Source organism: Gopherus flavomarginatus, chromosome 6, assembly GCF_025201925.1.
Source record: "Gopherus flavomarginatus isolate rGopFla2 chromosome 6, rGopFla2.mat.asm, whole genome shotgun sequence".
Lineage (NCBI taxonomy): Eukaryota > Metazoa > Chordata > Testudines > Testudinidae > Gopherus > Gopherus flavomarginatus.
In genome coordinates, this window is record NC_066622.1 from 1,258,614 (window position 1) to 1,531,023 (window position 272,410).

Below are 272,410 nucleotides of genomic sequence, written 5' to 3' on the forward strand. Positions count from 1 at the left end.
TTACCACTGCATGCATCCAATGAAGTGGGTTTTAGCCCATGAAAGCTTATGCTCAAATAAATTTGTTAGTCTCTAAGGTGCCATAAGTACTCCTGTTCTTTTTGCGGATACAGACTAACACAGCTGCTACCCTGAAACTAAAATCAAGATATATCATGTCTACAGCTTCCCCCCTCCACTAGGCCAGTAACCCTGTCCAAGAAGGAAGATTGCGTCCAGGAGCTCTCATTAACCCTTAGCCCCTCTCTTGGGATCATTTGTCAGCCTGGAGAGAGAGATTTTTCTTCACATTGTTCCCTCAATGGGCAAGTTGTGAGCACCCCATTTCATACTGCTGCGAACCCTCCTGTTGTGGTAAAAGATAACTATTATGCTCTTCTTGATACAGGAGAGAAGAAATCACCCCCAACAGTTAAGGGCGTGAAGCCTCGTACCCCTAAGGCTGGGAGGTCTGCTGCCACCACTGATAATAAGAAACGTAGGGTAGTGGTGGTTGGAGACTCTCTGCTGAGGGGGACGGAGACACCCATCTGTCGCCCTGACCGTTCATCCCGGGAGGTATGCTGCCTGCCAGGGGCCCGTATCCAAGATGTTACAGAGGCATTGTCGAGGATTATCCGGCCTTCTGACTACTACCCCATGCTACTCATCCATGTGGGCACAAATGATACTGTGAGGTGTGACACTGAGCAGATCAAGAGTGACTACAGGGCTCTGGGAGTACGGGTTAAGGAGTTTGGAGCGCAGGTGGTATTCTCTTCGATTCTTCCTGTTGAAGGTAGGGGTCCGGGCAGAGACAGATGCATCATGGAGGTGAATGCCTGGCTGCGAAGATGGTGTCGCTAGGAGGGCTTTGGCTTCCTCGACTACGGGATGCTATTTGAGGAAGGACTGCTAGGAACAGATGGCGTTCACCTTTCGAAGAGGGGAAAGGCCTTATTTGCGCACAGACTGGCTAACCTAGTAAGGAGGGCTTTAAACTAGGTTCGACGGGGACAGGTGAGCAAAGCCCACAGGTAAGTGGGGAACAAGACCTGGGAGATGGGTTGGAAACAGGAGGGAGCACGGGCTATAATGGCAGAGAGGAAGGAGGGTCAGGGCAAAGCTGGGAGGCAAAATCAAACCAGTATCTTAGATGCCTTTATACAAATGCAAGAAGTATGGGTAATAAGCAGGAAGAACTGGAAGTGCTAATAAATAAATACAACTATGACATTATTGGCATTACTGAAACTTGGTGGGATAATACACACGACTGGAATGTTGGTGTGGATGGGTATAGTTTGCTCAGGAAGGATAGACAGGGGAAAAAGGGAGGAGGTGTTGCCTTATATATTAAAAATGTACACACTTGGACTGAGGTGGAGATGGACATAGGAGACGGAAGGGTGGAGAGTCTCTGGGTTAGGCTAAAAGGGGTAAAAAACACAGGTGATGTCGTGCTGGGAGTCTACTACAGGCCACCTAATCAGGCGGAAGAGGTGGATGAGGCTTTTTTTCAAACAACTAACAAAATCATCCAAAGCCCAAGATTTGGTGGTGATGGGGGACTTCAACTATCCAGATATATGTTGGGAAAATAACACCGCGGGGCACAGACTATCCAATAAGTTCCTGGACTGCATTGCAGACAACTTTTTATTTCAGAAAGTTGAAAAAGCTACTGGGGGGAAGCTGTTCTAGACTTGATTTTAACAAATAGGGAGGAACTTGTTGAGAATTTGAAAGTAGAAGGAAGCTTGGGTGAAAGTGATCATGAAATCATAGAATTTGCAATTCTAAGGAAGGGTAGAAGGGAGAACAGCAAAATAGAGACAATGGATTTCAGGAAGGTGGATTTTGGTAAGCTCAGAGAGCTGATAGGCAAGGTCCCATGGGAATTAAGACTGAGGGGGAAAAACAACTGAGGAGAGTTGGCAGTTTTTCAAAGGGACGCTATTAAGGGCCCAAAAGCAAGTTATTCCGATGGTTAGGAAAGATAGAAAATGTGGCAAAAGACCACCTTGGCTTACCCTTGAGATCTTGCGTGACCTACAAAATAAAAAGGCGTCATATAAAAAATGGAAACTAGGTCAGATCACGAAGGATGAATATAGGCAAATAACACAGGAATGCAGAGGCAAGATTAGAAAAGCAAAGGCACAAAATGAACTCAAACTAGCTATGGGAATAAAGGGAAACAAGAAGACTTTTTATCAATACATTAGAAGCAAGAGGAAGACTAAGGACAGGGTAGGCCCACTGCTCAATGAGGAGGGGGTAACAGTAACGGGAGACTTGGAAATGGCAGAGATGCTTAATGACTTCTTTGTTTCGGTCTTCACTGAGAAGTCTGAAAGAATGTCTAGTATAGTGAATGCTTACGGGAAGAGGGTAGGTTTAGAAGAGAAAATAAGGAAAGAGCAAGTAAAAAATCACTTAGAAAAGTTAGATGCCTGCAAGTCACCAGGGCCTGATGAAATGCATCCTAGAATACTCAAGGAGTTAATGGAAGAGGTATCTGAGCCTCTAGCTATTATCTTTGGGAAATCATGGGAGACGGGGGAGATTCCAGAAGACTGGAAGGGGGCAAATATAGTGCCCATCTATAAAAAGGGAAATAAAAACAACCCAGGAAACTACAGACCAGTTAGTTTAACTTCTGTGCCAGGGAAGATAATGGAGCAGGTAATCAAAGAAATCATCTGCAAACACTTGGAAGGTGGTAAGGTGATAGGGAATAGCCAGTACGGATTTGTAAAGAATAAATCGTGTCAAACTAATCTGATAGCATTCTTTGATAGGATAACGAGCCTTGTGGATAAGGGAGAAGCGGTGGATGTGATATACCTAGACTTTAGTAAGGCATTTGATACGGTCTCGCATGATATTCTTATAGATAAGCTAGGAAAGTACAATTTAGATGGGGCTACTATAAGGTGGGTACATAACTGGCTGGATAACCGTACTCAGAGAGTAGTTGTTAATGGCTCCCAATCCTGCTGGAAAGGTATAACAAGTGGGGTTCCGCAGGGTTCTGTTTTGGGACCGGTTCTGTTCAATATCTTCATCAACGATTTAGATGTTGGCATAGAAAGTACGCTTATTAAGTTTGCGGACGATACCAAACTGGGAGGGATTGCAACTGCTTTGGAGGACAGGGTCAAAATTCAAAATGATCTGGACAAGTTGGAGAAATGGTCTGAGGTAAACAGGATGAAGTTCAATAAAGATAAATGCAAAGTGCTCCACTTAGGAAGGAACAATCAGTTTCACACATACAGAATGGGAAGAGACTGTCTAGGAAGGAGTATGGCAGAAAGAGATCTATGGGTCATAGTGGACCACAAGCTAAATATGAGTCAACAGTGTGATACTGTTGCAAAAAAAGCAAACGTGATTCTGGGATGCATTAACAGGTGTGTTGTAAACAAGACACGAGAAGTCATTCTTCCGCTTTACTCTGCGCTGGTTAGGCCTCAACTGGAGTATTGTGTCCAGTTCTGGGCACCGCATTTCAAGAAAGATGTGGAGAAATTGGAGAGGGTCCAGAGAAGAGCAACAAGAATGATTAAAGGTCTTGAGAACATGACCTATGAAGGAAGGCTGAAGGAATTGGGTTTGTTTAGTTTGGAAAAGAGAAGACTGAGAGGGGACATGATAGCAGTTTTCAGGTATCTAAAAGTGTGTCATCAGGAGGAGGGAGAAAACCTGTTCACCTTAGCCTCCAATGATAGAACAAGAAGCAATGGGCTTAAACTGCAGCAAGGGAGATTTAGGTTGGACATTAGGAAAAAGTTTCTGACTGTCAGGGTAGTTAAACACTGGAATAGATTGCCTAGGGAAGTTGTGGAATCTCCATCTCTGGAGATATTTAAGAGTAGGTTAGATAAATGTCTATCAGGGATGGTCTAGACAGTATTTGGTCCTGCCATGAGGGCAGGGGACTGGACTCGATGACCTCTCGAGGTCCCTTCCAGTCCTAGAGTCTATGAGTCACAGCTGCATTACCACTGCATTTCTTGAGTTTCTGTAAGTGCTTAGCTCCATGATTTCTTACCAGCAGAAGAACTTAACCCCAGCCCAGACCTTCCTGCCACATGTACATACCAGCATTAGTCCACTTCTTTCTCAGCAGAATACATCCTGTCTCTGCTGCCCTCCCCTAATGCAGGAGCTTCAGCCTTGTGAATGGTCCATGTGTCTGGTTCCCTGCCATGACAGGCTCTGCAGCTGTTGTCAAAAAGTGAAAAGGACAAGACCCCTTGGTCTCTGTCCAACATAGATACACTGCAGTACTGGGAAGCTTTGGGGTGGCCAGGAGCTGACAATGACAAAGACTCCTGTAATGGGAGCCATATAACCTATACATAGCTGGCTGGCTGGCTGGGAAGCAGAGGGACTGAACAGTGAATTGAGGAAAAGTATCTGCCTCACAATAATGTCACAACATAAAGCTTGAGCCATCAGAGGCTCTGTCTACATTAGCACTTTTGTTCGTCAGGGTGTGAAAAAAACAACCCCCCGACCAACCTAAGTTTCACAGACAAAGCGTCGCTGTGGACAGTGTTATGTCAGCAGGAGAGCGTCTCCCGCTGATATAGCTACTGCCGCTCGCTGGGGTGGGTTAATTATGCTGGCGGGAGAGTTCTCTCTTTGTCAGCATACAGTGGCTATGCAGGAGACGTGACAGTGACGCGACTGCCGAGGTACAGCAGTGTTGCTGTAAGGTCTGTAGTGCACATAGGGTGACCCTAGAAACAGATGACAGGAGAAGAAAAAAGCTTTATGCCTGGGGTTGTGCAGAGTGGAGCCAAATACAGGAAATCCAAAGAAATGCTCTTCTCTTACCTCACTTTATGGATTGGCATTGTCCATCGGGCTTTCTGCCCCTCACGGCTATGTCTTCTCTTCCTGGATTGCTTTGCTCTGTTTTCTGTATTGAACTGGCTTCAGAGTAGCAGCTGCGTCAGTCTGTATCCGCAAAAAGAACAGGAGATGCATCCGACGAAGTGGGTATTCACCCACGAAAGCTCATGCTCCAATATGTCTGTTAGTCTATGAGATGTCACAGGATTCTTTGTGGCTTTTACAGATCCAGACTAACACAGCTACCCCTCTGATACAGGAGTATTTGTGACACCTGAGAGACTAACAAATTTATCTGACCATAAGCTTTCGTGGGCTACAGCCCACTTCATCAGATGCATGGAATGGAACAGACAGTAAGAAGATATTTATACATACAGAGAACATGAAAAAGTGGAAGTTGCCATACGAACTGTAAGAGGCTAATCAATTAAGATGAGCTATTATCAGCAGGAGAAAAAAAACTTTTGTAGTGATAATCAGGATGGCTCATTTTAGACCGTTGACAAGAAGGCGTGAGGATACATAACGTGGGGAAATATATTCAATGTGTGTAATGACCCTGCCACTCCCAGTCTCTATTCAAATCCAAGTTAATGGTATCTAGTTTGCATATTAATTCAAGCTCATCAGTTTCTCGTTGGAGTCTGTTTTTGAAGCTTTTCTGTTGCAAAATTGCCACTTCTAAGTCTGTTACTGAGTGGCCAGAGTGCTTGAAGTGTTCTCCAACTGGTTTTTGAATGTTTTGATTCCTGATGTCAGATTTGTGTCCATTTATTCTTTTTCGTAGAGACTGTCCGGTGTGGCCAATGTACATGGCAGAGAGGCATTGTTGGCACATGATGGCATATATCACATTGGTAGATGTGCAGGTGAACGAGCCCCTGATGGTGTGGCTGATGTGATTAGGTTCTATGATGGTGTCACTTGAATAGATATGTGGACAGAGTTGGCAACAGGCTTTGTTGCAAGAATAGGTTCCTGGGTTAGGGTTTTTGTTGTGTGGTGTGTGGTTGCTGGTGAGTATTTGCTTCAGGTTTGGGGGTTGTCTGTTAGCGAGGACTGGCCTGTCTCCCAAGATCTGTGAGAGTGATGGATCATCCTTCAGGATAGGTTGTAGATCTTTGATGATGCACTGGAGAGGTTTTAGTTGGGGGCTGTAGGTGATGGCTAGTTGCGTTCTGTTACTTTCTTTGTTGGGTCTGTCCTGTAGTAGGTGATTTCTGGGTACTCTTCTGGCTCTGTCAATCTGTTTTTTCACTTCAGCAGGTGGGGATTTTTAGAATATTTTAAGAATGCTTGATAGAGCTCTTGTAGGTGTTTGTCTCTGTCTGAGGGGTTGGAGCAAATGCGGTTGTATCTTAGAGCTTGGCTGTAGGCAATGGATTGTGTGGTGTGTCCTGGATGGAAGCTGGAGGCATGTAGGTAAGTATAGCGGTCAGTAGGTTTCCAGTATAGGGTGGTGTTTATGTGACCATTGCTTATTAGCACTGTAGTGTCCAGGAAGTGGATCTCTTGTGTGGACTGGTCCAGGCTGAGGCTGATGGTGGGATGGAAATAGTTGAAATTATGGTGGAATTCCTCAAGGGCATCTTTTCCACGGGTCCAAATTATGAAGATGTCATCAATGTAGCGCAAGTAGAGTAGGGGCGTTAGGGGATGACAGCTGAGGAAGCGTTGTTCTAAGTCAGCCATAAAAATGGTGGCATACTGTGGGGCAATGTGAGTACCCATAGCAGTGCCTCTGACTTGAAGGTACATATCACCCCCAAATGCGAAATAGCTATGGGTGAGGACAAAGTTACAAAGTTCAGCCACCAGATTTGCTGTGATAGTATCGGGGATACTGTTCCTGACGGCCTATAGTCCAACTGTGGGTGGAATGTCGTTGTAGAGGGCTTCTGCATCCATCGTGGCCAGGATGGTGTTTTCAGGAAGATCACCAATGGATTGTAGTTTCCTCAGGAAGTCAGTGGTGTCTCGAAGATAGCTGGGAGTGCTGGTCGCGTAGGGCCTGAGCAGAGAGTCCACATAGCCAGACAATGCTGCTGTCAGGGTGCCAGTGCCTGAGATGATGGGGCGTCCAGGGTTTCCAGGTTTATGGATCTTGAGTAGCAGATAGAATACCCCTGGTTGGAATTCTAGGGGTGTGTCTGTGCAGATCTGTTCCTGTGCTCTCTCAGGGAGTTTCCTGAGCAGATGGTGTAGTTTCTTTTGGTAACTCTCAGTGGGATAAGAGGGTGATGGCCTGTAGAATGTGGAGTTAGAGAGCTGCCTAGCAGCCTCTCATTCATATTCCGACCTATTCATGATGACGACAGCACCTCCTTTGTCAGCCTTTTTGGTTGTGATGTCAGAATTGTTCCTGAGGCTGTTGATGGCGTCGTGTTCTGCACAGCTGAGGTTATGGGGCAAGTGATGCTGCTTTCAGCCCAGATTCCCCTTGTACTTTTGGGACCCACTGTTTTAGTTCTCTGCACTAGCCCTTGGTTTGCTCTGGGGAGCACTGAATGCTTTTCTTCCTAGTGTCTCAGAATCCAAAGAACAAGAGGATATTTAGGATGTGGCACTATGGGGCAGGCTGGAGTGTGAAGGGTCTGAAGTGACATCAGTCAGGAGAAGTTGGGGTTTAACAGGGATGTCAGTGAGTATCCAGTGGGGTGTCACTGAGACGTGGAGAGGATACATTGGGAAGTGGAGACCGGGCAGTGAGAGGGTGCAAGGAGGATTGACGAATGAAGGACTGTCATCAATGGAGTGCCAGGGGATGTGAAGTGGATTATTCATGGGATGCTGGAGAGGGACAGAAGAGGTCATAGTGTAGGGAGTCAAGGATGACATGGGGGGACTCTGTGGATGCCATTGGGGAGGATCTCAGGCTTGCAGAGAGCTTCACTGGGGAGGTGTTGGATTCACTGAAGGAGGAGGTCAGTGAAGGGATGTGAGGGTCACTGAGGGAAAGAGTTCATCACAAAGGTAATGGGGGCTTTATGTGGGGTCCAGAGAGGTGTTAAAGAAGCCATGAGATGGTTGGTGAAGGAGCTGGGGGACGTTAATGGTCTCTCCAAGAGAATGTTGGAGGGGGGCTTGGGAAATGATTGGGGCTGGTGGGGGTGATAAGTATTTGCTAAGGGATTTTAGGGAGTGTTGAGGAGCCAAGTGGAAGGTATCTGGGGGTCCTGGTAGGGAGAGTCCCTGGGGGCTGGTGAGGAGTCTAGGGGGACTCCTGGGAGTGTCAGTGGAAGTCAAGAGGAGCCTGGTAGGGAACTCCCTGGGAATCATGGCAGAGTGGGAGCTGATGAGGGTTCAGTGCAGGGGTGTTGGGTCAATGGAGAATTAGGGGCCCTATTGTGGGGTCACTGGCAGGGTTATGAGGGCCTATTGAGGTGTCAGTGAGGAACCTGGAGAGAGTGCTGGCAGTCTGGGTAGGGTCAGGAGGATTCATGGGAGCCAGGGGGTGGGGTCACTGAGGGGGAGGGGGGAATGTGGTGAGGAGGTCTGGGGGTGTGTAGGTGTGGGGAGTCTGGCAGGGTCAATGAGAGATCAGGGGTAGGGTGACCAGACAGCAAGTATAAAAACTCAGGACAGGGGGTGGGGGTTAATAGGTGCCTATGTAAAAAAAGCTCCCAAATTTGGGACTGTCCCTATAAAATCGGGACATCTGGTCACCCTAGTTAGGGGTGTTCATTGGGGTAGGGAGTCATAGGGTGAGGGGATCAATTGGGGTTAGGAGGTGGAGGTTGGGGGCCAGGGGGGTTAGTGGGAAGGGGTTAGAGGTCTGGGGTGGGGGGCAGGTGGGTCATGGGGTGAGAGGGCCTGGGGGGTCAGTGGGAGGGGACCTGGGGGGTTCATGGGTGGGGGATCTAGGGGGTCAATGAGAGACCTGGGCGGATCTAGGGGAGGGGGTCAGAGGGGTCAGTAGGAGGAGACTGGGGAGGCCTGGGGGTGGGAGTCGGGGGGGGTCTGGGGGTGGGGGGGGTCAGTGGGAGGAGACTGGGGAGGCCTGGGGGTGGGAGTCGGGGGGGGTCTGGGGGTGGGGGGGTCAGAGGGTGGAGACTGGGGGGCCTGTGATGTGGGGGGTCGGGGGGCGAGGCCGGAAACGGAAGCGGACGGCACTTCCGGCGCTCGGCGGCAGCCATGTTGGAGCGGCGGCGGCGCAGCGGCGGGTTCGGGCTCCGCGGCGGCCGGTAGGTGGGTCCGGGCTCGGGCGGGGGCGCTGCCGGGTCCCGCGCTGCAGCCGCCGGGACCGAGGGGAGGAGCCGCGTCCGCCGGGCCCCGCCCCCTGCCCGGGCCCCGCCCCGCCCCCGGCCCCCTGCTGCCCGGGCCCCGCCCCGCCCCCTGCCCGGGCCCCGCCCCCTCTGTCGCCCGCCCCGGCCCCGCCCCGCTGCTGCTCGCCCCACCCCCGGGCCCCGCCCCTCTCTGCTGCCCGCCCCGCCCCCTGCCCGGGCCCCGCCCCCTCTGTCGCCCGCCCCCTGCCCTGCCCCTGGCCCCACCGCCCCGCCCCCTTCCCGGGCCCCGCCTCCTCTGCCACCCGCCCCGCCCCCAGCCCCACTGCTGCCCACCCTGCCCCCTACCCAGGCCCCACCTCCTCTGCCGACCGCCCCACCCCTGCCACGCCCCCCGGGCCCTCTGCCCCGGCCCCGCCCCCTGCTCGGGCCCCGCCCCCTCTGCCGCCCACCCGGCCCCCACTGCCCCGCCCCCTGCCCGGGCCCCGCCCCTCTCTGCCACCCGCCCCCTGCCTTGCCCCTGGCCCCACTGCTCTGTCCCGTCGCCGGCCCCCTCGCCCCACCCCCGTCCCACCGCCCTGCCCCCCGGCTCCTCCCACCCCCCGTCCCACTGCCCTGCCCCCCGGCTCCTCCCACCCCCCGTCCCACCGCCCTGCCCCCCGGCTCCTCCCACCCCCCGTCCCACCGCCCTGCCCCCCGGCTCCTCCCACCCCCCATCCCACTGCCCTGCCCCCCGGCTCCTCCCAACGGCCCGTCCCACCGCCCTGCCCCCCCGGCTCCTCCCACCCCCCGTCCACCGCCCAGCCCCCCGGCTCCTCCCACCCCCCGTCCCACCGCCCTGCCCCCCGGCTCCTCCCACCCCCCGTCCCACCGCCCTGCCCCCCGGCTCCTCCCACCCCCCGTCCCACCGCCCTGCCCCCCGGCTCCTCCCACCCCCCGTCCCACCGCCCTGCCCCCCCCCCGGCTCCTCCCACCCCCTGTCCCACTGCCCTGCCCCCCGGCTCCTCCCGACGGCCCGTCCCACCGCCCTGCCCCCCCGGCTCCTCCCACCCCCTGTCCCACTGCCCTGCCCCCCGGCTCCTCCCGACGGCCCGTCCCACTGCCCTGCCCCCCCGGCTCCTCCCACCCCCTGTCCCACTGCCCTGCCCCCCGGCTCCTCCCACCCGCCTGTCCCACTGCCCAGCCCCCCGGCTCCTCCCACCCGCCTGTCCCACTGCCCAGCCCCCCGGCTCCTCCCACCCGCCTGTCCCACTGCCCAGCCCTGCTCCTATTTGCCCTGCCCTGGGGGCCTCCATCCTCAATCTGTCCCCCAGGGTGATCTGTTATCCTCAGCATCTCTCTTCTGCCTTATATTCCCAAGAGATGCTCAGGCCCCTCCTCCACGGGGGTGAGCCCCCCGTCCCTCAGAGGGCTGCCCTGATCCCCTGGCTTAGTGATGTAGTCAGTACTTGCCCCCATGTTCTTAGTGACCCATTCTCGTGTGGTACGAGGACCAGAGGGCTGGATCTGGGCCTGTAATGAGCCAGGGTGTTGAGTAGGGGTGGGAAAGATGCGGTGGCTGGGGAAGTCATTTGGGGGGAACGGGGAGCTAGGAGTGACAGCCTTTCTCCTGGGCAGATGGGCCAGTTTTAAATCCTCCTTTGTCACACGTTGTCTGCCCCAGACACATGCCAGCAAGGCTGCAGCCGGAGTCACGTAGTGCTGAGTGTGAGTAGGAGAGCAGGGGTGTCACCAGGGGCAGGAGCGGGTCTGGGTTCGGGCAGCACTGGGCGGCTTTTCCTCTGGGGGTTCTAGCCCATGCTGTTGATTCGGTTAATAATGTGAATAATTTCAAGTAGTTATAAAAAGTAGCAATGAGGCCATGAAAGAAATACATAGCGGTGCAGTGCATCTGGGCAACCCGCCCTGTGCTGCCAACACCCTCGGGTCAACAAGATTTGATTGGCACAACAAACCCTCCAGGTATTGCCAAAGTGTCAGAAAGTCAGACCCTTCCAGAATCTGTCTCGGGCAGGTGCGACCTGCCCACTGGGGGGTGCGCGCTACACTGGGGGCTAAGCCCCTCTGCCGTTGTCATTCCGTTCAGTCACGGGTGCTCCATAGTGCCGTCCCCATCCGGCTCCTCTCTCCCCACGTCGGGCAGTTTTTCCACATTGCCCTGTGAACAGACGTCTCTTCTGATGCGGGATAAGCAGTGGAGAGATTTTTCTCACGCTTGGTTGTGTTCTAGACACTGAGGAGAAAGCGAATGTGTCCCACTGGCTGCACAGTCTCTTCTCTCTGGGTTCAGACCCTGCTTTGTAAGGGCCAGTCTCCCTCTCACAGAGCCTGCCTTAGTTGTGAACGTTTCACTGCAGGTCGAGTGCGGCTGCTCCCAGCCGGGATCTGCTGGAGCTCACTTGGCTGCTGGTTTTCATTTGTCCTTCCCAGTGGTTTGGGTGCTGCTGCTGCTGTAGGGACTGATTAACTTCATGAGCACGGTTTGGTTCTGGGTGGGAGTGTTTGCTTCGGTGGCTGGGATGCTGAGCCCAGGAGGTGCTGTTCTGTAGCAGTGGATTCTCAGCCACTAGCAGGGGCAGCTCCAGGCACCAGCACGCCAAGCACGTGCCTGGGGCGACAAGCCACAGGGGGCGCTCTACCGGTCGCCGTGAGGGCGGCAGGCAGGTTGCCTTCGGCGGCATGCCTGCGGAGGGTCCGCTGATCCCGCGGCTTTGGCGGACCTCCTGCAGGCGTGCTGCTGAATCTGCAGGACCAGGGACCTCCCACAGGCAAGCCGCCAAATCCGTGGGACCGGGGACCTCCCGCAGGCATGCTGCTGAATCCGCGGGACCAGGGACCTCCCACAGGCAAGCCGCCAAATCCGTGGGACCGGGGACCTCCCTCAGGCAAGTCGCTGAATCTGCAGGACCGGGGACCTCCCACAGACATGCTGCTGAATCCGCAGGACCGGGGACCTCCCACAGGCAAGCTGCCAAATCCGTGGGACCAGGGACTCCCTCAGGCAAGCCGCTGAATCTGCGGGACCAGGGACCTCCCGCAGGCATGCTGCTGAATCTGCGGGACCGGGGACCTCCCACAGGCAAGCCGCCAAATCCGTGGGACCGGGGACCTCCCTCAGGCAAGCCACAGAATCTGCAGGATCAGGGACCTCCCACAGGCGTGCTGCTGAATCCGTGGGACTGGGAACCTCCCACAAGCAAGCCACTGAATCTGCGGGACCAGGGACCTCCCGCAGGCATGCTGCTGAATCCATGGGACCGGGGACCTCCCACAGGCAAGCCGCCAAATCCGTGGGACCGGGGACCTCCCTCAGGCAAGCCACAGAATCTGCAGGATCAGGGACCTCCCACAGGCGTGCTGCTGAATCCGTGGGACTGGGAACCTCCCACAAGCAAGCCACTGAATCTGCGGGACCAGGGACCTCCCGCAGGCATGCTGCTGAATCCACGGGACCGGGGACCTCCCGCAGGCAAGCTGCTGAATCCACGGGACCGGGGACCTCCCGCAGGCAAGCCGCTGAATCCGTGGGACCGGGGACCTCCCGCAGGCAAGCTGCTGAATCCTTGGGACCGGGGACCTCCCGCAGGCAAGCTGCTGAATCCTTGGGACCGGGGACCTCCCGCAGGCGTGCTGCTGAATCCATGGGACCGGGGACCTCCACAGGCGTGCCGCTGAATCCGCAGGACCGGGTACCTCCCGCAGGCAAGCCGCTGAATCCGCGGGACCGGGTACCTCCCGCAGGCAAGCCGCTGAATCCGCGGGACCGGGGACCTCCCGCAGGCAAGCCGCTGAATCCGCGGGACCGGGGACCTCCCGCAGGCAAGCCGCTGAATCCGCGGGACCGGGGACCTCCCGCAGGCAAGCCGCTGAATCCGCGGGACCGGGGACCTCCCGCAGGCAAGCCGCTGAATCCGCGGGACCGGGGACCTCCCGCAGGCAAGCCGCTGAATCCCCGGGACCGGGGAGCTCCCGCAGGCAAGCCGCTGAATCCGTGGGACCGGGGACCTCCCGCAGGCGTGCTGCTGAAGCCGCGGAACCAGAGGACCTCCCGCAGGCAAGCCGCTGAATCCGTGGGATCGGGGACCTCCCGCAGGCGTGCTGCTGAAGCCGCGGAACCAGAGGACCTCCCGCAGGCTTGCTGCTGAATCCGTGGGATCGGGGACCTCCCGCAGGCGTGCTGCTGAAGCTGCGGAACCAGAGGACCTCCCGCAGGCTTGCTGCTGAATCCGTGGGATCGGGGACCTCCCGCAGGCGTGCTGCTGAATCCACAGGACCGGGGACCTCCCGCAGGCAAGCCGCCGAAGGAAGCCTGCCTGCCGTGCTTGGGGTGGCACAATACGTAGAGCCACCCCTGGCCACTAGACACTTGGTGGGTAGGCTGGATGGTAAACCCCATCTCTTTAATCTAGCTCCTGACTACCCAGAAAGTGGTGCAAATGTCTTGGTTTGAGAAGGTGGAGTCATGCAGACAATTCCTTTCACCCCAAGTCCTGGGAGATGGCTGCTAGTTGGTGTCTGTGCAGGATGTGCTGATTAGGAATGTGCACCTCACCCTAGGAGGGAAAGTATGCATAGCTGAGCTTTTAATGAGCATGGAATGGCAGGAGAAGCCAAGGGCAAGGAATGGCTTTGCCGTAGGGAGGTTTTCAGTTGGTTTCTTTCTGTGCAGATTGTGTCTTTATATATACCTCCTCTACGGCCTTCAGCCACATGGCACAGCCTTTCTAAGAAGCCTCTGCTTGCCGCTTCCATCCGTCACTGAAGTATTGAGGCATTAACTCCTTTCACTGATCACCCCTGCAGAGTGTCAGATTATTGACTCTGCCGTGGAATTGTCGCACGTTTAAAGGCGTTTGAACCTGTCACAAGGGTTTGTCCTGTTAACACTTTCAATTGCCCCTTGGTGTTTGGAGGCATTATGTTGATGGACAAAAGCTATTCTGGTGGCTCTAGGAGTATGGACTTTTGGGTCATTAACTATAGAATCGTAGATTCACCATCTCAGTGGATGCACGTGGTATCACTTGATTTATTGAGGGCATCACCTGGCATGTGGGTGAACAAACTTGGAGTGCAGCAAGAGACAATTTTGTTGATTAGACAAAATACTATTTACATTTTATCAGACAGTCATTTCTTAAACTATCCTTTTTTATGAACATAAATGTATATTAAAATAAGAACACCTCCTGGTCTGTTTCTGTATTAAAATGGCATTTCAAAAATCCACAGTAAGGTGCGCTGGCCATCTTTGTTCTTGGTGCAGGTTCCAATTCCCAGATGACAATTGTATATTCTGCACCCTGTTCAAAACATGTTAGTGATTCTGCATCCCTCCACTGGCTCCTCATTCTCTAGCCTATCAAACACAAGCTACTTGTCTTCACTTGCCTTCCTGGCCTATCTCCTCCCTCTCTTTCTCCTCTCATTCACTATCAGGATGTCGACCTCCATCTCCCATTGGCCGTGAGGTCAGCCTCCATTGTCCACACACGCTTTCTCCAGCATTGCCCCTCATGCTTGGCAGGAGCTCCCTGTAACCCCTCAAAGCTATTTCATTATCCACCTGTGACGTTGCGGTTCTGGCGGGACCCAACTGAGAGTGCCAATTCAGGACCAATTGCTCAAACAGGGCAGTCACAGCCCAAGGCTGGGGTTTTTCCAGCTCTAAGGCAAACCAAACCAGCCAGAAAAAAGGACTTCGGTTTTACCACACTGGCTAACCACAAGTCACACAAGCAATTTCCTTAGACACACCAGTCTCTCAGTATCACCACCAGTGCCACCCGTCCTGGGATGAATGGTTATGAAAACCAACACCCCAGTAAAAGAAAAAGGTTCTCTCAATCCCAAAGGACCAAGCCCCAGACCCAGGTCAATATACACATTAGATCTTACCCACAAATCACGCTGGTGCCAATCCTTTAGAATCTAAAATCTTAAGGTTTATTCATAAAGACAAAAAGATAGAGATGAGAGCTAGAATTGGTTAAATGGAATCAATTACATACAGTAATGGCAAAGTTCTTAGTTCAGGCTTGTAGCAGTGATGGAATAAACTGCAGGTTTAAATCAAGTCTCTGGAGAACATCCCCCGCTGGGATGGGTCATCAGTCCTTTGTGCAGAGCTTCAGTTTGTAGAAAAGTCCCTCCAGAGGTAAGAAGCAGGATTGAAGACAAAATGGAGATGAGGCCTCTGCCTTATATAGGCTTTTCCAAGTGTAAGAACACTCCTTTGTTCCTGCTGTGGAAAGTTACAGCAAAATGGAGTTTGCAGTCACATGGGCCAGTTTCTGCACACCCTGCTGAGTCACAGGGCATAACTGCCTTCTCTCTATGGGACAATTGTGTAGGTGATGATCCTTAACGGGCCATCAAGCAGGCTAAACAGAGCTGACACCAACTTGTCTGGGATCTTTCCCAGTAACACAACACAAGTTTGCAATACAGACAGCATACAGCCAGTATTCATAACTTCAACTACCAAAATGCTACAGACATACAGACAGCATAATCATAACCAGTAATCCGTAACCTGGTCTTAGATACCTTATATGACCCCCTTTACCTAGGATTTGGTGCCACTACAGGACCTTGGTTGCAACCATGTTCTATATGGTCCCAGTTTATATCTATAACGTCACACCACCTTCAAAATTCTCCTCAACCTCTCCTTGGCCACGAGACCGACACAAACATTGACGGACACTACTGCTGATCATGCTGGCCCGTATTGTCTCATTGTTCCCTTGTGCCCCTCGTCTGTCTAAATCCTTCGCTTGGGTCTCATTTTATAGTTGGGTTAGAAGCTTTTGGGGAGGGCCCATCTCTCTAGGGCTGCTAGGTGCTCTGGTAATAAAAACAATGACTCTGGAAGGAGGTGGTGGATGTGAGAATACCTGTGGAATCTATCTGTGAGGTGGTCATTTTTCATCACCTGGGTGCTTCCCTCTTTCATTATCTCAGACCTTGGACTGGCTTTGAAGGGAATGTTTGATAAACACTGAATTCCACTTTCTTACTGGTTCGAGAGGTGTCTCAGCAGCTGCAGGTTTTTACCAGCTCTTCACATTTTACCGCTTTTGTCAGCCTTTAGTTGCCATTTCCAGCTGTAGAATCAGCCTGTTGCGTCCGTGTTGGCTTCAGCCTGCTGGCCTAGTGTCGGCTGACTCGTTCCCACATAGTGTTCTGCCATGCTGGCTCCTTTCTGGGTTTGCGTCCTGTACTCAGCTGCTAGCGCCATTCCCCCAGCGGAGGGAGCTGAGTGCGCTAAATGGGATAGCAGTGCTGGCCCTCAGCCCCAGGTGTGCAGACCTGCAGTGAGCTCCAGTTCCTGCGTCATAGCCAGGGTTCTGTTGTGGTTTCTTGCTTGTATTGTCTTTGGGGAGTGAGCGTCCTTGGATGAACAAGGGTTTGTGTGACTGCAAATTGCAGACGTTTGTATAAACAGGGGAAAGGAAGTGGGAGGAGGGAGGGAGGTCATGCTGCCTTTGTACGCAGCACTGGGGAGAGCACGGCTGGAATAGGATCCAGTTCTGGGCTCTGTACTTCAGAAAAGCCGTTGAAAAACTGGAGCAGAGAATGGTCAGAGGGTTGGAAGAAACATGGCTTATAATGAGAGACTTAAGGAGCTCGGTGTCTGAAGAAGAGCCTGAGATGGCTTGATCCTGGTCGGTAAGCGCCTATGCAGGGAGAGGGTCTCTGCAGCAAGAGCGCTTTGATCTGGCCGACAGAGCAGAATGAGCCAGTGGCTGCAGGCTGAAGTGTGAGTCTGGAATAAGGTGCACGGTTTCCAGTGCGGGGTGTTTAATCACTGGAACAGCTGGCCTAGCAATCATGGTGGATTCTCCGTCACTTGAAATTGTCGCACCAGGCGCTGCTGGTTTTCTAAATGAGATGTGGTCGTTTAACCCCAAATGATTAGTCTGGATGCATGAATCACTGGGTGACGTTCTCTTGCCTGGGTTACGCAGGGGGTCAGACTACCTCAGGGGTGGCAACCTTTGGCACGCGGTTCGTCAGGGTAAGCATCTTGGCAGGCTGGGCCAGTTTGTTTACCTGCCGCGTCCGCAGGTTCAGCTGATCACGGCTCCCACTGGCCGCGGTTCGCCGCTCCAGGCCAATGGGGGCGGCGAGAAGCGGCAGCCAGCAAATCCCTCGGCCCGCGCTGCTTCCCACAGCCCCCATTGGCCTGGAGCAGCGAACTGCGGCCAGTGTGAGCACCATCGGCCGAACCTGCGGACGCAGCAGGTAAACAAACTGGCCTGGCCCGCCAGGGTGCTTACCCTGGCGAGCCACGTGCCAAAGGTTGCCGATCCCTGGACTAGATGGTCACTGGCATTTAAGAGCTCAGAGAGTTCTCCGTAGCCTTCCCTTAGAAGCCTGGAGATTGGTGTTTGGGTTGTGCTAACTGTCTTCTCTTTCCCTTTGAGGTGTCCAGCCCTGGTTTTCAAGGAATTTGGAGCTATTGGAAGTGCCTACTACCCTAATGCCATGAATATTGAGGTGAACAATGCGGAAGAAAAAGCTGTCCATTCTTGGTCAAGAATCTCTTCTGCAGGACAGAAAGCCCTGGAGGAAGCCCTCAGAGTCTTCAACCCCATGTCCAAGGACCTTTCAGACACTGAAACCCAGCTGGTGGCCTTTCTCCAAGGCCTCAAGGAGGAAGGCTACCAGCCCACAGTCTTAAGGAGCAAGGATGTTTATGGGTACAGCTCCTGCACGGCGGCTACTCCCAGCCAGACACCTGACAATTCAGACACAGGCGCTGCTGTCTCTGACTGTACTAACTCTCCAGTTAGAAGCCCTGCTGTGACAGCAGAGGCGCCTGGGACACTTGCGGAGGTGTCAGTCGGCTCTCCTAACATTCGCACCAAGCCTGTCTCTAAAGGGAGGACCACAAACCTGCTGCTGAACTCGTTGAAAGAGACACGGTCAGGCACATCGAAGGCCTCAGCAATGGGCTTCCCAGCTAATACGTACCCTGACGTGTATCCAGCCATGAGACTCTCTGTCGTGCTGGAAGCTTTGGTCCCACTGAAAGCCACAGCATCCTGTTTGGAGTCCAAATACAAAGAGGGGCATCTTGGGATCTCCCCCTCGGACCTGAAGCTTCTCAAGGCATCGGGTGCCTCGAGGCAGAACGCTAAGCTACCTGTGGGGCAGGTAGACCCCAAAGGCTACACACACGTAGTTACGAAAGCACCAGATTCTCCCGCTCTAGCTGTAACGCTTCTGAAGGGAACTCAAGGTGGGGTGCTAAAGGAGAGCAATGGTTGCAAAGCATCTGGAATCCTGAATGGGAGGATTACAGGCAGCGCATCTCAGTGTTGCAGTGGGGGGTCACAGGCCAAGGCCTTTACAAATAACGCCAAGGAAGTTCCAGCAGAGAGAACTGAATGGAAAGACAGCAGTAGTCAGGAGACTGTTGGGCAGAAAAGGAAAAGAGCCGAGGAGATGAAAGAAGCACCACAGAAGAAGAAGAAAAATGCCATGAATAAACCTGAATTAGCTCAGAGCACTTTGAACCTGCTGAGATCCCAGGCCATTAAGGTGGACAGCTCCTCGTCAGATGATGAAGTGAGGAGGAGAGCACAGAAGATCCTTAGGGTTAACCTGTCCCCTGTGATCAGAATTCAGCCAGTGTCCCCCTCTCACAATGTCCCCTGAGTTCCTTCCTTTTGTCACTTTTCTCTTAAATACATAAGTGTGAACCAGCTGCCAGGCTGTGGAGATGTGTAAGAGCCACTTTCATTCTCTGGTGTCCAGCAGCAGTGTCACAGCCGGGACCTGCAGACTTTGGGCAGCTCGTTCCACAGCTGTTTTGGCTGCCTGGCAACGTTCTGCAGAGTTGGACTGCGCGAGTACAAAGCTGTGTTTAGAAACCCAGGACAAGGACTCCCAGCCCCCATGGTGAGCTGAGCGAAGCCGGTTCTAGCGTTCTGGGCTGTGCTTTTCTGAACATGCTGGAGCGTTTGTCTGTGCAGTGGGACGCGCCAGACTTTCTCCTGACGTTCATGCACTGTGGTATTTTGCTCTTTTTCAAGCTGTACATTTATTGGTTTTATTTTGATCAAATTTTATAACTTTATTCTCTATCTATCTGTCTACACACACACACAGTGCCCTGGCACTGTCTGAAGACACGTCTCCTCCGCCCCTCTGGAGCTGGGTTCGCTCTTCAGTCAGTCTTTTGTCGAAAGGTGCCAGGTTTTCTTTCCCATTGTCAGTGTTCTTACCTGCCTGTTCTGGGCTCTCTTGAGAAGCTCAGAAGCAGGCAGAATTATAGCCACACATTTGTCTCTGGAAACACCATGCTGGATGGAGGCTTGCCAGCTCGTAGCTCTATCCTATTCAGGTCACCTCGGCAAAGAAAATGGAAAGTAGGGGAGGGCTGGTCGGGCTGTTCGCTCTGAGTCTGTCTGCCGCCCCTTTCGCTGTTAGCAGAAATGCTAAATGCTTCCTGCGGGTTTGCTTCCAAAGAGCGCCACGGGAAAGGTGCTGTCAGGCCCCGTCCGTTAACTTAAGCAATGAATTTGTGGCTGGTTGTCGACCTAAGATCTGGGGCTGCCAGTCAGTGGATACTTCATATTTCCTGGCCAGAGTGTCATCACTTGAGTGCTGCTGAACGTTCCAGTGACTTGTGAGTTAGGTTGAGAACTCGCCCACTGTGCTTCTGAATGTATCGAGTGTTGCTAATGTTCTGCTGGCTCCAGGGGAATGTGTATGGGTGAGAACCAGAGCACAGCAGCAGCAGGTTCATCAAAGGAGTTTCCAGCAATTTTTTTTAACATTTCAAGAGAATAAGGTATTAGTTTCTGGGGAGTGGTTTGCACGGGGTTAAGCCACTGTATATTTATTTCTCATCCTGGATTTCAGATTTGCCAGCTCTCCTGGGATTTTAGGGTGATGATCTGCTGCAGGGTATAAAATCTTTCTCTGCTTAGAGTCTCCGTGCTTAGTTCTATGTTCGGGGAGCATGAGAAAACAAGGGGTAGGTGCCTCCTTCCCTCCTCACGGGGAGAGTCTGGCAGGTACAGGCTGGGAATATGTTTATCGCATTTGCACTTGCAGTTGCGTTGCTGGGTGTGATCTGAAGGCAGAGCCTTCACTGGGTACAGTTGGTTCTGCCTTCTGCTGTTGGAAGGGAATTGCCAATTGCGTGTGAACTATTGTAAAATTCCGACTGTCAGTGCTGGATGGGGTGTGACCATCGCCCTGCACAGAGACAGCCTTCGTCATCTCGCACTTGACTAACAGGGAGTCTCCAGCCAGAGACCATGAAAACAGAAAGGGGCATTTTCCCCCCTTCTCTGGAGGAGAATCGATCCAAAGTGCTGAGGCTGTTTGTGGGAGAGCCCCGTCTCTCGTTACCGGGCGGCCCTGTTTTGTTAACACACAAGCACACCAGAAGGTCGCACACTTTGGTGCATGCGTTGACGAGCTGTGCGTCCAATGAGGGAGCAGCATATTAAGCTATTGCCTGTAATGCATAGGCAGCAGCAGGGGCGTCAGAGAAGCTCCTCTACCTGCAGCGCCAACTGGACCCCAGGGCCTGATTTCCCTTTCCCTTACACAGGCTTTTCCAGATCCCCCAACCCACAGCCTTCTGCCAGCTGATGCCTAGAGCATCCTCCGGAACGGCGCCGGAGCAGTGTGGATTCAGCCACCGTGGGCCATGGCGTGCAATATCCCACCTGGCGTCGGCTGGCTCCGCTAATCTGCTCTTCCACGTCACACGGCGGCTGGTAGCTCTTGCTTCCTTGGAAAGCCAGCCCCCTCCATACAGTATCCGGCCAATCTGTGGAGCACCATTCAAGAGGGCACAGCTGCCCCCCCCAGCCCCACAGCAGTCGTGCTGTCGGGAGTTGCTAGCTGCTAATGCCATCGCCGGCCAGGTGCTTACCCTGCCATAGGACGTGACCTTCAGTGGCTGCCCCGGGTGGCTATAGGATGGAAATGTTTCCTTTTCACTCTGTTTTCACAGCCCTTGTGTTTGAATTTTGCAGAGTGTTCCCACTGCAGGAGCGGCACGGCACTGGGTGAGTGGGGGCTGTTTGATCACTGGTCTTTCCCATTTCCCTCCCTTCCCTCTGCTCAGCTCCCTCCCTGCCCTCCAGTGCGTCTTCCCTGTCTGGAGAGGGCTCAGAACTCCAGCCTGTTGGGAGCACTCTGTTCCACCTCCTCTCCTCTCCTCAGGCGCTGCAGCGTTATCTCCTGCACTGGCCACAGCAGTGCATTGGCCGGCTTTGCTCAGCAGGCAGCTTCTAGGAACCTGCAGCAGCGAGTCCAGCTCCCATCGAAGCCAGTGAGACATGCATCTGCTTATACCGAGGCCTAGATCTCTTCCTTCAGCGTATGCTGAGCCGCTCCGGAGAGGTGAGCAGCTGGGGCTGCCCCCGGGTGCGTTACCCGCTGCAGCACTGTGCTGCCCGCCTCCCCACATGGCTTAGCTCCCGATCTTTGCCGTGTCCCTGAGGCGGCTCATGCATCTCTCTCCCTGCTACTGCACACGTCAAGCGGGGCTTGTTGCCTTCGCACCCGCTCATGACTTCAGAGTTCCAACAATGTGTGGAAAAGGGGACCCACCCAGGTTCTCCTGCAGGACGTGGCGGCCAGGTTCCTGGGAGAGCTGGAAGCTGTTGGGGCTCTCCCCTGGGTTGGTCGGTCGAATGTGCATGAGGTTGTGTGTGTCAGCAAGGCATGGCAATAGGTTCTTTCTGCCCAGAATCCTGCAGAGCAGGTAGGTGTCTGAGCGAGCGAGGGTCGTCGTGGGCAGAGATGGCAGTGCAGAGGGGTGCTCAGGGGTTTGGTCCAGCGCAAGTGGGGAATGCAGATACCTCACTCCCCAACCCCTTCCCCTTCGTTGTTTCAAGGGGGGCTGCAGACAGCCCTTGGAGCCCTGCTGGAGAGAATCCAGCTCCATGCCACGGGTGCTTGTGATAGCCACGGACCCCATTGTGAGGGTGCTGCACAGGCAGTGCTGGAGTTGAGGGTATGGGCGCTCAGGAGAGGCGGCGTGGCCTTTTAGGGCTGCATTCTGTGCCCTTAGGCCTGGGGATATTCCTTTCCTGCCCATAGGGGCTGGGTTGGCACAGAGGTGTAAGGGTCTGCAGGATCATTCTTTACTGATTGACTGGCATTTTGGGCAGCCACAGGGCCGTATCAGGAGCCGATCCAGTAAGCGCTGAATGTGTTACACTCCAGTGCTCTGCACACAGGTTGTTTTCAGTCTGCTTTTGTGTAGATCACCCAAGTGTCTAGTCTGGCGGTGCCGTTCCCGGGCAGAGTCAGAGCCATGCTCAGCAGTGCTTGTCCTGTGTGGATTAATGCTCCTGTCATTCGAATAAGGGCTGCCGAAGGCTGTGCTTACCCACCTTCCTGGGGAATCATTTCCGCTTTTACTTACCTGCCAGGAGGCGGTTTTTGTTTCACCTGCCTGAGTTGGCTGCACCAGTAACAAGTGACCCGGAGTAGGGGCCATCCGTTCTTGCAGGGAAAGCAGCATGTGTCTGCGCAGGTCAGTGAAAGGGGGGAGGATCTGGTTTTCAGATGTTTGCTTGAAAATCTGCTGTTAATGAGTAGAAGTGAAATTTGAACGCAAACACGTGTTGTGACCAGGCTACATCTTCCTGCCTCTGCTTTCAGTGAGAGGAATTTCTCCTTTGCTCCTCTCTGCAAACCACTGTATAGTGGTGCTGGCAGAGTCCTGCTGCGTGCTCCACCCCAGAGGTGGCTGCAGGAGGGACCCTTTTATGTAATCTCTAGAGCACTTTGCTGCAGAAAACGAAGAGATGATTTTGTACGTATTTAAATGGTATAGCCCCCCTGTAGCACGCCGTGTCCTGCTCCGGTAGGTGTTGGAGGAGAGGCGTGTGTCTGTGCTGAGCACTAGCAGTGTGTGTGTAAATGGCCATTGTCTGAGCGCTTCTCAGAGCAGGCCCTTGGTGAAGGCAACATTTCAGGCTGGATCTGTCATTGCCCTAAATTCCAGGATGTGCTGCTGTCGGTGCACTGCCCAGCTCGGCTCCAGACACCCCTCTCGGTGCTCCGCCTCCCTGGAGAGATCTTGCCTAGGTACAAATCCAGCCTCTTAATGTGCAGTTGTTTGGCTGGGTTTCTGGTTCTTCCCGGCGGGCTCGAGGGGGATGGATGGCAAATGCCCCTTCTGTTGGTCTGGTTTAGCTCAGCAACAGCAGTGGCTTTGTGGCAGAGGTGCTGGGTACCGTGTGTCACAGAGTAGGGAGGAGTCAGGGCCCGGCACCGACTCTCAGCCAGCCAGTAACACAGAAGGTTTATTTAGATGACAGGAGCACAGCTGAAGACAGGCCTTGTAGGTACAGACAGCAGGACCCCCTCAGCTCCATCTTGGGGGGGCCCAGGGAGGCCAGAGCTCTGTCCGGGCTCCCCTTCATTTCCCAGCCAGCTCCAAACTGACAGTCCCAGCAAAGCTCCCCTGCAACCTTCCCAGACCAACACTCCCCTCTCTGCTGCGTCACGGGCAGCCACACAGAATTCAAAGAAAACATTAAGAACATTCCCAGTTCGTTACACAGTGCAGTGCCCTGAGCAAAGTAAATCATGGCCCCAGGGAAATGAGCTTGAGTGCACCCCAGAGAAGGCAGCGAGAAAAGTGGTGTGGGCCAATGTTAGCTGCGTGGTGTTGTGACGAACTGGGAATGTTCTTAATGTTTGCTCTGAATACTGTGTTGGTGCCTCAGTGTCTCCATGGCAGTTCTTAATATCTAGGTGGTGCAATAAGGGGCTGTGATTGCTGCAGAGCAAAGGGCCAGTGCACCTAAATGCCTGACACTCTGTCTCCTAGCAACTGATGTCCTGGGACCCCCCTCTGCAAAAGTGCCAGCTGAAGGTGTTGGAGACAAAGGGATCAGGTGACCTCCTGGTCCGGGAAAGGGGCTGAGCAGAGAGGAGGGGCTGGAGGGGTTGTTAGTCTGGAGCTGGCTGGGGACGAGGAGTGAAGTGCAGACGTGGGGGTCTGGCTCACTGCCCCCCAGAATGGACCCAGCGGAGGGGTCCGGTTCGCTGTATCTACAAGCTCTGTTTTAGACCCTGTTCCTGTCATCGAATAAACCTCTGTGTTCCTGGCTGGCTGAGAGTCATGTCTGACTGCGAAGTGGGGGTGCAGGACCCTGTGGCCCCCCCCAGGACCCCACTGAGGTGGGCTCGCTGTGGGAAGCACACAGGGGGGCAGAGGGTGCTGAATGCTCCAAGGAGAGACCCAGGAGGTGAAGCCGTGTGAGCTTCTTGCCCTGAACAAGTCTGCTCCAAGGGAGAGGAGGCTCCCCAAAGTCCTGCCTGGCTTGGTGGGGAGCAGTTCCAGAGCATCGCCCGGGGACCCCGTGACAGCTGTGAACAGAAGTAAGCATCGCTGTGGGGGGGGGCTGTGCTCTCTCTGCCTGCTGAGCGTTCTCCAGCACTCCGCATCGTCAGGCACGCAGTGCTGAGCGGCGTCTCCCCGGCCAGGCTGAGTGGGAACGGGGGCTTGGGGAGACCCTGTGCGTATTCGTCTGAGCATAGAAGTAAGCAGCATTGTTGGGTGTGAGGGTCTGGTCCAGGAGCTGCCCAGTTGAAATCTAGTCTGTATACACAAAGCAGTGTGAGTCCTGTGCCCAGTGCCGTTTCCCCCCACAGGCTTCTCATTTAGTGCTCTCTGTGGGCAGTGGGTGTGTGAAAACCCCCACGAATGGGGAGACAGCCACTACCTGTACACCCAGTGCCTGCCTGCCTGCCTGCCTTGGGAGAGAGGAGGAGGTTTTCTCTCCCCCACCTGTAGCACTGGGGGGAAACTCCATGCACAGGCCTGAGTTTCTGGCAGAGCTGATGAGTGGGGATATAGTTCATGTCAGGCTGCTTTGGCACCTGCAGTTTGACCAAATTCAGCCTCATTTCCTGGAGAAGTGAGTGTATTCGTTGTGCAGGATTTAAAGTGCTGCTGGTCGGGGGGCAGCTTCCAGCAGGTAGTGACAGTGCCCTGTGGCAGATTATCCCCTGCCCCCACTGTTCCTTCCCCTTGGGTGCAGCGTGTGGTTTGCTAAACTGTGCTGGACGGGGCCGAGGGGCCGGTATTGCTCCCCTGGGCTGTGATGGCTGCTGAGGGGCTGTGCCCCTAGGAGTGGCTCAGCCCATCCTCTGGGTGTAACACCCTGGCCCTGAGCTCAGCTAGTGCAGCTCCCTTGCTGCCGAGAGGGAGGCCCCTCCGGCTGGTGCAGAAGCAAGGAGCTGGGATTAGGAGAACCCAAAGAAGCCGGCTGTGTGTGGCTCCCAGGCCTGTTTGGCTTCTGGACGTGGCAGGTGCTGCTGGGGGATAGAGCTCAGCAAAGGCTGGGAAGCACCAGAGAGCTCTCAAATGCAAAGCCCTTTGCAGGCAGCTTTCCCTTGAGTCCGTCGGGCCTTGTGGGCACCAAGTGGGCGCGGCGCTGTGGAGGGGCGGCTGGGGGCTTTGCAGGGAGCTGATGTGCCTCTGGGCTCTGCAGCGCTCGCACCCAGAGCCCTGCCCAGGCCGTGCCGAACGATCGAGGAGCGTGTCTCCTCCCAGCGTGAGCATCCACAGGAAGTTCCCCTAAGGCGGCAATTAGCCCTCGCCCTGAGGAGTCCGTTAATATCCCCTGGCCTATCCCTCTTGTGGAGTCTTAATGATCCCGTTCAGTTCCTGTCGCTGTGCGCAGGTCTCCGCAGAGGGCGGCTGGGGCCTTCCCCAGAGGCAAAGGCAGGCGCGCAGTGCTGCAGTGACATGCCAACAGCCATGCTCCTCACCACCTCTCCCCACTCCTGGGGGTAAACAGAGCACTTGGAAATACATCTCCTGCCACAGCGCGCCAGGGACGTCTGTTGGCACCTGGAGTTTACCAAGCGGTGCAGTTAGTGTCTGGAGAGACACTGGCATCCTCTCTGCCTGCTGCATTTCCGATGGGCCGGGGGATAGCAGCCAGTCTGTGTGGGAACTGTCCATCCTTGCCAAACAGCCTTGTGAGAGACCTTCCATTGCTGCAGTGTGACTGGCCTGCTTCTGCTTGGACTGGTGCCACTGGCTTTGCCATGGATCTTCTCTTTGGTGTGAATCCAAGCCAGCCCCATACCAGCAGAGTGCTAGTCCCCAGAGCCAGCGAGCTATTTCCTACCAGCCTGTCGCCCCTGCTGTCAGCCTGGGAATGGGATCACCTGCAGGAGGGAACCCCACATGCTGCTTGTGTTGTGAATCTGAAACAACTGGTTCCCTTGTGCTGGGAGTGAAGTGTGTGAGCAGTGTGGTCAGTTGCTGGGCAGATGGTGCCCCGCGTGCTGTGTATATTCAGATGCCGCTGTTCAGTGAAGGGCAGTGGTAGTGTTGTCCCACTCTTACGAGGAAACAGGCCAAAATCAAACTGTCTCTTTCTCTTCAGTGAAGTGAACTTTTTGTTATGAATTGCGAGCAGGCGATCTGGCCTTGCCGTCCTTCAGTAAAATGGTGCTTCAGAACCCAGCCAGCTGCGTCCGGCTCCTCTTTGGCCCTTCCGCGCCCTTGGCCAGGCTGCTGCTGTGGGTGCTAATGACAATCACACAGTGTCAAGTGAACGGGGCAGAGCCTCCGGTGTGACTGGCTGCTGCACGGCGCTGGATTCTCTAAAACTCGGCACTATGAGCCCTGCTCCCTCATCCTGTCTCTCCTTCGCACCCTGCAGCAGCGTCAGCCAGTCCAGCACATGCACCCAAGCAAACGCAGCATCTTGTCCCAGCTCATTAACATTTTTCTCTCTCACAGCGACCATGAAGGCCTGAGGTGCCTGGCTGGGCAGGCCCAGGTGTCCAGGAGATGCTGGCCGGGAATTACTCTGCATGGGAAGTGTTCACAGTGATGTGCTGTAATGTCACTGTCCTCTCAGCAAACCAGGTGTAGCCAGGTGCAGGAGCTGGGAGGGACACTAGGGCTTCCAGGATCCCTCTCCCTGGCAGTTAGGACACTGCTCCCCAGGGCAGGAGCAGGGAGGTGCAGTGCCATGCAGGGCTTGTCTGTGCCTTCCTCCACCTGTTCAGCTTTCTGCACTGGACACCAGCCCTGCCTCTGTCATCCACTGTGCAAACACACTGATCACCTTGTCACGGAGTGTGGGGGAGTCCGGCCCTGCACCCCTCTTCCTGGGACCCACAGTGACTTTTAGCCAACCAGTAAAACAGAAGGTTTATTGGACAACAGGAACACAGGTTACAGCAGGGCTTGCAGGCACAGTCAGGACCCCTCAATCGAGTCCTGGACTTTCAGGGTGCTTGGATCCTAGCTAGGATACCCTGAATTCCGCCCACACAGCCCCAAACTCAAAACTGCTTCCCTCCTGCCACTCCCTTCCTTTGTCCTCCTTCCCGGGCAAAGGTGTTGACCTTTCCGCTCCCTTGCCTAGCTCAGGTTACAGGCTCCCGTATCGTCCATCCCCTAAAGTCCTCCCCTGCTCTCCCATTCTCCACACAGACAGCCCCTACTCCATCACACATCTCTAAAAGGGGGTGGAGGCCCTTGGCTTTCCTGGGAGCAGGTCGGTGCTGGTATGTGGATTGAAAACTTGGCCTGGGCATGCATTGCACTAATTGCCTCTTTGCTTCACTCTATATCCCTGGGGTTGGGGTGACGCCCTGGTCCCTCCAGCTCCCCACACCCAGACCCTGCTCCCTGCACCGTCGCTGCTGACAAGGCGGTGGGCTCTGAACTTGGAGAACCATTCAGGCAAGCACCAAACATGGCTTCACAGATGTTCTGCTCACGTTTCCTGGCAGGTCCCAAGGCTGGGGGAACTGGCTGTGAGAGAGGGAAGCGGGCCCAGTCTTTTCCGTCTCTCTTGGTACAGGAGTTTCTCCTGGTCCCTAGTCATTCCCACCACTCGCCTCTCCTCTCTGCGATTTGAGGGGGGTAACCAGGCCTGGCATCCCGGAGTGGGGCATGCTGCTGAATAGCATCGGGCTCCCCAGCACCGTAACGCATTTCACCCCTTTGTTTGCGTCTCTGACAGCTGCTGCCCAGTGAGCAGAGGTTGCACTGACCTCGAGCCCTGGTCCCAGGTGGTTCAGGTCCCCCAGACACAGTACCTTGCCTTTGTCAGCACTGAATTTCATCTGCCAGGCTCTTCCCTGGCCACCTAGCAGAAGGGGCTGCACTCCTGATGAGAGCGGAGGACTGAATTTTCAAAGCTGGAGGCCCTGGCTGGTGTAGATGGGCCCATTCCTGAGCCTGTGCATTTGGACAGTGTGTGCAAACCAGGAACCAGCTGCATGTGAGCACCGAGGTGACAGGTATGCGGAGGGGGGGAAGATGTTTTCTGGGTACATGTGCAGTCCTGCTTGTGCTTTCGCCTGCCCTTCTTCCTGCCCCTTGGCCTCTACTTGGAGAGAAGCAGCCCTGTTCCTCTGCTCGCTCCCCAGGAGAACTGCAGGGTGGGTGCCAGATTGTCAGACTTCTGTTGGGTCCCTTCCCTCGAGGTAAACCCCAGGGGGAATCCGGCCCTATTCACTGCCCTTTGTGGACCTGGGAGTCCAATGGGAGCTGCTACCATGGAGTCCTCCAAGGACCTCAAAGTGGTGGCAGTCGGGGGTTTCTGGGCCTGCGGCATTTGGGTTTCTGCATGAGAAGCCCCATTATGTCCTGGCGCGTCTCCCTCCCCTTGTCCTGCTGGACTCCTGGGCCCTTCCCCCTCTGCTCTTTTCCTTCTCCAGACTCCGCCCGCCCCTTTGGTCCTGATCTGCTGCAAGGCTTTGTTGCAGGCTGGAGCTGCTCCTCCCAAGCCCTCTCCTTTCTCCTCCTCAGGGTCAGGTTCTGCGGGGGCTGAAGGCTGCTGATAAAACAGCCAGGTGTCTTTGGACCAGAAAGGGAAAGAAGTGCCACCCCTCCCCTCCCCGATTCCCAGAACCCCTCTCCCAGGCCATGCTTTGCTAAGTGGCCCCAGCAGTGCTCTGCAGGGCACGCTGCGCTGGTGTCCGCCATGCCCTGGCCTGCAGTGGTGCCAGCGAACGGAGCGGGGTGGGAAGGAGGCCGATCCCTAGAGGCCTGCGGGCAAGGACTGCAGAGCATTGCGTGAGGTCTGGATGAAATGCAGGAAACCCCTGTGCACATGAACTGCGCCGTGTCCCCCAGCCCCCGAGCAGCTCCCCTGTTCGTTGTACCACTGGCTCTTCCCAGCCCGCGTGTCTTGTGTACAGGGGGTGGGCCGGGCGCCATCTTTCACTGTAGACACGGTTACTCTTCTTCCAGCAGCAGCGCGAGCCAGGGCTTCCTCTTAACAACACACACCAGCAAAAGCTCAAGCCCCTGCCCCGTGTAGGGGGAAAACTACCCACCATCCCTGGGCAGCTCAGGGAGACCCCACCCTCTTGCAAGCACTGAGTCCCGGGAAATCCAGAGAAGTTTTATTAAAAGGGAAAGGAAGCCAGCTCAGTATCAATTTGGCAAACTCCACAACAGTTCAAAAGCCTGTGGCCATAAGTAACACCTGCCCCACACTGAGCGCCTTGGGCTGTGTCCTCTGCCTCAGTTTCCCACCTGGCAGTGCGCCAGGCCAGCAGACGAAGGTCCCTTTAACGTGGCAAGCTGCTGGTCCCCACTCACGGTGGTGCAAAGCCAGCAAAGGCCCAGAATTCAGGGGTGTGTTACCCTTTGTGACGAAGTGGGACTGTTATCTTAATGTTTCCTCTGAATACTGTGTGTGCCTCAGTTTCCCCTGTGCATTTCTTAAGTCTCCAGCATACATAAATGGCTGATACTCTGTCACCTAGCAACAAATGGCCGGGGCCCTTCCGCCCTTGCAAGGGGATGGCTAAAGGTGAACAAAGAGATCAGGTGACCTCCTGGCCCAGGAAAGAGACAAAGGCCAGAAACAGGGCTGGAGGGGGTTTCAGTCTGGAGCTGGCTGGGGACGAGAAGTGAGGGCAGACAGGGTTGTCTGGCTCGCTGGGCCCCAGAATGGACCCAGCTGAGGGGGTGCAGGAGGCTCTAAGCCAGGCCTGGTAAATCTGGTAGACCTGGACAGTGCCAAGCGCTTTATAGTGTTCAGCGATGCCTCAGACGCAGGACCGGGCACGGTGCTGATGCAGGTCAGTGCTAAAGGGGGGAGACACCCCTTTGCGTGCCTGTGACGATGCTGGTTCTGGCAGGACCCAACTGAGAGTGCCAATTCAGGAAAAATTGCTCAAACAGGGCAGTCACAGTTTTTCCACCTCTAAGGCACCAAACCAGCCAGACCGAGAGGACTTTGGTCTCACCCCACTGGCTAACCACAAGTCACACAAGCAATTTCCTTAGACACTCCAGTCTCCCAGTATCACCACCAGTGCCACCCATCCTGGGGACAAATGGTTATGAAAACCAACACCCCAGTAAAAGAAAAAGGTTCTCTCGATCCCAAAGGACCAAGCCCCAGACCCAGGTCAATATACACATCAGATCTTACCCACGAATCACACTGGTGCCAATCCTTTAGTGTCTGAAATCTAAAGGTTTATTCATAAAGGGAAAAAGGTAGAGCTGAGAGCTAGAATTGGTTAAATGGAATCAATTACATACAGTGATGGCAAAGTTCTTAGTTCAGGCTTGTAGCAGTGATGGAGTAAACTGCAGGTTCAAATCAAGTCTCTGGAGAACATCCCCCGCTGGGATGGGTCATCAGTCTCTTGTTCAGAGCTTCAGTTTGTAGCAAAGTCCCTCCAGAGGTAGGAAGCAGGATTGAAGACAAGATGGAGATGAGGCATCAGCCTTATATAGGCTTTTCCAGGTGTAAGAACCTCTTTGTTCTTACCGTGGAAAGTTACAGCAAAATGGAGTCTGGAGTCACATGGGCAAGTCCCTGCCGGCTTTGCTGAGTTAGGAGGCGTATCTGCCTTCTCTCCATAGGTCAGGTGTGTAGCTGATGGTCCTTAATGGGCCATCAAGCAGGCTAAGGCAGCAAAGAATCCTGTGGCACCTTATAGACTAGGTGGACCAAGCAGGCTAGGTGGAGCTGACACCCACTTGTCTGGGATGTCTCCCAGAAGCACAGAGCCAATATTCATAACTTCAACTACAAAACTGATACACACATATAGACACCATAATCATAACCAGCAACCCATAACCTGGTGTCAGTCTGGAGCTGGCTGGGGATGGGAAGTGAGGACAGACGGGGTCTGCCTCGCTGGGCCCCAAAATGGACCCGGCCGAGGGGGTCTGGTTTGCGGTACCTACAAGCTCTGTTTTGGACTGTGTTCCTGTCATCGAATAAACCTCTGTGTTACTGGCTGGCTGAGAGTCACATCTGACTGCAAAGTGGGGGTGCAGGACCCGGTGGCTTCCCCAGGACCCCGCTGGGGCGGGCTTACTGTGGGAAGCGCACGGAGGGGCAGAGGATGCTGAATGCTCCAAGGAGAGACCCAGGAGGTGAAACCGTATGAGCTTCTTGCCCTGCACAAGTCTGCTCCAAGGGAGAGGAGGCTCCCCAAAGTCCTGCCTGGCTTGGTGGGGAGCAGTTCCAGAGCATCGCCCGGGGACCCCGTGACAGCATGTCCTCCCCATCCCCTCAGCTTTGAACTTGGAGAACCATTCAGGCAAGCACCGAACATGGCTTCACAGATGTTCTGTTCACGTTTCCTGGCAGGTCCCAAGGCTGGGGGAACTGGCTGTGAGAGAGGGAAGCGGGCCCAGTCTTTTCCGTCTCTCTTGGTACAGGAGTTTCTCCTGGTCCCCAGTCATTCCCACCGCTCGCCTCTCCTCTCTGCGATTTGAGGGGGGTAACCAGGCCTGGCATCCCGGGGGGGGGGGCATGCTGCTGAATAGCATCGGACTCCCCAGCCCCCGTAACGCATTTCAGCCCTTTGTTCGTGTCTCTGACAGCAGGGGCAGGAGGTGGCACTTGTTGCCGGGTGTATGTGGCAGAAATGAAGCTGAAGGGCTGAGCACAGAGGCCTGCCTGGCTCTGGGGGTGCCCAGCGTCCACTCCGCCTGGGCTGGGGACGGGCTGGCAGCCGAGAACCAACCCTCCTGCCCCCGGCGGTCCCTGCTCCAGGCAGCCAGAAGGGGACAGCGTGAGCCTGGGCTATGGCTGACCCCCCACTCCCCGTGCCCCCCCAGGAACCCCAGCAAGCCCTGGCCATATGGGCTCTGAGGAGCTGGCTGGTGGGGGGCCTGGCCACAGCCCAGGGTCAGCAAGAGGGGCCGGACCCACAGCATGTCCTTACTATCCCCCCCTCCAGGGCAGCCCAGCCCCTCTTCCCTCCCTGCCTGCAACACTCCTCCCCAGAGCCCTGCCCACTGCCAGGCTCTGCTGCCCGGTGATCCGGGCGGGAGGAGACGGTGGTGCCATGGCAACACCTGCACAACAGGCCGCAGCCGCGGGGCCTGCAGGTGACGGCGAGCCAGGGCCCGGGGGTGCCAGGGACCTCGCCATGTGGGGGGCTGGCTCTCCCCGCTCCCCAGCAGTGCTGGGATGAGGCAGGGGGTTGGCAGGGCCTGGGGCTGGCGTGGGGCAGGGTGTGGGGAACCGTGAGTGTGGTGGGGATGGGGTGGGGCCCAGTGAAGGGGGGCACCATGGCGAAGGGTCTCCCCTGCTCCTCGCCCCTCCCCCTCTGTTCTAGCTGAGTCCCAGTGCAGGGGGCCGCAGGGGTCCGGCCCCATGGAGGAAGCAGCCAGCAGCCAAGCCCCCTGTGAGGGGAGCAAGAGCCAGAGGCTGCTGGGGATCGAGGAGGAGCCCCCGGCCGGCCCCCCACCTGACTATCGGCAGCACCTGTACAGGTGAGCGAGGGAGGCAAGCCCCTCCCAGGGGAGCCCTGCAGGCCGCTGGCAGGGTGGGGTGGGGTGGGGTCGCCCCATGGAAACGCCACGTGTCCTGACAGGGCCAGTGCCCCGGCTGCCTGGGCACTCGTGGGCACCAGCTGGGCAGGGACGTGGTGGGCTGGGCCAGATCCTGGGTGGATTCCAGGTGGATTAGATCCTGAGAGGTGGGCCATGGCAAACTGGGTGGATCCTGGGCTCGGGGGTGGCACGCCATCACGGGTGGGGGCAGGCCGGGGGTGGGGGCTGGGCATGCCAGGCACAGCAAGCGGGTCAGGCTGCATGGTGTGTGACCTGCTTCCTTGCCTGCAGCCTTCTGGGTCCTGAAAGAGCCAAATACTTCCTGAGCCCGCCAGCCCTGGCGCGATGCAGGCGCCCCGGGGAGCTGGGCCTGCTGGAGGCAGTGGGAGGTAAGGGCCCAGCCCCAGCCCCCTGGCCCCCGGAACCAGTGCCCACGGCCCTGGCTGCACATTCTGAGCCCTGTGGTCTGGGCTGGCTGCACCCCGGGTCGGGGGGGGGCTCCATTTCTCAGCCCCATTGGCCTGTCTCGGGCCCGACCCATTGGGCCCTGGCTGGCTGGGTACATAGCAGCAGCCCTGCGGCCCCCAGTTGGGACACTTGGCCTGGACACTCGCCCCATCCCTTCCCCCAGGGGCCGGTGCTGAGGAGCTCTGGCGAGTCCTGCACGAGGAGCCACAGCGCCGGCGGCAGGCGGCAGAGGCCAGGACAGGGCAGACGCTCGCCGAGCAGGTGAGGGGCTCCTGGGCTGCCGTGGGTTGTCCCTGCATGTGGAATGGCCGTGGGTGGGAGCTGACTTTGCCCTGATTCCTACCCCACAAAGGTAGTCCCCTCCTCGGGGGGATCTGCGGGAGCCTCCCTGGCAGGGCACCACGGCTGAATGGGCTGGGGACCCCCATGACCCCCCCACTACATGAGGGCCCCATGCCCCTCCCCCCCATGTGTGGGTGCCATGGCTGGGTGTTGCGCTCTGTCTCTCCCCACTCCCCCGTGACGCTGCCCCCTGCAGGTGCCCTGGCTGGGACTCGCCTCTCTCACGTCCAGGATGCAGCGGGTGGCACAGTGGAGGCGGCAGCTGCATGTGATGCACCGGCTGGGGGAGCTGCACCAGGACGAAACCAGCCTGCTGCTGGCCAGGGAGCCGCTCGCTGACCTCAATGACAGCCGGGGGGCGCAGGGGCCGGCCCGCTATCTGCACAGGGCCCTCCAGGGAGGTGTGTGCGGCTGGGGGGTGATGGGCTCTTGGTGGCTGGGAGCACCTGTGTAGGGCTGGCTTGCTGTGCAGAGCTTAGCATTTACTCTCAGGCAACGCATCCCATCTGATGTGCAGCTCCCAGCACGGACACATGTCTGCGGGTGCCTGTGCGTGTGCGGCTGTACACATGTGCATGTCGTGCAGGGACGTGTGTCTGGGGGGTGCTGTGTGGGTGTGCACATCTGAATGTTGTGGAGGGACATGCGTGTGTCTGGGGAATGCCTGCACGTGTGCATGTCATGCAGGTACACGTGTCTGGGGGGTGCTGTGTTGCCGTGCACATGTGTATGTCATGCAGGTACACACGTGTTTGGGGGTGCTGTGTGGGCATTCACATATGCATGTTGTGCAGGGACACGTGCATGCCCACGCACATACAGCACCCCCAGACACATGTGCATGTCGTGCAGGTACATATGTGTGCCTGGGGGGTGCCTGCATGTGTGCATGTCATGCACGTACACAGGTGTATGGGAGGCGCTGTGTGGGCATTCACATATGCATGTTGTGCAGGGACACGTGTCTGGGGGTGCTGTGTGTGTGGGGGCATGCACATGTGCATGTCGTGCAGGTACATGCATGTGTCTGAGGGGTGCCTGCATGTGTGTGGGCGTGCACGTGTGCATGTCGTGCAGGGACACGTGTCTGGGGGGTGTTGTGTGGGCATGCACATGTGCATGTCGTGCAGGTACATGCGTGTGTCTGGGGGGTGCCTGAACATGTGTGCATGTCATGCAGGGACACACGTGTGTCTGGGAGCCCGGGGAGCAGGCGTGTCCCTGCAGAGCCTTGCGTGACGTATCCTTTCTTGTGCTTTAGGTCGCTGAGCAGGTGCCTGCTGGCTGTGGAGCCCAGTCCCGGCATGGTGCCCCACAGCCGATGCCAGAGCCAGCTGTGGGCAAAGCGTGGCCTGGACCCCGGACTCCCGCTCCCATGCCCCCGCTGAGCGGGCAGAGGCTGCTGCATGTTCACCCCAAGCTGGGGCCTGTGCTGGGAGCTGGGCAGGCAGTGCTGGGGGGCCAAGGCATGCCCCTGGCTGGCTGGCTAGTAGCCTGTGGAGTCTGCAGCACAAGGGGAGGGGCTGGGCACAGGCTCTCCAGGCCGCCGGTGCCATCGTGTGTCCAGGGAGATGGGATGTGTGGCCTGTGCCGCATGGCAGTGTGTTGGCTGGGCACTGAGCCTGTAGCAAATGGATCTGCCCCCCAGGGCTGTGCTCAGTCTGGCCAACGCCAGTCAATGCGCCAGTGGCACAGGCAGTGCGGAAGGCGCTCTGCCCCTCATTCCCTCTCAGCTGCGCCCAGAGCTTAGGGCAGAGGGGCTGGCACTGGCAGTGAGACCCAGCAGCTCTGCCAGTCCTGAGCGGAGGTGTGAGAATCAGCCTTCCCCTCACAGGCAAGCTGGAGCTAACCGGCTGGGCCGCTCCCAGGCTGGGCTCTGCGAGTCCCTCTGGCCGGGCCTTTGCCGGGGGCGCCCACGTGGCCAGGGGCGGCGAGTTAGATAGACGTGGTGCCCAGGCTCCAGGAATATTCCAGGTCTCTCCCCCAGCCCCGCCTGATGCCCCCGGGTGATTTAAAAGGGCCCAGAGACCCCTGGCCACCACCATTGGCAGCTCAGCTGGGTAAGGCAGCTTCCTCCCCGGCCTCGCTCCGCGCTACTCCTGGAAGTGGCCGGAATGGCCCTACGGCCCCTGGAGAGCAGGGGGTCTCCGCACGCTGTCTCTGCCCCAAGCGCCGACTCTGCAACTCCCATTGGCTGGGAACTACAGCCAATAGGAGCTATGGGGGTGGTGCCTGCAGCCCCCCTGCCTCTAAGCCACTGCCAATGTGGGGTGCTGGTCACTTTTGGGAGCTGCCCAAGGTAATCGCTGCACCCCTTTCCTGCACCCCAAACCCCTGCCCCAGCCCAGAGCCCTCACCCCAACCTTGCTTCTGCACCCAAACTCCCTCCCAGAGCCCGACCCCACCGCACCCAAACTCCTTCCCACAGCCCGACCCTCCTCCCACACCCAACCCCCCTCCTGCACCCAAACTCCCTCCCAGAGCCCAACCCGCCCCCACGCAAACTCCATCCCAGAGCCTCCAGCACCCCTCACCCTCTCCCGTACCCCAGTCCACTGCTTCAAGCCAGAGCCCGCACTCCATACCCAAACTCCCTCCCAGAGCCTGACCCCCCTCCCACACCCAAACTCACTCCTGGAGCCCGACCCCCTCTCCTGCACCCAAACTCAATCCCAGAGCCCAACCCCCCACACACACCCAAACTCAGTCCCAGAGTCTGACCCCCCCTCCCGCACCCAAACTCCCTCCTGCACCCAAACACCCTCCCAAAGCCTCCAGCACCCCCACCCTCTCCTGCACCCCAGTCCCCTGCCCCAGCCCAGAGCCTGCACCCCAACCCCGCTTCTGCACCCAAACTCCCTCCCAGAGCCTGACCCTCCTCCCGCACCCAACCCCCCTCCTGCACCCAAACTCCCTCCCAGAGCCCAACCCGCCCCCACCCAAACTCCTTCCCACAGCCCAACCCTCCTCCCACACCCAACCCCCCTCCTTCACCCAAACTCCTTCCCAGAGCCCAACCCGCCCCCACCCAAACTCCCTTCTAGATCCCGACCCCACCGCACCCAAACTCCGCCCACAGCCCAACCCCCCCTTGCACCCAAACTCTCTCCCAGGGCCTTAGGTAGGTGGAGGGGGGGCACTTGGACCCATTCTGGGGTCCAACAGTGTGCCCTTGTTGCTGAGAAGGCTAATGGCATTTTGGGCTGCGTTAGTAGGAGCATTGCCAGCAGATCGAGGGATGTGATCATTCCCCTCTATTCGACATTGGTGAGGCCTCATCTGGATACTGTGCGCAGTTTTGGGCCCCACACTACAAGAAGGATGTGGAAAAATTGGAAAGAGTCCAGCGGAGGGGAACGAAAATGCTTAGGGGGCTGGAACACATGACTTCTGAGGAGAGGCTGAGGGAACTGGGATTGTTTAGTCTGCAGAAGAGAAGGGGGATTTGATGCGGGGGGATTTGATAGCTGCTTTCAACTACCTGAAGGGGGGCTCCAGAGAGGATGGATCTAGACTGTTCTCAGTGGTCCCCAATGACAGAACAAGGAGTAATGGTCTCAAGTTGCAGTGGGGGAGGTTTAGGTTGGATATTACGAAAAACTTTTTCACTAGGAGGGTGGTGAAGCTCTGGAATGGGTTCCCTAGGGAGGTGGTGGAATCTCCTTCCTTAGAGGATTTTAAGGTCAGGCTGACAAAGCCCTGGCTGGGATGATTTAGTTGGGGTTGGTCCTGCTCTGAGCAGGGGGTTGGACTAGACACCTCCTGAGGTCCCTTCCAACCCTGATAGTCTATGATTCTTTGGGAGCCACCAACAATTATACAAACCTGCCACCCCTGGCAGTGGGTACTGTACCCCCCCCCGACTCACCGGCTGGGCCCAGCTCCTGTCAGGGGCACCCCCATGGCTGGGGCATCAGCCCCCCCAACTCACCGGCTGGGCCCAGCTCCTGTCAGGGACACCCCCGTGGCTGGGGCACCAGCCCCCTCCCCACGACTCGCCGGCTGGGCCCAGCTCCTGTCAGGGTGTCATGGAGTGTGGGGGAGTCCAGCCCTGCACCCCTCTTCCAGGGACCCACAGCGACTCTCAGCCAGCCAGTAAAACAGAAGGTTTATTGGACAACAGGAATGCAGGTTACAGCAGAGCTTGGAGGCACAGCCAGGACCCCTCAATCGAGTTCTGCTGGGGTTCAGGAAGCTTAGTCCCCTGAATTCCAACCACCCAGCCCAAAACCAAAACTGAACTAACTCCCTCCAGCCGGCCCCTTCCTTTGTCCAGCTTCCCGGGCAAAGGTGCTGACCCCCTCCCCCCTACCTGGCTCAGGTTACAGGCTTAGGTCCTGTCCTTCACCTAAAGACATCCCCGGCTCTCCCATCCCCCACACAGACAGTCCCTACTGCATCACATCGGGACACCCCCGTGGCTGGGGTACCAGCCCCCCCCCCCATGACTCGCTGGCTGGGCCCAGATCCCTGTCAGGGACACCCCATGGCTGGGGCACCAGCCCCCTCCCTGCCCTCCGACTCACCAGCTGGGCCCAGATCCCTGTCAGGGACACCCCCGTGGCTGGGGCACCAGGCCCCCCCGACTCTCTGGCTTGGCCCAGCTCCCTGTCAGGGACACCCCATGGCTGGGGCACCAGCCCCCTCCCTGCCCTCCGACTCACCAGCTGGGCCCAGCTCCCTGTCAGGGACACCCCATGGCTGGGGCACCAGCCCCCCCAACTCGCCGGCTGGGCCCAGGCGATGGCCTCGGCTTGCTGCTGTTCCCCACAGGGAGCTTGCCAGTCTCAGGCCATCTGCCTGTGGCTGGTGGCTTGGCTCTGGGAAGAGATCCCCCGGAGAGCTGTGCCATGCCCAGCGCGCTGGGGAACACCCTGCCCGTGCCCGGCGGGTGCTGATCCTGACACAGAGGGAGGGGCTCGCTGCAGGATCAAAAGCATTAATGGTGCCAGCAAGCGGGCAGGGGCCGGGACTGCCTGCAAGGAGCCAAAGTAGGGTGTGCCGGGCCCAACCCCTGGGCAGCAGTGCCCACCCCCTGCGCTGCGTGACTCCCAGGGGCCATCCCACACCAAGCACCCAGCGGCTCTGGCTCAGAGCCAGGCAGCTAGGCACTGATCGGCGCCAATGGTCGCATGTCAGGGTGGCCAATGGGCAGAGCCAAGTGTCGTACGTAGGGACAGGCCTGGGTGCCCTGCACGGGCAGAGCTGGGCACTCCCTGGCACACGGCATGGCCCCAAGCCCTGGGTCCCCGCCTGCAATCTGTACCAGCCACAGCCTGAGATCCCTGCCCCTGCCCATGGCTGCAGTGCCAGGCCCGGGCAGGGCAGGGCTGGGCGCTCCTGTAGGCACCAGGGCCCCATGCGCTCGCTCACAGCGGGGAGCTGAGGGCTGGCAGCTCAAGGGGCAGGGGCACACTCCCTCCTCTGCCCCGTGTGCAAGGCTGGGAGAGCCGCTGTACCTGGCCTCCCGCTCACCTTGGCTGAGCTGCGGGGCCCGCCCCACCTGGCACCGGTGGCGGGAGGAGGAGCCTGCAGGAGGGAACCTTTGCAGGAACAAACAGCCCAGCCCTGAGCAGACTGAGCTGGGAGTCGGCTGCTGCAGGCCCCTGCCAGGGGCTTCAGGACGGGCGTGTGCCCACCTGGCCAAGCGTGGCCCTTGCCAGGGACCCTGAGCAGCGATAGCCATACAGGTACCAGTGCAGCCCTGGCTCTGCGTGCTGCCTTCGCGCTGTTCCCTGGCCGGGCAGCACCAGCCAGCACCCCGCCTGGCTCACTCTCGCCGCGTGGGCAGAGCTGAGGCACCCTGCGGTGGGCAGGGCGGGGCGGGAAGGGCTGATCATCCCCGGGGCAGGGCTGGCTTGGCTGAGTGGGGTGTGAACCCTGTGCCCTGGCCTGTCTGTGCTGCTCCCCCGGCGGGCAGTCTCCATGGGTTGCCAGTGCCAGCACAGCAGCCCTACTCCCACCCAGAGGTGGCAGCTTTGCAGTGGGGGGGAAGCGGCATTTGGCCTGGAGGCTGGGCAGTGCTGAGAGGGTGGGAGGCCTGGAGGTGCAGAGAGCTCGCTGGAAGGGTGCGGTGCCCTGCACTCTGGCAGAGGACAGCCGGGGCTGCTCTGAGGGCCCCCTGTGAGAACGTGGTGTCCTGCCCTGGCCAGCTCAGGTGTGGGGGGAGCTCGGGGTGCTGCGGTCACAGGTGGGGGTGGAACAGAGCCATTGGGCCTCACAGCCTTTCCGGGGGTGGGCCCGGGACACTGGGGCTGCTGTTCCCTGGGGGTTGAACGTGCCCCTGGGGCGGTGCTGCCGGGCCCAGGGCCCCGGCTGGAGTCTCAGCACATGCCCTGGCGAACAGGCCACACGGTGCCCAGCCTGGGCCAGTGTCCATGGTGCGGGGCTGGGGGCAAAACCCATGCTCCCCAGGCACGGGGGCTGGGCCTCTCGCGGGGCAGGAGAGACCAGCCATGTGGGGGGAGCTCTGGGAGCGACAGGAGGGTCCCTGAGCTGGGCTGACCCCCAGGCTTCGGGCTGCTGGGGCTGGGGGAGGCCGCTCCTGCTCCTGCACGGGGGCAGAGCCGACGCTGGGACAAGGGATGGGTCTGGCTAGCTGGAGCCCTGCAAGCTGCCGGGCCAGGCCCCATCTCTGAGCCCCACGGAGCTCCTGGGGCCAGGGATGAAGCAGCTCCCTGAGGCTGCGAGGCAGGGGACAGAGGGCCCTATAGCAGCAGGGAACCCGAGGTGTGGTGGGATCCCCGTGAGGTGCCCTCTGGGACAGGGGTGTGGCCAGAGCACAGCCCCTCCTGGGAGTCAAACTCAGGCTCCACCCTCCTGCAAAGACCCCCCCTTGCCCCCAGGGGCAGGGTTCATCTGGGTCCTGGCTGGCCCCTGGCACTGAACCGCTCTCCAGAGGTCTGCGGCCAGCTGGCCACCTGCCTCCCAGTCCCAGGGGCTTGCGGCTCACCCAGCCAAGGGGCTGGGGATGTGCAGCTCCTGGAGTGCCAGCTTGGATGCCCTCGGTCATGGAGCCGGCTCCCTCCCTGCCCAGCCCCCAGAGCAGGCCGTGCCGGGACACTGGCTGTTTCCCACCCTGCCCCCTCCCCGTCCTGGTGGCAGCAGCTGTGGGACGCGCAGCTTTCACCGGAGAGCCTGGTGCAAGACACAACATGCACATTCCTGCCTGGCTGGGGCCAGCACCCTGGGAACGGGCCTGCTTCTTTCTCCCTAGCCCCGGCCCTGGGCAGGCCTGGCTTCCCACGCTTTGGGGCTTGAGGCCAGCGGGGGACAAGGAGTGGGCCCTCCCCCCCAGCGCGGCACAGCCGCTTAGCCCAGCGTGGCTGGGGACGCCAGGTGTCTGCGCCCGCCTGCTCAAGCCTGCCGTGTGCCCCAGGAGGTGGCGAGACCGGAGCAGCTCTCTCGGCTCACGCCCCATAGAGCGACCAGCTTGACGGTAACTGTAGCCCCTCGTGAGCCAGGAGCCTGGCCCGGGTCAGCCTGGCCAGGGGTGGCCCAGGGCCCAGAGGCCGGTTGTCCCCGCCCCGGTTGGCCTGTGTGCACTGCCGAGCAGAAAGAATCGGCTGTGACATTCCCGTAGCCTGGAGACCGTTAGCCCCTTTCACAGCCCAGCGCTGATTTGAATAAGAATCGCTCTGTCCCAGCCTCCCTGCGCCTGGGAGAGGAGCCGGGTGAGTTTTACCCATCGCTTCCCTTGTTTGCCAGCTTGTTTTTGTGCTCCGAGTTCTCACGCTGCCCGCCCAGGGCTCGGGGACTCCCAGGAGCAGGAGGGGCGCTCTCGGGGGCCGCCTCCGCCCTGCCTGCGGCCAGCTCCCCCATGCCCCAGCGCGTCGTGGGAAGTGACCGCCAGGGCCGCGGGCTGAGTACCGGAGCGGCTCTGGGGTGAGCAGGAGGGGGCTGCACGCGACACCTGCTGCCCTAAGGTGCCTGGCCCCGGCAGCGACATTGCTGCTCAAGCCGCCTGGATTTCTCCTCCAGCCCCGAGCCCGGTGCCCAGCAGAGGTGAGCTGGCAGGAGGGTGCCCGGGGCAGCGAGGGAGCAGGCTGAGGGGAATGTGCCTGCTCAGCACCCCATAGCCAGTTGGGGCAGTGCCAGGAAGAGAACCCAAGTGTCCGGGATCCCTGTCTCCTGCTCCAACTCTTACTATGAGTTGTGCTGGCCGCTTCACATGTCTGGCCCCAGGTTAGCGTGGCAGCTCCCCACATGCCGCTGGCGGGGTGGCACTGCCCACCAGGGCACTTTGCCCTCACTAGGGCTGGTGCTGGCCCGGGGCACATGCGCCTGTTCTGAGACATGGGACCTCCCAGCCATGGGCAGCTCCCGCCTGCCCCCAATCCCCCAGCTCCCCGGGGAGGCAGCAGGGAGAGGCCTGGCAAGGTGAGAGGCTGTGGGGGGACCACAGGTGCTGTCCTGGGGGTGGCTGAGCAGTGCCTGACCTCCGGGGCAGCCAGCCCCATGGGCGCCCTGGCTCTGCTGACCCTGGCCCCAAGCCCCGGCATCGGGCACTAGCAGTACCAGGGAGCCCTGGCACCTCCCACCTGCAGGGCTGGCAGGAAGGAGGCCTGGGCCACTGCATAGGGAAGAGGGAGCCCTGTCCCACCCCCCTTACCATCACCCCCAGTCTCTTTCCTCTCCGCCCTTTGCACCCTGGGCCCACAGCTCCCCGCAGATCTGACCTCCACCCACACTCCCCTCGCCCAGCCCAGCCCAGCCCGGCGTAACCCTCTCCTCTCACTCTCGCCAGGTCGGACTCCGGTGCCTATGGAGCTGCTGCTCGCTCTTCTGCTGCTAAGTAAGTCGCCGCTCACGTGCAGCCCCGGGCACGTTCTCCCCTCCCCTCTCAGGGCAGGTGGGCAGCGCCATCCACAGACCCCGGGTGTGCACAGCCATGTGCCCTGGAGTGTCCTGAGCGCAGGGGCCCGGTGGGGGCCAGATGGACGTGGGGGGCCCTGAGGATGGGGGGCCTGGTGGGGGCTGGATGGATGCAGGGGGCCCTGAGGGTGGGGTCCCAGTGAGGGCTGGATGAATGCAGGGGGCCCTGAGGATGGGGGGCCCGGTGCTGGTCAGATGGAGGCAGGGAGCCCTGAAGGTGGGGTCCTGGTGGGGGCTGAATGGAGGCGGGGGCCCGGTGGGAACCAGATGGAGGTGGGGGGCCCTGAGGGCAGGGGCCCAGTGGGGGCTGGATGGAGGCAGGGGGCAGGGGCCCAGTGGGGGCTGGATGGAGGCAGGGAGCCCTGAAGACGGGGGCCCAGTGGGGGCTGGATGGAGGCGGGGGGCCCCGAGGACGGGGGCCCAGTGGGGGCTGGATGGAGGCGGGGAGCTCTGAGGGCAGGGGCCCAGTGGGGGCTGGATGGAGGTGGGGCGCCCCAAGGACGGGGGCCCAGTGGGGGCTGGATGGAGGCGGAGGGCCCTGAGCGCAGGGGTCCAGTGGGGGCTGGATGGAGGCGGAGGGCCCTGAGCGCAGGGGTCCAGTGGGGGCTGGATGGAGGCGGGGAGCCCTGAGCGCAGGGGCCCAGTGAGGGCTGGATGGAGGCGGGGGGCCCTGAGGATGGGGCCCAGTGGGGGCTGGATGGAGGCGGGGGGCCCTGAGGACGGGGGCCCAGTGGGGGCTGGATGGAGGCGGGGGGCCCTGAGGACGGGGGCCCAGTGGGGGCTGGATGGAGGCAGGGGGCCCTGAGGACGGCGCCCAGTGGGGGCTGAATGGACGCGGGGGGCCCTGAGGATGGGGGCCCAGTGGGGGCTGAATGGACGTGGGGGGCCCTGAGGACGGGGGCCCAGTGGGGGCTGGATGGAGGTGGGGGGCCCCGAGGACGGGGGCCCAGTGGGGGGTGGATGGAGGCGGGGCGCCCCGAGGACGGGGGCCCAGTGGGGGCTGGATGGAGGCGGGGGACCCTGAGGGCAGGGGCCCAGTGGGGGCCGGATGGGGGGGGCCCTGAGGACAGGGGCCCAGTGGGGGCTGGATGGAGGGGGGGACCTTGAGGACAGGGGCCCAGTGGGGGCTGGATGGAGGCGAGGGGCCCTGAGGACGGGGCTCAGTGGGGGCTGGATGGAGGCGGGGGGCCCTGAGGACGGGGCCCAGTGGGGGCTGGATGGAGGCGAGGGGCCCTGAGGACGGGGCCCAGTGGGGGCTGGATGGAGGCGGGGAGCCCTGAGGGCGGGGGCCCAGTGGGGGCTGGATGGAGGTGGGGAGCCCTGAGGACGGGGCCCAGTGGGGGCTGGATGGAGGCAGGGGGCCCCGAGGGCGGGGGCCCAGTGGGGGCTGGATGGAGGCGGGGAGCCCTGAGGGCGGGGGCCCAGTGGGGGCTGGATGGAGGCGGGGGGCCCTGAGGGCGGGGGCCCAGTGGGGGCTGGATGGAGGCGGGGGGCCCTGAGGATGAGGCCCAGTGGGGGCTGGATGGAGGCGGGGGGCCCTGAGGATGGGGCCCAGTGGGGGCTGGATGGAGGCGGGGGGCCCTGAGGGTGGGGGCCCAGTGGGGGCTGTATGGAGGCGAGGGGCCCCGAGAGCGGGGTCCCAGTGGGGGCTGGATGGAGGCGGGGGGCCCCGAGGACGGGCGCCCGGTGCAGTGAGTCCGGGGGACGCGCTCCCCGGGACAGTCGGAGTCCTTGGCAGCCTCCTGGCGGGCAGAGCTCGGCCCAGCTGTGCCCGCTCCTTGCCCGCGTGGCAAAGGGCCCCTGAAGCTGAGCCGTAAATCCCCAGACCTCTGGCTCCGCTGAGCCCCGGCAGGGAATTAGGGCAGCGCCTGACCGTGCTCACAGCTCCCGGGATGGGGACGGGCACGGCCAGGGCGGTCTCGAGCCCCCTCCCCCCGGGGCCTGGCGCTGCCTGGCGGCCGCTCTGAGACACAACAGGGGGCTACGCAGAGGGGCAGGGGCTGACCCCTGCCCCCTCCCCCACCCCCTGCTTTGCCCCGGTGCTGGGGACTCCCCAGGTCATGCCCCAGTGGGGCCCTGCTCCTAAGGGTGTGGAGTGTGTCCCTGGGCACAGCCTCCCCTGGGCACGGCCTCAAGGGGCTGGGCAGCGTCAGGGAGGGGGGTAGTGTTGGGAAGGACTTGGCCTGGGGGTGAGGGGGGGCAGAGTCATGGCAGGCCAGACAAAGGCCTTTGCTCCCCCCATCACAGGCTGCTGTGCGGGGGCTTTCAGGGTCATGGCGTTTCCCTGCCGGGTCAGCTGGTCTGGGACCCAGTGTTGGTGCGGGGGGGTGCCCAGGGAAGGATGTGTGCGGGGGGAGGGGTGCACGGGGGAGGGGAGTGTGGGGAGAGGGGTATGCGGGGGTTCACAGGGTTAGGTGGGGGGAGGGGTGCATGGAGGGAGGGGTGGGGGTGCCCGGGGAAGTGTGTGTGGGAGGAGGGGTGCAGGGTTACATGAGGGAGGTGTGTGCAGGGGTGCACAGGGGGAGGGGTGTGCAAGGGAGGGGTGCTGGGTTGCACAAGGGTAGGTGTGGTGGGGAGGGGTGCGTGGGGGGAGGGGTGTGGGGGTGCACAGGGGAAGTGTGGGGGGGAGGGGTGCGGGGTTGCACGGGGGAGGGGTGTGCAGGGGGTGCACAGGGGAAGGGGTGTGCAGGGGGAGGGGTGCGAGGAGTTGCACGGAGGGAGGTGTGCTCAGGGGAAGGGGTGTGGGGGGGTGCACAGGGGAAGTGTGGGGAGGGAGAGGGGAGGGGTTGCACAGGGGGAGGGGTGCGCAGGGGGTGCACAGGGGAGGGGTGTGCAGGGGGAGGGGTGCGGGGAGTTGCACGGAGGGAGGTGTGCGAAGGGGGACGGGTGCACAGGGGGACGAAGGGGTGAGCCCGGGGGCCCCGTGCAGGGGCAGGGGCGTATGTGGGGGCTGGGGCTCAGCCTCTGTCAGACCGCCCACGCCCTGTGCCTCTCTCCAGTCCAGGTGCCCGGTGCGGCAAGTCAGGACGAGCCAGGCTGCTCCGCGGGCAGCTGCCACCCGGCCACCGGGAACCTGCTCATCGGGCGGGCCCAGAACCTGAGCGCTACGTCCACGTGTGGGCTGTGGGGGCCCCAGGAGTACTGCATCGTCAGCCACCTGCAGGTACTTGCCCGCCGGCCTCGCGCCAAGGGGTGCCCAGGGCAGTGCCCCACCCTCCGGGTGCTGTGCGGCCTGGCTCCTGGCCCAACACTGGTCTGTGTGCAGCGTGGACAGCTGCCCCCTCCCCATCGCTCTGCGTGGGCACGTGGAGGGCAGAGCCCTCTGCCCTCAGCCCCTCCTGGCTTGAGCCAGGCCCCTCCCATCCAGGGCAACCTGGGGATCTTGGCCCCTGAGCCCTGCGCTCTCACCGGCACCCGCCAGCCGGGCCTCGGGCCTACGGGGAGCCTGGCCAAGGGAGACGGGGGCTCGGTCCCCTGTGCCCAGCCCCAAACACTCAGCCGAGCCGGGCTGGCAGAGCCTGCGGGTGGACCAGGGTCAGCGCGCACGTGTGAATCGGTCTGTGCGGCTCTGCACGTGTGCGTGTGTCCGTCTATCCCCCAGGTCTGCGTGTGCGTGTGAGTCTGTCTATCTGGCTCTGCGTGTGTGCGTGAGTCCATCTGTCCTCTGGGTCTGCGTGTGTGTGTGAGTCCATCTGTCCTCTGGGTCTGCGTGTGTGCATGAGACCATCTATTCTCTGGATCTGTGTGTGTGCGTGTGTCCATCTGTCCTCCAGGTCTCTGTGTGTGTCCGTCTGTCCTCCAGGTCTGTGTGTGCGTGTGAGTCTGTCTGTCTGGCTCTGCATGTGTGTGTGAGTCCGTCTGTCCTCTGGGTCTGCGTGTGCGCGTGAGACCGTCTGTTCTCTGGATCTGTGTGTGTGCATGTGTCCGTCTGTCCTCCAGGTCTATGTGTGCGTGTGAGTCTGTCTGGCTGGCTTTGTGTGTGTGCGTGAGTCCGTCTGTCCTCTGGGTCTGCTTGTGTGCATGAGTCCGTCTGTCCTCTGGGTCTATGTGTGCGTGTGAATCTCTGTCTGGCTTTGCGTGTGTGCGTGAGTCCATCTGTCCTCTGGGTCTGCGTGTGCACGTGAGACCATCTGTCCTCTGGATCTGCGTGTGTGCGTGAGTCCGTCTGTCTGGCTCTGTGTGTATGTGAGTCCATCTGTCCAGCTCTGCGTGTGTACATGAATCCGTCTGTCCCCTGGATTTGTGTGTGTGTGAGTCCATCTGTCCCCTGGATCTGTGTGTGACTCTGTCTGTGCCCTGGATCTGTGTGTGTGTGAGTCCGTCTGTCCCCTGGATCTGTGTGTGTGTGAGTCCGTCTGTCCAGCTCTGTGTGTGTGCGAGTCCGTCTGTCCCCTGGATCTGTGTGTGAGTCTGTCTGTCCCCTGGATCTGTGTGTGTGTGAGTCCGTCTGTCCAGCTCTGTGTGTGTGCGAGTCCGTCTGTCCCCTGGATCTGTGTGTGAGTCTGTCTGTCCCCTGGATCTGTGTGTGTGTGAGTCTGTCTGTCCAGCTCTGTGTGTGTGCGAGCCCGTCTGTCCCCTGGATCTGTGTGTGAGTCTGTCTGTCCAGCTCTGTGTGTGTGCGAGTCCGTCTGTCCCCTGGATCTGTGTGCGTGTGAGTCTGTCTGTCCAGCTCTGCGTGTGTGTGAGTCCGTCTGTCCCCTGGATCTGTGTGTGAGTCTGTCTGTGCAGCTCTGTGTGTGTGCGAGGCCGTCTGTCCCCTGGATCTGTGTGTGTGTGAGTCTGTCCCCTGGATCTGTGTGTGTGTGAGTCTGTCTGTCCCCTGGATCTGTGTGTGTGTGAGTCTGTCTGTGCAGCTCTGTGTGTGTGCGAGCCAGTCTGTCCCCTGGATCTGTGTGTGTGTGAGTCTGTCCCCTGGATCTGTGTGTGTGTGAGTCTGTCTGTCCCCTGGATCTGTGTGTGTGTGAGTCTGTCCCCTGGATCTGTGTGTGTGTGAGTCTGTCTGTCCAGCTCTGTGTGTGTGCGAGTCCGTCTGTCCCCTGGATCTGTGTGTGTGTGAGTCTGTCTGTCCAGCTCTGCGTGTGTGTGAGTCCGTCTGTCCCCTGGATCTGTGTGTGAGTCTGTCTGTGCAGCTCTGTGTGTGTGCGAGGCCGTCTGTCCCCTGGATCTGTGTGTGTGTGAGTCTGTCCCCTGGATCTGTGTGTGTGTGAGTCTGTCTGTGCAGCTCTGTGTGTGTGCGAGCCAGTCTGTCCCCTGGATCTGTGTGTGTGTGAGTCTGTCCCCTGGATCTGTGTGTGTGTGAGTCTGTCTGTCCCCTGGATCTGTGTGTGTGTGAGTCTGTCCCCTGGATCTGTGTGTGTGTGAGTCTGTCTGTGCGAGTCCGTCTGTCCCCTGGATCTGTGTGTGTGCGTGTGAGTGTGACGGAGCAGGGAGCGGGGTGGGTTTGACCTGGGATGTGGCCGGGGAGTTGCAGTGGGGATGGGAAGGAAGCTCCCTGAGCTGTATCCTGAGCCGGGAGCGGGGTGGGGAGAAGTGACACCTCCTGCCCCGGGCACTGGGCAAAGGAGAGGAGGAGCAGAGGGGAGCGGGGAGAGAGCGGCTGGAGGGGTTTTAGAGTAAGTTTGGGGCTGGCTGGGAAGATGCAGGGAACCCCGAGTCTGGGGTCTAAGCTCCCTGAACCCCAGAGGGAACCAGCTGGGGGGTCCTGGTTGTACCTACAAGCCCTGCTTGGGGCTGTGCTCCTGTGGGCTAATAACCCTCCGGTGTTACTGGCTGGCTGAGAGTCCTGGGGCATCGCAGGGAGTGGGGGTGCGGGGCCTGACTCCCCCACACTGCGTGACAGTGAGTCCGTCTGTCCGGCTCTGTCTGTCCCGTGCATCTGTGGGGGGGTGTGAGTCCGTCTGTCCAGCTCTGTGTGTGTGTGTGTGTCTGTCTGTCCATCTGTCCCCTGGATCTGTGGGGGTGTATGAGTCCGTCTGTCCGGCTCTGTGTGTGTCCATCTGTCCCCTGGATCTGTGGGGGGGGGGGTGAGTCCGTCAGTCTGGCTGTCTGTGTGTGTCTCCATCTGTCCCCTGGATCTGTGGGGGAGGGGTGTCCGTCTGTCCGGTGTGTGTGTGTGTGTGTGTGTGTGTGTCCATCTGTCCCCTGGATCTGTGGGTGTGTGTCTGTCCATCTGTCGGGGTGTGTGTGTGTGTGTGTGTGTGTGTGTGTGTGTCTGTCCATCTGTCCCCTGGATCTGTGGGGGTGTATGAGTCCGTCTGTCCGGCTCTGTGTGTGTCCATCTGTCCCCTGGATCTGTGGGGGGGGGGGTGAGTCCGTCAGTCTGGCTGTCTGTGTGTGTGTCCATCTGTCCCCTGGATCTGTGGGGGTGTATGAGTCCGTCTGTCCGGCTCTGTGTGTGTCCATCTGTCCCCTGGATCTGTGGGGGGGGGGGTGAGTCCGTCAGTCTGGCTGTCTGTGTGTGTGTCCATCTGTCCCCTGGATCTGTGGGGGTGTATGAGTCCGTCTGTCCGGCTCTGTGTGTGTCCATCTGTCCCCTGGGTCTGTGGGGGGGGGGTGAGTCCGTCAGTCTGGCTGTCTGTGTGTGTGTCCATCTGTCCCCTGGATCTGTGGGGGGGGGTGAGTCCGTCAGTCTGGCTGTCTGTGTGTGTCTGTCCATCTGTCCCCTGGATCTGTGGGGGGGGGGGTGAGTCCGTCAGTCTGGCTGTCTGTGTGTGTCTCCATCTGTCCCCTGGATCTGTGGGGGAGGGGTGTCCGTCTGTCCGGGTGTGTGTGTGTGTGTGTGTGTGTCCATCTGTCCCCTGGATCTGTGGGTGTGTGTGTGTCCATCTGTCGGGGTGTGTTTGTGTGTGTGTGTGTGTGTGTGTGTGTGTGTGTGTGTGTGTGTGTGTCCATCTGTCCCCTGGATCTGTGGGTGGGTGTGTGTCTGTATGTCCAGCTGTTTGTGTGTGTGTGTGTCTGTCCATCTGTCCCCTGGATCTGTGGGGGAGGTGTCCGTCTGTCCAGGTGTGTGTGTGTGTGTGTGTGTGTCCATCTGTCCCCTGGATCTGTGGAGGTGTGTGAGTCCGTCAGTCCGGCTGTCTGTGTGTGTGTCCATCTGTCCCCTGGATCTGTGGGGGGGGGGAGTGTCCGTCTGTCCGGGGGTGTGTGTGTGTGTGTGTGTGTCCATCTGTCCCCTGGATCTGTGGGTGTGTGTGTGTCCATCTGTCGGGGTGTGTGTGTGTGTGTGTGTGTGTGTGTGTGTGTGTGTGTGTGTGTGTGTGTGTGTGTGTGTCCATCTGTCCCCTGGATCTGTGGGTGGGTGTGTGTCTGTATGTCCAGCTGTTTGTGTGTGTGTGTGTCTGTCCATCTGTCCCCTGGATCTGTGGGGGAGGTGTCCGTCTGTCCAGGTGTGTGTGTGTGTGTGTGTGTGTCCATCTGTCCCCTGGATCTGTGGAGGTGTGTGAGTCCGTCAGTCCGGCTGTCTGTGTGTGTGTCCATCTGTCCCCTGGATCTGTGGGGGGGGGGGAGTGTCCGTCTGTCCGGGGGTGTGTGTGTGTGTGTGTGTGTCTGTCCATCTGTCCCCTGGATCTGTGCGGGGGGGGGGTGTCCGTCTGTCCGGGTGTGTGTGTGTGTGTGTGTCCATCTGTCCCCTGGATCTGTGGGGGTGTGTGAGTCCGTCAGTCCGGCTGTCTGTGTGTGTGTCCATCTGTCCCCTGGATCTGTGGGGGGGAGAGTGTCCGTCTGTCCGTGTGTGTGTGTGTGTCTGTCCATCTGTCCCCTGGATCTGTGGGGGGGTGTGTATCTGTCTGTCCAGCTGTGTGTGTGCGTGTGTGTGTGTGTGTCTGTCCATCTGTCCCCTGGATCTCTGGGGGTGTGCGTGTCTGTCCAGCTGTGTGTGTGTGTGCGTGTGTGTGTCTGTCTGTCTGTCCATCTGTCCCCTGGATCTGTGGGTGTGTGTTTGTCCAGCTGTGTGTGTGTGTGTGTCTGTCCATCTGTCCCCTGGATCTGTGGAGGTATGCGTGTCCATCTGTCCAGCTGTGTGTGTGTGTGTGTCTGTCTGTCTGTCTATCCATCTGTCCCCTGGATCTGTGGGGGTGTGTGTGTCCGTCTATCCAGCTGTGTGTGTGTGTGTGTATGTGTGTGTGTGTCCATCTGTCCCGTGGATCTGTGTGTGTGTGAGTCCGTCAGTGTGTGTGTGTGTCCATCTGTCCCCTGGATCTGTGGGTGGGTGTGTGTCCGTCTGTCCAGCTGTGTGTGTGTATGTGTCTGTCTGTCCCCTGGATCTGTGGGGGTGTGTGAGTCCGTCAGTCCGGCTGTGTGTGTGTGTGTGTCCATCTGTCCCCTGGATCTGTGTGGGGGGGGTGTCCGTCTGTCCGTGTGTGTGTGTGTGTGTGTGTGTGTGTGTGTCTGTCCGTCCATCAGCCCCCTGGATCTGTGGGGGGGGGGTGTCCGTCTGTCCAGCTGTTTGTGTGTGTGTGTCTGTCCATCTGTCCCCTGGATCTGAGGGGGGGGGTGTCCGTCTGTCCAGCTGTGTGTGTGTGTGTGTGTCTGTCCATCTGTCCCCTGGATCTGTGGGGGTATGTGTGTCCGTCTGTCCAGCTCTGTGTGTGTGTGTGTGTGTGTGTGTGTGTGTGTGTGTGTGTCCATCTGTCCCCTGGATCTTGTGGGGGTGTGTGTGTCCGTATGTCCAGCTGTTTGTGTGTGTGTGTCTGTCCATCTGTCCTGTGGATCTGTGTGTGTGTGTGTGTCCGTCTGTCCAGCTGTTTGTGTGTGTGTGTCTGTCCATCTGTCCCCTGGATCTGTGGGTGTGTGTGTGTCCGTCTGTCCAGCTGTGTGTGTCTGTCTGTCTGTCCATCTGTCCCCTGGATCTGTGGGGGGGGGTCTGTCTGTCCAGCTGTTTGCATGTGTGTGTCTGTCCATCTGTCCCCTGGATCTGTGGGTGTGCGAGTCCATCCGTGTGTTGGTCTGGATCGCGTGTGCGGGGGCGAGTCTGTCTGTCTGTCCAAGGGCAGGCGCTGAGCAGAGGCAGCCCCAGTGCCCAGTCTGCCCCTGCTGCGGGGGTGCGCTGTGGGGCAGGGACAGCACTGGGACCCTCTCTGTGCTGCAGGACTCGGAGAAATGCTTCTCCTGCGACTCCCGGTCCCCCTCTCTGCACAACAGCCACCACATCCAGAACGTGCTGTACCTCAGCGGCCGGGACGGGCACCCCACCTGGTGGCAGTCGGAGAATGGTGAGGGGGGGCCCTCAGGGCCCTGGAGAGAGGCTCCCCGGCGGGTGGACGGAGCCCAGACTAGCGGGGAGGGGAAGGGGTCATGGCCCATGCTTGGCCTGCGCTGCCCCGGGCTGCAGGAGTCACGGGGGACCCTCAGGAGAGCCTGGGCCAGGAGACTGCTCCTCGGGACCCGCCAATGCCAGGGCCTCCAGTCTGGGTGAGAGGCCCCTGCAGCCACCACACCTGCCTCTGCTGGGAGTGACCACAGCTTGGGATGTGGGGGCGGCAAAGGGGCTGGTGCAGGCATGTGGTGGAGCATGGGGAGGGATCCCGTTCTGTCTCCCTGGGGGGGCTGGTGCATGGGGGTGACTCGTCCCACCCCGTCCCGTCTCCCTGGAGGCTGGTGCATGGGGGTGACCCTGTCCCACCCCATCCCGTCTCCCTGGTGGCTGGTGCATGGGGGTGACCCCATCCCACCCCGTCCCGTCCTGTTTCCCTGGAGGCTGGTGCATGGGGTGACCCCGCCCCATCTCGTCCTGTCTCCCTGGGGGCTGGTGCATGGATGTGACCCCGTCTCGTCCCGTCTCCCCGGGGGCTGGTGCATGGATGTGACCCCGTCCCGTCTCCCCGGGGGCTGGTGCATGGGGGTGACCCCATCCCACCCCGTCCCATCCTGTTTCCCTGGAGGCTGGTGCATGAGGGTGACCCCGCCCCATCTCATCCCTTCTCCCTGGGGGCTGGTGCATGGATGTGACCCCGTCCCGTCCCGTCTCCCCGGGGGCTGGTGCATGGGGTGACCCTGTTCCATCCTGTCTCCCTGGGGGCTGGTGCATGGGGGTGACCCCGTTCCATCCCGTCCCGTCTCCCCCGGGGCTGGTGCATCGGGGTGACCCGTCCCACCCCGTCCCGTCTCCCGGGAGGCTGGTGCATGAGGGTGACCCCATCCTGTCCTGTCTCCCCAGGGGCTGGTGCATCGGGGTGACCTCGCCCCATCCTGTCCTGTCTCCCCGGGGGCTGGTGAATGGGGGTGACCCCATCCCGTTCTGTCTCCCCAGGGGCTGGTGAATGGGGGTGACCCCATCCCGTTCTGTCTCCCCGGGGGCTGGTGAATGGGGGTGACCCCGCCCCATCCCGTTCTGTCTCCCCGGGGGCTGGTGCATCGGGGTGACCCCATCCCGTTCTGTCTCCCCGGGGGCTGGTGAATGGGGGTGACCCCATCCCGTTCTGTCTCCCCGGGGGCTGGTGAATGGGGGTGACCCCGCCCCATCCCGTTCTGTCTCCCCGGGGGCTGGTGCATCGGGGTGACCCAGCCCCGTCTCCGCAGGCGTGGAGCACGTCAGCATCCGCCTGGACCTGGAGGCTGAGTTCCACTTCACTCACCTCATCATGAAGTTTAAGGTAACTGGGCCCTGGGCTGGGTAGGTGGAAGGGGAGCTCGGGGGGGATCTAGGGGCCTAGTCCCCTGGGCTGGGGGTGGGGACAGCAGGGCCAACCCTGCCGAAGAGCAGCCGTCCCACTGGTACCAGGCCTGGCTCTGCAGGGGATCACCCAGCTCCCCTCCCCTGACACCCCACCCGGGGCCATTCTGGGGGGCACCCAGCTTCCCTCCCCCAACACCCACCCAGGGCCCTGGTGCGGTGCACCGAGCCCCCTCCCCTGACACCTCACCCAGGGCCATGCTGGGGGACACCCAGCTCATCTCCCCCGACACCCTGCCCAGGGCCCTGCTGCAGTGCGCCCAGCCCCACCTGTGTCTCTCCCCCAGACTTTCCGCCCGGCGGCCATGCTGATCGAGCGCTCGGCAGATTTCGGCCGCACCTGGAAGGTTTATCGCTACTTCGCCTACAATTGCTCCCGGCTGTTCCCGGCCGTGGCTGTGCAGGCGTCAGGCCGCGTGGACCAGGTGCTGTGTGAGCAGCGCTACTCCGAGATCGAACCCTCCAGCCATGGCGAGGTGGGAAGCTGGGGTCTCACGCTGCCCCTCTCCTGTCACCCTGGGGAACGGGATGGGGGGATGCCGGGGGCAGGCCGGGGCGGAGGGGCTCTGGGATCTCACACCGCCCCTCTCCTGTCGCCCTGGGGAACAGGATGGGGGGATGCCAGAGGCAGGCCGGGGCAGGGGGTCTGGGGTCTCACATTGCCCCTCACCTGTCACCCTGGGGAACAGGATGGGGGGATGCCGGGGGCAGGCTGGGGCAGAGGGTCTGGGGTCTCACATCGCCCCTCTCCTGTCGCCCTGGGGAACGGGATGGGGGGATGCTGGGGGCAGGCTGGGGCAGGGGCTCTGGGGTCTCACGCCGCCCCTCTCCTGTCGCCCTGGGGAACAGGATGGGGGGATGCCGGGGGCAGGCTGGGGCAGAGGGTCTGGGGTCTCACGCCGCCCCTCACCTGTCGCCCTGGGGAACGGGATGGGGGGATGCCGGGGGCAGGCTGGGGCAGAGGGTCTGGGGTCTCACGCCGCCCCTCTCCTGTCACCCTGGGGAACGGGATGGGGGGATGCCGGGGGCAGGCCGGGGCGGAGGGGCTCTGGGATCTCACACCGCCCCTCTCCTGTCGCCCTGGGGAACAGGATGGGGGGATGCCAGAGGCAGGCCGGGGCAGGGGGTCTGGGGTCTCACATCGCCCCTCACCTGTCACCCTGGGGAACAGGATGGGGGGATGCCGGGGGCAGGCTGGGGCAGAGGGTCTGGGGTCTCACATCGCCCCTCTCCTGTCGCCCTGGGGAACGGGATGGGGGGATGCTGGGGGCAGGCTGGGGCAGGGGCTCTGGGGTCTCATGCCGCCCCTCTCCTGTCGCCCTGGGGAATGGGATGGGGGGATGCCAGGGGCAGGCTGGGGCAGGGGCTCTGGGGTCTCACGCCACCCCTCACCTGTCGCCCTGGGGAACGGGATGGGGGGATGCCAGGGGCAGGCTGGGGCAGGGGCTCTGGGGTCTCACGCCACCCCTCACCTGTCGCCCTGGGGAACGGGATGGGGGGATGCCAGGGGCAGGCTGGGGCAGGGGCTCTGGGGTCTCACGCCACCCCTCACCTGTCGCCCTGGGGAACAGGATGGGGGGATGCGGGGGGCAGGCCGGGGCAGAGGGGCTCTGGGGTCTCACGCCGCCCCTCACCTGTTGCTCTGGGGTGTGGAGGAGGCTGGGGGCAGGCCAAGGCAGGTGGGGCTCTGAGTCTCACACCGCCCCTCTCCTGTCGCCCTGGGGAACGAGATGGGAGGGATGCTGGAGGCAGACCGGGGCAGGGGGTCTGGGGTCTCACACCACTCCTCACCTGTTACCCTGAGGAATGGGATGGGGGGATGCTGGGGGCAGGCCAGGGCAGGGGGTCTGGGGTCTCATACTGCCCCTCACCTGTCGCCCTGGGGAACGGGATGGGGGGGATGCTGGGGGCAGGCCAGGGCAGGGGGTCTGGAGTCTCATACCGCCCCTCACCTGTCGCCCTGGGGAACGGGATGGGGGGGATGCTGGGGGCAGGCCGGGGCGGAGGGGCTCTGGGGTCTCACGCCGCCCCTCACCTGTCACCCTGAGGAATGGGATGGGGGGGATGCTGGGGGCAGGCCGGGGCAGCGGGTCTGGGGTCTCACACCACCTCTCACCTGTCGCTCTGGGGAACGGGATGGGGGGATGCCGGAGGCAGGCCGGGGCAGCAGGTCTGGGGTCTCACACCACCTCTCACCTGTCGCTCTGGGGAACGGGATGGGGGGATGCCGGGGGCAGGCCGGGGCGGAGGGACTCTGGGGTCTCATACCGCCCCTCATCTGTCGCCCTGGGGAACGGGATGGGGGGGATGCCGGGGGCAGGCCGGGGCGGAGGGGCTCTGGGGTCTCACGCCGCCCCTCACCTGTCACCCTGAGGAATGGGATGGGGGGATGCCGGAGGCAGGCCGGGGCAGCGGGTCTGGGGTCTCACACCACCTCTCACCTGTCGCCCTGGGGAACGGGATGGGGGGATGCCGGGGGCAGGCCGGGGCGGAGGAGCTCTGGGGTCTCATACCGCCCCTCATCTGTCGCCCTGGGGAACGGGATGGGGGGGATGCCGGGGGCAGGCCGGGGCAGGGGGTCAGGGGTCTCACGCCACCCCTCACCTGTTACCCTGGGGAACGGGATGGGGGGGATGCCGGGGGCAGGCCGGGGCGGAGGGGCTCTGGGGTCTCACGCCGCCCCTCACCTGTCACCCTGAGGAATGGGATGGGGGGATGCTGGGGGCAGGCCGGGGTAGGGGGTCTGGGGTCTCACACCACCTCTCACCTGTCGCCCTGGGGAACGGGATGGGGGGATGCTGGAGGCAGGCCGGGGCAGCGGGTCTGGGGTCTCACACCACCTCTCACCTGTCGCCCTGGGGAACGGGATGGGGGGGTGCGGGGGGCAGGCCGGGGCGGAGGGGCTCTGGGGTCTCATGCCGCCCCTCACCTGTCGCTCTGGGGTGTGGGGGGGCTGAGGGCAGGCCAAGGCAGGTGGGGCTCTGGGGTCTCACACTGCCCATAACGATGCTGCCCGGGGGTGCCAGCTGAGGTCACTCAGGGTGAACTGCAAACAGAATGGGGCAGACAAACCCCGAATGCTGGTGGATCTTCCAATACTTAGATCTACCAACCAGCACAGAACAGCCTCTGTGTTACCTCCCTGGTTACTCAGAATCCAAGCAACGCAGTTCCCTTAAAGTGCCCAGCCTCAGGCCTCCTTCCAGACAAACACATCAGCTATGATGATAGTTACTGAAAATCTTATCTCATCATATAAAAGAAAAGGTTCTTCCAACCCCAAAGGATCAGCCACACACCCAAGTTCAATTATAACTTAGATCTTACCCACAATACACGCTTAGAGCCAATTCTTATTAAGTCAGCTAAAATTTATTTAAAAAGAAAAGAGAGAGAGTTGGTTGAAAGAGCAGTGTACAGACTGACTTGAGTTCAATTTACTGAGGTTATAGTCCAATGTCCATGTTCAGGGTGACTCCAGTCAGTGACTGGGGATCTCAATCCTTATGGCTCAGGGTTTCCCCCTCTTGAAACCCAAAGCAGATCTGAGATGAAGAAGGATCGTGTCCCAGGGTTTTTATATATTTCCAGCAGCCTCTTGGCCTAAGCAAACAATAGGCTTAACTTTCTCTCTTCTGAACTTCCTGGCAATTAGCACAGGGTAATTTATCCATTAAACCGTTCAGATACAGGTTACCACAACCTTCAAAGAGACACATGGACAATAATATTATTTCCCTCAAGTGTCTTTCTAAACATTAATATTCCTTTTTTGGTCTTTGAATCAAAGCCATAGTAATAGACAAGACTTGTTTGCTTACATCACAAGACCTGAGCAAACATCTACCCTTCTATCTCTAACAATGCAGGCTGCATTTCAAAGCTCTATTAATCATAGAATATCAGGGTTGGAAGGGACCTCAGGAGGCATCTAGTCCAACCCCCTGCTCAAAGCAGGACCAATTCCCAACTAAATCATCCCAGCCAGGGCTTCGTCAAGCCTGACCTTAAAAACCTCTAAGGAAGGAGATTCCACCACCTCCCTAGGTAACCCATTCCAGTGCTTCACCACCCTCTGAGTGAAAAAGTTTTTCCTAATATCCAACCTAAACCTCCTCCACTGCAACTTGAGACCATTACTCCTTGTTCTGTCATATGTCACCACCGAGAACAGTCTAGATCCATCCTCTCTGGAGCCCCCCTTCAGGTAGTTGAAAGCAGCTATCAAATCCCCCCTCATTCTTCTCTTCTGCAGACTAAACAATCCCAGTTCCCTCAGCCTCTCCTCATAAGTCATGTGCTCCAGCCCCCTAATCATTTTTGTTGCCCTCCGCTGGACTCTTTCCAATTTTCCAATCTTCTTGTAGTGGGGGGCCTACAACTGGACACAGTATCAAGATGAGGCCTCACCGATGCCGAATAGAGCGGAATGATCACATCCCTCGATCTGCTGGCAATGCCCTTACTTACACAGCCCCAAATGCCGTTAGCCTTCTCGGCAACAAGGGCACACTGTTGACTCATATCCAGCTTCTCGTCCACTGTAACCCCTAGGTCCTTTTCTGCAGAACTGCTGCCTAGCCATTTGGTCCCTAGTCTGTAACAGTGCATGGGATTCTTCCGTCTGAAGTGCTGGACTCTGCACTTGTCCTTGTTGAACCTCATCAGATTTCTTTTGGCCCAGTCCTCTAATTTGTGTTGGTCCCTCTGTATCCTGTCCCTACCCTCCAGCGTATCTGCCACTCCTTCCAGTTTAGTGTCACCTGCAATCTTGCTGAGGATGCAGTCCACGCCATCCTTCACATCATTAATGAAGATATTGAACAACAACGGCTCCAGGACTGACCCTTGGGGCACTCTGCTTGATACCGGCTGCCAACTAGACATGGAGCCGTTGATCACTACCCGTTGAGCCCGACGATCTAGCCAGCTTTCTATCCACCTTATAGTCCATCCATCCAGCCCATACTTCTTTAACTTGCCGGCAAGAATACTGTGGGAGACTGTATCAAAAGCTTTGCTAAAATCAAGGAATGACACATCCACTGCTTTCCCCTCATCCACAGACCAAGTTATCTCCTCACAGAAGGCAATTAGGTTAGTCAGGCATGACTTGCCCTTGGTGAATCCATGCTGACTGTTCCTGATCACTTTCCTCTCCTCTAAGTGCTTCAAAATTGATTCCTTGAGGACCTGCTCCATGATTTTTCCAGGGACTGAGGTGAGGCTGACTGGCCTGTAGTTCCCCTGATCCTCCTCCTTCCCTTTTTTAAAGATGGGCACTACATTAGCCCTTTTCCAGTCATCCGGGACTTCCCTCCATCAAAGATAATGGTTCATTCATTTTCAGATCTTCCTAACAAGGCTTTAAAATTGGCCCTGGGTCAGGTCAGTCTGGGAGGTAATTATCTCTTTCTGGCCCTGTCACCTTTCAGTGAGAGATTATATTACACTCATCACGTCACACTACCCCTCGCTTGTCACCCTGGGGCATGGTGGGGAGCTGGGGGCAGGCCGGGGCTGGGGGGTCTCTGGGGTCTCATGCTGCCCCTCACCTATCTCCCAGGTGATTTTCAAGGTCCTGGACCCGTCCATCCCAGTGGAGGATCCGTACAGCCCAGCCATCCAGGGTAGGGGCACGAGGCGGGGGGCTCAGCTGGGAGGACGGGCTGGGATCCCTGCCCTAGAGCTTGCAGCTATGGGGCACCGGGTTCAGAGCTGCGGGTGGCGCCGTGGGGCACCAGGTTCAAAGCCGCGAGCGGCCCTGTGGGGCACTGGGTCCTGAGCCGCAGGTGGTGCAGGGAGATGCCCATGGCAGGAGAGGCACAGGCAGGCCTGGGGGGTTGCAGGGGGCCCAGGAGTGTTGGAGACAGGGGCATGCGGGAGTGGTAACTGGGCACCAAACCCGGGGGCTGAGGAGAGTGGGAGGCATCAGGGCAAGGCAATGCAGGGGCTGGGGGAGACTGGGAGCAGCAGGGGCTGGGAGGTTGGGAGGCTGGGGTGGGTAGCGGGGCCAGGAGGGGGGCCAGTGCTAAACTCCCCCTGCCCCTAGATCTGCTGCGTGTCACCAACCTGCGGGTGAACCTGACCAAGCTGCACACGCTGGGCGACAACCTGCTGGACTCGCGGCGCCAGGTGCTGCACAAGTATTACTACGCCCTCTATGAGATGGTGCTGCGTGGGAGCTGCTTCTGCTACGGCCACGCCTCCGAGTGCGCGCCCGCCCCCGGGGTGCCAGTGGGCGTGGAGGGCATGGTAAGGGGGCATGGCTCCACCCCACGGAGAGGGCAGTGGGAGGGGGAGGGGGAAGTAAGGGAGCAGAGCCCCACCCCAAGTCCTACCACAGGGCAGCCAGGCACAGCCAAGCAGGGAGCCCTGAGTGGCTGCTGTGCCCATGATTCCTGGGGCAGCAGGCGGGTGTCAGGGGGTGTGGGGCGGCCCCAGAGGTCCCTGTGCCCCAGTGCAGACAAGACCCACTCAGGCTTGGCATGTGGCCTGCTAAAGGCAGCTGAGGGCCCTGGGCCCCTGGCATGAGGGGGCAGGGGCCAGCCTGGGGCTTGGCAGCGTCTCACGTGCACAGCTGACCTGGGCCCCATCGCTGCCTTTCCCGCAGATTCACGGCCGCTGCATCTGCAGGCACCACACCACGGGCCTGAACTGTGAGCGGTGCGAGGACTTCTACCAGGACCGGCCCTGGCGCCCTGCCGGGGGCACTGACCCGCCCGCCTGTCAAGGTGAGAGAGCAGGCGGCCCCCCTTCTCCACGCCTCTGCCCCCCTTTTCCCCACGGCTCTGTTCCCCCTTCCCCATGGCTGTGTTCCCCCCCACAGCTCTGCCCCGCCACTTCCCCACAGCTCTGCCGCCTCCACTTCCCCACGGCTCTGCCCCCCTTCTCTGCAGCTCTGCCCCCCCACTTCCCTACAGCTCTCCCCGCCCCTTCCCACGGCTCTGCCCCCTGCCTGCTTTCACACCTAATGAAGCAAGTGCACTGGGGGGCAGTGCCCAGGGGGTGAGTGTGCCCAGGGGCAGAGACATGGTGTGATCTGGGGGCAGTGCCCAGGGCAGGGGCACAGGGTGAGCTGGGGGCACTGCCCAGGGCAGGGACACAGGGTGAGCTGGGGGCACTGCCCTGAGGCAGGGACATGGGGTGAGCTGGGAGCAGTGCCCTAGGGGCGAGTGTGCCCGGGCCAGTGTTGAGGGACCCCGTCTGTTGTCGGGTGGTGTGGCCGGGTGGTGTGGCTGGGGGCCGGGCAGCATGGCCAGTGCTGGGCAGTGTGGCAAAGTGGCATGGCCGGGGGCTGGGCAGCGTGGTCAGGGGTTGGGTGGTGGGGCCGGGGGCCAGGCAGCCTGGCTGGGTGGTGTGGCCAGGGGCCGGGCGGCATGGCCAGGGCTGGGCGGTGTGGCCAGGTGGCGTGGCCGAGGGCTGGGCGGTGTCACCGGGCGGTGTGGCTGGGGGCCTGGCAGCGTGGCTGGGGGCTGGGTGGTGTGGCTGGGCGGTGTCACCAGGCGGCACGGCTGGGGGCCGGGCGGCGTGGCCGGGCGGCGTGGCTGGGGGCTGGGTGGTGTGGCTGGGCGGTGTCACCGGGCGGCGTGGCTGGGGGCCGGGTGGTGTGGCCGGGCGGCGTGGCTGGGGGCTGGGTGGCGTGGCTGGGCGGTGTCACCGGGCGGCGTGGCTGGGGGCCGGGTGGCATGGCCGGGCGGCGTGGCAGGGGGCCAGGTGGTGTGGCCGGGCGGCGTGGCTGGAGGCTGGGTGGCGTGGCTGGGTGGTGTCACCGGGCGGTGTGGCTGGGGGCCGGGTGGCATGGCCGGGCGGCGTGGCTGGGGGCTGTCACCGGGTGGTGTGGCCGGGGCTGGGTTACCGCATGGCACTGGTGTCTCGCAGGGTGTAACTGTAACCAGCACTCGCGCCGATGCCACTTCGACATGGCCGTGTACCTGGCCACGGGCAATGCCAGCGGGGGCGTCTGTGACGACTGTCAGCACAACACGATGGGCCGCAGCTGCCAGCTCTGCAAACCCTTCTACTACCACAGCCCGCGGGCCGACATCCGGGCCAGCAGCGCCTGCGTCCGTGAGTGCCCGGCGGACGGGCCTGGGCAGCCTGCAGCGGGTGGGGGGGGCTCACCCCCGGGGGTCTGGGGCTTTGCTCCCCTTCCTCTGAAGCTAGAGCTGGGGCCGGCCGGGTGCCCACAGCGCAGGGGGGCATCCTCTCTCTCAGGGTCTCCAGGGGCTCACCAGGCCCCCACTAGTCGTGTGCTGTCCCCGGGTCTGTTCCCAGCCCACACAGGCCCCCTGACACACGCCTGTACCCTCCTTGGCGCTGGGGAGGGAGGCCGGGGCACTGCACGGCTCCTGGGCTGGAGTCACTGCTGCGCATCGTGAGGCTGGCTGCTCCCTGCCTCTCAGACTGAGCTGCAGCCCCTGCCGCCCCGGGGAGCTTGGCCCAGCCAGGCCACCGAGCGAGCCCCTGCTCGGAGCGTCCCCCTGTGCTGCGCGGCCGGGGCTGGGTTCCAGCCTGGCTCAGCGGGGAGCAGCGAAGGGTCAGACTGGCAAGCCCATCTTGGCCTCCTTCCTCGTCTCTCCCGTGTTTCAGCGCCAGGGGCTCCCCTGTTCTCTGCGCTCGCCTGGCACCACCCCCTCGTTGTCCGTCTGCAGCCTCACGGGGTCCTTGGGGTTCCCCTTGTCTGTTGGGTCCCCCTAGCCCTTGCTGCCCCATGCGTCTCCCCAGCCAGCTGCGTGGCCCACACCTCATGTGGTGCTCAGTGCGGCAGGGCAACACCTGGAGAAACTGAGGCACATACCGCCCATGTTAGTCACGGCCCCAGGATGTGGTCAGGGAGAGCATGAGCCCTTTGGCTACAGTGCTGCACAGGGGGCTCACGCCAAGGCACAGCCCCTTTGCGGGCAGCCCCCACGCTCCACTCCCTGGCCTGGGCGTGTGCCCGGGTGTTTGGCTGTGCTGAGGCACTCGGCTGCTCTCTCCACCCCACCGACTGTAACTCCCCCGTCCCTGCCCCGCTCTGCCCGGCATGGCCGATCCCGGCTGCTCTGGCAGTGCCACCTGCTTCAGGGTCACTGCGGTGTCAGTCGCTGGCGTCTGGGCTGGGCCAGAGCTGGCTCCTGGCGTGTGACTCTCGCTCTCTTCCCCTGTGCTGGCAGCCTGTGACTGTGACCCGGTGGGCTCCCTGGACGGCGGAGTGTGTGACAGCCACACAGACGTGGCACTGGGCATGATTGCCGGGCAATGCCGCTGCAAGGAACACGTCCAGGGCGTGCGCTGCGACAGCTGCAAGGAGGCCTTCTACGGGCTGAGCCGCACTGACCCACAGGGCTGCCAGCGTGAGTGCGGGAGGGGGCACGGCACGGGCACGGCCTTGGCACTGCTTGGAGTGAAGCCAGGCATGACTTGGGGCAGCGTCTCCCCTCAGGGCCATGCTCACCAGGGCAAGAAGCCTGCTCGGCTTCAGTGTTTCCTGGGTCCGACCTTGGAGTGTTCAGCCCCATGGTCACCCCGTTCGCTCCCTGCAGCGAGTCCCCCTGGACGGGACCCCAGGGAGCCTCACACACCCCCAACGGGCCCTCACCGTCCCCTGCAGCCAGCGTGTGACACAGACGTCGGGAACCCAGCATCGAACAGGGAGCAGGCACCTGCAGCAAAGTCCAGCTTGGGGGGACCCAAGGCCTGCTTCCCCCTGGACCCCCGGAGGGCTGGAGCAGTGTACGGCGGGGTTGGGGTGGGGGAGACGACTAAGCCATGAAACCAAACTACAAACCCTGGACATGATGGAAACCCTTCACGCCAGGGGGTGCTGCAACCCCTTAGTTCCAGCCCCCTTGTTCCAGCCTCTATGCAGGGGACAGACCCCTTCTAACTGCCTGGCCTCCCTCACGCCTGTTGCCCCTTTCCCAGGCCAGGAGGTCACCTGGGCTGCACCAACACCACCGGCTGATCCTGGCAGAGGAGGGGGCCCGGCCAGCAGTTGCCAGGCTATGAGTGTTTGCTGTTCTCTGCAGCCTGTCAGGATCCACACCTGCCCTCTAGGGGTTGCTGCAGACATCAGCCCCCTTGTCCCACCACCTAGATACCTGAGTAACACATAGGGGAAACTGAGGCACACACAGAGCATTCAGAGAAAATGGTAAGAACATGCCCACTTCATCACAGCCACCCAGCCTGGCCGTGCTGCAGGGCCCTGGCGGATGTGGCTCCTCAGGACAGCCGCTGGTGGGCAGGGCCCCATGTGCTGTGTGGGACAACCCCTCAGGCATCGGGCAGGATCTGGCTCGGCATCCCCAGAGCTGTGTGTGTGCCAGGCCTCACACGAGGGTGGGGTTGGGATACTTGGGGGGGCCGTGGGCCCGGGCCTCGCTGGGTAAGCTGCTGTGTCTGTGCCCAGCCTGCAGGTGCGACCCTCGGGGCATCATCGCAGGCAGCCCCCCATGCGACCACATCAGTGGCGACTGCTACTGCAAGCGCTTTGTCAGCGGCCGGTACTGCAGCCAGTGCCTGGTGAGTGCCCTGTGCCCTGCCCCTGCCCGGCCCCAGTGGGACCCACCCGATGCCTGACCCAGCTCTCTCCACAGCCCGAGTTCTGGGGCCTGAGCAACGACATGGCCGGCTGCCGGCCCTGTGCCTGCGACTTTGGGGGCGCCTACAGCAACAGGTAGGCATTTGCCACGGGGCGGGTACCACGGCTAGGAGGGGTGGGGGGGTACCATGGCTGGGGGGAGCGGGCACAGCAGGTGGTACCACGGCTGGGAGGGGAGGGGGCAGTGTCACGGACGGAGGGGAGTCAGGGCCCGGCACCCCCGGGTTCCTGCGATGCACCGACTCTCAGCCAGCCAGTAACACAGAAGGTTTATTTAGACGACAGGGACACAGTCCAGGACAGGCCTTGCCGGTACAGACAGCAGGACCCCCTTTAGTTAGGTCCACTGGGGTCCCAGGGACGTCACAGCCCCTTTGGAGGGGGCACCCCTGTCCATTTCCCAGCCAGCCCCAAACTGAACCCCCCCAGCTCCTCCTCTCTGGGCTGCGTCCTTTTCCCGGGCCCCTTGTTCTCCTCCACCTTTAGCAGCCCCTGGCAGGGGGAAGGGCCTGGCCTTTAGTTGCCAGGAGACAGAGGGTCGCCCAGAGCTGAGGCCCCCCCATAGTATCCAGGGGAAACATTAAGAACAGCCCCACTTCCTCACAGGCAGTACCACAGCGGGGGGAAGGAAGTGGTACCATGGCTGGGGGGGGAAGGGGGAAGTACCACAGCGGGGGGAAGGAAGTGGTACCATGGCTGGGGGGGAAGGGGGAAGTACCACAGCGGGAGGAAGGAAGTGGTACCATGGCTGGGGGGGGAGGGGGAAGTACCACAGCGGGGGGAAGGAAGTGGTATCATGGCTGGGGGGGGAGGGGGAAGTACCACAGCTGGGTGGAAAGGGGGCGGTACCGCAGCTGGGGGTGGGAACAGGGCAGTAACACAGTTAGGGGGAGCAGGCACTGTGGGCAGTACCACGGCTGGGGGGGGGAAGGGGGCAGTAGCATGTCTGGGGGGGAAGGGGGCAGTACCACGACTGGGGGAGGAATGGGGTGGTACCACGGCTGGGGAGAGTGGACATAGCAGGCCGTACCACAGCTGGGGGGGAAGGGGACAGTACCATGGCTGGGGGAGGAATGGGGTGGTACCACGGCTGGGGAGAGTGGACTTAGCAGGCGGTACCACGGCTGGGGGGGAAGGGGGCAGTACCACGGCTGGGGGGGAAGGGGGCAGTAGCATGTCTGGGGGGGAAGGGGGCAGTACCACGGCTGGGGGAGGAATGGGGTGGTACCATGGCTGGGGAGAGTGGACATAGCAGGCGGTACCACAGCGGGGGGGAAGGGGGCAGTACCATGGCTGGGGGGGAAGGGGGTGGTACCACGGCTGGGGAGAGTGGACATAGCAGGCGGTACCACGGCTCGGGGGGGAAGGGGGCAGTACCATGCCTGGGGGAGGAATGGGGTGGTGCCACGGCTGGGGAGAGTGGACATAGCAGGCGGTACCACAGCAGGGGGGAAGGGGTCAGTACCACGGCTGGGGGGGAAGGGGGCAGTAGCATGTCTGGGGGGGAAGGGGGCAGTACCACGGCTGGGGGAGAAGGGGGTGGTACCACGGCTGGGGAGAGTGGACATAGCAGGCGGTACCACAGCGTGGGGGAAGGGGGCAGTACCATGGCTGGGGGAGGAATGGGGTGGTGCCACGGCTGGGGAGGGTGGACATAGCAGGCGGTACCACGGCTGGGGGGGAAGGGGGCAGTACCATGGCTGGGGGAGGAATGGGGTGGTGCCACGGCTGGGGAGGGTGGACATAGCAGGCGGTACCACGGCTGGGGGGGAAGGGGGCAGTACCATGGCTGGGGGAGGAATGGGGTGGTGCCACGGTTGGGGAGAGTGGACATAGCAGGCGGTACCACAGCGTGGGGGAAGGGGGCAGTACCACGGCTGGGGGGGAAGGGGGCAGTCGCATGTCTGGGGGGGAAGGGGGCAGTACCACGGCTGGGGGGGAATGGGGTGGTACCACGGCTGGGGAGAGTGGACATAGCAGGTGGTACCACGGCTCGGGGGGGAAGGGGGTGGTACCACGGCTGGGGGGGAAGGGGGCAGTCGCATGTCTGGGGGGGAAGGGGGCAGTACCACGGCTGGGGGGGAATGGGGTGGTACCACGGCTGGGGAGAGTGGACATAGCAGGTGGTACCACGGCTCGGGGGGGAAGGGGGTGGTACCACAGCCAGGGTGGGGAAGGGGGCAGTACCATGGCCGGGGGGGGGAAGGGGCGGTACCACGGCTGGGGAGAGTGGACATAGCAGGCAGTACCACGGCTGGGGGGGAAGGGGGCAGTACCACGGCTGGGGGAGGAATGGGGTGGTACCACGGCTGGGGAGAGTGGACACAGCAGGCGGTACCACGGCTCGGGGGGGAAGGGGGTGGTACCACAGCCAGGGTGGGGAAGGGGGCAGTACCATGGCCGGGGGGGGAATGGGGCGGTACCACGGCTGGGGGGAGTGGGCACAGCGGGCGGTACCACAGCGGGGGTGGGTGCTGGCAGTGCCATGACCAGGGGGAAGGGCATGGGGCAGTGGTGGCACCGTGGCTCAGGGGTACCGGGTGTCAGGCACTCCCAGGCCCTGGGCTATCTCGGCCCCTGGGAGGAACCCCCTTCTCGAGGGTTAAGCTGTAGGCCCCTCCGCCTCCTGGAACCGCACCTCTGAGCCTCCAGCTGCCTGGCTTTGCCCTGGAGCCCCACCCTGGAGGGAGCAAGGCCCCCCGGTCGCTGGCTGGGTGACGGATGGGGTAGTGGGCGGGGACCCGGCGTAGAACTGCCGGATGGCTTGCAACAGTCACCAAGAGACCAATGCCGATTCGGGAGACTCCAGGCCAAACCTGGAGAGTTGGCAACCCTCCCTCATGCCCCTTGCCCCTCCTCTTTCCTTTCTGATCCCCTGCCAGCCGATCACCCGGGCTGCACCAACCCCCCAGGCTGATCCTGGCAGAGGAGGGGGCCTGGCCATCACAGCCACTCCTGGCCTCTAGGGGTCACTGCAAAGCTCACCCCCCTTGTCCCACAGACCTGAGTAACACACCGGGAAACTGAGGCATGCAGTCTTTGGATAAGACAGTAAGAGCATGCCCAGTTCATCCCCCTGGGGTTGGGACACAAGCTGTGGGGTGGAACCAGGGCATTCAGGGCTGGTTGGTAACAGGCTGGCCTCTCACTCCTCCCCCACGGCCTCTGCCCTGGGACAGACACACAGACACCCTCGGCTGGGCCGGCTCCCCCGGACCCACAGACAGGGTAGGGCAGGCCTTCCTTAGTCCCGGACGGACAGGGCTTGTGCCGCCCCCAGGTGCTCCATGGAGGACGGGTTGTGCCCCTGCCGGCCCCATCTCATCGGGCGCCAGTGTGACCAGGTGCAACCCGGCTACTTCTGTGCACCTCTGGACTACTACAGCTACGAGGCGGAGCATGCCACTGGCCACGCGCCCAGCCACTCCACGCTGCCAGTGAGTGCGGGCACCAGACGCTGGGCTGCTGTGGGTCGCAGGGCTGGGGGGGATGGGGTCACAGGGGGGCAGGGTCCTAGGGCTGAGGTGGGGGCAGCACATGGGATCCTGGGGCCAGGGGGGGCTACCCATGGGTCCCAGGGCCGAGGGGGGCAGCGTGCAGGGGCCAGGGCTGAAGGGGGGCCAGGGCGCAGGGTCTTGGGGCCACAGGGCTCATTGCCTCTCCTGAGTGCAGTTCCCTGGCTGTGGGGCACAGTCTCTAGTGCCAGGATGGGGTCTGGGCCAGGGGTTATGCCCCCCACTGACCAACAGGACCCAGCAGCAGCCCGGTGTCAGCATCCCTCTGGCCAGCCAGAGCCTGCCATGGTCATGGGGTCTCCTCGGGCTAACCCCAGCCCCCCTCGGCAGCCTCCTGGCCCCTCATCAGTACCCCCCCGGCGACTCCCCACCCGGGGTGCCCCGGCGCTCTGCCAGGCTGACCCTGGCCCGTTGCAGGGAGAACTGCGCCCTGAGGCCCCCCCGGACTGCCTGGAGTATTCCAGTGGGCTTCCAAACGGGCGGAAGGGGCGTCTGCGACGCCAGCGCAGTGCCATGCGGCTCCTGCAGCACCGAGCCCTGTCCCGGCGCGGTCGGCAGCCCCAGCACAAGGTAAGGGGCGGGGGGGGGGGTTGGGGTAGAGGATTGGGGGTAGGAATCGGGGAGTGGGGGGATGTCACAGATCCACAGGGTTGGGGCTACACCCCAGTTCTCAAACAGTCCCTTGGACCAGCCCCCCAGGTCCCATTCCTCCCCTGGGGTCGCCCATGGGGCCCCACCAGACCTACACCTGCTCCGGTGCTCAGGGGGTGCCAATGTCCAGCCGACCTGCCCCACTGTGCACAGCTCTAGGCTGACGGGGGGTGTGACGATGCTGTTCTGGCAGGACCCAACTGAGAGTGCCAGTTCAGGACCAATTGCTCAAACAGGGCAGTTACAGCCCTAGGCTGGGGTTTTTCCGCCTCTAAGGCAAACCAAACCAACCAGACAAAAGAACTTCGGTTTCACCCCACTGGCTAACCACAAGTCACACAAGCAATTTCCTTAGACACTCCAGTCTCCCAGTATCACCACCAGTGCCACCCATCCTGGGGATGAATGGTTATGAAAACCAGCACCCCAGTAAAAGAAAACGGTTCTCTCGATTCCAAAGAATCAGACCCAGGTCAATATACACATCCCCACATTCCCAGACCCAGGTCAATATACATATCAGATCTTACCCACAAATCACGCTGGTGCCAATCCTTTAGAATCTAAAATCTAAAGGTTTATTCATAAAGGGAAAAAGATAGAGATGAGAGCTAGAATTGGTTAAATGGAATCAATTACACACAGTGATGGCAAAGTTTTTGGTTCAGGCTTGTAGCGGTGATGGAATAAACAGCAGGTTCAGATCAAGTCTCTGGAACATCCCCCGCTGGGATGGGTCATCAGTCCCTTGTTCAGAGCTTCAGCTTGTAGCAAAGTCCCTCCAGAGGTAGGAAGCAGGATTGAAGACAAGATGGAGATGAGGCATCAGCCTTATATAGGCTCTTCCAGGTGTAAGAACCTCTTTGTTCTTACTGTGGAAAATTACAGCAAAATGGAGTCTGGAGTCAAATGGGAGGCGTATCTGCCTTCTCTCCACAGGTCAGTTGTGTAGCTGATGGTCCATAATGGGCCATCAAGCAGGCTAAGCAGAGCTAACACCAACTTGTCTGGAATGTTTCTCAGAAACACAGCACAAATTTGACATACAGACAGTATAGATCCAATACTGGTAACTTCAACAACCAAATGATACAGACACACAGACAGCATAATCCTAACCAGCAACCCAGAACCTGGTCTTAGACACCTTATATGACCCCCTTTACATAAGAATTGGTGCCACTACAGGACCTTGGTTGCAAACCATGTTCTATATGGTCACAGTTTATATCAATAACGTCACAGGGGGTCTGCCCTACACCCAGAGGCTGCCTTGGGATATGGGGCTAATGGCAGCGCCCCTTCAGTCAGCCCCCAGCACCGGCGCTCTGCCCAGCCCATCTGGCATGGCCCCAGATTTGGGACCGGTTCTGGGGGCCCCCTGCAGTGAGCCAGAGCCCCAGGGGTCCCGCTCAGGCCTCGGCTCCATCCCACTGCTCTGGCCCACAAGCTCTGACCAGCGAGTCCCCCTGAGACAGAGCCGGGCAGAGACTCAGAGAACCCTAAGGAGCACCCCCCCTCTGCTAGTGCTGGCAGAGAGACAGGCAGCGTGGGCCCAGCCCGGCTCATCAGTCCCCTGAACCTAGCGCAGGCAGCCCTGGGGGAGCCCAGAGAAAGGACGGTTCCCACAGAGCCCAGCCAAGCTGTAGAGACCCCCCTGGGTTCCCACTCTGCCTCCCATCTGTCTGATCCCCTGCCGGACTCCTGGAGGGCCCCCACAGACAAAACTACACAGGATCTTTTCAGGGGGCAAGACAAAGATGCCTCATTTATTATGATAATTTGATTTATGACCAATAACTAATATCTTAATCCTTATACACACAGATTATACCTAATACCTACACACACACACACCCATTCACACACACACACACACACACACACACACACACACATCCATCAGATGTTCTGCAGCTGCTGCATAGTTACAGTTGTGACGATGCGGTTCTGGTGGGACCTAACTGAGAGTGCCAATTCAGAACCAATTGCTCAAACAGGGCAGTTACAGCCCTAGGCTGGGGTTTTTCCACCTCTAAGGCAAACCAAACCAGCCAGACAAAAGGACTTCGGTTTCACCCCACTGGCTAACCACAAGTCACACAAGCAATTTCCTTAGACACTCCAGTCTCCCAGTATCACCACCAGTGCCACCCGTCCTGGGGATGAATGGTTATGAAAACCAACACCCCAATAAAAGAAAAAGGTTCTCTTGATCCCAAAGGACCAAGCCCCAGACCCAGGTCAATATACACATCAGATCTTACCCACAAATCACACTGTTGCCAATCCTTTAGTGTCTAAAATCTAAACGTTTATTCATGAAGGGAAAAAGATAGAGATGAGAGCTAGAACTAGTTAAATGGAATCAATTCCATACAGTGATGGCAAAGTTCTTAGTTCAGGCTTGTAGCAGTGATGGAGTAAACTGCAGGTTCAGATCAAGTCTCTGGAGAACATCCCCCGCTGGGATGGGTCATCAGTCCCTTGTGTAGAGCTTCAGCTTGTAGCAAAGTCCCTCCAGAGGTAGGAAGCAGGACTGAAGACAAGATGGAGATGAGGCATCAGCCTTATATAGGCTCTTCCACGTGTAAGAACCTCTTTGTTCTTACCGTGGAAAGTTACAGCAAAATGGAATCTGGAGTCACATGGGCCAGTCCCTGCACTTTGCTGAGTTACGAGGCCTATCTGCCTTCTCTCCATAGGTCAGTTGTGTAGCTGATGGTCCTTAATGGGCCATCCAGCAGGCTAAGCAAAGCCAACACCCACTTGTCTGGGAATTTTCCCAGAAACACAGCACAAATTTGACATACAGACAGTATAGATCCAATACTGGTAACTTCAACAACCAAATGATACATGCACACAGACAGCATAACCCTAACCAGCAACCCAGAACCTGGTCTTAGACACCTTATATGACCCCCTTTACATAAGATTTGGTGCCACTACAGGACCTTGGTTGCAAACCATGTTCTGTATGGTCCCAGTTTATATCAATAACGTCACACCAGTCCTGGACATAGCTTGAGTTCGTGGCTTGATTTTGCAGCTTGGGTTGGTAGCTTGTGGCGGTAACTGGCCAGGAACGCCGGGCACAAGGACAAGCTGGGTCTCTGTTGGGCCTGCACCGATATCCTTCCATGTTGGCAGCAGAATGTTACCCTCCAAAGTCTCCCATCTCACCCATCCTTTCTGTAGGCTTTAGTTTGAATCCAGAGTCTATAGGTCTTGCTGTGTCACTGCCTCTGGGTTTGGTGATTGATCACCCGTCAATTGCAGGCGACTTTCAGCCTGGGACCTGGCTTTGATCTTCCTTCCATTGCACCTTTTCTGTTTAGGGTGGACTCTGCTTACTTTGTTAGGGCTCTTCTCTGCATCTTCAGCCGGGGGGGGTTGAACTTTATTTCATCAGGACAGGCTGGGGCTGGAGGTTAATTTTATCATCCATCCATGCCTCAGTCACACATCTCAACTAAACTAATAAGATTACAGCAGGGTCTGCAAAAATGAAAGTTGGAGGAAGCTTTTACAAATGGAGTGAGTGTTTTAAAATGGGGTTTGAATTCCAATATGGCGAACAGTGAACAGACGTTACAATGTAGACAAGTGTAGTGGATGGTGAACAGAAGTTACATTAATAAAGTGAACAATTAAAAACAATTTCATTTATCAGTTCTACACACTTCCCACAGCCAGTACTTAACCCCCCCCCGCCCCCCCGCCCTGTGTTCCCAGCTGGGTGGTCATGGCTGGGTCCTCGGGCGTGGCATCCACACTCCCTGGTTGCTGGGTTCCAAAGTCCCAGTGACTGGGACTGCCATTGTCTTCTCAAAACTGCCCGGGTCCAGGGCCCTAGGCCAGGCAGCAAGGAGCACTACCACCAGAGAGCACCCAGGCCTTTCCCCTCCCCAACACTGCAGCACCTAGGGGAAACTGAGGCAAGGATGGACAGAATTCCCACGGAGGCAGAGCCCTGACCACTGCGCAGGGACCGCTCCCCCCTCAATGGACAGCGCTAGGCCCACGGGGGGTTCTTCCCTGACCACCGTGCCCACCTCTTGGGGAGGGGGGCTAGTGAAGCGAGGGGAGAGCCCCGTGAAGCTGTGCTGTAGCTGCACACGGTAGTGTCTGCTGAAATCCTCCCACCACTGGGCAGCAATGCAGGGTGTACGGGGAAACTGAGGCACACACAGGATTAATACAAAGCACTACAAAGAATTCCCATTTTGTCACACAAGGGAGGATAGCAGGGAGCAGGAGTGGGAGTAGGGATGGGCTGAGGGTAGTGGGGTGCAGGGATTGGGTGAGGTGGGGGCAGGTGGGGACACGGGGCAGTGGTGGACGGGTGGGGACAGGGATGGGCTGAGGGTAGTGGCGAGGTGAGGGCAAAGGGCAGCAGTGGAGGGGCAGTCACTAACCCAGGTTTCTGCCCCCCAGCCCAACGTGGAAGTGGTGTCCCGGGAGCACGCAGGTCACATGATCACATGGACGGGGCCCGGCTTCGCCCGCGTGCGGGATGGGGCCGGCCTGTCCTTCCACATCAGCAACATCCCCTACGCCATGGAGTACGACATCCTGATCCGCTACGAGCCCGAGGTGTGCGGGGCATGGAGGGGCACCAGGCTGCCCCGGGGCGGGATACCAGCAGGGGAGGGGACGGCCGGGCTCCTGCAGGGCACGTGGGGCTGATTGGGGTGGGGGGGGGCTGGGCGCTGGGCTCCTCTGGTGTGTGGGACTGGTGGGAGATAGGGGGATGGGCCTGGGGCTGATGGGGGAAGGGGGGCTGGGCGTGGGGTTGCCACCTTTCAAATTGCTGGTAACCAAACTCCCAGCCCCACCCCCTGCCCCACCTCTGCCCAGGCTCCGCCCCTTTTCTGCTTCTCCCCCCCCAAGGCCCCACCCCTGTCACTTGCTGGATGTCTCCATCTCCCCTCTTCCCCCTCCCGCCCCCTGCAGCTGGGCTCCCTGTGCTGGGGGGGTGGGGGAGGAACTGCTGCTGCCCGCGTAGGGGGCGACCCTGGCTGAGCAGGGGCTGGTGCCCGCGGGTTGACCCAGCACCTCCCTGGGGGTCCAGTCAGTACATCTGACCGAGCACGGCCAGGGCCCCTTTTCAACCAGACTTTCTGGTCAAAAACTGGGCACCTGGCAGGCCTAGCTGCTGGGGGAGGGGCTCCCCTGGTGTGTGGGGCCCAGCCCCGAGGCCACACTCAGCGCCCAGCTCCACTGCCCTGGGCAAGGGGCCCACGCCGGGAGCAGGCTGCCCCGAGGGACGCTCCATTCAGCTCCCAGCCCAGGGCTCCTTCCGCTGCCAGCACCTGCCCCCCACATCAGCCATCAGCCTGCCCAGGAGCAGCAGGGGCCCGCCTCCTGGCAGTGCCCCCACTCCCTCCATAGGGCTGTAGGCTGCCGCCCTCAGGGACCCAGCTGGGGGGCGCCCCCTAACCCCTCTCCCTGCAGTCCACAGAGGACTGGGAGGCCAGCGTCAGCGTCAGTGCCCAGGCGTTGCCCACGAGCCCTCGCTGTGGGAACGTGCTGCCCTCGGAGCAGAGGTACAGGGAGAGCCTGCCGCACACCGAGAGGTGAGAGCCGACGGGGGCTCCGGGCTGGGGACCCTCGCGCGGCACCGGTGCCCTGGCTGCCAGGCTGCTCGGGCCAGTGCCGCAATGCATCACCTCACCCACTGCTGCCCGGGCTAGGAGCCAGCCCCGCCAAGGGGGCACACCGCCGGGACCCCAGCCCAGCCCAGCCCGTGCCAGCTGACCCATGCTGGGCTGAGGTCACTCCCCCTGCCCCCCAGGCCCTGTCCCATGCTGGGCTGGGCTCACCCCCCATCCTCGCGCCCTGTCCCACGCTGGGCTGGGCTCACCCCCGCGACCCCCACCCTCGGGCCCTGTCTCACACTGGGCTGGGTTCACCCCCCCCCGGGCCCTGTCCCACGCTGGGCTGGGCTGACCACCCCGACCCCCACCCTCGGGCCCTGTCTCACGCTGGGCTGGGTTCACCCCCCCCCGGGCCCTGTCCCATGCTGGGGTCACCCCCCTGGGCCCTGTCCCACACTGAGCTGGGCTCACCCCCCCACCCCCACCCTCGGGCCCTGTCTCATGCTGGGCTGGGTTCACCCCCCCGGGCCCTGTCCCACGCTGGGCTGGGCTCATCCCCCCCGGGCCCTGTCCCATGCTGGGCTGGGCTCACACCCCCGGGCCCTGGCCCACACTGGGCTGGGCTCACCCCCCCTCCCCGGGTCCTGTCCCATGCTGGGCTGGGCTCACCCCCCCAACCCCCACCCTCGGGCCCTGTCCCACGCTGGGCTGGGCTCACCCCCCCGACCCCCACCCTCGGGCCCTGTCTCATGCTGGGCTGGGTTCACCCCCCCCCGGGCCCTGTCCCACGCTGCGCTGGGCTCACACCCCCCCGGGCCCTGTCCCACGCTGGGCTGGGCTCACCCCCTCGGGCTCTGTCCCACGCTGGGCTGGGCTCACCCCCCGACCCCCACCCTCGGGCCCTGTCTCACGCTGGGCTGGGTTCACCCCCCCCCGGGCCCTGTCCCACGCTGCGCTGGGCTCACACCCCCCCGGGCCCTGTCCCACGCTGGGCTGGGCTCACACCCCACCCGGGCCCTGGCCCACACTGGGCTGGGCTCACCCCCCCTCCCTGGGTCCTGTCCCATGCTGGGCTGGGCTCACCCCCCCCAACCCCCACCCTCGGGCCCTGTCCCACGCTGGGCTGGGCTCACCCCCCCACACACCCACCCCCAGGCCCTGTCCTACACTGGGCTGGGCTCACCCCCCCCATGGGCCCTGTCCCATGCTGGGGTCACCCCCCTGGGCCCTGTCCCACACTGGGCTGGGCTCACCCCCCCACCCCCACCCCCGGGCCCTGTCCCACACTGGGCTGGCTCACCCCCCCGGGCCCTGTCCCACCCTGGGCTGGGGTCAGACTTCCCACCCGATCCCCAGGCCCTGTCCCACACTGGGCTGGGCTCACCCCCCCACCCACGGGCCCTGTCCCATGCTGGGCTGTGCTTACTCCCCACCCCCAGGCCCTGTCCCACGCTGGGCTGGGCTCACCCCTCCACCCTCGCCCCGGGCCTTGTCCCACTCTGCGCTCACCCCCGCGGGCCCTGTCCCACACTGGGCTGGGCTCACACCCCCACCTCCACCTCCAGTCCTTGTCCCACACCAGGCTGAGCTCAGAGCCCCCCTGTGTCACAGCCCCCACTGTTCGTCCCATCGGCGCACCCACACCGCTCGCCCTCCTGCCCCCAGGTACGCCCTGCTGTCCCGGCCTTTCTGCTTTGAGCCCAGGAACCAGTACGAGGTCACCATGCGGCTCCAGCGGGCGGGCATGGCCCAGCGCCACCCGGCCGCCTTCATCCTCATCGACTCGGTAAGGGCAGGGGCTGGCGGGAGCTGCCCTCAGCAGCCTCCCCCTCCCCCCACGGCTGCACAGGGGGGCGCAAGGTCCTGGCCCCGGCGCTCCCGTGTGGCCTCTCTGGGTGCCTAACAGCGCCCGCTTCGCCCTGGGCCAGGCATGGGCTGGCTGCCTCCTGTGCTGGGCAGGGAGATGCCAGGCCAGGCCTATAGCCACGTCACCTGGCTTCGCAGAGCAGGGAGTGTCCTTCCAGCAGCTGCTCAGTGCCCCATGGCGCTGCCAGCTGGAGCCGTGGGCCAGGCCAGCTCCAGATGTGACAGGGAACCTGCTGGTGCCCTGGCTGAGCCGTGAGTCACTTTCCACCAGCAGCCACGTGTCACGGAGTCCCCGGGCGATGCTGGCTCTGCTCCCTACGAAGGCGGTGAGCGATGCTGGCTCTGCCCCGGGGGCCCTGGGCAATGCTGGCACTGCTCCCTATGAAGCTGATGGGTGTCACGGGGTCCCCGGGCGATGCTCTGGAACTGCTCCCCACAAAGCCAGGCAGGACTTTGGGGAGCCTCCTCTCCCTTGGAGCAGTCTTGTTCAGGGCAAGAAGCTCACACGTCTTCACCTCCTGGGTCTCTCCTTGGAGCATTCAGCATCCTCTGCCCCTCCGTGCGCTTCCCACAGCGAGCCCGCCCCAGCGGGGTCCTGGGGAAGCCACCGGGTCCTGCACCCCCACTTCGCAGTCAGATGTGACTCTCAGCCAGCCAGTAACACAGAGGTTTATTCGATGACAGGAACAGGGTCTAAAACAGAGCTTGTAGGTGCCGCGAACCGGACCCCTCGGCCGGGTCCATTCTGGGGGGCAGTGAGCCAGACCCCCACGTCTGCACTTCACTCCTCGTCCCCAGCCAGCTCCAGACTAACCACCCCTCCAGCCCCTCCTCCTCTGCTCAGCCCCTTTCCCGGGCCAGGAGGTCACCTGATCCCTTTGTCTCCAACACCTTCAGCTGGCACCTTTGCAGAGGGGGGGCCCAGGCCATCAGTTGCTAGGAGACAGAGGGTCAGGCATTTAGGTGCACTGGCCCTTTGCTCTGCTAGATATTAAGAACTGCCATGGGGACACTGAGGCACCAGCACAGTATTCAGAGCAAACATTAAGAACATTCCTAGTTCATCACAATGGGCGATGCTGACTCTGCCTCGGGGGCCCTGGGCGATGGTGGCTCTGCTCCCTACGAAGCTGGTGGGCGATGCTGGCTGTGCCCCGGGGGCCCTGGGCGATGCTGACTCTGCCCCGGGGGCCCCAGGCGATGGTGGCTCTGCTCCCTATGAAGCCGGGCAGGACTCTGGGGGAGCCTCCTCTCTCGGAGCAGACGGTCCCCAGGGCAAGAAGCTCCCACAGCTTCCACCTTCCTGGGTCTGAGCTCAGAGCATCCAGCATCCCCTGCCCCTCCATGCGCTTCCCACAGCGAGTCTCCCGGGTGGGGTCCTGGGGTAGCCAGAGGGCCCTGCCCCCCCGCTCCGCAGGCAGACGGGACTCTCAGCCAGCTGGGGAAACAGCAGGTTTATCAGTCACAGGATCATGGCGAAGGGCAGAGCTCGTTAGCACAGAAATCAGGGACTTTCAGCCAAATCCATCTTGGGGAGAGGGGAGCCCAGACCCAGGGCTCAGCCCCTTCCCCTGCGCCCCAAGCCAGCCCAGACTGACTCCTTCCAGCTGCCTGGCCCCTGCCCAGCCTGTTGCTCCTCCTCTGGCCTTTGTCTCACTTGGCTTCTCGGGCCAAGAATCACCTGGTCACATCCCCCTCCTGTGTCTCAGGTTACGAAGGGGTGGCCATAGCATCCCTGCAGGCAGCTGGAGCAGCCCCCACAAGTCACACACACTTATTCCCACCACCCAGACATTGGTGCAATACACAGGGAAACTGAGGCACACACAGCATTCATGCAAAACAGTAAGACTCACATACAGCATAACAAGGGAAAATCTCCACTTCGTCACACCACCATATTGCCCATGGCGGCTCTTGGCATCTGCTGCCTGAAAGTACCACACCGCTCGCTCACTGGCAGGTGCCCACAGGTACTGCGCCGCTCGCTTGGCAGGACCATGGTGTGCCGAGGTGGGGAGGGCCACAGGGGCTGCTCCAGGACTGCTGGGTGCCACTTCTGCCTCTGGCTCTCATTCCCCTGTGCCCGCACCAAAATGTGCCTGGCCCCAAACACCAGCCCCACTGCACCCCCACCTGGCCCTGCCCAGCCGACACCTTGTCCTACCAGGCCCATGTGCCCACGGCACAACCTGCCCCACTGCACTTGGCCATCCATTCAGCCCCTTCTGCACCTGGCCTGGCCTGGCCATGCCCCCACCATGCCCTGTACCCCAACTCCACAGTCAGACATAACTCTCAGCCAGCCAGCCAGTGCCCCCCACTCCCCCGTGTAGCCTGTCCAGTGCCCCTCGCTTTCCCAGTGCAGCCTGTCCAGTGCCCCCTGCTCCCCCGTGTAGCCTGTCCAGTGCCCCCCTGCTCCCTCGTGCAGCCTGTCCAGTGCCCCCTGCTCCCCCATGCAGCCTGTCCAGTGTCCCCATGTGCCCCCGTGCAGCCTGTCCAGTGCCCCCTGCTCCCCCGTGCAGCCTGTCCAGTGTCCCCCTGCTCCCCCAATGCAGCCTTTCCAGTGCCCCCACTCCCCTGTGCAGCCTGTCCAGTGCCCTCCTGCTCGCGCCGTGCAGCCTGTCTAGTGCCTCCCCGCTCCCCAAGTGCAGCCTTTCCAGTGCCCCCACTCCCCCGTGCAGCCTGTCCAGTGCCCTCCTGCTCCCGCCGTGCAGCCTGTCCAGTGCCCCCCGGTCCCCCCATGAAGCCTGTCCAGTGCCCCCCACTCCCCCAGTGCAGCCTGTCTAGCCCAGCCTGTCCTGCTCTCTGCCCCCCACATTCCTGATATGGCCCAGCCTGCTGCCCCCCACTGCATGCCCTGCCCAGCCCGTGCCCCCCAGGCTGGGCCCCATGTTTGCACTCATGCTTCTCCCTTCCCAGCTCGTTCTTCTGCCGCGAGTGCTGGAGCTGCCGGCTTTCCAAGGCCACAGCCCGGCGGCGGTGCAGCACCGCAAGGAGCTGGAGCGCTACCTGTGCCAGGAGGCATTCCGCATGGCGACCATGCCAGCGCTGGCCGAGATGTGTGCCCGCCTGCTCTGCAGCATCTCGGCCCTGCTGCACGATGGGGCCCTGGGTGAGTGCTGCCTGAGGGGGGCGGGCACTGGGTGAGTGCTGGCTGGGAGGGGGAGAGGGGCACTGGGTGAGTGCTGCCCGGGGGGGGGCGGGCACTGGGTGAGTGCTGGCCAGGGGGGGAGAGGGGCACTGGGTGAGTGCTGACCCGGGGGGGAGAGGGGCACTGGGTGAGTGCTGCCCGGGAGGGGCGGGCACTGGGTGAGTGCTGGCTGGGGGGGAGAGGGGCACTGGGTGAGTGCTGCCCAGGGGGGGCGGGCACTGGGTGAGTGCTGACCCGGGGGGGGAAGAGGGGCACTGGGTGAGTGCTGCCCAGGGGGGGCGGGCACTGGGTGAGTGCTGGCTGTGGGGGGAGAGGGGCACTGGGTGAGTGCTGCCCGGGGGGGACGGGCACTGGGTGAGTGCTGGCCAGGGGGGAGAGGGGCACTGGGAGAGTGTTGGTGGGGGGAGGGGCACTGGGCATAGCCATGGGAAGTAGGGATGCAGGGGATGCTGCAGGACTCCCCGGTTTTGCGCCTGCTGTCCTGGCCATTGTTCCCCTACTGCCCAGGGGCTCTGCTTCTGGCCCCATGGTCCCAGCCACCGGCCCAGCATGCGGGATCCCGGTGGCCAGCCCCACACCAGGGCTCCACATCCACCCCTAGCTGTGGGCCCAGCCTCTCCTGCCTTACCCTTGTCTGCGTCCCCCTCTCCTGGAGCCATCGCCCTGCTCCTGGCCCCAGGTTTAGGGGGCGGTGAGGGGCACAGACAGGGGTAAGGGGTGTAGCTTAGCACCCCCACTCCAAAAACTATTCCCGCACCACTGACACTGGGTGGGCACTGGGCAGGGGGGCGGGCTCCCTGGGCTGGGACTCTGGGGGGCAGCTCTTGCTGGTGGGGCGGAGTGGGGAAAATGGCAGCTAATGCTCCTCCATGAGCTCCTGAGTTCTAGTCCTGTGTGTGCCAAGGGGGAGGCCCCACCTTGTGCCTCAGTTTCCCCATGAGCACCACTAATCCCCCTCCCTCCCCAGCCTGCCAGTGCGACCCCCAAGGCTCTACCAGCAGCGTGTGCCAGCCGGTGGGTGGGCAGTGCATGTGCAAACCCCACGTGATCGGCCGGCGCTGTGACCAGTGTGTGCCAGGCACCTATGGCTTTGGGCCCTCCGGCTGCAGCCGTGAGTACCTGTGTGTGTGTCTGTCTGCCCTGGGAGCACCAGCCATGGGTGACTGTCATGGCGCTGCCCACCCTCAGGACGTCTCCCCATTCACCCCACCGTGTGCTCCCCTGCGCGGATGTTCCTGAGCCAAGGAGAGGCCAAAGGACTGTGCCCTGAGCTGCCTCCCCAAGGCCGGGCCCCATTCTCTGCTGGGCTGGAGCTGCAGCTGCCTTGGGGGGCTGCCAACTTTCCAGCCACACAAAACCAAGCAAACACCTTGCCCCGGCCACCCCTTCTGAGGCCACCCCCGCTCACTATTCCCCCCCATTGCTCCCTCTCCCACACCCTCACTCACTTTCACTGGGCTGGGGCAGGGGGATGGGGCCAGGGATGAGAGGTTTGGGGTGCAGGAGGGGGATCTGGGCTGGGGCAGCGGGGTGGGGCCAGGGATGAGAGATTTGGGGTGCAGGAGGGGGATCTGGCCTGGGGCAGGGGAGTGGGGTGCAGGGCGTCGGGAAGACAATAAGGACTCCAAGGCCGCAGAGGGATGTGGACTCCCTTACCTCTCCGCCCAGCTGTCCCAGCTGGCAGACCTGTCGCAGTGGAGGATAGGAGATGGGGAAAGCCCACTGCCCAGGACAGGGTGTCACGGACTCACAGATCGGGCCCCCTCTTGGCCCCGTGCGGTCCGTGGGGGGTGCCCCTTTCAGTGAGACAGCCCTTCTCGGGGGTCCACTCTCTCTCGGGGTTAGGCCCCTCCACCTCCTGGGGTGGCACCTCTCTGAGCCTTAGCACGTCTGTCTCTGCCGTGGGCCCCCCCAGGGAGTCCCCTCGCTCTGGACCCCCAGGCCTCCACCCCCGAAGGGGACGATGCCCCCTGTTCTCTAGACTGCAGTGACTCTCAACCAACGTAACACAGGAGGGTTTAGTGAGCGTTGAACACAGCACAGGAAACTCTCAGGGCCTCAGGCCTGGCCTCCCCCAGCACAGCACATCCCAGTCCCCCTGCATCCAGGTGGGCTCTGCCTGCTTCCCCCTCCAGCCCAGAGCCCCCCTGCTTCCCAGCTGGGCCTCCGATATCCCCGGCCCCAAACCCCCTCTGTCCATTATCTTCTCTCCAGGGACATACGGTCACCTGGGCCTCCTCTCCCCTCTTCTGTCCTCAGTCCCCCTCTGGCTGGAACCGGCGGGTCAGGTCACCGGGGTCCTCTCCCCGCAGCCCATTGTCCTCCACTGGCCAGAACCGGCTGAGCTGGGTCCTCGGGTCATCAGGTCACCAGTCGCTGGGGTCTCCATCCTCCAGGCCATCGGCCGGGGTCCCAAGTTCCCTCTCTGGTCCTGTGTAACAACAACTTCCTCTCCCCTCCCCTCGTTAAACCAGTAACACCTAGGGAAACTGAGTCCTACCCCCTCGGCATGCAAAGGAAAACCAAGAAAAACACAAGAAAATCCCTCACTTCATCACACAGTGACTGTCGCAGACCCACAGGATCTGGGCTACACCCCCACCTTTGGAGGTCTCTAGGAGGAACCCCTGTGGTGTATCAGAGCCCTTCAGGGTCTTGCTCTTCCTCCAGGGAAACTGAGGCAGACAAAGCATTCATAAAAATATTGTAAACATCCCCACTTTGTGACAGTAACGCGCCAAGCATCGGGCCTGGTCTGTGTCCATCAGTCTGGGTATGTGGTGCTCTGGGCATGCTTGCTGTCCGTCTGTCTGCCCAGCTGGGTAATGCCCCACCCGCCTGTCCCACAGGCTGTGCCTGCTCCCCTGAGGGCTCGGTCTCCAAACTCTGCGACCCCGTGAGTGGGCAGTGCCGATGCCAGCACGGTGCCATGGGGCGCCAGTGCGACCAGTGCTTGCCGGGCCAGTGGGGCTTTCCGGCCTGCCGGCCCTGCCAGTGCAACGGGCACTCTGAGGAGTGCGACGCTCACACTGGGACCTGCCAGCAGTGCCGCGACACCACCACGGGGCGCCACTGTGAGAGGTGGGTGTGGGGGCCACGGGGCGGGGCACAGCTGTTGAGGGATGGGTGGTGAAGACGCAATGGGGGACAGTGTGGTGGGCTGGCTGGCAGTCAGCCAGAGTGTGGGGGAGGGAGGGCTGGCCATGGGGCTAAGGATCAGCGATGGGTGGCCTGGCCATGGATATGGGGGGGCGGTGGGGGGGCGTTGGCCAGAGGGATAGTCGAGGGGCTGGCCAGAGGGATGGGGGGCAGGGATGGGGGGGTGGCCGTGGGAATGGGGGGCAGTGGTGGGGGACTGGCTAGGAGGGCTGGCGGTGGGGATGGGGAGCAGAGGCGGGGGCCTGGCCAGAGATCAGCAGCTGGGGTTAGGGGGCAGCGATGGGGGGTTGCCATGGGAATGGGGGGCAGCGGTGGGGGACTTGCTGGGGGGGCTGGCGGTGGGGACGGGGGGCAAATGCGGGGGCCTGGCCAGAGGTTGGCAGCGATGGAGAGTTAGCCATGGGAATGGGGGGCAGCGGTGGGGGACTGGCTGAGGGGGCTGACATTGCGGACGGGGGGCAGAGGCGGAGGCCTGGCCAGAGGTCAGCAGCTGCGGCTGGGGGGCAGCGATGGGGGGTTGCCCATGGGAATGGGGGGCAGCGGTGGGGGACTGGCTGGGGGGTGCTGGCAGGGGGGGCTGGGGGTCAGCGGGGGGGCTGGCGGTGGGTAGGGGGGGCACAGGCGGGGGGGAAGTGAGGTGGTTTCTCTCTCTCTGCTGTGGGCAGGTGCTTGGAGGGTTACTATGGCGACCCGGTGCTGGGCTCCGGGCAGCAGTGCCGGCCCTGCCCCTGCCCTGGGTACCCTGGGACTCGGCATTACCATGGCAACTCCTGCCACGCCGACAAGGAGACCAATCAGATCGTCTGTGTGTGCGCACCAGGCTATACAGGTGAGCGGGGGGTTAATGGGGTGGCCGCAGGGCCGCAGCAGCGGGTGCCAGTGGCCAGGGGGTGCCCTCCTTTCCTTTCTGTCCCCTGAAATTCTGCTCAGTCTCTGCGGAGCTCCCCCGGGGCATCCCCACGGCCGGGCAGCTGCCGGGCAGAGCAATCAGGAGACGCAGCCCTGCACTGGGAGCTGCTGGGGGAGAAGGGAGCCGGCCTGCCCTGCAACCAGAAGATTGGGGGGCCCCCAACTCTGGGGAAGGGAAAGAGAAGGGCCTGGCTCCCTCCAACTGCTCTCTGGACCCAGCTCAGGGCTCCAGGGGCCCATCCAGCTCCCCTGGGCTGTCACACAGGGCGGGGCCTCCCCCACCTCCCAGGGCTGCGGACACAGAGAGCCTCCCACCACACCCAGCCCCACGGCCTCCCCCATTGGAATTGCAGTATCTGCTGCTGCCAGCTGCTGCCACTAGCCCCAGATGCAGGCTGGGCACTATGCCAGCCCTGCTCATGGCAGGCAGGGCAGGGGGCTCCTGCTGGCCGGCCGGGAGGGCGGGGGTGGGGCAGGGGGCTCCTGCTGGCCGGCCGGGAGGGCGGGGGTGGGGCGGGGGAGTCCTGCTGGCCGGCTGGGAGGGCGGGGGTGGGGCAGGGGGCTCCCGCTGGCAGGCTGGGAGGGCAGGGGTGGGGCGGGGGGCTCCTGCTGGCCTGCAGAGAAGTCGGGGGGCTCCTGCTGGCCGGCCGGGAGGGCGGGGGTGGGGCAGGGTGCTCCTGCTGCCTGGCAGGAAGTTCAGGGTTTACTCTTTTCCTTTAGAAAACCAAATACAGACCCCCCCGCCCCACTCACCCCCCAGCCCCTCCCCATGGTGATGATGGGGGAATGCAGCGGGAAGGTCTGGTGATCTGGGGCAGATCGGTTCCTGAGAGCCCTCTGGGTAGCTGCCCCTACCACGGGCTGTTCCCCATGCAGTGCCCACACCATGACAGGGCTCCGTGCTGGCCATGGGGCCTGAGCAGCCATCCCAGGGATGTGTGCATGGGGGGGCAGGTCCCAGCGCCCCATTGCGCCAGGCCCGAAGGGCTCCAGCCAAGCAGCACACTCCTGGCACAGGGCTTGGAAGCAGGCACCTTTCTGGTTCCCGAGAGCAGGACAGGGTCCCTGAGGCTGCGGCTGGGCACCCACCCAGGGACCAGGGGCTGGGGCGTTTCTCCGGGGATCACCCAGCCAGCCATGAGTGTCTCCTGGTGTCGATTCCAGGCCCGCGCTGTGACCGCTGCTCCCCTGGCTACTTCGGGGCCCCAGAGCAGGAGGGCGGGGGCTGCCGGCCCTGCCAGTGCAACAACAACATCGACACCAGCGACCCCTCGGCCTGCGACCCCCACAGCGGGCAGTGCCTGCGCTGCTTGCACCACACGGCCGGGCCCCACTGCACGGACTGCCAGCCCGGCTACCATGGCAATGCCCTGCAAGGCAGCTGCCGACGTGAGTGGGGCGGGCAGGGGCATGGCCTGGCACTGGGGGATGGGGATGGGGGGGTGGCCTGGCACCGGGGGGTGGGGCTGGGGGCTGGGCGGTGGCCTGGCACTGGGGGATGGGGATGGGGATGAGGGCGGGGCCTGGCACTGGGGGATGGGGATGGGGGACTGGGACACGGCCTGGCAGTGGAGGAGTGGGGCTGGGGAACGTGGGCGCGGACTGGCACTGGGGGAGTGGGGATGGAGGATGGGTGCGGGGCCTGGCACTGGGGGAGCGGGGCTGGGGGAGTGGGGAGGCAGCCTGGCACTGGGGGAGTGGGGCTGGGACTAGGGGAGTGGGCCTGGGGAATGGGGGGTGGGCTGGCACTCGGGGAGTGGGGCTGGGGAACAGGGGGTGGCCTGGCACTGGGGGATGGGGATGGGGGGGTGGCCTGGCACCGGGGGGTGGGGCTGGGGGCTGGGCGGTGGCCTGGCACTGGGGGATGGGGATGGGGATGAGGGCGGGGCCTGGCACTGGGGGATGGGGATGGGGGACTGGGACACGGCCTGGCAGTGGAGGAGTGGGGCTGGGGAACGTGGGCGCGGACTGGCACTGGGGGAGTGGGGATGGAGGATGGGTGCGGGGCCTGGCACTGGGGGAGCGGGGCTGGGGGAGTGGGGAGGCAGCCTGGCACTGGGGGAGTGGGGCTGGGACTAGGGGAGTGGGCCTGGGGAATGGGGGGTGGGCTGGCACTCGGGGAGTGGGGCTGGGGAACAGGGGGTGGCCTGGCACTGGGCGACTGGGGACGGGGGCACGGCCTGGCACTGGGGAAGTGGGGCTTGTGGACTGAGGCACAGCCTGGCACTGGGGGGTGGAGCTGGGGAACGGGGGGTGGCCTGTCACTGTGGGTGTGGGGCTGGGGAACGGGGGCGTGGGCTGGCACTGGGGGCCTGGGGCTGGGGAATGGGGGGTGGCCTGGCAGTGGAGGAGTGGGGCTGGGGAGCGGGGGGGGTGACCTGACAGTGGAGGAGTGGGGCTGGGGAACGGAGGGTGGGCTGGCAGTGGGGGAGTGGGGCTGGGGTAATGGGGGGTGGCCTGGCACTGGGCGACTGGGGATGGGGGCGGGGCCTGGCACTGGGGGGGTGGGGCTGGGGAACAGGGGGTGGCCTGTCACTGGGGGAGTGGGGATGGGGGCACGGCCTGGCACTGGGGAAGTGGGGCTTGTGGACTGAGGCACGGCCTGGCACTGGGGGGTGGAGCTGGGGAACGGGGGGTGGCCTGTCACTGGGGGAGTGGGGCTGGGGAACGGGGGGTGGCCTGGCAGTGGAGGAGTGGGGCTGGGGAACGGGGGGGTGGCCTGGCACTGGGGGAGTGGGGGTGGGGGAGTGGGGACGCAGTCTGGCACTGGGGGAGTGGGGCTGGGGGACTGGGACACAGCCTGGCAGTGGAGTGGGGCTGGGGAACGGGGGGTAGCCTGGCACTGGGGGAGTGGGGCTGGGGGAGTAGGGAGGCAGCCTGGCACTGGGGGAGTGGGGCTGGGGAATGGGGGGGTGGGCTGGCACTCGGGGAGTGGGGTTGAAGTAATGGGGGGGTGGCCTGGCAGTGGAGGAATGAGGCTGGGGTAATGGGGGGTGGCCTGGCACTGGGGCAGTGGGCCTGGGGGAGTGGGGGGTTGGCCTGGCAGTGGGACTGGCGGATGGGGGCACATCCTGGCACTGGGGGAGTGGGGCTGAGGGAGTGGGGGGTGGCCTGGCAGTGGAGGAGTGGGGCTGGGGAACAGAGGGTGGGCTGGCAGTGGGGGAGTGGGGCTGGGGTAATGGGGGGTGGCCTGACAGTGGAGGAGTGGGGCTGGGGGAACGGGGGGAGTGGCCTGACAGTGGAGGAGTGGGGCTGGGGGAATGGGGGGGGTGGCCTGGCAGTGGGGGTGTGGGGCTGAGGGAATGGGGGGGTGACCTGACAGTGGAGGAGTGGGGCTGGGGAACGGAGGGTGGGCTGGCAGTGGAGGAGTGAGGCTGGGGTAATGGGGGGGTGGCCTGGCAGTGGGACTGGGGGATGGGGGCACATCCTGGCACTGGGGGAATGGGCCTGGGGGAGTGGGGGGTTGGCCTGGTAGTGGGACTGGGGGATGGGGGCACATCCTGGCACGGGGGGAGTGGGGCTGAGGGAGTGGGGGGTGGCCTGGCAGTGGAGGAGTGGGGCTGGGGAACGGAGGGTGGGCTGGCAGTGGGGGAGTGGGGCTGAGGTAATGGGGGGTGGCCTGACAGTGGAGGAGTGGGGCTGGGGAACGGAGGGTGGGCTGGCAGTGGAGGAGTGAGGCTGGGGTAATGGGGGGTGGCCTGACAGTGGAGGAGTGGGGCTGGGGGAGCGGGGGGCATGACCTGACAGTGGAGGAGTGGGGCTGGGGGAGCAGGGGAGGTGATCTGACAGTGGAGGAGTGGGGCTGGGGGAGCGGGGGGGGGTGGCCTGACAGTGGAGGAGTGGGGCTGGGGGAACGGGGGGTGGGCTGGCAGTGGAGGAGTGGGGCTGGGGGAGCGGGGGGGGGTGGCCTGACAGTGGAGGAGTGGGGCTGGGGGAACGGGGGGTGGGCTGGCAGTGGAGGAGTGGGGCTGGGGGAGCGTGGGGGGTGACCTGACAGTGGGGGAGTGGGGCTGGGGGAGCGGGGGGTGTGGCCTGGCAGTGGAGGAGTGGGGCTGGGGAACGGAGGGTGGGCTGGCAGTGGGGGAGTGGGGCTGGGGTAATGGGGGGGTGGCCTGACAGTGGAGGAGTGGGGCTGGGGGAGCGGGGGGTGTGGCCTGGCAGTGGAGGAGTGGGGCTGGGGAACGGAGGGTGGGCTGGCAGTGGGGGAGTGGGGCTGGGGTAATGGGGGGGTGGCCTGACAGTGGAGGAGTGGGGCTGGGGGAGCGGGGGGTGTGGCCTGGCAGTGGAGGAGTGGGGCTGGGGAACGGAGGGTGGGCTGGCAGTGGGGGAGTGGGGCTGGGGTAATGGGGGGGTGGCCTGACAGTGGAGGAGTGGGGCTGGGGGAGCGGGGGGCGTGGCCTGGCAGTGGGGGTGGGGGGCTGTGGATTGTGGGGGTGACCTGGCAGTGGGGGTGTGGGGCTGGGCCTGGCACAGTGGGGTGGGGCCGTGGGGAGGGGCAGGGCTGGGTCTTGCATCGCATTACAGGCAACGGGCTGGGGCGCCAGCGCCTGGTGTCCCAGGCCCTGGCACTGCGAAGGCCTGGGGGGAGAGGACCCAGCTTGACCCTGTTCGTGAGTGTGGGAGATGGGGGCACCCGGGGGAAGCAGGGCAGTGCCCTGGGGCTGTGGGTATCTGTGGGGAGACGGAGGGGGCTGAACCCTGCCCCCCCCCGCTCCTCCAATCCTTCTGTTGCTGTTCCCAGGTTGCACCTGTAACCAGCTCGGCACGCTGCCCACCCACTGCGCCTCTGGCACCTGCTCCTGTGACCGGCTCACGGGCCGCTGCCCCTGCCGTGGCCACGTGGTGGGCAGGAACTGCGACCAGTGCGGCCCCGGCTTCTGGAGCTTCGGTGGGGAGCAGGGCTGCAAGCCCTGCAGCTGCCACCCGGCCCACTCCCTGCAGCAGAGCTGCAACATGGTGAGTGCCCCGTGCCAGGGAGCAGGGGCTGGGTGCTGCCTGGCGTCCAACAGGGCCTGGCGCTCGGACCCGGGTAGGCGAGCTGGGAACTGCATGGACAGCTGCGCTGTGGGGCCATCGGGCTGTGCAGAGCCCAGGGAGGCCTGCATCTGGGGGTGCCTGGGCTCCCTCTGCTCCACCGAAGTCTCTGCTTTGCCCCCCAGTTCACAGGGCAGTGCCCATGCCGGCCGGGCTTCGGGGGCCGCACCTGCGCCGACTGCCAGGAGAACCACTGGGGCGAGCCAGAGCAGGAGTGCCGGGGTGAGTGTGAGCAGGGGTTGGGGGGTCTGTGAGCAGAGACCTGGAGTGCAAATCCGGGGCGGAGGGGGCGGGGGGAAAGTCTGGAGTGGAATGTGGAGCAGTGAGCTGGAGGGGAGTGGGCGGAGCAAGCCAGGAGGGGGGTGTCACGGACTCGCAGATCGGGCCCCTTCTTGGCCCCGTGCGGTCCGTGGTGGGGGTGCCCCTTTCAGTGCGACAGCCCTTCTCGGGGGTCCACTCTCTCTCGGGGTCAGGCCCCTCCACCTCCTGGAGCTGCACCTCTCTGAGCCTTAGCACGCCTGTCTCTGCCGTGGGCCCCCCCAGGGAGTCCCCTCGCTCTGGACCCCCAGGCCTCCACCCTTGAAGGGGACGATGCCCCCTGTTCTCTGGACTGCAGTGACTCTCAGCCAGTGCAAAACAGGTGGGTTTAGTGAGCATTGAACACAGCGCAGGAAACTCTCAGGCCTGGCCTCCCCCAGCACAGCACATCCCAGTCCCCCTGCATCCAGGTGGGCTCTGCCTGCTCCCCCTCTCCAGCCCCGAGCCCCCCTGCTTCCCAGCTGGGCCTCCGATGTCCCCAGCCCCAAGCCCCCTCTGTCCATTGGCTTCTCTCCAGGAAAACAGGGTCGTAAACAGGAAGTCCTGGGTCTCCTCTCCTCTCAGTCCCCCTCTGGCTGGAACCGACGGGTCAAGTCACCGGGGTCCTCTCCCCGCAGCCCATTGTCCTCCCACTGGCCAGAACCGGCTGCGACTCCTGAGCTGGGTCTCTGGGTCGTCAGGTCACCAGTCGCTGGGGTCTCCATCCTCCAGGCCATCGGCCGGGGTCCCAAGTTCCCTCTCCGGTCCTGTGTACCAACAAACTCCCTCTCCCCTCACCTTATACCAGTAACACCCGGGGACACTGAGTCCCGTCCCCCCCCCCCCCGTGCATGCAAACCCCTGGAAAACACAGAAAAACCAAGAAAACCCCCCACTTCATCACAGCGGGCACAGGGGATGGGAGGAGAGCTGGGATGGGGACGGGCTAGACCAAGAAGGGGCAGGAGGAGAGCCTGGAGGGGGATGGGGGCGAGTCGGAAGGGGATGGGGTAAGCCCAGGGGGATGAGGGGTGAGCCAGAGGGGGGTGGGAAGTGAACGTTGGGAGGGGGAGTGAGCCCGGAAGGGTGGGGGTAAGTTAGAGGGGGATGGTGCTGAGCCCGGGGGGATGAGGGGTGAGCCCGGTGGTGTGGGGGCAAGTTGGAAGGGGATGAGGGGTGAACTGGAGGTGAGTAGGGGGTGAGCTTGGGGGGGGTGAGCCCAGGGGGTGTGGGTGAGTTGGAAGGGGATGGGGGTGAGCCCAAGGTGATAAGGGGTGAGCCAGAGGGGAGTGGGAGGCAAGCCCAGAGGGGTGGGGGTGAGCCGGAGCGGGGTGGGGGGGCAAACCATGAGGGGTCGGCCCTTGCTGAGCCCCCTGCCCCCCAGAGAGAGGCGTGGGGTTTGGGGCGTTGGCGGAGCTTTGCTGCATTGTAGGAGCTGTGCGGGGGGCACGGCTGGGGAGCTGCCCCCTGCCATGGGAGCGGCTGGGGAGGGCTCAGCAGTCAAAGTGTTACCCCCCGTCTCAGAGCGAGGCCCAGCAGCGGGCGTGCCAGGCTGTGTGCAGACTCTGGCAGGCGTCCCGGCGGGCAGCTGGGCTGTGACGTGCCCCCTTTGCTCCGGCAGCCTGTGACTGCGACCCGGCCGGGGCGGAGAGCCTGCAGTGTGAGCGTCTCAGCGGGCGCTGTGCCTGCCGGCCTGGCTTCACAGGGCAGCACTGCGACCGCTGCCTCCGCAGCTTCCAGGACAATTTCCCCCGCTGCGACCGCTGCCCGCCCTGCTTCGCCCAGTGGGACCTGGCCCTGGCCCGGCTGCACGACCGGCTGCGCCAGCTGCAGGAGGGAGGCCCTGGGCCTGAGCTCAGCAACAGCCGCCTGCAGGCCCTGGAGAGCAAGCTGAGGCGCACGGAGCAGCTGGTTGGGGATGGCAGCAGCCAGGGCACCCCCCTCCTGCGCCACCTGGGCCGCCAGCTGGACGACACCAGGCAAGGGGGCGGCACTGGCGGGGAGGGCCTGGGCGATGGACCCTTCACTCTGAGCACCCGGCAGGATCGGCTCGGTCCTCCCCTCCAGCTGGACTGGGAGCAGATGCCCATGTTGCTGCCCCAGCTGGCATGGCTGGCCCCTTGTGAGCAGGCCCAGCAGAGGCCAAGGAGATGGAGGCCCCATGTGAGTGCAGGGCTGAGCCCCACTGGCAAGGCTGGCCAGCCTTCTGGACGTCCATCTCCTGTGCCCATGCGCCCGCCGATGTGCTGGGGAGAAGGGCCTGGTGGCTGGGCCTGGGCCCTGGGACAGGGTGGGGTGCGGGTCTCTCCCTGTGCCCACTCTGAGCTGTGCCCCTAGGGAGGACATGGACGAGGTCTGGAAGCAGCTGCAGGCTGCGGAGGGGCGCCTGGACGGGCTGGCTGAGGCGGACGCGGAGCAGAGGGGCCGCCTGGCCAATCTGAGCAGGGAGCTGCAGGAGCTGAACCGCACCCTCTCCCACCAGCAGGAGCAGCTGGCAAACTGCAAAGAGGCCAGCTTTTGGGGTAAGGGGGCAGAGTCCCCACGGAGCCCCTCCCTGCCCTGCCCAGCCCCCACATGGGGCAGCCACATCTCCCTGGCCGCACAGGGGCAGAGCTGTCCACGGCCCGGCCTGATGCCCTGCTCCTGTGCCCTGGCAGAGTCCTACCGGAGCATCCAGGCCTACTCTGAGAGCTCGACGCAGGCGGCGCTGCGGGCCAGTGCCTCGGTGCAGGGGCCAGCCAGCCCGGTCGGCCAGGCCCAGCGCACACGGCAGGCCGCGGAGGAGCTGCTGCACGACACCGGCAGCGCCTTCTGCAGGACCCTGGCAGCGCAGAGGAGTTTGCTGCGGGAGGCCCAGAAACGGGTGGCTGCGCTCAGCGTCTCCGGGCTCAACGAGAGGGTGAGCAGGGTGGGGTGGGGCTGGGAGAGCCCGGATGGGGCAGGGCCAGGAGTAGGGTCACCAGATGTCCCGATAGTTAACTTCTCGTCCTGCGTCCCGACCGATGGGTGATCAGGACGCCATTGGTCCCAATACTGAAAGGTTACCAGGCGTCCAGTTGGTGCGGGGCCAGCAGTCTCCCTGCCCAGCTCCGTGCAGCTCCCCAGAAGTGGTGACATGTCCCTGCTGCTCCTGGGCGCAGGGACAGCCAGGAGGTCCACACGCCGCCCCCGAGCGCTGACTTCACAGCGCCCATTGCCCAGGAACCGCGGCCAATGGGAGCTGCAGGGGCGGCGCCTGTGGATGAGGCAGTGTGCAGAGCCTCCTGGCTGTGCCTCCACCCAGGAGCCAGAGGGAGTTATCACCACTTCCAGGGAGCTGCCTGAGGTAAGCTCCGCCCGGCCCTGCACCCTGCACCCCAACCCTGAGCCCCCTCCCGCATCCAAACTCCCTCCTGGAGTCGGCACGCTGAACCCCCTCCTGCGCCCCAACCCCCTCTCCCAGCTCTGAGACAGCCCCTTGCAGCAGGGCCCAGAGCCAGGGCAGTGCACCCCGACCAAGGGAGCCCGGGTGGGGGCGGGTCTCCGGATGGGGGTCAGGCTGAGCCCCTGGGGAGGAGAGGCCGGGTGGGGGCGGGTCTCTGGATGGGGGTCGGGCTGGGCACCTGGGGAGGAGAGGCCGGGTGGGGGCGGGTCTCTGGATGGGGGGGGTCGGGCTGGGCCCCTGGGGAGGAGAGGCCAGGTGAAGGCGGGTCTCTGGATGGGGGGGGTCAGGCTGGGCCCTTGGGGAGGAGAGGCCGGGTGGGGGCGGGTCTCTGGATGGGGGGGGTCGGGCTGGGCCCCTGGGGAGGAGAGGCCAGGTGAAGGCGGGTCTCTGGATGGGGGGGGTCAGGCTGGGCCCTTGGGGAGGAGAGGCCGGGTGGGGGCGGGTCTCTGGATGGGGGGGGTCGGGCTGGGCCCCTGGGGAGGAGAGGCCAGGTGAGGGCGGGTCTCTGGATGGGGGGGGTCGGGCTGGGCCCTTGGGGAGGAGAGGCCAGGTGGGGGCGGGTCTCTGGATGGGGGTCAGGCTGGGCCCTTGGGGAGGAGAGGCCAGGTGGGAGCGAGTCTCTGGATGGGGGGGGTCAGGCTGGGCCCTTGGGGAGGAGAGGCCAGGTGGGGGCGGGTCTCTGGATGGGGGTCAGGCTGGGCCCTTGGGGAGGAGAGGCCAGGTGGGAGCGAGTCTCTGGATGGGGGGGTCAGGCTGGGCCCCTGGGGAGGAGAGGCCGGGTGGGGGCGGGTCTCTGGATGGGGGGGGGTGTCGGACTGGGCCCCTGGGGAGGAGAGGCCGGGTGGGGGCAGGTCTCTGGATGGGTGGGGTCAAGCTGGGCCCCTGGGGTGGAGAGGCCAGGTGGGGGTGGGTCTCTGGATGGCGGGGGTCAGGAGAGGCTGGGTGGGGGCGGGTCTCTGGATGGGGGGGTGTCGGGCTGGGCCCCTGGGGAGGAGAGGCCAGGTGGGGGCGGGTCTCTGGATGGGGGGGTTGGGCTGGGCCCCTGGGGAGGAGAGGCCAGGTGGGGGCGGGTCTCTGGATGGGGGGGTCGGGCTGGGCCCCTGGGGCAGAGAGGCCAGGTGGGGGCGGGTCTCTGGATGGGGGGGTTGGGCTGGGCCCCTGGGGAGGAGAGGCCAGGTGGGGGCGGGTCTCTGGATGGGGGGGTCGGGCTGGGCCCCTGGGGCAGAGAGGCCAGGTGGGGGCGGGTCTCTGGATGGGGGGGTTGGGCTGGGCCCCTGGGGAGGAGAGGCCAGGTGGGGGCGGGTCTCTGGATGGGGGGGTGTCGGGCTGGGCCCCTGCGGAGGAGAGGCCGGGTGGGGGCGGGTCTCTGGATGGAGGGGGTCGGGCTGGGCCCTTGGGGAGGAGAGGCCAGGTGGGGGCGGGTCTCTGGATGGGGGGGTGTCGGGCTGGGCCCCTGGGGAGGAGAGGCCAGGTGGGGGTGGGTCTCTGGATGGGGGGGTCGGGCTGGGCCCTTGGGGCAGAGAGGCCAGGTGGGGGCGGGTCTCTGGATGGGGGGTTGGGCTGGGCCCCTGGGGCGGAGAGGCCAGGTGGGGGCGGGTCTCTGGATGGGGGGGGTCGGGCTGGGCCCCTGGGGAGGAGAGGCCAGGTGGGGGCGGGTCTCTGGATGGGGGTCGGGCTGGGCCCCTGGGGAGGAGAGGCCGGGTGGGGGCGGGTCTCTGGATGGGGGGGGTCGGGCTGGGCCCCTGGGGAGGAGAGGCCAGGTGGGGGCGGGTCTCTGGATGGGGGGGTGTCAGGCTGGGCCCCTGGGGAGGAGAGGTCGGGTGGGGGTGGGTCTCTGGATGGGGGGGGTCGGGCTGGGCCCCTGGGGAGGAGAGGCCGGGTGGGGGCGGGTCTCTGGATGGGGGGGTGTCAGGCTGGGCCCCTGGGGAGGAGAGGCCGGGTGGGGGCGGGTCTCTGGATGGGGGGGTGTCAGGCTGGGCCCCTGGGGAGGAGAGGCCAGGTGGGGGAGGGTCTCTGGATGGGGGGGGTCGGGCTGGGCCCCTGGGGAGGAGAGGCCGGGTGGGGGCAGGTCTCTGGATGCGGGTAGGACTGGGCCCCAGGGCCGGAGAGGCCAGGTGGGGGCGGGTCTCTGGATGGGGGTAGGACTGGGCCCCTGGGGAGGAGAGGCCGGGTGGGGGCGGGTCTCTGGATGGGGGGGGTCGGGCTGGGCCCCTGGGGAGGAGAGGCCGGGTGGGGGCGGGTCTCTGGATGGGGGGGGTCGGGCTGGGCCCCTGGGGAGGAGAGGCCGGGTGGGGGCGGGTCTCTGGATGGGGGGGGGTCGGGCTGGGCCCCTGGGGAGGAGAGGCCGGGTGGGGGCGGGTCTCTGGATGGGGGGGGTCGGGCTGGGCCCCTGGGGAGGAGAGGCCGGGTGGGGGCGGGTCTCTGGATGGGGGGGTCGGGCTGGGCCCCTGGGGAGGAGAGGCCGGGTGGGGGCGGGTCTCTGGATGGGGGGGGTCAGGAGAGGCCGGGTGGGGTCGGGTCTCTGGATGCGGGTAGGACTGGGCCCCAGGGCCGGAGAGGCCAGGTGGGGGCGGGTCTCTGGATGGGGGGGGTCGGGCTGGGCCCCTGGGGAGGAGAGGCCGGGTGGGGGCGGGTCTCTGGATGGGGGGGGTCGGGCTGGGCCCCTGGGGAGGAGAGGCCGGGTGGGGGCGGGCAGAGCAGGAGGGCCCGGGGGCCTGCTGGGAGGAGTGGGTGACCTGGCTGGGCTAACCGGGAGGGGAGACAGAGCAAACCAGGACACACGGGCTCCTTTGGACGGGTTTGGAAGCGAGCCGGGAAAACCCCACAGGGAGCAGGAGCTGAAATCCGCCCGCTGTGGCCACGACCTGACACTTCGAACGGGCAGCTCTAGGCTCCCCGCTCAGGACCCAGGGGACCTTGGCCACGCTGCCCAGCTAGGTCCAGAGTCATGGGGTTCGGCGCAGAGATCTCTCTCCAGCAGCCTGGGCAGCTTTTCCTCTCCTGGGCTGGCAGTGCAGCTCCGCTCTCGCTGGCCTGTTCTTTGCCTCTCCTTGGCTTGGCTGCTCCTGGCGCTGTCCCTTTGGACCCAGTTTGTCACCAAGCAGGTTTCTTCACTCGGGGCCTTCACCTGGGCACTGGGCCCCTTCGACCTGTATTGCCTGACTAGACGCGCAGTCTCTGGGCACGGGCTTGAGGCTCGGAGAGGGGGGGCTGCCTCACTTACCCTTTGCAGGGTCTGGTTTAAGCTAAAACTGCCTTTGGAGCCGGTCCCATTTCCCCGGGTTGATTGCCGTGACGCCCTCTCCCGCACGTCCCTCCATTTCCCTCGCTGAGTGTCTGCTCCCAGACCCAGGTCTGACTTTCCTGCGTCTCCTGACCTCAGACCTTTCACCTTTTCCTTCTTTCCTCCTTCTCGCTTCCCAGTTCTTCTCTTAGCTGATCCCTTCCCCAGCTCCACTCGCTAGCTGAGCCTCTGCATCCTTCCCCTCCAGCTCTTTCCAGCTGCCCCTTCGGGTGGATCCCGAGCCCCCTCCTTGGCCGTCTCGTGCCAGGACAGCGTTCTGGGCTGCTGGGTTGCAGGGGCTAGCGCCCGGGCAGGGTTACAGCCAGGAGCCCCTCCAGGGAGAGAGCTGGGGCAGGGCTTGGGTGTCCCTCCGCCATGGATCCCCAGTGTTGGTGCTAGGTCCCAGCTTTAGAACAGTCCCTGGGAGAAGCCCTCCTGCAGGCCAGCCCCACAATGGGCCCCATCTTCTGCCAGGGTGGGCCACGTGGCCACCCCACCCCCTGACACTGGCCCTCTGGGCTCCAGCCTCTGCTTCACTCTGCGAGCTCTGCCCGGCGAGTCCCCCTGGGACAGAGCCGGGCAGAGCCCTGCCCACTGCGCAGGGACCGATGCCCCTCGCCCAGCGCCTGCAGCGACTCAGCCAGCGCTGTCCCCTGGCGCGACACAGGGAGTCCTTAGGGCATCCCAGAGAAGTGAAGGTTGCAGCATCGGCCGTCCTGCTCAGCCAGCGCCCAGCCCCTTGGTGCAGGCTCTGTCTGTCTGCCCTCCTTTGGCAGAGCCCTGGCTCCTGCCAGCCCCCAGCGCTTTGATCTCAGCTGGGGACTGTTCAGCCCCCCAGGGGAGGCAGGTCCCTCTGGGGCGTTGTTTGCTCGGTGCCAGCGTCCTGGCGAGTGGAGTCACCAGTGTCTTCTCAAATGCCCCACTGACATGGGGAGCAAGGCCCAGGCGGCCATGTTGCTTCCCCTACCCTGAGAGCAACCAGCCCTTCCCCGCCCGCTGGGGAGCCAGGCAGCATTGCAGGGAAACCGAGGCATGGACACAGGGCTGCCCAGAGTGGAGGGCAGGTAAGGCACCTGGTGGCGGTCTGGGTCTTCAGCGGCATTTCAGCGGCAGGGGGCCCTTCAGTGCTGCCAAAAACGTGGAGCAACTGAAGGGCCCCCCGCCACTGAAATGGCCCACAAGCCCTGGCCCGGCGGCGGTCCATGTCTTCGGCAGTGGGGCCCTTCAGTCGCTCTGGGTCTTCGGTGGCATTTTGGCGGCGGGGGCTCTTCAGTGCTGCCGAAGACCCAGAGCGACTGAAGAGGCCCCCCGCTGCCGAAATGCCACTAAAGACCCGGACCGCCGCCGGGTGAGTACAAGCACCGCGGCTCCCCGCTTTGCTCCAGGCCCCCTGAATCCTCTGGGCGGCCCTGCATGGACAGGCCTCATAAAAACATGACCAAATGTTCCCACGTTGTCCCAATTCACCTCCCCGAGAGGGGTGGCAGGATCGATGGGAGAACTCTCCCATCTACCGAGCGCTGCCTCCACCAGGCTCAGCTCGGGTTGCTGCATCGCTCCGGGAGGGCGATTTTTCAGCCCCCTGAGCGATGTGGTAACACTGACTTCATGTCCTAGGGTAGAACAGGCGTCAGTCTACCCTGAGAGCAAACTGAATCCTCCTCCCTGTCCCTGGTAGCCATGTGGAGCACAGGGGGAAACTGAGGCACACCCTGGAGTCATACAAATCATTCGCCCTTTGTCGCAGCCTCCCTGCCAGGTGTGGGGACCTCAGCAAATGCAATGGCAAGCTCAGGTTTCTGCCCCCTCCCCTGGGGCCCTGCAAGGCCGGCTGGCTCTCTGGCTGACCCCCTGCCATGCACTCTCTGCCCTGCAGATCTGTGGAGTGAAGGGAAATCAGGATTGCCAACAAGCCCCCTGTGGAGGGGCCTCTTGCCAGGACGACTCCGGGCAGCGGCGCTGTGGGGGCCCAGGCTGCAGGGGGGCGCTCCCTGTCTCCACACAGGCCCTGCGCACCGCCCAGGATGTCTCACGCCAGTTGGAAAGCGCAGCCGGGCAGCTGGGCACCATCGCCCTTAAGGTAGGGTGTGGGCAGGGGCGGGTCCTGTCTCCGGGGCGGGGACAGTCTCGGGCATCAAGCCTATGATTTAAGCTGCAGGGGTCCCAGTGACTGTGTCCCCACTAGCCTCGCACGTCTGTGGGCACCCACACAGCCTTATGCACACACAAATGTGCCAGTCCCATGCCTGTGCTGCCAGCTGGACACCTCCTTGTTCCCCCCACACTGAGTGTGGCACACAGCTGGCACCAGCCTGGAGCAATCAGCTGTGAGTCCCTTCCAGGTGCAGGAGATCCAGGAGCTGGCCCGAGGCGCCAGGAGACGAGCCCAGGACACACTGGATGGGTCCCAGGCAGCCAGAGGCCACATGGAGGAGTCCACAGCCAGACTGCGAGAATTCATCCAGAAGATCAAGGACTTCCTGGCAGGTATGGAGCCGGAGCTGAGCTGGGGTGGGCTGGGGGTTCCTAGGAATTCTGGCACCCCCCGCAGCCTGGCGCAGTGGGCGTCCCAGGGCCCCGCTACGCCGGGCCGAGCCATGGGCAGACATGGGGTGACCCGGGGCCCAAGTCGGCAGCTGCTGCAGTCCCGTGGGTGCCCAGCCATGCTCCGGCCTGCCCCGCTGGCATGCCTAGGACCTGCTGCCCATGCTGAGGGCCGTCCCTGTCTACAGAGGAGGGAGCCGATCCGGAGAGCATCGAGCTGGTGGCCCGGCAGGTGCTGAACATCTCCCTGCCCAGCAGCCCCAGCAGCATCCGACACCTGCTGCAGAAGATCCAGGACAGTATCCGGCAGCTGGACGGGGTGGACGCTGTCCTGAACAGCACAGCCCACGGCCTGGCTGCCGCCAAGGAGCTGCTCACACGGGCAGAGCAGGCCAGGTGAGTTACCAGGGACGGGAGCAGGCCAGGGGCTCTGGCTGAGGGTGTGGGGGGAGTGTCTGGTCCCAGCCTCTCCCTGCAGGGGGCACTGTGGGGGCAGGGTGCTGGCTCTGGAGAGAGCTTCAGCAGTGGGTGCTGTGGGGGCAGGGCAGGGCAGAGGGTGGCTCTGGGGGAGCTCGTGCTGTGGGGGCAGGGCGGGGCAGGGCGCTGGCGCTGGGGGAGCTCCCAGCAGGGGGCGCTGTGGGGGCGGGGCAAGGCGCTGGCTGTGGGGGGAGCTCCCAGCAGGGGGCGCTGTGGGGGCGGGGCATGGCAGGGGTGAGGGGGAGCTCCCAGCAGGGGGTGCTGTGGGGGCAGGGCAGGGCGCTGGCGCTGGGGGAGCTCCCAGCAGGGGGCGCTGTGGGGATAGGGCAGGGCGCTGGCGCTGGGGGAGCTCCCAGCAGGGGGCGCTGTGGGGATAGGGCAGGGCGCTGGCGCTGGGGGAGCTCCCAGCAGGGGGCGCTGTGGGGATAGGGCAGGGCGCTGGCGCTGGGGGAGCTCCCAGCAGGGGGCGCTGTGGGGATAGGGCAGGGCGCTGGCGCTGGGGGAGCTCCCAGCAGGGGGCGCTGTGGGGATAGGGCAGGGCGCTGGCGCTGGGGGAGCTCCCAGCAGGGGGCGCTGTGGGGATAGGGCAGGGCGCTGGCGCTGGGGGAGCTCCCAGCAGGGGGCGCTGTGGGGATAGGGCAGGGCGCTGGCGCTGGGGGAGCTCCCAGCAGGAGGCGCTGTGGGGGCGGGGCAAGGCGCTGGCTGTGGGGGGAGCTCCCGGCAGGGGGCGCTGTGGGGATAGGGCAGGGCGCTGGCGCTGGGGGAGCTCCCAGCAGGAGGCGCTGTGGGGGCGGGGCAAGGCGCTGGCTGTGGGGGGAGCTCCCGGCAGGGGGCGCTGTGGAGCCGGGGGGGGAGCTGCCTGGGGGGAGGGGTAGGGAGGGGCCCTGAGGGTGATGCTGCCTGTGCCCCCGCAGGGACCGAGCGGTGGGCGTGAGGGGGGTGATCGTGGCCACGCAGGAGGTGCTGGTGGGGGCGAAGGTCCAGGTGTCCGTGGTGGGGCACGTGCTGAGGAGCACCAAGGAGACAGTGCGAGGTGTGGAGAGCAGCGTGAAGGAGGTGAGGGCTCTGCCATCCTGGGGTCCCTTGTGCCCCCCCCCAAGCAGGCTGTGTCCTGCCACGGAGTTCTCCGCACACATTAGGGCACCCACCCGTTCCCAATCCGTGGGGCTCCGGGTGTACACGACTGCTGCCGGGGTGCAGTGAGAGAGCCTCACCCGGTAATCTCCTCCATCGCCTCCAGTGACTAACAACCCCCAGACCCAGTGCCCCCTGCACCCGGGAACCTTCTCTCTGGCCAGCCAGGATCGGGTCCATTTGGGGGCGCCTGTCTCTGCTCGGCGTCACTGGCAGAGAGCTGAGCTCTGGCGGCTCTGGCCGTGGGGCTGGGGCCTGGAGTCGGTTCCCAGGAATGTCCCTTTGGAGCCCAGTTTTGGTAGAGAGGTGAGTTCTGGGGAGCTCTGCCTTAGCCAGTCGTTACCCTAACATTTTACGAGCCAGGCCCATCCCGGCATAACGACGTTCCCAACGGGCCCCACCCTGGTGTAATGACATTCCCCACCAGCCCCACCCCGGCATAATGAGGTTCCCAATGGGCCCCACCCCAGCGTAACGATGTTCTCCACCAGCCCCACCCTGGTGTAACAACGTTCCCAAGTGGCCCTGCCCCAGCGTAACAATTTTCCCAACCGGCCCTGCCCCAGAGTAACAACATTCCCCACTGGCCCCTCCCCAGGATAACAACGTTCCCAACAAGCCCCGTCCCACTGTAACAATGTTCCCAACCACCCCTTCCCTGGCATAACAACGTTCCCAATCAGCCCTGCCCCAGGGTAACAACGTTCCCAATGAGCCCTGCCACGGTGTAACAACGTTCCCAACCAGCCATGCCCCAGGGTAACAATGTTCCCAACTGGCCCTAACCTGGCTTAACAACGTTCCTAACCAGCCCTTCTCTGGCATAACAATGTTCCCAACCAGCCCTGCCCCAGCGTCACAACGTTCCCAACGAGCCCCGCCCCAGCGTAACAACGTTCCCAACCAGCCCTTCCCTGGCATAAAAACATTCCCAACCAGCCCTGCCCCGGTGTAACAACGTTCCCAACGAGCCCCGCCCCAGCGTAACAACGTTCCTAACCAGCCCTTCGCTGGCATAACAACATTCCCAACGAGCCCTGTCCCGATGTAACAACGTTCCCAACCGGCCCCATCCCAGGGTAACAAAGTTCCCAACCAGCCACGCCCTGGCGTAACAACGTTCCCAACCGACCATGCCCCAGGGTAACAACATTCCCAGCTGGCCCCGTTCCAGGGTATTAAAGTTCTCAACCAGCCGTGCCCCGGCGTAACGACGTTCCCCACCGGCCCCACCCCGGCGTAATGACATTCTCAACCAGCTCCACCCCGGCGTAAGGACATTCCCAATCGGCCCCACCCCAGGGTAACAACGTTCCCCACCGGCCCCAGCCCCAGCCCCAGAGCCTTCGTTTACCCCTCACAAAATGAATGATGTAAGCGAGGGACAGTCAAAGCACCAGCCAGCCCAACACGGGGGAGGTGGAGCCGCCGGGACAAAGCGAGGGGGAATGAGGATTTCACCCTCCCACTCTGGGCTGTGATTTCTTGCCAGACAGACGCTGTTCGTTAGCCAGCTCAAGCTCCGTGTCTGCCCCCGGGGACGGTGGGGGGTCTCCATCCGACCCGCCCGATAGGCCCTTGGTTCAATGTCATTTAGATGGACTGTGCGGACGTGAGGTCCTGCTCCTCAGTGAATAGCTGCTGCTCGGCTGCTCTTTTCATCTGCCTGCAGACAAAGGCCTGATCCTTCCCCGGGGCATCCCCACACCCTGAACCCCCTTACTGGGGCTGGGGAACCCCTCCCTCCTCCGCTGGCTGGAGCCCCCCCCAGGTCCTGCCCCAGCTGCTCTTCCCTGGGGCCAGGCCGGGCCGGGGGCTCACGTGAACTCTCAACTGTGAGGTCGGGGCTGGGGGGGCTCCCATGGCAGCCTGTAGCGTCCACGCTGCGGGGGTGGGTGGGACCTGGGGCACCCTCGTCCCGCTGGCTCTGGTCCAAACCCCCTCTGTCCCGCGCAGGCTGAGCGCAGGCTCCGGGGGCTGCAGGAGAAGGAGTCGCAGGTGCTGCGGCCCCTGCAGGCGCTGGCGAAGCAGGTGGCTGCCCTGCAGGACAAATCCAGGGCCAACCGGGGCCTGGCCAAGGAGGCCAAGGAGAAAGCGGAGCGAGCCGTGTCGGCCACGGGGGAGCTGGGCCAGGTGAGAGCCCCCGGCCCTGCCAGCCTCCAGCGTCTTACCCCTGCCCTGGGCTCCTGGATGCCAGCCCCTGCCCTCCCCAAACCCACACAGTGCCTGCCCCTCCCCCCAGCCCTCCCTTCCCCCGCACAGCACCCTCCTCTTCCCCCAGCCCCTGCCCTCCCCCTCCCTCACACAGCACCCGCCCCCTCCCCCTAGTCCCTGACCTGGGCTCCTGGATGCCAGCCCCTGCCCTCCCCAAACCCACACAGCACCTGCCCCCTCCCCCTCCCCTCAGCCCTCTCCCTGCACCTCACAGCACCCGCCTCCTTCCCGCAGCCCATGCCCTCTCCCTCCCCCGCACGGCGCCCTCCCTCTCCTCCCAACCCCTGCCCTCCCCCTCCCTCGCACAGCACCCGCCCCCTCTCCCCAGTCCCTGACCTGGGCTCCTGGATGATAGCCCCTGCCCTCCCCAAACCCACATAGTGCCTGCCCCTCCCCCCAGCCCCTGCCCTCCCTGTCCCCTGCACAGCGCCCTCCCCCTCCCCCCAACCTACGCCCACCGGTCTGCTCAGCTCACTGCAGCACTGGGGGCAGTGGGCCCGCGCACCCAGAGGGCAGGACCCCCACGAGCCTGGTGCTGGGTGTCAGCCTGTGCCCCTCTGCCCCAGGCACTGGCAGTGGTGACACCACGCTACGCGGCGCTGAAGAGCCAGGTGGGCGGGCTGGCCGGGGCCTCGGGTGCGGCGCTGCTCCGGGTGAGGCGGCTCCTGCAGGACGCCCAGCAGCTCCTGGAAAAGGCCAGCGGCAGCCAGAGGAAGCTGGAAGGTACCCAGGGCGGGCGCGCGGCTGGGGGTGGCAGGAGCAGTGCCCAGCCCCACTTGCCAGGGGCCCTGCCGCCCCCCAGTCAGATGGGCACTCGGGAGGGGTACGGGCACGTAGTGTGGGGGGCTGCAGGCTGGGCTGGCTGTGGGCCCGGCTGGGGGGCCATGGCGGGGGGGCTCACCGCGGTCTCCGCCTGTCTGCAGAGCTGGAGCGGCGCTTTGGGGCCAGCGAGGAGCTGCTGGAGGCCAAGGCCAGGCAGCTGCAGGTGCTGGAGAGACGAGTCTCCGGGCTGCTGGAGGAGATCCAGGAGAAGACCAACGCCTACGCCACCTGCTAGTGCCCGGGCACCGCCTGCCGGCCTGACTGCCCATCGGGACCCCTGCAGAGCCCCCTGCCCCCCCTTCCAGGCCCAACTGCCCGTCTGGACCCCCGTGGAGACCCCCACCCCCACCCCCGGACCTGACTGCCCACCTGGACCCCTGCGGAGCCCCCTGCCCCCCGTTCCAGTCCCGATTGCCCGTCTGGACCCCCGCAGTGCCCCTCCCGCTGCCCAGCTGGGCCTCACTGCCCGTCTGGACCCCCACGGAGCCCCCGCCCCCCCTTCCAGGCCCAACTGCCCGTCTGGACCCCCACAGAGCCCCCCTGCCGCCCCAACTGCCCGTCTGGACCCCATGGTGCCCCCCCCCGCCACCCCTGCTGCCCCGACTGCCCGTCTGGACCCCTGTGGTGCCCCCCCCCCGCTTCCCCCCGTGACGATGTGGTTCTGGCGGGACCCAACTGAGAGTGCCAATTCAGGACCAATTGCTCAAACAGGGCAGTTACAGCCCAAGGCTGGGGTTTTTCCGCCTCTAAGGCACCAAACCAGCCAGACAAAAAGGACTTCGGTTTTACCCCACTGGCTAACCACAAGTCACACAAGCAATTTCCTTACACACTCCAGTCTCCCAGTGTCACCACCAGTGCCACCCGTCCTGGGGATGAATGGTTATGAAAACCAACACCCCAGTAAAAGAAAAAGGTTCTCTCGATCCCGAAGGACCAAGCCCCAGACCCAGGTCAATATACACATCAGATCTTACCCACAAATCACACTGTTGCCAATCCTTTAGTGTCTAAAATCTAAAGGTTTATTCATAAAGGGAAAAAGGTAGAGATGAGAGCTAGAACTAGTTAAATGGAATCAATTCCATACAGTAATGGCAAAGTTCTTAGTTCAGGCTGGTAGCAGTGATGGAGTAAACAGCAGATTCAAATCAAGTCTCTGGAGAACATCCCCCGCTGGGATGGGTCATCAGTCCCTTGTTCAGAGCTTCAGTTTGTAGCAAAGTCCCTCCAGAGGTAGGAAGCAGGACTGAAGACAAGATGGAGATGAGGCATCAGCCTTATATAGGCTCTTCCAGGTTTAAGAACCTCTTTGTTCTTACTGTGGAAAATTACAGCAAAATGGAGTCTGGAGTCACATGGGCCAGTTCCTGCACACCCTGCTGAGTTACAAGGCGTATCTGCCTCCTCTCAATGGGTCAGTTGTGTAGCTGATGGTCCTTAATGGGCCATCAAGCAGGCTAAGCAGAGCTAACACCAACTTGTCTGGGGTGTCTCCCAGAAGCACAGCACATTTTTGAAATACAGACAGTATACAGCCAATGTTCATAACTTCAACAACCAAATGATACAGACAGACAGCATAATCCTAACCAGCAACCCAGAACCTGGTCTTAGACACCTTACATGACCCCCTTTACATAAGAATTGGTGCCACTACAGGACCTTGGTTGCAACCATGTTCTATATGGTCCCAGTTTATATCAATAATGTCACACACCCCCAGGCCTGACTGCCCCTCTGGACTCCCATGGAGACCCCTGCCCCCCCTTCCAGGCCTGACTGCCTGTCTGGACACCTGCAGAGCCCCCCCGCCGCCCCAGGGCCTGACTGTCTGTATGGACCCCTGCAGAGTCCCCCTGCTGCCCCTGCCCCCCCACCCCCGCCCCAGCTGCCCCTGGGCCTGACTGTCTGGACCTCTGCGGAGCCTACCACTGCCCCCAGGCCTGACTGCCCGTCTGGACCCCCACGGAGCCCCCTCCAGCTGCCCCTGGGCCTGACTGTCTGGACCCCTGCAGAGTCCCCCTGCTGCCCCTGCCTGGGCCCAACAGCCCATCTGGACCCCCACAGTACCCCCCCCAGTCGCCCCTGGGCCTGACTGCCCATCTGGACCCCTGCAGAGCCCCTCTGCTGCCCCCTCCGAGGCCCAACTGCCCATCTGAACCCCCGCGGAGCCCCCCTGCTGCTCCCCAGGCCTGACTGCCCGTCTGGACTCCCATGGTGCCCCCCCAGCCGCCCCCGGGCCTGACTGACCATCTGGACTCCCATGGTGCCCCCCCCCGCCACCCCCGGGCCTGACTGCCTGTCTGGACCCCCATGCCTTCCCTCCATGCTGCCCTCCCGCTCCCTCTGCGCTGCTGGGCTGGGCCTGTGACCTAGGGCACAGGCCATCCTTGGAAGGGCTCAGTGGGCCCCTGGCAGCAGTGGGGGGGTCCCCTGGGGGAGCTGTGGAGGGTGCCTGCCGTCTCCCTCTCGCAATGCAGACTGGACAAGTGGATGAGGGATTTGGACCCTCCAATCCACAGGGGTCCCCACAAGGACCCAAGGCAGAGAGACACCCCCAGCAGGGCCCCCTGGATGCCCCCAATCCACAGGGGCCCCCCACAGGGACCCAGGGCAGAGAGACGCCCCCAGCAGGGCCCCCCCGCCAAGGACACCCCTGAGCCACAGCCGCCTCCCACAGGGACCCGGGGCAGAGAGATGCCCCCAGCAGGGCCCCCCCCAGGACACCCCCAATCCACAGGTGCCCCCCACAGGGACCCGGGGCAGAGAGACACCCCCAGCAGGGCCCCCTCAAGGACATCCCCGATCCACAGGGGCCCCCCACAGGGACCCAGGGCAGAGAGACACCCCTAGTAGGGCACCCCCAAGGACACCCCCTATCCACAAGGGTCACCCCGGGGACACAGCTCATGGTGTGATGAGGCCCCTGCCCCCCCATCCCAGACATTCATGGGATTATTTCCTGTCCCTCCCACACCCCACAGCAGATGGGGCTGGGGAATGCCCCCCAGGGAGGGCAGAGCCAAGTGCCCATACTGCTGTGGGGGTCAGAGCTGGCGTGCAGGCCCCTCCACTGGCAAGGATGCCCAAGCCCCCGACCCTTTGCCTGTCCTAGGGGGAGTCAGAAGTTCTGCTGGCAGCCTGCTCTGTGTCCTGTCGCTGCCCTCCCTGGCTACGGGCTGTGCCCGCTGCCAGCAAGCCTGGGGCTCTGGGCTCATGGGCAGGCAGTGCTGTGGGGCCAGCACTGTGCTAGGGAGCGAGTGGGAAGCAAGGGGCGGGCCCCACCTGGAAGGGGCCCCTCCTGGCTCCAGGCTCTGCCCGGCCAGCTCCTGTAGCACCCCTGGACTCTGCCAATAAAGGCCTAAGCCCGTGGCCCCGGCTGCTCCGTGTTACGTGCAGGCTTCTGCGCTGGGCACTGCCCCAGCGCCCAAAGGGACCATGGCCCTATGCTGACTCTGCCCCAGGGGCCTCGGGCGATGGTGGCTCTGCTCCCTATGAAGCCCGTGGGCGATGCTGGCTCTGCTCCCTACGAAGCTGGTGGGTGATGCTGACTCTGCCCCGGGGGGCCTGGGCGATGCTGGCTCTGCTCCCTACGAAGCCCGTGGGCGATGCTGACTCTGCCCCAGGGGCCCCGGGCGTTGGTGGCTCTGCTCCTTACAAAGCCGGTGGGCGATGCTGATTCTGCCCCGGGGGCCCTGCATGATGCTGGCTCTGCTCCCTACGAAGCCCGTGGGCGATGCTGGCTCTGCTCCTTACGAAGCCGGTGAGCGATGGTGGCTCTGTTCCCTACGAAGCCGGTGGGCGATGGTGGCTCTGCCCCGGGGACCCTGGGCGATGGTGGCTCTGCTCCCTACGAAGCTGGTGGGTGATGGTGGCTCTGCCCCGGGGGCCCTGGGCGATGCTGGCTCTGCTCCCTACGAAGCCGGGCAGGACTCTGGGGGAGCCTCCTCTCTCGAAGCAGACGGTCCCCAGGGCAAGAAGCTCCCACAGCTTCCACCTTCCTGGATCTGAGCTCAGAGCATCCAGCATCCCCTGCCCCTCCGTGCGCTTCCCGCAGCGAGTCGCCCGGGTGGGGTCATGGGGCAGCCAGAGGGCCCTGCCCCCCCCACCTCCGCAGGCAGATGGGACTCTCAGCCAGCCGGGGAAACAGCAGGTTTATCAGTCACAGGATCATGGCGAAGGGCAGAGCTCGTTAGCACAGAAATCAGGGACTTTCAGCCAAGTCCATCTTGGGATTCCTGGGCCAGGCAGCATGGCTTCCCCCCCTTCCAGCCCCTCACACAGAGTGCCAGCCTCCAGGCACCCCACCTCCGACACCCCATTGTTCCTCCTCCTTCTCTTTGTCTTGCTTCCTGGGCAAAAGGTGTCACCTGGTCGCACCCCCCGCCCCCGTCTCAGGTTACACAGCTGCAAACAGCTGGGCAGCAAAAATCACACACCCAATTCCCACCCCTGAAGTATGGTGCAGCACACAGGGAAACTGAGGCACACCCAGTATTGGTATAGGACAGTAAGACTCACATGCAGCATAACCAGATGAATAAAACTCCACTTCTTCACAGGCCCAGTTCTAACCCTGCCCTGCCTGCAGGTGCTGGCGTGTCCCCTTCACCTGCGGGCCCCATCCCAAACCCACCCAGGTCTGGGGCCATGCACCCAGGAGAGGGTGAGAACGTGGAGGCGCTTGGGACCGTGCTCTGTGAAGAGCCAAGGCCTGGGCAAGTGGGACTGGGATGGGCAGCATGTCCAGGGAAGGGCTGCTCAGTCCCGGGCCGTCTGCGTCCCCGGGAGCAGCAGCCAGCAGTGGGCACAGGGAGCTCAGGGCAGATGCAGTCAGAGAGTGGATCTGCCCCCTGGGCCGGCTCCCCCAGCAAGAGGCTTGTACCCCAAGGGGCTGGCCAAGCGCTAGCTGCCCTTGTGAGCTGGGCATGGGGTTCCCGGGGGCTCTGCCCTGGATTAGCTGGGGATTGGGCTCAATGACTGAACGGTGCCTTTGAGGTGGAACCAGCTCTTGGAACACCCTGCCCTCACCCTCTCCAGGGGCAGCCAGAGCCCCCCACTTTGCCCCAGGCACTCCCCAGACCGCTCCGAGTGTCCAGCCCTGGCCCCTCCAGCGTGGGGGAGTCAGATTCGCCCAAGGGAGGCAGCTGCCGTGGGGCAGCCTGGCTGGTGGCAGGGCCAGAGGCTGGCACGGGCCTGGAGCCATCGCTGCTCGGTGAGCGCCAGCCAGGCAGGACCCAGAGCCCCACCGCGGGGGCAGCCCCGGGCCCTTGCAGGAGCAGGCTCCAAACCCCAGGAACTGGTCCATTCTTGAGGGGGAACCAGGGAAGCTCTGGGCTGAGCCCTTCTGCTTCCAGCCCGAGGGCTTGGCCCTGCTTGTGCCAGCGTGAGCGGGGTGGGCAGGGCCGGGCCTGGCGTGGGGGTCAGACTGCCTTGCCGAAGGACTGAGCTGCCCAAGCTGTGCCCACCAAGGGCAGCCTGCGGAGTCCCCACATCCCTGCAGGCAGCATGAGCTGCATCCCTGTCGGGTGCCACCATGCTCACCCCTTCCAGGAAGGGGTCCCGGGCTGGCCAGGGCCCCGCATCAGTGCTGAGCAGGGGTATTTACTGGGGTCCAGACCCAGCGTCCATTGCCCAAGCGTGGCTGGTGCCGCAGTGCCTGCCTGGGCTGCTGCCAGCCTGAACCAGTAGCTCAGGTCGGCGCCATCCAGCACCATGGAGCATTAACACTGACCCGCAAGGCCACCCCCGCCCCTGCCCCTCGCATGCTGCAGCCGGCCAGGGCAGCCCCAACCCTCCGGCACGGGGTGGGACAGCGTCAAGCCGGAGGGTGCCAGTGTGTAGTTAGCTGAACCGAGCCACCAGTTCACCCACCCCGCTCGTTCGGCACTGAGGCGCCTGCCTCTGGGGTGGGGGCTGGTTATAGAGGGACCCTTTGCCCACTGCGGAGCTGCAGCCTGCTCTGCGGCTGGGCACGGGGGCTGCTTATACAGGGACCCCTCGCTGGCCACTGGGACAGGCTCACTGCGGAGGGTGGGGCCTGAGGAAGAGACACAGCTTCCCAAACCCTCCAGCTGGGCCGTAGCGGGTGGGGTGGGGCGGGATTTGGCCCAGCCGCCCTTGACTGAAATCCGGCCTCGGCTGCCAGCGTCTGTCCTGCAGCCCCCGCCCCGGACTTGCATTCCAGTCCGGGCCAGCCAGCGCGGGGGAAAAGCCGGAGCCGCCTGGAAAGGAGCTGAGCCCCAGGGCCTGCGCCCTCCGGCTCTCCCCGTCTGCACCTGGCAGCTCCCTAGGGCCGTGCCCACCGGCTCCCCCCTTCTGCACCTGGCAGCGCCCCAGGGCCGTGCCCACCGGCTCCCCCCGTCTGTGCCCAGCAGCTCCCCAGGGCCTGCGCCCACCGGCTCCCCCCGTCTGTGCCCACCAGCTCCCCCGGTCTGTGCCCGGCAGCTCCCTCCGGTCTGTGCCCGGCAGCTCCCCCCTTCTGTGCCCGGCAGCTCCCCCCAGTCTGTGCCCGGCAGCTCCCCCCTTCTGTGCCCGACAGCTCCCCCCGGTCTGTGCCCGGCAGCTCCCCCCCCTTCTGTGCCCGGAAGCTCCCCCCAGTCTGTGCCCGGCAGCCCCCCCCCCGTCTATGCCCGGCAGCTCCCCAGGGCTGTGCCCGCCGGCTCCCCCGGTCTGTGCCCAGCAGCTCCCCCCGTCTGTGCCCAGCACCTCCCCCCAGTCTGTGCCCGGCAGCCCCCCACATCTGTGCCCGGCAGCTCCCCCCGGTCTGTGCCCAGCAGCCCCGCAGTCTGTGCCCGGCAGCTCCCCCCGCTCTGTGCCCGGCAGCTCCCCAGGGCCTGAACCCTCCGGCTCCCCCCGTCTGTGCCCGGCAGCTCCCCCCAGTCTGTGACCAGCAGCCCCCCAGTCTGTGCCCGGCAGCTCCCCCCGCTCTGTGCCTGCCGGCCAGGGACGCTGGTGCCATTTGTGCGGGGCTGAGCCGTGGAACCAAACTGCAAACCCTGGATATGATGGAAACCGCGTCACGCCAGGGGGTGCTGCAGCCCCCCAGTTCCAGCACCTGGGCTACGGCTCCCAGAGCTGCGCCCCTGGCTCCCCGCAAACTGTCCCTGCCTGCGGGCACCGCCCGCCCGCTCGCCGCCGCTGGCACAACCCCAGGCACCCCCGGCACAGGGACACGGGGGGCCGCTTCGTTCCCGGGGGGGGGGCGCTTGGCACGTGCCGGGACAAGCCCTTTCTGAGGCCCCGGGGCTGGGAACGGGCCGGGGGGACCGGGGGTCCCGTTTTCCCTTTGGCCCCCCTACGAGGCACCGCCTCCGGGGGCCCCCGGCCGGCTCCTCCCCTGGCCGCGGCCCCGGATCCCAGCGGCGAATCCGCCCCGCACTTTGCCTCCGGCCCCTCGCCAACTTCGCCAACTTCGGGCCCGGGCACAGCGGGGCTGAGCCGAGCCGAGCCGAGCCGGACCGGGCAGGTGAGCGGGACGGGGCTGGGCGCGTCCCCGGGGGAGTGGGGCTCGGGCTCAGGCTCGGGCTCGGCTCGGCTCACCGGCTTCTCCCGCAGGGTGAAGAGGAGCCTGCGGCGAAGGACGAGCGGGACCCGGGGCTGCCCCGATGAGGCTGTGGGGCTGGCTGCTGGCGGGTGAGTCCAGCCCGGCTGGGCCCCCTGGGCGGTGGGGGGCACCAGGAACCAAGGGGCCTTGAGCGATGCCCAGCCAGGCCCCGCCCCGCCCCAGATGCGCTGTGTCCTGGGGGGCAGGAAAGCAGTAGCTTGGCCAGAGGGTGGGGGGGTCCTGGGACAGCTGGGGCCGGGCAGCTCCTCTCATGGCCCCTGCCCCTAGGTCCTGTGGGGCCCCGTCCCTGTGCAGATGGCACGCGCCCTCCCTCCTGTGCACCCGCTTGGGGGGCCTGCGGTGACGCTACCAGGTAGGGGTCGCGCTGGCTCCTTCCCCATTGGCACCCCTGGGGCTCGTGCTTCATCTTGGGCCCGTCCCCCCTGGGGGGTCAGTGCCAGGCAGTGGCCTGGTCCCATCTCCTGCAGGGAGCTGTGGGGCAGGGAGGACCCGCAGGTTTTGGGGTGGGCCCTGGGCCTGTTCCCTGAGCCGGGACTCCTGGGTCCAGTCCCAGCTGTGCCTGGCGCTGTCCACCACTCCCTTGTTACCCTGTGCCCAGTGCCAGCTGCCAGCCACCCCTTGGCCCCCAGTTTGGCCCCAGAGCCCTGCCGGTCTGCCTCTGTGCTGCCCTCTTGCCATGAGCGGGGGGAGGGGTGCATGGTGTGCCCGTGCTGGGGGGTGGGAGGCGGGGGCGCACACACCGGGGCAGCCGGTTCTCGTCTGTCTTCGAAGCTCAGTGGTAGGGGAGGGGGCTGGCCGGAGTTGGCTGGGTGCCTAGATCGCAGCCTGCCCGGGGGGGCGGGGGGACAGGGTGAGCAACCCCTCAGCAGAAGGGCAGTGAGTGTGCTGGGGCACGGAGGGCCAAGCTCCCCTGCATCCTTCCCCATGGGCAGTAGCGTCGCAGGTTGGGGAGGAGGGAGCCTGGAACCCTGGGTTCCTGGCCCGGCCTCCCCCTTTCCTGGTCCCTCTTCCTGGCTGGGCGGCTGGTGCCCTGGGACCCCGGGATGCAGCGTCAGAGCCTTGCTGTAGGCAGCAGACCCCACCCCTCCCCTGGCTGCCTGCCCGGCTGGGCCCAGACCCCTGGCACGCGAGGGCGAGGGCCTGGCTATTTCTAGCTGGCAGCTGTTTCCGCCCCGGCCAGCGGAAGGGGCTCGACCATCACATTCCTGGCCCTGCTTGAGGGGCAGGGGCAGGTGGCCAAGGGGGGCTCAGAGCAGCCTGGAGCCAGACCCTCGGCACAGCCCCCACCCCGGTCTGTGTGACCACCAGCCCCTGGCTCTGGCCCTGCTCTGCGCCAGGGAGCCCGAATTCCTGGGTGATGGCAGAACAAAGGTCCCGGTGCCCATCAGTGCCTGTACACCTGCAGTGCCAGGGCAGCCCCCCTCCACCCCATGCATGCTCCCTTCCCCGGGGCACCAGGGCGCCCCCCGTCCCCAAGCTAGGACACCACCCTCCCCCCCATCCCCAGGCAAAGGCAGCTGACAGGGCACGGACCCCCAGCTCCCTCGCCCAGGGCGGGGTGCAGACCCTGCTCTCCTCTCAGCTCTGACCTCTCTCCACAGTGCTGGGGGGGGGCCTGTGCCAGCACCCCGAGCCCCCGCATGGCTGCTCCATGGGCAGCTGCTACCCGGTCACCGGGGACCTGCTTGTGGGCCGAGCGGAGCGGCTGAAAGCCTCCTCCACGTGCGGGCTGCAGGGACCCCAGCCCTACTGTATCGTCAGTCACCTGCAGGTGGGGCGCGGGTACTGGGGGGTAGGGGGCACTGGGGGGGTGCTGGGGGGTGCCCTGGACAGGGGGCACTGTAGGGCAGGGGGTGCTGGGGCAGGGGGCTTGTGGAGCAGGGGTATGCTGGGGTGGGGGGTGCTGGGGCAGGGGGCTCATGGAGCAGGGGTATGCTGGGGCAGGGGTATGCTGGGGCAGGGGTATGCTGGGGCGGGGGCTCGTGGGGCAGGGGTATGCTGGGGTGGGGGTGCTGGGGCAGGGGTATGCTGGGGCAGGGGTATGCTGGGGTGGGGGGTGCTGGGGCAGGGGGCTCGTGGGGCAGGGGTATGCTGGGGTGGGGCATTCTGGGGTGGGGGGTGCTGCAGGGCCGGGGGCTCGTGGGGCAGGGGGCTCGTGGGGCAGGGGTATGCTGGGGTGGGGGGTGCTGGGGCAGGGGGCTCGTGGGGCAGGGGTATGCTGGGGTGGGGCGTGCTGGGGTGGGGGCTGCTGCAGGGCCGGGGGTGCTGGGGCAGGGGGCTCGTGGGTCGGGGGGGCTGCAGGGCAGTGGGCTCGTGGAGCAGGGGTATGCTGGGGCAGGGGCTCGTGGGGCAGGGGTATGCTGGGGCAGGGGCTCGTGGAGCAGGGGTATGCTGGGGCAGGGGCTCGTGGAGCAGGGGTATGCTGGGGCAGGGGCTCGTGGAGCAGGGGTATGCTGGGGCAGGGGCTCGTGGGGCAGGGGTTTGCTGGGGCAGGGGCTCGTGGGGCAGGGGTATGCTGGGGCAGGGGGCTTGTGGGGCAGGGGGCTTGTGGGGCAGGGGTTTGCTGGGGCAGGGGCTCGTGGGGCAGGGGTATGCTGGGGCAGGGGGCTTGTGGGGCAGGGGGCTTGTGGGGCAGGGGTTTGCTGGGGCAGGGGCTCGTGGGGCAGGGGTATGCTGGGGTGGGGGGTGCTGGGGCAGGGGGCTCGTGCGGCAGGGGTATGCTGGGGTGGGGCGTGCTGGGGTGGGGGGTGCTGCAGGGCCGGGGGTGCTGGGGCAGGGGGCTCGTGGGGCAGGGGCACCCTGGGCAGTGGGCAGGGGGCGCTGGGCAGCAGTGGGGCGGGCGGTGCCAGGCTGCGGGGGGCACACTAAGGCGGCTCTGTTGCAGGAGGAGAAGAAGTGCTTTGTGTGCGACTCGCGCCGGCCCTACGCCCCCCTGGCCAACCCCCTCAGCCACGGCATCGAGAACGCCGTCCCCTCCTTCCTCCCCCACCGCAGGAAGGCCTGGTGGCAGTCAGAGAACGGTGAGCCCCGCCCTGCCCCCAGCCTGCCCCCCAGCCCCCCAGTTTGGCCCCCCTGCCCCGCCCCCCAGCACCCAGCCCTCCTCGCTCAGCCCTGCCCCACCCCTGGCTCAGCCTCCCAGGCCTCTCGGCTCGGCCCTCCTGCCCCGGCCCCCAGCCTGCCGGCTCAGCCTCCTTGCCCTCAGCCCAGCCCCCAGCCCCCCAGATCAGCCCCCCAGCCCGCCCCCCAGCCCCGTGGCTCAGCCCCCAGCCCCCCGGTTCAGCCCCCCTGCCCCCAACCCATCCCCTAGCCCCCAGGCTCAGCCCCCCAGCCCGCCCCCCAGACCCCCGGCTCAGCCCCCCTGTCCCCAGCCCATCCCCGAGACCCACGGCTCAGCCCCCTGCCCCCAGCCCTCCCGGCTCAGCCCCCAGCCCTCCTGGCTCAGCCCCCAGCACCCCCTGGCTCAGCCCACCTGACCCCCAGCCCTGCCCCCAGGCCCTGCCTAGTCCCCCGATGTGGCCCCCAGCTCCCTTGCAGAGAGCCCCATTGCCTAGACTGTGTGGGGCCCAGGAGCCCTGGGCCTCTCCGCCCTCCCGGGCCAAGCCATCCCCATCCAGCCCCCAGGGTAGGTGGCTGCCTCGGGAGGGCAGAGCAGGCCAGGGGGGCTGAGCCGGGGGGTGCTGGGGCTGAGCCGGGGGGCTGGGGGATGGACTGGGGGCAGGAGGGCCGAGTCGGGGGTCTGGGGGGCAGGGCTGGGGATCAGGGGCCTGGCAGAGACGGGCCAGGCTCCAACGCCGTACGGCCCCTGCGTTCCCCTAAACAGGAGAGGGGCCGGCAGCCATGTGGAGCTGGGGGTCCCTGGGGCCCCGTCCTTCCCTTGCTGACTCACCGGCCGGACCCACCCTGGCCTGGCCCTTTGCCGCTGGGCCCTGCCAGACGGAGGCGGCTGAGTCCTTGGCAGCGGCCGGGCTCGGAGGGGGCCTCGTCCTGGCCCCACAGCAGCCCCAGCGCCCAGGATGATGCCCCCGGCCCCACTGCCGGCCCCATGGAGCTCACAGCCCCGTCTCCGCAGGCGTGGAGCACGTCAGCATCCGCCTGGATCTGGAGGCCGAGTTCCACTTCACCCACCTCATCATGACCTTCAAGGTGGGTCCCTGCCTGGGGCGGGCGTGGGGAGTCCTGTGGGGCCAGGCCACCCTCCTGCGGGCATGGGGCCCCTCGCCAAGACCCATCCTCCCCTGGGACATGGGGGACACGCCAGCCTCCCAGAAGCCACCAGCCCTGTCCCTTGGCTGCCCCCCACCTGTCCCCACGCCCACCCCACCCCGCGCCAGGCTGGGGGCTCCCTCCCCTCCCCCGATGCCCCATCCCGCGCCAGGCTGGGGGCTCCCTCCCTTCCCCCGATGCCCCATCCCGCGCCAGGCTGGGGGCTCCCTCCCCTCCCCCGATGCTCCATCCCGCGCCAGGCTGGGGGCTCCATCCCCTCCCCCGATGCTCCATCCCGCGCCAGGCTGGGGGCTCCCTCCCCTCCCCCGACGCCCCATCCCGCGCCAGGCTGGGGGCTCCCTCCCCTCCCCCGATGCCCCGCCCACACCAGGCTGGGGGCTCCCTCCCCTCCCCCGATGCCCCATCCCGCGCCAGGCTGGGGGCTCCCTCCCCTCCCCCGATGCCCCATCCCGCGCCAGGCTGGGGGCTCCCTCCCCTCCCCCGATGCCCCATCCCGCGCCAGGCTGGGGGCTCCCTCCCCTCCCCCGATGCCCCATCCCGCGCCAGGCTGGGGGCTCCCTCCCCTCCCCCGATGCCCCATCCCGTGCCAGGCTGGGGGCTCCCTCCCCTCCCCCGATGCTCCACCCACGGCAGGCTGGGGGCTCCCTCCCCTCCCCCGACGCCCCATCCCACGGCAGGCTGGGGGCTCACTCCACTCCCCCGACACTCTGGGGGCTCCCTCCCCTCCCCCAGTGCCCCATTCACACCATCCGGGGGGATCCCTCCCCTCCCCCGACACCCCACCCGTGCCATGCTTGGGGCTAACACCCCTCCCCCAGCGCCCCACCCGTGCCACCCTGTGGGCTCACTCCCCCCCCGACGCCCCACCCGTAGCCATGCTGGGGGCTCGCTCCCCTCCCCTGATGCCCCGGCTGCGCCATGCTGGGGGCTCACACCCGTCCCCCGACGTCCTGGGGGCTCACTCCCCTCCCCCGATGCCCTGCCTATACCCATGCTGGGGGCTCACACCTCTCCCCCGATGCCCTGGGGGCTCACTCCTCTCCCCCGACGCCCTGCCTGTGCCACCCTTTTGCCCCCCCCCAGCATCTCACCCGGCCATGCTGGGGGACACCCAGCTCCCCTCGCCCACCGCCCCGCCCGGGGCCCTGCTGCGGTGCATCCAGCCCCCCCATGTCTCTCCCCCAGACTTTCCGCCCGGCAGCCATGCTGATCGAGCGCTCGGCGGATTTCGGCAGCACCTGGAAGGTTTATCGCTACTTCGCCTATGACTGCGCATCGGCCTTCCCCAGTGCTGCCCCCGCGCCCCTGCGCAGGGTGGACGACGTCATCTGTGAGTCCCGCTACTCAGACATCGAGCCGTCCAGCGAGGGCGAGGTGAGTGGGGTCTTTGGACTGGCCCTGGCCCGTGTCTGGGGGTTGGGCGATTGCTGGGCTCACCGCGGGCCTTTGAGATCCTGCGCCCGATGCGGACATTTCCCTGAGTGCCAGCAGCCCGAGGCACCGGGGCTCAGTGCAGACCAGAGTCCTGCTGAGCTCTCGCATGGGAACGAGAAGAGGAGGGGCGGGAAATCAGTGAGCCGCCATCGGGGATGGGAGATGGGGCTGAACTGTTCCCCCAGCTCTCCTCTGGGGTCCTCCGAGAGAGATGCTGGGGAGAAAACCTGGCTCCTGGTGTCAGCTTCATCCCCTCCATGTCCTGGGACCCCAGCTTCGCCATAACGTCACTGGGCCTTCACCAGTCCCGAGGGCCGGCCCGGTCCCAGTCACGATCCCAAGGGCCGTCCTGACCAGACAAAGGAGGAAGCCAGAGGACATCACCTCCACCGGCTCCAGCTTGATCCCAAACAGCAAGGGGAAGGGAGACCTGCCCCCCCCACACACCTTCTGTCTTCCCTTCCCTTGTGTCTGAGCAGAGGCTGCCGGGCCGCCGGGCCTGGGCACGGGCAGAGGCTGGTGGAAGCTGGGCTCAGAGCGCCTGGCGCTGGGCCGGTTGGGGCTGCGGATGGCTGCTCAGCTGCCTGGGCCTGTTTCCCGCTGGCCCAGGGAGTCAGGAGCCGAGCCAGAAGCTGCATTTTCTCCTAGCTGATCTGGCCTCCCCGTCCCCTCCTGGGCACTCATCGGGCTGGGAGGGGACAGCTCAGCCCCAGCCACATCCCTTCTCCCCGTGGGGAGGCTGGCAGCGGCCAATAGACGCTCAAACACGGGAGCCTCCCAGCTAACAGGCAAGGGGCCAGGCTGGGCCTGGCCTGCTCCCCCGGGGTGCATCTGGCCCGGGGCCCGAGCCAAGCCGGGGCTGGTGTGCCGCTGGCCAATGCCGGGCAGCACCCTCGGGCCCCAGGGCCCAGTGAAATGAGCATGACAGGCCTGCACCCCACCCCCGCCGGGGGCCCCTGGACTGTCCCACAGCCGGCCCTGGGACTGAGGGGCCTTTCCCCGTGTTTCAGGTCATCTACAGAGTCCTGGACCCAGCCATCCCCATCCGAGACCCCTACAGCCCGGCCATCCAGGGTGAGTCCAGCTCACGCCATGGCTCTGCCCCAGCGGGACAATGCAGGGAGATCCCAGCCCAAGTCTCAGCAGCACAGGCGGGGGGATCCAGCCCTGAGCACAGGCACAGTCTGGGGGGCAGGGGGCCTGGGGAGGCATGAGGGGTCCTGAGGTGGGGTGGGGGGATCCTGGCGGTATGGAGGGTCCTGGGGAGGGGCAGGGAGGTTCCTGGGCAGGTCCTGGGGAATCAGGGTTGGGGGCTTCTGGGGCAGCGTGAGGGTTCCTGGGGAAGGGCGGGTGGATCCAGCCCCTGGGCCTGTGCTACTCTGTGCTGCTTTTCGCCCTGGTCTCCCGGCGTCCCTCCCCACACATGGGCTTCCCCGGCCACCCCCTAGGAGATGGGCTGGGACCCCCAGCATTGCGCTGGAGCGTTGCAGTGGGTGACGTCTGCCCCCAGATCTGCTGCGCGTCACCAACCTGCGGGTGAACCTGACCAAGCTGCACACGCTGGGCGACAACCTGCTGGACTCGCGGCGGGAGATCCAGGAGAAGTATTACTACGCCCTCTACGAGCTGGTGCTGCGTGGGAGCTGCTTCTGCTACGGCCACGCCTCTGAGTGCGCGCCCGCCCCCGGCGCCCAGGCCAACGTGGAGGGCATGGTAGGGGCTGCGCTTCCCCCACGCTGGGAACGGCCCCAGCTGAACCCCACGGGCTGTGTGGCAGCCTTGCTGATGGGCGTGGGCTGGCTTGGCCCAGGGTGGCTGTGGGTCTTGGCCCCCTTTGCACTGGCAGGGCATGGCCCCAAGAGCGCCCGCTGCCTGGCGCGGCTTGGCCCTGTTTGCAGAAGAGTCTGAGGACTGAACGGCCTGGAGGCCACGCTCCCCTGGGAGTCTAGCTGGGGCAGCAGGGACAGCGCTGCGTGCCCTGGGCCCGGCCAGGCAGAGGTTGGGGCTAGCAGGGCCGTGGCATGTCTCTCACACCCCACCCCCTCGGCAGGTGCATGGCAGGTGCGCCTGCAAACACAACACACAGGGCCTGAACTGCGAGAAATGCGACAGCTTCTACAACGACCTGCCCTGGCGCCCGGCCGAGGGGCGCAGCACCAATGCCTGCAGGAGTGAGTGCCAGGCGGGGCGGCCAGGCACGGGCAGCGGGGCAGACAGAATGGTTGGGTAGCAGGGCTGGGGGCTGGGCCGGGCGATGTGGCCGGGGGCTGGGCAGCACAGTTGGGTGGCGTGGCTGGGGCCAGGCAGTGTGGCTGGGTGGTGTGGCTGGGGTTGGGGGAGGGGGCGGGGGGGCTGGGTGATGTGACTGGGGGCCGGGTGGCATGGCTGGGTGGTGGGGCCAGGTGGCGTGGTCGGGGGCTGGGCGGCATGGCCAGTGCTGGGCGGTGTGGCCAGGTGGTGTGGCCAGGGGCTGGGCAGCGTGGTCGGGGGTTGAGTGGTGGGGCCTGGGGCCAGGCGGCATGGCTGGGGGCTGGGTGGCATGGCTGGGCGGTGTCACCGGGTGGCGTGGCTGGGGGCTGGGCAGCGTGGTCGGGGGTTGGGTGGCGTGGCTGGGGCCGGGCAGCGTGGCCAGGGCTGGGTGGTGTGGCCACGTGGCGTGGCTGGGGCCGGGCAGCGTGGCCAGGGCTGGGTGGTGTGGCCACGTGGCATGGCTGGGGGCCGGGCAGCGTGGCCAGTGCTGGGTGGTGTGACCGGGCGTTGTGGCCGGGGGCCGGGCAACGTTACCTGGGGTTGGGTGGCATGGCTGGGGTTGGGCGGCATGGCCGGGGTTGGGCGGCGTGGTCGGGGGTTGGGTGGTGGGGCCTGGGGCCAGGCGGCATGGCTGGGGTCTGGGTGGCGTGGCTGGGTGGTGTCAGTGGGTGGCGTGGCTGGGGGCTGGGTGGCGTGGCTGGGCAGTGTCGCCGGGTGGCATGGCTGGGGCCGGGCAGCGTGGCCAGGTGGCGTGGCTGGGGGCTAAGTGGCATGGCTGGGTGATGTGACCAGACGGCATGGCTGGGGCCAGGCAGTGTGACTGGGGGCTGGGTGGCATGGCTGGGCGGTGTGACTGGGCGGCGTGGCTGGGGGCCGGGTGGCGTGGCCAGACGGCGTGGCTGGGGGCTGAGTGGCGTGGCCGGGCGGCGTGGCTGGGGGCTGGGTGGCGTGGCTGGGCGGTGTGACTGGGCGGTATGGCTGGGAGCCGGGTGGCGTGGCCGGGCGGCGTGGCTGGGGGCTGGGTGGCGTGGCTGGGCGGTGTCACCGGGCGGCGTGGCTGGGGGCCGGGTGGCGTGGCCGGGCAATGTGACTGGGGGCTGGGTGGCATGGCTGGGCGGTGTCACCGGGCGGCGTGGCTGGGGGCCGGGTGGCGTGGCCGGGCAGGGTGACTGGGGGCTGGGTGGCGTGGCTAGGCGGTGTGGCTGGGGGCCAGGCGGTGTGGCTGGGGGCCGGGTGGCATGGCCGGGCGGCGTGGCTGGGGGCTGGGTGGCGTGGCTGGGCGGTGTGGCTGGGGGCCGGGTGGCATGGCCGGGCAGCGTGGCTGGGTGGCGTGGCTGGCTGGTGTCACCGGGCGGCGCGGCTGGGGGCCGGGTGGCGTGGCCGGGCGGCGTGGCTGGGGGCTGGGTGGCGTGGCTGGGCGGTGTGACCGAGTGGTGTGGCCGGGGCTGGGTTACCGCATGGCACCGGTGTCTCGCAGGGTGTAACTGTAACCAGCACTCGCGCCGATGCCACTTCGACATGGCCGTGTACCTGGCCACGGGCAATGCCAGCGGGGGCGTCTGTGACGACTGTCAGCACAACACGATGGGCCGCAGCTGCCAGCTCTGCAAACCCTTCTACTACAGGGACCCCAGCAGGGACCTGCGGGACCCCAGGGCCTGCCGAGGTGAGGGGCCCCGAGGTCATGGGTGGAGAACTGAGCCCTGTTTTGGGGGAGGGGGCGGGGGGCCTTTTCCTTGGGGGAGGGCCTGGCCTGGGCGGCTGGGCCGCATCTGACTCTGCCCGTTTGGGACTCCACAGCCTGTGACTGTGACCCAGCCGGCACCCTGGACGGAGGGATCTGTGACGCCCACGACGACCCGGCGCTGGGGCTCCTCGCTGGGCAGTGCCGCTGCAAGGCGCACACGTGGGGCCCGCGCTGCGACAAGTGCCAGCCAGGATTCTTTGGGCTCAGCGGGGACAACCCCCAGGGCTGCCAGCGTGGGTACCATATGGCCAGCTGCCATTCCCGTCTCTGCCAGCAGGGGGCGCTGTGGGGGCGGGGCAGGGTGCTGACTCTGGGGGGAGCTCCCAGCAGGGGGCACTGTGGGGGCAGGGGGCGCTGTGGGGGCGGGGCATGGCAGGGGTGAGGGGAGCTCCCAGCAGGGGGCACTGTGGGGGCAGGGCAGGGGGCACTGGGGGGAGCTCCCAGCAGGGAGTACTTGGGGGGGGCAGGGGCACTGTGGGGGGAGCTCCCAGCAGGGGGCGCTGTGGGGGCGGGGCATGGCAGGGGTGAGGGGGAGCTCCCAGCAGGGGGCGCTATGGGGGCAGGGCAGGGGGCACTGGGGGGAGCTCCCAGCAGGGGGCGCTATGGGGGCAGGGCATGGCAGGGGTGAGGGGGGAGCTCCCAGCAGGGGGCGCTGTGGGGGCGGGGCATGGCAGGGGTGAGGGGGAGCTCCCAGCAGGGGGCGCTGTGGGGGCGGGGCAGGGCAGGGGTGAGGGGAGCTCCCAGCAGGGGGCGCTGTGGGGGCGGGGCAGGGCAGGGGTGAGGGGAGCTCCCAGCAGGGGGCGCTGTGGGGGCGGGGCAGGGCAGGGGTGAGGGGAGCTCCCAGCAGGGGGCGCTGTGGGGGCGGGGCAGGGCAGGGGTGAGGGGGAGCTCCCAGCAGGGGGCGCTGTGGGGGCGGGGCAGGGCAGGGGTGAGGGGGAGCTCCCAGCAGGGGGCGCTGTGGGGGCGGGGCATGGCAGGGGTGAGGGGAGCTCCCAGCAGGGGGTGCTGTGGGGGCAGGGCAGGGGTGAGGGGGAGCTCCCAGCAGGGGGTGCTGTGGGGGCAGGGCAGGGGTGAGGGGGAGCTCCCAGCAGGGGGTGCTGTGGGGGCGGGGCATGGCAGGGGTGAGGGGGAGCTCCCAGCAGGGGGCGCTATGGGGGCAGGGCAGGGGGCACTGGGGGGAGCTCCCAGCAGGGGGCGCTATGGGGGCAGGGCATGGCAGGGGTGAGGGGGGAGCTCCCAGCAGGGGGCGCTGTGGGGGCGGGGCATGGCAGGGGTGAGGGGGAGCTCCCAGCAGGGGGCGCTGTGGGGGCGGGGCAGGGCAGGGGTGAGGGGAGCTCCCAGCAGGGGGCGCTGTGGGGGCGGGGCAGGGCAGGGGTGAGGGGGAGCTCCCAGCAGGGGGCGCTGTGGGGGCGGGGCAGGGCAGGGGTGAGGGGAGCTCCCAGCAGGGGGCGCTGTGGGGGCGGGGCAGGGCAGGGGTGAGGGGGAGCTCCCAGCAGGGGGCGCTGTGGGGGCGGGGCAGGGCAGGGGTGAGGGGGAGCTCCCAGCAGGGGGCGCTGTGGGGGCGGGGCATGGCAGGGGTGAGGGGAGCTCCCAGCAGGGGGTGCTGTGGGGGCAGGGCAGGGGTGAGGGGGAGCTCCCAGCAGGGGGTGCTGTGGGGGCAGGGCAGGGGTGAGGGGGAGCTCCCAGCAGGGGGTGCTGTGGGGGCGGGGCAGGGCAGGGGGGAGCTCCCAGCAGGGGGCGCTATGGGGGCAGGGCAGGGGCACTGTGGGGGGAGCTCCCAGCAGGGGGTGCTGTGGTGGCAGGGCAGGGCAGGGGTGAGGGGGAGCTCCCAGCAGGGGACGCTGGGGGGGCAGGGGCACTGTGGGGGCGGGGCAGGGCAGGGGTGAGGGGAGCTCCCGGCAGGGGGTGCTGTGGGGGCGGGGCAGGGCAGGGGTTAGGGGGAAGCTCCCAGCAGGGGGTGCAATGGTGGCAGGGCATGGCAGGGGTGAGGGGGAGCTCCCAGCAGGGGGTGCTGTGGGGGCAGGGCAGGGGTGAGGGGGAGCTCCCAGCAGGGGGTGCTGTGGGGGCAGGGCAGGGGCACTGTGGGGGGAGCTCCCAGCAGGGGGTGCTGTGGTGGCAGGGCAGGGCAGGGGTGAGGGGGAGCTCCCAGCAGGGGACGCTGGGGGGGCAGGGGCACTGTGGGGGCGGGGCAGGGCAGGGGTGAGGGGAGCTCCCAGCAGGGGGTGCTGTGGGGGCGGGGCAGGGCAGGGGTTAGGGGGGAGCTCCCAGCAGGGGGTGCAATGGTGGCAGGGCATGGCAGGGGTGAGGGGGGAGCTCCCAGCAGGGGGTGCTGTGGGGGCGGGGCAGGGCAGGGGTGAGGGCTGTGGGGTGGTGGTGGTCAGTGCCACCCTCTCACCCGCTCTCCATGTCAGGCTGCCAGTGCCACCCGCAGGGGACAGTGTCGGACGGGACCCAGTGTGACCCCGTCAGTGGCAACTGCTTCTGCAAGCGCTTGGTGACCGGCCAAAGCTGTGACCAGTGCCTGGTGAGTGCCGGCCCTACAGGCAGTGCTGCCCCACGGCACTGGCCCCAGGCTGCTGCCTCATCCCCCCAGGGTGTGTCACTGGCTGGGCGTGCCTGAGGGCTGCCCCACTGGACCCCTTCCTGGGGCTGTGCCTGGCCTGGCCGGTGCCCGGGGTTCACGGGTACTGGCTGGTGGGAGGAGGGCAGGGCCCTGGTGTCCCGCTGTCACAGGCCGGGTACTCTGGAACTGCCCTGAATGAAGTTAGCCAGGATCCTCTGGCAGGGTACAGGCTCCAGGCATCTGTTACCCGGCTACAGTGCAGACTGTGGCACTCACACCTGCCCTCTAGGGATCGCTGCCATGATGATACACCCTTAACTTGCCCCCTAGACACTTGAGTAACACACAGGGGAAACTGAGGCACACCCACAGTATTCAGAGAAAACATTAAGAACATTCCCACTTTGTCACACCTGGGGGCAGGGGCTAGGCTGACTGGGCGGGGCCAGGCAGGGGTCATGCGAGTCGGGTCGAGCAGGGCCAGAGCCTGGTGGGTCAGGCTGGGCAGGGCCTGGTGGGTCGGGTGGGGCCATGCAGGCTGGGGAGGGGCCAGGCTGGGGTCGAGTGGGGCCATGCAGGCTGGGGAGGGGCCACGCAGGGTCGGGCAGGCTGGGGAGGGTCCGGGGAGGGTCGAGTGGGGCCATGCAGGCTGGGGAGGGGCCGGGCAGGGTCGAGAGGGGCCAGGCAAGCTGGGCAGGGCCAGGCTGGGGTCGGGTGGGGCCATGCAGGCTGGGGAGGGGCCAGGCAGGGCCAAGCAGGGGCCGGGCAGGCTGGCGGGGGGTTGGCAGGGGTCAGGCAGGCTGGGGAGGGGTCGGGCAGGGTCAGGCGGACCGGTCACTAACGCAGTCTCTGTCCCCAGCCTGAGCACTGGGCTCTCAGCCACGACCTGCTCGGCTGCCGCTCCTGTGACTGCGACGTGGGTGGTGCCCACCACAACCAGTGAGTGGGTGCTGGGCCTGGCCATGAACCCGTGGGGCGGGGGCGGCTCGCGCGCGGGGGCAGGGCCGGGCTGAGGGGTGGTGGGGGTCACCCCCTTCTCCATGGGCAGCGGGGTCTGGCTGTGCTGCTCTGACGCCACTCTGCTACCAGGTGTGCCGCCGAGACCGGGCAGTGCCCCTGCCGCAGCCATATGGTGGGCCGGACGTGCAGCCAGGTGGAGGCTGGCTTCTACCTCGCCCGCCTGGACCACTACACCTACGAGGCGGAGGAGGCCCGGCTGCGCCAGGTGAGGCGGGTGAGCCCCGACCTTCCGCCGCCTGCGCACGGGGTGGGCGCCCTGGGGGATGAGGCCTGGGCAGTACCCGCAGCATCTGGGCCTGGGATCCAGAGCCCCAGGAGCCGTGGGACTGGGACCCCAGCTGCCTCTGAGTCCAGCTGCCAGGCCTGCCGGGGGTCCAGCCCTGCCCCCGTGCGCCCGTTCAGCATGCAGCAGCCAGCAGGCAGAGCGGGGCCAAGGGCCGGTGTGCGGGGCCAGGCTGGGCCCCCTTGAGACACACGGGAGAAGGGGCCATTCCTGACGGATCCTTCGCGCAGGGCACAGTGGTGGAGCGGGCACAGCCCACGGGCCAGCCAGCCACGTGGACAGGGGCAGGGTTTGCCCACGTGCCGGAGGGCAGTGCCATGGAGTTCCTGGTCAGCGACGTGCCCGCCTCCATGGAGTACGACGTGGTGATCCGCTACCAGCCCCAGGTGAGCCCTGGGCCAACGCCCCCCAGCTCCCAGCCCATGGCCCTGGGCCACTGCCCCCACCCAGGGTCCCATCTGCGGCCCCAGGCCACTGCTCCTGCTTGGGCTCCCAGCCCGCGGCCCTGCAGCCCTGAGCTACTGCCTGTCACAGAGTCCCCGGGCGATGCTCTGGAACTGCTCCCCACCAAGCCAGGCAGGACTCTGGGGAGCCTCCTCTCCCTTGGAGCAGACTTGTTCAGGGCAAGAAGCTCACACGTCTTCACCTCCTGGGTCTCTCCTTGGAGCATTCAGCATCCTCTGCCCCTCCGTGCGCTTCCCACAGCGAGTCCACCCCAGCGGGGTCCTGGGGAAGCCACCGGGTCCTGCACCCCCACTTTGCAGTCAGACGTGACTCTCAGCCAGCCAGTAACACAGAGGTTTATTCGATGACAGGAACAGGGTCTAAAACAGAGCTTGTAGGTGCCGCGAACCGGACCCCTCGGCCGGGTCCATTCTGGGGGGCAGTGAGCCAGACCCCCACGTCTGCACTTCACTCCTCGTCCCCAGCCAGCTCCAGACTAACAACCCCTCCAGCCCCTCCTCTCTGCTCAGCCCCTTTCCAGGGCCAGGAGGTCACCTGATCCCTTTGTCTCCAACACCTTCAGCTGGCACCTTTGCAGAGGGGGGGCCCAGGCCATCAGTTGCTAGGAGACAGAGTGCCAGGCATTTAGGTGCACTGGCCCTTTGCTCTGCCAGATACTTAAGAACTGCCATGGGGACACTGAGGCACCAACACAGTATTCAGAGCAAACATTAAGAACATTCCCAGTTCGCCACACTGCCCCTGCTTGAGCACCCACCTGCCCTCCCACTTGGGCTCCCAGCCTGTGGCCCCAAGCCACTGTCCCCCCACCTCTGGGCTCCCACCTGCGGCCCTGGGCTACTGCCCCCCCGCTTGGGCTCCCAGCCCGTGGCCCCGGGCTACTGCCTTCTGCCCCCACTGGGACTCCCACCTGCGGTCCCAGGCTGTGGCCCCCCGACTTGGGCTCGCGCCTGCGGCCCCAGGCCACTGCCCTCCCCATTTGGGCTCCCACCCCAAGCTATTGCCCCCCACCTTGGGCTCCTACCTGCGGCCCCAGGCAACTGCACCCCCCTTGGGCTCCCACCTGCAGCCCCGGGCCAGCCCTGCCTCCCCCTGGCTCCAACCCGAGGCCCTTGTCCCTGCCCGCTCTGACTGGCCTCTCCCGGCTCTCAGCTCCCGGAGCCGTGGGAGGAGGTGAAGCTGTGGGTACTGCGTCCCGGGCCCATCCCCACCGGCAGCCCCTGCGGGAACACCATCCCTGCTGACGACCGGCTGGCCACGGTGCTGCCGCCCAGGGCCAGGTGAGCAGAGGGGAGGGCGGGGCAGGCGCCTGGGTGGCGCTGGGGGGAGTTGCCCTGCTGGCACTGGGTGGGGGGGTCCCCATCCTGGGCCCGCACTGAGGGCAGTTGAGCCGTGGCTCCCGTCCCTGCAGGTACGTGCTCCTGCCCCAGCCCGTCTGCCTGGAGCGCGGCATCAGCTACACCCTGCTCCTGGAGCTCACTCGCTACACGTCCCGCCAGGCGGTGCCCAGTGCCAGCGTCCTGCTCGACTCGGTGAGCCTAGGGGCTGGGCCGGGGGACAGGGCCACGGTGGCTGTGGGGGTGGGCGGCACAGGGCCATGCCAGGCCCGGCTGTGTGCTGGTGGGACAGGGCCGCGCTGGGCAGGGGGCAGCATGCCCCGCCACTGGCTGACCTCTCCCCTCCAGCTGGTGCTGGTGCCGCGCTATTCCTCCATGGAGATGTTCATTGCGGGCGACGCGGGCGCCATGGGGCGCAGGGAGGCCTTCGAGCGGTACCGCTGTGACCATCACGCCTGGGCTGTGGGCACGGTGCCCGCCAGTGAAGTGTGCACCAGCCTGCTCACCAGCATGTCGGCCATCATCCACAGGGGGGCGCTGCGTGAGTGCTCCTGTCTGCCAGCCAGTCCCAGGATGGGAAAGACCCTTGCCATCTGCTGGCCTGGTTCTGGGGTGGGGGGTGGGGGAGGTTTCAGGTGGTATGTATCAAGGGGGGTCCCCAGTTCCAGGCGGTGTATTCTGGGAGAGGGTCCCCGGTTCTGGGTGATGTATTCTGGGGGGGTATACCTGGTTCTGGGTGGTGTATTCTGGGGGGGGATACCCGGTTCTGGGTGGTGTATTCTGGGGGGGGATACCCGGTTCTGGGTGGTGTATTCTGGGGGGGGGATACCCGGTTCAGGGCAGTGTATTCGGGGGGGGTCCCCAGTTCCAGGCGGTGTATTCTGGGAGAGGGTCCCCGGTTCTGGGTGGTATATTCTAGGAGAGGGTCCTCGGTTCCAGACAGAGTGTTCTGGGAGGGTCCCCAGTTCCGGGCGGTGTATTCTGGGGGAGGGTGTCCCCGGTTCCAGGGGGTGTATTCTGGGGGAGGGTCCCCGGTTCCGGGGGGATGTATTCTAGGGGGGGGGATACCCGGTTCAGGGCGGTGTATTCGGGGGGGGGGTCCCCAGTTCCAGGCGGTGTATTCTGGGAGAGAGTCCCCGGTTCCGGGTGGTGTATTCTGGGAGAGGGTCCCCGGTTCCAGACAGTGTGTTCTGAGAGAGGGTGTCCCCGGTTCCGGGGGGTGTATTCTGGGGGAGGGTCCCCGGTTCCGGGGGGGGGTATTCTAGGGGGGGATACCCGGTTCAGGGCGGTGTATTTGGGGGGGGTCCCCAGTTCCAGGCGGTGTATTCTGGGAGAGAGTCCCCGGTTCCGGGTGGTGTATTCTGGGAGAGGGTCCCCGGTTCCAGACAGTGTGTTCTGAGAGAGAATGTCCCCGGTTCCAGGGGGTGTATTCTGGGGGAGGGTCCCCGGTTCCGGGGGGTGTATTCTGGGGGGGGATACCTGGTTCAGGGCGGTGTATTGGGGGGGGTCCCCAGTTCCAGGCGATGTATTCTGGGAGAGGGTCCCCGGTTCCGGGTGGTGTATTCTGGGAGAGGGTCCCTGGTTCCAGACTGTGTTCTGGGAGAGGGTGTCCCCGGTTCCGGGGGGTGTATTCTGGGGGAGGGTGCCCGGTTCCGGGGGGTGTATTCTGGGGGGGGGATACCCGGTTCAGGGTGGTGTATTGGGGGGGTCCCCAGTTCCAGGCGGTGTATTCTGGGAGAGGGTCCTCGGTTCCGGGTGGTGTATTCTGGGAGAGGGTCCCTGGTTCCAGACTGTGTTCTGGGAGAGGGTGTCCCCGGTTCCGGGGGGTGTATTCTGGGGGAGGGTGCCCAGTTCCGGGCGGTGTATTCTGGAGGAGGGAGTCCCCGGTTCCAGGGGGTGTATTCTGGGGGAGGGTCCCCGGTTCCGGGCGGTGTATTCTGGGGGGGTACCCGGTTCAGGGCGGTGTATTTGGGGGGGGTCCCTGGTTCCGGGCTGTGTATTCTGGGGGAGGGTGCCCGGTTCTGGGCAGTGTATTCCTGGGAGAGGGGTGTGCCCAGTGCCTGAGCTGGGATGCCTGTGCACAATTTGCCCGTGGGTCACGTGCTCATCTGTCTGCCCCCAGCCTGCCTGTGCGACCCCCAGGGCTCGCTGAGCTCTGAGTGCGAGCCCAATGGGGGGCAGTGCCAGTGCAAAGCCAGCGTGATGGGGCGTCGCTGCCACCACTGCTCCCCGGGCACCTTTGGCTTTGGGCCCAGCGGATGCCGAGGTGAGTGACACCCACCCTCGCACTGCCCGCCCCTCACCCAACGGGGGCTTCTCGCCATGAGCACCCCTCCCCCGACAAGGGCTCCTCGCCCCTCCCCCAACAGACTTCCCCAGAGGACAGGTTCCAGGCCTTCCCCTCACACCTGTTTGGGGGACTCTGTTCTGGGGTGAGGGTCCCTGGTTCCCAGGGGATGGATTTTGCAGTGGAGGTGTCTCTCCTGCCTGCCCTTTGCCCCGGTGAGTGCCCTGGGGCCCTGGCCAGGCCGGGTGGGCAGTGCCCAGGCAGTGCCCAGCCCCTCTCACAGCCTCTCCCTTGCAGCCTGCCAGTGCAACAGCGACGGGGCCCTGAGCAGCTTCTGCGACAGCTTCAGTGGGCAGTGCCCCTGCCAGCCAGGTGCCTTCGGGCCCCACTGCGACCGCTGCCAGCCTGGCTCCTGGGGCTTCCCCCACTGCCAGCCCTGCCAGTGCAATGGGCACTCAGAGGAGTGTGACCCACGGACCGGCAGCTGCCTGCACTGCCGCGACCACACGGATGGCGACAGATGCCAGAGGTGACGGGCTATGGTGCCAGGGGGCTCTCCCAAGCCGGGGGCCATGGTGCTGGCCAGGCTCTCCCGGGACGGGGCCGCAGTGCCAGCCAGGTTCTCCGGGGGCGGGGACCGGTGGGGCTCTCCCGGGGCAGGGGTAGCGATGCTGGCCAGGTTCTCCTGGAACGGGGGATGCGGTGCCAGGGAGAACATCGGTTCCCCCTCACCCACGGGTGGCAGTGCCAAGGGCCTGGCGTCAGGAAGTGTGTGGGAGTCCGGGCCCTGCAGTCCCCACTACCTGCAGTTCCCCGTGGCTCTCAGCCAGCCGGTAAAACGGAAGGTTTATTGGATGACAGGAACACCGTCCAGCTCAGAGCTTGTAGGTACAGAGAACAGGACCCCCTCAGTCCGGTCCATCTTAGGGGGCAGGGAGCCCAGACCCCGGCCCTGGGTCTCCCTCTGTTTCCCCAGAATTACAAGGACAGTTCATACCCCAGCTCACGACCGGCTGGTGCTCGCCCCATGGGACAGGGCTTCTGACTTGTGGGGCTGGCCCCCTTTGGGGAAGGGGTGCAGTCGGGTGTCCCCAGGGCTGGGGGGCCTGGTGCTCATTGCCTCCCCCCACAGGTGCGCAGCTGGCCACTATGGGAACCCCACACTGGCCTCGGGGGAGCGCTGCCGCCCCTGCCCCTGCCCCGAGGGGCCCAGCAGCGGCCGCCACTTCGCCGCCTCCTGCCACCAGGACAGCCGCTCCCGTCAGCTGATCTGCAACTGCAACCCCGGCTACACAGGTGAGTGCCCCTCGCTGGCCTCGGGCCCCCGCTGGCACCACCGCTCCAGGGCCTGGAGTGCCAGCCGGGCCCAGCCCCTCCCCAACCCCCATCTGCCCGCCTCCTCCGCCCCAGGGCCCCCGTCTGCCCAGCCCCTCCCCAACCCCCGTCTGCTCACCTCCTCCGCCCCGGGGCCCCCCCCATCTGCCCGCCTCCTCCGCCCCGGGGCCTCCCTGTCTGCCCAGCCCCTCCCCAACCCCCATCTGCCCGCCTCCTCGGCCCCAGGGCCCCTCGTCTGCCCAGCCCCTCCCCGACCCCCGGCTGCCCGCCTCCTCTTCCCTGGGGTGGCACCAGTGGTGGGAGTGGCTATGCCAGCACCTGGCACTCTGCCCGGCTGCACTGGGGACCCCCAGGGCCATGGGGCAGCTCAGCCCCCTGCAGCGAGGTGCCAGGCTGGGGGCGCTAGGGGATACAGCCCTGCACAGCCTTCGTCCTGGGCCCTACAGCTCAGTGCTGCTCTGTCTGAGCTGTGAGCCCCGGCCCTCCCCTGCTTCCCGGCTGTACCCCCTTCCCTCCCCTCCCCCGCACCGTTGTACCCCATCACGGAGTCGCCGGGCGATGGTGGCTCTGCTCCCTACGAAGCTGGTGGGCGATGGTGGCTCTGCCCCGGGGGCCCTGGGCGATGGTGGCTCTGCTCCCTACGAAGCCGGTGGGCGATGGTGGCTCTGCCCCGGAGGCCCTGGGCGATGGTGGCTCTGCCCTGGGGGCCCTGGGCGATGGTGGCTTTGCCTCAGGGGCTCTGGGCGATGGTGGCTCTGCTCCCTACGAAGCCGGGCAGGACTCTGGGGGAGCCTCCTCTCTCGGAGCAGACGGTCCCCAGGGCAAGACGCTCCCACAGCTTCCACCTTCCTGGGTCTGAGCTCAGAGCATCCAGCATCCCCTGCCCCTCCGTGCGCTTCCCGCAGCGAGTCGCCCGGGCGGGGTCCTGGGGCAGCCAGAGGGCCCTGCCCCCCAGCTCCGCAGGCAGACGGGACTCTCAGCCAGACGGGGAAACAGCAGGTTTATCAGTCACAGGATCATGGCGAAGGGCAGAGCTCGTTAGCACAGAAATCAGGGACTTTCAGCCAAGTCCATCTTGGGGGGACGGGAGCCCAGAACCAGGGCTCTGCCCCTCCCCCTGCGCCCCAAGTCAGCCCAGACTGACTCCTTCCAGCTGCCTGGCCCCTGCCCAGCCTGTTGCTCCTCCTCCGGCCTTTGTCTCACTTCGCTTCCCGGGCCAAGAGTCACCTGGTCGCATCCCCCTCCTGGGTCTCAGGTTACTAAGGGCATCGACTATCACCTAGTACAGGCGGCTCCGGCCACTTCACTTGCCCTGAGGGCCTCAGCAAAACTCACACACCCAATTCCCACCCCCAAGACACTGTTGCAGCACACAGGGAAACTGAGGCACACCCAGTATTAGCCAGACTCACATGCAACATATCAAGGTGAATAAAACCCCACTTCATCACATCCCCTTCTTCTCGCATGGCTGTCCCCCTTGCCTCCCCTGCCCCGCATGGCTGAACCCCCTTCTCTGCCCTCCCCCTGTGATGATGCAGTTCTGGTGGGACCCAACTGAGAGTGCCAGTTCAGGCCAGATTGCTCAAACAGGGCAGTCACAGCCCTAGGCTGGGGTTTCTCCACCTCTAAGGCACCAAACCAGCTGGACAAAGAGGACTCTGGTCTCACCCCACTGGCTAACCACAAGTCACACAAGCAATTTCCTTAGACACTCCAGTCTCCCAGTATCACCACCAGTGCCACCCGTCCTGGGGATGAATGGTTATGAAAACCAACACCCCAGTAAAAGAAAAAGGTTCTCTCGATCCCAAAGGACCAAGCCCCAGACCCAGGTCAATATACACATCAGATCTTACCCACAAATCACGCTGGTGCCAATCATTTAGTGTCTGAAATCTAAAGGTTTATCATAAAAAGCAAGTATCGGGGGTAGCCGTGTTAGTCTGGATCTGTAAAAGCAGCAAAGAGTCCTGTGGCACCTTATAGACTAACAGATGTTTTGGAGCATGAGCTTTTGGGGTGAATACCCACTTCGCCGGATGCATGATCTCCGAAAGCTCATGCTCCAATACGTCTGTTAGTCTTTAAGGTGCCACAGGATTCTTTGTCGCTTTTTACATAAAAGGAAAGAAATACAGATGAGAGCAAGAATTGGTTAAATGGAATCAATTCCATACAGTGATGGCAAAGTTCTTAGTTCAGGCTGGTAGCAGTGATGGAGTAAACTGCAGGTTCCAATCAAGTCTCTGGAGAACATCCCCCACTGGGATGGGTCATCAGTCTCTTGTTCAGAGCTTCAGTTTGTAGCAAAGTCCCTCCAGAGGTAGGAAGCAGGACTGAAGACCAGATGGAGATGAGGCATCAGCCTTATATAGGTTCTTCCAGGTGTAAGAACCTCTTTGTTCTTACTGTGGAAAGTTACAGCAAAATGGAGTCTGGAGTCACAGGGGCAAGTCCCTGCACTTTGCTGACTTACGAGGGGGATCTGCCTCCTCTCAGTGGGTCAGTTGTGTAGCTCAGGGGTTCTCAGACTTATGTACTGGTGACCCCTTTCACACAGCTAGCGACCCCCCCCCTTATACATTAAAAACTCCTTTTTACATATTTAACACCGTTATAAATGCTGACGGCAAAGTGGGGTTTGGGGTGGAGGCTGACAGTTCATGACCCCCCATGTAATAGCCTCACAACCTCCTGAGGGGTCCTGACCCCCAGTTTGAGAACCCCTGGTATAGCTGATGGTCCTTAATGGGCCATCAAGCAGGCTAAGCAGAGCTAACACCAACTTGTCTGGGGTGTACCCCCCCCCCGACGCACAGCAGAAGTTTGAAATACAGACAGGATAGAGCCAATACTCATAACTTGGACTACGCTGATCCCCGCGTTCCCGCAGGTCTGCGCTGTGAGGAGTGTGCCCCTGGTTACTACGGGAACCCCTCGCGGGCCGGCGGGCACTGCCAGCCCTGCCAATGCAACGGCAACATCGACCTGCTGGACGCGGAGGCGTGTGAGCGACGCTCGGGGCGCTGCCTGCGCTGCCTGCACCACACGGAGGGGCCGCACTGCCAGCACTGCCAGGCCGGCTACTACGGCGACGCCACCCGCCACAGCTGCCGGCGTGAGTACGAGCCGGGCTCGGGCACTGCGGGCACTGGCCATGGGGAGGGACCCGCCCGGCCTCCCCTGCTCTGCCCTGGACCAGGCTCGTTACCCTCACATCTGAGCACCCTCAGGACCGGGCGCACAGATCTCGCACGGCCCCCCCGGGAACGGGCACACAGACCCTGCCCCCCAGCCCCCCGGGACCGGGCACACAGACCCTGCCCCCCCAAGTGCACAGACCCCCCCGCCCTCCTGGGACCGGGCACACAGACCTTGCCCCCCCAGCCCCCCAGGACCGGGCACACAGACCCTGCCCCGCCGAGTGCACAGACCCCCCCGCCCTCCTGGGACCGGGCACACAGACCCTGCCCCCCCGGGACTGAGTGCACAGACCCTCCCCCCCATCCCCCCGGACCAGGCACACAGACCCTGGCCCTCCGAGTGCACAGACCCCCCCCCGCCCTCCTGGGACCGGGCACACAGGCCCTGCCCCCCCGGGACTGGGTGCACAGACCCTCCCCCCCATCCCCCCGGGACCGGGCACACAGACCCTGCCCCCCCGAGTGCACAGACCCCCCCCCCGCCCTCCTGGGACCGGGCACACAGACCCTGCCCCCCGGGACTGGGTGCACAGAGCCTCCCCCCCAGCCCCCTCGGACCGGGCACACAGACCCTGCCCCCCCGGGACCAGGTGCACAGACCCTCTCCTCCCCGAGTGCACAGACCCCCCTTGCCCCCCTGGGACCGGGCACACAGACCCTCCCCCCCATCCCCCCAGGGACCGGGCACACAGACCCTGCCCCCCTGGGACTGGGTGCACAGACCCTCTCCTCCCCGAGTGCACAGACCCCCCCGCCCCCCTGGGACCGGGCGCACAGACCGTCCCCCCCGCCCCCCACAGACCGGGCGCACAAACCCTGCCCTGGGACTGGGCGCACAGACCCTCCCTCCCACCCCCATGGGACCAGGCGCACAGACCCTCCACACTCCCCAAGTGCACAGACCCCCTCACCCCCCTGGGACTGGGCGCACATACCCTCCCCCTCGCCCCCCTGGGACCATGTGCACAGACCCCCCTCCCCAGGACCGGGTGCGCAGATCCCACCTCCCCGATCGCACAGACCCCCCCCCGCCTCCCTGGGATGGGGTGCACAGACCCCCCCACCCCCAGGGACTGGGCAACAGACCCCCCTCACCCCCAGGGCCCAGGTGCACAGACGCCCCCACCCCTCCTGGGACTGGGCATACAGACCCGCCCTTCACCCCCAGGAACCAGATGCTCAGTCCTCCCGATGGGTACTGGTGCCAGTGCCATGCAGCCGAGCCCTATCCCATCCTATGCCCTTAGCCAGGGTCTCAGCTGGGCCCCCCTTTCCTGCTGATGCCCCTGCTGTCTGGGTTCCCAGGCTGCTCCTGTAACGTCCTGGGCACAGAGAGCAGTGAGTGCAGTGCGCAGGATGAGTGCCAGTGTGATCGGCGCAGCGGGCAGTGTCAGTGCTTGCCCAGCGTCCAAGGGCAGAGCTGTGACCGCTGCATCCCCAATTTCTGGAACCTGGCCAGTGGGAAGGGCTGTGAGCCCTGCGCCTGCCACCCCCAGCACTCACTGGGCCCCGCCTGCAACCAGGTGAGAGCCAGCAAGGGGAGGGGTGCTGGGCTGGGGAGGGGGCGGAGGCAGGTCAGGGGAATATCATGGCCCCCAGGAGCGGGACTACGGGACTACAGCCCCAGGTTTTATTCCTGGGGGAAATCTGTGCCACTGCACATGCACAGAATTTATGTTTCCCGCAGATTTCTTTGCTTCCCCGCAGAAAAATGACTTTCTGATGGGGAAGCGAAGGGAAGCCACAAAAGCAGTGATGTGACCCTCCCCAGCAGTATATTTTGGGTGCCAGCAGAGAGGTAAATCACCATGGGGTGGGGGTCAGACTGAGGAAGACCCTGGTGGTGGCTCCTACCCTACACTGGGCTTAGGTGCTGGTCCTGGCTGGGCTGGGGAGGATGGGACTCCCTCTTCCCTGCATGGCATCTGGGGCTGTGTCAGACCCATCCTGAGATTTCTCCCCTGGCTGCAGGAAGCTTTTCCAACTCCTACCCGCTTCTGCACCCATTGCTTCTCAGCTGCAGGGGGAGGGATCCCATTACAGGGGGATAGCTCAGTGGTTTGAGCATTGGTCTGCTAAACCCAGGGCTGTGAGCTCAATCCTTGAGGGGGCCACCTAGGGATCTGGGGCAAAACCAGTCCTTGGTCCTGCTAGCGAAGGCAGGGGGATGGACTCAGTGACCTTTCAGGGTCCCTTCCAGTTCTAAGACACATTATATCTGTCTATAAGGTGGGTGCATAACTGGCTGGATAACCATACTCAGAGAGTAGTTATTAATGGCTCCCAATCCTGCTGGAAAGGTATAACAAGTGAGGTTCTGCAGGGGTCTGTTTTGGGACCGGCTCTGTTCAATATCTTCATCAATGACTTAGATGTTGGCATAGAAAGTACACTTATTAAGTTTGCAGATGATACCAAACTGGGAGGGATTGGAACTGCTTTGGAGGACAGGGTCAAAATTCAAAATGATCTGGACAAATTGGAGAAATGGTCTGAGGTAAACAGGATGAAGTTCAATAAAGATAAATGCAAAGTGCTCCACTTAGGAAGGAACAATCAGTTTCACACATACAGAATGGGAAGAGACTGTCTAGGAAGGAGTATGGCAGAAAGAGATCTAGGGGTCATAGTGGACCACAAGCTTAATATGAGTCAACAGTGTGATACTGTTGCAAAAAAAGCAAACGTGATTCTGGGATGCATTAACAGGTGTGTTGTAAACAAGACACGAGAAGTCATTCTTCCGCTTTACTCTACGCTGGTTAGGCCTCAACTGGAGGATTGTGTCCAGTTCTGGGCACCGCATTTCAAGAAAGATGTGGAGAAATTGGAGAGGGTCCAGAGAAGAGCAACAAGAATGATTAAAGGTCTTGAGAACATGACCTATGAAGGAAGGCTGAAGGAATTGGGTTTGTTTAGTTTGGAAAAGAGAAGACTGAGAGGGGACATGATAGCAGTTTTCAGGTATCTAAAAGGGTGTCATCAGGAGGAGGGAGAAAGCTTGTTCACCTTAGCCTCCAATGATAGAACGAGAAGCAATGGGCTTAAACTGCAGCAAGGGAGATTTAGGTTGGACATTAGGAAAAAGTTCCTAACTGTCAGGGTAGTTAAACACTGGAACAGATTGCCTAGGGAAGTTGTGGAATCTCCATCTCTGGAGATATTTAAGAGTAGGTTAGATAAATGTCTATTAGGGATGGTCTAGACAGTATTTGGTCCTGCCATGAGGGCAGGGGACTGGACTCGATGACCTCTCGAGGTCCCTTCCAGTCCTAGAGTCTATGAATCTCCATTTATTTATTTAGCTGCTCCCCCATCCACCCAACCCCGCTACTGAGCCTCACCACCCCACACACCCAGAACCCCCCCGATGAGCCACACTCCCACTGCACCCAGACCACCCCAACCAGCTACCCACTCCTGGATCCCCACCCCACTGAGCCCCACTCCCCCAGCATCTGGGCACCCCACTGAGCCCCCCAGCACCCTGCCAAGCTTTATCCCCCCTACAGCCAGATCCCTGCTGGATCCCAACCACCTTCATCTGGACCCCCCTGCAAAGTCCCATCACCATTGCGCCCAGAACCCTCCAACAACCCCCTGTGTATCCAGATCCCCCCTGACCCAGATCCCACACTGAGCCCGCACCCAGATTGTCCCACCCTCTCAACCCACCCCTAGATCCCCCCACACCTCCCACACTAAGCCCCCCGACGCTAAGATCCTGCCTGGCTGAGCCTGCCTGCCCACACTGGTGCACCTGGCATGGAGGGGCAGGGCCCTGGGGTGTTTCTGGGGCAGGCCTGGTCCCTGTGCCGTGTCAGGGTTGGGTGCAGCCTCACTGCTGAGTCCATGTCCCGGGGGAAACTGCACCATGATCTCCCACCCCATGCAGCCAGGGGCCTGTGCGCCCCAATGCCAGGCTGGAGCCGCCACGTTCTAATTACTTGACACAGGATGCCCTCCAGAGTCAGCAGCTTTGGGACTGGCTCTGGGGGACCCCTGCAGGGATCCCACTCTCTCAATGCCCCTCGCCCAGCGCCTGCATCGACTCAGCCAGCACTGTCCGCTGGCGCGACACAGGGAGTCCTTAGGGCAGCCCAGAGAAGTGAAGGTTGCAGCATCGGCCGTCCTGCTCAGCCAGCGCCCAGCCCCTTGGTGCAGGCTCTGTCTGTCTGCCCTCCTTCGGCAGAACCCTGGCTCCTGCCAGCCCCCAGCTCTTCCGCTGCCCCCCAGTGCTTTGATCTCAGCTGGGGACTGTTCAGCTCCCCAGGGGAGGCAGGTCCCTCTGGGGCGTTGTGTGCTCGGTGCCAGCGTCCTGGCGAGTGGAGTCACCAGTGTCTTCTCAAATGCCCCACTGACATGGGGAGCAAGGCCCAGGTGGCCATGTCGCTTCCCCTACCCTGAGAGCAACCAGCCCTTCCCCGCCCGCTGGGGAGCCAGGCAGCATTGCAGGGAAACCGAGGCACAGACAGGCTTCATAAAAACATGACCAGATATTCCCACATTGTCACAGGGTTTGGGGCAGCCGGGCCTGGGGCAGGGGGATGGGGCCTGGAATGGGTGAGGGGCTGGTATGATGAAGAGACCTTGGCACTCGGAGGAGGAGGCGAGGTAGTGGGACCCCTAGCTGAGAGGTCTATCTCCCCCCCCCCCGGCTGAGTTGCCCCTGCCCCTCCCCATACAGGCCACCTCCAGGGTGGGGAGGGGCTCGCATGCATTGACCATAGGCAGTGTCTGTCTTCAGTTCGCAGGGCAGTGCCCGTGCCGGCCGGGCTTCGGGGGCCGCACCTGCGCTGACTGCCAGGAGAACCACTGGGGCGATCCCAGCCTGCAGTGCCGAGGTTAGTGTGTGGGCGGGGGCAGAGCGGGCTGGGGTGCCCTGCTGGCAGAGTGCACGAGGCACTGGAGAGGGTGCCAGGCTCAGGGCACACAGCTGACGTGTCTCTGCTTTCCATAGCCTGTGACTGTGACCCCCGCGGGGTCGCGAACTCCCAATGCCACCGCGCCACCGGGCACTGCTCCTGCCGCCAGGGGGTGTCGGGCGTCCGCTGCGACCAGTGCGCCCGCGGCTTCTCTGGTGCCTTCCCCGACTGCCAGCCCTGCCACCAGTGCTTCGGGGACTGGGACCGTGTGGTGCAGGACCTGGCTGCCCGCACCCGGAGCCTGGCACTGCGCGCCAAACACATCCAGCAGACGGGCGTCGCAGGCGCCTTCGAGAGGGACTTCCGCCAGCTGGAGGAGAAGCTGGGCACGGCCCGGGCCATCGTGGACGCCCGCAATGCCACCGTGGCAGCTGTGACCCAGCTGCTGCGCACCATGGAGGAGCTGCGGTGAGCAGGGGGTGCAGAGACGCCTCGCCCAGCGCCTGGGCATGGGTCATGGGGGTGGGGCTGAGGCCACGCCAGGCAGAGATCAGCGTCCCACAGGCAGGGTGGGGAAGGCAGGAGCAAGGCTGGTGCTGTGCCCCAGGGCCTCACCCTGCCCTGCCCACAGGCAGCACATCGGCGAAGCCACAGAGACACTGACCCAGCTGGAGGGCGAGCTCACCGCGGCACAGGATGAGAACTACAACGCCAAGCGTGCCCTGGGCACCCTGGACCGTGGCGCCCGTGGCCTCAACCTCACCCTGCATGACCTGGCACACCAGCTCCACCTGCTCAAGAACTCCAACTTCCTGGGTGAGCTGGGCCCTGGCGGCGGGCTCTGGGGCTGGCACCACGGGGGCACTGAGGAGCCCCCGGGGCAGGGGCTATGGGGGGGTGGCACCGGGGGCCCCAGTGGTGAGGGCTTTCAGGGGGCAGGAGTCTCACTGGGGAACTCTGGGGGGACTGGCATTGAAGGGCTCAGGGGGGCTGGAGCAGAGGGCCCCCGGGACGGAGGCTGTAGGGGGCTGGCACTGGGCAATTCTGGGGGAGCTGGAGCAGGGGGCCCCTAGGACAGAGGCTGTGGGGGGCTGGTACTGGGCGGTTCTGAGGGGACTGGAGTAGGGGGCTCCGGGGGGCAGAGGCTGTGGGGGGCTGGCACTGGGTGGTTCTGGGGGGGCTGGAGCAGGGGGCCCCTAGGACAGAGGCTGTGGGGAGCTAGAGCAGGGGGCCCCCAGGAGGCTCCCTGCCCTGGGCCAGTGACTCTTACTGCCCGTCTGCTCCTCCCCAGGTGCCTACGACAGCATCCGCCAGTCCCACGCCCAGTCGTGGGCGGCTGAGCACGATGCCAATGCCTCCAGTCTGGCGGTGCCCAGCTCTGTGAGCGACTCAGCTGCCACGCGGCGCCGCTCGGAGCAGCTGATGGCGCGGAGGAGAGATGACTTCAACCGCCAGAGTGCAGCCAGCCGGCGGGCGCTGAGCCAGCTGGCCACCAGGGCCGAGGCACTGCAGCTGCGGGAGCTCAACGAGAAGGTGGGGCTGGGGGGATAGTGGGGCAGGCGGGGGGCGGGCAGGAGATAAGGGGGAAGTGGGGCGGGCAGGGGCTGGGCAGTGTGGGGCGGGCAGGGGCTGGGGGCTGAGGGGGAAGTGGGGCGGGCGGGGGATGGGCAGTGTGGGGCGGACAGGGGCTGAGGGGGAAGTGGGGCGGGTGGGGGATGGGGGCTGAGGGGGAAGTGGGGCGGGCAGGGGCTGGGCAGTGTGGGGTGGGCAGGGGCTGAGGGGTAGTGGGGCGGGCGGGGGATGGGCAGTGTGGGGCGGGTGGGTAGTGGGGGCTGAGGGGAAGTGGGGCAGGCAGGGAAGCAAGCCCATGGCACAGCAGCTCCAGGCAGCTACCCCCAGCTCCCGGGGTGTCCAGCCCACACTGCCCTGCTGCTCACAGGTGTGTGGTGCCCCTGGGGATGCCCCGTGCGCCAGCAGCCCCTGCGGAGGGGCCGGCTGCCGGGACGAGGACGGCAGGCGCCACTGCGGGGGCCTCAACTGCCAGGGGGCGGTGGCCACGGCCAGCAGCGCGCGAGAGCGGGCCCGGCACACCCAGGCCGAGCTGCATCAGGCCATGGGTGAGGTGGACGAGCTTTTCCACAAGGTACGCGATGTGGGCAGGGAAGGGAGCGTAGGAAGGGAGTGGGCAGGAGGGGAACCTGGCACGGAGAGGGACCCCAGGGGCAGGGCTTGGGCTGCAACTCCCATCCGTGGGCAGGGGCTGTGGGTGACACATGGCTCCCCCATTCGTGGGCAGTGTGGGCACGTGGCTCCCCCATCCATGGGCAGTGCCCGTGGACAGCGCATGGTTCCCCCGTCCATGGGCAGTGTGGGCACGTGGTTCCCCCGTCCCTGGGCAGTGATCGTGGGCAGCACATGGCTTTCCCATCCCTGGGCAGTGCCCATGGGCAGCACATGGCTTTCCCGTCCCTGGGTAGTGCCCGTGGGCAGCACGTGGCTCCTCCGTCTCTGCGCAGCGTGGGCGCATGGCTCCCCCGTCCCTGGGCAGTGTGGGTGCGTGGCTTTCCCGTCCCTGGGCAGTGCCCGTGGGCAGCACGTGGCTTTCCCGTCCCTGGGCAGTGCCCGTGGGCAGCACATGGCTTTCCCGTCCCTGGGCAGTGCCCGTGGGCAGCACGTGGCTCCCCGTCTCTGCGCAGCGTGGGCGCATGGCTCCCCCGTCTCAGGGCAATGTGGGTGCGTGGCTTTCCCGTCCGTGGGCAGCACGTGGCTCCCCTGTACCTGGGCAGTGTGGGCGCATGGCTGCCCCGTCCCTGGGCAGTGTGGTCGTGTGGCTCTCACCTCTCTGGGCAGGTGGCCGAGGCCAAGGGGAAGGCTGACTCAGCCCGGCTGAGCGCGCAGGCGGCGCTGGACAAGGCCAACGAGACCAGGGCGCGTGTGGAGCGCTCCAACATGGCTCTGCGTGAGCTCATCCACCAGATCAAGAGCTTCCTGAGCCGTGAGTGCCCAGCCCCAGCCACCCACCAGGGAGCCCCTCCCCTGCGCCACCTGTCATGGGGTCTGAGACGATGCTGTTCTGGCAGGACCCAACTGAGAGTGCCAGTTCAGGACCAATTGCTCAAACAGGGCAGTCACAGCCCAAGGCTGGGGTTTTTCCACCTCTGAGGCACCAAACCAGCCAGACAAAAATGACTTTGGTCTCACCCCACTGGCTAACCACAAGTCACACAAGCAATTTCCTTAGACACTCCAGTCTTCCAGTATCACCACCAGTGCCACCCGTCCTGGGGATGAATGGTTGTGAAAACCAACACCCCAGTAAAAGAAAAAGGTTCTCTCGATCCCGAAGGACCAAGCCCCAGACCCAGGTCAATATACACATCAGATCTTACCCACAAATCATGCTGGTGCCAATCCTCTAGTGTCTGAAATCTAAAGGTTTATTCATAAAGGGAAAAAGGTAGAGCTGAGAGCTAGAATTGGTTAAATGGAATCAATTCCATACAGTGATGGCAAAGCTCTTAGTTCAGGCTGGTAGCAGTGATGGAGTAAACTGCAGGTTCAAATCAAGTCTCTGGAGAACATCCCCCGCTGGGATGGGTCATCAGTCCCTTGTTCAGAGCTTCAGTTTGTAGCAAAGTCCCTCCAGAGGTAGGAAGCAGGATTGAAGACCAGATGGAGATGAGGCATCAGCCTTATATAGGCTCTTCCAGGTGTAAGAACCTCTTTGTTCTTACTGTGGAAAATTACAGCAAAATGGAGTCTGCAGTCACATGGGCAAGTCCCTGCCGGCCTTGCTGAGTTAAGGCGTATCTGCCTCCTCTCAATGGGTCAATTGTGTAGCTGATGGTCCTTAATGGGCCATCAAGCAGGCTAAGCAGAGCTAACACCAACCCGTCTGGGGTGTCACCCAGAACTACAGCATCAATTTGAAATACAGACAGTATAGAGCCAATACTTATAACTTCAACTACATAATGCTACAGACATACAGACAGCATAATCATAACCAGTAACTTATAACTTGGTCTTAGACACCTTATATGACCCCCTTTACATAGGATTTGGTGCCACTACAGGACCTTGGTTGCAACCCATGTTCTATATGGTCCCAGTTTATATCAATAATGTCACAGGGTCCCCGGGCGCTGCTCTGGAACTGCTCCCCACCAAGCCAGGCAGGACTTTGGGGAGCCTCCTCTCCCTTGGAGCAGACAGTCTCCAGGGCAAGAAGTTCACACGGCTTCACCTCCTGGGTCTCTCCTTGGAGCATTCAGCATTCTCTGCCCCTCCGTGCGCTTCTCACGGCGAGCCCGCCCCAGCGGAGTCCTGGGGAAGCCACAGGGTCCTGCACCCCCACTTTGCAGTCAGACGTGACTCTCAGCCAGCCAGTAACACAGAGGTTTATTCGATGACAGGAACAGGGTCTAAAACAGAGCTTGTAGGTGCCGCGAACCGGACCCCTCGGCCGGGTCCATTCTGGGGGGCAGTGAGCCAGACCCCCCACGTCTGCACTTCACTCCTCGTCCCCAGCCAGCTCCAGACTAACAACCCCTCCAGCCTCTCCTCTCTGCTCAGCTCCTTTCCCGGGCCAGGAGGTCACCTGATCCCTTTGTCTCCAACACCTTCAGCTGGCACCTTTGCAGAGGGGGGGCCCAGGCCATCAGTTGCTAGGAGACAGAGTGCCAGGCATTTAGGTGCACTGGCCCCTTCCTCTGCAGCAATCACACCCCCTTATTCCACCACCTAGATATTAAGAACTGCCATGGGGACCCTGAGGCACCAACACAGTATACAGAGAAAACATTAAGAACATTCCCAGTTCGTCACACAAGTGCGCTGGGGCTGTGGCGTGGGTACCCCAGGGCAGGATGGGTGTTCTTGTGGAGTGGGGATGGAGGATGGCAGGGCACTGGGTGGGGAAGGGAAGGAATGGGGGGCACGAAGGTAGTGGGTTGTCGGGGGGCAAGTACTGTCTGGGGAGCAGGCCAGGACTCCCAGGCGGTGTCAGCAAGGGCACATTTTGGGCCTGGGGCGGGCACTGGGGGGCAGTGGCATGGAGAGCACAGTCTGGCAGGGTGTTGGGGTGGGGCAGGACAGGGCAGGCACTGGGGGATGGGGCGGGCACTGGGGGGCAGTGGCATGGAGAGCACAGTCTGCAGGGTGTTGGAGTGGGGCAGGGCAGGGTGGGCACTAGGGGGGCAGTGGCATGGAGAGCACAGTCTGCGGGGTGTTGGAGTGGGGCAGGGCAGGGCGGGCACTGGGGGGGCAGTGGCATGGAGATCACAGTCTGGCGGGGTGTTGGGGTGGGGCAGGGCAGGCACTGTTTGGGGGATGGGGCGGGCACTGTGGGGGGGGCAGTGGCAGTGGTTCTGACCCACTCCCCGCTCTGCAGAGGAGGGGGCCGACCCCGACAGCATTGAGGTGGTGGCCGGGCGGGTGCTGGCGCTCTCCATCCCGGCCTCGCCCGACCAGATCCGCCACCTGGCCGAGGAGATCAAGGAGCGCGTCCGCAGCCTGGCCAACGTGGATGCCATCCTGGAGGAGACAGCAGGCAATGTGCGCCGGGCGGAGCAGCTGCTGCAGGACGCCCGCAGGGCCAGGTGAGACCATGGGGCGGGGTGCCAGGCACACCGGCTCTGGGGCTATCCACCGGTGACGCCCCCCGGGCCTGCCGCGACGCTGTGGGGAGCCCACTGTAACGGGCAGGAGAGCGGGGGCTGGGCCCCGGCCCCAGGGAGGGGCGGCTGGGCGAGCGGTGGGGCGAGCCCAGGGCCCCATGTGTTGCCGTGTGCCCGGGTGCAGGTCGCGGGCAGAGAGCGTGAAGAACGGGGCTGAAGTGGGGAGGCGGGCGCTGGAGGATGCCAGGCGAGCCCAGAGCGCCGCTGAGAGCGCCATCCGCAGCGCCAGCAACGACATCCGCCACACGGAGGGCACCCTGAGCACGGTGAGCCGGGGGGGCCTCAGCCAGGTACCCCCAGCCCCACGGCAAGGGGCTGGGCAGCTCTGTCCTCCCCATGGGCTGGGAGGGAAATGAGCCTGCGCACTTCCCTTCCGTGGGCCGGGGTCACGTGGCCTCCCCACCTCCGAGCCCAAGCTCCCGGGCTGCAGCCCCTGCCAACCCCTGGGAGCTCTGCCCAGCCAGGCCACCGAGCAAGCCCCTGCTCAGAGTGTCCCCCTGTGCCGCGCGGCCGGGACCGGGTTCCAGTCCTGGCTCAGCGGGGAGCAGCGAAGGGGCAGCCTGGCCAGCCCATCTCGGCCTCCTTCCTCATCTCTCTCACGTCCGCCAGCCACCAGCCAGCCCTGTGCCTAGCCCCTCTCCCTGCAGGCCCTGCTGGGCTCACAGCTGCCGGCCAACTCTCCCTTGCTACGGGTCAGCTGGCCAGGCACTGGGGCTCCTGGGTCTTTCTTGACACTCTGGGTCGGTTCCAGCCAGTCCTGCTGCCCCAGCCAGTCACTGACCCAACAGCTCCTGCCCCCTGCGGTGCCCAGGGGCATTTGAACTCTTCTGCACCATGGGGCAGCGATGGCCAACGCTGCCCGGTACTCCGTCCCCACCAGTATCACAGCCAAGCCCCCCTCGGTCCGGGCGGTGCCGGGGCTGGGCCCAGAGCGCTCATACGATCACAGCCAGCCCGGACAGCGCTGGGGGGGGCCTGCCAGGGGTGGGGGCTCCCAGGCTGACGCCGCTTCTCTGGGGCAGATCCAGCTGCAGACGGCGAGCACAGAGCGCCAGCTGCAGGGTGCCATGGAGCAGGTGGGGCGGCTGGACAGCCAGCTGGGCGCACTGAAGATGAGACGGGCCAATAACAGCCTGGTGGCCACACGGGCCAAGGATGTGGCCAGCGCCGCGCACGCCCAGGCCGGGGAGGTCAAGCAGGTGAGTGGGGGCAAAGGAGAGGAAACCCAGCTGGGGGCCCAGGGACTGGGAGGGGGCTTGGCTCTCTGGTTCAGGGCTGGAGGTGGCCAGGGGTGGGGCACCATGCTGGCTCTGTCCAGGGGTCTGTGCTAGCCCATGGGGGGGAAAGGGGGGGAGGAACTGGGCTGGCCCTGGGGGGCAGCCCCATTGGCCCTCATTAGAACATAAGAACGGCCGTACCGGGTCAGACCAAAGGTCCATCCAGCCCAGTATCTGTCTACCGACAGTGGCCAATGCCAGGTGCCCCAGAGGGAGTGAAGCTAACAGGCAATGATCAAGTGATCTCTCTCCTGCCATCCATCTTCATCCTCTGACGAACAGAGGCTAGGGACACCATTCCTTACCCATCCTGGTTAATAGCCATTTATGGACTTAGCCCCATGAATTTATCCAGTTCTCTTTTAAACACTGTTATAGTCCCAGCCTTCACAACCTCCTCAGGCAAGGAGTTCCACAAGTTGACTGTGCGCTGCGTGAAGAACTTCCTTTTATTTGTTTTAAACCTGCTGCCTATTAATTTCATTTGGGACCCCTAGTTCTTGTATTATGGGAATAAGTAAATAACTTTTCCTTATCCACTTTCTCCACATCACTCATGACTCGGGTGGCTGTGTCTGGATATGGCACAGTTGGCAGAGGGGCGGCTGGAGGCCGGGTACCAGGCGGCACAGGAGCTGGTGCAGAGCCAGGCACGTTCTGCGCTGCAGGCCAGGCACTGGGCGGAGCGGCTGCGTGATGAGGCCAAGGCTCTCCTGCAGGATGCTCAGGGCAAACTGCAGCGCCTGACAGGTGAGGAGTGAGGTAGGGGCACTGCGGAAACAGCCCTTGGCACTGCCCATGCCAGTGGGCCAGCGGGGCAGGGCTCACCCTGCATTGTGTCTCCCCAGCGCTGGAGGGGTCGTACCAGGAGAACGAGCGGGTGCTGGAGGAGAAGGCAGCCCAGCTAGATGGGCTGGAGGCCAAGGTGAAGGGCATCGTGGGTGCCATCAACCAGCAGATCCAGATCTACAACACCTGCCAGTGACCCCGAGTGCCCCCCATCCTGTCACCCCCATCCCTCAACCCAGCCAACCCGTACCCATGCCCAGCCCCCTCTCCATGTCTGCCAGGGCCTGGGCTCCCCTGCATGGCTCCGACCCCCTGGGAGAGCCCTGCCCCCTCGGGATGTCCTGGGCCCCTGTCCTGGGCTGGCACAGTGCCCCTTCCGCAACCCAGGGCTCTGCGCTGCCTCCAGCCGGGGGCACCAGGACCCTAGCCCAGCGCTAGGCTGGGGGGCTGACGGGGACTCGCACCCGCCACAGCGGGCAGGGCACAGGAGTCACGAGACAAGGTCTTGCATCCTGTGGTGCTTTACCCTGGCACATGGCGGGGGCAGCTTGTGTGTGAATAAAGCCCTCGCCTGGACTCACTGCCTCTCCTTGTGGTTCATGGGCTGGGGACAGGTGCAGGACTGCCGTGCCGCCAGGTCCCAGGCATATGCTTCCCTGGCACACACTGCCTGCCCTGCCCCCACCAGCTCTCATGCAAACCACAGCAGCCAGCAGACTGTGTCCTCCATCACTGCTCCAGGCTGCTCAGAGCCGGAGCTGGGCCTGGCCTGGGCACGTGTGAGGGGAGGGAACATGGTGGGTTGGAAGCAGAGCTGCCAGCTGTGCACCCATCCAGCGAGGCAGGGGGAGCTGCGTGGCCGTGAGGGGAAGGGCAGCCCTTATGCCCCAGCTCCTCTGCCTTCTAGATCCTCTCACAGAATCATAGACTATCAGGGGTGGAAGGGACCTCAGGAGGTGTCTAGTCCAACCCCCTGCTCAGAGCAGGACCAACCCCAACTAAATCATCCCAGCCAGGGCTTTGTCAAGCCTGACCTTAAAAACCTCTAAGGAAGGAGATTCCACCACCTCCCTAGGGAACCCATTCCAGTGCTTCACCACTGACCTAGTGAAATAGTGTTTCCAAATATCCAACTTAACCTCCCCCACTGCAACTCGAGACCATTACTCCTTGTTCTGTCATCTGCTACCACTGAGAACAGTCTAGATCCATCCTCTTTGGAACCCCCTTTAGGTAGCTGAAAGCAGCTATCAAATCCCCCCTTATTCTTCTCTTCTGCAGACTAAACAATCCCAGTTCCCTCAACCTCTCCTCATAAGTCATGTGTTCCAGCCCCCTAATCATTTTTGCTGCCCTACTGGACTCTTTCCAATTTTTCCACATCCTTCGTGTAGCGTGGGGCCCAAAACTGGACACAGTGCTCCAGATGAGGCCTCTCCAGTGTCGAATAGAGGAGAATGATCACATCCCTCGATCTGCTGGCAATGCCCCTACTTATACAGCCCAAAATGCCCTTAGCCTTCTTGGCAACAAGGGCACCCTGCTGACTCATATCCAGCTTCTTGTCCACTGTAACCCCTAGGACCTTTTCTGCAGAACTGCTTCCTAACCATTCAGTCCCTAGTCTGTAACAGTGAATGGGATTCTTCGTCTTAAGTGCAGGACTCTGCACTTGTCCTTGTCGAACCTCATCAGATTTCTGTTGGCCCAATCCTCTAATTTGTGTAGGTCCCTCTGTATCCTGTCCCTACCCTCCAATGTATCTACCACTCCTCCCAGTTGAGTGTCATCTGCAAACTTGCCGGGAGTGCAGTCCACGCCATCCTCCAGATCATTAATGAAGATATTGAACAAAACCAGCCCCAGGACCGAGCCTGGGGAACTCCACTTGAAACCAGCTGCCAACTAGACATGGAGCCGTTGATCACTACCCGTTGAGCCCGACGATCTAGCCAGCTTTCTATCCACATAGCACATCCCCTCTGATCAACCCCCCAAAGGCCAGATACTCCTGTGTGGCCCTGGGCCCACGAACAGCCCTGTAATACAGACATGCAGCTCATCTAGCCTCACCCCTGCACGGCGCAGGCCACAGAGTCTCACCCAACCCTTCCGGGCATAGACCACAGCCTCTGCCTGAGTCATTGACGTCCACCACTGCCACTAGTTCAAAACAGCCAGTGCCGCATGCCCCAGGCTGCAGGGGAAGGCTAAACTCCCCCAGGGGAAAGTTCCTTCCTGACCCCAGATCTGGTGATTGGTTAGACCAGAGGTGGGCAAACTACGGCCCGTAGGCTGCATGCAGCCCACAGGATCCTCCTGCCTTGCCGCAAGCTCCTGGCTCAGGAGCAACGCTCTGCATAGCGGGGCTGCAGACCCTGGCCTGAGCCGGTGCTCAGTGCTGTGCGCTGGTGGTGGCGTGGCTGGATCCAGCTGAGCAGCACGGCTGTAGTGCTGCCAGCCACCAGTGCTCCAGGCAGTGCGGTAAAGGGGCAGGGAGCAGGGGGGGTTGTATAGAGGGCAGGGGAGTTCGGGGTGGTGAGGAGGGGGTGGGGGTGTGGATAGGGGTTGGGGGGAAAATGGGGTTGAATGGGAGCAGGGGTTCCAGGAGCCATCAGGGAATGGGGGGGTTGGATGGGGCAGATAGGAGGTGGGGGCTGGACCATGACCCCCTCCCCTAAGCAGCTCTCCATACAATTTATGAAACCCGATGTGGCCCTCAGGCCAAAAAGTTTGCCCGCCCCTGGGTTAGACCCTGAGCACATGGGCAAGACCCGGCAGCCAGACACCTGGGAGAGAAGTCTCGGCAGTGACTTGGAGCCCTTCCCAGCTGGTGTCCCATCTCCGGCTGTTGGGATCGTGCTGCTGGCACTCCCAGATCGGCTCCATGCCATCGGAGGCAGCCCCATCACACCATCCCCTCAAAAACGTATCAAGCTCAGGCATGAAGCCAGTTAGGTTTTCTGCCCCCTCTGCACCCCCTGGGGGGCTGCTCCAGAACCTCACTCCTCTGATGGTGTCACAGAGTGTGGGGGAGTCTGGGCCCTGCACCCCCCACTTCCTGCTATTCACAGGGACTCTCAGCCAGCTGGTAACGCAGGTTTATTAGACGACAGGAACATGGTGTCATCCTGGCAGCCCTGCTCTGCACCAGTGTGTTGTGCCAGTGGGTTCGTTCTGAGCCCAGGGAAGTCGTCTAAAAGATGCACTCAGCGCCCTGCCTGCTGCATTGCCACACACGCCTCCCGCTCTGAGGGCCTGGCGAGGGGCTGAGAACCTTTCCCCATCCCACAGCTACTGCAGCTGCTCAGGGGACGGACGCACGCACCGCCCCCTCTACATTTCCACGTCGTGTCCCTGGCTGGCAGCAATTGCCCCTGCTTCCTCAGCTAGCAGGGACCTGCCCCGGGAGCTAGTATCATATTTGCCAAACCCACTGTCAGTGGTTAACCCTCCGCCCCAGTACTTGGGCTCAGGCCCTGGTTAACCACTCTGGTTCCCTGGAGCAGTCGCATTAGCACATTCACTGCTCAGCTTTGGGAGGAGGGGCAGTGGTGACCCCTTGATTGGGTTCGTCTCCCCTGACTTTGGGGCATGGCACCTTGGCACCATCTAGCCTGCGCGAACAACACTGGGGGAGCGGGTCTGAGCTGGAAACTGTTAAAACCAGCACCCGGCAGGCCCCAGTACAGCATGGCCCTGGGCTGTGGGTACTGCCAGGGTCATGCCCTGCCGGCAGGAAATGAGCGGGGGGGGGACATGGGCTCCCGCTCTGGGACCACTCTGGGGTCTGAGCTGTAAGTGCCCAGCCTCCACCTCCCCCAGTACGTCCTGCTGCCTGCCAGGCCCTGCGCTCAAGTGGCTGGCACTTGGGCTGTGGGCACAGGGCAGGGAGCAGCATGCCCGCCCCAGAACACCAGCTGGGGTGCTGCAAGGCCCTGGGAATTCTTGTGCCGCCCGCTGTCCTTGGGCTCCAGGGCACGACCCCAGATGCCCCGTAGACAGGGTGGGACTTTTGCACCTCCCTCTGTAGCCTCAGGCAGTGGCTGCCGTAGCCGAGTGGGGATGGCCCATCGGGTGGTTCTGGGTTCGTGTGTCACTGAGTTACAGGCTGTGTGCATTGTCTGGGCCTTCAACCAGCCTCCCTGCAGCATGCTGGCCCCTCCAGCCCCCCCCTTCCATGAGGCCAGGCCCCATAGCCTGACCAACCCCTGGACAGAGCCTGCCCGTGCCGGCCCTCCCATAACTCCTGCCAGTGCGTCTCACCGCCATCAGCCTGCGCACTGGGCTTTCCCCTGGGCTGCAGAGCCAGGAGCATCCAGTGGGTCACCTGCGATCCCCCTAAGGCAAGGCCAGGCCCAAGCTGCCCAGCTCTGCTGCGCCCCACGTCCTCTCGGTCTCTGTGGGGTCCTGTTCTATCCCTGCAGCGAGCCTGGCACCGGCTGGGCCTGTGCCCTCCAGGGCACTGGCTGGCCCAGTCGTGCAGCAGTGACATCCCAGCCGGCCGGGCCTCCACATTCTCCACTGGCGCAGATTCCAGCCACAGCCTGTGTCCAGCCCCGGGACACGCAGCCTGGAGCGGGACAGAGTGCCCAGGGACCCCCCCACACTACAGCCTGAGCACAGCGCGCAGGGCTGGACCCTGGCGCTGGAGAGCCAGACGGCCCAGCTGGGGACCCGCCGGGGGAGGCAGGGTGCTGCGGGGGCAGGGCAGGCTCCCAGGGTGTCAGAGAGCAGCGGGTCTCCTCTGGCGCTGCCCAGGTGCTGCCAGCGCAAAGGAGCCAGCCCCCGGGCACAGTTCCCCAACCCCTCCCGCTCAGAGCCCCCCCCCGGGCCCAGTGCCCCCGGCCCCTCCCGCTCGGAGTCACCCCCCCCCCGGCCCAAAGCCCCCGGGCTCTCCCGCTCGGAGTCACCCCCCCTCGGGCCCAGCGCCCCCGGCCCCTCCCGCTCGGAGTCACCCCCGGGCACAGCGCCCCCGGCCCCTCCCGCTCGGAGCCCCCCCGGGCCCAGCGCCCCCGGCCCCTCCCGCTCGGAGTCACCCCTCCCCGGGCCCAGTGCCCCCGGCCCCTCCCGCTCGGAGTCACCCCCCCTCGGGCCCAGCGCCCCCGGCCCCTCCCGCTCGGAGTCACCCCCCCTCGGGCCCAGCGCCCCCGGCCCCTCCCGCTCGCAGTCACCCCCCCCCCCGGGCACAGTTCCCCAACCCCTCCCACTCAGAGTCACCCCCCCCCCGGGCCCAGCGCCCCCGGCCCCTCCCGCTCGGAGTCACCCCCACCCGGGCCCAGCTCCCCCGGCCCCTCCCACTCGGAGTCACCCCCCCCCCCGGCCCAGCGCCCCCGGCCCCTCCCGCTCGGAGTCACCCCCCCCCGGGCCCAGCTCCCCCGGCCCCTCCCGCTCAGAACCCCCCCGGGCCCAGCTCCCCCGGCCCCTCCCACTCGGAGTCACCCCCCCCCGGGCCCAGCGCCCCCGGCCCCTCCCGCTCAGAGCCCCCTTCCGGGCACAGCGCCCCCGGCCCCTCCCACTCGGAGTCACCCCCCCCGGGCCCACCTCCCCCGGCCCCTCCCACTCGGAGTCACCCCCCCCCCGGGCACAGCTCCCCCGGCCCCTCCCGCTCGGAGCCCCCCCCGGGCACAGCGCCCCCGGCCCCTCCCGCTCGGAGCCCCCCCCCCGGGCCCACCTCCCCCGGGCCCTCCCACTCGGAGTCACCCCCTCAGGGCCCACATCCCCCGGCCCCTCCCGCTCCGAGTCACCCCCCCGGGCCCCACCTCCCCCGGCCCCTCCCACTCAGAGCCCCCCCCCCGGGCCCAGCGCCCCCGGCCCCTCCCACTCAGAGCCCCCCCCCCCGGGCCCAGCGCCCCCGGCCCCTCCCGCTCGGAGTCACCCCCCCCCCGGGCCCTGCTCCCCCGGCCCCTCCCGCTCAGAGCCCCCCCCGGGCACAGCGCCCCCGGCCCCTCCCGCTCAGAACCCCCCCCCCGGGCACAGCTCCCCCGGCCCCTCCCGCTCAGAACCCCCCCCCGGGCACAGCTCCCCCGGCCCCTCCCGCTCAGAGCCCCCCCCGGGCACAGCGCCCCCGGCCCCTCCCGCTCAGAACCCCCCCCCCGGGCACAGCTCCCCCGGCCCCTCCCGCTCAGAACCCCCCCCCGGGCCCAGCGCCCCCGGCCCCCCCCGCTCGGAGCCCCCCCGGGGATGGGCCCCCGTGATGATGTCACAGGAGCAGTATTATCATGGCGTCACTTCCGGGGCTGGCCCCGTGTCGGCATGTCACCCGCTCCCCTGTCACGTGGAGCCCGGACCCGGCTTCCGGAAGTGCGTCACGGGCTCGGGCCTGTCTCCTGCTGAGTCCGCCCGCGCGGAACTTCGGCTCGAAACAAAACAACCCGCGGAGCCGCCGGGCGGGGGGTGAGAGCGGGGGGGGGCAGTGCTGGGGGGGCGAGAGCGGGGGGGCAGTGCTGGGGGGGCAGTTCTCGGGGGGGCAGTGCTGGGGGGCGAGAGCAGGGGAGCAGCTCTCTGGGGGGCAGTGCTGGGGGGGGCAGCTCTCTGGGGGGGCAATGCTGGGGGGGGTGAGAGCGGGGGAGCAGCTCTCGGGGGGGCAGTGCTGGGGGGGGCAGCTCTCTGTTGGATGCGGGGTGGGGGGCAGCTCTCCGGGGGAAGCAGTGCTGGGGGGGGCAGCTCTCCGTTAGATGCTGGGGGGGGCAGCTCTCCGGGGGGGGCACTGCTGGAGGGGGTGAGAGTGGGGGAGCATCTCTCCGGGGGTGGCAGTGCTGGGGGGGCTGCCCCAGGGGGGTCGTGTTGCCCCCCAAGGGTTCCCCTCCCCACCCCTGGCGCTGCTCCTGTCTCCGGGCCCTGGCAGCCACTGTGCTGGGCCCTGCTCCTGTGCACGGGGCAGTGGGGGCCAGGTGGGTCCGACTGGCGGGGGCAGCTGCTGCCCCTTTGCTGCTTTGCTCCATCTCGGAGCCTGTTCTGCATCTGGACCCAAGGCCCCTGCACGGCCGGTGAGACTGGGGGCAGGTGGCCTGGGCTGCGCTTGTCGCCTGGAGCCTTGGTCCCTGTGCTCACCTGTCAGTGGCTTTGCCCGCAGTCCGGACGTGGCTGGCAAGAAGCACGGGAGAGGGTGGTGCGGACACCCCAACAGTGCGTGTGGCTGTGCCCTGACGGGGAGCTGCCTGTTCCTCCGGTTGTACCAATAGTGCCAGTGCTTGAAGCCCCGAGGAAGCAGGAGTCAGATGCGTGAGCCCTTGGGGCTGTTTCTGAGCCATCTCTGCAGCGGTGCATGAAGCAGGACGCAGAGCCAGCGAGGGAAACGTCCTTAGCTCTAATCAAAAAAGGGAGAAGCCAGGAGTCAGTGGAGAGAAGATAGTGTGAAAGGGATTAGAAAGGGGCGGAGGAGCCTTCTCGGAAGGGGCAGGAGGTGGGGACTGCAGCTGCCAGACCACGGCATGGTGGGCTGGCTGATCCCGGGGGGGGGGGGAGGGAGTGCAAGGACTGGGGAGTACAAAATGCGTTAGGTCAGAGCAGTCAGGCTAGAATGGCACCTGTAACAGGGCAGCCCCGTGTGTGGGGCTGAAGAAGTCCGAAGCAGTGGGGGGCCTGGAAGGGCCTCAGCTGGAGAGTTCTGTCAGCTGAAGAGCAAGCACTGGGTAGCTCCTGGCCTGTGTCCCCAAGGTGCATGGTACCTGCTGTAACCTGGGGGAGCCCATGTCCGCAGGCGGGGGCAAGACGTTCTGGTGGCGGAATCAGAGAATCCTTCCCTCTTCCCTGGTGCTCCCTGCAGCTCGTTCTCCAGGGCTTGCTTGGATCCAGCTTGAAGGAATTTGGATGTGGGGCTTTCAGCTACTGCCAGTCTGATCTTCCTATCTCCTAGGTGTGTCTAAGGCGCTTACCCCTACCGCCCATCAGTGCCAGCGTACAGAAATGGAGCAGAGGGGCTGGCGTCGCGCCAGGACATGTCTGAAAAGGATCCTAGGAGTTAGGTCCAGGCTCTCTGGGGCAGACCAGGCCCCAAAGGTGCATGTTCCATTGTCCAGGCAGGCAGCGAAGTGACCACGCTGAGCAAGTGTGAGAGGCAGGCAAGGAGCAGGGTGTGACGCTGCCCTGCTCCAGACGAGCAGACCAGGCATAACTCCCTGCAGGGCTGCGTGCACGCTCGGAGCTCCCTGGCAGCGCCCTGGCTGAAGGGCTGGCTTGATGACTTACGTGCCATTGAAATGAACACAATGCCAAACCCGCTGCATTGCTTAGACAAATTCTGGGGTGTAAGTGCCAGTCCTCAAGTGGGAGTAAGGGCCTCGCTGGGCTGTCCTGCCTCGTCCCTCGTGAGCTGCCGGGGATGCTCCCAGGCGAGGGTGGCCATCTGCCCTGCAGGAGGGGAATGCAACTGACAGGCCACTTGGCTGGACCGAGTCCTGCTCCTCCTGGATTTTTCACATGCAGGCCTTGGCCATGCAAGGAAAACTGCCAAAAACCACCGCTGAGCCCAGTGCTAGGTGCTGTAGTGTAGACAGACCTTGTTCAGAGCAGCTTCAGCTGCCGTGGGGTTGCAGCGGCAGCCAGAGGCCCGCCTAGAGCAGGACTCCCAGCATCGCTGCCTGCTGGGACCACGTGCAAGCTCCCTCTCGGGCAGCCGGGTTAGAGTGTTAAAGTGCCCTGTGCAGGCACTGCCTGGAGGCAGTCTCTTCTGGCTGGGAGTGACTTGGGCATGGACCTAGCAGTGCACCTCACTCCGCTCTCCACCCTCAGCTGCCATGCCCAGTTCTGCATTCCCTTCCTCTTCCTGGGTCAGGCTTCAGTCTAAGTGTGACCTGCCTCTGCCTGCGCCTGGGCAGCGGAGAGGGTGGGGGTAGGACTCCGCGCTGGCTGCTCCTAGGGCTTGCTGGAGGTTTGACTGCTGGTGCTCAGCTCATGCAGTGTGACAATCTGGGCCTGTCCCTGGGAGGAGCTCCGTTTGGCAATGTGTGGAGGTGTAACGTGGAGTTGCACTTGGTGGCCTAGGCATGTCTAGAGCACAAGTGTCCTGGTCACTAGCCAGGCAGCAGGAAGGCTGCAGCCTTTTCGTATTTACCACCGAGACTGGGCTCCCTGACAGGGCTGTGTCCGTGTGTGTAACTGGCTTGCCAGGTGTGTGTGCACCAGGAGTGACCAGCAGCTCGCTGCCCCGCTGGCCGTGGCAGCTGTTCTCACGGGCTGCTCCCCCCACCGCTAGGCACTGGAGCCGAACCTGTGACAGGTCCCCAGCTGCTCCCCACAGCCTGTCCCTGGAGTGGGCCTGTGCTCAGTGCTGGAGAGCGAAAGTGAAACCAGGGTCTGGCAGCCAGAGCCCGGAGAGCCAGGGTGACCTCAGCCAAGTACGCGCCGTGGGCAGGGAGTCTCCCGCTGGGAGCGGGCTGCATACGCTGCCCAGCAGACACCTCACTGCCTTTCCTGGCCAAGGTGTCTCGTCACCGCACCCAGTCGCTGCTCGCTGCCGTAACGGAGCAGGGTGTGCCTGGGGTGGGCAGACTCTCTGTGCATGGGCTGCAGAAGGGGCGAAGGAGACTGGCTCTTGCTGGAGCGAGCAGCTTCCATCTGTCCCAGGAGCAGAACGATTCCTTCCTTCCTTCCTTCCTTCCTTCGCTGGTTTTGGGCTTCAGCCCCTAGTACTTGTGCATCCAGTTTGCTTAAATGGCCACTCCTGAAACTGCTCTCCTGCCGCCATGGCCATGCGCCAGGCAGCCCCGCTAAGCCCCCGTAGGAGTGCTGAAGTAACAGTCCTGTTGCTCACACCCCTCACCTCCGGAGACAACTCAGCGCCTAGCCAGCACTCTGGCAGGCTTTTCTGGGGGCCACTGTTCCCATGAGGGGCCAGGCCGCGTTATGCCTGCTCCCCAGGCTTTACGGACTTTGCACGCCCATGCAGCAGATCCTGTTAGCTCCTCTCAGGAGCACCTACAGGCCCACGTTCTCTGGCATCAAGCAGCTGGGCTAGACTTTGTTACTCGGGGTCTGAAGCATGGAGTATTTTGTACATCCGAGCCCTGGGTGAGGCCAAGCCATCCTCTGGCCAGCCTTCTTGGATTGCACTGGGCAGGCATCACCGCTGCCTGTTAGCTTGGTTGGGTTCTGTCTGGATCACTTTGCGAGGCTGGCTCTGCCCAGCCCAGGCAGCCCTGCCACTTTGGGGGAAGGTAGAATCCCCCGCTGTTGTTGGGTTTTCACCAGCTCGTACGATTTGGTGCCCCTAGGCTGGGGGTGAGTAAAGTCAGCAGGAGGTCCTGCTCTCCATTGCTAGTGATGCCCTGAGAGCCTAGCCTGGAATGCGACGTTTCAGCACCTCTGAGTCAGCTGGAAGTCAACTCTTGGGTCCTTGGAGCCAGGCTAGGCCCTCTGGCTGTGCTGAGGGACGCCGGCGCTCTGGCACGCTGCTCTGGGAAGTACCCTGGCATCCTTTAGGCCTGGCTTGGCTTTAAGGTCACAGGGCCTCTGACATGAGCCTGACTCAGAACCTGCTGCCCTTGTCCTTCTGCGGCCAGCCCCACTGCCAGGTCCACTCACGTGTGCGCTCTTGTCTCCCTAGGTCACTTGTTCCTTGCCAGAGAGTTTGCCCACAAAGAGTCGCCAAGATAGCTGGGCCAGGAAGAAAGCGTCGAACCCCTGACCCAGACTCCATCACTGACCCCGGTGGGCCATTCGTCTCCTCCAAACGGCTGAAAATGTCCAGCAGCACCAGTGCCCCAGGCCAGAGACGAGCGTCCCGGGGGCTGGAGGATGCAACCAACAAGAAGAAGCAGAAGGACCGAGCCAACCAGGAGAGCAAGGAGAGCGAGAGACCCCCTGGCAGTGACCCTAAGAAAGGTAGGGCCCAGGATGCAGCTGTCCCACTGCTCCACCTCTCCGCTCTCCCTGCAGCCGTCTGCTGTAGGATAAGCAAATTCAGCTAAGCGCTTCCATTCGCCCATGTAACGTGCTCCTCGGGCACGAGTCTCTGAATCCATAATCTGCTTTGCCAGCTGCTGCTTGGCACCATGTGTGAGCACAGCTCAAACCTGGCTCCACACACCCCGTCAGGCTTGGAGCTGGGCCTTGCCTTGTAGCAGCAGATCCCCTAGGACTGGCCTTCGGGGGGGCGAGCTGCTTGGGCTGCGTAGGAAGCTGGATTGGAGCCTGGTGCGGCTGGTTCTGCATCAGGCTGTGCAGCATGACACTTCGCTGCCCCTCACTGCCGTGAGTGTTGCTACGGGATCGAGGCAGGTGAGGCCAGGCGCTCTGCTGGGGATGTCTAAGAACACTGGGCTGGCCGTGCTGGGTCAGGCCCGGGGCCTGTCTAGCCCTGGATCACCCGCGCTGACCCTGCACCCCCAGTGCAGCGTGCACACACTATGGGAGTGGGGGGCTGGACTGAAAGCGGACTAGCTCTCCTGGAATAGCTCCCTGTGTAGACAAGCCCTAAGGCTGCCAAATGTCCAAAAATCTGCAGCTGCGCAGAGTGCAGGCCCACTGGCTTCCCTGCAGGGTGCACACTGACATAGCACTTCAGTTTTGGGCCTGGTGAATTATGGTCCGTGTGATTTATCTATGGTGCGGGTGCTGCAGTGTTCCCCGTTGCCCGCGGGTGCAGCCGTGCTGGGATTCGCCCTGGAGGAGCACAGTAAATCACTGGGATAACCCTTCATGCCAAAGCCCCGTGGGACCTGAGGGCAGGGAGATCTGCCTCATGGGAATCCTGGCCTTCCTGCCTCATAGGGAGGAGGGAAGGTGCAATGTCACCTCCTCCTTTCCCTGGGGGTTGCCTAAAGTTGTGCTGGCAGCTGTGCGTGACCTCCTGCAGGCAGTGCTGCAGGGCAGGCGTGACTCTCCAGGTGCTGGGCACGGACGGACTGCAGAATTGGGAATAAATGCCTTGCTGGGTGTTCTGTGGCCTAGTGAGGTAGCTGCAGGCTGCCAGCATGTGATGCCTGGCACCAGGTGAGGCCGACCCACGTGGGCTTTGGAGGTTCTCTAGGCGCCTTCACACTCTGCCGTTTTGCTGGGTCCTTCTCCGCAGGCTGCTCCAGGGACTGCTGGGCTTTGCAGGTCCTTGTGGGTGTGCTGGGCAGACCCCGCTCCTGTGAAAGGGCAGAGCCCAGCCCACTTCCCCAGATGCCCTTGAGCTGCCATCTGGGGTTCCCATCTTCTGGCCCCTTGTCAAGCAGTTCTTGTCAGTCTGAACCCTGCCTTCACTGGCGCTCGCCTTCCCCAGTGCGTTGTAGGAGCACTAGTTGCCATGGCCAGCTGTGTGCCTGCGGTGGGCACGTCGCAGACCTGTCGCCATCAGGCTGGTTGCCGACGTGCCCAGAAGCAGCTCTGCTGTTTGCGAGGAGGGGTGCCATCTGGAATGGCTGACGCTGGCCGGTGCGTGCTTCCCGAGTGCTGAGCTGCTGGGAAGTGCTGACACTTTCCCACCAGCTTGTGACACAGTCCTCAGGGCGGTGAATTGCCACTGTGGCTGTTCAGTGACGTTTGGGGCTGCTGGGGGTCCCACATCTCTTTGGGACAGCAGCATTCAAACAGTGTCACGGAGTCCCCGGGTGATGCTCTGGAACTGCTCCCCACCAAGCCAGGCAGGACTTTGGGGAGCCTCCTCTCCCTTGGAGCAGACTTGTTCAGGGCAAGAAGCTCACACGGCTTCACCTCCTGGGTCTCTCCTTGGAGCATTCAGCATCCTCTGCCCCTCCGTGCGCTTCCCACAGCGAGCCCGCCCCAGCGGGGTCCTGGGAAAACCACAGGGTCCTGCACCCCCACTTTGCAGTCAGACGTGACTCTCAGCCAGCCAGTAACACAGAGGTTTATTCAGTGACGGGAACAGGGTCTAAAACAGAGCTTGTAGGTGCCGCGAGCCGGACCCCTCGGCCGGGTCCATTCTGGAGGGCAGTGGGCCAGACCCCCACGTCTGCACTTCACTCCTTGTCCCCAGCCAGCTCCAGACTAACAACCTGCTCCAGCCCCTCCTCCTCTGCTCATTTCCTTCCCTGGGCCAGGAGGTCACCTATCTCTTTGTCTCCAACACCTTCAGCTGGCACCTTTGCAAGGGAGAGGCCCAGGCCATCAGTTGCTAGGAGACAGAGTGCCAGGCATTTAGGTGCACTGGCCCCTTCCTCTGCAGCAATCACACCCCCTTATTCCACCACCTAGATATTAAGAACTGCCTAGGGGACACTGAGGCACCAACACAGTATTCAGAGCAAACATTAAGAACATTCCCAGTTCGTCACAAACAGTGGCTCACCCCTGCTGATCCAGGGCAGGGAGCCCTCAGGCTCCGGTGGCCAGCAGGCTAAAGCTCTCATTTTTAATCACTTCCCTGCTTTTCTGGAGCAAACCCCCCCTTAAGAGCTGCATTGGAAGGCCTCTCCATGCACGTTAAAGTCTGGTCGAACATGCCGGTGGAAGTCACTTCCCCGCTATGTGCGCACATCCTCTCCTTGGCCTTTCCCAATCCCAGCAAATACCCTGCTCTGGTACCGAGTGCCGGGGGTGGCCCAGCGTGCCCTGAGAATGGGACACTGGCCATTTGGTGGGGGTGCAGCATTCGCTCTCACTGAGCAATGAGTGGCTCATTGCCATGGCAGTAGTTCCCCCCCCCCAGGCCCCTCACAGCCAGGCTGAGGTCACCACTGGGGATCCCCATTATGTATCTGGTTCCTCGGCCCCTGGTGTGCTTTCTGTGCTGCACCGCACTGCGTGTCCAGCACCTTTGCTGGAGCTGGGGGGGTTGCAGGACTTGCACCTCTCTGAATGGAGAGCTCCTTCTCCTCACCCCTGCAGAGGCCATGCCATCCTGTGTGTATTGCAGGGGCCTGGCACAGCAGGGCTGCTGTGAAATAATGTGTGTGACTGTCACAGACAGGATCCCAAGGTGGCTGGAGTTTCATCTCAGAAGCACTGGGAGGCCAGGGTCTGCTGGGGAAGCTTTCTCTGAAATCACTGGGGCAGGGTAGCAGCTGGCTTGCTGGGGTCTCCAGAGGGAATGGGGAATACTCAGGATTCCCTGCCCCCTTTGCTAGCTGGCTTGGCACTAGAAGCAAAACTAACATCCCTGCTGAGAGCACTTGCGGGCTCCGCTAAGCTTGGCATGGCTGGAACACCCCTGGGTCACTTGGGCACTGCACCCCCTCAGACCTCTTAGTGCAGCAGGGCCCTGCGGATGACCGTACGGAATAGGGGTCGGGCACTGACACTGGGGTCATGGAGGAAAGTCAGCGAGCAGGCGCTCAGCGTGTAGAACTGATGTGAATGAAATTGGTTTTAGTTATTCGCTGTATCGCGTGCCATGGGCCGTCCGAAGTGGGGAATGTTCAGTGGAGCAGAGTTGAACAGCAGTGGTGAGACCACCACTCGAATACAGTCCATTGCTGGGGCCAGGCTTGGAAAGGGCTGTTTCATCAGCAGTTCGGAGGCGAGCTGGTTGGAAGAGTGGGAAAGCTGTCTTGCAGGGCGGGTTAGAGGGCAGCCCTTCAGAGAAGACGTGCTGAGAGTCTGTGCCTAGGTGGGAAGAGTCAACAGTGTGCCCTTGTTGCCGAGAAGGCTAACGGCATTTTGGGCTTTATAAGTAGGGGCATTGCCAGCAGATCGAGGGACGTGATCATCCCCCTCTATTCAACACTGGTGAGGCCTCATCTGGAGTACTGTGTCCAGTTTTGGGCCCCCCACTACACGAAGGATGTGGAAAAATTGGAAAGAGTCCAGCAGAGGGCAACAAAAATGATTAGGGGCTGGAGCACATGACTTATGAAGAGAGGTTGAGGGAAATGGGATTGTTTAGCCTGCAGAAGAGAAGAATGAGGGGGGATTTGATAGCTGCTTTCAACTACCTGAAGGGGGGCTCCAGAGAGGATGGATCTAGACTGTTCTCAGTGGTCCCCAATGACAGAACAAGGAGTAATGGTCTCAAGTTGCAGTGGGGGAGGTTTAGGTTGGATATTACGAAAAACTTTTTCACCCAGAGGGTGGTGAAGCCCTGGAATGGGTTCCCTAGGGAGGAGGTGGTATCTCCTTCCTTAGAAGTTTTTAAGGTCAGGCTTGATAGAGCCCTGGCTGGGATGATTTAGTTGGGGTTGGTCCTGCTTTGAGCAGGGGGTTGGACTAGACACCTCCTGAGGTCCCTTCCAATCTTGATAGTCTATGAAAAGAGAAGACTTGGTAGCAGAGGGCTCTGCGATCCAGTAGCTGGAGTCAGTCGTTCAGACTGGAAATAAGGAGTCGCTATTTGCCAGCAGGGGTAATTAGCCACTGCCCCAGCTGTTCTTAGTGTGTGGTGCATTCTCCATCACTTCGGCTTGACGTCCCCATGAGTTCCCCAGGCCCAGTGCTCTCCCACTGCTCTGCAATGGTCCCTGGGACCCCTTCAGTGTATCTGCCCTGTCTCGCTGGGATAAAGCTTGGAGCCTTCCGCAAGCCGCTGATCTGGCCTGTTCTCCTTGCGGACTGAGGCGTACGGGAAGGCAGCTCGGCCTGGCATTGTGACCCGCCAGATGAACATGGCTCACCACGGAGCCGGGCTCTGGTGTGGTCAGCGTAGGCAGCGAGCTAGGAGAGACGCTGGGCGTCAGGCTCCTTTCTGTGCAGCTGGAAGAGTGCTGAGCGAGGGAGCGTGCTGAAGAGAGCAGAGTCGCTGCAGCAGCGGGCGCTGGCCACCCTGCGAATGTCCCTACGGCTTCAGACGTTGTGCTCCATGCAGCTTGCCGCTCCCTGCTAGCGCCACTCTGTCCCTTCTCCCTCCAGTGCCGACCAGGCTGCCCCTTGGTGTGCTGGTGCACTCGTCTAGCCACCCACCACGGAGGAAGGGCACTGCTGCTGGAGCACAGCAGGCACCAAGCCACGAGGGCTGGCCAGGAGCATGGGGGAGCCTGCGCCAGGAGCGGGGCTCTGTGGTGTTCCTGGTGCCAGTGTCAAGGTGCAGAGTGCTCCCCGGCAGGAGAGGGGGCTGGCGGGTGTGCGCTGGCTCCCTTGCCTGGCCTTGGCTCAGAGGGCTCAGGCCCCTGCCCTCGCAGGTACTGCTCCAGTGCTGCCTCGCTCTTCTCTAGCTGGGCTGGACACACCAGCAGGCCTGTCTCCGCTGTGACAGAGCCCGCAGGAGCCGGGCAGATCTCTCTCCAGCACAGCCCCCTGGCCCGGCCCTCCTGGGGAGGGAGCGCTGTGCAGCTGGCACGCGCCCGCCTGGGACTGCTAGTCAGGCTGCTCAGAACGAGTCCGCCTGAGTGCCCCTGGGGAGAGCTGCTCTGGCCTCTCAAGGCGCTGTGTGTCTGGGGTGGGGCGACAGCCACTCTGCCTGGCCCTGTGACCTGGGTTTCCCAGCTGAACCCGTACTCGCCCACTTCCCCAGGGGCTCCCATTAACCCCTTCCTGGAGCATGCCGAGTGCCTCTCTGCTCCCTGGAGCCAGAGCTGCTGTTTGGGCTGGGAGTGACGCTCCCTCTGCTCTTGCAGACCTGCTGCTGGACTGGAAGCAGAACGCTGACGAGGTCATTGTGAAGCTGAACCTGGGTAGCGGGGCCCTGAAGTTGGAGGAGGTGGATGCTGCGTTCACAGACACCGACTGCGTTGTCACGCTGCCAGGTAAGAGGCAGGCTCATGGCCGGCGCCTGGGGTGAGAAGGCGGCACTAGATAGCGTAGGTAACCCAGAGCAGTGCGTGGAGCTGGGCTCTGTGCTCCCTGCAGACCCAACCCCGGGTACAGACCCATCTGGCCTGCCCCAGATCCACCAGCTTAGAGGGTACCGCTGGGGACAGCTAGCTGGAGCGTGCCAACGGGAGAGGCTGCTGTTGGCACAGCCCTTCGGTAGCCACGCAGGTTGGGTCAGGGCGTAATGGAGAATAGCTCCTGGTTCCTGCCCAGCCCATCGGCGGCACCCCCTCTGCACAGGAGATGCTGGCCCCAGGAGGGTAGTCCCAACCAAAGAGCTGAAACCTTGAGTGGGTCTGGGGCCCCTCCCAGTGCACTCCCGGGAGGCAGGCGTCCCAGCTGAACAGTGAGGGTTGGCAGGGAGATTTGGAGTAGGGAAGAAGTGGTGCTGGGCCAAGCAGCAGGCTGGCGGAGAACAGTGAATTGCCGGGAAGCGCATTGCAGAGCGTGACCAGAGGAGGCGCACGGCGCTGTCGGAAGAGGGTGCAGGCCGGCGGCTGGAATCCCCCCATGCACAGCAGTGGCAGGCGCTGGCAGGGCGGCAGGGGGGCAGGCGACGTGGAGATGGGGTTGGCGATGGAACGTCGGGGTGAGAGCCACGCAGCCCCTCTGGGCCAGCCGGCGGCGAAGGGGAGCCGACTCGCTGCTGCAGCACCTTTGGCAGAGTCCCCGGCAGGAGGCGCTGAAGGCCCAAACTCTGTCCGGAGCCCCCTTTGGAGGCACTGGGCCCTGCTGAGCAGAGTCCCTGCCTGTGCCTGCCCCAGCTGTGAGGTCCCCATTTGTGCCCACAGATGGCCGCCAGTGGAGTGGCCAGTTCTACGGGGAGATCGAGAGCTCCTGCAGCAAAGTCCAGGGTAAGAAGGGCAAGTTCCTGCAGCTGGTGCTTCAGAAGAAGATCCCACTGCACACCTGGGCTTCGCTCCTGGTAAGGCCACGCACCTCTCTGGGCCCCCAAACCTGCCGCAGGACCCACTGGAGATGAGGGGAGAGGGAGCTTAGCTCTGTGGGCTGCCTTGCCTGGGCAGCAGCCCGGCTGAACTCCCTGGGGCTGGGGGAGACCACGGGCGTCTCTGTGCGTTCTGCTAGACAGAGGGGCTGGCTGCCACTGCCTTGGCCCAGGGCAGTGTGAGGCTGGCGTCCGTGCCCACAGCCGGGGAGGGCCCCATTCGGCCCAGTGCCCTGGCTGCGCAGCCATCCCAACGGGCCACGTTACCTTTCCCAGAAGAAGCGGAAGGACGGATCCAAGGAGCTAGCCAAGGGAGCCGTGAGCCCAAATGGGAAGGAGCAGCCCCCGCCCGCACAGGCCACCCCTGAGGAGCCGGCGAGGAGCAAACGGGAGTTCCCAAACTCGAAGCGACCTCCAGGGAGGGGCGAGGCCCCAGAAGAGAAGAGCCCGGCCAGCCCTGGGCTGCAAAGCGGGCCCAGCGCCAAGCGGGCAGGGTACCTCAAGGTGGCTCTGATGGAGGAGGAGCCAAATGCCGGGGTCCCTGGGGGCTTGGAGCCTGGCAAAGGACCCAGCGGGAGAGGGGGCAGCCGGCAGAACGGCCAAGCAATCTGCGGCGATGCTGCCACAGGCCTGACCCCGCCTCTGATGAAGGTAAGTGGGGGCGCTGGGGAGCCTGCTGCCCCCATCACAGGTGCTGTCCTGCCCCATCCCCTCTCCTGAGGGTCTGGAGCCCCTTGTTCTCCCAGTGAGGCCGGGGGTCCCAGTCTCTCAGTGGTGCTCCTTGAAGCTCGGGGAACACATGCAGCCCCCCTGCAGGCTGGGCTGGGGCATGGCTCTGTGGATGTGGGGAGGCCTGACCCTGCCGCAGACAGGAAGTTGGGCTGCTCACTTGAGCCCCCAGCTCAGGTTCTCGGTCTGGGCCGAGGCGGGCGCCCTGGGGTGGGGGCCGTGAGGGGGCTGGGCATCATGGCTCGCAGCGGGCTGTGATCGGGGCTGGATCCCAGCAACCTGTCAGCTGGCTGGCTGGCTTACCAGGCTCGCACCCTGGGGCCGAGGAACTCCAAAGCCCAGTGGCCACCTGGCTCCGGTCTCTGGGCAGAGGGAAGGTGCCTAGCAGAACTCCTCCCCTGCTCCTGGCGCAGCGTGCTCGCCCTTGGCAGTTGTGTGGGTAGGAGCCCTGGAGCACACCCCAGGGTCCCTCCTGCGCCCCGGAAACCCTGTGCAGGGGGGGCAGGGCAGGTGGGAACAGGGGGCTTCCCTCACTTGGCAGTAGCTAGGGCCGAGCTGGCAGCCTGGCCATTCAGGGCCGTAGACCAGAGTTACGGCTGGAGGGGGGCTGGCCCCAGCTCTGGGGGGACCCCCCATGTCTCACCTTCCCCCTCTGCACGGAAAGGCCGAAGTGCTGCAGAAGGAGCCCGTACTTGTGGGGATGCAGCCACTTGCTGCCCCTTCGGAGAGCTTCCCCCAGCACATGGCGCCCTGCCTGGAGAAGAGAGCCTTGCAGCCGGCCGCTTCCCAGTGCCTGGCAGCCCCTGGAGAGGGCCCCGAGGCTGTCCTGGCCCCCGCCTCCCCTCTGCTGAGCAGAGACGCTGAGAAGAGCGACTGGTCCAAGGAGGATGTTGCCCTGGAAGCAGCAGCGGATGGTAAGTGTAGAGGGAGAGGGAAGCAGAGTGCTAGGCCGTGGTTCCCTGGGCCTCTCCTGCTCCATTTCCTTGCCGGCTGGCGGCGTGTGAACCAAGAGCGCCCAGCTCCATGGGGGTCAGTGAACAGGAGCCTGGGCCCAGAGCAGCCGACGGAGCTGACTCCTGCGGCCTTGTATGTCCCAGCCCAGCAGGCTCCCCTCTGAGTCCTGGGGCCCGTCTGCCTGTGGCGCTGGTGGGGAGGGGCTCCCAGGGCACAGCCGCCTCGCCCCCCACCTGGCCTTGTCCTGTCCTAGAGCCAGAGCCCATGGTGAGCCTGAGCTTGGTGAAGAACGACTCGTACGAGAAGGGCAGTGATTCGGTAGTGGTGCACGTCTATGTGAAGGAGATCCACAGGGAGACCTCCAAGGTGCTGTTCCGGGAGCAGGACTTCACGCTGGTGTTCCAGACCAGGTACTGCCGAGTGCTGGGCCCAGTCACGCACTGCGGGGGGCTGCAGCACACCGGGGGCTCCCCCGCCTGCCCTCTGATCGCCTTGTCCTCTCCTTGCAGGGATGCTAACTTCCTGCGAATGCACCCCAGCTGCGGCCCCCGCACGGTGTTCAGGTGGCAGGTGAAACTCAGGTACCACGCGCTGGCCCTGCCGTACCCGGGCGTTCCTGCTCTCCTCCAGCTAGGACAGAACAAAACAGCCTCGTGGCTGGAGCACAGGGCTGGGACACGACCCCTGGGGTCCATCCCCACTGCCCCGGCCTTGTGCAAGCAATGCCCCTTTGGGTGTCAGGGCGGAGAGCACCCGCCCAGATAGCACTGCGCAAGGCAGCGGGGGAAGTCACTGCGCCTGCCGAGATCCCCTCCTCAGCTGGGCTGGCGGGGCAGATAGCGCCTGCTGCCCTCCACCAAGGTGCACGCTGCCTGGCGTGCCCTCCCAGGGAAGAGAGCCCACCACAGCAGGGGGAGCCGGGGGACCAGGCAGAGCCTAGCCCATGTCGGAGACAACATGCCAGGCCCCATCCCTCTGACGCGCAGGGCTGAGTGGATCAGTGGTGGCGTTGCGCTGGCAGGAGGCTGGCCCAGCCCAGAGCCCCTCCGCGCTGCCAAGCACCTACCCTGCAAGAGGTCCCAGCTGAATGGGAGCCCAGCCAGGGCCCTGGCTCGTGTCTGCCAGCGCTGAGCCTGCTCTCCTGTCCCCAGGAACCTCATTGAGCCGGACCAGTGCACGTACAACTTCACCGTCTCTCGTATCAACATCTGCCTGAAGAAACGCCACAGCCAGCGCTGGGGGGGGCTGGAAGCCCCGGCTGCACGAGGTCTGCTCCTTGGCTTCCCCTCGCCTTAGCTCTACACGTGGCCCCGCCTGCATCTTCCTGTCTCTGATGGGGGAGGGAACTTGGGTATGGGGCCAGGGGAGTCGGGCGGCCTGCTGGCTTTGGGGGCGGGTGCTGAGCGTGGGGGGGCCTCTGTTGCCTTTGGTGCAGGGGCCCGACCAGGGGAGCAGCCTTGTCGGCTTGTGGGGGGCGGGGCGGGCTGGGTGGGAGGGGGCCCGCTGGCTTTGGAGGCAGGGGGCTGCCGGCTTTGGCGGCAGGAGCCGGGCCGGGGGGGACCCTGCCAGCTGTGGGGGCCGGGCCAGGGTGGTGCCCTGCCACCTTTGGGGGTGGTGGGGGCTGCCGGCTTTGGGGGTGCGGGCCAGGCTGGGGGGGCAGGGGCTGGGCTGGGGGGGCCCCTGTTGGCTTTGGGGGCGGGGTCCAGGCCGGGATGGTGCCCTGCCAGCTTTGGGTGGTGGGTGGCCTGCAGGCTTAGGAGGCGGGGGTCTGATGGCTTTGGGTGTGCTAGCCGGGGGGGGGGGGGGGGGGGGCCCTGCCAGCTTTCGGGGGAGGTGACCTGCAGGCTTAGGGGGCAGGGGGCTGACAGCTTTGGGGGTGCAGGCCGGGGGGGGGCCCTGCCAGCTTTGTGGGGGGTGGCCTGCAGGCTTAGGGGGCTGGGGGCTGACGGCTTTGGGGGTGCTAGCCGGGGGGGGGCCCTGCCAGCTTTGGGGGCTGGGGGCTAACGGCTTTGGGGGTGCTAGCCAGGGGGGGCCCTGCCATCTTTGGGGGGGAGCCTGCAGGCTTAGGGGGCTGGGGGCTGACAGCTTTGCGAGTGCAGGCTGGGGGGGGCCCTGCCAGCTTTGGGGGGGTGGCCTGCAGGCTTAGGGGGCTGGGGGCTGATGGCTTTGGGGGTTCTAGCCGGGGGGAGGCCCTGCCAGCTTTGGGGGGAGGTGGCCTGCAGGCTTAGGGGGCTGGGGGCTGACAGCTTTGGGGGTGCAGGCTGGGGGGGGCCCTGCCAGCTTTGGGGGGGGTGGCCTGCAGGATTAGGGGGTGGGGGACAGTCTGGGGATGGGAGCATAAGCTGCTCGGCCCATGCCCCCAGCGCTGCTAACCACAGGCCCACCTGTCCCCCTTTTTAAGGTGCAGTGGGTGGTGCAAAGGTTGCCATGCCAACAGGCCCTACCCCTCTGGATAAGAGCCAGCCGGGCGGTAACCAGCACCCCCTGTCCAGTAAGGAGGAGGCTCGGGCAGGGGAGAAGGAGAAGCCCAGAGCAGAGGATGGTGCCCTGGAGGGCGTCGTGGCCCGGACGGCCACAGAGCACGTCACGGTGAAGCAGGAACCGCACGTCCCGTCGGTGAGCACTTGCACGCCAGCGTGAGCAGGCGAGATTCACAAGGGCCCAGACGCCAGAGAGATGCACTCAGCGCCCTTACTGCCAGCGCTGGGGGGGGGGGCTCAGCTCCCAGCACCTGCAGACCCTCCCACAGCACCTTCCACTCTGGGAGAGGCTGCCTGCATGGCGCTCTGGGGGCGGGCAGGGTGCTGGCTGTGGGGGGAGGGCGCTCCCAGTAGGGGGTGCTGTGGGGGGGGCAGGGGCACTCTGGGGGCAGGGCAGGGTGCTGGCTGTGGGGGGAGGGCGCTGGGTGTGGGGGAGCTCCCAGCAGGGTGCTGGCTGGGGGGGGGGGCGCTCCCAGCAGGGGGCGCTGTGGGGGCGGGGCAGGGCGCTGGCTGTGGGGGCTCCCAGCAGGGGGCGCTGTGGGGGCGGGGCAGGGCGCTGGCTGTGGGGGAGCTCCCAGCAGGGGGCGCTGTGGGGGCGGGGCAGGGCGCTGGCTGTGGGGAGCTCCCAGCAGGGGGCGCTGTGGGGGCGGGGCAGGGCGCTGGCTGTGGGGAGCTCCTTGCAGCGAGAGGCCCCGCTCAGGCCTGTCCGTGTCTCCCTCGGCCTTGGCAGCCCAAGCCGATGTGCATGGTGCCGCCGATGACTCACAGCCCGGTGAGCAGCGAGAGCGTGGAGGAAGACGAGGAGGAGGAGGAGAAGAAGGTGTGTCTGCCAGGCTTCACGGGGCTGGTGAATCTGGGGAACACCTGCTTCATGAACAGCGTCATCCAGTCCCTGTCCAACACGCGGGAGCTGCGGGACTATTTCCATGGTGAGCAGGGGGCGGGGGCTGGCCCTGGGGCCGGGGGCCAGTGGTGAGGGACACGGCTCACCATGTCCTGCGTGTCTCCTGCAGATCGCTCCTTTGAGACTGAGATCAACTACACCAACCCGCTGGGCACGGGGGGCCGCCTGGCCATCGGCTTCGCTGTGCTCCTGCGGGCGCTCTGGAAGGGCACCCACCATGCCTTCCAGCCCTCCAAGCTGAAGGTGAGGAGGAGCCCCGGGCCTGGTGGGGTCACGTCATCGTGCCAGTTCAGGGGACCCTCAGGCGAGCGGGGCTGCCCTTGCTGCGGCGGCTGAAGGCAGTAGATGGAGAATACTGCAAGGCCACACAGTAGTCTGTGAAATGGCTGAGAAGCCGGCTAACTGAGAGGGCTCCAATCCCTTGTGACTGGGGAGGCTTTGGGCGGGAGTTTCCCCAGTGGGGCCCTGCTGGGAACAGTTCTTGGCCCTTTATTAGTTAACACTTTAGTGGATGACCTGCAAGAAAACATCAAATCATCACGGATGAAGTTTGCCAATGGCCCGAGAATTGGGGGAGTGATATGCAGTGCAGAGGGCAGGTCGGTATTACAGAGCGATCAGGGTCACTTGGTAAATGGGGCGCAAGCAAACGACATGTTTTAATACAGCTAAATGGAAGTGTGTCCATCTGGGAACAGCGTCGGCCACACTTAGAGGCTGGGGGGCTCTATCCCAGGAAACCGCAACTCTGAAAAGGACTTGGGGTCATGGGGGATAATCAGCTTTATGTGAGCTCCCACTGTGATGCCGTGGCCCATGAGAACAGATCCTGGGCTGGCCATGCCCCATGAGAACAGAGTGGGCGAGAGGCTGTTAGCTCCAGCAGCGAAGGGGTAACCCGTCCCTGGGGCTGGAGGCTGCTGCCAGACAAATTCTGGTGCTAATTGTGGTGGGGGGTGGAGGATTCTCCATCCCTGGCCGTGGTTCAGTGAGGAGCGGGGGTTTGCTAACAGCTGTGCTCGAGGGGTTACAGCAGGCAGGTCTCTGCCCTGGGCTGGGCACGGGGCCAGACTAGGGGATCCCATGGGCCCTGCTGGCCTGGGGAGCTCAGGAGCCAGGACCGCCCAGCTAGCTGGGGCTGCTGCTGGGCTTTCCCTCTGCCCCTGCACTGGGCTCCTGGGTCAGGCGGCCCGCAGCCCCGAGCCCTGGCACAGAACTGGTGCTGGCAGCTCTTGCCAGCCTGGTGGTGCCGAGGGGCCTGTGCTCGTGACCGTTCCTGCCCGCAGGCAATCGTGGCCAGCAAGGCCAGCCAGTTCACGGGCTACGCCCAGCACGATGCCCAGGAGTTCATGGCCTTCCTTCTCGATGGGCTGCACGAGGACCTGAACCGCATCCAGAACAAGCCCTACACGGAGACGGTGGACTCGGACGGGCGGCCCGACGAGGTGAGTGCAGCCGCCGGGTGGAGGGTGCTGCCTTGGCCAGCGGGGCCGGGACGCTGACTTCTCCCTTCCCCTCAGGTGGTAGCAGAGGAGGCCTGGCAGCGGCACAAGATGAGGAACGACTCCTTCATTGTGGACCTCTTTCAGGGCCAGTACAAGTCCAAGCTGGTGTGCCCGGTGTGCGCCAAGGTAGGGCCCGGGGCCTGGCCAGCAGGCGTCTGTCCGTGGGCACAGCCTGCTCGCTGCAGAGTCACCGGGCCAGCCACAGTACCTGCTCCCTCAGCCACACTAGAGCCTGCCTTGCCAGCAGGGGTACTGGGTTCCTTGGCCATCCCGGGGGCTCATCCATCACTCCTCCTCCCACCCCAGTGCCCGGTGTCACCACTTCCTCTGACCCCGGGGCCTCTGCCTGCTCCTGTGCCGCTTGCCATGGGAGCCTTCCAGCCCAGGGCCCCTGCCTTGCCCTGCCCTGCCCCAGGGGCTCCTCCGCCGCTTGCCATTGGAGCCTTCCAGCCCAGGGCTCCGGCTCTGCCCCGACTGACTGTTCTGCCCTGTGCACTGCAGGTATCCATCACGTTTGACCCCTTTCTCTACCTGCCGGTGCCCCTGCCCCAGAAGCAGAAGGTGCTGACTGTCTATTACTTTGCGAAGGAGCCACACAAGAAACCTGTCAAGGTAAGGAGCTCTCCTGCCATGTGCTTCGCTGCTGGCAGCTGGGGTGGCTGGGGGCTCTCCCGGGAGGCGCCGCGGCTCCTGGCTGGGCTCATGGGAGGGAGGCGAGCGGGGCTGGGCGTGACCTGGCTGACCGCCCTCTCTCCATGGCAGTTTCTCGTCAGCATCAGCAAGGAGAACTCCAGCGCTGCGGAGGTGCTGGACTCGGTCGCCCACAGCATGCGTGTGAAGCCAGAGAACCTGCGCCTGGCAGAGGTGAGTGCAGTGGGGTGGGCTCAGCCTCAGTGCCCCGCTCTGCAGAGCTTTGGGGCTGCCCCCGGTGCCTACGTCCGGTGTGCTGAGCCTGGCGGCATGGCCGTGGGAGCGCAGAGCTCTGTGTGTGCTCGGGAGCCAGGCCTTCCCCTGCCAGGGGCGCCCGTATGCCAACAGATGGGCCAGGCAGCCTGTGGACAGAGCCTCACTCCCCTGCTTCCCCGGCAGGTGATCAAGAGCCGCTTCCACCGCGTGTTCCCGCCGTCCCAGTCGCTGGACACGGTCTCCCCCACAGACCTGCTCCTGTGCTTCGAGGTGCTGTCCCCAGAGCTGGCCAAGGAGCGGGTGGTGGTGCTGCAGGTCCAGCAGGTACGCAGGCTGCGGGAGGCCTGGGGGACTGGTCCCTTCTGCCGCAGGCAGCTCTGGGCAGCGCCAGCTGGGAGGGCAAGTCCCATGCCCAGCTGCCCTACTACAGAGATCACTTGCCGTGAGCCCAGGGGCTGCTCTGCATGCAGCATCCCCGCCAGCGGCCTTTCTCCTGGGCAGCGATGGGGGAGGGGCACAAAGCTGAGGCTGCCAGCCGGGGTTGGTGTCCTGTGCAGCCTCTGAGGAGAAAGGAGCTGGAGGGCGGCAAGGTGAGCTCTCCCCCACCTTCTGTGGGGCTCAGGCACCAGCCCAGCCCCTCCTCCTGCAGGGCTTCATCTGTCCAGGGGCTTGCGGTGACATGCAAGTGTCCCATTTGTAACTTCACTTCAGAACTGGGGGACAGGCGCCCACCGCTTACCGAAAAGGCAAAAGAGAGAACAGAAAAGATAAGAAGGCGCCAAACGCCGTGTGTGTTTCTGTTCTGTTCTGGCCCGGTAGGAGCGGACGCAGCTGGGTGTCGCTTTTATCCTAGAGTCCGCGAGGACCCTGCCAGAATTGACCTGCCGGGATCTGGACACGTAGCTGTGGCTAGTGATTGTTTTCCTGAAGTTAGGAACAAGGGCAGTAAAGTTGGTAGCTGCACTCTGAGGCCACCGAACCCTTCCTGAGAAACCTTGCACTGCACCTCCCAGTTTGGGATTGCCCAGGGGCGGGCGGGGGCCTGTCACCTGGCTGGTCCACACTGCGCGGTGATGGTGCTGCAAGGATCCTGCCCCGCATGCCAGCACGCCGCTGGTAACCTTCTCCCTCAGCGTCCCCAGGTGCCCAGCGTCCCCATCAGCGAGTGCGCGGCCTGCCAGAAGGCGCAGCAGTCAGAGGACGAGAAGCTGAAGCGCTGCACGAGGTGCTACCGAGTGGGCTACTGCAACGTGTGAGTTGGCACATGCGGGCGGGGGCGGGGGCAGTGGTAGGCTGGGGAGAGGGCCCTCGAGGCGGGGGCGGGGGCAGCGCTGGCTTGCCTGGGGACAGGGCCCTCGAGACTCAGGGCTCTGTGTGTTACAGGGCGTGTCAGAAAACACACTGGCCAGATCACAAGGCCCTGTGCCGGCCCGAGAACATCGGCTTCCCCTTCCTCATCAGTGTGCCGGAGTCGCGCCTCACCTACTCCCGGCTGGCCCAGCTCCTGGAGGGCTACGCAAGGTAAGGGCACCAGCTGGGCAGCTCTCGCACTGTCGCCTCTGCACCAGGCTCACGGGCCACGCTGCCAGGCCGCTCACTGAGCTCTTCCTGGCAGAGAGCTGTGGGAGTGGAGTGGCAGCCTCCAAAGCGTGGGGACCTTGCAGCCTGGCCCGCGGCCCCCCCTCGACGTCTCCGGCTGACAGAATTCCACACAAGGGGCTCTCTGCGCTCGCGGAGAGGGGCTGAACGGGGGGCTCCAGCCTGGGCGTGTACTCTTCTGGGCTCTGCATCTCTGTTCGCGCCCCCCCGGCTCTGATGGCTCTTCCCTCCCACAAGGTACTCAGTCAGCGTGTTCCAGCCTCCTTTCCAGCTGGGCCCGCAGCCCCTGCTCCCCGAGAAGCTGGACCTGCCTGCGAGGAGTAGCTGTGTGACTGCCCCCCCTGTCCCAGAGGCAGGGGATGCAAACAGGGCCCCCCACCGGCAGGAGCCCCAGCTATCCACCCTGGAGCTGCACCCAGAGCTGGGGGAGGCCAGCGCAGTGCCCAGGAGTTCCGCGCTCAGCTCCGACTCAGGCTGCTCTGAGCACTCTCTGGAGGTGCAGGGCGAGGGCTGCTGGGTGAAGGAGCCGTCCTACGAGCGAGGCCCCAAGCCTGAAGGTAGGAGCCTCAGGGCTGCTCGGTGTCCCCGGCCCCACTGCCTTCCTGGCGCTGGCCAGCACAACCCTGCCAGCCCCTCCAGTGCCTGAGCTCGCCAGCTCCGTGCGAGGGGATGCCCCAGGCAGCCCCGGGGATGGCAGCCCTTCCTGCTGCCCAGGGCATCCTGTCTGCAGAGCCCCTCACCTTCCCATCCCACTGCTCTGCCCTGCTGGAGGAGGCCGTCCCAGCCACCTGTCACTCAACCCTGCCGCAGGACCTAACCCAGCTCTCCTGTCTCTGGCTGCTGCGGGGCAGCTCCTGGCCCACCAGGGAGCAGGGGTGGTGATCTGCCCTGGTGGAGGGAGCGCTTGGTACCCACAGTCCCCCCCGGAGCAGCAGAGCTGCTCCCCTCTGGAAGTGCCCCGTATGCCTGCAGAGCTTCCTGCAGCACAGGGGCCCTGCCGCTGAGCACTCCCTGAGCGGCTGCCTTTGCCTGTCCCCAGCTGCCGTCCCCGGGTACCAGCATGCGCCCGACGCCCTCAGTGCCCACGCCACTCAGTTCTACATCAACAAGATCGACGGAGCCAGCCGAGAGCACAAGCTGGAGGAGAAAGGTGAGCCTGGCCCGCCCCGCCCTTGGGGCCCCGCAGTTCTGCTTGCCTAGGCAACCTCCCCAGAGGTGCCCTCACTCCTGCCTGCTCGGGCCGTGCGCTCCTTGAGCACCCAGCGCAGGTGGGGCCGGAGCTCTCCTCCACAGGGCAGAGCTCAGCACCCATGCACGGGGGAGGAAATGCAGAACCACAGCCCGGACGCTTGGGTCTCCCGGCTGGTGCGCACGCTGCAGGTCCTGAAGCTGAGCAGATTTCCATATGCACCCCATGGCACCTGGGTCCTGGGCACAGCCACACTGCATGGCTTTGATTGGGAGCCGCAGGTGGGCTGGCCACTCCTCCCTTCCCCGGGGCAGCAGCAGGGAGGGGAGTGGTAGCCCTGCCTGGCAACCATCGGTTGCTAGTTTCCAGCTGGGGGGAGGAGAGCCTGATGCCAGGGCAGCTCTTCTCCTTCCCCTCCACTGGTTGGACCCTGGGGTGTGGGGGTGTGGGGGGTCTGGTGTCTGAGCCCTTGGCAGGGAGTAGTGGAGGAGGAGCAGGGGGCTGCTGTCTGAGCCAGGAGCAGAGTGGGGGGCAGCCCAGGGGGCTGGTGTCTGAGCCCCTGGGCAGGGAGCAGTGGGGGGCGGCCCAGGGGGCTGGCGGCTGAGCCCCTGTCCGCGAGCAGTGGGGGGCGGCCCGGGGGGCTGGCGGCTGAGCCCCCGGCCGCAAGCAGTGGGGGGCGGCCCGGGGGGCTGGCGGCTGAGCCCCCGGCCGCGAGCAGTAGGGGGCGGCCGGGGGGGCTGGCGGCTGAGCCCCTGGGCAGGGAGCAGTGGGGGGCGGCCCAGCGGGCTGGCGGCTGAGCCCCTGGCTGTGAGCAGTGGGGGGCGGCCCAGCGGGCTGGCGGCTGAGCCCCTGGCTGTGAGCAGTGGGGGGCGGCCCAGCGGGCTGGCGGCTGAGCCCCTGGCTGTGAGCAGTGGGGGGCGGCCCAGGGGGCTGGCGGCTGAGCCCCTGGCTGTGAGCAGTGGGGGGCGGCCCAGGGGGCTGGCGGCTGAGCCTCTGGGCAGGGAGCAGTGGGGGGCGGCCCAGGGGGCTGGCGGTTGAGCCCCTGGGCAGGGAGCAGTGGGGGGCGGCCCAGGGGGCTGGAGGCTGAGCCCCTGGGCAGGGAGCAGTGGGGGGCGGCCCAGGGGGCTGGAGGCTGAGCCCCTGGCTGTGAGCAGTGGGGGGCGGCCCAGGGGGCTGGCGGCTGAGCCCCTGGGCAGGGAGCAGTGGGGGGCGGCCCAGGGGGCTGGCGGCTGAGCCCCTGGGCAGGGAGCAGTGGAGGGCGGCCCAGGGGGCTGGCGGCTGAGCCCCTGGCTGTGAGCAGTGGGGGCCGGCCCAGGGGGCTGGCAGCTGAGCCCTGGCTGCGAGCAGTGGGGGGCGGCCCGGGGGGCTGGAGGCTGAGCCCCTGGCCATTGCAGGCGATGCCCCGCTGGAGCTGACGGACGACTGCTCCCTGGCCCTGGTGTGGAAGAACAACGAACGCCTCAAGGAGTTTGTGCTGGTGGAGTCCAAGGAGCTGGAGTGTGTGGAGGACCCGGGCTCGGCCAGCGAGGCGGCCAGGGCCGGCCACTTCACGCTGGGCCAGTGCCTCAACCTCTTCACCAAGCCCGAAGTGCTGGCACCGGAGGAAGCGTGGTGAGGAGGGGCCGGCTCTGCTGTGGGGTCCCTGCTTGCCCTGGGCCGGGAGAGGCTGGTGACGGGCTCTGAGCCGTGGGCAGTGTTTCCCCATGGGCTCTGGCCCTGGGCCTGCGGGGGGGGCAGTGACTCCACAGGCTGTGGGGCCGTGCTGCTGGCCACCCCTTCGCTCACAGCTCCGCTGGGCGGGGGGCAGCTCTCGGGGGAGGGTCAGGCTGCCTGGGCAGGGGAGCCCAGCTGCAGCGTAACCGGCCCTGCCTCCCCAGGTACTGCCCCCAGTGCAAGCAGCATCGCGAGGCCTCCAAGCAGCTCCTGCTGTGGCGCCTGCCCAACGTGCTCATCATCCAGCTCAAGCGCTTCTCCTTTCGCAGCTTCATCTGGAGGGACAAGATCAACGACATGGTGGAGTTCCCGGTCCGGTGAGCTCCGACCCAGAGCTGCCTTGGCCCAGCCCCCTCAGGGGCACCCAGCTCCGGGCAGGCTGGGGACTGGTGAGGGGGCCACCAGGCCAGCGGCAGGAGCGGCCTCTCATGGTTGCCTTGTCTCCCCAGGAGCGTTGAGGCTTGGGCAGGCCAGGAGCTGAGGTGGGAGCTGGCCAGGGGGTGGGGGCTGAGGTGGGAGTCGAGGTGAGGGCTGGCTGGGGGGGTGGGAGCCGAGATGGGGCCAGAGGAGTCGGAGCTGAGGTGGGGGCTGGCCAGGGGGGAAAAGCTGAGGTGGGGGCTGGGCCGGGAGCCGAGGTGGGGGCTGGGGGTAGAGCCAAGGTGGGGGCAGGCTGGGGATGGGCAGGGGCTCATGGTTCCCTCCTCTCCCCAGGAGCCTGGACCTGAGCAAGTTCTGCATTGGGCAGAAGGAGGAGCAGCAGCAGCCCATGTACGACCTGTATGCGGTGATCAATCACTACGGTGGGATGATCGGTGGGCACTACACGGCCTACGCCCGGCTGCCCAGCGACAAGACCAGCCAGCGCAGCGACGTGGGTGAGGAGCCAGGCCAGGGCCATGCCCTGCCCCCAGGCGGGGGCTGTGCAGGCCGCGCGCTGACCCCGCTCTCCTCTCCCCTCAGGCTGGCGGCTCTTTGACGACAGCACGGTGACCACGGTGGACGAGAGCCAGGTGGTGACGAGATACGCGTACGTCCTCTTCTACCGCCGGCGGAACTCTCCCGTGGGGCGTCCCCCGGAGCACCGGCCAGACATGGCTGCCGCCGAGCCAGCCGCCAGCCAGGTGAGAGTTGCGGTACCTGTGCAGGTCGCCTGGCCAGCCGTTGGGGGTTGTGGGCAGCTGCTCACCCATCGGGGGGGCTTTGAGGGGATGGGGGGGTGCAATCCCAGGCTGGGGCTCGGCATGGGGTGCCAGTGGGCAGGCACCACGTGAGAGGAGCTGAGGAGCCCAAGGGGCAGGGCAGAGCGCAGCACACGAGGGGCAGCAGGGCCCTTCCATCCTCAGGGCTGCACTGCGGGGAGCCCAGAAGGCCCCTGTGAGGGTTACGGAGCCTGAATCCCTGGTGACCCCAGTGAGGGGGTCACCTTGAGCGAGCAGCTGGGATGCCGAGGTGGCACCCAGCTGTGGAGCGGGCTCAGCCGCCAGCGCTGGGGAGACAGGGCTGTGCACCCCTGCAGGGGCAGCCAGTGCTGCGGCTCGTCATGTTAGCAGCAGGAGGCGTGGCCCCAGGTTCCCCTTCCTGGCCTGTGCACCACTGCCCAGAGACCCGCCACCCTGTGCCGCTTCCGTCCATGCCAGGAGATGGTGCCACTCAGCCGGGCCGCTGGCCACTTGGGCTCGGAGGGGCGCTTCCCAGATACTCGCTTGGCTTGGCGCCCGGCACGGCCTGTTCCAGGCTGGCTCCTTGCCTGGTTCCTCGCCCAGCTCCTCGCATGGGGCTCAGTGCTCGTGGTCGGGACCTGGAGCGGCTGCTGCAGGCAGGAATCCGGCTGGCTGCGTGGCTCCTGCCCCAGAGCACCGAGGGCCCTGTACTGAGCAGGCCCAGATCTGGGCGCAGCAGCGGCTAAGGAGAGGAGCTCACCCCGTCTCTGCGCATCAACGACGGCCAGGGAAACTCTCGCCAGCTGGAGGCAGGGCAGGGGAGCAGTGCGAGGTGCCTGCTAGGACGGCATGCAGGGGATCCCCGTCACCTCCTCTCACAGCTGCCTGCAGCGGGGCAGCGTGCGGCTGCTTGGATTCCCATCTGCAAGCGGCAGGAGGCGCCAGGCTGCTCCCTCAGATCACCGCCGCCGTCCTGGGCACTCGGTGCCCACCTGTAGAAACCGAACTGTGACTGGCTGTTCCCAGCTCTCCTGTGGCTGCAATTGGCCATCCCTGGGAATAATCCTCCTGTGATTGGCGGTCATCTGACTGATTCTCTCGGTTCCCACCTGCAAAAGCTGGGCTCTGACTGGCTGTCGTCTGATCCTCTTGCATTTGGCAAATCTGGGCTGTGACTGGCGGGCGTCTGTGCCCTGCGCTCCTGAAGCCGCTGGTCTAGGATTCCTGAGTCACTGCTGGCGCTGGGAGATGCCATCCTACAAAGCCAGCCTCGACTGGCCGCCTTCCTGGCTCCTCGGCTCACCCCGAGCCCTGCCTGGTGCCTGTCTGCCTGCTGCTGGAGCCCAGGGAGGGGAAACGGCGCAGGGCCTGCTGGCTGCCCGGATCACAAGCTGCGAGTGCTGGTGGCCGGGGGGGGGCCTAGCTGGCCGCTCGGTGGCCAAGCTGCACCCGGTGGGGGATGGCGAGACGGGTTGCTTGGTCTGTTCTCCTCAAGTGCTGACGCAGGTTTCCACATCGCAGGCTTCTCTGATCTGGCAGGAACTGGAGGCCGAAGAGGAAGAGGAGCCCGAGGCTCGCAGGAGGCATGCCAGGACGCCCTGTCGGCCCCGTGGCCAGAAGGCGAGCCAGGCCGCCCGGCAGCACTCTGACGAAGGCTGCCTCCGATATGTTGTGCTGGGCACCATGGCAGCCATTGTGGCACTCTTCCTAAATGTCTTCTACCCCCTCATCTCCCAGAGCCGCTGGAGATAAGCGCTGGGAGGGCAGCCTGACCAGTTCCAGCCGCCCTGGCGAGGGCTGCTCTGTGCCGAGGGCATTGGGACACCTCGCCAGGTAGGTGCTGGAGTGAGCCCCTCTGCCGTGACGCCCACCATGGAGACCTCGCCAGGCAGCCCCCCTTGCTCTGCAGCATACGCGGCCAGGCTCCGTCCGGCTCCTGGGGAGCGGGGACTCTCCAGGCTGCTCTGCCCGTCGGCCGGGGCCGCCCTCCGGCAGCATGTGCTCTGGGGTGCAAGCAGCCGGAACTGCAGACCAGCAAAGTGCAGCTGGGCCTGCAGCGTGCTCCTAGCCTGGGAGGTCGGATCACTGCTGGCACTGTAGCCCCGAGGATGGGACGTGCTGACCCAGGCAGGTCTTGGCCAAGCAGTAGTGAGGTTGGGACTGGTGCAGCGCTGGTCTCCTCTACTGCAGAGCGATCTCCCGCTGAGCCTAGCGCTCCCTCGTGCTAGCCGTGGGCTCTGCTCCTGGCACACTGGGTCCTAGGGTGCCCGTGGCTCCAGGCGTGGTGCTGCCCGGAGGTGGCTGGCAGGCTGGCCACAGGGCCCGTCACACACACAGTTGTTCAGGCTCATGCCCGCTGGACTTCGCTGCCTCCCTGATGATTGGCCCGCTGGCTGTGGCCTTGTGACTAATAGTCCCCAGTGTGCAGCAGATCTGCCTGCTCTGCCCCCGTGTGCCGGCTGGGAGTCCCACAGCCCGGGTGGGCTGAGCCTCGGCCACGGTCCAGCACGAGCTGGTGTGAGGTGGGGGCCAGTCTCTCTGCCCTGCCTGGGGAAAGCCCGCCTGGCGCTGGGCCCGGAGAGGCAAGTTCCCGCCAGGACAGCAGCAAAGGGCTCTCCGTTGTGTACTGTATGGACCATCTGAATAAAGCCGGGCTGTCCCAGCCATGCGGTGCCCATCTCCTTTCTCTGCAGCAGGGAATGACTTGCCAGGGGCCAAGGGAACTGGCACCAGACCCCTATCTCTGCTGTAGTCGCGCCACCGCGTGCCGCGCTCTGCTCAGCTGTCCTTGGGCTGCTCCTCGTGCCCGTGCTGCTGCCCAGCCTGTGGGCCTGAGAGCTGCACGGCAGAGCCAGCCCACCCTACGCTGCAGCCTGGCTGAGAACAGGGCCTGCCAAACGCCAGGGCAGAGCCCGCCCAGGCAGGTGGGGAACTGGGGCTCCAAGCAGGCATGCGCTGGGCTGGACTGGGGGGAGAGAAGCCCTGCTAACGCTGCAGAGGGACGTCAGCAGAGCTGGGGGCTGAGCTAGGAGGAGTCTGATGTGCAGAGTAGCACTGTGGGGTGCCCAGGGTGAGTCGCTCAGTGTGGCTCGGGGTGCATGGCATTCTGTCCGGATTTGTGCACTGCGCTGCGCCTCTGCCCGATGCAGCCCAGGCGAGTAGTCTGCTGTAGGGTGAGGCGGCCCCTATGGCAGGCGATGGCAAAGACCTGGCTGTCTCATACACCTGCGAATGCAGCACCGCATGCAGCCCCGCTGTCAGCCTAGCCCCCCGCCCAGCCTGCCTGTGCACAGCCCCTGCTGGCGGGGGTGGGCAAGCCCTGGAGCGAGACAGGGGCACAGCAGGCTCTGGCCTGGGATGGGCCATGTCTGTGGCACTTGGCTGGCTTCGCAGGGCTGGGGCTTGCCTTCAGCGCTCTTGGCAGCCCAGACACAATGCGGGGCACCTGGCGGTGTCTGCTGCTTGTGGCCTTGGCTGGCTGGGAGGGGAGCACGGGGCTCAAGGGCTGACCCTTCTCTGGAGTCGGTGAGGGAGACCCCTGCTGACCCCGAGGAAGGGGCGACTGGCCCAAGAGTTCTGGATTCCGGCCCAGTGCTGAGCCATGCTTCCTCTGTCCTCACGAGGAGGAAGAGGCAGGGCTGGGGCCAGTCTCCGCCCTGTCACCTGCCCCTCTGGGTCTTGGGCCTGGTCAGTACAAGTTCCAAGGACCTGCCATGGGGGCAAGGGGCAGCTCTGGGTCAGTAGGAGCTGTAGGGTCTTGCTCTTGGCCTGTGGTTTTGGCTTATCCCCACCCAACTTCATTAGAAAAGAAAGGGAGGGTCCCGCAAGCTAGGGCCAGGCGGCCCTGTGGCGGGGAAATTGGTGCTGGCACACCATGCGGTCCTGGGCACTGCCCACTTGGCTCCGTGCGCAGCCACGGCCAGCAAGCCGAGGAGCGGCTGGAGAGCGTGCGCACACCATGCGGTCCTGGGCACTGCCCACTTGGCTCCGTGCGCAGCCACGGCCAGCAAGCCGAGGAGCGGCTGGAGAGCGTGCGCACACCGTGCGGTCCTGGACACTGCCCACTTGGCTCCGTGCGCAGCCACGGCCAGCAAGCCGAGGAGTGGGCTGGAGAGCGTGCGCACACCGTGCGGTCCTGGGCACTGCCCACTTGGCTCCGTGCGCAGCCACGGCCAGCAAGCCGAGGAGCGGCTGGAGAGCGTGCGCACACCGTGCGGTCCTGGGCACTGCCCACTTGGCTCCGTGCGCAGCCACGGCCAGCAAGCCGAGGAGCCGCTGGAGAGCGTGCGCACACCGTGCGGTCCTGGGCACTGCCCATTTGGCTCCGTGCGCAGCCACAGCCAGCAAGCCGAGGAGCGGCTGGAGAGCATGTGCAAACCGTGGGATCCTGGGCACTGCCCACTTGGCTCCGTGCGCAGCCACAGCCAGCAAGCTGAGGAGCGGCTGGAGAGCGTGCGCACACCGTGCGGTCCTGGACACTGCTCACGTGGCTCCGTGCGCAGCCACGGCCAGCAAGCCGAGGAGCGGCTGGAGAGCATGCGCAAACCGTGCGGTCCTGGGCACTGCCCATTTGGCTCCTTGCTCAGCCACGGCCAGCAAGCCGAGGAGCCGCTGGAGAGCGTGCACACACTGTGTGGTCCTGGGCACTGCCCACTTGGCTCCGTGCGCAGCCACGGCCAGCAAGCTGAGGAGCGGCTGGAGAGCATGTGCAAACCGTGGGATCCTGGGCACTGCCCACTTGGCTCCGTGCGCAGCCACGGCCAGCAAGCCGAGGAGCGGCTGGAGAGCGTGCGCAAACCGTGCGGTCCTGGGCACTGCCCACTTGGCTCCGTGCGCTGCCATGGCCAGCAAGCCGAGGAGCGGCTGGAGAGCGTGCGCAAACCGTGCGGTCCTGGGCACTGCCCACTTGGCTCCGTGCGCAGCCACGGCCAGCAAGCCGAGGAGCGGCTGGAGAGCGTGCGCAAACCGTGCGGTCCTGGGCACTGCCCATTTGGCTCCGTGCGCTGCCATGGCCAGCAAGCCGAGGAGTGGGCTGGAGAGCGTGCGCACACCATGGGGTCCTGGGCACTGCCCACTTGACTCCATGCGCAGCCACGGCCAGCACGCCGAGGAGTGGCCTGGAGAGCGTGGGCAAACCGTGGCGTGGCCAAGAGAGATGGACGCCTGCACTGGGACTCTGCACTCTTGCCCCAGCCAAGGACGTGAGATCCTGGCAGCGGAGAGGGCTGGAGCCCCCATCACACAGCTCAGCAGGGCCTAGCATGCTGCTTCCCCCCCATGCCCGAGCCTGGCAAGGAAGCAGCTGCCCCATGTCCGATCAATGCAGATCCTGCCCCTCCCTTGGGGGTCTCACGAAGCAGGCCATGGGAATGGGATCCTGGCTCTTACTGTGCTCTTTCCTTGGCGCTGGCTGAGCTCCTGTGGGGATGTCACGGCAGGCAGGAGCCGCCTGCCTCTGATCCCATGAGCCTCCCGGGAATCGCCCTGAAGAAGCACAAGGGGACGCGGCCCCAGTGGGGGTGCTCAGGATCACGGGGCAGCCATCTCTCCGAGTCCAAGGCCACAAGAGACCATTGTGATCATCTCGTCCGATCGCTGAGAGCAGATCCTTGAGGAAAACGTCCCAGCTTCAGTGCTGAAGTTCCAGGGATGGAAAATCCACTATGACCCCTGGGAAACTGTCCCAACAGTTACGTTTCCCGTCGGACTTCGTCTAGCTTGAACTTCCAGCCACAGGATCGTGTTAGACTGAAGAGCCCGTGTTCCCCATGTCGGCACGGCCCGGCTCGGCTCATGGGGGATCTAACCAGACCGAGCCCCTCGCCTCCCTCCCTGCAAGGCAGGTTTCTAACCCTTTCATCATCTCCTGGCTCTGCTCTGAGCCCTCTGCAATTTATCAACATCCTCCTGGCATTGTGCTCACCAGAGCTGGACCCAGGATTCCCGCAGCGATCACACCAGTGCCAGATACCGAGGCAAAATCACCTCTCTGCTCCTCCTCCAGATTCCCTCTTTATACATCCCAGGATCCTACATTAGCCCGTTTGGCCACAGCATCCTATTTAGAGCTTATGCGCAATGATTATCCATCCCTTTCAGAGGCCCTGTTCCCAGCATCGAGCCCCTGGGCCTGCGAGTACAGCCAATGTGCTCTGTTCCTGGATGGATACACTTACCTGGCGCTGTAGTAAAATTGATATTGTTTGGTTGAGCCCAGTTTGCTCTGTATCCAGGGCCGGCGCTTCCATTTAGGCGACCTAGGCGCTCGCCTAGGGCACCAGGATTTGGGAGGGCAGCAGACTGCTCCGGTGGATCTCCCGCAGGCGTGCCTGCGGACGGTCCGCTGGTCCCGTGGGTCCGGTGGAGTATCCACAGGCACGCCTGTGGCAGGTCCACCGGAGCCGCGGGACCAGCGAACCGTCCGCAGGGACACCTGGGGTAGATCCACCGGAGCTGCGGGACCGGCGAGCTGGCCCTGCGCCTAGGGCGCCAAAAACCGTGGCTCCGCTCCTGTCTGTATCACTGACCTGTTCCCAGTGTTTGTCATCTGCAGACTTCCAGTGATTTCGTTTTCTTCCAAGGCACCGACAGAAACATTGACTAGCGAAGGGCCAAGAACTGCTCCCTGCCGGACCCCACTGGAAACGCCGATGGTTCCCTGCATGCAATGCCCCATTGAGACCTATCAATGAGCCCTGGTAACTCGATAGCATTCTAGTCTGCCAGGCCATGACACACATCTTCCAGGAGTCTGTACGGCAGCACTAGTGCCCTGAGCCATCAGACTTGTCAGCTCATCAGAAAATCCACTTAGTTTGACAGGATGTTTTCTACAAACCCATCTCAGCTGGCACTGAGGACACACTCCTCCTTCAGTTCTGCACTAATCGAGTCCTTTACTAGCCGCTCGGTTATCTTGTCCGAGATCGATGTCAGGATGACAGGCCAGTAATTACCCAGGTCATCCCATTTACCCTTTTTAAAAATCGTTACACCGTTAGCTTTCTTCCAGGGATCTGGAACTTCTCCGGTGCTGCAGAACGTCTGAAAAACCAGCCTTAACTGCCCAGCAAGCTCCTCAGCCAGCTCTTTTAAAACGCTTGGATGCAAGTTATCTGGACCTGCTGATTTTCAAATGTCTGACTTTAGTAGCTGCTGTTCAACATTCTCCAGAGACACTAGTTTGTGGGCAGTAGCCGCAGGTCTCGACGAAGCAAAGGTTGGAAAGGACTCCGGGAGGAGGGTGTGAAACGCCATCAGAAGATGCTTTGCCATAATAGCGAAGAGATTCCCAAGCCGGCGGCTGGTTGCTTGGCTCAGCTTGGGGGTGTACAGTGTAGTTCTGGGCTGACCTGCAAGGGGCCCTGCGGGGATGCCGACACTTACAGTGACCTCGCTAAACGGAAGGTGGTGACGGCCTTGGACATGGCTTATGCTCTGAAATGACTGCGTTGAACTTTGTACGGATTCAGGGGCTAAGCCTTTCTCCTGCTTTACCTTTAAAACCCAACCAGCCAGAGAGAGGAGTGGCCTAGGAGGAGGAGGAGGAGATGGTGTTCACAGTGTTTTCCACCAGACACAGTGCAGAGAGATTGATACAACACCTCTCCCTTTCCTGTTTGTTGGTTGCAAATTCTGCCATGTTCCTCTATAACGGCGCAGTACCATTGTCAGGATTCCTTTGGTCCTAATACCCTTCAGCTCCTCCTTATTGTCCTTAACTCTGCTGGCCTTAGATTTCTCCTTGTGTCCCCTGGCTTCCCTTACCAAGTCTCCCCAGTTCCTAGCTTCCGATTTATATTCATTACTATCAACTGCCCCTTCCTTCTCTTGGCTGTGTAGGTTTTTCTAAGTGTATATAATGCAGAGAGTTGCCTCCACTTCCCCTCTGAACGCGGTTGGAGTCTTAGCCCACGCGGCCTCCTTCCTTGCGTGTTGCTTTTCGAGCGCCCAGGCCAGTGCTCAGAAACCATCTCAGTGAGCAGTCGCGTTTCTGACTAGAATTCTTATCCCAGCTGCGGGGCTCAGAATTGTTTGCAGCTTTGTGACCTTGGTCCTTTTAAAGCAGCGTGTGTGTCTGTCTCCCTGAGCAGGACCTGCTGAGCTCTGGGCTGAGTCCCCCTTTCTCTGGCCATTCCCGCGGGCTGGATACAGCGCTTTCGGAGTGAGGGAATTGGCCTCTCTCATGCTGGCGTGGCTGTTCCCAGGGCACCCCCTGCCGGCGGCATGCTGCTCTGACAGCTCCTGGTGCTGGTGCCCCCCGGGCTCTTCCTTGGGCACCCTCCTGCTGCAGTGCTGGCTGGATCCTCACCCCAGGTCCCCCGCCTCCTGGGAGTGCAGCGCTGGCATGGCCTGGCTAGGAACAACCCTCCCGTTGTCGCTGGTGCCCTGTGCTGGCTGCGGCTCCCTGGAGTGGTGCAAGGAGGCGTGGCTGGAGCTCTGGGCGCTCGCGGCCCAGCACCACCTGCTGTCGCACTCCAGCTAAAGCTGGACGGGGCTGCCCCGGTCTGTGCCTTCAGGAGAGCGTGGGCCTGGCCCTGGCAGCGGCTGGGCATCCAGGCACAGCCGCCCTGCAGCAGACAAGGCGACCCCCCGGCGCTGTGCAGAGGGCTCTGCTGCTCGCTCGGGTACTGGAGGAAGCAGTTGGAGCGCTCTGGGGCCCTCAGCGCTGCTGCTGCCTCCTTGCCATGTTCTTGCTGTGCGAGGCGGCTGCTGCCGCCACTCAGGGCTCGCTGCCCTGGCCTGCGCGCGCTCTGTGTGTGTGTGCGCGTGTGTGTGTACATACGTACACACACACGCACACTCTGCGGCACCTCTCTGGGCTGGGGCTGTGTCCTGAGCCCCGCTGGGCCCCTCCTCCCCAGGGCTCCCTTAGCACGCTGACCCCCAGGGGGCTGGGGGGGGGATAGGAGCTAGCCTGGGTTTGGCCCCCGTCCCGCTGGCCTGTGCTCGCTGCGTCCTCGGCCTGGCCCTGCACCGTGGGCGTGAAGGGGGGGCTGGGGGCCAGGCTGCCCTCTCTGACCCCCTTGTTCTGTTTGCAGGGCATGAACCCCGTGTCGTTCGGCTCCGCCGCCGCCCCCGAAGGAGGCCCCCTGCCGCCCCCCGCCGGGCTCCCGGATCGCTTTGCCAGCCCCACAGAGTGCCCCGCCCCCTCCTACAGCAACATGGAGGAAGTCGACTGAGACGCAGCTGGCTGCTGGCGGGGGTGGATGTGCAAGGGGCTGTTCTGGGGCCTCCTGCCCCTTGCCAGGGGGTCCCTGCCCTGGCCCTGCTCAAGCACTTTCCTCTCGGCCCCTGCCCTGCTGGGTAACGGTTTCATTGGCTGCTGGGCAGGGATAGGGGTAGTAGGGCCCAGGGCTGCATGGGGCTGGGGCAGCTTGCTGGGGATCACCTGGCCCCAATCCTCCATTGGCCTGTGGCCCACCTGGGAACAGAACCTGCTGCTCCTTTGTGGGGCTGGGACAGGGGCTTCTCCCTGTTTCCCAGGGCCTGGCAGCTCCCTGCCATGGTAATTGGCAGGATGGGTGTGGGGCAGGCTCCCTCTCCAGGGGCTGGGCCTGCCGATGGTGGCTTTGCCCGCTCTCCTTGTCTTGCTGTTGACAGGGTCCCCGTGGTGCCCGTGCCCCTGCAACCGTGGGCGCCTGGCACGGGGGTCACAGCCCGGCCCTGCTGGGCAGGGTGAGAGGAAGGCAGGCGCCTCTGCGAACGGGTGCTAGAGCCAGCGGCTGCCTGCCCATGCCCAGCAGCCGCCCCCAGGGCATGTGCCCCCTTCTCCCGTGCATTGGCGCATTCTCTGGAATCTCGTTCTCTGGCCCCTGGGACCCGACTGCTGCTGTCTCCCTTGATTCTCGCCAGGCGGAGCCCTTGCCCCCCTCCGGCCAGCTGCTGCTCCCTCTCACTTTGTATAAAGTTGGTGTTTGTCTTGAGTCATTAAATTCTACTGAACTCTGCCCAGGGCTGTGGGGCGTGTGTGGGGCGCTGGGCCCTGGCTGCCCCATGGGGGATGCTGCCCTGGGCTCTGCCCACCTGGAATTTCAGTGAAATGCCCTCACTCGCTGCAGTGGGCCAGGCCTCAGTCAGGCCGCAGAACACCGCCGTGGGTGTGAGGCACTGAGAGGGCCCCACAGAGCCGTGCCTGCCGCTTGCTAGCTGAGGCCATTTCCACAGGGCTCTCAGCACCAGCCGCAGTGAGGCCTGGGCTGAGGGGGCAAGAGGGATTGGGCGAGTGAGGAGGTGCTCGCGGGCGCTTGCCTCACACTTTTGCAGTCCAGCGGCCTGTGGGTGTGGTGCCAGTGGGCCACACAGCTGCAGCAGCTGCTGGGACTCAGGGCCTGGGACCCCCATTCGCGGGGCTGGGAGCAGCCCCAGCCCCAGCCCTAGGAGGTTCTTCCAGCTCAGCTTTGAGTGCTTCTGAGCCCCAGCCAGCCCTGTATTCTTGCTGGCAAGTTAAAGAAGTATGGGCTGGATGGATGGACTGTAAGGTGGATAGAAAGCTGGCTAGATCGTCAGGCTCAACAGGTAGTGACCAACGGCTCCATGTCTAGCTGGCAGCCGGTATCAAGCCGAGTGCCCCAAGGGTTGGTCCTGGGGCCGGTTCGCTTCAATATCTTCATTAATGATCTGGAGGATGTCGGGAACTGCACTCTCAGCAAGTTTGCAGGTGACACTAAACTGGGAGGAGTGGTAGATAAACTGGAGGGAGGGATAGGATACAGAGGGACCTAGACAAATTAGAGGATTGGGCCAACAGAAATCTGATGAGGTTCAACAAGGACAAGTGCAGAGTCCTGCACTTAGGACAGAAGAATCCCATTCACTGTTACAGCTGAGGGACTGAATGGCTAGGCAGCAGTTCTGCAGAAAAGGACCTAGGGATTACAGTGGACGAGAAGCTGGATATGAGTCAGCAGTGTGCCCTTGTTGCCAAGAAGGCTAAAGGCATTTTGGGCTGTATAAGTAGGGGCATTGCCAGCAGATCGAGGGATGTGATCATTCCCCTCTATTCGACATTGGTGAGGCCTCATCTGGAGCACTGTGTCCAGTTTTGGGCCCCACACTACAAGGAGGATGTGGAAAAATTGGAAAGAGTCCAGCGGAGGGCAACAAAAATGATTAGGTGGCTGGAGCACATAACTTCTGAGGAGAGGCTGAGGGAACCGGGATTGTTTAGTCTGCAGAAGAGAAGAGTGAGGGGGATTTGATAGCTGCTTTCAACTACCTGAAAGGCGGTTCCAAAGAGGATGGAGCTCGGCTGTTCTCAGTGGTGGCAGATGCCAGAACAAGGAGTAATGGTCTCAAGTTGCAGTGGAGGAGGTTTAGGTTGGATATTAGGAAAAACTTTTTCACTCAGAGGGTGGTGAAGCACTGGAATGGGTTCCCTAGGGAGGTGGCGGAATCTCCTTCCTTAGAGGTTTTTAAGGTCAGGCTTGACAAAGCCCTGGCTGGGATGATTTAGTTGGGGTTGGTCCTGCTCTGAGCAGGGGGTTGGACTAGATACCTCCTGAGGTCCCTTCCAACCCTGAGCTTCTGTGAGTCTGACACGAGCTCAGGAGCAGGAGGCTGTCCCAGTCCTTAGCTGGGAGTCCCGTGGAAAGCCCGGGGCTGCAGGGAGCAGTGGAGATGTTGGAAGCCATTAGGGGGCATCCCTGGCAGTCCCCACTGACCCTGAGTCCCCACTGCTGTGAGCGGGATGGGGGCTCAGCGGGGGGTGCTCTCCCCTAGCAGGCAGGGCTGGCCCCAGGGGAGCAGTAGGGGGAGGGATAGCTCAGTGATTTGAGCCTTGGCCCCCTAAACCCAGGGCTGTGAGTTCAATCCTTGAGGGGACCACTTAGGGATCTGGGGCAAAATCAGTCCTTGGTCCTGCTAGTGAAGGCAGGGGCTGGACTCAATGACTGTCACTGAGTGGGGGGGGGGGTCAGGGCCTGGCACCCCCGGGTTCCTGCGATGCACCAGGACTCTCAGCCAGCCAGTAACACAGGTGGTTTAGACGACAGGGACACAGTCCAGGACAGGCCTTGCTGGTACAGACAGCAGGACCCCCTTTAGTTAAGTCCACTGGGGCCCCAGGGAGGCCACAGCCCCGTTGCGGGGGGCACCCCTCTCCATTTCCCAGCCAGTGGCAAACTGAAACCCCCGCAGGTTCTCAGCCTCCCCCCGGCTCCTTCCCCAGCCTTTGTGTCGCTTTGTCCAGTGTCCTGGGCAGAGGTGTCACCTGGTCTCCAACCCCCCTCCTGGGGTCTCAAGTATCCTCCCTTCCCCAGTGCAGCCGTCCCAGCACAACTCCCCTGCAACCTTCCCAGGTCAGTGCTCCCCACTCAGCATCCGCAGAACACAGCCACAACATTCCCACTTCGGCACAATGATCTTTCAGGGTCCTTTCCAGCTGTATGAGATAGGTGCTGTGGGGCAGGGAGTGGGCTGGGGGCTCAGCAGGGGGCACTCTCCCCTGGCAGGTAGGGCTCGCCCTATGGGGCACTAGGGGGTGCTGTGGGCCGGGGGGTGCTCGCCTCGCCTTGTGTGGGGGGCCTTGCAGGCAGCCCCCAGCGCAGCCGACGGATGCGCCTGCTCCACCGAGCCACAGACACAAACCTCTTGGGCTCCTGAGCTCCTCAACACTCCCTTGGCCAGACACTGCCTTAACGCCAAGTGCAGGGACCTCACGCCGCTCTGGGAGCAGGGCCTGCCCCACGGCACACTGCAGCCCGACACTGGCCGCCCTCCCGCCAGGAACCCACCCGGCTCTGCCTGAACCACCAAGCCACCTCCATGCAGTGTTGCCGACCGAGGCACCGGTGCATCTCCCACGTCATGCAAGATGCTCTCCAGATGTTGGGCGTCTGCTCCTGCCACCCTCGGACCAATGGGCAAGTGATGGGAACCAGCCCGCCCCTGGAGCCGTGTCCCCAGTGCTACATCGACCCCTAGCACCTGGCCCCAGGCCGCGCACGCAGCTTCTTCCAATGATGGTTCGACCTGCAGTGTTCCCCAGAGCTACCCCCAGCAGCCCTACACATTCACCTGGAGGACACCAGGAAAAGCTAGACAAGCCCTGGAGCTACCCAGCGGGAGGTGTCTGTGTGGCTCTCACCGAAACACCTGCCCCCAAAGCGGCCGTCTCGTCGCTGGCCTGCTCTGCCAGCTCCTGGGCTCCTACCGCCTTCCCCGGCAAATCAGCCCAGTCCCCCCTGAGCTCGCTGCACCCTGTTCTCGCTAAGTACACTCTACTCTCCATGGCGCACTCAGGGCCCCTTCGCTGACCCCCAGCCCTGCTCGCTCTGGGCCCCCCCACAGCCCAGATGGTGTCATCAAATAGAAAAGTATTATTACATTAACACAATAAGACTCCAGAGGGGCTGATGACCCCCCTCCCGCCCTTCTCCCCCCCCCCCCCAGCGTCCATTCCCCCTCCCTCTGGTTACATGCAGCCCCAGACATGTTGTGTCCGGCTGGGTTGTAAATGTCCCTGCAGCACAGCGAGTTGTCAATTATATTTGCTTGTGCAGTCCGAGGCAGGCCTCTGGGTCTGGGCAACCATCACTCATGGAGCGCGTGCGCTCACAGGTGCACACATCGCCATGCTCATGCACACACAGAGAAATGCACACTGCCCAGCTGCACACTCACTCACACCGGTGCACACTTGCACATCATGCACACTCACACACCTCCATCCACTGTCACAGAGTCACCGGGCGATGCTCTGGAACTGCTCCCCACCAAGCCAGGCAGGACTTTGGGGAGCCTCCTCTCCCTTGGAGCAAACTTGTTCAGGGCAAGAAGCTCACACGGCTTCACCTCCTGGGTCTCTCCTTGGAGCATTCAGCATCCTCTGCCCCTCCGTGCGCTTCCCACAGTGAGCCTGGCCCAGCGGGGTCCTGGGGAAGCCACCGGGTCCTGCACCCCCACTTTGCAGTCAGACGTGACTCTCAGCCAGCCAGTAACACAGAGGTTTATTCGATGACAGGAACAGGGTCTAAAACAGAGCTTGTAGATACAGCGAACCAGACCCCTCGGCCGGGTCCATTCTGGGGGGCAGTGAGCCAGACCCCCACGTCTGCACTTCACTCCTCGTCCCCAGCCAGCTCCAGACTGAAACCCCCTCCAGCCCCCTCCTCTCTGCTCAGTCCCTTTCCCGGGCCAGGAGGTCACCTGATCCCTTTGTCTCCAACACCTTCAGCTGGCACCTTTGCAGAGGAGGGGCCCAGGCCATCAGTTGCTAGGAGACAGAGTGCCAGGTGCACTGGCCCCTTCCTCTGCAGCAATCACACCCCCTTATTCCACCACCTAGATATTAAGAACTGCCATGGGGACACTGAGGCACCAACACAGTATTCAGAGAAAACAAGAACATTCCCAGTTTGTCGTACACATGCACACAGATAAATGCACACAGGTGCACACTCACACATCATGCACACACACCTCTCCGTGCACAGAAATGCACACAGGTGCACACTGCATGCTGCAAGTAAAGCCGTGCACAGGGTGACACACCTATTGGGGACAGGTCCATGTGCGTGGTGCCAGAAGGGGTTACACTCACCTGCCACAAGCAGGCAGCACATGCCCAGCTCTGCACACGCTCAGGTGCACACTTGCAATCAGCTCTGGCTGGTAAGCTTGGTGACCCTGCTGTGGCAAGGCCCAGGAATCGGGCCCGGTCTGCGCACTCAGTTATAGCCAGCTGGGACGTCACACTCCATAGGATTTTATGAAAATATGCTAATGAGTGTGAATATGATGTAACTGGAATATGCTTCATGCAAAAAGTCTCTTGTAAGGGATCATTACAAAGCTTATAACCTACAGAGTGTGATCATCCCCTTTGTATCCACGGGGCACTCTTGTATCTGAATCTAGAAACATGAACTATAACTCTGAGGGCCTATTGTCATTATGCAAAGTGGGGGCCATTAATGGTGGTTTGGAATCTTGATGACTCCTATTAATCAGGACAATTGACTGTAAATGGCTCTGTTTATTTGCAAGCCTCCCTGTAAGTCAGGCCAGGAAGAACAGATGCTTGGGGTCTCACAGGACATGTGACCGTGTCACCTGGTACTGGAATCCATCTTAAATCCAGGGCCGCCCAGAGGATTCAGGGGGCCTGGGGCAAAGCAATTTCTGGGGCCCCTTCCTTAAAAAAAAAGTTGCAATACTATAGAATACTATATTCTCGTGGGGGCCCCTGAGGCTCCGGGGCAAATTGCCCCTCTTCCCCGCCCCCCACCCCTTCCAGGGAAACCCTGGGGAAAATAAACATTTAAAAACTTTCCGCATCTCGGCACAAACCCAGGTTTGAGAACACTTCTTTTCAAGTCACCTTTACAAGGTATCACTGGTTCTCAGCATCAGCTAGTGCTAAAAGGCACTAAAGCTCATTAAAAGGGTTGGACAATTATTTTTCGTCAAAACTTTTTTTGGATAAAAAATTAGGGGTTTTTTAAAAGCAGAAAAAATCATGGACAATGTCTGCTTTCCTTCAAAATTTGTTGTGTTTTTTTTAATTGCAAAGCTAAAATTAGTCTGCCAAAACCTGAACATGGTTTGGGGTTTCAGAAGTGTGTGGGGGGGGCCAAATATTTGCTCCCTGCTGTGTTTGATTGTTTAAAGAAACAATAAAAAAATTCTGCTTAAAAAACAAATCCAAAACTTTTGAACCACCTCAGCTTGTGACCAAACACCTGAGCCCATCCAGTCAGAGATTTTTCCAGGTTTCTGATACTCTGCTGGCTTCCTTGACTCATATCTGTCTCCAAAGGTCTATCCAGCCCAGTATCCTGTCTAATGACAGTGGCCAATGCCAGGTGCCCCAGAGGGAGTGAAGCTAACAGGCAATGATCAAGTGATCTCTCTCCTGCCATCCATCTCCATCCTCTGACGAACAGAGGCTAGGGACACCATTCCTTACCCATCCTGGCTAACAGACATTAATGGACTTAACCTCCATTAATGTATCTGTTTCCTAGAGACTGGCTCCACGGGGTCCCTCACAAACTGGAGACGGTTACTGTGGGTTTGTCTTTAGTAGAGCTTATGTACATACTCCACGAACTGAGCATTTCAGCTTGTTCCAGAATCTGGGATGAGCCTATGTTGTGAAAACTGAAATGCTCAAAATAGCACACGCTTGTGAATGGACACAGGGTGCTGAAATTAAATTAACCCAGGGGTTCTCAAACTGGGGGTCAGGACCCCTCAGGGGGTCACAAGGTTATTACTGGGGGTCGCAGGCTGTCAGCCTTCACCTCAAACCCCACTTTGCCGCCAGCATTTATAATAGTGTTAAATGTATAAAAAAGTGTTTTTAATTTATAAGGGGGGGTTGCACTCAGAGGTGTGCTATGTGAAAGGGGTCACCAGGACAAAAGTTTGAGAACCGCTGAATTAACCCCTCTGGAGCCTCGGGGAATGCAGGGGAGGGGGGTCTCGCTTGGTAGGGTTGGGAAGGAGGCAGGTGGTGTAGGATATTGCCCTTCTCATGTGATCCCTCCCCCATGGCTCTCTTGGCTCTCTCACTGTTAATCTAAAGTGGCTAATTTGAAATGAAGCTACCCTCCCCCGACATGAATCTCCCTATGGCACTGAAATTAAATACAGACTATAATTTGGCATTTGAGAAGTGAAAGGGATGGGAGCCCTAATGGAAAAGCTAACAGCTTGGCTCTTCTGCAAGCCTCAAACTGCTGAATGAGCTTTAGGGCAGGTAAGGCTGTGCCTCCCCAAACAGCCTGGCCCTGCCCCCTATCTGACCCCCACCCACTTCCTGCCCCCCGACTGCCCCCCTCGGAATCCCTGACCCATCCTGCTCCTTGTCCCCCCCACTGCCTCCCCAAGACCCCCTCCCCAACCACCACCCTGGGACCCCAGCCCCCACCAACCCCCTGTTCCCTGTCCCCTGACTGCCCCAACCCCTAGCCCCCCCCATGCTGAGTCCTGACAGACCCCTAGAATGCCCAGAATCCAACCCCTGTTCCCCATCCCCTGACTGCCCCCCCAGAACCTCTGTCCCCTGACTGTCCCTGAGACCCCCTCCCCAACCACCATCCTGGGACCCCACCCCCCCACCAACTCCCCCGTTCCCTGACTGCCCCGACCCCCTGCTGAGTCCTAACACACACCCCAGAATGCCCATGATCCAACCCCCATTCCCTGTCCCCTGACTGCCCCCCCCAGAACCTCTGCCCCCTCCCTGTGCCCTGTCCCCGGGACTCCCTACCCCTTATCCAACCCCCCCACATCCCCAGCCCCAGTCCCCTGCCACACTGCTTACCTCCACCTCCTCCCTCCCCCAGAGCCTTAGTGCTGCACGTCCAGGAGCGGCCCTGGACAGCGCTGCAGCAGCTTGTCTCCAGCGGGGCCCCAAAGCTCGCAGCCCCACCCCCTTCCCGCACAGCTCAGAGCTGTTGTAGCTTTGTCCAGAGCCGCTCTTGTACGCGGCGCACTGAGGCGCTGGAGAATGGGGGGAGGCAGAGGCGGGCCCAGGGCCGGGGCCGGGGCATTCTCTTGCCCCACTTGCCCCCCCCGGGAGGCCCTGCTTAAATCTGGTGCCTTTCCATTGAGAAGAAGGGGTGGGCACAGGGCTGGTGCAACCACTAGGTGAACTAGGTGGCCGCCTAGGGCGCCAAGTGGTTGGGGTGCCAAAAAGCGCACTCAGGGGAGGAGGTGGAGCGGAGGTGAGCTGGGGCAGGGTGGTGCAGGGTGGTCCACCCGCAGCAATGGGGGGGGCACGTAGGGGAACTGCTCCCTGCCCCAGCTCACCTCCGCTCCGCCTCCTCCCCTGACAATGCCGCTCCCGCTCTAATTCTCCTCCCCGCCCAGGCTCGCCGGGCCAAACAGCTGACTGCTGCAAGCCTGGGAGGTGGGAGAAGTGAAGCGGCGCCGTTGTGCTCAGGGGAGGAGGTGGAGCAGAGGTGAGCTGGGGGGGGGGAAATGCTGGGGGGGGCTCCCTGGGTGGAGGGGGGGCGGGGAGCTTCTGCAGGGCTCCCCAGGCCAGAAGGGAGGGCGCAAGGTGGAAGTTTTGCCTAGAGCATGAAATATCCTTGCACTGGCCCTGGGTGAGCATCCAGAGAGACAAAAGATTCCCGCCTTGTGCCCAGGGTATATGAAGGGGTGGCACAGCACAAAGGAGGTTCCAGTCACGAGAAATCCCCTAGTTACCGTCTGAGCTGGAGCTAACAAGGGCTGTCCCAGGGCAAAGGACGGGCCAGACTAGGAAGGAGATTCGGCTGTGAAAGCTCATTGGCACGTCTCTGAGGGGGAGATTTTATCTGTAACCAGGTCTGTATCAGGCTTAGACTTGCCTGGTTTGTTTTCTTTTGCTTGGTGACTGACTTTGTTCTGTCTGTTATTACCTGAACCACTGAACTCCTCCTTTTTATACTTAATAAAATCACTTTTGCTTATTATTGAACCCAGAGTTAGTAATCAATACCTGGAGGAAGGGCAAACAGCTGTGCATCTCTCTCTGTCAGTGTTACAGAGGGCGAACGATGTATGCGTTCACCATGTGTGAGCTTTATACAGGGTAAAACAGACTCATTTGGGGTTTGGACCCCACTGGGAGCTGGGTATCTGAGTGCAGGAGACAGGAGCACTTCTTAAGCTGTTTTCAGTTGAGTCTGCAGCTTGTGGGGGACGTGGCTCAGACCCGGGGCTGTGTTTGTATCAGGCTAGCGTGTCTGGCTCAACCAGGCAGGGTTCCGAAGTCCCAAGCTGGCTCAGGGTGGTCTCAGCATCAGGGGCGGCTCTAGACATTTCACTGCCCCAAGCACGGCGGCATGCTGCAGGGGGTACTCTGCTGGTCGCCGGTCCCGTGGCTCCGGTGGACCTCCCGCAGGCATGTCTGCGGAGAGTCCGCTGGTCCCACAGCTCCAGCAAAGCCGCAGGACCAGCAGACCCTCCACAGCATGCCCCTAAGGCTGCCTGCCTGCCGCCCTCCTGGTGACCGGCAGAGCGCTCCCCGTGGCTTGCCGCCCCGGGCATGCGGTTGGCGTGCTGGGGCCTGGAGCCGCCCCTACTCAGCACATCGGGTGACAGTCCCAAGGGGGTTTCTGTGATCCAACCTGTCACACCAGCTGCTCAGCCCCAGAGACTGGAGTTGGAGGGGGAGTCAGGGCCAACTTGGGGAGCCCTCGGGGCAGGTGCCAAGGTGCCTGGAGCAGGCGCAGCCTCCTGCCTGCCATGGCAATGGTGAGGCCGATGCCCCAGCTGGGCCATGCTCAGCAGGAAGGGAGCAGCCAGGGTCTCCACTCACCCCAATGCATTGTGCGGGGGGTCTTTTCCCCTGCAGCTCCAGCCTTGGCCCTGTCAGTGCTCGCCCTGCCCAGCTCGCTGCCCTCCCCCATGCACTGGGTGCCCTAGGAGCCAACCCACTGGCCCGGTCCGAGCCCGGCCCCCACAGAGCCCCCGCGACCTTGGAGCGGCCTCGGCACCAGGTGAGCAGGGGCAGGGGCCTGCGAGACCCGGCCAGGACTCCTGGGTTCCCTCCCCGGCTCTGGGGGGGCTGGGAGCCAGAACTCCTGGGTTCTCTGCCCAGCTCTGGGGGAGGGCAGAGCAGGGGGGGGCTGGGAGTCAGGACTCCTGGAGCCTGCCATACTGCCTGGCCCAGGCCTTGGGGCAGGAGAAGACACTGGCTATTCCAGCTGTGCATCCTGGGGGAGAGGCGCAGGGAGAGGGCTGTCCAGCTGTGCACCACAGGGGAGGGGCACTGGGAGCAGGCTGTCCAGATGTACAACAGTAGGCGATGGGCGCTGGGAGTGGGTTGTCCAGAAGTGCAGCCCGGGGGAGGGGTGCAGGGAGCGGGCTGTCCAGCTGTGCAGAGCGGGGGAGGGGCGTTGGGAGCGGGCTGTCCAGATGTTCAGCCCAGGGGGAGGGGCACAGGGAGCAGGCTGTCCAGCTGTGCAGCTCAGGGGGAGGGGCGCTGGAAGCGGGCTGTCCAGCTGTGCAGCTCAGGGGGAGGGGCGCTGGAAGCGGCCTGTCCAGCTGTGCAGCAGGGGTGTATCCTGCCCAGGGTTCCCAGGGGGCTGGGCCAGATGTGCAGCCCAAGCTAGTCGCGTTGTTGAGGGGCGGGCCGGGCGCTCCAGGTGTGAAGCTGGGGGAGGCGCGCAGAGCGCGTGCTCGGGGATTCCAGATGTGCCGGGGGCGCGCAGCGCGGCCAGGAGCCCGGCCCGGCGGGGAGCGGCGGCGCTGCGGACCCGGCGGGGAGGAGTCGGACGGGGGGGGCTGGTCCCTGAGCCCCGGGGGGACCCCGCTGCTGCGAGCCGGTCGGGGAGTGACCCCCCCCAGTTCCACTGGCCCGGTCCGAGCCCGGCCCCCACGGAGCCCCCGCGACCTTGGAGCGGCCTCGGCACCAGGTGAGCGGGGGCAGGGGCCTTCGAGACCCGGCCAGGACTCCTGGGTTCCCTCCCCGGCTCTGGGGGGGCTGGGAGCCAGAACTCCTGGGTTCCCTCCCCGGCTCTGGGGGTGGGCAGAGCAGGGGGGGCTGGGAACCAGGACTCCTGGGTTCTGTCCCCGGCTCTGCAGGGGGGCTGGGAGCCAGGACTCCTGGGTTCTCTCCCCGGCTCTGGGTGGGGAGTGGGAGCTGGTGGGTTAGAGCCGGGGGGCTGGGAGCCAGGACTCCTGGGTTCCCTCCCCGGCTCTGGGGGGGCTGGGAGCCAGAACTCCTGGGTTCTCTGCCCAGCTCTGGGGGTGGGCAGAGCAGGGGGGGCTGGGAACCAGGACTCCTGGGTTCTCTCCCCGGCTCTGGGTGGGGAGTGGGAGCTGGTGGGTTAGAGCCGGGGGGCTGGGAGCCAGGACTCCTGGGTTCTCTGCCCAGCTCTGGGGGAGGGCAGAGCAGGGGGGGGCTGGGAGTCAGGACTCCTGGGTTCCTCCCCCCGGCTCTGCGGGGGAGCTGGGAGTCAGGACTCCTGGGTTCCCTCCCCGGCTCTGGGGGTGGGCAGAGCAGGGGGGCTGGGAACCAGGACTCCTGGGTTCTGTCCCCGGCTCTGCAGGGGGGCTGGGAGCCAGGACTCCTGGGTTCTCTCCCCGGCTCTGGGTGGGGAGTGGGAGCTGGTGGGTTAGAGCCGGGGGGCTGGGAGCCAGGACTCCTGGGTTCTCTCCCCAGCTCTGGGGGGGCCTAGGGGGCAGAGCAGGGGGGGCTGGGAGCCAGGACTCCTGGGTTCTCTTGATCAGTTTGGTCCAGGGCAGATCTGTGCTGTGTTTGAAGGGTGCCCAGCAGGGTATGGGCCTGGGCCTGGGCCTGGGGCCCTGGATGCTACGATAACAATCTCAGCCAAGGGGCTGGACTGGGGGTCTCTCGCCAGCGCTGCACACTGGGAGCCCTGGGCAGGTCAGTCCCTTCCCCGTTCAGTGCGAACTCGCCCTTCCCTGCCACTGCACTACCAGGCTGAATGGGTGCAGGGCTGGCGTGCCTGGCACGGGGCATGGATGTTGCCGAGCTGGCAGGCAGGGGATGGTTGATGCCGGGCTGGTGGCTGGCGCGTGGGATGGATGATACTAGGGTGGTGTGGGGCATGGTTGATGCTGGGCCGGCAGCTGACGGCTGGGGGATGGATGATGCCGGGCCGGCAATTGGCAGGGGGGGATGGATGATGCTGGGCTGGCACCTGACGGTCAGGGGATGGATGATGCCGGGCCGGCGATTGGCAGGGGGGATGGATGATGCCGGGCCGGCAGCTGGGGGATGGATGATGCCAGGCTGGCCGCTGACGGGCAGGGGATGGATGATGCTGGACTGGCGGCTAACAGGCAGCGGATGGATGATGCCGGGCCGGCGATTGGCGGGGGGGTGGATGAAGCCGGGCTGATGGGTGGGGGATGGATGATGCCAGGCCGGCGATTGGGGGGGCAACTTGCAGGAAGGGGACCAGGCCACTAGTTGCCAGGAGACAGGGTGTCGGCCATTCTCTGTGCAGACACCATCACGCTGGCCCTCTAGGGCTCTGCCACAATCACACCCCCGATCCCACCACCTAGATCCTTAAGAAAGGCATAGGGGAAACTGAGGCACCAACACAGTAAGAGAAAACATTGAGAACATTCCCACTTCGTCCCATGAGCACAGCTGGCACTGCCAAGACGCACTCACTGGTCGGCTGTGGCCATGGCCTATCAGGGGCTCTGCACCCTCTGGGTGTGCCCCTGCAGAGCATCACTGGCGAGTGCCCATTCATGGGCACCACTGGGCATCCCTGCCCCCTTCTCACTTCAGGGCCTGTGGAGCCAGACACAGGCTGTGTAGAGCAGGGGAAAGGAAGCAGCACAGGCTGCCTTGGAGGGGTGGGGGAATGGGCTTCCGGGGGTGGCAGGTTGTTTGGGGGGGCAGGGACAGGGCGCAGGCTGCCTGAGGGGGCAGGGAGGGGGCATGGGCTGCCTAGGGGGTGGGTTGCTTGGGGGGACAGGGAAGGGGCACAAGCTGCCTGAGGGGGGTTGCTTGTGTGGGGGCAGGGAGGGGGCACAGGCTGCCTGGGGGGGCAGGTTGCTTGCGGGGCAGGGAGGGGCACAGGCTGCCTGGGGGGGTGGGTTGCTTGGGGTGCAGGGAGGGGCGCAGGTTGCCGGGGGGGGTTGCTTGGGGGGCAGGGAGGGGGCGCAGGCTGCCTGGGGGGGCGGGTTGCTTGGGGTGCAGGGAGGGGCGCAGGTTGCCTGGGGGGGTTGCTTGGGGGGCAGGGAGGGGCGTAGGCTGCCTGGGGGGGTGGGTTGCTTGGGGGGCAGGAAGGGGCACAGGTTGCCTGGGGGGGGGTGCTTGGGGGGCAGGGAGGGGCGCAGGTTGCTTGGGGGTCGCAGGCGGCTTTGCCCGTGCTGGGTTCTAGATGGAAGCTGCGTGTAGCTCCCAGATGTGGCTGCAGCAGGTGGCTGTGCCGGGGAGGCTTGGAGGAGGGGGCCATGGCAGTCGCCCCGAAGGCTGGCAGCGGTGCATCAGGCAGTGGCCAAGTTGCTGGCATGGGACCCTGGTCTGGTGACTTGCCAAGCATGCTGAGCAGCTGCTTCACCGAGCCCCAGGTCAGTGGGCCAGTGCGATCCCTAGTCTGAGCCTGGCCCCCGTTAGCATCACCCGCTCCCCAAACCATGGCCCAGCCTGGAGACCTCACCCAGGCTCTGGAAACTGGCCCAGCGTTAATTCCCCGCCCTGGCCAAACTCCCTTGTTCCCTGGCTGGCTGCAGCGCTGGCCCTTGCGTGATTTCCTACCGCCCCATGCAGCTGCAAACTCTGCCCGTGGCCATGTGATGTTTTCTTCCAGGCCATTGGTACAAATGGAAAATAGCGAAGGGCCAAAACCCACCCCCATAGGACCCCGCTGGGAACAGCCCCACCCAATGACGACTCCCCAATGCCAAATCCATGCTGAGACCTAGCACTGAGCCAGTGTCTAAGCCGTGTCACGTGGGCCACAGTCATTGTATGTTGGTCCCATCTTGTGAACAAAACGCCCTGCAGCACCCGGGCCGCGGGTCGGCCAAAAGCAAATTCTACTGTCACCACCATTCCCTGCAGCACCCGCCTGTCAGCTCCACTCAGTCTGATGCCATCCATAACCCATGTCGATTTGCATTAAATCACCCTCTAATTCTTTATTAATCAAGTTCTGTATCAGCTGCTCCATTACCTTGCCTCGGACTGACATCAGGCTGAGAAGCCTGTAATTACCCTGGTCGTCCATTTACCCTTTCAAACAACTGGTACCACGTGAGCTTTCTGCCACTCAGACTTCCCCTGTGCTCACTGGAAATCAGCACTAACAGCTCAGCAGCTCCTCAGCCAGCTCCTTTCAAACTCTTACATCCAAGTTCTCTGAACCAGCTGATTTCAAAATGTCCGACTTTAGTGGCTCCTTTTGACCATCCTCCAGAGATGCTAGTGGAGTGGAAAGAGCGTTATCACCAGTACTGCTGCCAGGAGTCTTTTAGTTCTAACAAATTCTTGTATTGTCCTTAACTCTGCTGGCTGTAGACGTCTCTGCGTGTCCCTTGGCTTCCCTTATCTATTTTCAACAAGTCCCTGTGACGAACTGGGCATGTTCTTAATGTTTTCTCTGTATACTGTGTTGGTGCCTCAGGGTCCCCATGGCAGTTCTTAATATCTAGGTGGTGGAATAAGGGGGTGTGATTGCCGCAGAGCAAAGGGCCAGTGCACCTAAATGCCTGGCACTCTGTCTCCTAGCAACTGATGGCCTGGGCCCCCCCTCTGCAAAGGTGCCAACTGAAGGTGTTGGAGACAAAGGGATCAGGTGACCTCCTGGCCCGGGAAAGGAGCTGAGCAGAGAAGGAGGGGCTGGAGGGGTTGTTAGTCTGGAGTTGGCTGAGGGCAGATGTGGGAGTCTGGCTCACTGCCCCCCAGAATGGACCCGGCCGAGGGGTCCGGTTCGCAGCACCTACAAGCTCTGTTTTAGACCCTGTTCCTGTCATCGAATAAACCTCTGTTTTACTGGCTGGCTGAGAGTCACGTCTGACTGCAAAGTGGGGGTGCAGGACCCGGTGGCTTCCCCAGGACCCCGCTGGGGCGGGCTCGCTGTGGGAAGCGCATGGAGGGGCAGAGGATGCTGAATGCTCCAAGGAGAGACCCAGGAGGTGAAGCCGTGTGAGCTTCTTGCCCTGAACAAGTCTGCTCCAAGGGAGAGGAGGCTCCCCAAAGTCCTGCCTGGCTTTGTGGGGAGCTGTTCCAGAGCATTGCCCGATGACTCTGTGACAGTCCCAGCTTCTGACTGGTATTCGTTGCTGCCCCCTTCCCTCTCTTCCCTTGCTTAGATATGATTCTTTTATGTTTTACTGGCTGGCTAAGAGTCACGTCTGACTGCAAAGTGGGGGTGCAGGACCCTGTGGTGCAGGACAAACCTGGGTGCTCACTGGCGTGCTCTGGGGGGCTCCCGCTGCCAGGCTGAAAGCTCCTGGGCCTTGCTAACCATTCGAGTGACAATCTGTGACTCAGAGCATGCAGCTGACATGGGGGGTTGTGCTAGACCCTGTCCTGACAGAGACAGAGGGACCATGGCAGAGCTTCGGGACAGGTGCTCAGGGCTTGATCCCATTTCGAATGTGGAGCAGAACAAAGTCCAGCCCAGTAACGTGGAGTCACACTTGGTGCTTTAATAGGGCCATTTCTACAAAGCTGGAAATCGATACGAGCCAACTGAACTGAGAAGAATGTACCAGAGAAACGGGAACCCCGCACTCAGTGCCCCCAGAGCCACAATCCCACAACTGGGGAAGGCGGCTGTGGTGATTACCAAACCAACCCAGCCTGGACAGGAACTCAAGGCATTTGTCAAAATAAAAGAATCATATCTAAGCAAGGGAAGAGAGGGAAGGGGGCAGCAACGAATACCAGTCAGAAGCTGGGACTGTCACAGAGTCATCGGGCAATGCTCTGGAACAGCTCCCCACAAAGCCAGGCAGGACTTTGGGGAGCCTCCTCTCCCTTGGAGCAGACTTGTTCAGGGCAAGAAGCTCACACGGCTTCACCTCCTGGGTCTCTCCTTGGAGCATTCAGCATCCTCTGCCCCTCCATGCGCTTCTCACAGCGAGCCCGCCCCAGCGGGGTCCTGGGGAAGCCACCGGGTCCTGCACCCCCACTTTGCAGTCAGATGTGACTCTCAGCCAGCCAGTAACACAGAGGTTTATTCGATGACAGGAACAGGGTCTAAAACAGAGCTTGTAGATACAGCGAACCGGACCCCTCGGCCGGGTCCATTCTGGGGGCAGTGAGCCAGACCCCCACGTCGGCACTTCACTCCTCGTCCCCAGCCAGCTCCAGACTGAAACCCCCTCCAGCCCCTCCTCACTGCTCAGCCCCTCTCCCGGGCCAGGAGGTCACCTGATCCCTTTGTCTCCAACACCTTCAGCTGGCACCTTTGCAGAGGGGGGCCCAGGCCATCAGTTGCTAGGAGACAGAGTGTCAGGCATTTAGGTGCACTGGCCCTTTGCTCTGCCAGATGCTTAAGAACTGCCATGGGGACACTGAGGCACCAACACAGTATTCAGAGAAAACATTAAGAACATTCCTAGTTCATCACACCCCCATGCACCAGTACCCCCCAGCATCCCTGTGCCAGGCCACTGGGCACAGCCTGGCAGCAGCAAAGCAATGACCCTTGGCTTGGAGGCTGGGGGTCCAGCCTGGCCGTGTGCTGCCGCCACCCTGGCAGTACCAGCAGCAGCTGTGCCGCTCCCTGCCTCCCGCCCAGCAACCTGCCAAGGTCACACAGCAGCTGTGCCGCTCCCTGCCTCCCGCCCAGCAACCTGCCAAGGTCACACAGCAGCTGCTCTCACTGGAACCAGCCTGGCAAAGGGCCGGGGGCTGGTCCAGCTGTTGGGAGCAGGCAGGGAGATGGCAGCCCAGAAGTAGCCTGGCACGGAGCCCACCTGGCCCTGGGAAGAGGCAGCAGCTGGTTGCGGGCGGCCACACAGTAAAGGCAGGACTCTGATGCAGGTAGCTGCTGCTTTCAGTCACTTATGGAGCCAGGTTCTCTCCCCTCCCTCCCAAAGTGAGCCTGAGGGAAGCTCCTTTCTGGGTACGGCGCAGGCCCCTGGGGTGGTGCTGCGGTGCCAGGGCCGAGGGGTCAGCGTGCTGGGTGCCTGCGCTAAGCAATGGCTGCTGGGTAGCTCCGCCATGGTCTGTAGGTGGGAAGTGATGCCCCAGGACACATCCCCACAGCACAAAACCAGGGCCCAGACGGTTGTGCTGACATGGCCCCGTGAGGCTGGGCCGGCAGAGGCTGTGGGTCGGGAGTGAGGGGCACCAGCAGAGCTGGGCTGGGAGGCTGCTGGTCAGGCGTGAGGGGCACCAGCAGAGCTGAGGGGGGCTGCAGGTCAGGAGTGAGGGGCACCGACAGAGCTGTGGGGGCAGGGGCTGCAGGTCGGAAGTGAGGGGCACGGGCAGAGCTGGGGGGGCAGGGCTGGGCTGGCAGGGGCTGCAGGTCAGAAGTGAGGGGCACGGGCAGAGCTGTGGGGGCAGGGCTGGGATGGCAGGGGCTGCGGGTCGGGAGTGAGGGGCACTGGCAGAGCTGTGGGGGCAGGGCTGGGATGGCAGGGGCTGCGGGTCGGGAGTGAGGGGCACTGGCAGAGCTGGGGGGGCAAGGCTGGGATGGCAAGAGCTGCAGGTCAGAAGTAAGGGGCACCAGCAGAGCTGGGGGGGCAGGGCTGGGATGGCATGGCAGGGGCTGTGGGTCGGAAGTGAGGGGCACTGGCAGAGCTGGGGGGGCAGGGCTGGGATGGCAGGGGCTGCAGGTCGGGAGTGAGGGGCACTGGCAGAGCTGGGGGGGCAAGGCTGGGATGGCAAGGGCTGAGGGTTGGGAGTGAGAGGCACTGGCGGAGAGGCATCTGCACCCCTGCCTGTTCTTGGGGTTACTGTGGTGGCTGCATTCCCAGCTGGAGGGGGACCTGGCAGTGGGAGCCCGTGAGGCCCAGAGTGAATGGTGGAGCCTGGCTGAGCAGCTCAGCCCCCCCAAGGAGATTTCCCTGCTGCTGTAGGGCAGGGAGCCCCGTCCCCACGAGCTCAGGCCAGAGAGAGTGGAGCGATGGAGGGTTTGGGATGTGGGGGGCAGGTCCAGGAGCTGGGTTGGGTGCGGCTGGCGTGTGTCAGGTGCTGTCTGCCTGCCGCAGCTCCTGGGGTAGCTGATGCCGTGTCCTTTGCTCTGCAGGGGTGTGTGGCCCCTGGTGCGGGAGCAGCCCATGAGCCCAGGCCACTGTCCGACATGGCGAGCGCCATCTACGACTCCCTCCTGGAGAGTACGGACGGGGCCAGCGTCGATGCCGGCTGGTCCCTGCCCTACGCATTGGGCTTCCAGGTGTCGCTCACCAGCTTCCTGCTGCTGGAGATCCTGCTGGGCTGCAGCAGCAACCTGACGGTGCTGGCGCTGTACTGCTCGCAACCCGGCCTGGTGGACTCGGTCAGCACCGTGGTGACCATGAACCTGCACGTGCTGGACACGCTAGTGTGCCTGGTGTGCATGCCCCTGACCATCGCCGTGCTGCTGCTGGCACCGGAGCACAATGGGCCCCTGCTCGGCTGCTTCCACGAGGCCTGTGTCACCTTCGGCAGCGTGGCCACCGCCGCCAACGTGCTGGTCATCAGCCTGGACCGGTACGACATCTCGGTGCGGCCGGGGCGCCGGGTGCTGACGCCCAGCCGCACCGCCCTGCTGCTGGCCGCCATCTGGCTGCTCTCGCTGCTTAGCTTCTTCCTGCCCTTTCTGGAGCTGGAGATCCTGCGGGGCCCCCGCCCAGCGCTCTGCCTCCACGTCCCCGGGCCCCAGGCCGAGCTGGCCACGTGCTACCACCTGCTGCTGCAGATCCCGGCCTTCGCCGCCGCCGGGGCCGTCATGCTGCTGACCTATGCCCGGGTCCTGCGGGCCCTGGACATTCGCCTGGGCGGGCGCCGCTTCCGCAGCCAGCGCAAGCGCCGGAAAGCAGCGGAGCCGGGTGCCGGCGTGGGAGAGGCCCAAAGGCCGGTGCAGGTGCCGCCGGCGCTGCCCCCCCAGCCCATGCGGGTGCAGGCCTCAGTCTCGGTGATCGTGGCTCTCCGGCGGGCCGTCAGGCGGCACCGCGACCGCCGGGAGCGCCAGAAACGGGTCTTCAGGATGTCGCTTGTCATTGTCTCCACCTTCCTGGTGTGCTGGGCGCCCATCTCCATCGCCAACCTGCTGGTCCTGTGCCTGGGGCCCAGCCGCCTGCTGCTCCAGCTGCGCCTCTGCTTCCTGGCCCTGGCGTACGGCACCACCGTCTTCCACCCGCTGCTCTACGCCTTCGCCCGCCAGAAGCTGCGCGCCGCGCTGCGCAGCAAGCTGAGGAAGCGGGTGGTCTCGGCGCTGCAGGTGGACCCTGCGCCTGGGGGCACCATCATCCACAACTCCTGGGTGGAGCCCCACAAGGGCCGCCGGGCCCGGCCTGCGGGCAGCGTGGGGGCACAGCGCTGCCACACCCAGGGGCTGAGGGAGTGAGTGGGTGGCACACGCCGGGGCCTGGCTGAGCGCAGCCAGCAGGACCCAGACTGCAACATGGTCACTTGCCCGGGCCGGGCCAGGCAGCTCCGCTCGGGCGCCGGGGAGAAGCTGGGCCCCGTCACGCCCGCCCTGGCCGACCAGAGGCTGGAGGCGGGAGTGGGTCCCGCCTGCCTCCCAGCAGCAGCCGCATCCCTCCAGGGGACACCGTGAGCTGGCCTGAGCCTGGGACGTCCGCGCTGGCCCAGGCTGGACCCTGGCTGGACCCTGGCTGGACCCTGGCTGGGGGCTGGGCCTCCTGGAACTGCCAAGGGCCCTGTGTGCCCCCCACGTCGGGAACGGCTCCTCTGGCCCCCCGCCACCGGGCCCCGGGCCTGCCTGGCCCCAAGCTGGCTCCACGCTGGGCGAGGGGAAAGGCCCAGCTGCTGCTGACTGAGGGGCCAAAAGAGAAGGGGGTGGGAGAACCTGGGGCCTGTGGTCCCTCCCAGGGCAGGGCCTTCCCCACTCCAGTGTCTGGGGCCGGCTGAGCCGGCCCATAACAGTATTCCTACCCTCATCATCGGGGAGGTGGGGGGGCTGTCTGGTGGGGCAGCTCTGTGTATCGGGGGAGCCTTCTTTGTGTCCCTTGGGATCTGTGTGTTAAGAGGTGGGCTTGGGAAATCCACATATCCATGGGGGGGTCTGTGTGTCGGGGGTATGTCGAGGGGTGGGCTCTGTGCATCCGGGGGCAGGGCTGTGTGTTGGGGGGGCTGTGCATCTGAGGGGGGCTGTGTGTTGGAAGGGGCTGTGCATCCAGGGGCGGGGCTGTGCATCCAGGGAGGGGGCTGTGTGTTGGGAGGGGGCTGTGCATCCAGGGGTCTGTGTACTGGGGTGGGGTCTGTGCATCTGGGAAGGGGGCTGTGTATTGGGGGGGTCTGTGCATCCGTGGGCAGGGCTGTGTGTTGGGAGGGGGCTGTGTTTTGCGGGGGGCTGTGCATCCGGGATGGTCTATGTGCTGTAGGGATCTGTGCTTCTGGAGAGGGGGCTGTGTGTTGGGGGGGGTCTGTGCATCTGGGAGGGCTGTGTGTTGGGGGGGGTCTGTGAATCTGGGAAGAGGGCTGTGTATTGGGGGAGGTGTCTGTGTATCGGGGGGGGTCTGTGTGTTGGGGGGAGTCTGTGCATCCGAGGGGGGGTCTGTGCATCTGGGGTGGGGGCTGTGTGTTGGGAGGGGGCTGTGTTTTGGGGGGGAGCTGTGCATCCGGGATGGTCTATGTGCTGGAGGGATCTGTGCTTCTGGAGAGGGGGCTGTGTGTTGGGGGGGTCTGTGCATCTGGGAGGGCTGTGTGTTGGGGGGGTCTGTGCATCTGGGGGGGTCTGTGAATCTGGGAAGAGGGCTGTGTATCGGGGGAGGTGTCTGTGTATCGGGGGGGGACTGTGTGTTGGGGGGAATCTGTGCATCCGAGGGGGGGTCTGTGCATCTGGGGGCAGGGCTGTGTGTTGGGGGGGCTGTGCATCCGAGGGGGGGTCTGTGTGTTCCTGGGTCTCTGACTCCCTTTTCTTTGCTGTGCTCCCAGCTCTGTGTCCAGCCCCTTGCCTGGCTCCCCAAGGCCCCCCAGCTGAGACGCTGCCCCCCCTTCTCTGTAAATACCCCCATGACCCCCCCAAACCCTGTTCTGCCAATCTCAATAAAGAGGAACCTCTTCAAGCGGCCGCCCCTGTCTCTGGTTCTTGGGGTGGGCAGTGCGACCCCCCCCGGTGCAGTGCACCGCGCAGACCACGAGGGGGGCCAGGTGGCTGAGTTGGGCCTCCTGCTTCCTCGGGAGCCCCCCCTCTTGCTGCATCTGAGGCCAGGGGTTAACTCTGCCCCCTCCCCATAGAAGGAGCTGGGTGGGGCGGGGGAACCCCGGGCAGCCCCCTCCCCACTCGTACAGTGGTGGGGCTCACCCCCCCCAGCTCCGCTGGTACCCCTCAATCCCGACCCACAGCCCCCTGCTCTCCCAGAGCTTTGTATGAGGCGATGGGGCCAGTCACCCCATGCCAGGCACCCGTGGCCCGAGCTCTGCCCTTACGCACGACCCTGCTTCCTGGCCCCGGCCCACTGCCCGCAGGGACTGCTCCCCAGAGGGCTCTGCAGGTAGATGCTCTGGACCGGTGCTGGGGCCCTGGGGCCCCTGGGGCAGTTGTGAGCTGCCAGGGCTGGGCTGGCATGGCCAGCTCCGGCCTGGTGAGCTGTCGCTTGCCGTGTTCCTCAGGCAGTGCCCCCGAGCCAGTCCGGTGGTTCTCCACGGCCTGCTGGGTCCGCCCTGGGCTGGCAGGGTCCAGAGCAGCGGGAGCCCTCCCCATGGCAGGGCCGCAGCACGCAGCTTGATCGTTGCAGAGCCTCTCCTGGGGCTGCGGCGGAGGGCGGGCAGGGAGCTCTCCCTCAGTCCGAGGTGGCTCCCAAGGTGTCCTGCCTGAGGCGGGGAGAGTTGCGCTGGCCCACTCAGGAACCATGCAGCCGCTAGTGCCACCAGCACCCCTGCCAGGTGCCAGGGCTGCCAGGACAGCAGCGAGGTCCGTGTGCCACCCTGCCATGCTGTGCACGGAGGCAGCAGCTGGGGACTCACCTGACGCGTGGGGGGGGGAGATGTCCAGCAGAGATGGCACCTGCCTGCAGACACCTGTGCCTAGGGTGACCACACACCCCAATTTGATCGGCAGTCCCGATATGTGGGGCTTTGCTTTATATAGGCATCTGTTACCCCCCACCCCTGTCCCAGTTTTTCACACTTGCTGTCTGGTCACTCTACCTGCGCAGAGGGGAGTTTAGCTGATTGTTTCCTGCTGTCTCTCCAAGTCTCTTACTTCTTCTTGACCATCTGGACATTTGTGATGCTTTCACACTCATCCTGAACCGTGCACACATCCTTAAGAGTGTGCCCTTGTTGCCGAGAAGGCTAACGGCATTTTGGGCTGTATAAGTAGGGGCATTGCCAAGAGATCGAGGGATGTGATCATTCCCCTCTGTTCGGCATCGGTGAGACCTCATCTGGATACTATGTCCAGTTTTGGGCCCTCCACTACAAGAAGGATGTGGAAAAATTGGAAAGAGTCCAGCGGAGGGCAACAAAAATGATTAGGCGGCTGGAGCACATGACATGAGGAGAGGCTGAGGGAACTGGGATTGTTTAGTCTGCAGAAGAGAAGAATGAGGGGGGATTTGATAGCTGCTTTCAACTACCTGAAGGGGGGCTCCAGAGAGGATGGATATAGACTGTTCTCGGTGGTGACATATGACAGAACAAGGAGTAATGGTCTCAAGTTGCAGTGGAGGAGGTTTAGGTTGGATATTGGGAAAAACTTTTTCACTCAGAGGGTGGTGAAGCACTGGAATGGGTTACCTAGGGAGGTGGTGGAATCTCCTTCCTTAGAGGTTTTTAAGGTCAGGCCTGACAAAGCCCTGGCTGGGATGATTTATAGACTCATAGACTCTAGGACTGGAAGGGACCTCGAGAGGTCATCGAGTCCAGTCCCCTGCTCTCATGCAGGACCAAATACTGTCTAGACCATTCCTAATAGACATTTATCTAACCTACTCTTAAATATCTCCAGAGATGGAGATTCCACAACCTCCCTAGGCAATCTATTCCAGTGTTTAACTACCCTGACAGTTAGGAACTTTTTCCTAATGTCCAACCTAAATCTCTCTTGCTGCAGTTTAAGCCCATTGCTTCTTGTTCTATCATTGGAGGCTAAGGCGAACAAGTTTTCTCCCTCCTCCTGATGACACCCTTTTAGATACCTGAAAACTGCTATCATGTCCCCTCTCAGTCTTCTCTTTTCCAAACTAAACAAACCCAATTCCTTCAGCCTTCCTTCATAGGTCATGTTCTCAAGACCTTTAATCATTCTTGTTGCTCTTCTCTGGACCCTCTCCAATTTCTCCACATCTTTCTTGAAATGCGGTGCCCAGAACTGGACACAATACTCCAGTTGAGGCCTAACCAGCGCAGAGTAAAGCGGAAGAATGACTTCTCGTGTCTTGTTTACAACACACCTGTTAATGCATCCCAGAATCACGTTTGCTTTTTTTGCAACAGTATCACACTGTTGACTCATATTTAGCTTGTGGTCCACTATGACCCCTAGATCTCTTTCTGCCATACTCCTTCCTAGACAGTCTCTTCCCATTCTGTATGTGTGAAACTGATTGTTCCTTCCTAAGTGGAGCACTTTGCATTTGTCTTTATTGAACTTCATCCGGTTTACCTCAGACCATTTCTCCAATTTGTTCAGATCATTTTGAATTTTGACCCTGTCTTCCAAAGCAGTTGCAATCCCTCCCAGTTTGGTATCGTCCGCAAACTTAATAAGCGTACTTTCTATGCCAGCATCTAAATTGTTGATGAAGATATTGAACAGAGCCGGTCCCAAAACAGACCCCTGCAGAACCCCACTTGTTATACCTTTCCAGCAGGATTGGGAGCCATTAATAACTAGTCTCTGAGTACGGTTATCCAGCCAGTTATGCACCCACCTTATAGTAGCCCCATCTAAATTGTACTTTCCTAGTTTATCTATAAGAATGTCATGCGAGACCGTATCAAATGCCTTACTAAAGTCTAGGTATATCACATCCACCGCTTCTCCCTTATCCACAAGGCTCGTTATCCTATCAAAGAATGCTATCAGATTAGTTTGACACGATTTGTTCTTTACAAATCCATGCTGGCTATTCACTGTCACCTTACCACCTTCCAAATGTTTGCAGATTATTTTTTTAATTACTTGTCCATTATCTTCCCTGGCATAGAAGTTAAACTAACTGGTCTGTAGTTTCCTGGGTTGTTTTTATTTCCCTTTTTATAGATGGGGATTTATATTTTAGATTTAGTTGGGGATTGGTCCTGCTTTGAGCAGGGGGTTGGACTAGATACCTCCTGAGGTCCCTTCCAACCCCGATAGTCTATGATTCTGTGATTCTATGATTTACTCACCCCCAAACAATTGTACAGAGAATTTCAGACAGATTCCATTTTAGAAAGGGTTATATGGTGCTACCACTATTTGCCCACACTCCCGTGTCCTTCAGAGTGAAGGCTTACAGAAATCGACTCCTTAGGCCCATGATTGTGCTGGGATTACAAAACACAAAAGTCTCCACCCACTAAAAACTCTGCCTGACAGAGCAGGAGAGGGGACGCTAAGCCGCTACGTTTTTAGGCTCCATCTTGCTACGACAGAGGGTATTTTCACGTGTGCAATTGTTCCCCAAGAGACTGGTCAGAGTGAAGACTCTAACCCTCCCGCTTATGGCCCAGCACCTCTATGACTGGGGAGGTGGGGGATACCTAGACAGTTTGTATATATCTTCTCTATACACTTTTCCGCGAGAGACGGGTCGGAGCAAGGCCTCTAACCCTCCCCCTATTGCAGTGTAACCCCTGTTTGTGTTTTTTTCTGGGGAGCCTTGGAATTTCAAGGGTCTTGGGTTGCTCCTTCCCCAAGCCCTGTTGGTGTTTCCCTGAAACTTCCTAATGGTTTGCTGCAATCTCTGAGATACCCTTGCATAATCTGTCTTGTTTTGGCAGTCCAGGGCATAGTGACTATCTCTTCCACAGTTATAACAGAAACCTTCTCGCCGGCTGTCACTCCTCCTGCTACTCTCCCCTCTTGAGGATGGCACAGTATGTCCCTGAGCCTTCATCATGGCCACTTCTCAGGTCAAATCTCTCAGTGCTGCTGCCACTGATGGGGCGTCTTCCATCTCGCCAAGCACTGTGGTGGTGTGACTCCCTGCCATCTTCGGCTGCACCACTGCATCCACTTGCAGCAATGGCTCCTCCTTTTCACGTATCTCTCTAACGAGCTTGTGGAATGGGGGTGGGTTTTGGGCCCACTCCCTCAGCTGCAGTCGCCACAACATCAACCCATCTTGTCGGGTGCCCCAAGGGATTTGGCCCAGCCTAGCAGAATCAATGCGCTTGGTGGGGATGCCCTCCTTCCGCACTACCTGCTGTAGCAAATCCTCTAGTCGCCTGATGAAATCCGACAATCGTTCGTGGGGCTCCTGATAGCTATGGCGGAGACGACAATACAGGTCTTCACTGCTACCAGTAGCACCGTAGACACTCTCAAGAGCGGTTAAATAGTCTTACACTGTGGCAGCTGATTGGGAGTCTTTCAGGGCTCAGCTAAGTCACATAGCAGGTCCCCTCAGACTCACAAGCACATGTTTCCGCTTCTCAGCATCAGAGCATTCCCACTCTTGGACAAGCAGCACCGTCAAATCCCTCCAGGTCTCATAATCATGCTCCCCTGAGGGTACAGGTGACACCCCCGAGAATGAACGTAACCGCTTGTATGGAGCACTGTCATGTACCGGCTTCAATGCATCTTTGAGAGCGTTTCCCAGCTCTTTGGCCCATCCCACCAGGCTGGGTACTGCCGGTGTTGGAGCCCCTCCTAATGCCAAAATTAATTCTTCTCTTGTTCTCTTCTCATCCATCATCAGAGCTTGCAATTTCTGCGCTAAAGAATCCACCTCAAGTGACACGGGCACACTAGGAGGGGACTGTTCTGCCCCCAGAATTGTCCAGGGGTTACCTTCTACTTATACCTCTTTGGGCACTTTATCAAGATCTGCCTCCTTGGAGTGAGTACATAGTGCTACCATGCCCTGCACTTTGCGGTTGTAAATACGGGTGTGGACCTTTACCTTCCCCAGTATTTCAGCTGCATCTAAGCTCTCCTCAGTTCCATTTGGTTCCATCTCTTCTGGGAACCCCGCCACCAGCACACCTTTGGTTACTGGGATTCGTGCCCCTTGGCACAGGTCTTCTAATAATCCTCTCTCCGTTTTTTTTTTAAACTGAGGTGAAAGTCACTCAGGAGTTTCTTTGCTCTGTGAAGGAGAGCCCAGGGTGTGTAACATGGGGTGGGGAGAGAGAGAGAGAGAGAGTGTGTGTATGTGTGTGTGTGTGCATGCGCGCGCGCGCTGCAAAGTCCCTGTACGGGCCACCAAGTGTAACTTTAGCGCCCTCATGGCCAAGATGGAGTCTGCTCTGCAGGCAGCTCTGGCCAAGAGAAGGCGCGTGCAGGAATACAGGAGAAATCCCTTCCACTCCATGGGCACCTGTTCCAACCCCCCCAGAGTGAACACTCACTCCCACAGGAAAAGTACAATGGATATAACAAAGGGAGATATTTATTTACAGAGGTTGAGAGGAGACATACAACAAGGGGAAATACAAGGGGAGCAGTAGAACAGGGCTGCATCCAAGCCAAGGCCCCACGGGCCCAGTGGGAGCACAGTCTGGAAGGGCAGACACTGAGCAATGGGTCTGCACACACAGTTCAGGAGGCCTGAGCAAAGTTCCAGTCCAGTGATGAGTCTTGGGGGCTCCTGATCGTCTTCGGCGCCAGTGAACTCTCCCCAGCAAACCCCTCCGGTGCCCTCTCCTGCCGCACTCTGCAAAGCCCCCCAGAGCGACCACCTCCCACCTTAACTAGCTACAACCTCTCTCCTTGTTCCCAATGCAGAGTCACCAGCCCCAGTACTCCCAGCCCCACGCTGCTCTGGGCAGCTGTGACCCTGGGTCCAGCTCCGGTCTGTCCTCCTCGGGCGATTTCCTCCCCCCGCCCCCCGGCACAGGGCTGCTCCTGGCTCCTGTCCTGGGCTGTCCCCGGCTGACCCTGGCCCTCCCAGGCTCCAGGCAGGTTCTCTGGCTGCTCCCCCACCCCTGGAGTTTCCCTCCTTTTTTCTCACTCTTCCCCTCCCCCCGGGAAAAAGATTTAAAGGGGCCATGCTCTCTAAACCCCAAAGGGGTTACACTCTCCCCCCCCCAAGAGAAATAATTCTTGATGTCCCCATCAAAGTAGGCAACTCTAAACCATGGATCCCCAGCAGGAGACCCAGGGCCCCCATTCCTCAGGAGCATTCCCATCAGCCAGCCCACAGGCCCCCGAGGGGTGGAACAGGGTTCCCATGAAGCAGCTCGCCCCCCGTGGCACCCCAGGCAGGGCTGGCTTTAGGAAGTGCGGGCCCAATTCGAACAGTTGCGATGGGGCCCCGGCAGGGATGACTAAAACTAACAAACACTTAAAAACACGCCTTTCATTTCTTCCATGTATTATTTACTTACCATAACTATATAAATAATAACAAAATTATATATTACACACATTGCATCACATATTAATTAGCTGATTTGCACTTTCATATTAGAAAAATAATTTGTTCTGATAGTTGTACATCTGATTTTCTTCACTAATGTTTATTTTCTTAAAATTTATAAAATATTTCCTTATTAATATAAAATTGCCCCCTCCTTTCCCATCCAGTGCCGCCTGGCCCTGTGGAAACAAACCCTCCTTCCCCAGCTCCGCCCCATTGAAACAAGGTTGGCAGGAGGGGCTGGAAGAAACGCACACATGGGGTGACCAGATCACATCAGTAAAATAGGACCTGCCCCCTCCCTGCTCAGCTCCACCATCACACCCCTCTTCACCTGCTACCGGCTTGCTGCATCCCTCCTAGTCAGTCCCCCACGCACCACTCTCCTCCTTTCTCCTTCTCCCTCCCCTGCCAGAAACCCTCATGCCCGTCCCTAGAACTCCTGCTGGCTCACTGCTCGCCTCTTTGCCCACCCGCCACTTGCCCCCTCACCTCCCCCCCACGTATAAAGCCTCATTCAAAGACCCAGGGGTCACTACATTTCTACACACAGCAGTCAATGCAGTTGTAGATAAATCTCTGCATTATGCATTTTTGTATAACTTTTATATGACTTTGTATTGAACCTTGGTAATATGTTACAGCAGGCCCCAAAGGTAGTGTAATTAAGGTAAAAGAAAAGTGTCTTTTTGCTAGGAGTAGAATAAGATCTCCCCCCACCTCCTTTGTAATCAATTGCCCTGTTGAATGAATGAGGTGTGAATGAGGAAAGCCTGGAAGGCAGCACCTCCAGACAGCTGCAACCCTTGAAGAGGGGCTGGGAGCCAGACCAAGGAGAGCTTTGCCCAGGCTGAGTGGGACGGAGTTTGGGTGCTGGGTGCAGGCTCTGGGCTGGGATGGAGTGCAGGAAGGGTGGAGGGGTGCAGGCTCTGGGAGGGAGTGCGGAGGGGTGGGTGAAGGCACTGGGACAGAGTTTGGGGGCCGGAGAGGGGGTGGTGGGTGCTTGGGAGGGGAGGGGACTGCCATCACATGTGGCTTCCTTCCTCCTCTGCTGCCCCTCACCATAGCCTCCATGAGGAATGGGGCTGCCCCTTGCCCTGTTTGCAGGAGTGGTGGCTGGGGGGAAACTCAGTCAAACTCTGGTTTTACTCTTTCATTGATGGGTCACTTTAACCCCTTATACACCCTTTCCCACCTCTCTCACCCCCCTTTTCTACTGGACTTGTTTGATCTTTTCGGTGGAGCCAGATGAAAACCACAAACCCCAGTGAGAGCAACAGGCTGGAAGACTAGACTGAACCCACCACCCAGCCTAGTCCATCCCAGAACCCAGGACTGAGGGCAATGTCCCCTCACCCCCAGGCCACCTGCTTCCACTCCTGGCCTCTCCCAGCACTGCCAGTGATTCTGTGTGGCTGCATCAGGCGGGATTTGAACTGGACCCCCCACCCTAAATTCACCCCTGTTTTGCAACCACTCTGCACCAAGAGCACCTTCCTTCCCTGCCCTAGAGCTGCTGGATGGCTAGAAAGCTGAGCTGGGCATTTGATTGATCTGGAATAGTATCATGCCCCCCCCCCTCAAAAAACCTTAATATCCACACAGCTTTGGGGGGGAATAGCCCCCCCCAAGCCGGTCTAATTTATTGTTGCAGGGCAAACGAAGGAGCCATAGTATAATGGAAATATTCAGCCCCTACAGCGGTCTTGCAGCAGGGAAAGCAGAGCTGATGGGAAGGGAACTGGTTTGGACAGGAGCCCCAGTCCCCTTCCTTTGCAAAATAATTTGGAGAGGGGAATCAGATCACTCTGTGCCTCAGTTTCCCCTCATGGGGGGGAGATAAAAGTCTCAGCCTGCTGTGCCATGTTGCAGACCTTTCACATTCTCCCCTCTTGATGTATTTGATTTCCTCCTCCAACCCTCCCTCTCTCTCTCACCTGGAGTTCACAGCACTAAGTACCGGCTGGGGGCTTTTTTCCTGGGTTACATCACATGATCCCGACTTTAGTTCTGAAACAGACACAGGCAGGCACAAACTCACCCTCAAACAGCAACACCCCGAAAACCACAACCCCAACCCAATCTTACAAACCTGCGGGGAATGACAGGGTCAGACACTCACCGCTGGGAGCCCCAGCAGCTGCTCAGCTGACTGAGGTCCACTGCAGAGATTCCTGCCCCCCTCGGCGTCTCCTCCAGGTGGGTGCGGGGGGGGGAGGGGAGGGGAGGCTGCAAAGCACATGTGCCTTCTCTCCCCTCTCCCCCCCTCGACCTGCAACACCCACGCGGCTGCCTCTGCCTCGGCCCTCTGCCGGCCAGCGTCTCTCATTGCCTAGCAGCAACGGCTGCTGCTTCTGGGAGAGACGCTGCCGCGCGGGGCCCTCTCAGGCGCGGGGCCCAGTTCGGGGGAATCAAGCAAATCAGCCTAAAGCCGGCCCTGCCCCCAGGGATCTGTAGGTCACTGGGTTCCCCTAAACGATCATACGTCAGCACACACCTGGGCTTCCCTTCCCCAGAGGAACGTCTAGGCTGGCTGTCGGGTGTTGGCTGAGGTGAGACCACTGGACGTGGAGGCAAGATGAGTCCTTGAGGTACGAATTTGAGGGCATTTGGGTTTAAAGTGGCTGTTTGGGGTACAGGGTTCTCTGCCTGCACTGAACCTTCCTCCTCATGTTCTTGGGGGGTCTCCACAGCTTGGCACAGTGGGGACTCGGGAGTGCTCAGTGCGGGTTCTTCCCCTTCACCATCTCTGCGTGACAACAAGAGGATCCATTAGGGTTGGTGCATTCCCAGCTGGATGTTCAGCAAACCCCATTTCATCCTCACTCTCCAAGGAGCTGGGCGTTTGCAGAGGACAGGTATATCACCGATTGTTGGGAATCACACCCATACATTATAGAGAAAAAACTTGGAGATCTACCAGTGTATCGCATACGTCCTGAGGACAGTCACGGCCCCACCAAAACTCTCCACCGGAATCATCTGTTACCTATAGGACTATTATTGTTTCCCCATAAGGATGTTTCCACAGATTCTGAGACTCCTGGCCCTGCGAGTCGGACACGGTCCCAATGATGGAAATATATCTGTCCTCTGCAAACGCCCAGCAGTATTAGCAGGGCATGGCTTCCCCTTCGCAATTCTCCACCAAAAATGTTCTGCTTATAAGACGCACCCGGGATGTTTTTCAGGGGAAAAGGCAACACGCTGCATTGCTTAAATATACAACAGTTAGCATTTGTGTGCACACAAGCGCGCGCACACACGCACACATGCGCGCGCGCACACACGCACACACACGTGTTACCAGTCTCTCGTAGCCAGTTAGATTGCGCACGCGTGAGGAGCTGGGCTCTGTCTGTCGCCATCTGATGCTCTGAGGCTTTGCAGGACTGAACCCAGAGTCTTATGGCAAAACACCCCAGCTTTACACAGACACTCCCCACTTAACGGCCTCTCGCTTAACATTGTTCCGATCTTACATCCCTACTCCATTACAGAACATGCTCCATGTAAAGTTATACAATGCTTCACTACAACGTCCTTTGGCTGCCTGCTTTGTCCACAGCTGGCAGCCCCCCCATCAGCTCCCCTGTGCCCCCCCAGTGCCTCCCGCCCGCCGGCAGACCCCACAGATCAGTGCCTTCCCCCTCCTCCCCCCGCCTCCTGCCCGCGGCAATCAGCTGGCTTGTGGTGGGCAGGAGGGAGGGGGGAGGAGCGAGGACGCAGGGTGCGGAGCGAAGAGGGAGGGAGGAGAAGAGGTGGGTTAAGGGTGGGGGCTTGAGGGAAGGGGTGGAGTGGGTGGACCAAGGGTTGAGCCCCTGGCCCCTGGTGCCTGCAGAGTAGGGGAAGCTGCCGCTGCTGCTGTGCAACGTGCTTCTCCGAGCCTATAGCACCTTCAGTCTCCTTGGCGCCAGTGCCGGGGCTGGGCTGTGTGGGGTAAGGGGAGGCACCTCCCCACTAGAGCACTGTGCTGTACTGTACGGCAACAAACATTTCCCTGGAACCCAACCCCCCGTTTACATTCATTCTTACGGGCCATGGGATTCGCTGCACATCGTTTCGCTCAAAGTCGCGTTTTTCATGAACCGAACAACAACGTAAAGTGAGGGGCTCCTGTACTTGTAAATTCCCACTTTCGTCTCTGAGGTTTGCAGTGTCAGTCTCACATTTAACACACGCTACATTATTATCCTACTAGTCTGGAGCCTTCATTCTAATTTATACCCAATACAATCAATAAACCCGACTGCTCCACCTGTTGCCCATTCCCAGCTTCTGGCAAACAGAGGCCAGGGACCCTCGCTGCCCAGCCTGGCTCACGGCCATTGAGGGACCTTCCTCCATGAAGGCTCTAGTTCCTCGTTGCCGTGGTGCTACGAAGAGGTTGGCAGCGGTGAGTGGCTGGGGCTGGCGCAGGACGAGGGTGACAGGCTGCAGTAACAGGAAGAGTCACTCCTGGCTTATGGGTGTCTCTGCAGCAGGTGCTAATTCCTGCCTCCCGGCTGCCGGCTCCCGCCCTAGGAACGTGGGAAGGGCTGCAAAGCCAAGTATTAAGTTAGTGACTCAGCCGCGTCCCCTGACTCAAGCCGGCGTCACCACAGCTGCCCCCTTGTCACATGCAGCGTTGCACAAGGGCCCAGCTTGTCTGGAAGTGCCAGGCTCTGGCCCAGCTGGCGCCCTAGTGCAGGGGGAGGCCAGTGGGCTCATGGGTGGTGCATCCTGCTCCCCAGGGCATGGGTGGTAGCTCCCTGGGCCACGTGGGTGGGAGGTGTCAGCAGCCCTCGATTCAGGTCCCAACAAGATCAAAGCCCTTCCTGCTCCTCTTAAAACGGGCACGGAGGCAGCTGGTGCAGTGCTGGCTGCGGGCACGAGGGAGCTGGGACTCGCTGGGCCGGGCTGGCTCGCTCTCACGGACAAGGGCTGCCAACTCCCAAGGTAAGAGGTCTGGCTGGGGGCGAGGGAGCCCGGACAGTCCCAAGGGGCCCTGAGGTTCCAGGTCCTTGCAGCCAGCCCGAAGCGGGGTGCAGGGGCAGTGTCGGGGCCGCTCCCTTGTGAGGACTCAGCGATGGCAGGAGGGAGCAGCCCCACGAAGCCGTCCTGGGGAGCAGCCCTGCAGCGGGCGAAGGCAGGGCCTGCGTTACTCAGCCACTGGCTGCACGGAGCAATGGCATTGCTGGCCTGGCGTGTCTGCCCGCGGGCGCCGGTGGCAGGGGGCTGCAGCAGACATGCGACAGCAACGGGGTGGGGGAAGGTGACTGGAGCTGGCTGCTCCCTTCCCCCAGCGCAGCCAGAGGGGCCGTGGTGAGCTGCCAGGCCTGCGCCCCGGGAGAGCGGCTGTGCAGGCAGGGCTGAGCAGGAGTCCAGGGGCGGCACCTGGGCTGGGTTTCGGGGCCCATTTGCTAACTGCACAATCTGGTAAATCCTCCTGTCCCCTGGGAGGGGCTGGGAGCTCCTGGCTGGAGTAAGTCCCGCCTGGCCTGGCCAGCACCCTGGGAGCCTGGGCGGCACGCCCTGGGGGGCACAGGAGAGCAGGCCCAGCCCCGAACAGGCTGTCCTTCCCGGTCACAGCCCACCGTCCCTGGGGCCGAGCGCTAGGTGACTGCCCTGGCGCAGGCGTGACAGGGCTGCTGGAGCTCAGGGACTCGCCCTCCAGCTGTTCAACCTGGGCAGGAATGTGGCGAGTCCCAGGCTGTGAGGCCCAAAGGGCTCGATCTGACCTGCCTGGAGCCGGCCCCAGAACCGGCCCTGGGACTGCCGTGTCCAGCCCAGAACCATGGGGGGCCCTGCCGGATTCCTGCTCGCTGGCTGCAGGGCACGTCCAGCCCAAGGGTGGGATGAAGTGGTGGGGGTGGTGCAGGGCTTGGACCCCCCATGCTCGCTGGGGCAGCGGGTGACCCTTTGCAGCTTCCTCCCGGCAGAGCATCTCTCCGCGCCGGCGATGGCCCTGCCTAGCATTCAGCTGTCGGATGTGCGGCGGGACGAGCCCGGCCCGGCCGAGCAGCAGTGCGCTGTGCAGCCCGGTGTCAACAAGATCGTGGTCTACGAGCATGCTGACTTCGAGGGGCTGAGCCGAGAGTTCACGTCCGACGTGCCGGACCTGCACGAGCTGGACTTTGGGGACTGCATCTGCTCGCTGCGGGTGGTGGGGCAGCCGTGGATCGCCTACACGGCCCCTAAGTACGAGGGCGACGCCTACGCCCTGGAGGAAGGCGAGTACCGGACGGTGGAGAAGAACAAGGCGTTCTCGGCGCTGCGGCTAGTGCACCACGACCTGGCTGATCCGCAGATCACCCTGTACGAGGAGCCCGACTACGCAGGCCAGAGCAAGGTGGTGACAGAAGAGACCAACCTCACCTACGGCTACTTCAACGACCGGGTCTCCTCCCACGTGGTGCAGCGCGGCGTCTGGCTGCTCTACAAGCACCCGGCCCGCGGGGGCTGGTATCACATCGCCTGGCCTGGCGAGCGCCTGCCCGACTACAAGCCACAGCTGGGCTTCCACAACTGCCTGTCCCACTTGCGCCCGCTGGCGCCCGGCCGCCCTGCCGTCACCGCCCGCATCCTGTGGGGCCAGCGGAAGGTGGAGGACGAGCGGGACGTGCTGATTGACGAGATCGTGGGGGTGAACGCCACGGACCTGGAGCAGACGTTCACCACCTGCAGCAGCCGGGAATACGTCACCACCACGCTGCAGAGCTTCCGGTTCAGCAACGCCACCAGCCTGCGGGCAGGGCTCTCCTTCACGCTGGCCGTGGAAGCCGCCAATGTCTTCACCGTGGAGAAGGGGCGCAGCGAGTCCAGCACCCGGCGTGATCGAGTGGAGGTGCTCTTGCCAGCCAAGATCCCGCCCCACACCCAGCTCACCATCCACGTGGTGAGCAAGGAGGCCACCATCTCGGTGCCGGTGGAGCTCACCATCAGCCAGAACGAGCGGAGCAAGACGGAGCTGGGGGAGTACCGGTGTGTGTCGGGGCGCACCATCAGCACCAAGTACACCATGAAACCGGCCCCGCCGCCGGGGGGGGAGCAGGCCCCCACCCCCGCTACCAGCACCCTGGACCATTGAGGAGTGTCCAGACCTGCTCCAGGCACTGAGCCAAACTGGCTTAAACCTCAGCAGGGGAAGGGATTAGGGGGACTGGGGTGGGGGCGGGAGTCATGGGTGGTCACGGGGCGGGGGTGATGGAGGTGAGTGAGGAAGAGGGGCGGGGGGGTCATGGGGCGGGGGCGTGATGGAGGTGAGGGGGCGGAAGTGAGTGGGGTGAGGGCGGGGGGTGATAGAGCAGGGTGGGGTGTGGGTGAGAGGGATCACAGGGTGGGGGTGAGGGGGGTCACAGGGCAGGGGGTGATGGAGATGAGTGGGGAAGAGGTGAGGGGCTCACAGGGCGGGGGCGTGATGGAGGTGAGGGGGCGGAAGTGAGTGGGGTGAGGGTGGGGGGTGATAGAGCAGAGGGGTGGGGGTGACGGGGGTCACGGGGCAGGGGTGAGGGGGTCATAGGGTGGGGAGTCATGGAGCAGGAGGTGATGGAGGTGAGTGGGGTGAGGGTGGGGGGTGATAGAGCAGAGGGGTGGGGGTGAGGGGGTCATAGGGTGGGGAGTCATGGAGCAGGAGGTCATGGAGGTGAGTGGGGCAGAGGTGAGTGGGGTGAGGGCAGGGGGTGACAGAGCAGAGTGGGGAGGGGGTCACAGGGCAGGGGTCGGGGGGGTCATCGGGTGGGGGGTGATGGAGGTGAATGGGGTCGAGGTGATGGAGGTCGGGGGGGCAGGCCAGTGGGTCCCCTCCAGGCAATGACGATGAGAAAGGGGAGCCCCAGCCCTAACCCTGCCCTGTCACACACTGGGCTGCTCAGGGGCCCCACGCGGGTCGTGATTAGCCCTCCAGTGTCTGGGCCAGGGCAGTGCTGTGCCCTGCGGAGCCGGCTGGCATGCTGCAGCAGCCAGAGGGAGCTGATCGTGCCTGTGCCCGGTAGGGTTCTGTCGGTGCATGGCATTCACAGCCCGGGTGGGCAAGACTGGGCTCTGAGCACACACTGGAGGCTTGATATCTGCAGACAGCCCTGGGAACTCGGTGGGTATCTGCTTGGTGGGGGCCCCTGGAAATCCTTGGAGATGGTTTCGCTTGCCTGCTCGCCCGCCTGCTGCATTCTCTACGTGCCTGAACTCTGGGCAGGGGCCATGCATGGGGCGGTCCCCTCCCCTTGGCCCGGCAGCACTCTGAGCACCAGTTTTGTCACCTCGGCACTGTCCTTTACATCTGTTATCCCCCAGAGGGAGCCCCCAGTGCTGGCCAAGGGGCACAGCCGGGACCAGTTCTGTGGGCAAGTCCCATGCTGATGGCGTGGGTGACACAATGTGCCCAAGTCAAACCCAACTATTGCAGTAACCTTTGTACAGGGTGTGTCTTGGGAGGTGTCCTTTGCTCGCCCCCATTGTCCTGATAAGTGTGGCAATGTTGTATGTGAAATATTCCACTGTATGGTGTTATTAGCACATCCCAACCCGACGCTGGCAGACAGGTCTGGCTCAAACAAGGGAACGTCTTCTCTGCTTGATTTGCATTTGAAGCAGTACACAGAGTCATTAAGCAGGAAGGGGAGACAAAGGAAGATCAAACAGGTGAGAAAAAAGCAGCAGGGACCATCTTTCCACATTGACTTCTTGTCTCCTGGTGCCCAGCATGTGTGTGTGTGTGTGTGTGACACACACACCAGGCCCATTGAGTCTCTGCACCTGAAGCCAGAGAGGAAGCCTTTGCTGGATTCTGGGAGAAGGGCTCTGGAGCAAGAGGGTCTGGTTAGTAAGATGCTGAGAAGATGATGTGGTGAGAAACGTTGCTCGACTCTGATATCGTTTGTTAGGCACTGGTAGCATTTTAACGTGATTTTCTTGTGACCATTTCTGACTTTTACGCCTCATGGCTCGTTCTCAGTGACAATCTTGCTCCGTGTCGTTAATAAACTTGGTTTATTGTTTACACTGAAGTGTTTGGGAAACCCCGTTCGGGGTGGCAAGTTGTGTGCAGGTTATTTCTATAAAAGAGACAACAGACTTAGTATAACTTGTCCAGGGGTGGGCTGGGCAGTACAGGACATACAGGCCTGGGGGGAAATCAAAGACTGGGTGTGTGTTGGGGGTCACCCTGCAGTATAACCAAGGCTGAGGAGAGGCAGGGTGGAGCTGGCAGGGTGCAGTTACACACAGACACTCAGGGTGTGGCTTGCACGCTGGAGGACTGTTTGTGAGCGGCCCAGGCGGGAGCTACTCCAGCAAGGCATTGTGAGGCACCCAAGGGCAAGGGTGGCACAGCTGTTCCTTAGTCTAATTGTACCCTGGTACGTCACAGGGGGTAGAAGGACGTCAGTCTGTCTTCACTGCCCAGTCAGAAATGATTCCTCCAGCAGGGGCCTTCCTGTGGTTCTGTGTCTGTCCAGCACCTGGCACAACAGGAGCCGGCCCGTGGTTCTGTGTCCAGTGCCTGGCACAACAGGGGCCAGCCCGTGGTTCAGTGTCCAGCGCCTGGCACAACAGGGGCTGGCCCATGGTTCTGTGTCCAGCACCTGGCACAAGAGGGGCCGTCCCGTGGTTCTGTGATTGTCCAACGCCTGGCACAACAGGGGCCGGCCCGTGGTTCTGCGTCTGTCCAGCACCTGGCACAACAGGGGCCGGCCCGTGGTTCTGTGTCCAGTGCCTGGCACAACAGGGGCCAGCCCGTGGTTCTCCAGCGCCTGGCACAACAGGAGCCGGCCCGTGGTTCTGTGTCCAGCGCCTGGCACAACAGGGACCAGCCCATGGTTCTGTGTTTGTCCAGTGCCTGGCACAACTGGAGCCAGCCCGTGGTTCCGTGTCTGTCCAGCACATGGCAAAACAGGGGTTGGCCCGTGGTTCTGTGTCCAGCACCTGGCACAACAGGGGCCGGCCCGTGGTTCTGTGTCCAGCACATGGCAAAACAGGGGCTGTCCCGTGGTTCTGTGTCTGTCCAGCACCTGGCACAACAGGAGCCAGCCCATGGTTCTGTGTCCAGCACCTGGCACAACAGGGGCCGGCCTGTGGTTCTGTGTCCAGCGCCTGGTACAACAGGGGCTGGCCGTGCTTCTGTGTCTCTTCAGCGCCTGGCACAACAGGGGCCGGCCCATGGTTCTGTGTCTCTCCAGCGCCTGGCACAATAGGGGCCGGCCCATGGTTCTGTATCTGTCCAGCGTCTGGCACAACAGGGGCCCGCCCATGGTTCTGTGTCTGTCCAGCACCTGGCACAACAGGAGCCGGCCCATGGTTCTGTGTCCAGCGCCTGGCAGAACAGGGGTCGGCCAGTGGTTCTGTGTCTGTCCAGCGCCTGGCACAACAGGAGCCGGCCCGTGACTCTTTGTCTGTTCAGCGCCTGGCACAGCAGGGGCCGGCCATGGTTCTGTGTCTGTCCAGTGCCTGGCACAACAGGGGCCGGCCCATGGTTCTGTGTCCAGCGTCTGGCACAACAGGAGCCAGCCTGTGGCTCTGTATCTGTCCAGCGCCTGGCACAACTGGAGCTGGCCCGTGGCCCTTATGTCTGTCCAGCGCCTGGCACAACAGGAGCCGGCCCGTGGTTCTGCGTCCAGCACCTGGCACAACAGGGGCCGGCCCGTGGTTCTGTGTCTGTCCAGCGCCTGGCACAACAGGGGCCGTCCCGTGGTTCTGTATCCAGCGCCTGGCACAACAGGGGCCGGCCCGTGGTTCTGTGTCCAGGGCCTGGCACAACAGGGGCCGGCCCGTGGTTCTGTGTCCAGTGCCTGGCACAACAGGGGCCGGCCCGTGGTTCTGTGTCCAGCGCCTGGCACAACAGGGGCCGGCCGTGGTTCTGTGTCCAGCGCCTGGCACAACAGGGGCTGGCCCGTGGTTCTGTGTCTGTCCAGCGCCTGGCACAACTGGAGCCAGCCCGTGGTTCTGTGTCCAGCGCCTGGCACAACTGGAGCCAGCCCGTGGTTCTGTGTCCAGCGCCTGGCACAACAGGGGCCGGCCCGCGGTTCTGTGTCTGTCCAGCGCCTGGCACAACAGGGGCCGGCCCGTGGTTCTGTGTCCAGCGCCTGGCACAACAGGGGCCGGCCCGTGGTTCTGTATCCAGCGCCTGGCACAACAGGGGCCGGCCCGTGGTTCTGTGTCCAGCGCCTGGCACAACAGGGGCCGGCCATGGTTCTGTGTCCAGCGCCTGGCACAACAGGGGCCGGCCCGTGGTTCTGTGTCCAGTGCCTGGCACAACAGGGGCCGGCCGTGGTTCTGTGTCTGTCCAGCGCCTGGCACAACTGGAGCCGGCCCGTGGTTCTGTGTCCAGCGCCTGGCACAACAGGGGCCGGCCCATGGTTCTGTGTCTATCCAGTGCCTGGCACAACAGGGGCCGGCCCATGGTTCTGTGTCCAGCGCCTGGCACAACAGGAGCCGGCCCGTGGTTCTGTGTCCAGCGCCTGGCACAACAGGGGCCGGCCCGTGGTTCTGTGTCCAGCGCCTGGCACAACAGGGGCCGGCCGTGGTTCTGTGTCCAGCGCCTGGCACAACAGGGGCCGGCCCGTGGCTGGAGCACTGAGGCAGTACCATAATACAAACCAGAGTTACTGGGAGCAGAGGGCAATGTGGCGAGGCCGTTGACTTGGATGGGTGTGGATCTAGCTCTTACTCCAGCCATTAGGGTCCATTCCTTCTTGGCTGTCGCTGTTCCACCAAGGTGTAAGGCTGGAGTCCTGGTTCTGTGAAACACAAGGGTGAGCCTGGCTGGCACTTCCAGCTTAAGCCCACAGTAGAAATCGCTACAACCGAACAACCTTCCTGTGTGCCAGCTGCTGCCCAGACTGCTGGGCCATAAGGGCTGCCCGGGCTGTTGGACTGGACTGTGACGGGGGCAAATCAAATTATGTTTAAAATCCAAGATCTCTCTCCTGAGTGGTCACAGCTAACTTAGATCCCGTAATTGTAAATGGATAGTTGGGATTCTGTTTTCCAATGTGCATTACTTTGCATTTATCAACATTGAATTTCATCTGCCATTTTGTTGCCCAGTCACCCAGTTTTGTGAGATCCTTTTGTAGCTCTTTGCAGTCTGCCTGGGACTTAACTATCTTGAGTATTTTTGTATCATCTGTAAATTTTGCCACCTCACTGTTTACCCTTTTCCAGATTGTTGTTGAATAGGACTGGCCCCAGCACAGAGCCCTGGGGGACAGCACTATTTACCTCTCTGCGTTCTGAAAACTGACCATTCATTCCTACCCTTTGTTTCCTGTCTTTTAGCCAGCTACCGATCCATGAAAGGACCTTCTCTTTTCTCTCCTTACTTTGCTTAAGAGCCTTTGGTGTAGGACCTGGTCACAGGCTTTCTGAATATCCAAATACACTGTACCCAGCGGATCCCCTTGTCCACATGCTTGTTGACCCCCTCACAGAATTCTAGTAGATTGGTGAGGCATGATTTCCCTTTACAAAAACCATGTTGATGCTTTCCCAACAAATTATGTTCATCTACGTGTCTGATAATTCTGTTCTTTACTATAGTTTCAACTAGTTTGCCGTGTACTGAAGTCAGGCTCACTGGCTGGTAGTTGCCAGGATGGCCTCTGGAGGCTTTTAAAACAAATCAGCATCACCTTAGCTGTCCTCTCGTCGTCTGGTTCAGAGGCCGATTTACGCCATTGGTTACAAACCACAGTTAGAAGTTCTACATTTCACATTTAGGTTCGTGCAGAACTCCTGGGTGATACCATCTGGGCTGGTGACTTGTTGCTGTTTAGTTTGGCAGTTTGTTTCAAACTGATACATTAACCTCCTCTATTGCACTCAGTCGAGGACAGGACAGTGCCTTGGTTTTGTCACCTGAAAACAATGGCTCAGGTGTGGGAATCTCCCTCAGCTCCTCTGCAGCACAGGCGCCGACTTCCCCTCTGCCCGTGGGTGCTCAACCCCCCCACACCCCTGGGCCCCACCCCCATTCCCCCCCCTTCCCCTGGTCCCAGCCCTGCCTTGCCCCTTCTCCGCCTCCTCCCCTGAGCGCGCCATGTCCCCGCTCTTCCCCCTCCCTCCTGGAAAGTCCGCAGGGCGCCAAACAGCTGTTAGGTGGCAGGAAGCGCTGGGAGGGAGGGGGAGGAGTGGGGACGCACCATGCTCGGGGGACAAGGAGGCGAGGAAAGGGTCGGGGAGGGGGTGGGTATGGGGGCGGAGGGAGCTTGGCTGGCGGTGGGGGTGGAGCACCTGCTAATTTTTCCCCATGGGTGCTCCAGCCCCGGAGCACCCTACGCTCTGCAGGGAAGACTGATGCACAGAATTCATTTCATTTCTCTGCAATCCCCCTGTCTTTGCTGAGTGCTCCTGTAGCACCTCGATCGGCCAGTGGCCCCACGGATTCCTGCTTCTGAGCTACTTAAAAACCCAGGCCAGGTACCATGATCCAACGTGCTAGTGCCCTGAGGCTCAGGGTGACAGTAACATGTTATTGGGGAGAAATGGGAATGCATAAGCTCCCGGCCCCCCTTGACAAACCTCCTCTAATGGGGAAGGGGGGCTTCCTGTGTCACGGAGTGTGGGGGAGTCCAGCCCTGCACCCCTCTTCCTGGGACTCACAGCGACTCTCAGCCAGCCAGTAAAACAGAAGGTTTATTGGACAACAGGAACGCAGGTTACAGCAGAGCTTGGAGGCACAGTCAGGACCCCTCCATCGAGTCCTTCTGGGGTTCAGGGTGCTTGGATCCCAGCTTGGGGTTCCCTGAATTCCCACCACCCAGCCCAAAACCGAAACTGAAACTAACCCCCTCCAGCCAGCCCCTTCCTTTGTCTAGCTTCCCGGGCAAAAGTGTTGACCTCCCACCCCCCTGCCTAGCTCAGGTTACAGGCTCAGGTATTGTCCATCCCCTAAAGTCCTCCCCTGCTCTCCCATCCCCCACACAGACCGCCCCTACTCCATCACATCTCTCTCCCCTTCGAGACTGAACTGAGTGGGGTCACTCTGCCCAGTGACCTGGGGAAGTTCAGGGCCCCCCCCCAGACAACGCATCCGTTATCAGGTTGGCACTTCCCTTCCCATGGACCACGTCCATGTCATAGTCCTGCAGGAGCAGGCTCCACCTCAGGAGCTTGGTGTTGGCTCCTTTCATCTGGTGCAGCCAAGTCAGGGGAGAGTGGTCGGTGTACACGGTGAAGTGTCGCCCAAAGAGATATGGCTCCAGTTTCTTAAGGGCCCATACCGTGGCCAGGCATTCCTCCTCGATGGCCGCGTAGTTCTGCTCCCGGGGTAGCAGCTTCTTACTCAGGTACATGATGGGGTGCCTCTCCCCCTTTTCATCCTCCTGCATTAACACCGCCCCCAGTCCCGTGTCTGAGGCGTCGGTGAACACCATAAAGGGCTTGTCAAAATCTGGGTTTGCCAGAACTGGGCCACTAACCAGAGCCTCCTTCAGCGCCCGGAGAGCCTCCTGGCACCGCTTGGTCCAGACCACCTTGTCTGGCTTCCCCTTCTTGCACAGCTCAGTGATGGGGCCGGCTATGGCACTAAAGTGGGGCACGAACCTTCGATAGTACCCCGCCATCCCAATAAAGGCCTGGACCTGCTTTTTGGTTTGGGGAGCAGGCCAGTCTCTGATCACCTCCACCTTGGCTGGTTCTGGCTTTAGGCAGCCGCTTCCCACCCGATGGCCCAGGTAAGATACTTCAGCCATCCCCACCTTGCACTTCTCAGCCTTTACGGTTAACCCAGCCTCCCGGAGTCAGTCCAGCACTTGTTTAACCTGGGACACGTGGTCCTCCCAGGTCTGGCTAAAGACGCAGATGTTGTCAATATACGCCACGGCAAAACTCTCCATCCCCTTCAGTAGCTGATCCACCAGGCGCTGGAAGGTGGCTGGTGCTCCCTTGAGGCCGAAGGGCAGGGTCAGAAACTCGTAGAGCCCCAGAGGGGTGATAAAGGCTGATTTCAGCCTGGCCTCTGCGTCCAGCAGCACTTGCCAGTAGCCCTTTGTAAGATCCATGGTGGTGAGGTACCAAGCACCTCCCAGCTTGTCTAGGAGCTCGTCAGGCCTCGGCATGGGGTAGGCATCAGATATGGTGATGGCATTGAGCTTTCGATAGTCCACACAGAACCGGATTGACCCGTCCTTCTTGGGGACCAGCACCACTGGCGAGGCCCAAGGGCTGGAAGATGGTTGGATCACCCCCCAAGCCAGCATGTCCCTGACCTCTCTTTCTAGGTCCTGGGCAGTTTTCCCGGTGACCCGAAAAGGGGAGCATCTTATAGGGGGATGTGACCCGGTCTCCACCCAGTGGACAGTCAAATTAGTGCATCCAGGCTGGTTGGAAAACAGCTGTCGGTACAGATGCAGCACCCCCCTGATCTCAGCATGCTGGCCCAGGGTCAGCTGATCAGAGAGGGGAATCACCTCCAGGGGGGAACCAGCTTTTGTCCCAGGGAATAGATCCACTAAGGGGTCACTCCCTGCCCCTCCCAATGTCCACACATGGCCAGCACCACATTCCCCCTGTCATAGTACGGCTTCATCATATTCACATGGTACACCCGACGGTGATGTGCCCGGTTTGACAGCTCCACCACATAGTTTACCTCATTTAGTTGCTTGACAACCTTGAAGGGCCCTTCCCAGGCAGCCTGGAGTTTGTTTCTCCTCACGGGGATGAGAACCATCACTTGGTCCCCGGTGGCAAAGGCACGGGCCCGTGCCGTGCGGTCATACCAGACCTTCTGCCTCCTCTGGGCTTGGGCCAGATTCTCCCTGGCCAGGCCCATGTGCTCGGCCAGTCTTTCCCGGAAGGCCAGGACATACTCCACCACTGACTCTCCCTCAGGAGCGGCCTTCCCCACCCATTCGTCTCTCATCAGGTCCAGGGGCCCCCTTACCCGCCTTCCATACAACAGTTCAAAAGGCGAAAACCCGGTAGATTCCAGCTGTACCTCCCTGTACGCGAACAGCAAGTGAGGTAAGTACTTGTCCCAGTCCTGCGGGTGCTGGTTCATAAATGTTTTTAGCATCTGTGATGGAGTAGGGGCTGTCTGTGTGGGGGATGGGAGAGCCAGGGATGTCTTTAGGTGAGGGGCAGGATCTTTAAGCCTGTAACCTGAGCCAGGTATGGGGGGGATCCGGTCCTGCACCCCTCTTCCTGGGACCCACAGTGACTCTCAGCCAGCCAGTAAAACAGAAGGTTTATTGGACAACAGGAATGCAGATTACAGCAGAGCTTGGAGGCCCAACCAGGACCCCTCAATCGAGTCCTTCTGGAGTTTCAGGGTGCTTGGGTCCAGCATAAGTGTCACGGAGTCACCGGGCGATGCTCTGGAACTGCTCCCCACCAAGCCAGGCAGGACTTTGGGGAGCCTCCTCTCCCTTGGAGCAGACTTGTTCAGGGCAAGAAGCTCACACGGCTTCACCTCCTGGGTCTCTCCTTGGAGCATTCAGCATCCTCTGCCCCTCTGTGCGCTTCCCACAGCGAGCCCACCCCAGCGGGATCCTGGGGAAGCCACAGGGTCCTGCACCCCCACTTTGCAGTCAGACGTGACTCTCAGCCAGCCAGTAACACAGAGGTTTATTCGATGACAGGAACAGGGTCTAAAACAGAGCTGGTAGATACAGCGAACCGGACCCCTCGGCTGGGGCCATTCTGGGGGGCAGTGAGCCAGACCCCCACGTCTGCACTTCACTCCTCGACCCCAGCCAGCTCCAGACTAACAACCCCTCCAGCCCCTCCTCCTCTGCTCAGCTCCTTTCCTGGGCCAGGAGGTCACCTGATCCCTTTGTCTCCAACACCTTCAGCTGGCACCTTTGCAGAGGGGGGGCCCAGGCCATCAGTTGCTAGGAGACAGAGTGCCAGGCATTTAGGTGCACTGGCCCTTTGCTCTGCCAGATACTTGAGAACTGCCATGGGGACACTGAGGCACCAAGACCGTATTCAGAGAAAACATTAAGAACATTCCTTGTTCATCACAATAGGATCCCTGAATTCCCCTCATCCAGCCCAAAACCGAAACTGAAGTGCCCCTCCTCCAGCCAGCCGATTCCTTTGTCCAGTTTCCCAGGCCAAGGTGCTGACCCTCTCCCCCCTACCTGGCTCAGGTTACAGGCTTAAAGATCCTGTCCCTCACCTAAAGACATACCTGGCTCTCCCATCCCCCACACAGACAGCCCCTACTCCATCACAGCATCATCTTCAGCATCCCGTTGAACCTTTCCACCAGCCCGTTGGACTGGGGGTGATACGCTGAGGCCCAGTTGTGCTGGACCCCACATTTCTCCCACAAGCACCGGAGCAGGGCTGACATGAAGTTGGACCCCTGGTCTGTTAAGACTTCCTTGGGGAACCCCACCAGGCTGAAAATGGTCAGCAGCACATCTGCCACGGTATCTGCTTCGATAGAGGACAAGGCCACTGCCTCGGGGTAGCAAGTGGCGAAATCCACCACCACCAGGATGTATTTCTTCCCCGACCGGGTCGTCTTGCTGAGGGGTCCCACTACGTCCATGGCCACCTTCTGGAAAGGTTCTTCTATGATGGGTAAAGGCCTCAAAGCTGCTTTCCCCTTGTCCCGGGCCTTCCCCACACTCTGGCAGGAGTCACAGGATTGGCAGTACTGTCGGACCTGGGTAAAGACCCCAGGCCAGTAAAAGTTCTGTAGCAGCCTCGGCCTGGTGCACCAGATTCCCTGGTGCCCTGCGAGAGGGATGTCATGGGCCAGGTACAGCAGCTTGTGGCGAAACTTCTGGGGAACCACCAGCTGTCTCCTGATCCCCCATGACTCTACTTCCCCTGGGGGAGCCTGTTCTCCCACAGGAACCCCTTCTCCCACAGGAACCTCTCCTTGCAACCTCTCCTCATGGTCTGTACTGCACTGAGGTCAGCCCGGTCCCTGGGCTTCCGCAAGGAGGGATCTTTCTGCAACTCGGCCTGGAACTCAGCAGCTGGGACAGGGATGGGGACCTGCTCTCTCTCACTGGCTGCGTCTGAGGCCGCAGCCTCTCTGAGCCGTGTTCCTGGGCATTCCCCCCCCCACCACCAGGTTAGGGTCCTGCACCTCGGGCAGAGTCCCTTCCCCGTTATAAGGGAACAGTGCCCTTCGCTGACTCTGACTGCGAGTCACGACCAGGGCACTCTGGGCGTTACTTGGCCGGTTCTCGAGGTCCCCTCCCATTAACACGTCTGTGAGCAAATATGGGTGTACCCCCACGTCCTTGGGGCCCTTCTTGGGCCCCCACTACAGGTGTACCCTCGCCATGGGCACCTTGAATGGGGACCCGCCCACACCCATCAGGGTCAGGTAGGTGTCGGGCACCATCCGATCTGAGGCCACCACCTTGGGCCGGGCCAGCGTCACGTCTGCGCCCGTGTCCCAGTACCCAGTGACCTTCCTCCCATCTACCTCCAGGGGAACAAGGCACTCTCTCCGGAGAGGCAGCCCTGCGCCCACCCTGTAAACCAAAAACCCAGAGCCTGGAGCCTCCAGCCCCCCAAAAGAGCTGACCTGGGGACCTCCTCCCTCCTTCACAGGTGGTACGCAGCCAGCCCCCCTTTCCTGAGAATGTTGCCCCTCCTCCGAATGGGTTTTTACCCAGTCAACCCTCTGCGGGTTGGGTCTGCTTGGTCTGTCCCTGAGCTTGGGGCACTGGGCCCATATGTGGCCTCGTTGGCCACAGTGATAGCAGCCCATGTCTCGTGGGTCCCCTTGAGTGGGTTGGATGGACCTGACGCTGGATGTTCCCCTTTGGTGGGGGTTCTCCATAGGCCCCCGCTGGGAGGTCCCATGGTGACTCTCTCTCTGCGTTGAGGCAGGCTTGCTCCTTCGAGACTCCTCCCTGTTATCCCCTGCCCGACTGTCCACAAATTGGTCGGCCAGCTGGCCTGCGTGCTGCGGGTTCTCCGGCTTCCAGTCCATCAACCACAGCCTCAGGTCGGATGGGCACTGCTCGTACAGGTGCTCCAGTATGAATAGGTCAAGCAGGTCCTCTTTAGTTTGGGCCCCAGCTGTCCACTTGTGGGCATACCCCTGTGCCCGGTTGACCAGTTGTAGGTATGTGACCTCACGGGTTTTACACTGACTTCGGAACTTTTTCCGGTACATCTCCGAAGTCAGCCCAAACTCGCGGAGCAGGGCCTGTTTGAACAGTTCGTAGTTCCCTGCCTCCGCCCCTTTCATCCGGCTGTACATCTCCATGGCTGTGGAGTCCAGTAAGGGGGTGAGAACTGCGATCCTGTCTGCAGGGCCAACCCTGTGCAGCTCGCAGGCATTCTCAAAGGCCGTCAGGAAGGTATCTATGTCCTCCCCCTCCTTACACCGGGGCAGCAAGTGCTTATCAAAGCTCTTTGTAGGCTTGGGTCCCCCCTCACTCACCGCAGCCGGGGCCTCACTGCTCCTCAGCTGGGCCAGCTCCAGCTCATATTTACGCTGGTTCTCCTTCTCCTCCAGCTCATGTTTATGCTGGTTCTCCTCATGTTTACGCTGGTTCTCCCGTTCCTTCAGTTCTTGCCTCCATAACTCAAGCTCTTCCCGTCTCAGCTCCCTGTCATATTCCAGCCGCATCTGCTCCACGGATGCCGAGCGCCGCCGGGAGGATCCCCTGCTAGCCGGGGGGGTCACGGTGCCCTCGGCCTTCACTGGGCTCCTCCCCGCCCTTCCCCTAGGCATAGGAAGGGGGGGGGGTCTCAGGAAGCCCTTGTCCGCCGGCTGACCACTCCCAGCGGGGACAGACACTGGTGCTTGCGCTGCATCTGCCCAGCTGCTTCCCTCAGAGACAGGGCTCCGTTCATTCATGCGGTCTCCCTGCTCCAGCTGGGCAATCAGCTGGTCCTTGCTGAGCCTCCCCGGGCGCAGCCCCCTCTGCTTGCACAGCTCCACCAGGTCGCACTCGCGCCGCTGGGCATACATCTTCCTGCTGGCCACTCACAGGCCGGGGTGCTCGCCGCTCCCCACGGTTTCCAGGGGGACCCCCAGTGCACCAGCCCTTCTTGAGGTCACCACCTCTCTGCCAGGGTCGAGCTGCAGACTCCTCCGCCCCTGGGACCGCTCGCTGCAATCCCCCGGGGGACCCTGTTACTGCAAAGTCCTTCTCACTGGGCACACACTCCCAGGGGTTAATCACCCCTTCGTTTTACTGCTCCCCAGTCACTTACTGCAGGATGCGCCGTCCACGGGGTGCAGTATATCCCACCGCTGCCACCAGTTGTCACGCAGTGTGGGGGAGTCCGGCCCTGCACCCCTCCTCCTGGGACCCACAGTGACTCTCAGCCAGCCAGTAAAACAGAAGGTTTATTGGACAACAGGAATGTAGGTTACAGCAGAGCTTGAAGGCACAGTCAGGACCCCTCCACCGAGTCCTGCTGGGGCTTCAGGGTGCTTGGATCCCAGCTTAGGAGTCCCTGAATTCCCACCACCCAGCCCAAAACTGAAACTGAAACTAACCCCCTCCAGCTGGCCCCTTCCTTTGTCCAGCTTCCCAGGCCAAACTGTTGACCTCCCACCCCCCCCCTGCCTAGCTCAGGTTACAGGCTCCGGTATTGTCCATCCCCTAAATTCCTCCCCTGCTCTCCCATCCCCCATGCAGACAGCCCCTACTCCATCACACCCTGGCACTTCAAGAGCCCACAGATCTGTCTGCAGTGTCTGCGCTGGTGCTGCCAGAATGGGCGGAAAGCTGAGGCCAGGGCTAGAGAGCAAGCGCTGCCGGAGGAGCAGTGTCAGCACAGCGTGGGGTTCACGGCTGCTGCTCTCAAGGTGCATTGGGCGCAGCAAGGGGAGCTGGATGGGCCTGGCTCCTTGCAGGGCTCTGGCTCGAAAGTCAAGCCAGGCGTTAACAGCCATGCTAACTTGTCCAGCTCTCTGTAACCCTCCTGCTGCAACCCTCTGCTCTGCTGTCCTCACCCTCTGTTCTCATCACCCAGCCTCCCTAGACCTCTCCTCAGGCCTCTCCCACTGCATCCCACTGCCCCACACCCCTCAGTGCCTGGGACAACCTCCACCAGCTGCCTCCTTTGCCCCAGGCACATCCAGCCGCTCTGCTCTCAGTTCTGCCTCCCCCTCCTGCCTGCTAAGCACTTTCTCTACTTCACACCCCTCCATGAATGCCATGTCTCGCATGACTGCTTCCCAGGCAGCCCCCGGATGGCTGTGAGCAGCCCCCGCTCAGCACAGCAGTGTCCCCCACAGTGCAGCCCCCCACTGAGCCATTTTATCTTCTCTCTGATTGCACACTTCCGCGGCAGAGCCCCTCTTGGTCCTGTAAGGCCTGGCAAGCGACGTGTCCTTCGGGTGCCCTGCTGATCACAGCTTGGAACAGAGCCGAGTCAGTTTCTCCACCGGGTCAGTTTCCAAGCCCCCTGTTCAATACATTCATGATCTGGAAAGGCGAGGGAGCAAAATACCAATTTCTTTATGTGAGTCGGGCCCAGCGACGCTGGTGAGGAACTTCAGGGAGACCTCAGCACACTTGGTGAATGGGCCCCAGGAGGGCAAGGGAAGTTCAGTGCTAATCACCGCAAAGCACTGTACTTCAGAGCAGAAAGTCAAACTCCGGCACGCCCTGCCAACGGCATCCGCTCAGCAACCGGGCCTGGGCAGCGCCGGGGGACTCAGCGGAGACCTCTGCTCCGTGTGCGGATGCTAACTCGATGTCGGGGACATAAGGAATATGGAAATATTCTCCTGCCTTAATATAAATCAGTGGGGTGGCCTGAGGGGAGTACTGTCTGCAGGTGGGCAGCCCATCTCCCATGTGATAGCGCAGAGCTAGAGGGGCCCAGAGAAGGGTGATGAGAATGATCAGGGGGCTGGAAGCTCCCCCCACCCCATGAAGAGAGGTTGCCAAGACTAGGATGGCTCCTTTGGAAAGGTGAATAAGAGGGGACATGCTGGAGATTAAAATCTGATCAAAGAAAATATCTTTCCACACACCCATATTACACTGTGGAACTCTCTGCCCCAGGAAGTCATTGAGGCCACGAACACTGGCTCCTCCCCCCCACCCCACAACATGTTCTAACTGCCAAGTGCTATTTGCTTTGTATTTATTTGGCCACAGAGAGGCTAGCATGGCCGAGAGTCTCAGTCCACATCTTGCATTGGGCTCCGACCCAGCCCTGGGCCATCCTGGGCCAGTGAGAGGTGTCCTTTGCTCAAGACCTAAGTCCCTGTCTACAGCACACAGACTCTGACTGGCACCGCCTGTAGTGTAGACGCTGAGTGGCCAGCAGCAGGCACCATGCCCTCTATTCTGCCAACAATGTCAGCCTCTTCTTTCCCCAGACGGCCGCCAGAGCTGCTCCTCTCGCCTCTCTCCCTTCCCTCTTGCAGGCCCATTTCTCTCTCCAGGCCCCCCACGGGGACGTCTATACCGCAACCCCCCGCAGCAGCAAGTCTCAGAGCCCAGGGCAACCGACTCCAACTCAGGGGCTAAAAACAGCCATGTAGACCCTCCTGCTCGAGCTGGAGCCCCAGCTCTGAAACCTGGCGAGGGGGAGGGTCTTGGAGCCCTGAATGTCTACAGCGCTCTCTTTAGCCCCATGGGCAGGGGTGAAAGTGGGCCAGCACGAGATGGGACGGTGTACCGGTAAGAAGTGGCCGCCAGTCCCAGTCTGTATGCAGCCGGCGTTAAAGCGCTGCCGCGCTGCTGGGGCCAGGGCCAGGGCCAGGGCCAAGGCCAAGCAGGGCAAAGGCCACAGGACCTTCTGAGGCAGAGGAAGGTCAGAGCGGCCCCTGTAGTGGCTCATCTTTAGGCTTCTGTTGATGCACCTAGTCTGCAGGGAGGCTTGGGCTGCTTTCAGGTTGTTGACGTGACACTGCAAGGTGCTGGTTCAGTTTCGTTTTGCTCTTTGGACCCAGTCAGGCCAGTGCTTTGTGATTTAGTGTGTCAATTATTGATACAAAAGCCCAGCTGGTGGCACGACTTCTTGCATAACTGAAGTCCCATAAATACTGGGGAGGGAGCGGGAAACGGGCCCAGATACTGAGTCTGTGTCCCTGGCTCTTTGCCTCACTGCAGCAGCGACTGCCCAGCTGATGCCCAGTGCTGCAGACACTAATGCACCCACCCACCAGGCCAATTCAGTGCCAACCCACCGACAACGGCAGCAGCCCATTTGGCAGGCTGCAGACTCCTCCACAGAGGCCATGGCTAGGAGGATCCCAGTTGTTTTGAGAAATGGCTAATTCCCTTGTTTGCTTCTGGGAAAACAAGCCATTCCCAAGGGCAAGGAGGTGGGCTTTCCAGTACCAGGGACATTCCACAGCCCACTTGTCACTTCTGAGAATGCCACAGACATCCACACCGGAAAGCTTCAGCCCAGGTGCCAGCAGCTCCACTGTCCCGGGGGATTGAGTTTAACTGCTGCCCTGAGTGGTGCAAACAGAGACTGGCCCTGAGGCCTTGCAGATAATCTGGCTTCGCCTAGGAAATCGGGCAATGCACCCAGCGGTTGGGGGGTAGCCGGGGCTGGGGAAACCCAGGTGCAACTCTAACCCTAACCCAGCTCACTCAGCCTCCCTGTGCCTGGGTCTCACTCTGCCCAACGGGGCACTAGCCCTGCCCTCCCGGCAGGTGGCCTGAGGACACCCCCATCACAGCGCGGGAGGGGGCGCCCGGCCCAGGCAGATCAAGGACGAGGGTGAAGCTGGTGTAGAGGGGGCTGTGCCGCAGCCGGCTGGCCTGGCACTTGGGACCCAGCTGTGGGGACCCGGGGCGGGGGGGGTGCCCAGCTCCCTCCCCGCCCTAACGCCATGTACCCCCCAATCCCCGCCCCCCAGGGACTAACCCCGCCCCATCCCCCACCACGTGGCTCCCGTCTTGCCCTGGCCCTTTAAATGATGCAACCGGCAGCAGTCCTGGCTCCGCCCCCTCCGGATGCTTCGGTTCCCATTGGCTGAGTTGCCGGCGACCCAGATCCTCCGTGCTCCTCCATTGGCCATCAGGCCCGTCCTCGCCGCTGATTGGTGAAACCTCCTCAGCGCCCGCCTCCTGCTCGCTGAGTGGGCGGGGCAGCGGCAGCGGCAGCATGGCGGCGGGGCCGGACACGCTGAGCCTGTTCACGGCCATCGGCCTGAGCCAGCCCAAGGCTCGCGAGACCCTGAAGAACGAGGCGCTGAGCGCGCTGCTCCGGGAAGCCGTGACCCAGGTAACCCGTGACCTCTGACCCCGCCCCGAGCTGCGCCTGACCCCTGACCCCTGACCTCTAACCTGGCCCCCGCCACAAGCTCCTCCCCGAGCTGCGCCTGACCCCTGACCCCTGTGCCGTCCGGCCCTTGACCCCTGCATCCTGCTCCTGCCCTCTGACCCCCACCAAGACCCCGCCCTTTGGCTCGAGCACAGCGCGTCCTCCTCGCTCAGCCCCTTTCCTACCCCCGTGCCCCGGCACCAGCAGCAGCGCACCCCCTGCAGGCAGGGGCGGTGCAGCAGAGAGCCCCCCGCCCCCGCGCACACCCCGGGACCTGGGCCTGCTAACGCCAGGGCTGACTTGGCCCACTGTCCGCATGGCTCATGGTGAGGGTCAGGGCCTGGCTGCGGGTTGCAGACCCAGGGTGGAGTCGTTACCATCCGAGCCACTGTGCATAGAATCAGAGAAGAGTTTCCCTCAAACTAACCGCGTTGGCAACTTCCTTGCACTCCTCTGCCTTCCCCTCCCTCGCTCTAGCGTAGGCTGCACTCTGTGGCCCAGCCCTGCTCCTCTCCTGAAACAGCCACAAGCCCGTTATCTTTGACAGCTGAGCCCAGCTCTAGGTGTGTGAAACTCAAGCCCTGCCGCGCTGGGAACATGGAAGTGACTGCGTTGGCTTTTCATTGCCATGCAGGGAAACTGATTGGCAGACACAGAGCGTAACCAGGGAGCTGGATTTGTACCATTTGTGTGTTTTAACAGGGTAAGACGTGGTCAGTGACCCGATTGTTTACAACGCAGCAGTTGTATCTGGATGTGCCCCTTTCGGGGAGGCTGAGTCAGTTTTGGTTCCCAGAATGCATCTAGCTGCCATGGCTGAATGCTGTAACTTCTCCCTAGTGTGTGACGGGACCCCTAGGCATGGGGCTGGGTCTCTGGGCAGGAGAGAGTGGGCTTGCAGTGTTCAGAGGTTTAGTTTTACAATGGGATTCTTTGCAACAAACAGAAACCAAAACTAACTCCTACCCGTAAAAAATAATATCAGCAATTCCTGGATAGCTCTGTCTTGGAATCGCTGTGCTGCTGACAGCAGGGCTCGGATAGGACATTTATAATGGTCACGTGGCCTGTCCTGCCAGAGAAGCATGTGCTCCAGGCGGAGAGAGTGGGAGAGGAAGCACTGCTTACCCGGCTGCGACTCTCAAACCACAGCGGGAGCACAGCCCCAGAGCCCCCACAAGGCACTGCTGAGTTTGACCTGTCCCCTCTCTCACGACTCAATCGACTTAAGCAATCGATAATCTCGGGTGTTGTGCCGTATGACTGGAGGATTGCTAATGTAGTTCCTATTTTTAAGAAAGGGAAAAAGAGTGATCCGGGTAATTATAGGCCTGTTAGCTTGACGTCTGTAGTATGTAAGGTCTTGGAAAAAATTTTAAGAGAGAAAGTAGTTAAGGACATAGAGGTCAATGGTAATTGGGACGAATTGCAACACGGATTTACTAAAGGTAGATCGTGCCAAACCAATCTGATCTCCTTCTTTGAGAAGGTGACGGATTACTTAGATAAAGGAAATGCGGTAGATATAATTTACCTAGATTTCAGTAAGGCGTTCGACACGGTCCCGCACGGGGAGCTGTTAGTTAAATTGGAAAAGCTGGGAGTGAATATGAAAGTTGTAAGGTGGATAAGGAACTGGTTAAAGGGGAGACTCCAGAGGGTCGTATTGAAAGGTGAACTGTCGGGCTGGAAGGAGGTCACCAGTGGAGTCCCTCAAGGATCGGTTTTGGGACCGATCTTATTTAACCTTTTTATTACTGACCTTGGCACAAAGAGCAGGAATGTGCTAATAAAGTTCGCGGATGACACGAAGCTGGGGGGTATTGCTAACACGGAGAAGGAGAGGGATACTATTCAAGAAGATCTGAACCACCTTGTAAACTGGAGTAATAGAAATAGGATGAAATACAATAGTGAAAAGTGCAAGGTCATGCATTTAGGAATTAATAATAAGAATTTTGGATATACGTTGGGGGCGCATCAGTTGGAAGCGACGGAGGAAGAGAAGGACCTTGGGGTACTGGTTGATAGCAGGATGACTATGAGTCGCCAATGTGATACGGCTGTTAAAAAAGCAAATGCGATTTTGGGATGCATCAGGCGGGGTATTTCCTGCAAGGATAAGGAGGTGTTAGTACCGTTGTATACGGCGTTGGTGAGACCCCATCTGGAATACTGTGTGCAGTTCTGGTGTCCCATGTTCAAGAAGGATGAATTCAAACTGGAACAGGTTCAGAGACGGGCTACGAGGATGATCCGAGGAATGGAAAAACTGCCTTATGAAAGGAGACTCAAAGAGCTTGGCTTGTTTAGCCTGGCCAAAAGAAGGCTGAGAGGGGGATATGCTCGCCCTATATAAATATATCAAGGGGGTTAACGTTAGGGAGGGAGAGGAATTATTTAAGTTTAGTACTAATGTAGCCACGAGGACGAATGGGTATAAACTGGATATTAGGAAGTTTAGACTTGAAATTAGACGAAGGTTTCTGACCATTAGGGGAGTGAAGTTCTGGAATAGCCTTCCGAGGGAAGTAGTAGGGGCAAAAGACTTTCCTGGCTTTAAGACAAAGCTTGATAAGTATATGGAGGGGATGTTATGATAGGATCGTTAATTTGGGCAATTGATCTTGAATTACCACCAGACAGGTCTGCTCAATGGTCTGCGGGGAGATGTTGCATGCGATGGATACTGAGTTGCTGCGGAGAATTCCTTCTTGGGTGCTGGCTGGTGACTCTTGCCCACATGCTCAGGGTTTAGCTGATCGCCATATTTGGGGTCGGGAAGGAATTTTCCTCCAGGGCGGATTGGCAGGTGCCCTGGAGGTTTTTCGCCTTCCCCTGCAGCGTGGGGCACGGGTCGCTTGCTGGTGGTGTCTCTGCAGCTTGAGGTCTTCAAACCATTTTTGAGGATTTCAGTAACTCGGTCCTGGGATAGGGGTTGTATAAAATTGGATGGGTGGGGTTCTGTGGCCTGCCTTGTGCAGGAGGTCAGACTAGATGATCAGATTGGTCCCTTCTGACCTATGAGTCTATGAGACTCTTCCTAAGACAAGGAGAGAGGTTTGCCCTGGTTGGCCCACTCCTCCGCCCTAGACTGGTTTTCACTCTCTTCCTACCACACTAACTTCACAGATTTTTTCCCTTTGGGTTTCTCAGAGGAAACATCCCCTGCCCCTTTGATGCCAGGGCCCTGCTTGGCTCCCTTTTCCTGCTGGCTCAGGGTGGGTCTACACCCAAAAGTCAGAGCAACCTAGTGTTGCTCAGGGGTGTGAGAAATTCAACCCTGATCACTGTAGTTAAGCCAGCCTAAGCCCTGGTGTAGACAGTGCTGGGCTGACTGAATAATTCTCTCATTGACCTCGCCGCCCCCTCTCGCTGGGTGGGTTTGCTATGGCCACGGAAAAGCCTCATCTGTCGATGGAGAGAGAGTCTGCACCCCAACAGCATAGCCATGGCAACACTGGTAGTGAAGAGGTAGTGTCGCTCGAACTATGTTCTTCCTTCCTGGGCTTTAGGCACAAGGAATCCTGGGCCCAACTGTTGACAAGGCGACTGGAACCCTCCTGTACAATGTGGCTTCCCGGCTTAAGGACCAAAAACGTCTTCGTTTCCTTGTGGGCTGCATCACCAGCAAGAAGATCGTCACAGACTTGCAGCTCAGTGGTATGATATGAGAGGCGGGCAGCTCGATCTGCTCCCCTCTTTCCCATGTACAGCATGGGCTCTGCTGGCCCAGCCTTGGCCTGAGATCCAGCAGCTCAGCCGGGTTTGAATTCCCTGCTCCCACTCCCGGCCAGGCTGCAGTCTGCTCTGTGCGTGCAAAGTGCTACCCAGCTCCCTTTGCTGCGGCTGCGCCTCACCCCTTGTGCCTGCGGTTGAGTCTGGGGGATAATTCCCAATGTAAATCGGACATTTTAACCCCTGCCCAGCAGTAAAATGTGTGTGTTCTCTCGCGAGCCTCAGGCTTTCCCTACTTCAGCTGTCTGCGTGTTCTGTCCCACAGCTTAGCCTGGTCACTCCAGGCACAGGCATCAGCGCAGGCTCCTCTGTGGTGGTCTCTGCCTGCCCGTGGCAGCCAGACCCCGAGGCTGCTTCCTTTCGGTGCTGCTTGTCTGCGCCTGCATTAACAAGAAGGAGCATTTCCTCGTGGAGTGGCCTCCCCAGGGAAGGGAGGGGAGCACCTAACACGTAGATTCTTTAAACAGGGCTGGACAAAGACCTGAGAAATATGCCACAAGGAGCATCCTGCCCTGGCCTGTGGGTGGGAATAAGGAGCCCCAACAAGTCTTGTGCCTTGGATCCCAAGCTGTGTCGCCACCCTGTGCCTTGGGTTGTGTGAGCTGCTTGCTGCAGGGCCCATACTCTGGTGGTGCTGGTCCCAGCTTGGATAGCGGGAGGGCTCTGGGCATGCAGCCACCCCGGACCAGTGCATCCCATGTCTCACTGCAGCGCACTTGCTCAGCTGAGCCTGCAGAGCAGCCCCCGGGACCCAGCGTCACATGGGGGCAACACTCTGTGAGCTTGGCACAGGCACAAACCCCCTGAGAGTTCAGGAACTGGCCTGGCTTTGTACCAGGATCAGATCTGGAGGGAATGTGTCCAGTCCAAGGCAGCAAAGGGGGAATCTGATACCTGGGGGGTGGAGCAGGAGCCAGTTGACTGATGTCCTGCCTTGCCTTCTGCTTTGCCTGGTCCGGGCTTATACTGTGAGACCTGGGCGACGTGAGCCTGAAGCCCCAGGCAGAGGGGCCAGCTGCTGCTGCCTGGGTGCAGGTCATGTGTCTAGGAGACCCTTGCGGACGGGCAGGGACCCCCATGGGGTCTCCTGGCTTCTGGAGCCTGGTTGAAGCAGCCCACGGCGCTGCGTGGAAATACCGCTCGCCTGAGCTGCTTGTTTGCCTCCCCAAGCTGCCCTGGAGTACGTGCGGAGCCACCCGATGGACCCCATCGACACGGCAGACTTTGAGCAGGAGTGTGGCGTGGGAGTGGTCGTGACCCCAGAGCAGATAGAGGAGGCCGTGAGTACAAGGGCCTGGTGTGGGGTGGGAGCGAGCGAGGGGCCTCCCTTCGCAGAGCCGTGGAAGGGCAGCCCATGGTTTGGGGTGCCAGGAGGCCATGTTGATGGCACCACAGGCAGTGTGTCCTCAGCGGGGTGCAGCCCTGGTGGGCTTGGCTGGCATCCCTGCTCCTAGCGGCTGTGGTGGGGCTGTGGCTGGCAGGAGGCTGTTCCTGTTAGCGTGCTGCTCTCGGGGGGCCTGGGAGAGAACGCTCCTGTTTCAGGACTCGTCGCTGGGCCTCCCTTGCTCCAAGGCTGACGCCAGCCTGGACCGGAGGTGCCCTGTGCCCGCTGTCCTTGCAGGACTGCTGAGGCTGTGTGCCAGCCAGAGTGGATGGCTGGGGGGCCGGGTGAGCTCTGCAGGGACTAGGAGGCAGATAGTGCCCATTGCTGTGCATGTCAGAGCCCCGCCAGCGAGGATGGGGCCAGCTCAGCGGACGGGCCCAGGCTGCCCTAGAGCCTCTCCCCAGAGGAGATGTGGGGGCCCTCGCTGCGGTGGAAGCTCCTTGCCGGCATGGCCATACCGGTAGCTCCCTCGAGTGTCTGAGCCCTGCCCGTCTGGCCTGTGCAGTGGCCCTACCCTGTCCGCGCCGGTGCCAGTCCCCCTCTCCCGTCGCTGAGAGGAGTTTGTTACGTGTGAGTCTCTGCCCGGCAGCCCGTGTTCCCCGCTCGCTGCCACCTGGCTCATTTGCACTCTCCTGCTCACTCTAGGTGGAGGCGGCCGTTAACAAGCACCGAGCCGAGCTGCTGTCGGAGCGGTACCACTTTAACATGGGGCTGCTGATGGGTGAGTCAGCAGCTCAGGCGGGTCAGGGGGTCTCCGGGGGGGGGGGTGACCTGTGTGCGGTTCTCCATGGCGTAGATCAAGAAGTACCCCCCCCCTCAGTGTGTCCCTTGGCTCTGTTCCCTCCCACCCTGCTGAGCTCACTCCTTGTGCTTCTAACAGACCACAGCGTCCATGTGCCTGTCTCCTCCGCACCTGCCCGCCTCTGTGCCTCCTCTTCTGATCCCCCTCCCAGACCACCCTGCTTTCCCAGTTCTCCAGCATGCCCCCCACACCTGCCACCTGCCCCACATCTGTCAGAGCTCCCTAACCGCGCCTGGGGGCCGGACCAGGGCAGGAGGCATCAGCCGGTGCCCTGCTGTGAGCACTGTGCAGCGTCTGCTCAGCTGCTGCTCCAGTAACTCGCCCGAGGGCCACAGCCAGAGCACGCAGCAGGGCCAGGTTCAACCACAGCTTGTTGGCCAGGAGCCTGCAGAAGAATTCTGGAGCTGAGGTGGGGGTGGTTGTGCCTGGGAATCGGCCGGCAGGATCTGGCCCTGTGCTGGTTGTCTCTGCCCTCCTGACCATCGGGCTGGCGGGATTTGGTTTGAGGGCTAGCTCCCTGGTGGTGCTGTTGTGTGTGCCCCTAGTCTAGAGGATCCCCCTGGAAATGCTTCTGAAAGCCAAGTGGCTGCGAGCAGGGCTCCTGTCCTGGCTGCCCTGCCCTGGCGCTGAGCTCCTGCCCAGCCGCCCTGTGCCCTAGCACCGCTGGGGCTCTGCTGGGCTGCGTTGAGGAGGTTCCCTGGCCTGTGGGTCTGGCTATTGCAGAGATGTGTGTTGAGCCATCCAGGGTAGGGGTTGCCTGTGCTGGCACGTTGGCTGGAGTCCCCCTCTCCTGGACTCCTTGTGTGTATGATTAAAACCATCACCGGCTCCTGCGGCTGCCTCAGCTCTGGGCCCCTCCTAGCGCTCACACCCTGCGAACAGGAACTTGTTTGGAGCCAGAGTCAGAGAAGACAGACCGCCAACCCCGCTCAGCCCCGCACGCTGAGCCCAACAGCCAGATGTAGATCCAAGTACAGGGTTTGCGGTTTCCTGGGAAACTGATTTAGCGCAGGGCGCTGGCAAACAGCGGCCTGAACCCGCCTGAACCTGGGAAAAGAACCACATCAGTCTCCAGGAACACAAAGTGACTCTTTTCAGTCTTTCCATATGTCCGTTCAGAGCAGGGAACAGGCTCTGCCCAGCCACTTCACTGCACAGCCAGATGGACCTGGACGTGCAGCCTGCGGCTCGGCGGCTGCCACCCCCCGCCCGGGGCTCAGCGGCCGCCGCCCCTTGCAGTTCTGCATTATTGGCCTTTTCATGCTCTCAGATGGGTTTGTTTCGATAATATAGAAACGAGTCACGAGATGTGTTTTCTGAAGGAAGTGACACTGACCCAGGATGTACACGGGCATTTGGCTGCTCAGTGCTACATTTACGCAGTTTGCTGCGCTGTCTGCTGCACATTTACTTTTATTTGTACAGCCCTGAATTAATCTCTGAATCGGCAGCCTTGTGAGCATGGAAGAGGAAGCGCAGCGGCAACGAGACAGTTTTAAATAGAAAACGCCTTAAACTGGGATTAACTAGTATTCCTGGGGCAGTAGAAACCATGGTTTCACCTGGTGAAAGCCAGCTGTGGTCCATCCCTGCTGAGGGCCTCAGTGCCCGAGGCCCCCATGGCAGGGAAGTGATTCAGTGACCTGCACCCCAGGCCGCAGAGGAAGGCGAACCCCCCCCGAGGTCACTGCCCCTTTGCCCTGGGGCGTTCGGTTAGCCCCGGAGCAGGTGAGCGAGAGTCAGCTGCCCAGCACTGAGAGGGAGACAGCTCGGTGCCCCTCAGAGCCCTGGACAACATCCTCCTTCCTTGCGGCTCCTGAGCCAGCTGGGCAAGTGTGTCTGTTGCTAGGCAGGCTGGGAGCTGCTGCGCACTGACTGTGTTTGGTGCTGTGCAGATGTCTCAGCGCTGCCCCTGCCCGGGAGAGCTCCCCAGCCCTGCCACGAGCAAGTGTGCAGGGGAGATGCCCAGCCATACAAGATCCCTCAGGGCTGGCACTGGCTGACCCAAGAGAGCTGTGCGAAAACATCCCTGCCATGGCTAACCTCTGCCCAGCCGCCCTGGGGGCAGCAGCCCTGGGAGCCCCAGTGTCGTACATGCCAGCGCTCTGCAGAGGTGTGGGCAATGGGGCAGTTCAAGGCCCAGCAGCCTGTTGTCTCAGGGCTGCTGGCACCAGCTCCCCAAGTGTAGGCCCATTCTGCAGCTCCCTCACCCTTGTGCAGTCAGGGCCCTGCTGCGCCCGGTGGCTTCGGGGCCTTGTCCAGGTTGGCAGCAGAGAGGCTGCTGGAATCTGCCCATGGCTGAGTGAGGCTGGGGCCCTGACTCAAGGGGGAGGTGCTGTTGCCTCTCCGGGGGGGGATCCCTGAGCTGGGTCTGCCCACACCCGTCCCTTTGTGTTCACTTGCAGGCGAGGCACGCCGCAGGCTGAGGTGGGCGGATGGCAAGAGCATTAAGAACGAAGTGGACCTGCAGGTAGGTGGGGCTGGGCCGGGCTGCCAGCGAGCAATGGGGCCTGGCTTCTGAAGGCAGCGCTGGCCCCAATGAGCCCTGCGCCTGGTTCGTGGCCCACGCAGGAAGTGCCTGGGCACAGGCCCATGGCCCAGGCAGGGCAGTGGAGGGAAGTCCTGCTGGCGCTGCCGAGGAGGGGGACCACTGAGATTCTGTCTGGGCTCCAGCCCGAGTATGGTCATGCGGGGGCTGGTGGGGAAGGGAGCTCCACCCAGACTCCTTGCACCCCGTCCACCCCTGTTCAGGCCCCACTCCCCTCTCCTGCAGGTGCTGCACTTGCTGGGCCCAAAGACAGAAGCTGACCTGGAAAAGAAACCAAAGGTACCATGTGAGCAGGAGGGGAGCCCCGAGCCTGGCTAGCTGGGGGTGTGTGCTCTGGGTGCCGGGGGGAGGGGCCGGGCGGCTGGCGGTGCCCTGAGCGATGGGGGGAGAGGCCGGGCGGCTGGCGGTGCCCTGGGCGATGGGGGGAGAGGCCGGGCGGCTGGCGGTGCCCTGGGCGATGGGGGGAGAGGCCGGGCGGCTGGCGGTGCCCTGGGCGATGGGGGGAGAGGCCGGGCGGCTGGCAGTGCCCTGGGCGGTGGGGGGCACATATGAGGTCAGTGGAGCTGAAGGGGGCTGGAGCCATTCCCCATCGCTGCGTGGCCAGGGTCCAGGCTCGTTCTGGCTGCGGGAAGCCAGCGTGGTGGGAGATGTGGCCCCAGGGGAGGAGGCTGCTTTGCGGGGCCGGCGCGCGGGGTCTGGTCTCCGCCACAGGGCTGGGCCAGACGGAGCCTGTGGGCGCTGAAGGCTGCTCCCCTTCTGTCCCGGCAGGCTGGGAAGGCCAAGCCGGCCGAGGCGGAGAAACAGCAGAAGGCAGCGGAGGAGGAGAATGGTGAGCTGCTGTGGGGGCCTGGCTGTGCAGGGTCTGGGGGCTCCCCGCATCCTCGTCTGTGCCCTCATAGGTAGCCTGCTGCAGCAGGGCTGGGGAGGGTGCCGCCCGGAGAGCCTGACCTGGGCTGCGCCATGCCCCCCTCAGCAGACACAGGCAGGCAGCAGCCGGGAGGGCTCCCCTTGTCCCCGCCCAGGGATCAGTGCTAGGGCCAGCAGGGCGTTCGCTCTCCCTGGGACTGCTGCGGGGCACCCGGCCCATCTCCCACAGCCCCTGGGCAGCTGTCCGGGGCAGGGACCTCACAGCCAGGGCTGGGTTCGGGGCAGCCAGTGGAGTCCAGCCGGGGCCCAGCTCAGCTCCGCAGGGTTGAGCCCGGCCCTTGGGTTGCTGCCTGGCCTGCGGCGCTCTCTGGAGCCAGGCGGTGCCCTGCGCTGAGCACTGTGCTCGGATGCCCCCTCGTGCCCCAGGGCTGCCTGCGGCACGGCCATTGCACAGGTCCCGGCTGGGTTCCATAGGTGACGACGGTGCCCTGATCTCAGGGCTGGGCTGTTCCCCTGGGGCTGCGGCCTGCAGCGATCTGGGTGCCAGGGTCCTGGCGGGGGCACGAGCCCAGCATCTGAGCGCGTCCTGTCCCTGGAAAATGCTGTTCACCAGTCAGGACCTGCGCGTGCCAGTGTGTTACCTGCGGGGGACTGTGAGGACAGGGCCATCAAGTGCCCGGCCCCCGAGCGGCCCAGTCCCTGGCCATACTGATCGGTCCTGGGAACTGCATTTCAGTGTGCCCTCTCTTGCCCCCAGGCCTGGGGCATCTCCTCCTGGGGCGTGGGGCTGCTCCCCACCTACCACCATGCCCCTTGGGGCCTCAGAGCTCCTCCTGGGGTGTGGGGCTGCCCCCCACTGGCCTCTGAGAGCTGAGGAGCTGACTGCCAGGCCAGCCCCACTCTGCAGCACTAACTGCACACGCAGGGTCCCTTGTGGCTTCAGGGCTCATGTGCTTGCCCCACCGCTGGAGCTGGGAGCTGACATATCGGTCTCCTTGCCTTCAGCTGGGAGCTGGCAGCCTGGCCTGGGCCCTGATTCCTGCTGCTTAGCGCCCCCATCCTCTGGCTTTGCCTGCTGCTGATGTCCATGGGTGGGGGGCAGAGGGGACCAAGGCCCCTCCCCTGCTGGCTCCATGGTCCCTGCTGCGTGGCTGATGGCGGGCCAGCTCCTGTGCGGGTCTTGGCTCTCGGGAAGGGCAGGCCAGCCGTGGCTGGAAAGCGATTGGAGAGTTCCCAGGCTGGGAACTGGCCTGGGTTGGCAGGGCAGTGCAGCGAGGCCGGCCTGGGCTGGTGGGTGCCCAAGGGGAAGGGCCTTGGGCCGGGTGGCGCTGGAGGTCTGGGAGCGAGGGGCTGGGTCGCTGGGGCAGAGGCTAACACACCTCGCCCCCTGTTCCCACAGGTGGAGTGACCCTGGAAACAAAGTCGCTGATGGAGCAACTGAGGGGAGAAGCCCTCAAATTCCACAAGCCAGGTGAGTGCAGCCTGCCTGCTCTGGGCTCCTGGGGCCTCGGCCTGGCAGCCTGGGGCTGCTCTCGACTGGCTCTGGAGCCGCTGCTCAGAGGCTCAGGATGGGAGGGTCCGTCCCATGCTGGCTGGGCAAGGTCGGGTCCTGCTGTTAATCCTGACCCCGGTGTTCTGGAGCCTGTGCTGGGGTCGCCCTACCCTAGCCTGGCTTCCCCGGGAACGGGGCGGGGCACTGGAGCCTCCCATCCCAGCCTGGCTCCGGTGCCCCAGGTGGGCAGCCCAGCTATGGAGCCCTGGAGTTGTTGCTGGAGCAGGCCCTGTGCTGTTGCTGAGGCACACCAGGCTGGGCCCATTAGTAGAGGGGCGTGTGTGTGGAGTCCCATGCGTCCCTCCCGGCCAGGGGCTCGTGCCCCAGGCCTTCCCCTCCCCGTGCTCACAGCTCGCTACTCCCCCAGGTGAGAACTACAAGACAGAAGGCTACGTGATCACACCGCACACCATGGCCCTGATGAAGCAACACCTGGAGATCACTGGTGGGCAGGTGGGTCAGGCTCTTCCCCCAGCTCCTCTGCAGTGCCTGGGCATGCCTGCTCCTGTCACTCATTAACCACAATTATGAGTGCTGTCCATCTATTCATTAACCCCCACAATGGGCCTCAGAGGCCATTAGGTACATGGGGAAACTGAGGCACATGTGGGAGACATTTGGTGGCAGGGTCAGCTGAAGAGCTGGGGATAGAACCCAGGGATGGGACAGACCCCTCCAGACCCTCCTCTGCCCAGTTTCTGGGGAAAGGGGTGTCAGACACCACAGAGACCCTCCTTCCTGCTGAGTGGAAGCCAGCTGAGTGAAATGGGGAGGGGACAGGCCAGCACCCGCACCCCACCTCCTAGCAAGGGCAGCAGGCCCTGGTCACCTAACAGCAGCTGGAGGGGCTCTGGCATCTCCCCTGGGTACCTGGCCGATCCCCTCTCCACCCCCAACTGCTCCTGCTCGCCCCCGCCCCCACACTCCTCATACCCAGCGGTTCCTGCTCTGCCTCCCTCCCCCCCCACTCCTCGTCCCCACAGCCTGGGCACTCCTGCTACCCCCCAGCCACTGCCGCCACCCCTTGTATCCAGCTATTCTCCTCCTCCACGCCTGGAACCCAACCATTCTGCCCCCCGGCCCCGTACCCAGCCACTCCACCATGTCCCGGATGGCGGTGAAGTACTTCTCCTCCTCCTTCTCGGGGTTGGTGTCATCGTACCGCAGGAAGCACACGCCCCCGTTGGCCTGAAGGGGGCACGGTGTGGTTAGCCAGCTCCCAGCACCCCCTGTGCCCGCAGCCCCACCAACCCCCATACCCGCACCTGGCATCCCCCGCACCCGCAGCCCTACCCGCCCGCAGCCCTGCCCGCCCTCGCGCCTGGCACCCCCGCAGCCCCACCAACCCCCATACCCGCCCCCGCACCTGGCACCCCCTGCGCCCGCAGCCCTGCCCTCCTGCAGCCCTGCCCGCCCTCGCGCCTGGCACCCCCGCAGCCCCACCAACCCCCATCCCCACCCCCGCACCTGGCACCGCCTACGCCCGCAGCCCTGCCCGCCCTCGCGCCTGGCACCCCTGCAGCCCCACCAACCCCCATACCCGACCCCACATCTGGCACCCCCTGTGCCCGCAGCCCCACCAACCCCCATACCCGCCCCCGCACCTGGCACCCCCTGCGCCCGCAGCCCTGCCCGCCCTCACGCCTGGCACCCCCGCAGCCCCACCAACCCCCACACCCGCCCCCACATCCGGCACCCCCTGTGCCCGCAGCCCCACCAACCCCCATCCCCGCACCTGGCACCCCCTTCACCCGCAGCCCCGCCCACCCCCACCAGCCTCCGCGCCTGGCACCCCCACAGCCCCGCCAGCCCCCATGTCCAACCCCGCACCCTCTGCACCTGCAGCCCTGCCAACCCCTGTGCCCGGCACCCCCTGCACCTGCAGCCCCACCCACTCACACCAGCCCCCACACCCAGGACCCCTTGCCCACCGCTGCCAGCCCCTGCGCCTGGCACCCCCTGTGTCCGCAGCCCCTGTGCCCGGCACCTCCTGCACCCGCAGGCCCAGCACCCCCTACCCTGCAGCCCCACCAGTCCCTGCGCCCGGCAGGCCCCTGCGCCAGCATCCCCATCAGCCCCTGAGCCCGGCACTCTCTGCCCCTGCAGCCCTGCCCACCTCCGCCAGCCGCTGTGTCACGGAGTTCCTGGGCGATGCTCTGGAATTGCTCCCCACAAAGCCAGTCAGGACTTCGGGGAGCCTCCTCTCCCTTGGAGCAGACTTGTTCAGGGCAAGAAGCTCACACGGCTTCACCTCCTGGGTCTCTCCTTGGAGCATTCAGCATCCTCTGCCCCTCCATGCGCTTCCCACAGCGAGCCCGCCCCAGCGGGGTCCTGGGGAAGCCACCGGGTCCTGCACCCCCACTTTGCAGTCAGACGTGACTCTCAGCCAGCCAGTAACACAGAGGTTTATTCGATGACAGGAACAGGGTCTAAAACAGAGCTTGTAGATACAGCGAACCAGACCCCTCGGCTGGGTCCATTCTGGGGGCCAGTGAGCCAGACCCCCACGTCTGCACTTCACTCCTCGTCCCCAGCCAGCTCCAGACTAACAACCCCTCCAGCCCCTCCTCTCTGCTCAGCCCCTTTCCCGGGCCAGGAGGTCACCTGATCCCTTTGTCTCCAACACCTTCAGCTGGCACCTTTGCAGAGGGGGGGCCCAGGCCATCAGTTGCTAGGAGACAGAGTGCCAGGCATTTATTTAGGTGGACTGGCCCCTTCCTCTGCAGCAATCACACACCCTTATTCTACCACCTAGGTATTAAGAACTGCCATGGGGACACTGAGGCACCAACACAGTATTCAAATAAAACATTAAGAACATTCCCAGTTCGTCACACCCTGCGCCCAGCACCCTCTACTCCTGCAGCCCAACCAGCCCCTGCGCCCAGCACCCCCTGTGGCGCAGGTCAGGGATCAGAGGGGCTGGGCGCAGCTTGGAGGGGGAGAGCCCAGGGCACCACCCTGCCCCAGCACTGCTGGAAGCTGGTTTCTTTCTGTTTCTAGGCCCTTCTCGCTCCATCAGGAGAGCCCACTGTCCCCAGGGGCTGGAGGCCGCCTGTCCTGTGGGCCAAGTCCCAGGGGGGTGGGGGTGGGGGCTGCATGCCTGCGAAGGGCATGAGGCTGGCGCCTTGTCAGCTTGCATAGCCTGGCCCAGGGTCGGTAACGCTCCAGACCTTGGGCTAGTGGGTCTGGGAACTCCTCTGCCCTCAGGTGCGGACGCGGTTCCCTCCTGAGCCCAACGGGATCCTGCACATCGGCCACGCTAAAGCCATCAACTTCAACTTCGGCTATGCCCAGGTGAGGCCCCCCCCACCCCCCCGGAGCCAGCTGCACCCCTCGGGCCCCCTGGCTATGCCAAGGTGAGAGGGGCCCCCCCGAGCCAGCTGGGCCCCCTGGCTATGCCAAGGTGAGCCCCACCACCACCAAGCCAGCTGCACCCCCTGGAACCCCCGGCTATGCCAAGGTGAGCCCCCCCCCAAGCCAGCCGCACCCCCCCCGGCTATGCCAAGGTGAGGCCCCCCCCCCAAGCCAGCTGCATCCTCCGGGACCCCCGGCTATGCCAAGGTGAGCCCTCCCCCCGGCTATGCCAAGGTGAGCCCCCCCCACCCCCGGAGCCAACCGCACCTCCTGGGGCCCCCCAGCTACACCAAGGTGAGCTCTTGCCCTGCCCGCCTGTGCCAGATGTGCCCTCCCAGCTCCCTCACGGCACCTTGCTGGTGGGGCCCAGTCTGATCTCAGCACTCTCACACGCCTGACCCCATGCGGGGGCTGGCTCCAGGAAGCTGCTGGCCCTGCCCTCTCCCCAGTGTGTGGGGTGGGCCAGGCTGCGGGTCCAGGGGGTACCGGGTGTGGGGGCTGGTGGGGGTGGGCAGGGCTGCGGGTGCGGGGGCTGGCGGGGCTGTGGGCGCAGGGGGTGCTAGGTGCTGGGGCAGGTGTAGGGGCTGATGGAGCAGAGGGTGCAGGGTGCAGAGGATGGTCGCGGTGGGTGGGGCTGCGGGCACAGGGGCTGGTGGGGCTGCGGGTGCAGGGGGTGCCGGGCGCAGAGGATGGTGGCGGTGTGCGGGGCTGCAGGCACAGAGGGTGCTGGCTGGGGGGGCGGGCATGGGGGCTGACGGGGCTGGGGGTGCAGGGGGTGCCGGGTGCAGGAGATGATGACGGTGGGTGGGGCTGCAGGCACATGAGGTGCTGGGTGAGGGAGCGGGCGTGGGGACTAGCAGGGCTGTGGGCTCAGGGGGTGCTGGGCGCGGGGGCTGTGGGTGCAGGGGGTGCCAGGTGCGGGGGCGGGTATGGGGGTTGGTGGGGCTGCAGGCACAGGGGGTGCCAGATGTGGGGGCGGGTATGGGGGTTGGTGGGGCTGTGGGGGTGCCAGGCGCGAGGGCGAGCAGGGCTGCGGGCGGGCAGGGCTGCGGGTGCAGGGGGTGCCAGGCGCGGGGGCTGGCGGGGGTGGGCAGGGCTGCGGGCACAGGGGGTGCCGGATGCGGGGGTGGGGATGGGGGTTGGTGGGGCTGCGGGGGTGCCAGGCGCGGGGGCTGGCGGGGGTGGGCAGGGCTGCGGGCGCAGGGGGTGCCAGGTGCGGGGGCGGGTATAGGGGTTGGTGGGGCTGCGGGCACAGGGGGTGCTGGGAGCTGGCTAACCACACCGTGCCCCCTTCAGGCCAACGGGGGCGTGTGCTTCCTGCGGTACGATGACACCAACCCCGAGAAGGAAGAGGAGAAGTACTTCACCGCCATCCGGGACATGGTGGAGTGGCTGGGTACGGGGCCGGGGGGCAGAATGGTTGGGTTCCAGGCGTGGAGGAGGAGAATAGCTGGATACAAGGGGTGGCGGCAGTGGCTGGGGGGTAGCAGGAGTGCCCAGGCTGTGGGGACGAGGAGTGGGGGGGGAGGGAGGCAGAGCAGGAACCGCTGGGTATGAGGAGTGTGGGGGCGGGGGCGAGCAGGAGCAGTTGGGGGTGGAGAGGGGATCGGCCAGGTACCCAGGGGAGATGCCAGAGCCCCTCCAGCTGCTGTTAGGTGACCAGGGCATGCTGCCCTTGCTAGGAGGTGGGGTGCGGGTGCTGGCCTGTCCCCTCCCCATTTCACTCAGCTGGCTTCCACGAGGTCCCTGCATGCTGCCAATGGGAAGCCGGGAGTCCCTGGGCGATGCTGACTCTGTCCCGGGGGCCCCGAGCGATGGTGGCTCTGCTCCCTACGAAGCCGGTGGGCGATGGTGGCTCTGCCGCGGGGGCCCTGGGCGATGGTGGCTCTGCCGCGGGGGCTCTGGGCGATGGTGGCTCTGCTCCCTACGAAGCCGGGCAGGACTCTGGGGGAGCCTCCTCTCTCGAAGCAGACGGTCCCCGGGGCAAGACGCTCCCACAGCTTCCACCTTCCTGGGTCTGAGCTCAGAGCATCCAGCATCCCCTGCCCCTCCGTGCGCTTCCCGCAGCGAGTCGCCCAGGTGGGGTCCTGGGGCAGCCAGAGGCCCCTGCCCCCCCACCCCTCCGCAGGCAGACGGGACTCTCAGCCAGCCGGGGAAACAGCAGGTTTATCAGTCACAGGATCATGGCGAAGGGCAGAGCTCGTTAGCACAGAAATCAGGGACTTTCAGCCAAATCCATCTTGGGAGTCCTGGGCCAGGCAGCCTGGCTTCCCCCCTTCCAGCCCCTCACACAGACTGCCAGCCTCCAGGCACCCCACCTCCGACACCCCATTGTTCTTCCTCCTTCTCTTTGTCTCGCTGCACCTGGTCACATCCCCTTCCTGGCCCCCCGGTTACGAAGGGCATCAGCCATCACCTAGTGCAGCAAGGGGAAATCCCCACTTTGTCACCCGGGGCAGCCCCCTGTCTCTGGGGCAGAGCGGGGGGTGAGGCTGGTGCTCCGGATGGGGGACGGGGAGGGAGGGTCTCCCTCATGGGCTCGCTCTGCCATAGGCTACAAGCCGCATGCCGTGACACATGCCTCGGACTACTTCGACCAGCTGTACGTGTGGGCCGTGGAGCTCGTCCGGCGGTGAGTATGTGGGGTATGCGGGGCCCAGGAGGGGCGGAGCCGGCTGTTCTGGGGGCCAGGGTGTGCCTGGCTGCTCCGGGGAAGGGACGGAGCCTAATGGGGATCCCCGCAAACAGCCTGGGCCGCCTGCCAGGGCCAGGCCGCTGGGTCCCGTGCTGGGCTGTGGCTCGCGTGTGTGCGGCGGGCGTGACGTCCTCTCCTCCCCAGGGGCCACGCCTACGTCTGCCATCAGCGGGTGGAAGAAATCAAAGGCCACAACCCTCCGCCCTCCCCGTGGCGGGATCGGCCCGTGGAAGAGTCACTCCTCCTCTTCGAGGTACGTGGGCCTGGCAAAGGGACCCCGTGCCCCGCTGGGCGACCCCCCTCCATGACCGCTCCCCTTGCTGGGCGGCCGCCCCGTCCCCTCGGTGACCCCTGCCCCCTGCTGGGCGGCCGCCCCGTCCCCTCGGTGACCCCTGCCCCCTGCTGGGCGCCCCCTCTGGGTGACCCCTGCCCCCTGCTGGGCGACCGCCCCGCCCCCTCGGTGACCCCTGCCCCCCGCTGGGCGACCCCCCCCCTCGGTGACGCTTCCTCCTGCTGGGCGACCGCCCCGCCCCCTCAGTGACCCCTGCCCCCTGCTGGGCGACCGCCCCGCCCCCTCGGTGACCCCTGCCCCCCGCTGGGCGACCCCCCCCTCGGTGACGCTTCCTCCTGCTGGGCGGCCGCCCCGTCCCCTCGGTGACCCCTGCCCCCTGCTGGGCGCCCCCTCTGGGTGACCCCTGCCCCCTGCTGGGCGGCCGCCCCGTCCCCTCGGTGACCCCTGCCCCCTGCTGGGCGACCGCCCCGCCCCCTCGGTGACCCCTGCCCCCCGCTGGGCGACCCCCCCCTCGGTGACTCTTCCTCCTGCTGGGCGACCGCCCCGCCCCCTCAGTGACCCCTGCCCCCTGCTGGGCGCCCCGTCCCCTCGGTGACCCCTGCCCCCTGCTGGGCGCCCCCTCCGGGTGACCCCTGCCCCCTCCTGGGTGACCACCCCGCCCCCTTGGTGACCCCTGCCCCCCGCTGGGCGACCCCCCCCCCTCGGTGACTGCTCCCCCGGCTGGACGACCGCCCCGCCCCCTCGGTGACCCCTGCCCCCTGCTGGACGACCCCCCCTCAGTGTCCCCTGCCCCCTGCTGGGCGACTGCCCCGTCCCCTCGGTGACCCCTGCCCCCTGCTGGGCGACCGCCCCGTCCCCTCGGTGACCCCTGCCCCCTGCTGGGCGACCGCCCCGCCCCCTCGGTGACCCCTGCCCCCTGCTGGACGACCCCCCCTCAGTGTCCCCTGCCCCCTGCTGGGCGACTGCCCCGTCCCCTCGGTGACCCCTGCCCCCTGCTGGGCGACCGCCCCGTCCCCTCGGTGACCCCTGCCCCCTGCTGGGCGACCGCCCCGCCCTTCAGTGTCCCCTGCCCCCTGCTGGGCGACCGCCCCGTCCCCTCGGTGACCCCTGCCCCCTGCTGGGCGACCGCCCCGTCCCCTCGGTGACCCCTGCCCCCTGCTGGGCGCCCCCTCCGGGTGACCCCTGCCCCCCCGCTGGGCGACCACCCCGCCCCCTCGGTGACCCCTGCCCCCCGCTGGGCGACCCCCCCCCGATGACTGCTCCCCCGGCTGAGCGACCCCCACCTCGGTGACTCTTCCTCCTGCTGGGCAACCGCCCCACCCCCTCAGTGACACTTGCCCCCCGCTGGGCGACCCCCCCCCCCCCGGTGACTGCTCACCCCACCCCCTCAGCAGCCCCCTCCCTCCTCTGGGTGCTCCCCCCACCCCATCCCCACGGGGCCCTGCCCCGCCCCCACAGCACCCCGACTGATGGGCCCCGCTGGTCTCCCCCGGCTGTCGCGGCAGGGGATGAAGAGGGGGAAATTTGAGGAGGGGGAGGCCACGCTGCGAATGAAGCTGGTGATGGAAGACGGGAAGCTGGACCCTGTCGCCTACCGCATCAAATACATGCCACACCACCGGACCAGGGACAGATGGTAGGCCCCCCCCCCCCCCGCCGGGCCCTGCTCTTTGGCCCGACCCCACCGGAGAGGAGCTGGGACCTGGGGGGCAAGGGCCTCGCTTCCCGGACCTGCCTAGAGCAGCGCAGGGGACCTGGATGCAGGAGTGGGGGCCGGGACCCTGGGCTTCGCTCCTGTGGTGGGGCAGGTGGCTTCTGTGTTGGGCTGGGGCCTGAGGGGGGTGCAGTTGCTGGCCAGGGGCTGGTGTCGGGGGGGCAGCGAGCGCCAGCGAGGGGCTGGTGTCGGAAGGGGAGGCAGCGGGCGCCGGTGAGGGGCTGGTGTTGGAAGGGGGAGGGCAGCGGGCGCCGGTGAGGGGCTGGTTTCGGAAGGGGGGGCCAGCGGGCGCCTGTGTCGGAAGGAGGGGGGCCAGCGGGCACCAGTGTCGGAAGGAGGGGGCCAGCAGGCACTGGTGAGGGGCTGGTGTCGGAAAGGGGGGGGGGGCCAGCGGGCGCCGGTGAAGGGCTGGTGTTGGAAGGGGAGGGCAGCGGGCGCCGGTGAGGGGCTGGTGTCGGAAGGGGAGGGCAGCGGGCGCTGGTGTTGGAAGGGTGAGGGCAGCGGGCGCCGGTGAGGGGCTGGTGTTGGAAGGGGGGGGCAGCAGGCGCTGGTGAGGGGCTGGGCATCCAGCCCTCAGGCCCTGCCTTGCGTTTCAGGTGCATCTACCCCACGTACGACTACACGCACTGCCTGTGCGACTCCATTGAGCACATCACCCACTCGCTCTGCACCAAAGAGTTCCAGGCCCGGTGAGGCGGGGCCAGCAGAGCTGTGTCTCCTCTGCAGCTGTGGGGAGCTTGCTCTGATTGTGGGGGGCAGTGTCGGCGGCTGTGGGGAGCCGGGAATGGTTGGAGGCCAGCAGGGGCAGTGCCTGTGGCCAGTGGGAGCTCAGTGCAGCTGGGGCTGAGCCCAGCTAGCAGGGGGACAGCAGTGTGAGTGGCAGGGCACGGAGGGGGCAGTGGATGGGCAGGACGTGAGTGGTGGGGGCAGGGCACGGAGGGGGCAGTGGATGGGCAGGGTGTGAGTGGTGGGGGCAGGGCAAGGAGGGGGCAGTGGATGGGCAGGGTGTGAGTGGCAGGGCACGGAGGGGGCAGTGGATGGGCAGGGTATGAGTGGCAGGGCACGGAGGGGCAGTGGATGGGCAGGGTATGAGTGGCAGGGCACGGAGGGGGCAGTGGATGGGCAGGGTGTTAGTGGTGGGGGCAGGGCACGGAGGGGCAGTGGATGGGCAGGGTATGAGTGGCAGGGCACGGAGGGGCAGTGGATGGGCAGGGTATGAGTGGCAGGGCACGGAGGGGGCAGTGGATGGGCAGTGTGTGAGTGGCAGGGCACGGAGGGGGCAGTGGATGGGCAGGGTGTTAGTGGTGGGGGCAGGGCACGGAGGGGGCAGTGGATGGGCAGAGTGTTAGTGGTGGGGGCAGGGCACGGAGGAGGCAGTGGATGGGCAGGGTATGAGTGGCAGGGCTCGGAGGGGGCAGTGGATGGGCAGGGTGTTAGTGGTGGGGGCAGGGCACGGAGGGGGCAGTGGATGGGCAGGGTGTGAGTGGCAGGGCAAGGAGGGGGCAGTGGATGGGCAGGGTATGAGTGGCAGGGCACGGAGGGGGCAGTGGATGGGCAGGGTGTTAGTGGTGGGGGCAGGGCACGGAGGGGGCAGTGGATGGGCAGGGTGTTAGTGGTGGGGGCAGGGCGGGGGGCAGTCGAGGCGTGACCAGCTGGGTGATTTCCCCTCCAGGCGCTCCTCCTACTTCTGGCTGTGCAATGCGCTGGGCGTGTACTGCCCCGTGCAGTGGGAGTACGGGCGCCTGAACCTGCTCTACACCGTGGTGTCCAAGAGGAAGATCATCCGGCTGGTGGAGGCGGGCGCCGTCAGGTGAGGGATGTGCAGGCTGCTGGGGCGGGCGGGGCGGCTCCACGCTGCCCCCTGCTGGTCACAGCTGGTGTTGCCGTTTCAGGGACTGGGACGACCCGCGGCTCTTCACGCTGACGGCCCTGCGCCGCCGAGGTTTCCCCCCCGAGGCCATCAACAACTTCTGTGCTCGGGTAGGTGCCCTGGGGCGGGGGGAGCGGGTGCTGGCTGCCCCTCCTGGGCAAGAGCTGAGCACAGCCTGTGCCCGCAGGTAGGGGTGACGGTGGCGCAGACGACAATGGAGCCCCACCTGCTGGAGGCGTGCGTGCGGGAGGTGCTGAACGAGCGTGCCCCGCGCGCCATGGCTGTGCTGCAGCCCCTCCGAGTCATCATCACCAACTTCCCCACCCAGAAGGTGAGGCTGGCAGAGCATAGAGGGGCGCTGGGGGGCTGCAGGCCTGGGGCGCGAAGGGGCCCAGCATAGCCCCGCTGCTGGCACTGACCTGCTTGCTTCCCTGCCAGGCCCTGGAAGTTTTTGTGCCCAACTTCCCAGCCAACGAGACCAAGGGCTTCCACAAAGTCCCCTTCCAGGCCACCATCTACATCGAGCAGAGCGACTTCAGGGAGGTGAGCAGGGGTGGGGGCACCGGCATTACCTTGGCTCCAGGGCCCCTCCCCATAGGGAATGGGGCGTGGGGGACAAGCACTGGGAGCTGGGCTCCATACAGGGAGTGGGACTAGGCTGGTCAGTCGGGGCACCTGCCAGCTGCTGAACGGGAGAGCCCAGCCAGTCTGTATGGGTGGGGGCGGGGGCCAGGACCGGGGCTGGGGCCAGAGCTCGGCTGACGCAGGGCCGGGGCTGGGGCTGGAGCTGGAGCTCGGCTGAGAGGGGCTGGGGACGGGGACGGAGCTCGGCTGATGCGGGCTGGCGCCAGGGCCGGGGCCAGAACTGGAGCTCAGCTGACGGACCGGGGTCGGGGCTCGGCTGGGGATGGGGACGGAGCTCAGCTGACGCAGGACGGGGCCGGGGCAGGAGCTTGGCTGATGCGGGACAGGGCCAGAGGTCGGCTGACAGGGGCCAGGGCCGGAGCTCAGCTGATGCGGGATGGGCCGGGGCCGGAGCTCGGCTCACAGGGGTCGGGGCCGGAGCTCGGCTCGCCGGGGCCGGGGCCGGGGCCGGAGCTCGGCTCGCCGGGGCCGGGGCCGGAGCTCGGCTCGCCGGGGCCGGGGCCGGAGCTCGGCTCGCCGGGGCCGGGGCTGGGGCCGGAGCTCGGCTCGCCGGGGCCGGGGCCGGGGCCGGAGCTCGGCTGATGCGGGGCCGGGACAGGGAGGGAGCTCGGCTGATGCGGGGCTGGGGCCGGAGCTCGGCTGATGCGGGGCCGAGAGGGAGCTTGGCTGACGGGGGCCGGGGCCGGGGCCGGAGCTCGGTTGAGAGGGGCTAGGGACGGGGACGGAGCTCGGCTGACGCGGGCCGGGGACGGAGCTCGGCTGATGTGGGCTGGGGTCTCTCCTTGCAGGTGGTGGACCAAGGCTACAAGCGGCTGGCACTCGGCCAGCCAGTGGGGCTGAGACACACTGGCTACATCATTGCTGTCCAGAACGTGGTCAAGGTGGGCTGGGGCCAGCGGCCAGCACTGCCATTGCCTTGGGGTCGCCTGCCGTTAGACTGATGTGCCAGCCACATGCCCTGGCTCCAGGGGGCTTCCCGGTGCGACCTGCCTCGTCAGCACCAGGGGGCGCTCCTTCCAATCACTGTCAGCTACGTGGCAGGGCAGAGGGCAGGGGAGCCAGGATGCCTGGGTTCTGGGGAGGGTGGGCGGGGGGGGAGCTAGGATGCCTGGGTTCCAGAGAGAGAGTGAGGGGAGCCAGGATGCATGAGTTCTGGGGAGGGCAGGGGGGAAGAGCCAGGATGCCTAGGTTCCAGAGACCAGGAAGAGGAGGCAGGATATCTGGGTTCCGGGGAGGGTGGGGTGGAGGGAGGCAGGACGCCTGGGTTCCGGGGAGGGTGGGGTGGAGGGAGGCAGGATGTCTGGGTTCTGGGGAGGGTGGGGTGGAGGGAGGCAGGATGTCTGGGTTCCGGGGAGGGTGGGGTGGAGGGAGGCAGGACGTCTGGGTTCCAGGGAGGGTGGGGTGGGGCGGGGCAGGGCAGGACGCCTGGATTCCGGGGAGGGCTCGGCTGTTGCTGGGCCTCAGGCCTGCTCCTCTGTGCTTGGCCCTGGAGCTGTGGGAAGCTCTGAGGGGTGGGAGCTGGCACAGGCAGCCAGTGGCCTTGGCTCTCCAGCCCCCAGCCGCTCAACATGCGGCAGACCCCCCCTTCTCGCCAGGCTGCCTGTGTGGTGGGCACAGGCACGAGGCCGTGGGGCGTTGGGCCCTGACACTCCTCTTGCTCCGTGCTCAGGACGCCAGCGGGCAGGTGATGGAGCTGGAGGTGACCTGCACCAAGTCGGACGCTGCAGAGAAGCCCAAAGCCTTCATCCATTGGGTGTCGGAGCCACTGGTCTGCGAGGTGCGGCTCTACGAACGGCTGTGAGTACGGGGGGCGCTGGCTCAGGGCTGTCCCGGGAGTGGGACTGGGCTGGTGCCCCAGCCCTGCTGTGTGGAGCCACGCCCTGGGCACAGCCAATGGCACCCAGCTCCTCTTAGTAGGTGAACCCAGAGCTGCCACTTCAGCAGCTCTGCTGCTCTCGCCAGCTGCCCTGGCAGCCTCAGGCACGTCGGTGCCAGCCCCTGCCTGCTGGGAAACACACCAGAGATCTCAGTGCTTCCCAGGCCACTGCGGGGGGGAGGGCTGCAGGCCTGGTGGCTACTGCTGGGGCTGCTAGGTCAGTGGGCTTCCCTGGCACAGCAGAGGGTGGCACAGGGTAGGACCCAGCCAGGCTTAGCAGCTGGTCACTGCAGGGGGCAGGGGAGAGATTTCAGGGATTCCAGCCTGGGGACTCCTGCCCCGGCCCTGACTGGCCTTGCCTTATTTGCAGGTTCTTGCACAAAAACCCCGAGGACCCTGCAGAGGTGCCAGCTGGGTTCCTGAGTGACCTCAACCCCGTGAGTGCTGGCAGGTGCTGCGGCTCGGCTGCAGTGGGCCAGGCCTCGCTGCTGTGACAAGGTTCCCCGCCAGGTGCCTCGAGTACAGCCTGTGCCAGGCCACTGGCTTCCCTCTTCTGGCTAGGGACGTGCTGCCTCATGTACCACGTCTCCGGCTGGGAGGGCAGGGCCAGTGCCTTGGGGCCTTGCTGAGGGAGTCCCGGAGTGGGAGGGCCTGAGCGGCACTGAGCACGTGACCCACTGGGCAGAGCCGGAGCGGATTCCATCCAGCCTGGAGTGAGGGGAGCACCCCCGTCTGGGGGCCGTTGGGAACGGGGACACCTCCCCTGGTTCTCTGCACGCCAGCAGCTCACGGCTAGGGGCAGGAAGAGTGAGAGATACCGAGCTGAGGAGCCTGCCCTGCCAGCCCCCCAGGGTCTCCCTTCCCTCTGCCGCTGGGCTCTCCCCTGCCACCCCACTTGGAAGGTCTTGGCTGTTGGGGCAGGGGGGCCAGCAGGGCTGGGGCCACACATGCCTGTTGCCCAGCCACTGAGCAGTGCCCCTCTGTCACAGAGCGGGGAGGAGTCAGGGCCCGGCACCCCCGGGTTCCTGCGATGCACCAGGACTCTCAGCCAGCCAGTAACACAGAAGGTTTATTTAGACGACAGGAACACAGTCCACGACAGGCCTTGCCGGTACAGACAGCAGGACCCCCTTTAGTTATTTCCACTGGGGCCCCAGGGAGGCCACAGCCCCTTTGGGGGGGCACCCCTCTCCATTTCCGAGCCAGCTGCAAACTGAAACCCCCCCAGATTCTCAGCCTCCCCCCAGCTCCTTCCCCAGCCTTTGTGTCGCTTTGTCCAGTGTCCCAGGCAGAGGTGTCACCTAGCCTCCAAACCCCCTCCTGGGGTCTCAAGTATCCTCCCTTCCCCAGTGCAGCCGTCCCAGCACAATTCCCCTGCAACCTTCCCAGGTCAGTGCTCCCCACTCAGCATTCACAGAACACAGCCACAACATTCCCACTTCATCACATCCTCTCCCCTGGCTGTGGGGTGAGCTGGGGGCCCAGGCGCGGAGTGATGCCGCTGTCCCCTGGCTGTGGGGTGGGCCAGGGCCCAGGCGCTGAGCGGTGCCGCTGTCCCCTGGCTGTGGGGTGGGCCAGGGCCCAGGCGCTGAGCGGTGCCGCTCTCCCCTGGCCCTGGGGTGGGCCGGGACCCAGGCGCTGAGCGGTGCCGCTCTCCCCTGGCCCTGGGGTGGGCCGGGGCCCAGGCGCTGAGCGGTGCCGCTCTCCCCTGGCCCTGGGGTGGGCCGGGGCCCAGGCGCTGAGCCATGCCGCTCTCCTCTGGCCGTGGGGTGGATCGGGGGCCCGGGGCCCAGGATCTGAGCGGTGCTGCTCTCCTCTGGCTGTGGGGTGAGCCAGGGGCCCAGGTGCTGTGCCGTGCCGCTCTCCCCTGGCTGGGGTGGGTCAGGAGCCCGGGACCCAAGCACTGAGCCATGCCGCTCTCCTCTGGCCGTGGGGTGGGTTGGGGGCCCGGGGCCCAGGATCTGAGCCGTGCCGCTCTCCCCTAGGCGTGGGGTGGTCCGGGGCCCGGGACCCAGGCGCTGAGCAGTGCCGCTCTCCCCTGGCTGTAGGGTGGGTCGGGGGCCCAGGCGCTGAGCCGTGCCGCTCTCCCCTGGCCGTGGGGTGGTCCGGGGCCCGGGACCCAGGCACTGAGCAGTGCCACTCTCCCCTGGCCGTGGGGTGGTCCGGGGCCCGGGACCCAGGCACTGAGCAGTGCCGCTCTCCCCTGGCTGTAGGGTGGGTCTGGGGCCCAGGCACTGAGCCGTGTCGGGGGCCCAGGCGCTGAGCCGTGCCGCTCTCCCCTGGCCGTGGGGTGGTCCGGGGCCCGGGACCCAGGCACTGAGCAGTGCCGCTCTCCCCTGGCCGGGGGGTGGGCTGGGGGCCTGGGACCCAGGCACTGAGCCATGCCGCTCTCCTCTGGCCGTGGGGTGGGCCGGGGGCCCAAGCGCTGAGCCGTGCCGCTCTCCTCTGGCCGTGCGGGGGGCCGGGGCCCAGGCGCTGAGCTGTGCCGCTCTCCCCTGGCCGGGGGGTGGGCCAGGGGCCCAGGCGCTGAGCTGTGCCGCTCTCCCCTGGCCGGGGGGTGGGCTGGGAGTCCGGGGCCCAGGCGCTGAGCAGTGCCGCTCTCCGCAGGACTCGCTGCGCGTGATCGCCGGCGCCCTGGCTGACAGATCCGTCTGCTCCGCCAAGCCCCTGGACAAGTTCCAGTTTGAGCGGCTGGGCTACTTCTCGGTGGATCCCGACAGCACGGAGGGGAAGGTGAGTCCTTGGGGTCCCTGTCGCTCGGCTCCGGGGGGCTGGGCCGGCACTGTCCCTGCTCGCTCAGTGCGGCTCCCTCTCCCCCCACAGATGGTGTTTAACCGGACGGTAACGCTGAAGGAGGATCCCGGCAAAGTGTGACGGAGCCGCTGCTGCCGCCTTGGGCCGGGCACAGCCAGAGCCATCGTTCTGGTACGGGGAGAGTGTGACCCAGGAACAAGGGCCTGGCCCACACCCGAGGGCCACAGCTGCCTTAACCCAGAGCTCACGGGGCTGGTGCATCTCACCGCAATAAACGAACACTGGAGCTGCCTTCCCGCCTGCGTCACTGGCATGGGGCGGGGACCCAAGGGCCTCTGTGCTGAAGGCTCCCCCCACCGTGCTGCCTCCCAGGCCTGACCATGGGGAGCTCTCCTTCCCTCCTGCCCCCCCATGCCAGGCTGTGCCAAGCTTTATGGGCTGGAATCCTGCCCCTCTCCTGGCTGCAGGGTAACCCCCCTCCCACCCCCCTAAACGGTTCATGGGCTCAGGCTGACCTGCCGTCTTCCTCCCTGTCCCTAAAGCCAGCATGAGGGAACAGCCAGACCTTGGGGCTCCTCCTGGGGCAGCGTTTCCCTGGGTGAGGTGCAGCGGGTCCTGGCCCCCTAGCCAGCTGCCTGCTGTGGGCGGGGGCTGTGATGGGTGCCACCCCTGCTGGGGGCAGGGTGCTGTAGTGGGCAGAGCTTGTGTGTGTGAGGTTCTCTGCTGCCCCTCGCTGGAGCCAGGCCCCTCTGCAGAGCTCAGCACGGCCCCAGCCATGGGGCTACTCCAGGCAAAGGCGAGGTCACAGCCACTTAGGCAGCCTCTTGGGAGCCAGGGATTAGGGGCAGCCCCCTGAGGAGGAAACCCCACCTGGTTTACATGGGACACCACACAGTGGGGCACCTGGGCACAGCCCTTGGGCTGGCTGCAGGGCCACCTCTCGTCATCCCTGGGCACCAGGGCCACAGAGAGTGCCCTGGAAGGGCCAGGCAGGCCCTAGATCCCCACCCCCTGGGCTGCTCTGTTCCACTGCAGGACCAGGCAGTGGCCGAGGGCGGGACGGAGACGTTCAGGGTACGTCCACACAGCACCCAAAGGCCACAGCTGGCCCAGGCTGCGGGGCAGTAAAACTGCAGTGTAGACGCCTGGGCTTCGGGCCGAACCTGAACATCCACATGCCGGCAATGTTTAGCCCTATATCCCGAGCCCGTCACTGACCCAGACCAGCCCCAGCCACCCTGCAGGACCTTTACTCCAGGGGAGACGTCCCTCAGAAAGCAGCCCCCAAAGGGGGGAGGGGAGGCCCCTCTGCTCAGCCCGGTGCTGCTGGGAGGGCACCGAGGTGACGCCCGCAGTTCCCATGAACGAGGCTGGGTCACATTTTCCCACTGGCTAAGTCACCATCGCTTTCCACAGCAGCCCAGCCAGCAGGACCGGCTCCAGCCCAGCGGCAGGATGGCCACCGGCCCCCAGCCCTGCCTTCAGCGTCGCTTCCTAGCTCAAAACTGCAGGTTTGGTTGCATCCCACAGGTGGCTGGGAGCTACCGACCCTGTTCGATCCAGGGCTGGTCCTTGCCCAGCCTGGCCTGCTGGCAGCAGCCCCCCCTCGCAGGCAGGGCAGGGCAGGACATGCCTGGCTGGGGCAAGTGGCCACCTGACTGAGAACCAGCAGAGGAAGCAGCCTGGGCTGCCCACATGAACCTCAGGGGGAGCAGAGTCACCCAAGCACACTGTGCTGCAGCTTGCTGATGAGGGCACCCAGGAGCCCCACTCCCCAATGTGGGTGGGGGTGTCCTAGCAGCACCCAGCTGGGCAGGGCCAGAGGCCCCAGGAGAGCCACTCAGCCAGGCACAGCATGGGCCATGGTGGAGTGAGGCTGGAACCCAGCAGCTGTTCTGGGAACGGGGAGAGACCCACAAGTTCTAGCTCAGGCCCTGCATGGGGCCAGGGCTGCAGAACTGGGCCCGGGAGTGCAGGGGAACACCATGGGGAGGGGCTGCGGGCAGCCTGCTTACAGCCCTGGCTGAGGGTCATGGGGTGCCAGGCTCCGCTGGTGCGTGAACCACACTGCAGCGATACCTCAGGGGCCAGCATGGGCTGAATGCCCCCCAGGGCCAGGCCTTCGCCAGGGGCAGGTCTCAGGGTTCTTGGGAGGGGAGGAAGGGAGCAGGGAGCGGAGTGAAGCCAGGGAGCCTGCAGCAGGACAGGGGTGGGAGGAAGGGAGAGGCCAAGTTACTTAGCCTGTGTCCTGAGAGCTGGCCAGGCCCAGCCCACTCCCTGGCTCCTGTTTGCATGTGCCTGGGACATCTGGTTGGGTCCACCCCCACTTCTGGCCAGCGGCGCCTGGGGGGCCATTCTCCAGGTTGGCCAGAAAGCTAATGTGCCTGTCACTGGGCTGTCAGCCTGACCGCGATCCCAGGCTAGACAATGGCACGACTGCTCCGGCCTCCATTACTAAGGAACTAAAGGAGGGTAATGTCAGGAATGCAGCTCGGGCTGGGTTTAGGGAGCATGAAGCCCCTCCGACTAACTCGATAGCCTTTCTGCTGAGATGGCAGGTCTGAGGATGAAGGCCACAGTGTAAGGCTTTGATGTCGTGTGACATGCTGGTTTTAGAAAGGTAATGTTCCCATGGCCCCGCGGCGCAGGGGTTCTGAACTGGCTAACGGCTCGCTCGCAAGCTGTAACTAGCTGGGGCATCCTCACAGGGCATGGCTGGGTCCCAGGAGTCCTGCAGGGATCACAAGATTTATGTCAATGACCTGGAAGAAAAAACAAAATCATCACAGATAAAGTTTGCAGAGGGGAGTGGTGACTAGGGGAAAGGACAGCTGGCCACGACAGAGCCATCCGGGGCACTTGGTAACAGCTAAATGGAAGTGTCCACACCTACAATATCAGAACGGCCAGGCTGGCTCAGACCAAAGGTCCATCTAGCCCCGTGTCCTGTCTGCCGACAGCAGCCAGTGCCAGGTGCCCCAGAGGGAGTGAACAGAACAGGGAATCACCAAGTGAGCCATCCCCTGTCGCTCATTCCCAGCTTCAGGCAAACCGATGCCAGGGACACCATCCCTGCCCATCCTGGCTAACAGCCATTGATGGACCTATCCTCCATGAACTTCTCTAGTTCTTTTTGGAACCCTGTTATAGTCCTGGCCTTCACAACATCCCTTGGCAAGGAGTTCCACAGGTTGACTGTGTGGTGTGTGTGGCATTGATGTGACCATTGCGGGAATCCTGGGTCCAGCTCTGGTGTGCACAATGCCAGGAGGACGTTGATAAACTGCAGAAGGCTCAGAGCAGAGCCAGGAGATGATGAAAGGGTTGGAAACCTGCCTTGCAGGGAGGGAGGCGAGGGCCTTGGTCTGGTTAGCTCCCCCACTAGCCGGGCCGGTGAGTGAGCCTGGCCTGGCCCTGCCTCACAGGAACAGAGTGGGCGAGGGGCTGTTGGCTCCAGCAGCGAAGGGGTAACCCGTCCCTGGGGCTGGAGGCTGATGCCAGCAGCCAGGGAACGAGGGAGTTTGGCCTGGAAGGGGACTTAACGCTGGGGCAGTTTCCAGAGCCTGGGTGGGGTCTCCAGGCGGAGCCATGGTTCGGGGAGGGGTGATGCTAACGGGCCGGGCTCAGAGCATGGATCGCACTGGCCCCGCTGGGGAAGTGAGACACTAAACGCTGCACCGACCACTGTCACTCTCGCCCTTAATGACAGTGACGCTTAAAACGTCGGCAGCCCCGGGCCCCAGCCCAGCCCCCCGGTCGGCCCCCGGCCCCAGCCCGCAGAACGGGGATAGGCTGAGGGGGCCTCGGGACAGGCTGTTCGCAGGCGGCCCTGCCTGGGGATCTGGAGGCGGCCCGGGGCGGGCAGAGGGAACCGGGCGGGGCGGATCGCGGCGGGGCCGGGGCCGGGCGGGGCGGATAGCGGCGGGGCCGGCCCGGGGCAGGGCAGAGGGGGCCGGGCGGGGCGGATCGCGGAGGGGCCGGGGCCGGGCGGGGCGGATCGCGGCGGGGCCGGCCCGGGGCAGGGCAGAGGGGGCCGGGCGGGGCGGATCGCGGAGGGGCCGGGGCCGGGGCCGGGCAGAGGGGGCCGGGAGGGGCGGATAGCGGCGGGGCCGGCCCGGGGCAGGGCAGAGGGGGCCGGGCGGGGCGGATCGCGGCGGGGCCGGCCCGGGGCAGGGCAGAGGGGGCCGGGCGGGGCGGATCGCGGCGGGGCCGGCCCGGGGCGGGCAGAGGGGACCGGGCGGGGCGGATCGCGGCGGGGCCGGGGCCGGGCGGGGCGGATAGCGGCGGGGCCGGCCCGGGGCAGGGCAGAGGGGGCCGGGCGGGGCGGATCGCGGAGGGGCCGGGGCCGGGCGGGGCGGATCGCGGCGGGGCCGGCCCGGGGCAGGGCAGAGGGGGCCGGGCGGGGCGGATCGCGGAGGGGCCGGGGCCGGGGCCGGGCAGAGGGGGCCGGGAGGGGCGGATAGCGGCGGGGCCGGCCCGGGGCAGGGCAGAGGGGGCCGGGCGGGGCGGATCGCGGCGGGGCCGGCCCGGGGCAGGGCAGAGGGGGCCGGGCGGGGCGGATCGCGGCGGGGCCGGCCCGGGGCGGGCAGAGGGGACCGGGCGGGGCGGATCGCGGCGGGGCCGGGCTGCTTTCGGAGCTGGACTCAAGGCCGAGGGAGCCGGGCCTGGACCCCGAACAGCGCCGGGGAGCTTAGCTCGCAGCCGGCTGCGGGCCGGGCTTGCCCCCTGCTCCGGGCCCGCTGGCTCCCGGGCCCCACTTAAGGTGGGCTGGGCTCGGGGGCTTGGGGGCGGCCTGACCCCCAGGCAGTGCCCAGGCCCGCGGCCAGCGCTGAGGACCGCAGGCGGGTTTGGGCTCCGGTCGCTGGAGGGGGGAAGCTGCCTTGGGGGGCTGCGGCAGCGCCCCTCCCGCGAGCCCCGCGGGCCACCTTAAGCGGCTGTGTTGGTGCTGCCGGGTGGGAGGCTGCCAGCGAGCACATGGGGCTGTTAAAGCAGCCGGGCCCGGCCCTGGAGCCCGGCTCAGGCGGCGCCTTCCAAGGATGCCAGCCGCGGGGCCCTGCCCTGCCCTGCCCTGCCCTGCGGTAACGGCGGTGGGGCGAGCAGAGGCAGGGAGCAGCCTACGCCCGGCTGGCGTGGGGGGAACCTCCCCTCTGGCAGCCCCCAGCAGCCCTGGCCCTGCACCCAGCAGGGCTGCACTGGCCAGAGCAGGATGTGCCTTAACAAGCCCCCTAACAGCCTGTGCCCTGCTCAGCTCCTCTGGGCTGCCCCTACCCCGCTGGCACCACAGCCAGTGGGGCGAGGGCTGGGGGCCGGTGCAGAGAGGGAGTAAGTGGAAGCAAGGCAGCAGCAGGGAGAGACCCTGGGGGCCGGAACAAAGAGAACAGGTGGCCAGGGCTGCTGTGGAGGAGGATGACCCCGTGGGCTGGGCGCTCGCCTAGGACTGACCTTTCAGTTCGGTTCAGTTCCTGGCTCTCCCCAAGGCTTGCATGGCTGGGAGAGTGGCTTAGGCCCAGATCCTTGAGGCAGGGAGGTTTTTCTTTAAACCAGCGGAAGGCTCTGGGCCTCCTCAGTTCCCATCTGTCAGTGGGGATGATGCCCAGGCTGAGCTCCCCGGGGGCATGAGGTTTGGTGCGTTGGAGTCGGGAGGTGCCCAGTTACCATGGCGATGAGGCCATAGAAGGACCTTCAATAGCATCTGCTGGTCCAGAGTGGCACAAAGCAATAAGGCTGCTGTGGGCATCTCACTGCTGTGGCACAGCTAACATCTGCCTGAGCCTGGGCAGATGGCGTGAAAGTGCCTGCTGGAACCTGGAGGTGACTCCCTGGGCTCTCACTGCCGAGAACTAGCTCCTGGGCCCAGCTGCTTACAGTTAGCCCTCGCTCTCCCCACTGGGTCAGTGTAGGGGTGAAAGTGAGTGCACAGGGCCTGCATAGGGAGTGGAGGCTCTGCTTAGCTCAGCTCATTCTCCCCTGATAGCCTGAGGGTCCTGTACTTAGCAACGACTGCTGGAAGATCCTTTCGTGTGGATGGGGTAGGTGCTATAAGCAGGGCCTGCTGTTCCATTTCCTTTTGCCAGCTAAAAGTCTGTCCTCTGACTCTCGGGTAGGCTGTGCCAATTACCTGTGCTGGGGGGTTAAGTTAAATGCTCTGCACGCCCATAACCAGGGCTGTTGTGTGTGTGCAACTCCCAGGCTGACACTGGGGCAGAAATTGCTCCGCTGGCGTATAGCTCATCTGCAAGGAGATTTCATCACTGTGGGCTGCTCCTTGGTAAGGAGATTCTGGATTTGCACAGGGCCCTGCACAACTCCGTTCTCCAACCTCAGGTAGAATTCACAGCCAAATTCACTCTTCCTGGCCTGCTTTAGGCCACAACAGCTGTGCTGAGCTCCCTGGAGTGAGCTGTAACAAAGTGCAGGAAGGTGTTAGCAGGTCACCACCAATGGAAACTATTGAACAGATGCTAAGCAGTGGGCCTGTGTAATCCCTTCTGTAACTCCATGAAGTGAAAGGAGTTACTCGAGGGCTGAATTAGCCCTGCATTTCTCTTCATCTCTGGGTTACCCAGTCTCACTTGCTAGTCTTTAAACTCCCTCCTGTGTGGGATGTTGCCCTGTGTTTTAATTAAGCAATTAACCATTTGCTTTCCAACTCACCCAGCCTGGCTGCCTTGTAGCAGGGAGGGGAGTTAAGATGCTTGGACCAATCAAATCCTCTTTGTGATTGCCCTGCCACATTCTGTCCACACAAACCCTGTGTAACTCATTGCATTGTGAATGGTCAGGCATAGTGCTGCCTTGCAGAGCCCAGGATACTGCCTCTAAAGCCAGGAAGCAAAGGGAGAGCATGCTAGCTGCAGGGCTCCAACAGGTGATGCATGGAAGACAGGGAGAGTTTTCAGGCAGCTGCATGTCACCCTCACAACTCTGGCCTCACTAAGGATAATACCTGCTAGGTGGAGCACCTCCTGCCTTAGCTGCTGTGGGGACAAGCCCTTCCCAAGCCCACTGCAGTGCCTGGGGTGTGTGCTGGAAGTTGCTCCTGTTCTGTAACACTGGAGTTTGTCCTGAGAGGGGAAGAGCTCAGCAGTGAGAGGAGAGGGCATGACAAAGTCACTTCCCAATCATACAAACCACACAACGCTCTCCTCCAAAGCAGCCTTCCAAAATGCTGTGGAGCAATGTTTGCTTTTGGAAAGGCCTGCAAGCTTCTCTGATGCATTCTCCTGCCCTGGTGTTTTATTTCCATTATTGACAATGATTGTGAAATCCATGTATCCGTCCACTGCTCAGCTGTGAATATTCTAGACAGAGGGTCTCTGCATTTCTCACTGGCAGGTGTGGATGTTATCTCTGAGCCTTGCTAATATCATGGCTGCTTCAACTGGAAGTAGAACTGTGGTTTCCCCCCCAAAAAACCCATTCATCTTGTATTTCTACAGCTCCTGATCTTATTCCCTTTGCCTGAGTGCAGCCAGAGCTGCTCTTTCTCTCCTACCAATGGGACCCAGTATTTCCCGCCTCTGTCCTCTTCCATGGAGTTGTTTAGCCAGCTCCATCCATAGTGATCAGCACTTTTCCTTCTTCCTCTCTGAATTCCATTCACAGCTACTCTCCTAATTGTCAAAACTTTCACTGGGCATTTTTTTGTACTGAAATAAAAAACTGCTGTCAGAGGACCTCTGTATTGCCCTTTCTAGCCCACAAAAGCATATGCTCAAATAAATGTTAGTCTCTCAGGTGCCACAAGGACTCCTGTTCTTTTTGCGGATAGAGACTAACACGTCTGCTACTCTAAAACCTGTCGCTCCTGGACTGCATCACATTGGGCCCTGCTCCTCTTGTCAGATGGGTGAGATCACAGGAGCCGGCCTCTGTGGTTGTGGGCGTATTATTTGTTTTTAATTCTTCTTCTTTCATCGTCCTACAGGCTTGACTTCATCTTAAAAGGACAGGATGTCAGTTGACAGATGGGGAAAAAGCCAACTTTCAGTCAGCATTTCTCACATCTCTGTCTTGTCCACCATGAAGGGTGTGGGGAGAAGGTGTTAAATCATAGACATGCAGGGCTGGAAGGGGCCTCAAAAGGTCATTTAGGCCATTCTGCTGCCCCCGGGGCTGGCAAGAAGAACGAAACATTTAGTTACTGCTGAGCATCCCAGGTGTTGAGACCCATCTGTAAGGCAGAGGCTAGTCTCAAAGGTACCTAAGCAAGAGACTAAGCCACAGGCAGCCTTCTGTTGTGGGTGAGAAATGACATTCTTTTCCCCTGCCTGGCTGTCACTTGGCCGAGCCAGACTTTCGGGCTCTCCCATTGTAAAGCTCCCTGTGAACACTGGGTTAAAAGCGTTCACGGGAACTAGTGGTGGGGGACGGGCTGAGCTTGCAGTCACCTGCCCACCATTGGCCTTGTCTCCGGGGCCCGGCCTTCCCCCCAGCAGCGGGCCGGTGCTTTCTCTAGGGCAGGCTGGTTAACGACCGGGCTGTGTCACAGCCCTGTTGGGCTGGGATGAGTCCGGGCCAGACCCCAGCAGGTGCAGGGGCTGTGCAGCGCCGTGCACTGGGCCTGGCCCAAAGCCTGGAAGGGGCCCGCAGCCCCACTGCGGCGAGGGGGGCTCTGGAATCTGCCCCTCGGCGGGGCGGGGCGGGGGCGGGCCAAGGCGCCCACGGGCGCTAGCAGCAGGCGGCGCCTCCTACACCCGCTGCCAAGAGCCCAGTCCCGGCGCACGGCCCCTTTAAGGCGCGGGGTGGCTCCGGGCGCGGAGCTCTCGCGGGGCTTGGCGGCCGCGCTCTCGCGAGGCCGGGGCTGAGCGCTGATTGGCTGCGGGGGGTTGAATGTAAGATGGCGCCCAGGGAGCTGTGAGGGGAAAAGAGTCGGGCCGAGGCGGTGGCGGAGCGAGGCGGCGGCGGGGCCAGGGTGAGGCGGGGCGGGGCCGGCCCGGGCCGAGCGGCGGCGGCGCGGGCTTTCCGGGCCGTGGGGGACGGGCTGGGCCGGGCGGGGCCTCCCGTCCGGCGGGGGTTCCGGGGGCGGCGCGGCCCCGACGGGAGGCGCGGGCCCGTTTGTTGTGTGGCGCTGCCGGGAGCGCGCAGCGAACCGAAACACCGTGTGCCCGCGCGAGGCCCGTTCGCCTCCCGGGGGAGGCGGGGCGCGTCCCCGTGTCCCCTCCCCCAGCCGCGGGGCGGCCTCTTCCTGCGCCGCTGTTGCTCCCGGGCACGCGCACGGGGCCGCTCGCTCCCTGCGGCGGGGGCGCGCTCGTCTCCCTGCGGCGGGGGGGCGGACGCGCGATTGTCCCGTCCCGTGGGGGCGGGTGGGGGGCGAGAGCGGCTCTGCTGGGCCTCCGCGCCGGGAGCTGCCGGGGCCGGGGCCGGGTTCAGCGCCCGGCCCGGCCCGGCGGTGGGCGGTTGTGTGTCGCTCTGGCTGACACCGCGGCGGGGGCGGCTCTGGCTTTTAAGACAGTTCGAGAGGCGAAGGGCAGGAGATCTTCAGACCGGGCCTTGTCTAGTCAGAGCCTGTCAAAGTGCCGCGGCTCCTGCCTCCAGAAATCGCCACTCTGGAGACAAAGCAAGAGTCCTGGTTCACCAGATCTGCCGTACTGAGCAGTCTCCTGTCCCGGGAGACCCCTGCAAATTAACTGAGCGCAATCTTGCTGCGCATTTATTGGAAAACATCTCCAGGAAGCACCTGATGTGTCAGGCTCTTGAGTGGTCTCCGAAGAAAGTTTTGCTGTATTGCACAAACCCTTAGTATGTTTTGTATAGTGGATGAGTGGTTCAGTAAAGTATCCCCAAGTCTGTTTACGGTTTTGTTTATTAGCTGCAGCAAGAGCAGCAGATATTTTACATAACTCCATTAAGAGGGTTTTAAAAAAGCTTGAGGTGTAACCCATCATTTAACAGATGTGTATGGAGTTTAGTCTTCTCTCCATTTAACACTGACTCTTTTTTTAGTGTTTGTTATCTCCTCAGAGAGCCTTAATTGGACTACTGGTCCCCAGCTCTGCCTAGTTACTCTATTCTACCTTGAACACTTGTGAGGAGAACGAGCAAGAAAAGGCCTGTGGACCTTATGGCAATATTCCCCCCCCCCCCTCCCACTGCTGCCTTGTTCTAAGTTTCAATAACTCCTGTGTCCATTGAAAAGTGTTATGTAAGTTCCAGTACA

General features: G+C 63.4%; 7 protein-coding genes and 2 long non-coding RNA genes across 24 annotated transcripts; 7 read left to right on the forward strand and 2 right to left on the reverse strand.

Moving 5' to 3' along the window:
• The first annotated feature begins 8,984 nt into the window (after positions 1-8,984).
• On the forward strand, positions 8,985-20,026 carry CCDC71 (coiled-coil domain containing 71). 4 transcript variants are annotated; one of them, XM_050957496.1, is made up of 2 exons: positions 8,985-9,035; positions 17,507-20,026. In XM_050957496.1, exons 1-2 carry the CDS (start codon positions 8,986-8,988, stop codon positions 18,741-18,743), a joined length of 1,287 nt encoding a protein of 428 aa, XP_050813453.1. In that variant the 5' UTR covers position 8,985; the 3' UTR covers positions 18,744-20,026. The 4 variants fall into 4 exon arrangements, with proteins under 4 accessions (XP_050813453.1, XP_050813454.1, XP_050813456.1 ...); XM_050957497.1 differs by having other exon boundaries at positions 8,994-9,039; XM_050957499.1 differs by having other exon boundaries at positions 9,019-9,035; positions 17,515-20,026.
• On the reverse strand, positions 12,408-16,105 carry LOC127053242 (uncharacterized). Of its 2 annotated transcripts, none has more exons than XR_007774971.1 (4): positions 15,724-16,105; positions 13,278-14,640; positions 12,885-13,119; positions 12,408-12,729 (listed from the first exon to the last, which is right to left on the reverse strand). It is a non-coding gene; the product is annotated as an uncharacterized LOC127053242 (long non-coding RNA). The 2 variants fall into 2 exon arrangements; XR_007774970.1 differs by having other exon boundaries at positions 12,846-13,119.
• Positions 20,027-24,280: 4,254 nt separating the features above from the next.
• On the forward strand, positions 24,281-102,213 carry LOC127053132 (laminin subunit beta-2-like). Of its 2 annotated transcripts, XM_050957231.1 has the most exons (36): positions 24,281-27,184; positions 37,726-39,371; positions 42,428-42,475; positions 45,555-45,718; positions 51,641-51,764; positions 53,071-53,144; positions 53,512-53,700; positions 58,791-58,854; positions 59,277-59,479; positions 59,838-59,958; positions 61,106-61,294; positions 62,383-62,562; positions 63,621-63,733; positions 63,808-63,887; positions 67,093-67,249; positions 67,745-67,897; positions 72,419-72,577; positions 73,439-73,560; positions 75,247-75,367; positions 78,370-78,562; positions 79,569-79,712; positions 81,451-81,682; positions 82,426-82,589; positions 83,834-84,058; positions 87,411-87,625; positions 87,829-87,925; positions 89,622-89,979; positions 90,338-90,522; positions 90,658-90,899; positions 96,584-96,787; positions 97,050-97,194; positions 97,440-97,647; positions 98,643-98,784; positions 100,819-100,995; positions 101,643-101,799; positions 102,000-102,213. In XM_050957231.1, the coding sequence occupies exons 3-36, from the start codon at positions 42,445-42,447 to the stop codon at positions 102,131-102,133; spliced, it is 5,466 nt and encodes a 1,821-aa protein (XP_050813188.1). In that variant the 5' UTR covers positions 24,281-27,184; positions 37,726-39,371; positions 42,428-42,444; the 3' UTR covers positions 102,134-102,213. The 2 variants fall into 2 exon arrangements, with proteins under 2 accessions (XP_050813188.1, XP_050813190.1); XM_050957233.1 differs by lacking the exons at positions 24,281-27,184; positions 37,726-39,371 and adding an exon at positions 40,156-41,354.
• Positions 76,102-200,834, reverse strand: LOC127053247 (uncharacterized). The gene is made up of 2 exons (XR_007774978.1): positions 200,718-200,834; positions 76,102-76,281 (listed from the first exon to the last, which is right to left on the reverse strand). It is a non-coding gene; the product is annotated as an uncharacterized LOC127053247 (long non-coding RNA).
• LOC127053133 (laminin subunit beta-2-like) lies at positions 109,260-144,804 on the forward strand. The gene is made up of 34 exons (XM_050957234.1): positions 109,260-109,369; positions 109,459-109,536; positions 111,070-111,239; positions 112,353-112,488; positions 113,538-113,611; positions 114,878-115,066; positions 116,137-116,200; positions 116,637-116,839; positions 117,177-117,297; positions 118,854-119,042; positions 119,177-119,356; positions 121,535-121,647; positions 122,546-122,625; positions 122,776-122,911; positions 123,220-123,375; positions 124,607-124,734; positions 124,866-124,986; positions 125,140-125,332; positions 126,914-127,057; positions 127,376-127,607; positions 128,211-128,374; positions 131,310-131,534; positions 132,925-133,142; positions 136,367-136,463; positions 136,580-136,952; positions 137,116-137,300; positions 137,776-138,017; positions 138,424-138,627; positions 139,335-139,479; positions 141,877-142,084; positions 142,287-142,428; positions 143,185-143,361; positions 144,030-144,189; positions 144,288-144,804. Exons 2-34 carry the CDS (start codon positions 109,509-109,511, stop codon positions 144,422-144,424), a joined length of 5,334 nt encoding a protein of 1,777 aa, XP_050813191.1. The 5' UTR covers positions 109,260-109,369; positions 109,459-109,508; the 3' UTR covers positions 144,425-144,804.
• USP19 (ubiquitin specific peptidase 19) lies at positions 150,507-184,341 on the forward strand. Of its 6 annotated transcripts, XM_050957281.1 has the most exons (26): positions 150,507-150,624; positions 154,775-155,052; positions 160,662-160,790; positions 161,649-161,782; positions 162,080-162,454; positions 163,197-163,446; positions 163,740-163,896; positions 163,996-164,067; positions 164,638-164,753; positions 165,888-166,102; positions 166,697-166,895; positions 166,980-167,113; positions 168,157-168,315; positions 168,391-168,501; positions 168,877-168,987; positions 169,138-169,239; positions 169,465-169,605; positions 170,415-170,533; positions 170,665-170,802; positions 171,118-171,437; positions 171,920-172,030; positions 173,464-173,680; positions 173,947-174,099; positions 174,494-174,657; positions 174,743-174,903; positions 176,464-177,604. In XM_050957281.1, exons 2-26 carry the CDS (start codon positions 154,911-154,913, stop codon positions 176,692-176,694), a joined length of 4,161 nt encoding a protein of 1,386 aa, XP_050813238.1. In that variant the 5' UTR covers positions 150,507-150,624; positions 154,775-154,910; the 3' UTR covers positions 176,695-177,604. The 6 variants fall into 6 exon arrangements, with proteins under 6 accessions (XP_050813238.1, XP_050813235.1, XP_050813237.1 ...); XM_050957278.1 differs by lacking the exons at positions 150,507-150,624; positions 176,464-177,604 and adding an exon at positions 183,984-184,341 and having other exon boundaries at positions 154,824-155,052; XM_050957280.1 differs by lacking the exons at positions 150,507-150,624; positions 176,464-177,604 and adding an exon at positions 181,496-183,952 and having other exon boundaries at positions 154,824-155,052.
• Positions 200,835-202,586: 1,752 nt separating the features above from the next.
• On the forward strand, positions 202,587-203,968 carry LOC127053190 (G-protein coupled receptor 22-like). The gene has a single exon (XM_050957500.1). It carries the CDS (start codon positions 202,629-202,631, stop codon positions 203,871-203,873), a length of 1,245 nt encoding a protein of 414 aa, XP_050813457.1. The 5' UTR covers positions 202,587-202,628; the 3' UTR covers positions 203,874-203,968.
• Positions 203,969-217,948: 13,980 nt separating this feature from the next.
• LOC127053202 (epidermal differentiation-specific protein-like) lies at positions 217,949-219,076 on the forward strand. The gene has a single exon (XM_050957522.1). It carries the CDS (start codon positions 217,949-217,951, stop codon positions 219,074-219,076), a length of 1,128 nt encoding a protein of 375 aa, XP_050813479.1.
• A 16,907-nt stretch (positions 219,077-235,983) lies between these two features.
• QARS1 (glutaminyl-tRNA synthetase 1) lies at positions 235,984-262,542 on the forward strand. Of its 6 annotated transcripts, none has more exons than XM_050957340.1 (24): positions 235,984-236,118; positions 239,673-239,820; positions 241,066-241,175; positions 241,925-242,000; positions 244,487-244,551; positions 244,855-244,908; positions 245,398-245,458; positions 246,896-246,967; positions 247,416-247,501; positions 250,259-250,345; positions 251,702-251,801; positions 252,959-253,037; positions 253,245-253,353; positions 254,898-255,028; positions 255,703-255,795; positions 256,779-256,916; positions 256,999-257,086; positions 257,164-257,307; positions 257,415-257,519; positions 258,410-258,502; positions 259,291-259,418; positions 259,868-259,934; positions 262,105-262,230; positions 262,321-262,542. In XM_050957340.1, the coding sequence occupies exons 1-24, from the start codon at positions 235,999-236,001 to the stop codon at positions 262,369-262,371; spliced, it is 2,331 nt and encodes a 776-aa protein (XP_050813297.1). In that variant the 5' UTR covers positions 235,984-235,998; the 3' UTR covers positions 262,372-262,542. The 6 variants fall into 6 exon arrangements, with proteins under 6 accessions (XP_050813297.1, XP_050813298.1, XP_050813300.1 ...); XM_050957342.1 differs by lacking the exon at positions 235,984-236,118 and adding an exon at positions 236,422-236,483; XM_050957344.1 differs by lacking the exon at positions 235,984-236,118 and adding an exon at positions 236,525-236,860.
• The last annotated feature ends 9,868 nt before the right edge of the window (positions 262,543-272,410 follow it).

What these genes read in the sequence shown, in the direction of transcription:
- CCDC71 (XM_050957496.1), top strand. Translation starts at nt 8,986, where the DNA reads ATGTTGGAGCGGCGGCGGCGCAGCGGCGGGTTCGGGCTCCGCGGCGGC. An exon ending in TTCGGGCTCCGCGGCGGCCG is followed by an intron (nt 9,036 to 17,506) that starts GTAGGTGGGTCC and finishes TTTCCCTTTGAG; the next exon opens with GTGTCCAGCCCTGGTTTTCA.
- LOC127053132 (XM_050957231.1), top strand. Translation starts at nt 42,445, where the DNA reads ATGGAGCTGCTGCTCGCTCTTCTGCTGCTAA. An exon ending in AACCCTCCAGCCATGGCGAG is followed by an intron (nt 53,701 to 58,790) that starts GTGGGAAGCTGG and finishes CCTATCTCCCAG; the next exon opens with GTGATTTTCAAGGTCCTGGA. An exon ending in CCAGCCACTCCACGCTGCCA is followed by an intron (nt 67,250 to 67,744) that starts GTGAGTGCGGGC and finishes GGCCCGTTGCAG; the next exon opens with GGAGAACTGCGCCCTGAGGC.
- LOC127053133 (XM_050957234.1), top strand. Translation starts at nt 109,509, where the DNA reads ATGAGGCTGTGGGGCTGGCTGCTGGCGG. An exon ending in AAAGCTGTGACCAGTGCCTG is followed by an intron (nt 121,648 to 122,545) that starts GTGAGTGCCGGC and finishes CTCTGTCCCCAG; the next exon opens with CCTGAGCACTGGGCTCTCAG. An exon ending in CAAACTGCAGCGCCTGACAG is followed by an intron (nt 144,190 to 144,287) that starts GTGAGGAGTGAG and finishes GTGTCTCCCCAG; the next exon opens with CGCTGGAGGGGTCGTACCAG.
- USP19 (XM_050957281.1), top strand. Translation starts at nt 154,911, where the DNA reads ATGTCCAGCAGCACCAGTGCCCCAGGCCAGAGACGAGCGTCCCGGGGG. An exon ending in GGAAGCCCCGGCTGCACGAG is followed by an intron (nt 164,754 to 165,887) that starts GTCTGCTCCTTG and finishes CCCCTTTTTAAG; the next exon opens with GTGCAGTGGGTGGTGCAAAG. An exon ending in CGGACGGGCGGCCCGACGAG is followed by an intron (nt 168,316 to 168,390) that starts GTGAGTGCAGCC and finishes CCTTCCCCTCAG; the next exon opens with GTGGTAGCAGAGGAGGCCTG.
- LOC127053190 (XM_050957500.1), top strand. Translation starts at nt 202,629, where the DNA reads ATGGCGAGCGCCATCTACGACTCCCTCCTGGAGAGTACGGACGGGGCC.
- LOC127053202 (XM_050957522.1), top strand. Translation starts at nt 217,949, where the DNA reads ATGGCCCTGCCTAGCATTCAGCTGTCGGATGTGCGGCGGGACGAGCCC.
- QARS1 (XM_050957340.1), top strand. Translation starts at nt 235,999, where the DNA reads ATGGCGGCGGGGCCGGACACGCTGAGCCTGTTCACGGCCATCGGCCTG. An exon ending in CACAGACTTGCAGCTCAGTG is followed by an intron (nt 239,821 to 241,065) that starts GTATGATATGAG and finishes TGCCTCCCCAAG; the next exon opens with CTGCCCTGGAGTACGTGCGG. An exon ending in AGTCACTCCTCCTCTTCGAG is followed by an intron (nt 253,354 to 254,897) that starts GTACGTGGGCCT and finishes CTGTCGCGGCAG; the next exon opens with GGGATGAAGAGGGGGAAATT.